The sequence below is a fragment of the Colius striatus genome, unplaced genomic scaffold (genome assembly GCF_028858725.1).
Source record: "Colius striatus isolate bColStr4 unplaced genomic scaffold, bColStr4.1.hap1 scaffold_45, whole genome shotgun sequence".
Taxonomy (NCBI): domain Eukaryota; kingdom Metazoa; phylum Chordata; class Aves; order Coliiformes; family Coliidae; genus Colius; species Colius striatus.
This window is the reverse complement of record NW_026908526.1, coordinates 811,814-1,094,588: the sequence shown is the minus strand read 5'-3', so window position 1 is coordinate 1,094,588 and position 282,775 is coordinate 811,814. Positions and strand designations below refer to the sequence as shown.

General features: G+C 54.0%; 3 protein-coding genes and 1 pseudogene across 3 annotated transcripts; 1 reads left to right on the top strand and 3 right to left on the bottom strand.

The window, feature by feature from the left end:
- Nucleotides 1-18,563: 18,563 nt before the first annotated feature.
- On the top strand, nt 18,564-34,732 carry LOC133629448 (uncharacterized). The gene is made up of 6 exons (XM_062020079.1): nt 18,564-18,694; nt 30,426-30,680; nt 31,840-31,883; nt 32,275-32,403; nt 33,977-34,089; nt 34,339-34,732. Exons 1-5 carry the CDS (start codon nt 18,564-18,566, stop codon nt 34,087-34,089), a joined length of 672 nt encoding a protein of 223 aa, XP_061876063.1. The 3' UTR covers nt 34,339-34,732.
- Nucleotides 34,733-42,112: 7,380 nt separating this feature from the next.
- On the bottom strand, nt 42,113-50,801 carry LOC133629447 (olfactory receptor 14C36-like). The gene is made up of 3 exons (XM_062020078.1): nt 49,902-50,801; nt 47,583-47,679; nt 42,113-42,135 (listed from the first exon to the last, which is right to left on the bottom strand). The coding sequence occupies exons 1-3, from the start codon at nt 50,799-50,801 to the stop codon at nt 42,113-42,115; spliced, it is 1,020 nt and encodes a 339-aa protein (XP_061876062.1).
- A 6,057-nt stretch (nt 50,802-56,858) lies between these two features.
- Nucleotides 56,859-57,696, bottom strand: LOC133629446 (olfactory receptor 14J1-like; annotated as a pseudogene).
- A 9,310-nt stretch (nt 57,697-67,006) lies between these two features.
- Nucleotides 67,007-188,433, bottom strand: LOC133629445 (scavenger receptor cysteine-rich type 1 protein M130-like). Its single transcript, XM_062020077.1, is given in 23 exon segments — nt 67,007-67,098; nt 67,140-67,223; nt 67,463-67,558; nt 67,976-68,113; nt 69,439-69,745; nt 70,495-70,880; nt 71,167-71,533; nt 71,660-71,880; nt 72,764-73,069; nt 73,433-73,618; nt 74,344-74,658; nt 167,100-167,245; nt 167,247-167,412; nt 167,655-168,021; nt 168,147-168,367; nt 169,136-169,441; nt 170,875-171,015; nt 171,333-171,465; nt 173,646-173,722; nt 175,195-175,323; nt 175,711-175,754; nt 176,988-177,230; nt 188,249-188,433. Coding segments are annotated over 23 exon segments (4,656 nt in total).
- Nucleotides 188,434-282,775: the final 94,342 nt, after the last annotated feature.

The window sequence follows — 282,775 nt, the reverse complement described above, 5'->3', positions numbered from 1 at the left end:
GTGGCCGGTTCCTCACGGTCTCTGGCCTGCGCTTTTCGGGAGGAATAGAGCCACCAGCAGCCCAGCAGTGCCAGCGCTCCAGGCACGACGTATGGGATCACGCTGCAGAAGCGCAGAGACATTGCACACAGCCTCAGCAGGATCTAGCAGGAGACACAGACAGCACGTTCAAATAGACACAGGGAAAGAAACAGGAAGGCAAAAGTGGCACAAATGCCTTGAGGTATTTCCAGGAGCAGTTTTCCAGCTGCTCCTGAAACTCACAGCTCTGCTCTACCATCTCGAGCTTCCAAACCCTCCTGTTTGGGCACAAACCCGCCTCTGTAGCCTCCTTTTTGGACCACAATCTAAACTAGAACAGAGCAACACTTCCCATAGCCATGGCCAGCCTAGGCAGGGGCAAGAGCTCAGCCTAGAGATTGAACTGGAGGTGCAGATTTCGTTCATCCTTACCTTTAGAAGTGAATGGAAGTTGAGGAGAAGTGGGCAGCAAACAAGCAGTCGTTGAAGAAAGCACAAAGGCAAGTAGCTACAGATGGAGCTGAGTCCTCCCGAGGGCAGCTCAGCCCAACTGGCTCTGGCTGTCCCGCTGGGAGGCTCTACAGCCCCTGGCCAGGTGAGGTCACAACGCCGGGTGGGGTCTGGAACAGCCCCTGTGTGACATCAGCACTGCCCAAAGGTCTCCCTCTCCCATGGTGACGGCCACAGCGCTGCCCCTGCCCTGGGATGGCCTCTGGAATCACTACTGGCCATAATTTAGAACTTCTGCTAGAGGCACAGCATTGTTCACACTGTCAGGAAAAGTCTGACACTGAGCAGGGCTAAAAAGGATCAAACCTTTGCACACACACTCACACACTGGTTGTGGAACATTTCCCACAGACACACACTGGCTGTCAAAGCAGTGGGGTTGCACTGGATGATCTCTAAAGGTCCCTTCCAGCCCCCACCAGTCTGTGATTCTATGATTCTATGAACATGTCCAGGTGGCTTTTGAAGACCTCCAGAGGAGGAGGTCTCCTCTCCCTGCTCAGTTTGAATGGTTCATTAATAAATCAAACCTTTTCTCCCCACGCTGAGTCTGGTTTGCCCCAGACATTAATTGCTGAGGGATCTCCCTGTCCTTACCTTGCCTCACAAACCTCTTGTTTTATTTCTCTCTCCCCTGTCCAGCTGAGGAGGGGGAGGGATAGAGCGACTTGCTGGGCACCTGGCACCCAGCCAGGGCTGAACCACCACACCAAAACCACAAGCTGCAGCCAAGCTGTAGTCCCAGGCAAGGGAACAGGAATTGCTTGAGCTATTGCTAGGAGGAGGTTTCTGGCTGCTCCTTCCATTCACAGCTCTGCTCTACCAGCTCTGTGCTCTAAACCCTCATGTTTGGGCCCAAAGCATTGCTTTTAGCTTCCAAAGCCTCATCTTGTGGTCAACAGAAGAATCACCAGACAGCAACACTACCCATAGCCTTGGCCAGGCTCTGCAGGTAGAAGAGTTCAGCATGGAAACTGACTGGGAGGTGCAGAGCAGCCTCTCCTGTCATCCCTGTCTACATCCTCTTCCCTGTCCTGAGAGGTTAGGTCAGCCTTACCTTTGGAAGAAAACGGGAGTTGAGAAGTGGGCAGCAAATGAGAAATGGCTGGAAGCAATCAGGAAGGCGAGTAGCGAGGGAAGGAGTCGAGTCCTCCCGAGGGCAGCTCAGCCCAACTGGCTCTGGCTGTCCCGTGGAAGGCTTTATAGTCCCTGGCCAGGTGAGGTCACAAACGCAGGGTGGGGTCTGGAACAGCCCCTGACATCAGCACTGCCCAACATTCTCTGTCTCCCTTGGTGATGGCCACAGCGCTGCCCCTGCCCTGGGATGGCCTCTGGAATCATTCCTGGCAATACTTTAGAACTTCAACTTCTACTAAAGGCACAGCACTGCTCACACTGTCAGGGAAAGTCTGACACTGAGCAGGGCTGCAGGGAGGAGGCAGCTGGGGAGCAAGAAATCCTCTCTGATGTTTGTGATGCCAGGAAAGTGCCAATCAGGACTCAATAGCCAATGTGACTGTCAAGCAGGGATTCCTTCTGGCAGCGCTGGGCACACAGGGGATGGCTCCACCAAGTGTGTGCCCTGCTTAGAGCGAAACTTTCCACATGTCCCAGACTAGATCTGCATGTTCATTGCACTTCTTCATGAGTTCCCCCCATTGTCCTGCCTCAGTCTGCCCAGGCCACAGCTCCCTCACGCCTCCTTCGCTGGGCCTCAGGGGCCATTGAGGATGAAGGTCTGAGTCTTCCTCACAGTGTATTCTTCACATTTGTCTTCCTGGTGTTTGTCCAGACATCAGGACAGGCTTGAGCAGTTGCTGATTCACTTCTCTCACTCTGATTGTTCCAAGATAAGTTCTGCTCTTGCCAGATGACAACAGGAGTGAGATGTGCTGCAGTGACGGCTTCTTGTGGCTCTATAAGATCAGCAATGTCCTGAAGCTTGTACTGCCACAAGGGAACAAGTTCCTAACGCCAATATTTCAGATACCAAACACTTACAAATGTGTTCTTGCAGATTTCTGGCTGAATGACGCTTCTGTGCTCTGAGGCTTCTGTAACATCTGCCATTCATTTGACACTTGGGCCAACAGCCTGTCATTGTCTGAAAAAACGCTGGGTTTTGGGTGATCTTTGCTCATTAGACTCTCATTATAACACCAAAACACAGCTCCATCCCAAAGCCCACACAGCTCCAAGGTGCCACCAGCCCTCACTCAGCATGTGCTCTGCATTCTCCTCACCCCACACCTTTAAAAGCAACGTGAGAGCATTACACAGCAATCCAGATGAAGGTGTGTGTGACCAGTCACTCCAGCCCCACCTCGAAGGGAAAGAGACTGTAAAAATGGCTTAAGAAAGGGGCTGTTAGGGAAGACACCATCGTGAATCAGTCAGGGATGGTTCCAGCTCAGGCTGCCTCTGACTCCTGGGAGCAGCTGACGGCTGCACCTCTCTCCCCCGCAGGGACGCCTCTGGCTCAGAGCTGGTTGTGTCAAGGGCTGGCTGGGGAAGCTCAGAAATCCCCCTGCGCAGTTGCTTCTCTCATCTCCTGCTGCACTATTCGCAGCCTCAACATCTGCACGAGCTTGGACTCCATCATCTGAGAGGCCTTTTCCAACCATAACAATTCCATGGTTTTATGACAGAGGTAGGAAAGCTGCAGCTGGGTTCTTCCTTGTGTGCCTCAGTGCCCACCCCATCTCTCTGGCCTGCACCCTGCATTGGTTCATCTGGGCTGAGCAGACGAACTGCACACGACTGAGGGCAGCTCCCACACCTAAAGGGCTGGGAAGGTACAACTTGGCTGGCGCAGTCCTCAATCCTCAAGACCTCCTGGTTGGCATCCAAACCCTCATTTTTAGCTTCCAAAGTGGTACTTTTTGGAACAAATCCTCATTTTCACCATCCGAAGCGAGAGTTTTTGCTTCCAAACCCTCCTCTGGGGGCCCAAACCCTCCTTTTTAGCTTCCAATGCCTTATTTTCAGGACTAAGCCGCCATGTAAATCTTTCAAACCTCACTTGGTGACCCAAACCCTAATTCCCAAAGCCTGATTGTCAGATTCCAGACCTTGGGATTAGATTTCAAATCATCCTCTTCTAGGTCCAAACCATCACCTTTCTTTTCAAAGTCTCATTTTTGTGCTCAAACCCTCATTTCTTTGCTTGCAAACACTCAATTTTAACCTCAAAAGGCTCGTTTTGTGGCTCAGATGCTCATTTTGAGCTTCCAAAGCCTCCTATTTGCTTTTTTTAACCTTATTTCTTGGAGCACAGTCCTCCAGTTTTTGATTCCAAAGTCTCACTTTGTGGCCCAGGTTCTTTTTAGCTTTAATCTGTTCTTTTTCAGCTTTCAATCCCTCATTCTCAGGTCTCAACCTCAGTTATCAGCATCCAAAGCCTCGTTTTAGCTTTCTAACACACCTTGTTGGGTAAACCCCCTCCTTTTGAGCTGCCAAGGCCTCCCCTTGGAGGGCACAAGCAGGAGCTGGGCAGATGCTGCCCCTGTGTGTCTCTGTGCCCGTGCGGCCGCTGCGTGCCGCGTCCCCTCACACCCCAGGCTGCACATGGGCAGTGCCTGGGGGTACCCAGGGAGGGCCTTGGGTGGCCGCCCCTGTGTCAGCGTGTGCCCGGCACCCCGTGTCCCGTCCCTGCCCACCACACAGCACACAGCGGCCCCAGCCTCTCGCCCCCCGCCCTGCAGGGAGCCCTCAGCGCTGAGAAGGGCCCCTGAGCTCAGCCTTCTCCTCTGCAGGGCCGCAGCCTCTGCTGCCCACAGCCATGTGCCGGCCCCTCAGCACTCGGCCCCTCGGGGCCTGTGTCCAGCAGCTCCCGTCTCTCTGGCCCTGCCTCTGCCTCTGCCTGTGGCTCAGGGGCTTTGCAGCACAGGGCGGGAGGGGCCAGAGCCTGCCCTGAGGCGCCGCCGCCTCTGATTGGCTGCGGGGCTGTCACTGCCCTGCCTGGTCCCGCCCTCCCTGAGGCTATGCCACCTCTGATTGGCTGGCGCTCACACGTCAATCAGGGCTGTGCCCGCCTGCTGCGCTGCCATTGGCTGCCCCGGGGCTGGGCGCTGAGGGAGCCTCTGGCTCAGGCCACAGCAGCTCTGGCTGGGATCTCTGTGCTGTGTCAGTGCCCCACAGAGAGCACAGACACACTGAGGCACAGACAGTGCTGCTGGGCGGGGAAATGAGCCCTCAGTGCCCTTGGCTGGCCCAGCAATGAACAGGGACGGCTGGCAGCCCAGGGCTACAGCTCCCACATGGCCCAGGAGCCAACAGCCAGTGCCCCAGGCCTACAGCTCCCACACGCCCCGGGGCCTCCTTCCTGCTGCCTGACCCTGCAGGGACACCAGCCCCTGGCCAGGCCCCCCTGACCCTGCAGCCCCGTGGCCGCCTCCCCAGGGCTGCACAGGCCCAGTCCCAGGAGGAGCCAAAGGAGGAGGAGGAGGAAAATATGGGGGAGGAGCAGGGCAGAGGGCAGAGCAGGAAAGGGATGGAGCTTAAGGAGACAGGGAGTGAGGAGGAAAAAGAGCAACAAGCAGCAGCAGAGAGGGACAGAGAGAGGATTGGAAGGGCAGAAAGGAGGATGGGGGGATACACAGACACAGGCAGGGAGATGGAGTGTGACAGGGGGGCAGAGAGACAGAAAAGGCAGCAGGACAGTGGAGTGACAGAGAAATGGGACAGGGGTTAGGACAGAGAGAAAAGGGAAAGGAGAGAGAAAGGGAGAGACAGGGACCGAAGGCAGGGACAGAGAAGAGAAGGAAGGGAAAGCATCCAGAGAGAGCGAGGAACAGAGGGATGTGGATCAGCAGAAGGAGGCGCAGGAGGGCGGAACAGCGATGGGCTGAGAGAGTCAGAGGAAGAGCTAAAAGGGGGTGAGGAGCAGGATGGAGGCCTGGAGAGAAGAGACAAGTTGAGCTAGGGAGATGGGCAGGAAGGTGGGGACAGGCTGTGGGGGAGAGAGGGAAAATAAGGCCAGGAAGCACAACATGGTGATAGAAAAAGGCAAAAGACAGGGAGCAGGAGAGGAGAAAGGAAAAATAGCAACAGGATGTAGGAAACACAGGGAGGGGTTAGAAAATACAGATAAGGAATCCTACAGAGAAAGAGAAAGAAAAAATAGTGATCGGGTAAAGACAGAGAGGGAGGAGGTGAAAGATGAGGGCAGGGAGCCAGAACCGATGGGGAGGGACCAAAGCCAGCAATTATGGACAAGTGCCCTCATTCCTTGAGCAGTGCCCAGGAGCTGCATTAGCAGGAGCCTCCAGAAGTGTGGTGCCTGCAAAAGGCCTGTCCTGGGCCCAGCCCTGCACCCTGAGAGTGCTGCCGACCAGCAGCTGGGGAAGGGAAATCCCCCAGCTGTTTCTTTGGGGTTTTATTGTGATGGTTTTGCTTTCAAAAAGCAACTGTCTATGTTCTAAATACCAGCTGCAAGGAAAAGGGAAGCAGGCTTCCCAAGTGGGACACCTTTAATGCCTGAACCTGGTACCAGACTTCAGAGATTTCATAGAATCATAGAATAGAATCAGAGAATGGTGGGGTTGGAAGGGACCTTTAGAGATCATCCAGTCCAACCCACTGCAGAAGCAGCTCCCACCTAGATCAGGTCACACAGGAACGTGTCCAGGTGGGCCTTGAAGCCCTCCAAGGAAGGATCCTCCACACCCTCCCTGGGCAGCCTGGGCCAGGGCTCCCTCACCTCATAGTAAAAGAGTTTTTTCTTGTGTTTCAATGGAACTTTGTGTTCCAGTTTCATCCCATCACCCCTTGTCCTGTTGCTGGCTACAACAGAGAAAAGGGATGTCCCAACCTCCTGACACCCACCCTTTAGATAATTGTAAATGTTAATAAGGTCTCTCCTCAGTCTCCTCTTCTCCAGACTAAACAGCCCCAGGTCCATCAGCCTTTCCTCATCTGAAACATGCTCCAGTCTCTGTGGCCCTGCACTGGCGTCTCTCTGGCAGTTCTCTGTCCCTCCAGCTGGGGAGCCCAGAACTGGACACAGGACTCCAGATGAGGCCTCACCAGGGCAGAGCAGAGGGGGAGAAGAACCTCCCTCACCCTGCTGCCCACACTCTTCTTCATGCCCCAAGAATGCCATTGGCTTCTTGCTCACAAGGGCACGTTGCTGGCTCATGTTCAGTTTATTTTCAGCCAGCACTCCCAGGTACTTCTCCTGGAGCTGCTCTTCAGCAGGTCACTCCCAGCCTGTCCTGGTGCATGGGGTTTTTCCTCCCCAGCTGCAGGACTCTGCCCTTGTCCTTGTTGAACCTCAGCAGGTTCCTCTCTGCCCAACTCTCCAGCCGGTCGAAATCCCACTGAGTGGCAGCACAGCCTCTGAGGAATCAGCCAGTGCTCCCAGGTTGGTGCCAGCAGGGAACTTGCTGAGGGTCCCTCTATCCCCTCACCCAGGTGATTGATGAAGATGTTGAACAAAACTGGTCCCAGATCCCATCCCTGTGCAACTCCACTGGCCACAGGCCTCCAACTCCATTCTGTGCCATTGATCACTCCCCTCTGGGCTCTGTCATTCAGCAGCTCTCCATCCACCTCACTGTCCTCTCATCCAGCCACACTGTCTGAGCTTTCTGATGAGGATGTTGTGGGAGACAGTGTCAAAAGCCTTGCTGAAGTCAAGGTAGATGACATCTGCTGCTCTCCCCTCATCCAGCCAGCCGGTTCTGCACTCATAAAAGGCATCAGGTTGGGCAAACAGGATTTCCCCTTGGTGAATCCATGTTGACTCCCCCTGATAACCACCTTTTCCTTCATATGTTCAGTGATAACATTCAGGATGAGCTGTTCCATCACTTTTCCAGGGATGGAGGTGAGGCTGCGCAGCCCATAGTTTCCTGGGTCGTCCTTCCTGCCCTTTCTGCAGCCTGCAGTGACATTGGCCTTTCTCCATCCCTCAGGCACCTCTCCTGTCCATGACGGAGAGAGGCTTAGCAACCACATCAGCAGCTCCCTCAGCACTCTCAGATGCATCCCATCAGGACCCATTGACCTATGAGCCTTAAGCTTGGCCAACAAGACTTTGACCTCTTCCTCTTCCACCCAGGGCAAGTGCTCTGCTGTCCTGGCCATCCTGTTATCCTGGCCAGACTGGGCTAACCGAGGGCTAGCCTTGGCTGTAAAGACTGAAGCAAAGAAGGCATTCAGTACTTGGGCCTCCTCTGCATCCTCAGACACCAGGGCAGCCCCTGTGTTTAGCAGCAGGGCCACATTCCCCCTCGTCATCCTTCTGCTGCTGATGGACTTGGAAAACGCCTCATTCCTGTCCTTAACATCCCTGGCTACATTTAATTCCAGAAGGGCTCTGGCCTTCCTAGTTGCACCCCTGCCTGCCCTGGCAATGTTCCTGTACTCTTCCCAAGGAGCCAGCCCCTGTTTCCACCTCTCAGAGATGGCTGATTCTGCCTGAATGCCTAACGGGGATCCCAGCAGCGTGTTGGAGGCTGAGGCGAGTCGAACGGGGAAGGAGCGGCAAACACCTCCCACGGTGAACGGCCCAGCGGCTCCTGGATCCCTTTGGCAGCAGAGCACTGGCCACAGTTGTCTTGGAGTCGCCTGGCCCAGGGCTGCAGCCGCGACCCCACCGTCTGCAGGACCTGCTCCAGGCTGCCCTGGGGAAGGCGGCTGTCGCGCACCCGCTGCTCTGCCCCTCTGCGTGGGCCCCCCACCCGGCCACAGCCCCCGTTGGGTGCCCCGTTGGTCTCTTGTGACCTCAGTGCCTGGGAGGCATCAGGGAGCCAACGGGCTCTGGCCCAGCCCCGCCTGGCAACCCCCATTGTGATGGTGGCATCGCTGGAGGCTTTGTCAGAGGCAAGCTGTGCCTCAGTCTGGCTTGGTCGTGGTGCTGCCAGGATGGGCAAGTGCTGCTCCAAGTGTTTTCCCCGCATTGGGAGCCAGGACCAGAGGGTACTTGCACCTCCCCTTCTCCTCCCTGGGCCGGGCTGGTGCTGTGGCTCCTGGCTGGCGGTGCTGGGGTGTGCGGGTGGCGGGGCGGCGAGAGGGGAGCGACGCTGCTCTGGGCTCGGGGGCTACTCTCTGGCTGCAGGGACGGGGCTGACCCCGCTGTCACGGGCCCTGCAGCGCCTGCCCTCGCCGTGTCCTGCAGCCCAGACGGAAGGGAGGCACCTTGGGGAAGCCGGGAACGGCAGCTCTTGTTCTTCAGGGGCAGGAGCCGTGGCTGGGGTCTGTGTGGCTCTGCCCAGGGCGGCATAAGGACGGGCAGGGCCTCTGCAAAGCAGATGGCGTGGCCCAGGGAGCGCTGATACAGGTTTCTCTCTTTCTCCTTGAACAGGAGGAAAATGTCCTTGCAAGTAGGAAGGACTCTAGAGATGATCCTGCCAAGCTGAGGGATGGAGTGGGTGAGTAGCACAAGCAAAGGGACACCAAAGGGATTGTCTCCTTTTCCAGCAGAGCAGTTCCTCCCCAGCACCCGATCCTGGGGGAGCCGCATCCCTGCCCTGGAGTGTCTTCCGGAGCCCAGTGGCAAGGGGCTTTGTGGCTTTTGCCGCGGTTCTACCTCTTGGCTGTTGCTCTTCTGAAACAGATGAGCACAGTCTGATACCATGATAGGAAGCATCAGGAAAACATGGGTGGTTTTTCCAGATATCAAGCAAAGAAGCAGTCCCAGGATAAATGGGTTTTGGAAACATGAATTGGGACACCATTGGGAGCCCCTGTGTCGTTGAGAACCACTATGCTCAGGGCTGTCCAAACACATCCCATACCACTGGGTGCTCCTGAGGCACTGAGAGCCTGACTGTGTGCTCTGGTCTCCACAGCCCTCAGCACATCAAGAGGGAAGAACCCTCAGAGGGAGGAGGATGCTCTGGAGAAGCCCTGGGAGGAGGAGCCCAGTCATCTCCAGGGGCGGCAGCAGCAGCTGCTGCAGGTGCCAGAGCGGCCGCAGAAGAAGTACGTCCCAGTGCAGCAGCAGGAGCAGGTCAGTCTCCCCCAGGCCCTTTGCAGAGTAGACTCTGCCGGCAGTGAGTGGGTGCAGGCCATGAAATCGCCTTGCTCCCCAGCCCTGCTCTGGGTGTCCATTTGTGTGACGCCAAGGCTGGGAGGAGAGTCTGCCCAAGACAGGCCAGGCCTGCCCGTCCTTCCCGGCCAGGCTGGTGACAGGGCGCACCAGGGCAGCGGGAGGGCCCCTGCAGCACCTGCTCTAAACATCCAGCAGCTCTTTCAGCTCTGGAGCCTGTTTCTGCGAGTCAATTCATGGGCAGCTCCTTGGCTGAAGGGCTTTTGGGCCTTTTGCTTTCTCATCAACCCCGTCAGCGTTGGTTCAAAGCAGAAAAGTTCTGTCCCCGCCTGGTAACGGAGACAAGTGTCTGGCTGCTGGCAGCGTCACGCTCAGGAGATGCCTTTGCTCTTTGCAGCTGGCTGCAGCTCTCCAGCAGCGGCTTCTCAGCGTGCCATGGCACGTCTCATTGAGCGCCCCTGTCTCTGTTCCTTGTCGTTGCAGCAGGTGGAGGATGTGGGAGCTGCACCCGGAGCTGCAGCGCTGGGGCTGGGACAGGAGCCCCAGGGCAGCGCTGCACAAGGGCCGTGCAGCGCTTCCGACAGCGCAGGGGGAAGCGACGAGGCAGGGCCCAAGGATTCTCCACCTGCCAGCCCAGGTACAGCTGCACCTGCTGCTCTGCTCATTGGAAGTCTTTTCTTGGGGCTGCTTGATGTCAGCCAAGGCATCGTTGCTGCTTTAGACAGTGTGGGACAGAGCTTGGAGTGACAATGAGCCATTGGGTGGAGCTGATCCTGACAGCGTCCTGAACATTCCTCTCACCTGCCAGGTTGAGTTGTGTTGTGCAGTCAGGGCCTGAGCTTTGCAGGAGCTTTGGGTGTTGCAGGAACACTACAGGCCACGCCAGAGTGCCATCTCTCATCCTCTGGTGCAGGGCTCTGAGATCCCTAGAACAGAACTTTCACCCACTGCTTGAACTGCAGAGCATTGGAATGAAAGTGTCCTGACGTTTTCACATGCCACTCATACAGGAGAAAACCAAAGCACTTAAACATGCAACCCCAATGGCCTGATTCCGTTTGTAAGGAGATTGGGTAACTCCTGTGTCTGTTGCGCACAGTGTGACGTTGTTTGGCTTCCTTGTGGAAATGGGTTTGATTGGCCACGTTGATAGCTGCTGTTACTGACAGATTGCTGCGTCCTGCCTGACAGTTCTAAAACATGGGAACCCATCCCCTAATCCAACAGGAGATCCTCGAATGGCTGCAACAGAGAAATGCTCTCCAGGTGCCAAGGATCCGACACGGGAGGCTGCCAGTTCTGCAGGTCCTTTCAGAAGCGCGGCTGCGTCCAAAGCGGCACGAACACACCAGCTGCGGAAGCTTAGAGTTCCAGCTAAATGCAGAGTGTGTGGCCGCTTTGTGATCCTTCACGGAGCTGAGTGTCAGGAGGTGAGCCTGAAAGCACTTGAAACTGCTGCTTGGGATTGATGCAGAGCCGGGAGGTTTGGATGCTTGCGTTATGTTTCTGTGTAAGAAGTACAGAAGATGTTGTGGCTTCCAGAATGCTCCTGGACTCCAAGCGAAAGCAGCCCGGACTAAGAAGTCTTTCCTTTTGCTCACACGTGGGGTGACAGATGGCAGAGGCATCTCTTAGGGTGTCACATTGTGTCAAACCACATGCTTTTTGTCCTCCTCTGCAGTGTTCACTTGTGTGCCATAAGAACTGTTTAGCAGCTTTAACTATTCAATGTGGGCACAAGAAACTTGGTGGAAGGCTTCGTTTGTTCGGAGTGGAGCTTGGCCAAGCTGCTCAAAATGATCCCGATAGCATCCCTTTCCTCCTCAGAGCGTGCGCATCGGAAATCGAGAGCAGAGTGCTGGATGTGGAGGTGTGTATGCTCAAGTGTATGAACCTTCAACGTGAACAGCCTTCTCTGGAAACAAAAACGCCTCTGCAGGTGTTAATGCTGTGCTGTTCATCTCTGTGGTTTGCACTTGCCTCTCCACTTAAGAGAGTCGTTTGGGTCTCTTAACTCCAGGGCATCCATCGCGTGTGCGGAACCAAATCACGCATTGAAAAGCTTTGTCGGGACTTTGAAAAGGGAAGGGATTTGGTCGAGCTCTCGGAGGTCTCTGTACATGACATCAGCGGTGTTCTCAAGGCCTATCTCCGCCAGGTATGTGCTTGCGGGGTCAGATGGAAAACCAAAGCAGTGCAGTGTACTTCTTTGGTCCAAAACAGGAAAATAACCCCCGTTTTCAGCAGCCCTGCAGCAGAAGCTTTTGTAGCTGAGCTGTTGGTGTGGGGTTTTAGGTCAACCTGCTCATTTTAAAGGCAGGAGCAGTACTAGAGACATGCAGTAAGGACATTGTAAAGACAGAATCCTGAGTTAAGTAGGTCCTGTTTGAAAGTAACCATTTCAGGTTTGATCTAGTGTTCCTGCTGCTCAGTGCTGATGGTGTTTGTGCAGTGTTGCAGATGCCCCACGGCCATCACTGCCTTGAACTCTGTGGCTGTGTCGATCAACACTCAGTCTCAAAGATGCTGGGGTTGTGTTGGACAAGTTGTGGTTTGAGCTAATGAGTGAAGATGAAACGATGTCATGGTCTAAGAACAGGCCAGAGAAGAAAGTTGAAGGAAAACGGGAAGAAGACAAGTTAAAATTGAGGCTTGAGTGTGTTTCTGAAACGTTCTGATTCCTTCAGCTTCCAGAACCCTTGATGTCGTTTGGGCTTTACAACGAGTTCATTGGACTGGCCAAAGAAAGTCAGGCTGAGCATGAGGAACTGAACGCTAATGAAACGAGCCCCGGGGCTGGGAAAGGATGTTCCGTGGGGATGGAACCAAACAGGGTCATCATTCAAATGAAGGATCTCCTGAAACAGCTGCCGCTACCACACTACAACACTCTGCAGTACCTTATTGGGCACCTTCACAGGTGAGAAAAGTCTTCACAGGGAAAAGGCTGTTGAAAAACAATCTGCAACACGCTGTGTCTTGGGAAACTCTGTACCCTTTTGGTCACTGTAGAGGAAGAGGTCCCACGTGCCTTAGGATACCTTGTTGTGTTGCTGTTTCCTTTCCCCTGAGAATTCATGACACTGGGGGAAAAAAAGAATCTGAGATGGAAGGAAAGGAGAGGGAGAGCCGAGCTCTGTTATTGCTGAGTCTCCACAACCACTTGGCTCGGCGAGTAGTGACTAGTGGCAGCTGTCGGGACCTCTGTGTGATTTCAATCAGGTCGGGGCCGGATGAGGCAGGGATTTGGTGGCTATTAGCAGCAAATGGAAACTCCTGTCATGTCTGTTAATAACCATTCCCCAGTGACGCTGCACTTCCTTGTCCTCCAGCTGCTGGGTTGTGTGAGGGTGTACCAAACCCATGGCTGGAAACCAAATGGATGATACTGGGCCACAGCTGTGTTCCTGCACACAATGAGACAGATGTTCTTTTCCCCAACCCTTGTAATGCCCAGGAGCCACAAATAACGTTCACCAAACGGGACGCATAAAACACCCTGTGTAGAAAGCACTTGGCCTCAGCTGCTGCCCAGTGCCATCTGCACTGAAGGGTCAGATTTGTTATTGTCCTTTAGCGCTTTTAGACACAATGTTTTGATATCTAAAATATTTCAGAAGCAATAAAACCCTCTAACTGCTGGGGATTTGGGGTTTTATCCCTCTTTTGGCAGGATTATGGAACAGTCTGATGAAAACCAAATGTCAGCCAGTAACCTCGGCGTGATCTTTGGCCCAAATCTACTCAGGTCACGTCAAGAAGATGCTTTGTCGTCACTTGTGGATTGCCGTTACCAGAGCTGGGTGGTAGAGCTGCTCATCACATACTATGAGGAGCTCTTTGATGTCCCTCAGGAACCAGCCGCCTGCTCGACCACCGTAACCCAAACGGAGGATCAACATCTTGAGCCCAAGGCGGGACGGGACGACCGTGGGCCAAGGCTGGCGCTCCCTGATGGTGACAACTGAGGCACCTGGCAGTGTGTCTGTGTTAATTACTGTCAATGTAGTTAGTGTATGTTGTGTAGTGTATGTAATGGAAAAGGTCGTGTTCGTTAAACAAATCATGAAAGAATTGTTGTGCAAGGAACCGTTTAAAGTCATTGTGACATGGATCTTTGTGCTGGATCAGTGATCTGGGCAGGAGACAGCCATGTGCCCTGGAGCAACGGAGGCCAAGACTTTCCTGGGCTGTGTGACCAGGAGCATGGCCAGGAGACTGAGGAAAGGGATTGTGCTGGTACCTGCATCCAGATGTAACCAGTAGAGCTAAAACGTCGTCAGGCCGGAGGAGCTTTGGGAAAGGGCCCCTGAAATGGTCAGGGATCATATGCTGACCCCACTGAGAAAAGAACTTGTTAAACAGCAGCTTTGCAGGGGTGGTTTTGCAGGGGAGGGTTTCTACCCACTGACTAAAAGCAGCTACAACTACCACGGTGCATTTGGTGTTTCAAGCTGTCACTGACAGGGGCTCTTCAAGTCAATGTGCAGCCATGCCCATGGGGCTTCAGTACCCTGGTGCTGGAGCAGGGCTTTTGCTCCAGTGTCATCTGCAGTGGGCATGGCATAAGAAAGGCAGCTCTTACACCAGCCATCTACATCCTTCCTCCTGTTAGGCCAGCCCTCAGCGTCCTTCGCTGCGTTCAGAGGGTTTGCCTCAGCTCATGGATGAACTGGGTTAGATCTGCTGGGCTGCTGCTGCTGTGGTTTTGCAGCTGGCTGGGGATGAGGTTTTCAGATGCAGCTCAGATGCTCCCCCTACGGGTCCTGGAGGCAGATTTCCAAGCCCTCCCCCCCCCCCCAGATGTCCCCCCAAAACCAAGGTGCCCCCCTCAAACTCCCTCCCAGGAACCCCTTAAATCCCCTTCAGTGACCCCCAAACCCACCCAAATCCTCCTCAGCACCCGCCAACATACAAGTGCACATCCAAACCCGCCTGTCAGGACCCTCCAAACCCCCTCAGTGACCCCCAAACCCCCTCAAACCCACCCCAGGACCCCTAAAACCCAAGTGCCCCCTCAAACTCCCTTATCAGGACCCCACAAACTCCCTCAGAGACTCTCAAACCCCTGCCAAACCGCTCCCAGGACCCTCCATACTCCCCTGAAGACCCCTCCCAGACCCCCCAAAACCCAAGTGACCCCCCCAAAACCCCTCCCCCCGTCCTGCTTTACCTCTGTTGTAGGCTCGGTCCCTGCCCCTATTTCCCCGCCTCGAAGCCCCCCGGGCCCCAGATCTGCCGCCCATCCAGGGACTGGGGGGGGAAAAAGAGGGGGATCCCCCCCAAAAACGGGGTCACAACACTGCCACGGGGGCCCACCACAACCTAAAGCTCCTCAGGGACCCCCAAAACCTCTCCAGGGACCCCAAATTTCCCTCAGGGACCATCAAAATCTCTTCAGGGGCTTCCAACTTCCCCCAGGGACCCCCCAAGGCCTTTAGGCCCAATCTGCCACCCATTCAGTGACTGAGAAGAAAAGGGGGATTGCCCCAAAAACGAGGTCACCCCACAGCCATGGGATCCCCTCACAACCTAAAGCTCCTCAGGGACCCCCAAAACTCCCTCAGGGATCATGAAAATTCTTCATGGATCCCGAAAACCCTGAGGGACACCCCCCCGAATCCATTCAGTGCCACATCTGGCACCCAATCAGAGATTGGGTTGGGGGAAAAAGGGGGGACACCCCTTCAAAATCGGGGTCACCCCACAGCTATGGGGCCTCCCCACAACCTAAAGCTCCTCAAGGACCCCCAAATCCCCTCAGGGATCCCAAATTTCCCCCTGAAACCTTTAGGTCAAATCTGTACATTGAGTGCCTGAGGGAAAAGGGGGAACCCCCCCCAAAATCGGGGACCCGCCCGAATAAAGGGATCACCCCACAGTCATGGGAACCCTCACACCCTAAAGCGCTTCTGGGACCCCCCAAATCCCCTCAGGGACAGCTAAAATCTCTTCAGGGACCCCCAAATTGCTTCAGGACCCCCAAATCTCTTCAGGGACCCCTCAAAGCCTTTAGGCCCAATCTGCTGCCCATTCACTGACTAGGAAAGGGGATCCTCCCCCAAAAACAGGGTCACTGCACAGTCACAGAGCCCCTCCATAACCTAAAGCTCCCTAGGGACCCCCAAAATCCCCTCAGGGACCCTTAAAATCTCTTCAGGGACTCCCAAATCCCCCCAGGGAGCCCCAAAACCCCCCGAGGCACCCCCCAAAGCCTCTAGGCCCAATCTGCTGCCCATTCAGTGACCAAGGGAAAAAGCAGGACCTCCCTCAAAAACGGGGTCACCCCACAGACACGGGATCCCCCCAGATCCCCTTAGGGACCCCAAAACCTCTTCATGGCTCCCAAATCCCCTCAGGGGCCCTCCAAAGCCTTTAGGCCCAATCTGCCGCCCATTCACTGACTGAGGGGAAAAGGGGATCCCCCTCAAAATCGGGGTCACCCCACAGCCACTGGACCCCCCCACACCCTAAAGCTCCTCAGGGATCCCCCAAACCCCCTCAGGGACCCTCAAAAACTCTAGTTTTGTGTATTTAGTTACTGGAGATATTTAAGTTTTCCTTCTTGTAAAGGTCTGTGAACAGCCCAGGAGGAACCAGACAAAGAAACATCTTCCAGCAGCCCTTAGAAACCCGAAATGCAACGGTCAGTGGAGCTGGTGGCCGTTGTGGGTTGTAGCACACTGAGCCTGGGCCGCAGCCATGCCTCGCAAGACTGAGGAGATTAAAGACTTTCTGCTCACAGCCCGAAGGAAGGATGCAAAGTCCTGAGAGGGCTGGAGAAAGTGGCACCACCTCAGCTTCAGGATGCAGCATGGAGACCCGCAGCTACTTCTTGTGCCCAAGCAGCCCTCCTGCAATGCCTAGAACCCCTGAGAGCTGCACCCCACAACACATGGAACTGCCAGTGCCTGGAAAATGTCTCCAACTGCCACACAGCCCTGTGACATTGTCCCTCACCAGCCCAGAGCCCTGCCCAGCCAGCGCAGCTCATCTGCCCCCACTCCAGAGCCCACAGTTGCACGTTTCAGACAACTGCTTCATGCAGAAGTGGCTGAGAAACCTCCATATCCCGCTGGAGATGGAATCAACCCCCTGCGCCTCCCAGCCCTCTGCCATCATCCTCCCAGGGCTTCAGACAGAGCCTCATAGGTGCGTGTTGAAGGTGAGAGGAGAGAGGTCCCACGGACAGCTTTGTTGTCCAAGCGGGAGATTCAGTTCCCAGTTTGGGACTCGAGACACACACTGAGGATTTTCCTTCAGCTCTGTGCAGAGCCCTGTGCTCAGTGGACAATCTGCACATCACGCACACCGTCGGGGGCTCTCCCCCACTGCAGGGCACGGGAGGTTGCAGAGGGTGGGTGCTGCCCCAGGGGAGGAGGCATCTCCACGAGCTGTCCCTGCCCGTAGCCTTCTCTTGGGGCAGAAAATGACACTTTTCTGGCCCAAGCCCTAGAAAGCCCATCCTGGGCACTTGGCAGCCCATAGGTGTGGTTTTGTACAAGTTTTGAGGGAAAAGATGGGATTTTATCAAGGTCTGGGGGTTTTGGTTGGGGTTTTGAGGGAGACGGTGGAGTTTTGGTTGGGGTTTTGAGGGAGAAGGTGGAGTTTTGGTGGTGTTTTTACAGTAAAAGTTGGGGTTTGTTGGAGATTTTGAGGGAAAATTGGATCTTGGTGGTGTTTTGAGAGGTACGTGGGGGTTTAGTACTGTTTGAGGGTAAAAGTTAACTTCTGGGGAAAAGTGATTTTTTTCATGGAGTTTGCAGGATTAAACTGAGCTTTGGTGCAGTTGTGAGGGGGAAAAGCGGAGTTGGAATGGAGTTTTGAGGGCAAAAGTGGGGGTTTTGTGGACCTCTGAGAGCAAAAGCTGTGGGGTTCTTGGAGTTCTGAGGCAAATGTGGGGTTGTGATAGTATTTTGAGGGCAAAAGTGGTGTTTGTGGTGCACTTTGAGGGCAAAAGGTTGTGTTTTTGTATGAGGGAAAGGTGAGGTTTTTGATGGAGTTTGATGGGAAAAGCAGGGGGTTGGTGAAGTTCTGAGGGAAACGTGGCGGTTTGATGGAGTGTTGGCAGGAAAAGCGCAGCGTCGGTGGGGTTTTGAGGAAAAGGTGGAGCAGTGTTGGAGTTTTGAAGGAAATAGTGAAGTTTTGGTGGAGTTCTGAAGGGAAAGTGCGTTTTTTGGTGTAGTGTTGAGGGAAATGTGGGGGGTTGGTTGAGTTTTGAGGGAAAGGTGGGGTTTTGGTGGGGTTTTTAGGCTAATGTAGGGTTGTGGTGGGATGTTGAAGGCAAAAGTGAGGCTTTGGTTCAGTTTCAGGGAAAAGGATGGCTTTTTGGTAAACTTGAGAGGGGAAAGCGATATTTTTTCTAGAGGTTTGAGGGGAAAAGGTTGAGATTTGATGGGGCTTAAAAATGGGGATGAGAAAATGGGATTTTGGTTGTGTTTTGAGGGAAAGAGGTGGAGTTTGGGGGGGGAAAGATTGAATTTTGCTGAAGATTAGAGAGCAAACTTGAGTTTTGGTGGTGTTTTGAGGAAAAAGCGGGGTCTTGATGGAGTTTTGAGGGGAACAGTGGGGTTTGGTGGCCACAGTGGCCGAGCAGCTGCAGGGGCAGGCGAGGGGCAGCACTCCAGCTGCCTGTTGGCTTGGCAGGGGGGTCCTGGGGGGGTGCCAGCCACGGTCCCTGGCTGGATGGGGTCATTGAGTGAGCCTCCAGGGCACCTGGGCTTGTTGGCCACGTCCATCCCTTCTCTGAGCCGAGGCCGCCTGCCTTTCCTGCAGCTGGATGAGCTGAGGATGATGATGGAGAGCAGAGAGCAGGCGCAGGCAGCGCATCCTGGCTGCAGAGGAACACCAACACGCAGCTGGAGCACTGCAAGGAGATCCAGCAGCTGCTGGAGTCCTTCACGCCATGCAGAGCCACTGCGGCTCTTCCTGCTCCTCTGGTCCTCGTCGCACACATCCAGCAGCCCACACCCAGCAGCTGAGTGGCACTGAGCCCTCTGCTCCCCATCTGCCTTCCAGGAACAAGACATGGTTTTGAATGGTGATTGGGGCCAACCAGCTGACTCTGACGGGCCCCGAGGTGCAGGTGCGATACGCCACACGGGCGCTGCTCCACCAGAGCTCCTTCAACATCACCGACTACGACACTGCCCTGCTGGAGCTGGACCGGCCCGTGGAGTGCAACCAGTACGTGCAGGTGGCCTGTGTGCCTCACCTAGGCCAGGGAGCGTGGCCAGGCTGCTCTATCCCAAGTGCCGTCACACTCGGGACATCAGGGCAGCAGCTGGCCCGTGGCAGTGACTGGGTGCTGTGGTTACCGTTCAGCCAGGGCTAAACCACCGCCTGCCTCTCTTGTTGCTGCTGTGAAGTTTGGCTGTGTCTTGGGCCTGTGCAGGGATGCCACAGAGCCGCAGGGGTGTGCGTGCCATGGAACCTTGACATGGAAAAGTACTGACACAGAGTTATAACCAAGAAAAGCCTTAAGGAATGAAAGAAGCCCCTTTTGCCTCCTCATGGCCCTGCGGCACGGCCTGGCTGCCCTCCCTCTGCCCTGCAGCCAGGGGCCATCTCAGCAGCCCGGCGCCGGCTGCACGCCCAGCCCCGGGACACGGCCGCTGTCAGCCCCCTCCATGCTCACGCCGGCCTCGCACAGGGGCGACAGCAAACGCTCTGCCTCCGGCTCTGCTGCCGGCTCTCGGCCTCCTCGGGCTGAGGCGCGGCGGGACGCCGCCGGAGCGCCCGAACCGCTCCCTCCCTCCCCCCGCGCTGCCGCCGGCGCTCTGAGGGGAACGGCGAGGCCCGCCCACGGCGCGCCGCCCCGACCAATCGGCGCGCGAGATCGCTGAGTGGCGGCCCGGCCGGCCAATGGCGGCGAGAGGCGTCGCTCGAAGCCCTCCGCGTGCCGCGGCGCCGGGGAGGGCCGGTGTGAGCGCTCAAGTCGCTCGTTGCGCGCGCCCGGCCGCGCTGCCGTATCCTTCCGCCCGGGAGCTCTTCGCTTCGGCTGCGAACTCGCCCCTCGGTCGCCCCCCGCAGCCGTCCAGGGGCCGGGACCACCCGGCTCTGCCCAGGCCGTGGCCGTTCCCCAGGCACCCGGCGTTTTGGAGCGCCAGGTTGATAATAAACTGACCCTGAGCAGCAGCGTGCCCTCGTGGGCAAGAAGGGCCGCGGCAGCCTGGGGGCAGCAGCAGAGTGTGGGCCGCGGGGGAGGGAGGTTCTGCTCCCCCTCTGCTCTGCCCACAGGGAGGGTTTCCAAACCCGCCTCCTGCTGCTCTGTGTGGCCTCATCTAGTTGCACCTTCTGTAGCAGTGGGTTTGGACTTGATGACCTTGGAAAGTCCCTTCCATGCCCTGCCGTTCTGTGTTTCTGTGATTCTTTGAGCATGGCCACCTTTGAAGAGCGACTTGTCGATGTTAAACCTGGCAGCACAAGCCCAGTCACAAGATGTCCTTTTCCTAGGGCCCCGAGGGTGCTGAGCTGGGCCGTTCCCGGCCTCTGCTGCTGCCTGCAGGACAGCCCAGGCAGACCCAGGGTGTCCCCACCACAGAGCCCCAGCTCCCCTGCTAGCCCACGCCAGCTGGAGGGTGCAGGGCCGCCAATGGGTTCCGCAGCACAACCCACGTGGTTCGTGTGAATGCCGTTCCGTGCTCGCCTTCCACTTCCATCTGTGTGATAAATGACTTAGTCCCAAACAGGATTCCAGTGAAACTCACAACTGAGTAAATAGAGGCAAGCAAACAGTGCTGGGTGCACCGGGAGTCTCTGCTCAACCAAGATGCACGCCGCACAGCTCCAGTTGTTGGTTTGTATTTCCTCTGCTAATACATATCCATAGGCCTGCGCTCAATAGGCCTCTCTTACCTAACAGCGTGCAGGTAGCAACAAGAAACGGCCTAAGCTGCTCTACCAGAGTGTCTGCCAGGTGGCCTTTGCAAGAAACAAGAACTATATACATAAAAATAGGAACTATATACACACCATCCTGCTTCTCCCAAACCTGTGGTTATACAGGGACAAACAGAATGGTTAAAAGTCATATTTCACCCTGGGGCCCCAGCATTGTTTCATAGGGACACGAATCAGGTGAACACAATCCCCCATCTTGTTTTGTATGATACTGATTGGTGGTTTTGTTTCTAATCGAGTCACTACTTGCCGAATTGGTATCAATTTCGGATCTTCTTTTGTTTTTAGTATCATCAAGGAATGAGTTTTCTCTTTCCCTGGTTCTGAATCAACAGGCCCTGCAGTTATCTGCATTCCTTGTACAACCTAGTGTAGTACTCTCTTAAAAAAAGGTATTAAATATGGAATTACTAACAATCCTCCAAATATCCCCAGTACTACTATCCCAATGTTAGTAAGCCAATCACCCTTCATCAAGTTCCCCCATAGTCCTCCCAGATCGATTCCATTCCAAGTCTGAACTGGGACATGTGCAATTTTCTTCATTTCTTTTACAAGTTCATTTAGAGTGTTTCCTTCATCACCAATTTCTAAACAACAGTTACTAAGATTAAATTTTCCACAACTGCCCCCTTCTGTTGCTAACAAATAGTCCAAAGCTCAGCGATTTTGATACAAAGCAGTTCTCATCTTGGTGTTTTGTTTCGCAATTAATCCAAGTGCATCTCCAGTTTCATTTACAACTATTTCTACTACAGTTTGTAATCTAATTATTCTATTTAGCATATATATTGGGGTCCTATAGCCTCAGGATCCATCTTCTGCCCATGTAGCTGGATGGTAGTGGGCAATGATTATCTCGGGAGGCCATTTGTTATCTTTCCAATCTCCAACTTGTAGGCTCCATTTATGGCACCTTTTTCTTCACTCATCAGCTTCAGCACACCCTTGGACTCCCAATTGCTCTCCCTGATTTATAGGTAGCGGGAAAAAACTGGGCCTTATAGTCCCTAATGTACAGGATCCTGCACAATTTGGTGGCAAATATGGATAAGCCAGTCTAGTGCAAATGCAATCATGTCCTTCAGGAGCTGGCCAGCCATTTGGTATGTTTGTCCCATTGATCCAATTCTTAAATTGATGATCCATTTCCAGTGGTCTTCCCCACTTATCCCATCTACTCCTAGTTTCGTTCCGTAGGTAATCTCCTTCACATTCCAAATTACCTACTTGTACTCCATCTTCTCTTAGATTTTGCCAACAACTCCTTCCAATGACACTCATTTGGAGCACCCATTGTTGTTTCCCGTTACCTTTTTCCATTGTTTTCCATACTTGGGGATCACTGATGTTGCTCTCCACAGACTCCCATGGCCATCGTTCCCCTTGGTTTGTCCCGCCACAGACACAACAATTACTTACATTCAATGACTTGGCAATGTTTTCAGCAAGGTTTACAGACAGATTTTTAGCAGCTGTGGGAACTTCATGTTTCCCTCCTGTTTCCATTTCGTGACAAAATGAGTTAAATAACAGCCTGTGCTGCACCCATTCCCTTGTCCTTTCTTTTATTCCAGCATTACTAGCTACACCCGGATCCATATCTCATAAGTCCAATGTTGGTTATTTGTTTCTGTTTCCAAATTCCTGGATTTATAAGGGTTAAATTTCCTGGGCTGCAGGCTTTGGGTGTACAATTACCGTCTGTTTGCATCCCGGTGATTGAAGCTTGTAAATTCCCACATTGTCTCTCAGATTTACCGCCTGCAGTATCCCAGCACACACAGGACCGTCCATTGCTTCCACAGAGGTGTCCTGACCAAATGCCGAGGGCTGTTTGAGAAACTACATTATTAGGATCTAGTTTGGAGTGGCTTCCACCTGGGCAAACATACTTTGGTTGATTCCTATAGTACCATCTCCCTGCAATTAGTGCTTGGATCATCATCTATAATATCACATGCATCCAGAATGAGCGACAGCGATGCGTTCACACTGGTTATAACGTTACTTGTTCCAGTTAATCTCCCTTTTCCCGAATTTGTCCTCATTTCTCCCCAATATTGATAAGGGAGTTCTTTAGGATGGTCCTGTTCCCTTCTCTACGTAGATCATACTGGGTTAGGTTAAAAATGCAGCTTCCCATGCTCTGGCTTTTGCAGTCATAAATAGTTGTTGCCGCCACCGGCAACACCACCAGGCCGCCCGCACGGGTAACTCAGCCCCCCCACTGAGGCGACACGGATCACCATACACTCAGCATTGATGATACTTTATTCCAACCCCTTGTTTACGCCATGTGCTCATATCTGCTACCACCAGCACCTCCTCCCACTCCACCCCGTGCCCACCTCTTCTGTACCTTTCACCCCTCACGTTGCAACCCGAGATCTTCTGGACGCCTACCACATCTCCCCCTCCCTATGCTCCATGACTCCAGTGTCCTGTGGCACAGGCTGATACATAACGTGTCTGCCCAGCACATGTGCCAGCTGAGCCAATTGCAGGAAGATATGATCAGGTGGTGGTCGTGTTCCACTTCACTATTCAATCTCGCCAATAGTTGAGTGACTCCATCTTGATCTGCATCACGGTGAGCACTCCGAGAAACACATCAATCTGCAAGAGAGACTCAGTAGACCATTATACTCATATCTTCTACACCCCATGCTCTCCCCCTCCCTAAGACTAGTGTGAAGGATACCGTGGCTCAATGCATGGGGATAGTTGGTGTGTCCATGACCCCTGCGGGCAGCCTATAACTCAAATTTTACTAACAAGCATCAGACCTCCATAATCAGCAGCAAAGCCAGCGTGTTTATAGTACTTCTACTTGGTCCTTTCTCTAAAAGCCAGCTGTAGTTTTCTGTGACAAGCCTTGCAGTTTCACACGCTGCCTCAGCCTCCTCCTTGCTCCAAGTTGTTATCTCGTATGTATTTTTGCTTCTTCGTTTCTCACAGTAGAGAGCAGTTCAAGGTCAATCTGCACATTAGTTATAGCAACTCATGCCTGGTAAGCTGCTTCTTATACACTGAAAAAAAAGCACCTGACAAACAAAGTTATTATACTTGTGCTAAAGGTAAAATCTCTAGCAGGTCTATGTTGCAAAGTTGTATGGCTGATACTACTTACATTACAAATCAAGTCTTCTAATGTCATTGAGGTTTGGTTACTTTATTTGCTAGGCCAGTATCCTAATTTGCATAGCTGAGTTAATAAAGCAGATACTCCTACACCTGGAGCAAATATACTAGTTGCTGTTATTGCTGAGGGAGACCAAAGGTAACATAGTCATCACATTTGCCAGTAAATGCATGCACAAATTGTTTTGGACAATGATGTTTCTAAATCATTGTGTGATTAGGCATCAAGATCGTCAGTTGTCTCAAACTGCGTGGTCCCCTTTGTAATCTCGAGGGTATTCCAGGCCATGCCTGGTCCCCACAGATCAGAAAAATTCCCTTTGGTAACTGTACAGGCACAAGACCTGGATCTTTTTGGTGAAGTATAATTGCACCAAGATGTTGTGTTCTTATACACGCCCAGGATGGGATCCACATTCTGTCCCAAATGTTTTGGTATTGCTGGTAAAATTAAACATAACACAAAAATCCATCTTTATAGATCCCAATAATTCTAACTCCTGTGGCTCTGTTGTCATTATTGGCAACCATGAAATGATCAAATCCCAGCTGTCAACTTTGCCATTACCCTGAACTAAGGAATTTGTTTTTAATGCATTTGGTACAGGCCATTGTGCCACATCTGATGGAACTCCCACCAAACAGGTAGAAAAAAGATTATCTGGAGTGGCCATTGATAAACATATTGTACACTGACTGATTGCTTTGGCCAGTGTAAGCCACATGTTTTGCTTGGTTTGTTGAAATTACCTAAAACCATTTCCCACAATCATTTGAAGCATCATCAGTACGACAAAATCCTTTTTTTTTTTTTACTCCTGAAAAAAAAAAAATCCTTCACCAATGAGTCTAAAACACAAACCACCTTTTAGCTTCTCAATGCCAAAATGTTCTGTTCCTGACACCTAAAACACCTTAGAAAGTTTCCACTGTAAGAAAACCAGTATTCATCATCACATTTACAGCAAAATGCATAACATCACGACCAACAGCTTTTACACTCGTTGAGGCAAGGGACTGAGGATGGAAAGGACGAGCCCAGCGGTCCGTGAGGGCCGGGGCCGGCGGTCTCGGTGCGGTGTGTGTGGGGGGCTCCGGAGACACCGACCGGGCGCGGGAAGCGGCTGCGCGGCGGCGGCTGCGGATGGAAGGGGCGGGGGGGTCTGGCTCACTCCGTGCCGTCCCCGGGGCGGGCGGCGCAGTCGGTATTAGTCTCTCCCGTGTTTTCTTTGTCTCCCCTCACATGCCCGATGGTGCCCAGTCTAACACGGGGTCGCGCTCCCCCACTCTCCTCTGATCATCCTGCGCCGCACCCCGGCCCGACTCCGCCCGCTCGGCATTCCCCTGCGAGTCGTCCCAGGGGTAACTCGGCGGGCTGGGCTCGAATGGGAAGCAGCTCTCCCGCGGGGGCTCTGCTCTGAAGCCCCTTCGCCTCTCTGACTTTGTAAAACTCTTGTATAGGGAAGAACTTTTTTTTTTTCTTTTTTTTCTTTTCTTTTTTTTTTTTCTTTTTTTTTTTTCTCTCAGCACGCCCCGCTCAGCGCCGGGCGGCACCGGGATGGCTTTCAGTGGCGACAGGCTGTGTTTCCATGGGCTCTTGTCGCTCCAGTTTCTTTAATACTTCCTGCAGGAGCCTGTCCGTTCCCTTGTCTGTCTCCTTCGGCCTCGGCGCAACAGTCAACGCCTGGGCTGCAGCCATGGCCACACGCTGTTCTGCTTGCATTTCTTTTAAAGTATTTATCACGTCTCTCCAAACGAGACCTAAATTTTTACTGATCTTACTATTGTCCTTATCACCATTAATAGTGGATTCCCAGAGAAGGTTTCCAATTTCTCGCCACTCACCAGAAAAGGGAGGTGAGATATAATTAGTCCTGATACCAAACAGTCCAGCTGTTGGCTCGGCTACAGTCTCAGGCATATCAAGCCGCTGAGTTACAGCAGCGGCCAAATCCTTTTCCAACTTATACTTTTTCAAACAGTTAATTACTTCTCTCCATGGTTTTATCAGTTTCCGAGCAGTCTTATCTTTGTCTATAACCAAGTCCCAAAGACAAGTCCCATATGCTCTCCACTCCTTCTCATCAAAATATTTCTCAGAGTCTTTAAAAAAGCCTTTACAATTACTATGTACAAGTAGACCAGACAAATCGGTCAGTTTAAAGTCCACCCCCCACTTTTCTAACAAGCGATGTAAAAGTGAGAGTGCTGCCTCCTTATCCATGTTGTCAGATCCTCGTCTCACCGCAACCTGTAGTCACTCCCCCGGGTACAGTAACCTCTGCTTGGGGTCCGGCAGGCTTCCTCCGACGACTGCCTCTGCCTCCGGATTTTCAAGTCTCAGCTCCCCGCAGGCAGGCTCCTTACCCGGTAACACCCAGTGATGTCCCTGTTCGGGCGCCATATGCCGCGAAGTTTTCGGCTCTTGGCCTGAAAAACCAGACTCGAAGTCTGCAAACCAGGCTCGAAGCCTGAAAAACCAGCCCCAAGCCTACTTCATGCGGCGATCAACCCAGGGTCCGATTCTCAGCTGGGTGGGAAGAAATCAGTCCTACTCAATGTGAGTGATAGCAGAAATCTTCTTCTTTATTGAGAGCAGGCTCTAACTTATATACACAGCAGCTTCAAAGCTAGCTCAGCAACAGCAGCTAATAGATTACATTCTTGTGTTCATCCTCCCTGTGGTTTCTGCGATAAGCAAGCTCCCTCACATCTTCCCATCTTGTTTTTCTCCGAAGTTGTTTTCCACCTTGAGCTGTTAGCTCGTTAGCTGAAAACAGCCCGAGAGAAAGAGAGAAGAGAAGAGAAGAGAAGAGAAGAGAAGAGAAGAGAAGAGAAGAGAAGAGAAGAGAAGAGAAGAGAAGAGAAGAGAAGAGAAGAGAAGAGAAGAGAAGAGAAGAGAAGAGAAGAGAAGAGAAGAGAAGAGAAGAGAAGAGAAGAGAAGAGAAGAGAAGAGAAGAGAAGAGAAGAGAAGAGAAGAGAAGAGAAGAGAAGAGAAAGCGGCCTGCTGTCTGCATGACAGCAACTGCTTTAACCATGGTTCTGACTCTGGTCTTGATTGTGCATTAAATTCGTATAACTAGAACTCAGATTGCCTTGCCCCATCAGGCCTAACATTATACCCTGGGGTCCATGTCCATGCTCCCTCATTTTTTCTCCACAGTCCTCATCTGAGAAGACAGAAGCGGCAGAGCCCATCTATGAGAGACTGAGCACATCCCCCATTCCCTGCCCCCCTGAGCCACTGAGAGGCGAGGAGGTAGAGATATCAGGAGCAGTGAAATGGGATGGGGAAGAAAGGAGGGATGGGGGAGGGAGATCTTAAAGTGCCAGTTGTAATATTCATCATCCTGCTCCCTTTTTGCTTTTATTCCATTCTGTTTCTTGTAGAATAAACTTTCCTATTTTCCTCTCTCAGTCGAGCACTGGAGTCTGTTTTGCCTGGAACTGTAATTGACAGCGAGCCCTCCCTGCCCTTGTCTTAATCCACAACAATCTTGCTTATCTTTTTACTCCCATTTCGCTGAGGTCTCTGCCGTCCTAACAAGGGTGGGGGTGAATGGGGGCATCGAGTGAGAGACTGTCGTGGTGCTGCTGTGCTGGCTGGGCCAAACCACGACAGGACATTTGGGTACTGTAGCAGTGCTCTGAGACATAACATAATATCTGGGCACTGAAACGGGACTCTGTGGCATCACAGCACATGTGGGCACTGCAACGGTGCTCTTTAACGTCATATCATAACTGGAGATTGCTACAATGCTCTGTGACAGCATATCTCGACACTGCACCAGTGCTCTGTGACATCACAGCATATGTAGGCACTGGAAGGGGGCTGTGTGACATCACAGAATATCTCTGCACTACAACAGTGCCCCGTGAAATCACAGCAATCCAAGATACTGCAGCGGGGTTCTGTGACATCACATCACCACTGGGCACTGCACCAGTGCTCTGTGACATCACAGCACATGTGCACACTGCAACAGGACTGTGTAACACAGCAGCACTTCTGGGCTTTGCAGCGGGGCTGTGTGACATGACAGCACGTCTGGTCACTGCAAAAGTGCTCTGTGACAACACAGGACGTCTGGGCACTGTAGCAGTGCTCTATGACTTCACAATATATCTGGGCATTGATGGGACTCTGGCATCACAGTAAAGGTGGGCACTGCAACAGTGCTCTGTAACATCATATCACAACTGCACATTGCTACATTTCTCTGTGACATCGTATCTCAACACTGCAACAGTGCTTTGTGACATCGTAGTATATCTTGGCACTGGAAGGGGGCTGTGTGATATAATAGAACATCTTGACACTGCAACAGTGCTCTGTGAAATCACAGCACTCCAGGACACTGCAGCGGGATTCTGTGACGTCACATCACCACTGGGCACTGCAACGGTGCTGTGTGACATCACAGCATATGTGAACACTGCAACATGATTCTGTAACAGAAAAGCACATCTGGGCGTTGCAGCGGGGCTGTGTGACATGACAGCACATCTGGGCACTGCAATAGTGCTCTGTAACATTACAGGACGTCTGGGCACCGTAGCAGTGCTCTGATGTATAATAGCATATCTGGACACTGAAACAGGACTCTGTGGCATTACTACACATGTGGGCACTGCAACAGTGCTGTATAACATCACAACTGCACATTGCTACAGTGCTCTATGACATCACAGCAGTACTAGGCACTGCACCAGTGCACTGTGACATCATAACATATCTAGGCACTGGAAGGGGGCTGTATGACATCATAGAACATCTTGGCACTGCAACATTGCTCCGTGGAATCACAGCACTCCTGGACACTGCAGTGGCATTCTGTGATATCACATCACCACTGGGCACTGCAACAGTGCTCTGTGACATCACAAGACATCTGGGCAGTCCATCACTGCTGTGATATATAATAGCATATCTGGGCACTGCAATAGTGCTCTGTGACATCACAGGATGTCTGGGCATGGTAGTAGTGCTCGTGAGTTCACATAATATGTGGGCACTGGAATGGGACTTTGTGGTATCACTGCAGATGTAGGCACTGCAACACTGCTCTACAACATCATATCAAACTGCACATTGCTACAGTGCTCTATGACATCACAGCAGTACTAGGCACTGCACCTGTGTTCTGTGACATCATAACATATCTAGGCACTGGAAGGGGGCTGTATGACATCATAGAACATCTTGGCACTGCAACAGTGCTCCATGAAATCACAGCACTCCAGGGAACTGCAGCGGGGTTTTGTGATTTCATATCACCACTGGGCACTGCAACAGTGCTCTGTGACATTACAAGACATCTGGGCACTCCATCACTGCTCTGATATATAATAGCATATCCAGGCTCTGCAATAGTGCTTTGTGACATCACAGGACGTCTGGGCACTGTAGCAGTGCTCTAAGACATAATATCATATCCTGGCAATGAAACGGGACTCTCTGGCATCACAGCACACGTGGGCACTGAAACAGTGCTGTATAACTTCATGTCACAACTGCACATTGCTACAGTGCTCTGTGAAAACACAGCATATCTCAACACTGCACCAGTGCTCTGTGACATCACAGCATATGTAGGCACTGGAAGGGGGCTGTGTGACATCATAGAGCATCTTGGCACTGCAGCAGTGCTCCATGAAATGACAGCACATCAGGGCACTGCAGCGGGGTTCTGTGACATCACATCACCACTGGGCACTGACACAGTGCTCTGTGACATTAAAAGATGTAGAATCATAGAATCATAGAATAATAGACTGGTAGGGGTTGGAAGGGACCTTTAGAGATCATCTAGTGCAACCCCCTAGCAGAAGCAGGGTCACCTAGATCAGGTGGCATAGGAACATGTCCAGGAGGGTCTTGAAGACCTCGAAGGAAGGAGCCTCCACAACTCCTCTGGGCAGCCTGTTCCACTGCCCTGTCACTCTCATGTTGGAGGCCTGTGGCCAGTGGGGTTCCACAGGGATGGGTTCTGGGGCCAGTCTTGTTCAACGCCTTCATCAAGGACCTGGATGAGGGGACAGAGGGACCCTCAGTGAGCTCCCTGATGGCACCAAACTGGGAGCACTGGCTGACTCCCCAGAGGCTGTGCTGCCAGTCAGTGAGAGTTGGACAGGCTGAGAGTTGGGCAGAGAGGAACCTGCTGAGGGTCACCAGGAGTAAGGGCAGAGTCCCCAGCTCCAGAGAGACAGGGAACGGCTGGAGAGAGGCAACACGGGGCTACTGAGATGCTGAGGGGATGGAACATGTGTGTGAGGAGGAAAAGCTGCGGGCCCTGGGGCTGTTTAGGTAAGAGGAGACTGCAGGGGGTTCTCATTAATACTGACAAATATGTCACTGGTGGGTGTCAGGGGGCTGGGGCAGCACTTTTGTTCTGTTGTATCCAGTGACAGGACAAGGGCTGATGGAAAGAAGCTGCAACACAAAATGTCCCATTGAAAGATGAGCAAAAGCCATTTCCCTGCTGAGGTGAGGGAGCCCTGGCCCGGGCTGCCCAGGGAGGCTGCGGAGGCTCCTTCTCGGCAGGTTTCCAAGCCCAGCTGGACACGCTCCTGTGTGACCTGATCTAGGTGGGACCCGCCTGAGATGGGGGTTGGGCTGGATGAGCTTTAGGGGTCCCTTCCAACTGCCACCGTTCTGTGACTCTTTTTAGTGACGGCCCTTCCAGCTGCCACCCTCGGGCGATTCTTACGCCTGTGCCCAGCGGTGATGATGCTGCGGGGCGGGAGCGGGAGCGGGAGCACCGGCAGCCGCGGGACAGGCGCCGTTTCCCCGCGGCCGCCCCGCGGACTCCATTTCCCGTCAGCGCCCGCGCCTCGCTGTCGCGCAAAGCCGCCGGCGGCAGCCGCGGTGCCTGCCGGGAGTCGCAGTCCCAGCGTGCCCCGCGCGGAGCCCGCGCCGCCGCCCCGCTCGCGCCGCCGCTCGCGCTGCCGGGGTCTCTCAGCGCGGGGGCGGCGCCGGCGGCTGCTCCCGGGGGTCCCGGCGGAGGCGGCTCCGACCGTGTCGGGCGAGGAGGAGGCGGCCGAGCTCCCCACGGCTGAGCGCCGGGCGGCGAGCGAGTGCAGGATGGGGGGCGCGTGGCCGGCGGTGAGCGCGGGCCGCGGGCGGGCCGGGGGGCGGCGGGAGGGCGGCGGGGAGGGGGCTCCGCAGCGGGCCGGGGGTGTCCGGTGAGGCGGGGCCGGGCGGAGGCGGCGGCGGGCCCGCGGCGGGCGGCGAGGCCCCGGGAGCCCGAGAGCCGCCCGCGGGCGCCGGTGGGGGGGAGGCGGCCGAACGCGGCTCCGCGGCGGCTCCTCGGGCCCCGGCGGCGGCGCGGAGCGGGGCGGGGGGAGGCGGGGCCGCGCCGTCCCTCCGTGCCGCGGGGGAAAGCGGGAGCGGGGCCCGGGCCCGGCGGGGGCTGCCGCCCGCGGCCCGCCCCGGCGCTGCCCCGCTCCGCTCTTCTGTTCGGGGTTTGACCCGCTCCCGCTTCCCCGCCGCCGCCTCCCGCTGCAGCCGGGCAGCCGCGGCGGAGCGGGACGAGCCCCGGGCAGCCGGGAACGACCGGGCTGGGCCCCGTTCTGCGGCGGGGAGTCCCGGGGGAGGCGGCCCCGGCGCTGGCAGCGGCCTGGGACACGCTTCGCTCACCGCAAACACTTTGTGTCCCGCTCTTCCCCCACCCCGCGTTATTTCCTTCGCGCTGTTGTGTTTAAACGCTGCTTGATGCGGTCCCATGGCGGGGGAGGGGGAGGAAGTTCAGCCCCAGAGAGGGGTGACAACAGCTGAAAGGGTTCCTGGAGCCCTCCCGGGTCAGGAATTGCTTCGGTAGTGCCGTGCCCCTCTGTCCTGGGTGGGCTCCCTTTGGCCAGGGTTCTTTTTGGGGTGGGAGGTTGCCACTTTGGCTCATCCTCTGCTGCTGCTGCTTTTCCCTCACGGGTGGTGTGAGCACGTTTGGGAGAAGCAAACACAGAGCTGTGGTGAACAGTTGGTTGCCCCACATGTTCTCATCTGAGTCAGGTGTTTTAAAGTGATATAAAGGGCTTTGGATTCCCTAAAGGAAGCCCTGTGAGGGCCATCAGTGGGAGGGGGCTCTTGGTCAGTGCTGTCTGCTCCTTGGGTTCATGTGGTGGGCACAGCTCTTTGTTCCTCTTCATGCTGGTTCAGTTGGACGTGTCCTACCCTCATCTCTTTCTGTGCTGCTACCCTTTGAACTCCCTCCACTGGGGTTTTATCTGTACTTGCAAGTCTAATTCTCCCTTTTTGTTGCTTGTAGCACACGGGAAGGTGACAAAAGGAGTTGTGTTGGTGATTTGTTGGGTAGGTGCAAGGCTTTGTTGCTCTCACTGGGTGTCGTCAGCACCCTCCTGCTCAGAGCCATCCCCTTCCCCTAAACCACACACCATCAGTCACAGAAACAGCCCCCAGCAGAGGCACTTCCCAAACCAGCCTCATGCAAAAACCAAGGTGCTCACAGAAAGAGGAGAAGCTCGGAGGGTTTGGAAGCATCTGGGGGTGAACTTTGTGAGTCCCTGTGCAGTGTTCCAGCTGGAGCTGTGAAAACCTTCTCCAAGCCTCATTCCACTGGGGTGTCTGACTGTCCCCAGCCCCTTTCTCTTGATGATCTGAGTTGAGAGCCTTGTCCTCTTTTAGGAGAGAGCCAGATCCTGCAGGTTGCTGGTTGTTGACGTGCTCTGTGTTTGTGTTTCAGGGGCCCTGTGGGCGGTGGTGGAAGCGGCCAGCGCCGGCACCTCGGTTCTCTGCCTGTGTGAGAAGGGAGATGCCAAGGTCACAGAAGAGACAGGCGAGATCTCCAAGAAGGAAAAGGAAATGAAAACAGGTGAGACCCATCCCCAAAGAGATTGTTTCCTTTTCACCCTTTGTTGTGTTTCGGGCTCCCGTTGGGCAGCTGGTGTGAATGGGCAAGGGTACAGAGAGCAGGGCTGTGGCTGCTGTAAGAAATGCTTCATTCTTCCCAGAAAGCCCAGTTTTAACCCAAATCCTGCTGCTGAAGCATCACTAATGAGCTTCAGCTTCCCAGCTGGATACATTCAGTCATCCAGGATGGGCAAGAAGGCCAAGGGCACCCTGGCCTGGATCAGGAACAGTGTTGTCAGCAGGAGCAGGGAGCTGATCGTTGCCCTGGACTCGCCTTTGGTGAGGCTGCACCTCCAATAGTGTGCTCAGTTCAGGGTCTCTCTCTACAAGAAGGACATATTGGTGCTGGAGAGGATCCAGAAGCAGCTACCAAGCTAGGAAAGGAATTGGAGCACGTCTCAGATGAGGAAGGGCTGGGGGGACTGGGGCTGTTTAGCCTGGAGAACAGAAGGCTCAGGGGAGACCTTCTCACTTTCTACATCTACCTGAAAGGAAGCTGCAGCGAGGTGAGGGTCAGTCTGTTGTCCCTGATAACAAGCAATAGAAGAAGAGGAAACAGCCTCAAGTTGTGCCAGGGGAGGTTCAGACTGGATGTGAGGAGGAATTTCTTTGCTGACAGGACTGTCAGGCCTTGGAACAGCTGCCCAGGGAGCTGCTGGAGTCACCGTCCCTGGAGGGGTTTCAGAGCCGAGTGGGTGTTGCACTGAGGGAAATGGGCTGGTGGGTGATGGGGCTGGGACAAAGGCTGCACTCCAAGAGCTGAAAGGTCTCTCCCAGCTGAAATGATCCTGTGATCCTGTGATGCCTGTGAAGTGATGTGACTGTTGGGCTGTGTGGGGCTCTGCAGGGAAGGCCACGTCCAGCCGTGACTGTGGCAGCTGGAGACAGGGCCTGGCTGCTCCCCACAGAGTCACAGAATGATGGGGAACCTTTAGAGATCCTTCAGCCCAACCCCCTGCTAAAGCAGGTTCTGCTTGGTCAGGGGCACAGGAACATGTGCAGGTGGCTTTGGAAACCTGCCGAGAAGGAGCCTCCACACCCTCCCTGGGCAGCCTGGGCCAGGGCTCCCTCACATTAACAGGGAAATATGTTAGTTATGTTTAAATGGAAGCTCCTCCTAAAGCCCACAGGGGATACTTGCAGCAGCTTTTCACACAAGCCAGTGTTTGCCCATGGGATAGAAAGCAGGGGAATCTGGGGCACTTGTGGCAGGTTCTGTCCCTTCCCTGTCCCTCTGACCATGTGGCAGGATGGAGCTCAGCCCAGACGGCACCGTGCCAGGGTTCCTCTCTGCCTGGACACACTCCGTGTCCAGGCTTTGACCCTAAGCTGTTCCTGCTTTACTTCCTTGGCCTGTGGTTGTTGTTCTGTGGGGACAGGCTGAGCAGGTGTCACCTCCTTCACCCCATGAGCTGGGGACAAGGAGGGCTGCGTGGGTAGTGCCCGTTGGCTCTGCAGGGCAAGGGCTCAGCAGCTGGAGGCAGGTAGCCACGGCTGCCCACTGCCTGTCCTCAACTTGCCATCTCCTCTGCTAGGAAAGTGCCACGTCCTTGTTGCTGTTCCGAGGGTGGTGTTTCTCACAGAGCCTGCGGCAGCTGATCTTCAAGATCCTGCAGGAGATCTGCAGCCTACTGGCAGTACCTCCTAGGTAGGCACCGAGCCCTTTGGACTGGCTGTTTCTGCACTGCGTGTGTCTCCTCCTGGAGCTGCAAGGTGCTGCCGGGACAGCCGGGGCTTGCTGCCCCCGTGGCTGCCGCAGCCGCTGCCCTGGTGCTCTGAGAGACGTGGGCTCCGGCGTCAGGTTTCCCTGCAGCGCTGCGGGTGCAGCTCAGCAGCTCCTGTCAGCCCGGCTGAGCCTGCTGGGTGGTGCCTGCCCCATGCTTCTGCTCTCCCGCAGGCTACCTGCTGCTCGGGGGCTTCGTGGCCTTGGGTGTGTGCTCCAGGAACGGCCCAGTGGAGAACCAGCGCAGCATCTGTCGCCTCTGCTGGGGCCTGCAGCTCCTGCTCACGGCTCAGGCATCCAGCTCCATTCTGTGTCCTTGCCCATGCTGCTCACTGTCGCCTGCACCGAGAACATCGAGCACGTGGCCTCTTGGGCTTCCACTGCCCACAGGGGAGAACTCTCAGCGCCCTGGCTGGCTCCTGGTGCCCCTCTGGCTTTACAGATGGGGAGAGGGGGGTACAGGAGCTGAGGGGTGTGTGGAAGCCGGGCGTGCTGGGGAGGAAGGGCAGATACTGCTTGTGGATTTAAGTCTGTTTCTGGTTTTAATAAAGATGTATTTTGTAGCTAATGAGACCGTCTGTAATTCAATGAGTATCAGAGAATCACACGGGAACAGTGTCCAAGTGGGTCTTGAAGAGCTTCAAGGAAGGAGCCTCCACACCCTCCCTGGGTAGTTTGTCTGGGACTCCCTCACCCCCTCAGTCTCCTCCAGACTAAACAGCCCCAGGTCCCGCAGCCTTTCCTCGTAAGGAAGATGCTCTGGTCCCCTGATCATCTTGGTGGCCCTGCACTGGCCTCTCTCCAGCAGTTCCCTGTCCCTCTGGAGCTGGGGAGCCCAGAGCTGGACACCTACAGATGAGAGGGGGAGGAGAACCTCCTTTGATCTGCTGCTCATACTCTAGATGCCCCCAGGCTGCCATTGGCTTCTTGCCCACGAGGGCACGTTGCTGGCTCACATTCAGTTTATCAACCAGCACTCCCAGGTCTCTCTCTGCAGAGCTGCTCTCCATCAGGTCACCCTGAGCCTGTCCTGGTGCAGGGGGTTGTTCCTCCCCCACTGCAGGACTCTGAACTTGTCCTTGTTGAACCTCAGGAGGTTCCTCTCTGCCCAACTCTCCAGCCGGTGGAGATGCCGCTGAATGGCAGCACAGCCTCTGGGGAATCAGCTGGGGCTGGGCCAGAGCTTGGCAGGGGACAAAGCCAGAAGAGCTGCCCCAAGCTGACCCCAGGGGGATTCCATGCCCTGGGGTGCCCTGCTCAGCAACACAAGCCCAGAGGAAGAAGAAGTCATTGAGTCATTTGTCTTCCAAAGCACCTGCAGGGCATCCTGAGGCCCTTCTTCCCACAAAGGGGCTGGGCAGCAGGAGTCAAAGGGAAGGAGAGAAGGAAATGTTGTTCCCCTTTGCTGCCACACACAGCCTTTGCTTTTCTTTGTGAAACTGTCTTTGTCAGGATATGTGTCATTCCTGCTGTTGCTGGTGGTGTCTATGCTTGCAATGTTGCTCTGGAAATGTTTGGCTTCCTCTCCCTTCATCTCAGGCCTGAACCTGCTCTGTCCCAGCTGCAGCCCATTGAGCAGCGAGTGCGAGGCTTCCTCAGAGCTGGCTCGCTCACAGCATCTCTCTCTTGGAACGGGATGCAGTGGGTTTGTGTGGGCAGGTTTGGCAGTGGGGGGCTCCAGGGGTGGCTGCTTTAAACAAAGAGCTGCCAGGAGCTTCCCCTGTATCTGGCAGGGCCAGGCCAGTCAGCTCAGGGCTGGACCCGCTGCTGCCCAAGGCCTGGCCAGTGAGTGATGGAGGTAAGGCCTCTGTGATGGACGGACTGGAGAAGGGGAAGAAGCTGCTGTAGCAGAAGGGAGTGAGAAAGTGGGAACAACATGTCAGGGGTGCCTGTATGTGGGTGTGAGGTGACATCCCTGCAGTGCCCCCCATGGCCGTGGGGCTCAGTGTGGAGCATCCGTGTGCAGCGAGGCCGTCCCAGGGGCCAGGAGCTGCGATTGGCGTCTCTGCGAGGCCGAAGGAGCAGCCCCGGCAGGAGCAGTGGGGCTGGGGGTGTGTCGGGGCCCCGCGGGGCTGTGCCTGGGCTGGGTGCCAGGAGGAAACCTCAGGCTTCCTGGCCGGGCGCTGTGGGGGAAGCGCAGCGAGTGCTGCGAGGCCGCGGGGGCTGCGGGTTGTGCAGCTGCAGCTCCCGATGCATCTGCCTGCAGGGAACAACGGCCCCTGGGGGACACGGGGACGGCTGGGGACACGCTGGGGCCTCTCCTGCTGCCGGGCTGGGGACGTGTCCCAGCGCGGCTCCTGCCGGGGCCCTGTCCTGAGGCTCTCCAGGAGCGATGTTCCTGCAGGCCGGGGCTGCAGCTCTGCCCCCAGCCCAGGGCTGTCCCACAGGGGCTGCAGCAGGGCAGGGGCTGTTCCCTTTCCACCCCGACACAGGGCCAGAGCAGCCCCACAGCTCGGGGGCTGCTGGACACTGCCCTTGTGAGTTCTCTGATGAGTGTAGCCCTGGGGATGCTCAGTGCTCCCAGTGCTCCCAGTTGAGGGCCTGGAGACCCATTTCCCCTCTGCGCCTGCCTCGACCCATAACTCTGCCCCATGGCAGCAGCCGTGGCACCTGCATTGGGACCGTGGTGTCCCTCATATATGGGCATGAAGGGCACTGGAGAAGCTCATTGGCGGGCTGAGCTGTGTCAGAGGGGAGAGAGCTCCTGATCTCATCTCAAAAGGTGCTGCTGCTTGGATTGGCTCCTGCAGCTGCGTTGGCATCTCTCAGAGATCTCACCCTCCCATCAGCAGCAGCCCCACGAGGGTGCGGGAGCCGTGCTGGGGAGTGGGGAGCAGCAGGGCTGTGCCCGCGGGGCAGGAGGCTCAGGATGGGCACGGAGGGACTCCTGTGGCCTCGGGTGCTGTGGCTGCTCCTCGGGCTGCAGCTGTGCAGGGGTAAGTGCTGGCTCCATTGTCCCACAGCCAGGGCCAGTGGGCACCAGCGTGCTCATCGGGATACCTCTGTCAATTCGGTTTCTTCATGGGTGCCGCTGGGACGAGGGGCAGAAGGTGCTCAAGGGAGTGGATGCTGTGCCTGTGTGGGTGGGAGAGGGAGGTGTGGGGCTGCGGCACGGGGCCATACGGGGGTTGCTGTGCTGGGGAGGAGAGAGGGGACATGGGAAAGGGGGGTTTGAATTAGTGGGGATGTGCTGCAGGCTGTGGGGCTGTGAATGGTACAGCAGGTCTGCTGCTGGGCAGCCTCAGCCCTTTGCAGAGCTGGGGAGAAAATGGACCCCCAGACTGCCCCAGGGACAGCCCAGGATGGGGAGGGCTGTCCCTCAGGTGCCTTTACCTCTGCCTGGGCAGGGGGGACCCCAGAGCTGTAATCTGGAGCTCAGTGCTCTCCTGACCAGCCCCGTGTTGGCGTTTCAGGGGCTGCAGAGTTGAGGCTGGTGGATGGCGGCAGCCGCTGCGCTGGGAGAGTGGAGGTGGAACACGAGGGACAGTGGGGAACTGTCTGTAGTGTCAACTGGGACTTGAAAGATGCTGCAGTGGTTTGCAAGCAGCTGGGATGTGGGTCTGCTGTTCAAGCTTTTCGGCACGGAAATTTCGGTCCAGGATCTGGCCCCATTTGGTTGATTGATATTCAGTGTCGTGGCTCCGAGCCTGCCCTGTCCAACTGTACACACAGCGGATGGGGTGAGAACAACTGTGTTCACAGCATGGACGCTGGGGTGAGCTGTTCAGGTTAAGAGGCCAGAAAGGGACCTGGCTGTGGCCTCCAGGAGCAATGAGTGTGTGTGAGAGCAGGGTCCAGGCTGGCTGGTCACATTGCCAAGCTGCAGCTGGTGTTGCTGGTGTCTCCAGTTCCGACAACGGGCAATAGGAACCCAGCCCGGGTTCTCACCACAAACCTGGACCCTGAGGTTGCTCAGCCCACTCTCAGTCGGTGCCTGCCCTGCCTCCTCCCTGCCCCATTCTGTCTCAATTCTCATCTTCCTCCTCCCACTAAGCCAGGAGCAGTCTGGCATTGCCACGGGCCAGGTCCCACCATGCCAGAGGCACCCACAGCCCTGGGGAACAGCAGGAGACAACAAGGGACTTTGGGGCTATTGGCACCTTATTCCTCTGCCAGTGTGACCCTCTGAGCTGCATCCCACAGAAACACACCCCATGCAGTTGGGGTGACCTGTTGCTGCACCTTTCCTGCCTACCCCAGCCCCAGCTGCCCTGTGCCACAGGAGCTTTGCCAGCACTTGCACTGTCCTCAGTGCCCGTCCTTACCCTGGGAGCTGTTGCAGCCCAGAACTGTTCCTGGTGTGTTTGTGACAGCGGCATCCACTGGGAGCTGCTGCAGAGCTTGTGGGGCGCTTTGTGGCCTCCTTGGAGATGAGGTGGGATGAGGGCAGGTAACTGCCAGCAGGCTCTGGGAACTCACAGGGGATTTGTCTGCTCCAGGGTTTGTCCGGCTGGTTGGAGGGGACAACGACTGCTCAGGACACGTGGAGATCCATGATGGGAGCCGCTCTCTGGGACTGCCCGGCCGGGCCCTGGGGGCGGCACGACTGCGGGCACAAAGAGGACGCCGGAGCCGTCTGCTCGGGTGCGTGGCGGGAGCTGTGGCGGGAGGCTGGTGCTCAGGGAGGCCGGGCCAGCAGGAGAGCCGGGCACGGCCAGCGCTGGCCCGGGCTGCCGCTGAGCTCCTGCGCCGGCACCTCGTGCGCACAGCCAGGCACGGGCAGCCCCGGGGCCGCCGGTGTCCCTGGGGAGCTCAGCTGTGCCTGGGGGTGGGCGGCAAGGGCAGCGGTGTGCGGCCCTCAGGGACTCGTCTCTCTCCCCTGCCAGAGTTCACGGCCCTGAGGCTGGAGAACAGCGACGGCTGCTCCGGCCGCCTGCAGGTTTTCTACAACGGGACGTGGGGCAGCGTTTGCTCCAACTCCATGACCCCCAAAACGGTGTCACTGGCGTGCGAGGAGCTGGGCTGCGGGAAGGAAGGGACCCTGGAGATACAATGACCACGGGGCAGAGTGTCTGGCCCCGCCTGGCTGGACCGTGTGGAGTGTGAGGAGAGACACGGCTCCTTCTGGCTGTGTCCCTCCGATCCCTGGAACCCGCGGTCGTGCGACGAGCTGCGAGATGTGACCCACATCACCTGCCATGGTAATTCTGAGCTGCACGGGCACCAGCATCCACCTAGCAATTCCTCCCTGCTGGCTTGGATCAGCACTGGGGTGGCAGCAGGAGCAGGGCAGGGATTGTCCCCTGTGCTGGGCTCTGGTGAGGCTGCAGCTCGAGGGCTGTGCTCAGTGCTGGGCCCCTCACTCACTGCCAGAGGGACACTGAGGGGCTGCAGCGTGGCCAGAGCCGGGCAGCAGAGCACAGAAGGGAGCTGGAGCACAAGGGTGCTGGGGAGGGGCTGAGAGAATGGGGATGTTGAGCCTGGATAAGAGGAGGCTGAGGAGAGATAGGAGCAGTCTCTGCAACTCCCTGGCAGGAGAGTTCGGAGTTCGAACTCCGAATGAGGTGGGAGTTGGTCTCTTCTCTCCAGTAATGAATGACAGGACAAGAGGAAAGGGACTCAAGTTGCCCCAGAGCAGGTTCAGGTGTGAGTGTACAAGTACCTAAAGGGTGGGTGTCAGGGGAGAGGGTGATATTTTTTCTGTACTGTCCAGTGACAGAACAAGCTTTAATGGACAAAACCTGGAACACAAAAAGTTCCCCTGACACACAAGGAAAAACTCCTTTGGTGTTGAGGTGAGGGAGCCCTGGCCCAGGCTGCCCAGGGAGGGTGTGGAGGCTCCTCACATCCACATACCCCCCTCTCAGCTCATCTCTCCTTCTCCTCCTCTGCAGCTGCGCCCAGGACAGCAGCACCGACCCCTGGAGCAGGTGACGTGTCCTTCCCATCAGCAACGAGTCTCCTCGGGGCAGGGCTGTGACCCAGCCAGAGGGAAGGGGTTCCTCACTGGGGGTGAAACTCCCAAGAGGAGACAGCGGGTTATGGGTGCCGGGGGTGGGGAGGACTGTGAGTTGCCCACGGTATGATGGGGGTCAGGGCTGGGTGCTCCAGGCCTCCACTGCTCCTTGGCCTGGTGCTTCCCTCTGTGTGTCCCTGCCTGTGCAGATCCCACTCGGGGCCGCCCGACCAGCAGCAGAAGCGTCTCATTGCCCGTCATCATGTGCATGATCCTGGGAGCCCTTGTCTCCCTGCTGCTGGCCCTCCTGGCCTGGAGAGTGCTCAGCGCCAGGACTGAGCGCAGAGGTGGGTCCTGCCCCACGCTGCCACGGGAAGGTGCCTCTTGGCAGGGCCAGGGCGCTGTGGGGTGTGTGTGTCAGCACAGGCAGAGCTGGGGGCACAGGCGTGTGCTGCTGCTGTGCCACTGACTGCCTGATGATGGGCCAGCAGCAGCCAGGGGAAGAGAGTCCCGACACGGGGGAGTTGGGGATGGGGCCAGAAGTGGCCAGAGCTGGGCTGGGGCAGATGGGCACAGGAGGAATGCAGGGCAGCAGGGTCCATCCCCGTGGTGTCAGGCCCCAGGCTGCTCCTCTGCCCAGCCCTCAGCTCCCTGTGGCAGTGCAGGGGCTGTGCTGTGGATCCGTGGGGCAGAGAGGGGCAGCTGCAGAGAGGAGGGAAGGTGGGAGCTGCCTGTCCGTGAGCCAGAGCGGCCTCTATCCACAGGCTCCCAGACAGCCCTGGAGCCCTTCCCTGAGGCCGTGTACCAGGAGATCGGTTATAGCCCTGTGTGGGAGGAGCAGGCGAGATTCAGCCCATCAGGTGGGTCTGGGTCCATCCCTGGGCACTCTGTCCCCTGGTCCCCACCTGCAGCTGACTCCCTGCAGCCCCCAGGCCCAAGGTCCCTGCAGCAATGTGGGGAGAACAGAGACGTCCTGGCCCAGGACAGAAGCTTCCTCCCCATCAGCTCTGCCCACCCCAGCTGGGTTTGTCCCAGGGCAGAGGGTCAGTCCTGGGCCCTCCTCCCCACTCAGCCCTGGCTTTGTGGGTCCCCTCTCCAAGCTCCTATTTGGAGGGGTCCCTGACCAAACTGCAGCTCCATCACATGGACAGCGAGGAGGAAGATGGTCTGGGGTCAGCACGAGGTAATGGGGGGCAGGAAGGGGTTGATGTCTCATCCCTGCAGACTCGGGATGGACAGTGGTGCCCCTGAGTGCCACCATCAGAGTTGGGGAGCAGATGGGGATCTCCTGTGCCGCTGTAGCCACCAGTGTCTGAGCCCCGTGTCCCTGTGCTTCCTCCCGTCCTCTTCTCTGCACGATGCATCTTCTCAACAACCTCGACTCCTTTCTGCTTCCAGATGTCCCTGTCCTGCCCAGAGGGGGCCCAGCAGATGGCTATGATGATGCCAGGGAGGTTTCTGACCCTGGGGAGGACCTTGTGTTTGGGCACAGAGGCTGGGAAGTGCCCAGGGCAGCGGAGGAGGGAGCAGGGCCCAGGGACGCACCTGTAGGTGAGGGGATGGGGATGAGAATGAGGGACAGGGCTCAGCATCTCTGAAGTGGTGAGGAGAAGGAAGGAAGGAGATGTCCAAATGTGCTACAGCCTGCCTTGCTGCTTTGCAGAGACAAAGCTGCGCTCCCAGATCAGTGCCGGGGCCCCTGGAGCTGAGGGAGATGCCCAGTGCCTGTGCCCAGAGAGCTGGAGCTACGACGATGCCCAAGAGGTGTCCCTGGCACATCCCCCTGAGGACAGCGAGGCCGTGACACCGCAGCTCAGGGCACAAGGGTGGCCCATCCCCGGGCCAGGAGAGCCCGTCACTGCCGCGGGGCTGGGAGCAGCTGGGAGGGAGGAGGGAGCTGTGCGGCTGGGAGAGCCCTGAGCTCCAGGGAGCCCTCGGCCCTTGCCAGCCATTTCCTCTGCCTTCAGTGTCCTGTGTTCAGGCTGTGCCTCTTTGTTCTGATTAAAATCCCTTGGGGGTCTGGGCCAGAGCTGGTGCCGGGCTGCCCAAGGGTCAAGGGCTGTCCCCGAGGCTGACTGGGGGGGATCAGAGCACAAAGACGTGACAGTGGGGAAGGGGCACGTCTTGGGGACAGCGGGCTCAGGGTCTGCAAGGGCCTCTGGTCCCTGGGGAAGATTCCTGCTGACACAGACATTTCCATCCTGACATAGAATCATTGAATCAAAGAATCCTTTGGGTTGGAAAAGATCTTTGAGATCATTAAGTCCAATCACCAGCCTCGGCCTGCCGAGCCCATCACCAACCCCTGTCCCTCAGCACCTCAGCTCCACGGCTGTGCAACAGCTCATAGACCTATGGAATCATTGCAGCTGGAAAAGACCTTTAAGACCATTGAGTCTGATGTGTGTTGTGATGTCACACAACAGTTCTCTGATATGCTGTGAGGTCCCAGAGAACTGTGGCAGTGCTGGGAAGTGCTGTGGTGTCACAGAGTCCCACGGCAAAGCCCAAATGTGCTCAGATGTCACACATTTCTTTTTTACAGTGCTCTGATGTACTGTGATGTCACAGGAAACAGTTGCAGTGCCCACATGTGCTGGGATGTCACAGAGCCCTGCTGCAAAGCCCAGATGTGCTGGGATGTCACACAGCCCCATGGAAGCGCCCAGGTGAGCTGTGATGTCAGAGCCCCGTTACGAAACCCAGATGTGATGTGATGACAAACATCCCTGTTGCAGTTCCCAGATTTGTTGTGATGTTGTGATGTTCTGTGACATCACAGCACTTCTAGTTACTGCAACAGTTTTCTGTGACATTACAGCTCATATGGCCACTGAAACTGTGCTCTGTGACATCACAGCACATCTGGAAACTGTATCCAGGCTGTTAGACATCACAGCACATCTGGGCAGTGAAGCTGTGGTCTATTACATCACAGAATATCTGGGGTTTGCAGTGCTGCTGATCACAGTCAATGTGGGAACCTGTGACATTACAGCACATCTGGGAACTGTATCCGGGCAGTTTGACATCACAGCACATCTGGGCACTGCAACAGTTCTCTGTGACATCACAGCTGATATGGCCACTGAAACTGTGTTCTGTAACATCACAGCACATTTGGGTGCAGAAACAGGGATGTTTGCCATCACATCAGATCTGGGTTTTGTAACGAGGCTCTGTGACATCACAGCCCACCTGGGCACTTCCATGGGGCTGTGTGACATCACAGCTCATGTGGGCATTGCAGAAGTCCTGTGACACATCACAGCACAGATGGGAACTGCTACAGTGCTCTGTGACATCACAGCTCATGCATGCGCTGCAACAGGGCTGTGGAACACAACAGCACGTCTGGGCTTTGCAGCAAGGCTGTGTGACATCACAGCACATCTGGACCCTGCAATAGTGCTCTGTGACATCACAGGATGTCTCGGCGCTGTAGCAGTGCTCTGTAATATCACATAACATCTGGGCAATTTTAAACGAGGCTCTGTGATACCTCAGCACCTCTGGGATCTGCAACATACCTGTCTGACCTCACAGCACATCTGGGCACTGCAAAAGGGCTGTGTGAATTCAAAACACATTTGAGCACTGCAATAGTTCTCTGTGACATCACAGTACATCTGAGCGTTGCAAGGGGACCCTGTGACATCACAGCACATCTAGGCTCTGCAACGGGGCTGTGTGACATAGCAGTACATGTGGGCATTGCAGGGGGGCTGTGTCAAATCACAGCAAATCAGGGCACTGCTCCAGTGCTCTGTGAAATTACTGCAAATCTGGGCTCTCAATCACTGCTCTGATAAATAGCACATCTAGACACTGCATCAGAGCTCTATGACATCACAGCACATCTCGGCACTATAACAGGCCTGCGTGACCTCCCAGCACATTTGCACATTGCAGTTGAACTCTGGGACAGATCAGCTCTTCTGGGCACTGCAACAGTGCTCTGTGACTTCACAGCTCATCTGGGCACTGCAACAGTGCTCTGTCACGTTATTGTACATGAGAGAACTGCATCCGGGCTATGTGACATCATAGCACATCTGAGCACTGCATCAGTACTCAATGACATCCCAGCACACGTGGGCACTGCAACGGTTTCCTGTGACATCACAGTACACCTGGGCCCTGAAACACAGAAATGTGTGACATCCGAGCACATTTGGGCATTGCCATGGCACTCTGTGACACCACAGCACTTCTCAGCACTGCCACAGTTCTCTGGGACCTCCCGTCTGGGACCTGCAACAGGACTGTGTGACATCACAGAAGGACAAGCATTGCAATGGGGGTATGTGACATCACAATATATCTGGGCACTGCAACAGTTCTCTGTGACATCACAGCTCATATGGCAACTGCAACAGTTCTCTGTGACATCACATCACACCTGGACACTGCAACAATGCTCTGTGACACAACAGCACATACGGGCTTTGCAGCAGGGCTGTGTGACATCACAGCACATCTGGGCACTGCAACAACGCTCTGTGACAACAACACATCTGGGCTTTGCGGTGGGGCTGTGTGACATCTCAGCACATCTGGACACTGTAGCAGTGCTCTGTAACATCAAATAACATCTGGGCACTGAAACAAGGCTCTGTGGCATCACAGCACCTCTGGGATCTGCAACCTGGCAGTGTGACATCACAGCACATCTGGGCACTCCAATGGGGCTGCAATGCCCACATGTGCTGTGATATCACACAGCCCCGTTGAAGCACTCAGTGGGCTGTGCTGTCACAGAGCCCTGTTACAAAAGCCAGATGTGATGTGATGTCAAGAGTTCTGTCATTGCAGTTCCCAGATGTACTGTGATGTCACAGAGAACTGTACAGTGCCCAGATGTGCTCTGATGTCACACAAACCAGATGCAGTTCCGAGATGGGTTCTGATGTCACAGAGAACTGTTGCAGTTCCCAAATGTTCTGTGATGTCACAGAGCACGGTTTCAGTGGCCATATGAGCTGTGATGTCACAGAGAACTGTTTCAGCACCTAGACGTGCTGTGATGTCACAGAGCACTGTAACAGTGCTCTATGACATCTAGTACATCTGGGAACTACAATGGGGTTGTGTCACATCACAGCAATTCTGGGCACTCCTAAAGTGGTCTGTGACATCACAGCACATCTGGGCACTGCTACAGTGCTCTGTGACATCACAGTTCAGACGGCAACTGCAATGACACAACTCTTGACATCACATCACAACTGGACACTTAATGCTCAGTGATATTACAACACAACTAGGCCATGCAATGCAGCTGTGTGGCATCACATCTGGTACCTGCAACAGCGTTGTGTGACAAAACACAACACTTGAGCATTGCAACAGGGCTGGATGACATCACAGCACATCTGGGCATTGCAACAGTTCTCTGTGACATCACAGCTCATATGGCAACCGCAACAGTTCCTGTGAGAACACATCACTACTGGCCACTTAATGCTCTGTGACATCACAGCACTTCTGAGCACTTCCACAGTTCTTTGTGACATCACATCTCGAACATGCAAAAGGACTATGTGACATCACAGCATATGTAGCTTTGCAGTTGGACTGTGTGACATCACAACATATCTGGGCACTGAAACAGGACTGTGTAACATCCCGGCACATTTGGGCATTGTAGCAGGTCTCTGTGACAGCAAAGCACATCTGGTCACTATAAAAGTGCTTTGTGACAGAACAGCTCATCTGGACACTGCAACAGTGCTCTAGAACATCACATCACAACTGGACACTGAAACAGTGCTGTGTGACATTACAGCACATGTGGGCAATGCATTTGGGCTGTGTGACATTACAGCACATGTGGGAACTGCAGTAGGAGTCTGTGACACAACAGAATATCTAGGCACTGCAGCAGTGGTCTGTGACATCACAGCACATCTGGGAAGTGCAACAGGGATGTTTGTCATCACATCACATCTGGGTTTTGTAACGGGGCTCTGTGACATCATAGCCCACCTGGGCACTTCCATGGGGCTGTGTGACATCACAGCTCATGTGGGCATTGCAGAATTCCTGTGTCACATCACAGCACAGATGGGAAATGCTACAGGGCTGTGTGACATCACAGCTCATGTGTGCGCTGCAACAGGGCTGTGTAACACAACAGCACATCTGGGCTTTGTAGCAAGCTGTATGACATCCCAGCACATCTGGATGTGGTAGGTGTCCAGAAGATCTCGGGTTGTAACGTGAGTGGTGGAAGGTACAGAAGAAGTGGGCACAGGGTTCCTTGGTTGCCTGGCTGTGGTGGATACATGTGACTCTAAACCATCCTTGGGTCCAGGCTGACTAAGAAGCAGCAGGCCTCACATGTGAGGTGAGCCTGTGTGCTGGGGAGCCCTGGGCTCATGGCACGGAGTGAAGGTGTCTTGGAAAGATATTTTGGAAAGTCTCTTTCAAATCCAATAAGGCAAAACAACCAAAGGACAGAACAAGATTCCTGAGCTAAAACAAAGACATCTCTTGTCTATACTATTGACTAGCAGCCAACTACTGCACTCCATAAATATCACCCTCAGGATGGGCTCAGTTTGAGCACTCCCCAACTGCAGCTGGGCTGCACAGCACGTGACTCTCCCCTTGAGCAAGGGCTGCCAGTTAACCTTAGGGATTCCTTACCTGAGACTAAAAGACCCTTCCTTCCCCAAGGCAGAGAGATTCTTTCCCTGCGACAGATCCTGGGTGAGGGACTGACAGCATGCTGAATTAACTAATGAAACACTGCTAATCCATGTAGCTGCTCAATAGAGGTATAAACACTGTTCAGAGAACTCTATTAGGAATAAACTGTGTTTCAGGTCTGAGACTAAGATTGATGCAGATTGGATTGGATCCACACCTTGGCCGGGTAAAGAGTTTAGAAAGCAAGGGGGTCCGCTCTGAACCTTGTGACTCACTGGGAGGGTCTTCCTTACTCTTTGTGTCCCCATGTGAATCTGTTTCTGTGTGAATCATTCTACCTTTCTAAGTTTCTTCCGTGCAGGAATTTATCAAGTGAGGCTTGACATCAAACTTCCTGAACCTTGTCAAACCACTGCCCAACTTTGTTACATCCCATCAAACGTGTTGCACTCAGGTTATTATTTTGCCTCAGTACTACTCCCTCTCTCTTTTGAGCGAATTGCATTCCACTTATCTGCAACAGATGCCTGTACTCAAGGAGCTTTTCAGGAACAACACGTGGGGGATTCTCTCTGTGCACCTGCTGCTTGAGATGAGCTTGAAGCAGCTGCCTGAGTGCCTGGAGCTCCTCAATGGGATGGGCAACAGGCTGGGTGAGGTTGTGCCTGAGGGTCAGAGAGACCAGTGAGGGAAAGATCTTGCTGGGAGATAAAGAACTTGCACCCAGCATGAGGAAGTGGGCAGAGTCTTAGGCTCTCTAAGGGTGTCTTTGGATCAATGACCTCAGCTCTTGCTGTTGACTGGTATTCACCAATAACATGTGAAACTGAGGGGAGCAGATACTACACTGGAGGCACGAAAGACTTACTCTGAGTGGCGGAGGATCGTGTTAGGGAACATGTAGGCAAATTGGATAGAAATAACTCTGTGGGGCGGGACAGATGCAGCCATGAGTGCTGAAGGAGCTGGCCAATGTCGTTCCCAGCCTGCTTTCAGTTCCCTTTGAAGGATGGTGAAGCTGGACTGTGGTTCCAGAGGACTGGCAGAAAGTAACTGTTACTTGGATCCTAAAGAAGGATGATGAGGAGACTCCAGGTAGTCAGTCAGCCTTCCCCATGTGCCTGGGAAGGTGATGGAGAAATTAGTTCTGCCAACTGTTTGCAGACAAGCGACAGACAGGAACATGACTGGGACAAGTCAGCAAGAGTTTATGGAAAAGAAAATGAGGTGAAGCAACTTGGCAGCTTCCACTACCTGACATCATAGGGTGGTGGAGGGTGGTGGATGGAAGAAGAGCAATGGGTGTGGTAGTTAGTAAGGCTTCTGGCACTCTCCCACAACATCCTCATAGACAAGCTGGTGAAGTATGGACCAGGTAAGTGGAAAGTGAGGTAGTTTAGAAGTTGGACGAATACCTGGGATCAGAAGGATGTGACCAGAGATACACAATCCAGCTGAAGGTCATTCACCACAGCTGTACATTCACTACAGCTGTACATGGAGAGTTGATACCGAGGCCAACTGGCCAACCCTGTTTAGCAGCTTCATTACTGGCCTGGACTATGGGGCACAGCTCACACTCAGCAGGCTGGCCGGCGACATGAAACTGAGAGGAGCAGCTGATACACAAGATGATTGTGCTGCTGGACCTCAGCTGGCTGGAGAAATGAGAGGGGAACCTCATCAAGTTCAATGAGGAGAAATGCCCAGGTAGCAGTAACACCATTCACAGTGATGTGCTGGAGGGCAACAACTAGAAACCAGCTTTGCAGAGAAGGACCTTAGTTTTCTGGTGAACAACAAGCTGAACGTGAGCTCTCCATGTGCTCCTGCAGCAAAGACAACCACCAGTATCCTGGTGGCCAGGGGCCTGTCAGTATCCTGGGCTGGGATGGACAATATAGGTAGATTGATTTCCTTTTCCTTCCGGCTCTGCAGAAGGCTTGTGGTCATGATTGTGAGATGATGCTGGGACATGGGGATCAGCAGAGAAGACCACCAGCAGCTTCCCTTCACACCTGGGTAGGGAGAAACACACCCAGTGCTGCTCCTGAGTGAGGAGGATGACACAGGAGGCATCGTGAGGTGCAGTGCAGGGAGACAACTCTTGCCACGTGTCTTGGGTCCCCTCAAGACACCCCTGAGCCCTTGAGCAGCAGCAACTCCTGTCACGGCTGTGAGGAACTGCTCTGGCTGCAGAGGGGCTACAGTCAGACCTCCCAGCCATGCTGTCCCCTAAATTCACATTCCCACCCTTTTGCCAGATGCATCCTGCTGCCTCCCAGCCCAACTGTGCAGGGACCACACAGGGGAAGGTGCAGGCAGGGCGGGGAAATGTCCTGCTGGCCTGCTGTGACAGCAGACCACAGTGTCCCGTCCCCTGGCACCCTCCTGTTCTGGTAGCCCTCTCCAGCATCCAGCCAGGCTGGATTTTGTCCCACATAGTGGTCTGCAGCCAGCCACAATCCACAGTCAGTCTGGGAAGGGTTTGATGTTCTGACAGTGTAGATGGATGTCAGAGATCAGCCCAAGTCTGGACTGTGGTAAATGGCCAGTTCAGGAAGGGAGAGCCACAAAGGTATGAGACTGGGGATGAGTTTGGGGGTAGGAGCCAGCACACAGCAGGGTGGGGGGAGACCGTGTGATGGACATGTGCTGGGCACACAGACAGCAGTGACTTGACATGGCTGCTGGGTCACGCTTCCCTCAGTGAAAGCCCTGACACAGGGTCCCAGCCTTCCTCTCCATACCACCCTTCAGGAGAGAAGACCGCACTAAGAGAGTGTGGGGCACCAGCTCTTCTTCAGCCATCTTCAGGCCTGCTGGAGCACCAGGACAGCAAGGATTTCAGGCTCTGACCTTGAGCCAGCATCACTGTTACTCCAAGCAGGACCAGGCTCCCCTCTTTAAGGACACCACCTACAAGTTCATGTGTGGGACAGCCTTTGGATACATACCTCTGCTGCTGTTCACCAGCTTTAGAAGAAGAGCCCAGTGCACCAAGGACATCCCACTTTATTACAGACATGATGAGAGTCACCTCTGACAATGACATTGCTGATCATGAGAATGCTCATCAGCAAATATAAACCAGCAAGACACAGAGGCCTGTAATGGGACATGCTGGGATTCATTTGTGCAGAGTGTTGAGAGCTTTCTCACTGCTGAGAAATAGCCATGAAATTACTTTCTTAATAGAGTCCTTGAGCTCCTGGTTCCTGATGCTGTAGATGAGGGGGTTCACTGCTGGAGGCACCACAGAGTACAGCACTGCCATCACCATATCCAGGGATGGGGAGGAGATGGAGGGAGGCTTCAGGCAGGCAAAGGTGGCAGTGCTGACAAACAGGGAGAGCACGGCCAGGTGAGGGAGGCAGGTGGAAAAGGCTTTGCGCCGTCCCTGCTCAGAGGGGATCCTCTGCACCACCCTGAAGATCTGCACGTAGGACAGAACAATGAACACAAAACACCCCCAAAAGACACAAGCACTAAACACAAGGAGTTGAAACTCCCTGAGGTAGGTATCAGAGCAAGAGATTCGAAGGATCTGGGAGATTTCACAGAAGAACTGGTCCACAGCATTGCCCTGGCAGAGGGGTTGGGAAAATGTACTGGCCGTGTGCAGGAGAGAATAGAGAAACCCACAGCCCCAGGCAGCTGCTGCCATGTGGGCACAAACTCTGCTGCCCAGGAGGGTCCCATAGTGCAGGGGCTTGCAGATGGCAAGGTAGCGGTCGTAGCACATGACAGTGAGGAGGAAATACTCTGCTGACATGAAAAAGACAAACAGAAACACCTGTGCAGCACATCCCATGTAGGAAATGGCCCTGGAGTCCCAGAGGGAACTGGCCATGGCTTTAGGGACAATGGTGGAGATGGAGCCCAGGTCAAGGAGGGAGAGGTTGAGCAGGAAGAAGTACATGGGGGTGTGGAGGCGATGGTCGCAGGCCACGGCGGTGATGATGAAGCCATTGGCCAGGAGGGCAGCCAGGTAGATGCCCAGGAAGAGCCCAAAGTGCAGCAGCTGCAGCTCCCTCCTGTCTGCAAATGACAAGAGGAGGAACTGGGTGATGGAGCTGTTGGACATCTGCTGTTTTTAGGCATGTGGGGCTGTTGCAGGAGAAAAAGTGACAAGTTAGAAGAGGCTTCTCAGAGCAAAATCAAAGCCATTTCTCACAGACCTTCCCCTATCACATACAGAGCCCTTTTCCTTTTCAAGGAGACCTTCCTTCAGCTCTAAGGCTAGAGCCCAGCTCAAGTGCCATGAAGAGCAGAGCCTCTGCCCATGGGCTCTTACCAGCCAGCCCTGCCCTGCAGTTGGTTCATGGGGATGGTAGGGGCAGAGGCCAGTCCTGATGTTTGATTTGTCAGGTGGAATTGCTCCTGATGCAGAAGGGCTTGTCAGCATCTGCACTCACAGCACTAAAGAATGGAGAAGGCAACTGAGTTCTTGTTCTTTTGACACCATCTCCCATGTGGAGTGTTCTTGGGTGTCAGAAACCCTCAGCAGTTGTGCTGTACTCACGGAGCAGAGAGGGAGCCCTGCAAGGCAAAAGACTTGCCTGTGGCTTAGAGCAGAGCAAAGGGAGCTGGTTTCCCCTTCTGTCCAGTTCTCTGATTCCCTGGGCTGGCCTCTTTCAGAAGTGGAAGGTGATCACAATCCCATGTGATCCTGAAAAGCCACCAGAGACTGCTGAGAGCAGAGGGATCCATGGCAGGCAACAAAAAGTCTCACTCCATTTCAGTCAAGGACACACAGAGCTCACTCACCAGCCACAAAGCATTTCCTCAGCTCTAAAGGCTCTGGGTCTCTTTGGGGCTTTCAGATCACACCAAGCTGCTGTGGGACAGGTTTGTATCCTGCAGGCAGCTCACTGCTTGGAAGGCCACTTTGAGGAGGCAGCCAAGGGTCCTAACGATGATCTCTACAGAGGAAAACCAGCTCGTTCCCCAGCCCCACAGGTCAGAGGAAAGCTGGGACACTTGTTCCCACGCACACTCCCACATAACTGCACCCACAGATCAGTGTGTGACTCGGCAGCTGAAACTCCCATCCCTAGAGAGTCTGACTGAGAGAACAAGACAACCATCACACAGGCAAGTGCAGAGACAGGAAAACTGAGTGAGAGTCTGTGTGAGAGGCCAGGGCAGAGGCAGCCGGGCACTCGGGACAGCCTGACCCTCCCCAGCCTGACACCTCCCAGACCCATCCGTGCTGGGCAGCTGCTCTCAGCCCCGAGCTCTGCAGAGAGACCTGGGCATGGGGCTGGAGAGCTGCCCCACGGCTCTGCTGGAGCTCTGTCGGCAGAGAAGGAAGGTCAAGCCTTGTGCCCAGGGCCCTGAGGGCAGACGCTTTGATGGGTGAGGAGGCCAGGGGGCTTGCTCCGAGGAAGGGCTCTGCATTGGAGGGGATGACACAGGATTTTCCCAATTCTCCCTCCCAAAACATTTTATGTTTCGTTTCCTCTCCTTCTGCTGACAGAAGATTTTCCTTCTAGGAGATGTTTCCCTGTCCCGTGTCTTTTCCCTGATCACAGACCCCATCCCAACCTCTCTGCACTCCCCTGGGCCCTCCAGAAACCTGCCTGTTTATGGGGCACTGGCTGGGCACATGTTCCAGTCTGGAGGTTCAAAAGGTTGGAGCAACCTGATGGGTCCAGCAAAGGTGATGCTGGTACTGTCCAAAGCCAGGGAAGTGGCTGAGGCCCTTTAGGAGGCTGTTAGCAGACCTACTGACCACTCAAAGTTACGTCTCAGGGACTTATTTCAACTTGACAGGTCCTTTTCTACTTCTCTTTTCCACTCCTACCACACACTTGGACCCCCACTCTCAGAGAAGGAAACTGAAAACACCCACTTGGGGAAACTCCCTCTCTTTAGAGTAAACCCTGCCTTGATCTTCCTCTTGAAACGTCTCCTGGAATCTGCTAGTGCTCACCTGGAGCTGTGAACAGCCCTGACCCAACTTCTTGACAGCAGAACACCGCAGACATACCTGAGAGAGGGCTCCTGCTCTGCCCCGTCCCTCCGATGCTGCAGCAGCCAAGCCCTGTCTGGATCATGTTCTTCCCCTCCACAGCACAGAAACTGTGAGACACCTCCTGACCAAGCCTGTCAGCTGTGAGATGTACCAGCTTTGGGACATCCCTCCAGGACCCACACCTGCACCATCCTACAGCCAGAGACTTACCACCTTAAGGACAGGGAAGATTTGTCGCTCAGTCAGCTCTCAGCAGCCTCCCACTCTCCAATGCCTGTCCCATCTCTCTGCCTCACTCCACTCCTCTCGCTGCCTGCAGGCACTTCTGCCTCTTGCACGGGAGCTGCTCCTGGGCAGAGCTGTCTCTCATAAGCACTGCCCACGTCTCATGGGCTCTCTCCATCCCAGGAGCCTGGCCCAGCTCAGCAGCAGCACTTGCTCTGCCCCTCTGGGCTCCCTCAGGTGGGGCTCCTGGGGCTCCAGCACAATCTGCTGGGAAACAGGCTGAAGCAATCACTGATGTTCCCTCTCACATCTGGGGACAGACTCATGCCCTGTGGCATTTCTGTTATTGCAAAAAGAGTTGGCTGTGAGAATCACTTGTTCCCATATGAGACAGCACACCAGGAAGGCAAAAAGAACAACAACCTAGGTTTGTCCAAGCTAGGAGGGTGATAATGTAGTGAACGAAGGCATTTCCTCCTGGGTGTCGGGGCAAGAAAGGCTTTCAGAAATCTTTTGTCCATGCCATTTTGCTCTGAGGCAAAGCCTCTGCACAGGCAGGGCCTTGGGCACCTGGTAGCAAGTCTCCAGGCTTGTCTGGTGCCAAAGCTGGGGTGCTTCAGCCCAAATGTGCAGCAATGCCTCAGCCAGGATGAGCTGGAGCCATTACTATGAGACAGAGCTCTGGCACTGGTGGGACTCGAAGTGGGACTCTGGAGGAGAACAGACAGGAGTGGATGGGGATCAAGTCACGAATCACTGGAACTAATGCAATCCTTATCAGTCCCTGGAAGCAGAGGGGGGTCCCAGGGAGCTGAGGGAGCAGCACAATAGTAATAGAATTGCTGTGCTTGGTGTGCTTTTTCTTTGTATAAGACCTGCTCCAGAGAGGATAATGGAACTTTTTGACCAAGAACTGTAAGATGTGGAATTTGTATCACTTTTGCAAATAAAATGAGAAATCCCAGCGCACACTGACAGACATCAGGGCTCTGCCTTCTACAGCAGTGTACGAATCGCTTCAGAATCATCCAAAGAGATGCCATATGAATAATGCAAAACCAATCAGCTTGCTTACTGGGCCCTACTCCAGATCGAAATCTGGATGTTAGAGCTACTTCTTCCCTCTTGCAGCCCAGAGGCTCCAAACATTTTAGACTATGCTGCAAATAATTAACTAAAAGAATACAAAAGCTGGAATAGCATTTGAAATAAGGGTTTTAGCTGAATCCAGTGGAATGACTGAACACTCTACAGGACCGTGAGTCCTGGTAATGTGCTCCAATTGTTGATGGTCATCCATGAAAAGTGGCATTTCCCTCGCATGTGAACTTAGTATGTGGAATCTTCTGAGGACACCTTGGTAAAACTGATAGAACAGCTAGTCATCAACATGGGAGAGTGACTGCTTTCTCCTGAAAGCTAAACAGGAGCGGAGAGTGTGAAAAGGCATGTAATTGCAGCCTTGGGGTGTAGACCATGATTAAAAAGGACAGGTAATAGAAAACAAAGCTGGGAAGCATGATCCAGATAGTCCATCCTGCTCCCTAGAGGCAGGATCAGTTCTACTTTAGCTATTTCTCACAGTTTCTCTATTTTTAAATGCCTTTAGTCATGGAGATTCCACAAACCCTCTAAGTCACGTTTCACTACTTCTCTTCTTACTGTTCAAAACCTTTTCCTAGCACTTGGCCCGAATTTTCCTCTCTGAAATCCAAGATTGCTGCTTTCTCACGAGAGTATTTCTTTTCTGCATCAGCATTTTACAGCTCTCAATAGCTGTCACAGTTTACTTCTATTTTCTTCAGCCCCTATGAACTCAGTCTTTTCAGTCTTTCTTGTTCCCCTGTGTCTTCTTGATTTCTAAACCATTTTTGATGGGTCTCTTCTGATCCTTTTTAGTTGGTCCACCTTTTTCTTCTAGAGTACCTAAGCCTCACCACTGCTTTGTAGACTGGAAAAGCTCTTCCACGCTGACTCTGTGTTCCATGTCAGTTTACATCATTTGTGGAATAAAAAGGACATTTTTCTCCTCACAACCAACGGTGCTCCAAATGTCCCTGCTTTTAGTAAATTTTAGGTGCTTCTCTTTCAGGTTTCAAGAGACATTCTGGGGTCTGACCTCCACAGTGCAAACAGCACTTCTCAGGTTGGTAAATGTCAATAAATACACTGAGCAGTCCATTGCTGGCAGAGTTAATGAAAACAAATTTTAACACACTCTGGATGCAATCCTTTTAAGCCTTTGGTTTGATGCTGAACCACTGCTAATTTCTCCTTGGACCAAAAACCCTTCAAAAAGAAAAGAGAATTCCTGTTCCACAACTGATGCCCACAAGGGTCTACATGAGTCTCCTGGGTCTATAGACCAGTGCTGTGAATTCCCGTTGCTTTCCCACAGGCTTGTTTGTGCGATGCAGTTTCCTCTCCAGAAATCCACACTACTCGCCATCCCCTGGGTATTCTGTACATTATTTGTTCCAGTATCTTTCTGAGCATTGTTACACTAACCATCATACAGTTCTCCTGAAAAGTAGGTTAACAAAGGATATCACACTTTCCTGGAGAGTCGCATTCATCCTCCAACAGTCTTCAAACTTAAACAATGAGATTTCAATTGTTCCTTGAGCTAATTCTTCTAAGGTGCACATCTGCATGTTCAACCTACCTGAAAACACCTAATCTTATGTTCCAATGGGACTTTTTGTGTTCCAGCTTCATCCCATCACCCCTTGTCCTGTTGCTAGAAAAAAGTGCTGCCCCAACCACCTGACACACACCCTTTAGATGTTTGTAAATATTAATGAGCTCCCCCCCCTCAGTCTCCTCTTCTCCAGACTGAACAGCCCCAGGCCCCGCAGCCTTTCCTCAGAAGGAAGATGCTCCAGTCCCCTGATCATCTTGGTGTCCCTGGACTGACCTCTCTCCATCAGTTCCCTGTCACTCTTGAACTGATGGAGCCCCGAACTGGACACAGGACTCCAGATGAGGACTCTCCAGATATGGCAGAGGAGAGGGGGAGCAGAACCTCCCTCACTCTGCTGCTCACACTCTTCTTGATGCACTCCAGGATGCCATTGGCCTTCTTGCCCACGAGGGCAGGTTGCTGGCTCATGGTCAGTTTTTTATCAACCTGCACTCCCAGGTTTCTCTCCTGGAGTTCCTCTCCATCAGGTCAATCCCCAGCCTGGCCTGATGCAATAGGTTAATCACAGAGGCATTACTTCAGTCACTAATTTGCCGGGCCAATTAATTGGCCAGGCCTGGGTCAGCTGCAGATCCAACTTAGAACTGACTGGCATTAGCCCTGTCAGGGAAGCTTCTGGCAGCTCTTTGTTTAAAGAAGCCAGCCCTTATAACCCCCTGCTACCAAAACTTGTCCCAGGCAAAACCACTACACCTGTGCCAGTGCTCCCTCACCCTCGGAGTAAAGAAGTTTTCCTCGTGTTGCAGTGGCACTTTCTGTGTTCCAGCTTGTGCCTGTTACTCCTTGTCCTGTCACTGAGCACTATGCAAAAAACACTGGCCCCAGCCTCTCCACACCTGCCCCTCACATGTTTACAAGTGTTGTAAGATCCCTGTCCTGGTTTAGGCCCATCCAGGTACAAAGACCTCGATCGGGCCCAAGCACTTGAGGGCCTTTGGAACTCCCTAAGGACAGGGAGGGCTCTCTCACCACCTGTGGTTCTGGGAAAACAGACAGGACTACGCGACTGGGGGAAGAAAACAAGCACTAATTTGATGGGAGATCCCCTTTTATTGAGGAGTTGTTCTTGGACAGGTCATACCTCACTAAGCACTGTGGCCCTGTCAGACACAGGCAGATGAAACCTCCAGAGAAGCAGTATGAACTGAAGAAACGTGTCAAAGTATGATTGCAGAAAGGAAGAAAACAGACAGGTGGGATGAGATATACGCTGAGAACCGTGTAGAGAAAAACAGTCATGTTATGGTGAGTGAAACAGGATCCTTTGGGTAACTGCACAGAGCATCCTTGAGCTCCTTGTTCCTCATGCCGTAGATGAGGGGGTTCATTGCTGGAGGCACCACCGAGTACAGCACTGCCAACACAAGATCCAGGGATGGGGAAGAGATGGGAAGGGGGCTTCATGTCAGAAAATATGGCTGTGCTGAGAAACAGGGAGAGCACGGCCAGGTGAGGGAGGCAGGTGGAAAAGGCTTTGTGCCGTCCCTGCTCAGAGGGGATCCTCTGCATGGCCCTGAAGATCTGCACATAAGACACCACGATGAACACAAAACACACCAAACCTAAAGCAATGCTAAACATAAGAAGCCCAACTTCCCCGAGGTAGGTATGTGAGCAGGAGAACTTGAGAATCTGTGGGATTTCACAGAAGAACTGTCCCACAGCATTGTCCTGGCAGAGGGGCAGTGAAAATGTATTGGCTGTGTGCAGGAGAGAATTGAGAAACCCACTGGCCCAGGCAGCTGCTGCCATGTGGGCACAAACTCTGCTGCCCAGGAGGGTCCCGTAGTGCAGGGGCTTGCAGATGGCAGTGTGGAGGTTGTAGCACATGACAGTGAGGAGAAAATACTCTGCTGACATCAAGAAGACTAAGAAAAAGAGCTGTGCAGCACATGCTGAGTAGGAGATCTCCCTGGTGTCCCAGAGGGAATTGGCCATGGCTTTGGGGACAGTGGTGGAGATGGAGCTCAGGTCGCAGAGGGAGAGGTTGAGGAGGAAGAAGTCCATGGGGGTGTGGAGGCGGTGGTCTCAGGCTATGGTGGTGATGATGAAGCCTTTGGCCAGGAGGGCAGCCAGGGAATTCACCTTTCCGACACATCTCTGACTTCAGTTTCCCCTCATTCCCTAACCATCTCATAACAATCGCTCCATGTTGCAGCTCAGGTGTCTCAGTGACTTGTTCAAGCATTAGAGATATTTTTCCATTTCTCCCCATGAATTCCCCAATAGTAGGAAACTTGAGAACACAGTCTCAGGAAAGCTCCTTCCCCTAACAGTAATCTCTGCCTTCATCTGCCCCTGGGAAAGTGACCTCAGCCATGTCCTGGGGGTGATGGAGATCTAGGACCAGCCCTGACCCACACGGCACCCCCTGACAACAGAAAAAGGTCCCTTCCCTGCCAGAAGATTCTTTTAACCTCTCTCCCACTTCATTTCCTTCCTCTCTCTCCCCTTTGGGCTCCCTCCAGCTGTCCCTGGGTCTCCAGCTTTGAAACAGGCTGAAACCACCCCTGATGTTCCTTCCCTCAGCTGGGGTGGGACTCTTCCTTCAAGCAGCCACATTTCTCCCCTCAGAGGCAGAGTTGGCTCTAAGACCAGGAGGCAAAATAGACAAAATTTACATTTTGAGGCTCTGGACTTAGTTTATTCTGTCTTAGTTCCTCTCTTTCTCAGCCTCAATGCCACCTTAACTGGGTTTTGAATATCTGCAGTCAGGGCCTCCAGTTCATTGCTTTAACGAGTCCCTGGAGAAGCTTTATCAGTAACAGCCCTCAGTGGGACCCATTAATGCTTCAAGGTACGTGGAGTTCTGCTTCTGACTTGGACTTCTTGAGACATTTCCTTGGTCTCCTTCATCATCTGATGTTCATGGACTCAGCTCCTCAGACACCATGGGGCTCATTAAAGTACAGAAAGCCCTAATGAGCTCTTTCATTTCACTTTCTTCAAGTGTTCACAACTTGTGCAGGTAATTGGAGTCATTTCATTGTGCAGTTAAAGAGGAAGATTTCCAAGTGCACTTAATAACAAATGGACTTAGGGAGTCCATAACCATAGAGTCAGATAGTGAGTCAGTGAGACATCAGGTCACAGAGTCACAGTCACAGAATTATGAATTCAATGTCTCACAGAGTCATAAATCAGTGAGCCAGCAAGTCACAGAGTGATAGAGTCAAAGTGTCAGAGTCATAGAATCAGGGTCATTGAGCCATGAAAGCAGTAACAGATTCACAGTGTCAGTCACAGATTCCTTGACTCAGAGTCAGTGAGTCACAGAATCACAGAGACAGTGACTCAGAGTCACCCCAACGTGGTGGAACTCTGTCATAATGGGAGCCCCTGACACTCTCTAACAATCCATTTCCATCTGCTGGTGGACTTCCTCCTCTCTGAGGTCCACCAGCCTTTGCAGACACTCTCTATTCCCATGTCTTCCTTACAAATAGCATATTGATTTCTTCCCAGCCAAGGCTTGGGCTGGCTCATTCCTGGTAGCCACCCCTCCCCTTTGGTCTCAGGGCTCCAAGCTGTCATGGTTTGACATAACAGCCTTACCTGGTAAGGGGGAAGGGGCTGTAAAGATGGCTCCTGTAAGAAGTTGCTCTCAACTCTCCCCAGCTCTGAGCCAGACCCACTGCTGGGGCTGAGCCGATTAGACGCCTCCATGGTCACTTTTTAAGAAGAAACTGGAAGAGGAGGTTTCTCCCTCCATCTTCCTCTATATTCTTCCTTCTTCTGCCCCATCTTCTTCTTCTGGCTGCTGGTGGTGCAAGGAGTAGGAACAGTGAGAGAAACAACCATGTGGATTCCAAGGTCAGTGATGGAAGAGAGGAGGTGTGCTGCAGCAGAGACTCCCCTGCATTCTATGGACAGAACTGGTGAAGCTGAGATTTATTTTCATTTCTTTAAAGACCCTACATCAGAGGTAGAGACTTGTTTTGATAATGACCTCAGACCAGGGGCAGCGATTCACCTCATTAAAGGCCCTGAGCCAGGGACAGTGACTACGGCCGGAGTGTTGCCACCACCGACAACACCACCAGGCCGCCCGCACGGGTAACTCAGCCCCCCCACTGAGGGGACACGGATCACCACACACTCAGCATTGATGATACTTTATTCCAACCCCTTGTTTACGCCATGTGCTCACATCTGCTACCACCAGCACCTCCTCTCACTCCACCCCATGCCCACCTCTTCTGTACCTTCCACCTCTCACGTTACAACCCGAGATCTTCCGGACGCCCACACACTAAACATCTCCCCCTCCCTATGCTCGATGACTCCAGTGTCCTGTGGCACGGGCTGATACATAACGTGTCTGCCCAGCATATGTGCCAGCTGAGCCAATTGCGGGAAGATATAAACAGGTGCTGGTCATGTTCCACTTCACTGTTCAATCTCGCCAACAGTTGAGTGACTCCATCTTGATCTGCGTCACGGCGAGCGCTCCAAGGAACACGTCAATCTGCAAGAGAGACTCAGTAGATGGTTATACTCATATCTTCTATGCCCCATGCTCTCCCCCTCCCTAAGGCGGTTGAGCAAAAAGCACAGCTGACAAACAAAGTTATTATACTTGTGCTAAAAGTAAAATCTCTAGCAGGTCTGTTGCAAAGTTGTGTGGCTGATACTACTCACATTACTAATCAAGTCTAAAATACAAACCATCCCCGGTCTCCGCACCAGACTCCATCTTCTAGCTCTCATTTCTGCCATTCCTCTGGGTACATCACTCATCTTCGGTGGTCAATGAGGCAGTTGACTTTTCTGGGTATCACCCGCCTCAGTGCCGCTCCCGGCGCCGGCGCCGCAGTCGGTATCACTCTCTCCTGCGTCTTCTCCGTTTCTCCTCACGTACCCAGTGGTACCCAGTCTAACATGGGGTCGCGCTTCCCCACTCTCCCCTGATCGTCCTGCACCGTACTCCCGTCCGACTCTGCCCGCTCGGCATTCCCTATCTGCACGGCATTCCCTGTCTGCTCGACATTCTCCGTCTCCTCTCCCAGATTCTCTACCTCCATGCTCGTCTCCTGATCTCTACGAACTCTCTCCTCTGTCCGTACTCTCCACTCCTTCCCCCAGAGAGCTTCCTGCATTGATAACCGAAACTGTTTTTTCTCTGCTGTTTTTACCAGAACCTTTTTAATATTTCCCCACGCATCAAAAAACCGATCCATTCCCTCGGTCCCCTCTACGAAAGCCTGACACAGCTCCCTGTCCACCACCGTCCACTTCTGCACATTTAGTAATTCTATGGGTGTCCGTATCACACCCCACCCCTGCAACCACATGATGCAAGTGGCTGTGGGCATGTACTGAATCTGTTCAACCACCTCAGACGCCGTTGTCTTAAGTCCCTCAATCATTTGCTCCAACTGTGCCATGGCTGCGAACGTCCTGCGTTCCGCCGATCACGTCGGGGTCACCATATGTTGCCGCCACAGCAACACCACCAGGCCGCCTGCACGGATCACTCATCCCCCCTGCTGAGGGGACAAGGATCACCACACACTCAGCATGGATGATACTTTATTCCAACACCTTGTTTACACCATGTGCTTATATCTGCTACCACCAGCACCTCCTCTCACTCCACCCTGTGCCCACCTCTGTACCTTCCACCACTCACGTTACAACCCAAGACATCTACCACATCCAGATGTGCTGTGATGTCATACAGCTTGCTGCAAAGCCCAGATGTGCTGTTGTGTTACACAGCCCTGTTGCAGTGCGCACAAGAGCTGTGATGTCACACAGCACTGTAGCAGTTCCTATCTGTGCTGTGATGTAACACAGGAATTCTGCAATGCCCACATGTGCTGTGATGTCACACAGCCCCATGGAAGTGCCCAGGTGGGCTGTCATGTCACAAAGCCCCGTTACAAAACCCAGATGTGATGTGATGACAAACATCCCTGTTGCACTTCCCAGATGTGCTGTGATGTCACACAACACTATTACAGTGCCGAAATGTTCCGTGATATCACAGAGCACTGCTGCAGTGCCTAGATATTCTGTTGTGTCACAGACTCCTACTGCAGTTCCCACATGTGCTGTGATGTCTCACAGCCCACATGCATTGCCCACATGTGCTGTAATGTCACACAGCACTGTTTCAGTGTCCAGTTGTGATGTGATGTTCTAGAGCACTGTTGCAGTGTCCAGATGAGCTGTTCTGTCACAAAGCACTTTTATAGTGCCCAGATGTGCTTTGCTGTCACAGAGACCTGCTACAATGCCCAAATGTGCCGGGATGTCACACAGTCCTGTTTCAGTGCCCAGATATGTTGTGATGTCACACAGTCCAACTGCAAAGCTACATATGCTGTGATGTCACATAGTCCTTTTGCATGTTCAAGATGTGATGTCACAAAGAACCGTGGAAGTGCTCAGAAGTGCTGTGATGTCACAGAGCATTAAGTAGCCAGTAGTGATGTGTTCTCACAGGAACTGTTGCGGTTGCCATATGAGCTGTGATGTCACAGAGAACTGTTGCAATGCCCAGATGTGCTGTGATGTCATCCAGCCCTGTTGCAATGCTCAAGTGTTGTGTTTTGTCACACAACGCTGTTGCAGGTACCAGATGTGATGCCACACAGCCCCATTGCATGGCCTAGTTGTGTTGTAATATCACTGACCATTAAGTGTCCAGTTGTGATGTGATGTCAAGAGTTGTGTCATTGCAGTTGCCGTATGAACTGTGATGTCACAGAGCACTGTAGCAGTGCCCAGATGTGCTGTGATGTCACAGACCACTTTAGGAGTGCCCAGAATTGCTGTGATGTGACACAACCCCATTGTAGTTCCCAGATGTTCTAGATGTCATAGAGCACTGTTACAGTGCTCTGTGACATCACAGCACATCTAGGTGCTGAAACAGTTCTCTGTGACATCACAGTACATCTGGGAACTGCAGTGACAGAACTCTTGACATCACATCACATCTGGCTTTTGTAACAGGGCTCTGTGACAGCACAGCCCACTGAGCGCTTCAATGAGGCTGTGTGATATCACAGCATATGTGGGCATTGCAGCCCCATTGGAGTGCCCAGATGTGCTGTGATGTCACACTGCCAGGTTGCAGATCCCAGAGGTGCTGTGATACCACAGAGCCTTGTTTCAGTGCCCAGATGTTATGTGACGTTACAGAGCACTGCTACAGTGTCCAGACATTTGTGATGTCACACAGCACTGTTGCAGTGTCCAGATGTGCTGTGATGTCACAGAGAACTATTGCAGTGCCCAGGTGTGCTCTAATATCACAGAGAAGTGTTGCAGTTGCCATATGAGCTGTGATGTCACAGAGAACTGTTGCAGTGCCCAGATATATTGTGATGTCACATACCCCCATTGCAATGCTTGTCCTTCTGTGATGTCACACAGTCCTGTTGCAGGTCCCAGATGTGAGGTCCCAGAGGACTGTGGCAGTGCTGAGAAGTGCTGTGGTGTCACAGAGTGCCATGGCAATGCACAAATGTGCTCGGATGTCACACATTTCTTTGTTTCAGGGCCCAGGTGTACTGTGATGTCACAGGAAACCGTTGCAGTGCCCACGTGTGCTGGGATGTCATCGAGTACTGATGCAGTGCTCAGATGTGCTATGATGTCACATAGCCCGGATGCAGTTCTCTCATGTACAATAACGTGACAGAGCACTGTTGCAGTGCCCAGATGAGCTGTGAAGTCACAGAGCACTGTTGCAGTGCCCAGAAGAGCTGATCTGTCCCAGAGTTCAGCTGCAAAGCGCAAATGTGCTGGGAGGTCACGCAGGCCTGTTATAGTGCCCAGATGTGCTGTGATGTCATAGAGCTCTGATGCAGTGTCTAGACGTGCTATTTATCAGAGCAGTGATTGAGAGCCCAGATTTGCAGTAATTTCACAGAGCACTGGAGCAGTGCCCTGATTTGCTGTGATTTGACACAAGCCCCCCTGCAATGTCCACATGTACTGCTATGTCACACAGCCTTGTTGCATAGCCAGGATGACCTGTGAGGTCACAGTGTCCCCTTGCAATGCTCAGATGTACTGTGATGTCACAGAGAACTATTGCAGTGCTCAAATGTGTTTTGAATTCACACAGCCCTATTGCAGTGCCCAGGTGTGCTGTGAGGTCAGACAGGTATGTTGCAGATCCCAGAGGTGCTGAGGTATCACAGAGCCTCGTTTAAAATTGCCCAGATGTTATGTGATATTACAGAGCACTGCTACAGCGTTGAGACATCCTGTGATGTCACAGAGCACTATTGCAGGGTCCACATGTGCTGTGATGTCATACAGCTTGCTGCAAAGCCCAGACGTGCTGTTGTGTTCCACAGCCCCGTTGCAGCGCACACATGAGCTGTGATGTCACAGAGCACTGTAGCAGTTCCCATCTGTGCTGTGATGTGTCACAGGACTTCTGCAATGCCCACATATGCTGTGATGTCACACAGCCCCATGGAAGTGCCCAGGTGGACTGTGATGTCACAGAGCCTCGTTACAAAACCCAGATGTGATGTGATGACAAACATCCCTGTTGCTGCACCCAGATGTCCTGTGATGTCACAGAGCACACTTTCAGTGGCCATATCAGCTGTGATGTCACAGAGAACTGTTGCAGTGCCCAGATGTGCTGTAATGTCACAGGTTCCCACACTGACTGTGATGTCACTCAGCAGCACTGCAAACCCCAGATATTCTGTGATGTAATAGACCACAGCTTCACTACCCAGATGTGCTGTGATGTCTAACAGTCTGGATACAGTTTCCAGAATAGCTGTGATGTCACAGAGCACAGGTTCAGTGGCCATGTGAGCTGTAATGTCACAGAAGACTGTTGCAGTAACTAGAAGTGCTGTGATTGTCACAGAACAATGCAACATCACAACACATCTGGGAACTGCAACAGGGATGTTTGACATCTGTCCTGGTTTAGCAAGGAGCAGCTTTTGGCTTGGTAACAGGGGGAGCGGGTTGCAGTGAAGACGCTCCCCCGGCTCCTAGGTTCAGACCCACCTCCGGCCCGGCTGGGCCAATCTGGCGCCTCTGCCAGCACTATTTAGTGGACGGGAATTTGAAATGCGAGTCAGGAGGTGGAGAGTGATACAAGATGGAGGCGACCACACGGACCCTTCAGCCAGAGAAGGAGGAAGGAAGGAGAAGCAGTAGACCGGAGACCCTTCTGCAAGCTGTGGCGAGAATACAAGCTGTGCCCCTGAAACCTATGGAGATTCGTGGCAAGACTGAGAGCCACCAACAGCTCCGTGTGAGTGAGCCCGGACGGGCGGGGGACTGTGTGGGGAGGGGCCATGGCCCAGGCCGTGCTGGAGAGCCTGCACGCCGCAGAGCAGCCCCACACGAGAGGCAGAGACGAGCTGCAGCCTTTGGAGTCAGTGGGCATCGGAGCAGCCCGTGCAGGGCTGCCATGCGTGTGAGTTACCCCACGGACTCGCAGGGAGGACTGGTGTGGAGTTCACCCGTCCTGAGGAGGGACAAACGGCAGAAGCTCTCGGAAACCGACTAACTGAACCCCCCACTGCCTGCCCCCCCGAACCGTTCGGGGGGGGCAAGGTAAAAACACCGGGATCAGGGCTCTGAGCCCGGGAAGAGGGGAGGGGTGGCAAGAAGGTGTTCTTAAAAAGGCTGGTTGGACTCTTCATTGATGTATTACTCTGGGTTGTTTCATTTTGGTTATGTTTTGGTTGATTTTGCATTAAATTATTTTCTGTTTTCTTCCCCAAACCGAGTGGCCTGGTCTGTTTTGTCCTGAACCTTAAGCGGCAATTAAGCCCTCCCTGCCCTCGAGCAATCCTCAGCCTCTTCGGTACTCGAGGCTAATCGTGGCCTTTGTTCCCTGATGGGCCTAAACCACGACAACATCACATCACATCTGGGTTTTGTAACGGGACTCTGTGACATCAAAGACCACCTGGGCGCTTCCATGGGGCTGTGTGACATCACAGCTCATGTGGGCATTGCAGAAGTCTTGTGACACATCACAGCACATCTGAGAACTGCTACTGCGCTCTTTGCTATCACAGCTCATGTTCGCAATGCAACGAGGCTGTGTAACACAACAGCACATCTGGGCTTTGCAGCAGGGCTCTGTGACATCCCAGCACATGTGGGCACTGCAACTGTTTCCTGTGACATCACAGTACATCAGAGCTCTGTAAAAAAGAAATGTGTGACATCTGAGCACATTTGGGCTTTGCCGTGGCACTCTGTGACACCACAGCACTTCTCAGCACTGCCACAGTTCTCTGGGACCTCACAGCATATCAGAGAACTGTTGTGTGACATCACAACACACATCAGACTCAATGGTCTTAAAGGTCTTTTCCAGCTGCAATGATTCCATAGGTCTATGAGCTGTTGCACAGCCGTGGAGCTGAGGTGCTGAGGGACAGGGGTTGGTGATGGGCTCGGCAGGCCGAGGCTGGTGATTGGACTTAATGATCTCAAAGATCTTTTCCAACCCAAAGGATTCTTTGATTCAATGATTCTATGTCAGGATGGAAATGTCTGTGTCAGCAGGAATCTTCCCCAGGGACCAGAGGCCCTTGCAGACCCTGAGCCCGCTGTCCCCAAGACGTGCCCCTTCCCCACTGTCACGTCTTTGTGCTCTGATCCCCCCCAGTCAGCCTCGGGGACAGTCCTTGACCCTTGGGCAGCCTGGCACCAGCTCTGGCCCAGACCCCCAAGGGATTTTAATCAGAACAAAGAGGAGGCACAGCCTGAACACAGGACACTGAAGGCAGAGGAAATGGCTGGCAAGGGCCGAGGGCTCCCTGGAGCTCAGGGCTCTCCCAGCCGCACAGCTCCCTCCTCCCTCCCAGCTGCTCCCAGCCCCACGGCAGTGACGGGCTCTCCTGGCCCGGGGATGGGCCACCCTTGTGCCCTGAGCTGCGGTGTCACGGCCTCGCTGTCCTCAGGGGGATGTGCCAGGGACACCTCTTGGGCATCGTTGTAGCTCCAGCTCTCTGGGCACAGGCACTGGGCATCTCCCTCAGCTCCAGGGGCCCCGGCACTGCTCTGGGAGCACAGCTATGTCTCTGCAAAGCAGCAAGGCAGGCTGTAGCACATTTGGACATCTCCTTCCTTCCTTCTCCTCACCACTTCAGAGATGCTGAGCCCTGTCCCTCATTCTCATCCCCATCCCCTCACCTCCAGGTGCGTCCCTGGGCCCTGCTCCCTCCTCCGCTGCCCTGGGCACTTCCCAGCCTCTGTGCCCAAACACAAGGTCCTCCCCAGGGTCAGAAACCTCCCTGGCATCATCATAGCCATCTGCTGGGCCACCTCTGGGCAGGACAGGGACATCTGGAAGCAGAAAGGAGCCGAGGTTGTTGAGAAGATGCATAGTGCAGAGAAGAGGACGGGAGGAAGCACAGGGACACGGGGCTCAGACACTGGTGGCTACAGCGGCACAGGAGATCCCCATCTGCTCCCCAACTCTGATGGTGGCACTCAGGGGCACCACTGTCCATCCCGAGTCTGCAGGGATGAGACATCAACCCCTTCCTGCCCCCCACTACCTCGTGCTGACCCCAGACCATCTTCCTCCTCGCTGTCCATGTGATGGAGCTGCAGTTTGGTCAGGGACCCCTCCAAATAGGAGCCTGGAGAGGGGACCCACAAAGCCAGGGCTGAGTGGGGAGGAGGGCCCAGGACTGACCCTCTGCCCTGGGACAAACCCAGCTGGGGTGGGCAGAGCTGATGGGGAGGAAGCTTCTGTCCTGGGCCAGGACGTCTCTGTTCTCCCCACATTGCTGCAGGGACCTTGGGCCTGGGGGCTGCAGGGAGTCAGCTGCAGGTGGGGACCAGGGGACAGAGTGCCCAGGGATGGACCCAGACCCACCTGATGGGCTGAATCTCGCCTGCTCCTCCCACACAGGGCTATAACCGATCTCCTGGTACACGGCCTCAGGGAAGGGCTCCAGGGCTGTCTGGGAGCCTGTGGATAGAGGCCGCTCTGGCTCACGGACAGGCAGCTCCCACCTTCCCTCCCCTCTGCAGCTGCCCCTCTCTGCCCCATGGATCCACAGCACAGCCCCTGCACTGCCACGGGGAGCTGAGGGCTGGGCAGAGGAGCAGCCTGGGGCCTGACACCACGGGGATGGACCCTGCTGCCCTGCATTCCTCCTGTGCCCATCTGCCCCAGCCCAGCTCTGGCCACTTCTGGCCCCATCCCCAACTCCCCCGTGTCGGGACTCTCTTCCCCTGGCTGCTGCTGGCCCATCATCAGGCAGTCAGTGGCACAGCAGCAGCACACGCCTGTGCCCCCAGCTCTGCCTGTGCTGACACACACACCCCACAGCGCCCTGGCCCTGCCAAGAGGCACCTTCCCGTGGCAGCGTGGGGCAGGACCCACCTCTGCGCTCAGCCCTGGCGCTGAGCACTCTCCAGGCCAGGAGGGCCAGCAGCAGGGAGACAAGGGCTCCCAGGATCATGCACATGATGACGGGCAACGAGACGCTTCTGCTGCTGGTCGGGCGGCCCCGAGTGGGATCTGCACAGGCAGCGACACACAGAGGGAAGCACCAGGCCAAGGAGCAGTGGGGGGCTGGAGTACCCAGCCCTGACCCCCATCATACTGTGGGCAACTCACAGCCCTCCCCACCCCCGGCACCCATAACCCGCTGCCTCCTCTTGGGAGTTTCACCCCCAGTGAGGATCCCCTTCCCTCTGGCTGGGTCACAGCCCTGCCCCGAGGAGACTCGTTGCTGATGGGAAGGACACGTCACCTGCTCAAGGGGTCGGTGCTGCTGTCCCGGACGCAGCTGCAGAGGAGGAGAAGGAGAGATGAGCTGAGAGGGGGGTACGTGGGTACCAGGAGCCTCCACCCTTACCTGGCCTGTGTGTGCAGACACCCCTGGCACAGCCCCCCTGAACCACCCCTTCCACAGGGCTGCTCAGGGGGCTGCGACAGAGCCCAGGGCCCTGCTCTGGGCCTTGGCCAGGGCAGCACCAGCAGCCTGGGAGTTCAGAGACTCATTGGATAGTGGGGGTTGGAATGGATTTCCAGAGCTCATCCAGCTCACATCCTGCTACAGCAGGTTCCCCTCGCTCAGGGGGCAGAGGAACGTGACCAGGTGGGCTTGGAGAAGGAGCCTCCACACCCTCCTTGGGCAGCCTGGGCCAGGGTTCCCTCACATTAATAGTGTAAGAGCTTCTCTTTGTGTTTTAGTGGAGCTTTTTGTTTTGCAGCTTTTGTCCATTACCCCTTGTCCTGTGACTGGACATTGCAGAAAAAATGTCACCCCATCCCCCTGACACCCACCCTTTAGGTACTTGTCAGTGTTAATGAGATCTCCCCGAAGCCTCCTGCAGACTAAACAGCCCCAGGCCCCACAGCCTTTCCTCATAAGGAAGATATTCCAGTCCCCAGATCATCTTGCTGGCCCTGCACTGGCCTCTCTCCAGCAGCTCCCTGTCCCTCTGCAGCTGGGGTGCCCAGAACTGGACATAGGACTCCAGATGACGCCCCACCAGATATGGCAGAGCAGAGGGGGAGTAGAATCTCTCTCGACCTGCTGCCCACCCTCTTCCTGATGCCCTCAGGATACCATTGGCCTTCTTGCCCACGAGGGCATGTTGCTGGCTCATGTTCAGTTTATCAACCAGGACTCCAAGGTCCAGAAGTGCCCCTGGGGCTGCAGAGCCTGGCCGGGCAGCAGCTGGAGGACATCCAGCCCCACAGAAGCTGCTGCCCACATGGGACCAGGCTGCCATGCTCTGCAGGAACAGCCTCGCTCTCCAGAGCTCTGAGGGCAGGATGGGACCTGCCCCAGCTCCATGCAGTGCCCCGGGCAGAGCTGCAGCCCCTGCACTCACCCGCGCAGCGCACAGCCGCGTCCTCCTTGTGCCGGCAGAGCCCGCGGTCCCCGGGCCAGGCCCAGCAGTGCTGCAGAGCCGCCTCTGTGCCCTGACACTCCACCTGCTCCAGCCAGATGGGGCCCGTGCCCTCCCCAAAGGCAGCCTCAGGCAGGGCGGCCATGGCGGGCCCACAGCCCAGCTGCCTGCAGGCCACCTCGGCATCCTGCACGTCCCACGCGTCGTTGCACACCGTCCCCCAGGAGCCGCGGTGCCACAGCTCCACCCGGCCCGAGCAGCCGTCCTCTCCTCCCACGGCGCGGATCCTCTCCCTGTCTGCAGGAGGCAGAGAGCTGCTGGGGCAGCAGGACGGTGGGCACAGCCCTGCCAGGCCAGAGGGGCAGCAGAGGAGCAGCTCCCTACCTGTGCAGCTCGTGGCGTTGGGGCACGCAGAGCCCGGGGTTGGGGTCATTTTGGGCCGTGTCCCTGCAGAAGGAGATCAGAGAATCATGGAGTCATGGAATCATTTGGGTAGGAAAAGCCCCTGAGGCTGCTGGAGTCCCAGTCCTCCCCTTACCCTGCCCATCCCACCACTGACACACGGCCCTCAGCACCTCAGCTTTGGGATCCCTCCAGAGATGAGGACTCCCCCACCTCCCTGGGCAGCCTGGTACAGGGGCTGACAAGCCTCTCAGGGAAAAAGTTCTGCCTCAGCTCCAATCTCAACCTCCCCTGGGGCAACTTGAGTCTTTTTCCTCTTGTCCTGTCACTCATTACTGGAGAGAAGAGACCGACCCTAACATCACTCCATCTCCTGGCAGGGTTTTGCACAGACTACTCCTGTCTCATCTCAGCCTCCTCTTATCCAGGCTCAACTCCCTGATTCCCTCAGCCCCTCCCCAGCACCCTTGTGCTCCAGCTCCCTTCCGTGCTCCTCTGCCCGGCTCTGGCCACGCTGCAGCCCCTCAGTGTCCCTCTGGCAGTGAGTGAGGGGCCCAACACTGAACACATCCCTCGAGCTGCAGCCTCACCAGAGCCCAGCACAGGGGACAATCCCTGCCCTGCTCCTGCTGCCACCCCAGTGCTGATCCCAGCCAGCAGGGAGGAATTGCTGGGTGGATCCTGGTGCCCGTGCAGCTCAGAATTACCACGGCAGGTGATGTGGGTCACATCTCGCAGCTCGTCGCACGACCGCGGGTTCCAGGGATCGGAGGGACACAGCCAGAAGGAGCCGTGTCTCTCCTCACACTCCACACGGTCCAGCCAGGCGGGGCCAGACAGTCTGCCCCGTGGCCCTTGTGTATCCAGAGTCCCTTCCTTCCCGCAGCCCAGCTCCTCGCACGCCAGTGACACCGTTTTGGGGGTCATGGAGTTGGAGCAAACGCTGCCCCAAGTCCCGTTGTAGAAAACCTGCAGGCGGCCGGAGCAGCCGTCGCTGTTCTCCAGCCTCAGAGCCGTGAACTCTGGGAGGAAAGGCCCCAGAGGGGAAGGGGCTGGTCTGGGGCTCTGGGAGCAGGGACAGCCCAGCTCCCCCCAGCCGCTCAGCCGGGCAAAGTGCCCCTTTGCAGCCACCGGCACAGACACGTCTGTGATGGACACACGGCCCTGCCCTGGGCCATGGCGGAGCAGCACAGGGAGCCCGGGGCACGGAGGGGACCCTGCGTGGCCGTCCCTGGGCTGGGCTGGGGCGGGAGCTCAGAGGCAGCCAGGAACAGTTTGTGCCCTGGGCCCTGGACTCCCGCCACACACCTGAGCAGACGGCTCCGGCGTCCTCTTTGTGCCCGCAGTCGTGCCGCCCCCAGGGCCCGGCCGGGCAGTCCCAGAGAGCGGCTTCGGCCCCGGAGCAGTTGACGCCGTCCAGCCAGATGTGCCCGGAGCCCTCCCCAAAGGCGGCAGAGCCCGGCGCCCGCACGGCCCCTCCGCAGCCCAGCTGCCGGCACACGACGGCGGCATCGGGCAGGTCCCAGCCGTCGTCGCAGACGCTGCCCCAGCTGCCCTGGGAGTAGATCTCCACTCTCCCGGCGCAGCGCCCGGGCCCGTTCGTCAGCCGCACGCGCCGGCTCCCTGCGGCGGGGACGGAGCACAGATGGCGGCGGGGGCCGACTGCCCACCCACCCTGTGCCCCGGGGGGCCTGTGGGGACACTCACCCTGGCAAACCACCCCCACGTCCTCCACGACCCCCGCTGCCGGCCAGGAGACGTTGCAGAGGCTCAGCTGGGCCTCGTGCCCCTGGCACCGCACCCCTCGCAGCCCCACGGGGCCCGTCCCTCGCTCGGCCTTGGGCGGGTTGTAGGCCGTCTCTGCCTCTCCGCACCGCAGCTGCCGACACGCCACATGGGCCTCTGCCACGTCCCACTGCTCAGACAGGACTCTGCCCCACGTCCCGTGCTGGAAGATCTCCACTCGCCCGGCGCACCGGCTCCCTCCCCCCACCAGCCGCAGGGACCCGGAGCCAGCGGGGCCTGGGGAGTCGTGGAATCACCAATCATGGACTCACACAACCCTTTGGGCTGACGGGAAAAGCCCCTGAAGCTGCTGCAGCCCCAGTCCTGCCCTCACCCTGCCCAGTCCAGCACTGACCCACGGCCCTCAGCACCTCAGCCCCACGGCTTTGGGATCCCTTCAGGGCTGGGCACTGCCCCAACTCCCTGGGCAGCCTGGCACAGGGGCTCACACCCCTCTCATAGAAAAAGTTCTGCCCCAGCTCCAACCTAACTAATGAATGACAAGACAGGAGAAAACAGGCTCAGGCTTCCCTAGAGCAGGTTGAGATTGGAGCTGAGGTGCTGGGTCAGTGGTGGGTTTGGCAGGGTGAGGGCAGGACTGGGACTGAAGCAGCTTCAAGGCCTTTTCCAACCTAAACCGTTGGTTCTCTGCTGGAGATGGGCCCTGGCAGCCAGTGTCCCTGGCAGGGAGCAGAGCTGAGGAGTCTGCCCCAGCAGAAAGGACAGCTTTGGGGCTGGTGCTCACCAGAAGCCCCAGCCTGGCTCTGTGCCTCACCCCCTGCTCTGCTGCTGCTGCTGCTGGGGGCAGCCAGGCAGCCCCGTGGGGCTGAGATCATGCCTGGGGCTATTTCTGTGTTGCTGGGACAGGGCTGTCTGCAGCCAGAGGGGTGGTTTGAGCCCCACAGCCCTGTCCCGCACCCAGCACCCTGGGGAACATCAGAGGAGCCTGAGCCTGGAGGTGGCCCTTGGGGCTGCCCTGGGGGGCAGGGACAACGTCTCTCTGCAGCCCTCAGGGCTTCTGCAGGGGGAAATGCAGCCTGGGCCTGCCCCAGGTCCCCTGCCTTGGGCTGCTGTCATGCCAGGAGACAAAGGAGCGAATCCAGGGTTTGCCAGCCCTCACCTGAGCAGACGACAGCAGCAGCATCCTCATGGGAGCACGGGGAGGCCCCCAGCATGGTCACTGGGCACTGTCCCAGGTGGGCTTCAGTCCCACTGCAGCGGGACGAGTCTCTCCAGACGGGGCCCGTTCCTCTCCCAAAACTCCCTCCTCTGGGAAGGGACACGGCAAAGCCACAGCCCAGGCGGCCACAGAGGACGTGGGTGTCGGAGAGGTGCCAGCGGGAGGCACAGAGGCTGCCCCAGGTCCCCTGCACGTGCAGCTCCACCCTCCCCTCGCACGCCGTGCTGCCGTTCACCAGCCTGAACCCTGCAAGCACAGAGACAGAGAACAATGGAAGGGGATGGGCTTGTGCTCTGGCTCCTTCAGGAGCTGGGGAGAGGCCAAATGGAGGAGAACTGCCATCCTCCTCTTCCATCTCTTCCTGCATCATTGTGGGGATGCAAACCCCACATCAGCCCCTCTGTCCTCAGGCCCAGCACGGTCCCTGCCCCGCTGCCCTGTCCCCAGCACATCCCTGGTGTTTTACACCCCAGTGAGAGTCCTTACGTGTGCAGTTGAGCCAAGTAGCAGCTCTGGGGGTGCAGAGCTGGTCTCTGGGGGGGGCCCTGGGGCAGAACACAAGGGAAGATTCATTCCCTGCACACTGCAGCGCTCTGTCCCACATGGCACCGGTGCTGGCTCCGTCACGAGCTGCCCCTTGGATGTTCAGGGCTGCCCCACACTGCAGCTCCCTGCAGACCACAGCAGCAGCTCTGGCACCAAAGGCTGAGGCACAGACACTTTTCCACTTCTCCCCATCATGGATCTCCACGTGTCCTGAGCAGTCGTTGTCCCCTCCGACCAGCCGGACAAACCCTAGAGCAGACAAATCCCCTGTGAGTTCCCAGAGCCTGTTGGCAGTTACCTGCCCTCATCCCACCTCATCTCCAAGGAGGCCACAAAGTGCCCCACAAGCCCCCCAGGAGCTCCCAGTGGGTGCCGCTGTCACAAACACACCAGGAACAGTTCTGGGCTGCAGCAGCTCCCAGGGTAAGGACGGGCACTGAGGACAGTGCAAGTGCTGGCAAAGCTCCTGTGGCACAGGGCAGCTGGGGCTGGGGTAGGCAGGAAAGGTGCAGCAACAGGTCACCCCAACTGCATGGGGTGTGTCCCTGTGGGCTGCAGCTCAGGGGTCACCCTGGCAGAGGAATAAGGTACCAATAAAGTCCCTTGTTGTCTCCTGCCATTCCCCAGGGCTGTGGGTGGCTGCATGAGACAATGTGGGTGCCTCTGGCATGGTGGCAGCTGGTCCGTGGCCATGCCAGACTGGTCCTGGCTTAGTGGGAGGAGGAAGATGGGAACTGAGACACAATGGGGCAGGGAGGAGGTAGGCCAGGCACCTACTGAGAGTGGGCTGAGCAACCTCAGGGTCCAGGTTTGTGGTGAGAACCCGGGCTGGGTTCCTATTGCCCGTTGTCGGAACAGGAGACACCAGCAACACCAGCTGCAGCATGGCAATGTGACCAGCCAGCCTGGACCCTGCTCTCACACACACTCATTGCTCCTGGAGGGCACAGCCAGGTCTCTTTCTGGCCCCTTACCTGAACAGCTCACTCCAGCATCCCAGCTGTGACCACAGTTGTTCTCACCCCATCCGCTGTGTGTACAGTTTAATAGGGCAGACTCGGAGCCACGACACAAAACATAATCCAACCAAATGGGGCCAGATCCTGGCCCAAAATGTGCATTCCCAAAAGCTCGAACAGCAGACCCACATCCCAGCTGCTTGCAAACCACTGCAGCATCTTTCAAGTCCCAGTTGACACTACAGACAGTTCCCCACTGTCCCTTGTGTTCCACCTCCACTCTCCCAGCGCAGCGGCTGCCGCCATCCACCAGCCTCAACTCTGCAGCCCCTGAAACGCCAACACGGGGCTGGTCAGGAGAGCACTGAGCTCCAGATTACAGCTCTGGGGTCCCCCCTGCCCAGCCAGAGGTAAAAGCACCTGAGGGACAGCCCTCCCCATCCTGGGCTGTCCCTGGGGCAGTCTGGGGGTCCCTTTTCTCCCCAGCTCTGCAAAGGGCTGAGGCTGCCCAGCAGCAGATCTGCTGTACCATTCACAGCCCCACAGCCTGCAGCACATCCCCACTAATTCAAACCCCCCTTTCCCATGCCCCCTCTCTCCTCCCCAGCACAGCAACCTCTGTATGGCCCCGTGCCCCAGCCCCACACCTCCCTCTCCCACCCACACAGGCACAGCATCGACTCCCTTGAGCACCTTCTGCCCCTCGTCCCAGCGGCACCCGTGAAGAAACCGAATTGCCAGAGGTATCCCGATGAGCACGCTGGTGCCCACTGGCCCTGGCTGTGGGACAAGGGAGCCAGCACTTACCCCTGCACAGCTGCAGCCCGAGGAGCAGCCACAGCACCCGAAGCCACAGAAGACCCTCCGTGCCCATCCTGAGCCTCCTGCCCCGCGGGCACAGCCCTGCTGCTCCCCACTCCCCGGCACAGCTCCCACACCCTCGTGGGGCTGCTGCTGATGGCAGGGTGAGATCTCTGAGAGATGCCAACGCAGCTGCAGGAGCCAAGCCAAGCAGCAGCACCTTTTGAGATGAGATCAGGAGCTCTCTCCCCTCTGACACAGCTCAGCCCGCCAATGAGCTTCTCCAGTGCCCTTCATGCCCATATATGAGGGACACCACGGTCCCAATGCGGGTGCCACGGCTGCTGCCATGGGGCAGAGTTATGGGCCGAGGCAGGCGCAGAGGGGAAATGGGTCTCCAGGCCCTCGACTGGGAGCACTGGGAGCACTGGGAGCACTGAGCATCCCCAGGGCTACACTCATCAGAGAACCCACAAGGGCAGTGTCCAGCAGCCCCCGAGCTGTGGGGCTGCACTGGCTCTGTGTCGGGGTGGAAAGGGAACAGCCCCTGCCCTGCTGCAGCCCCTGTGGGACAGCCCTGGGCTGGGGGCAGAGCTGCAGCCCCGGCCTGCAGGAACATCCCTCCTGGAGAGCCTCAGGACAGGGCCCCGGCAGGAGCCGCGCTGGGACACGTCCCCAGCCCGGCAGCAGGAGAGGCCCCAGCGTGTCCCCAACCGTCCCCGTGTCCCCCAGGGGTCGTTGTTCCCTGCAGGCAGATGCATCGGGAGCTGCAGCTGCAGCTGCACAAACCGCAGCCCCCGCGGCCTCGCAGCACTCGCTGCGCTTCCCCCACAGCGCCCGGCCAGGAAGCCTGAGGTTTCCTCCTGGCACCCAGCCCAGGCACAGCCCCGCGGGGCCCCGACACACCCCCAGCCCCACTGCTCCTGCCGGGGCTGCTCCTTCGGCCTCGCAGAGACGCCAATCGCAGCTCCTGGCCCCTGGGACGGCCTCGCTGCACACGGATGCTCCACACTGAGCCCCACGGCCATGGGGGACACTGCAGGGATGTCACCTCACACCCACATACAGGCACCCCTGACATGTTGTTCCCACTTTCTCACTCCCTTCTGCTACAGCAGCTTCTTCCCCTTCTCCAGTCCGTCCATCACAGAGGCCTTACCTCCATCACTCACTGGCCAGGCTTTGGGCAGCAGCGGGTCCAGCCCAGAGCTGACTGGCCCTGGCCCTGGCAGGTACAGGGGAAGCTCTGGAAACACCTCCTGCTCAACAACCACCTGCAGCTGCTCAACAACTTGGGCAACTTCATCAACAGGTTGCGTGCCAGGCTGGCAGGGGGCTGCTCCTCGTGCCCAGGCTGTGCTCTCCTCACACTCTGCTCCCCCCGTTTCACAGAGCGAGCGTGTTTGTGTGTAAGTTCTTTGGTAGCATCATCCCTGACACGATCTAGACCCCAGATGACAAGAGGGTCTTGGTCCGTGTCACCCTTGAACTGCACCAGTGCCACCAGCTGCTGGAAAAAGCCCAGTAGATACCCAAAAATCTTGAGGCTGGTCACAAGAGCTGGGGGAGGAGTGGTGATCCCCCAGAGTGCTGATCAATGGCACAGAGTCCAGTTGGAGGCCTGTGGCCAGTGGAGTTCCACAGGGGTGGGTTCTGGGGCCAGTCTTGTTCAACATCTTCATCAACCACCTGGATGAGGGGACAGAGGGACCCTCAGCAAGTTCCCTGCTGGCACCAAACTGGGAGCACTGGCTGATTCCCCAGAGGCTGTGCTGCCATTCAGCAGGATCTCAATCAGCTGGAGAGTTGGGCAGAGAGGAACCTCCTGAGGTTCAACAGGGACAAGGGCAGAGTCCTGCAGCTGGGGAGGAACAACCCCCTGCACCAGGACAGGCTGGGGGTGACCTGCTGGAGAGGGAGCCCTGGCCCAGGCTGTGCAGGGAGGGTGTGGAGGCTCCTTCCTTGGAGCTCTTCAAGACCCACCTGGACACTGTTCCCGTGTGACCTGATCTAGGTGGGACCTGCTTCTGCAGGGGAGTTGGGCTGGATGATCTCTACAGGTCCCTTCCAAGCCCACCATGCCGTGATTCTTTGATACTCATTGAATTACAGACGGTCTCATTAGCTACAAAATACATCTTTATTAAAACCAGAAACAGACTTGAACCCACAGAGGGGATGGAAGAACACAGAACCAGGCGGAAAAGAGGGCAGGGAGGAAAAGGCAGACACAGCAGGGGAGTGAAGCCTGGAAGGGAAACAAACACACAGCAAAAGCCCCAGCAGTGGCAAGACTGAGGTCTGGGCCAGCTGGTTGGGGAACTCCAGGGGTAGGAGTTCTTCTTCAAGAGCTGCTCCTCAAGGAAGCTGCTGCCCAGGCCGTGCTCCAGCTTCCCAGCAGTGCCGTCTGGGTTGAGCTCCATCCCGCCACGTGGCCAGAGGGGCAGGGAAGGGAGAGAACCTGCCACAAGTACCCCAGATTCCCCTGCTTTCTATCCCATGGGCAAACACTGGCTTCTGTGAAAAGCTGCTGCAAGTATCCCCTGTGGGCTTTAGGAGGAGCTTCCATTTAAACATAAGGAACATATTTCCCTGTTAATGTGAGGGAGCCCTGGCCCAGGCTGCCCAGGGAGGGTGTGGAGGCTCCTTCTCGGCAGGTTTCCAAACCCACCTGCACACGTTCCTGTGCCCCTGACCAAGCAGAACCTGCTTTAGCAGGGGGTTGGGCTGAAAGATCTCTAAAGGTTCCTGACAAGCCCCATCATTCTGTGACTCTGTGGTGGGCAGCCAGGCCCTGCCTCCAGTTGCCACAGTCACAGCCGGACGCGGCCTTCCCTGCAGAGCCCCACACAGCCCAACACAGCCACATCACTTCACAGGCATCACACAGTCACAGGATCATTTCAGCTGGGAGAGACCTTTCAGCTCTTGGAGTGCAGCCTTTGTCCCAGCCCCATCACCCACCAGCCCATTTCCCTCAGTGCAACACCCACCCGGCTCTGAAACCCCTCCAGGGACGGTGACTCCAGCAGCTCCCTGGGCAGCTGTTCCAAGGCCTGCCAGTCCTGTCAGCAAAGAAATTCCTCCTCACATCCAGTCTGAACCTCCCCTGGCACAACTTGAGGCTGTTTTCCTCTTCTTCTATTGCTTGTTATCAGGGAGAACAGACTGACCCTCACCTCGCTGCAGCTTCCTTTCAGGTAGATGTAGAGAGTGAGAAGGTCTCCCCTGAGCCTTCTTTTCTCCAGGCTAAACAGCCCCAGTCCCCCCAGCCCTTCCTCATCTGAGACGTGCTCCAATTCCTTTCCTAGCTTGGTACCTGCTTCTGGATCCTCTCCAGCACCTCCATGTCCTTCTTGTAGAGAGAGACCCTGAACTGAGCACACTATTGGAGGTGCAGCCTCACCAAAGGCGAGTCCAGGGCAATGATCAGCTCCCTGCTCCTGCTGACAACACTGTTCCTGATCCAGGCCAGGGTGCCCTTGGCCTTCTTGCCCACCCTGGATGACTGAATGCATCCAGCTGGGAAGCTGAAGCTCATTAGTGACGCTTCAGCAGCAGGATTTGGGTTAAAACTGGGCTTTCTGGGAAGAATGAAGCATTTCTTACACCAGGCACAGCCCTGCTCTCTGTGCCCTTGCCCATTCACACCAGCTGCCCAACGGGAGCCTGAAACACAACAGTGGATGAAAAGGAAACAATCACTTTGGGGATGGGTCTCACCTGTTTTCATTTCTTTTTCCTTCTTGGACATCTTGCCTGTCTCTTCCGTGACCTTGGCATCTCCCTTCTCACACAGGCAGAGAACCGAGGCGCCGGCGCTGGCCGCTTCCACCACTGCCCACAGGGCCCCTGAAACACAAACACAGAGCACATCAACAACCAGCAACCTGCAGGATCTGGCTGTCTCCTAAAAGAGGACAAGGCTCTCAACTCAGATCATCAAGAGAAAGGGGCTGGGGACAGTCAGACACCCCACTGGAATGAGGCTTGGAGAAGGTTTTCACAGCTCCAGCTGGAACACTGCACAGGGACTCACAAAGTTTACCCCCAGATGTTTCCAAACCCTCCCAGCTTCTCTTTCTGTGAGCACCTTGGTTTTTGCATGAGGCTGGTTTGGGAAGTGCCTCTGCTGGGGGCTGTTTCTGTGACTGATGGTGTGTGGTTTAGGGGAAAGGGATGGCTCTGAGCAGGAGGGTGCTGACAACACCCAGTGAGAGCACAAAGCCTTGCACCTACCCAACAAATCACCAACACAACTCCTTTTGTCACCTTCCCGTGTGCTACAAGCAACAAAAAGGGAGAATTAGACTTGCAAGTACAGATAAAACCCCAGTGGAGGGAGTTCAGAGGGTAGCAGCACAGAAAGAGGTGAGGGTAGGACACGTCCAACTGAACCAGCATGAAGAGGAACAAAGAGCTGTGCCCACCACATGAACCCAAGGAGCAGACAGCACTGACCAAGAGCCCCCTCCCACTGATGGCCCTCACGGGGCTTCCTTTAGGGAATCCAAAGCCCTTTATACCACTGAAAACACTCGACTTATATGACAACCCGTGGGGCTTCCAACTTTTCACCACAGTTGTGTGTTTGCTGCCCCCAGACGTGCTCACACCACCCGTGAGGGAAAAGCGGCAGCAGAGACACTGAGCCAAAGTTGCAACCTCCCGTCCCAAAAGGAAGCCAGGCCAGAGGCAGCCGCCCCACAGCCCCGTGGCTCCTTCCTGAGCTGCAACCACCGTCCCCTCCAGAGAGGTGGCTTCAGAAGAAATCCCCAAGTCAGCTGCTGGAGAGAGGGACCCGGCGCTACCGATGCGATTCCAGGGGGGCTCCAGGAACCCTTTCAGCTGCTGTCACCCCTCTCTGGGGCTGAACTTCCTCCCCCTCCCCCGCCATGGGACCGCATCAAGCAGCGTTTAAACACAACAGCGCGAAGGAAATAATGCGGGGCGGGGGAAGAGCGGGACACAAAGTGTTTGCGGTGAGTGAAGCGTGTCCCAGGCAGCTGCCAGCGCCGGGGCCGCCTCCCCCGGGACTCCCCGCCGCAGAACGGGGCCCAGCCCGGTCGTTCCCGGCTGCCCGGGGCTCGTCCCGCTCCGCCGCGGCTGCCCGGTTGCAGCGGGAGGCGGCGGCGGGGAAGCGGGAGCGGGTCAAACCCCGAACAAAAGAGCGGAGCGGGGCAGCGCCGGGGCGGGCCGCGGGCGGCAGCCCCCGCCGGGCCCGGGCCCCGCTCCCGCTTTCCCCCGCGGCACGGAGGGACGGCGCGGCCCCGCCTCCCCCCGCCCCGCTCCGCGCCGCCGCCGGGGCCCGAGGAGCCGCCGCGGAGCCGCGTTCGGCCGCCTCCCCCGCACCGGCGCCCGCGGGCGGCTCTCGGGCTCCCGGGGCCTCGCCGCCCGCCCCGGGCCCGCCGCCGCCTCCGCCCGGCCCCGCCTCACCGGACACCCCCGGCCCGCTGCGGAGCCCCCTCCCCGCCGCCCTCCCGCCGCCCCCCGGCCCGCCCGCGGCCCGCGCTCACCGCCGGCCACGCGCCCCCCATCCTGCGCTCGCTCGCCGCCCGGCGCTCAGCCGTGGGGAGCTCGGCCGCCTCCTCCTCGCCCGACACGGCCGGAGCCGCCTCCGCCGGGACCCCCGGGAGCAGCCGCCGGCGCCGCCCCCGCGCTGAGAGACCCCAGCAGCGCGAGCGGGGCGGCGGCGCGGGCTCCGCGCGGGGCACGCTGGGACCACGACTCCCGGCAGGCACCGCGGCTCCCGCCGGCGGCTTTGCGCGACAGCGAGGCGCGGGCGCTGACGGGAAATGGAGTCCGCGGGGCGGCCGCGGGGAAACGGCGCCTGTCCCGCGGCTGCCGGTGCTGCCGGTCCCGCTCCCGCCCCGCAGCATCATCACCTCTGGGCACAGGCGTAAGAATCGCCCGAGGGTGGCAGCTGGAATGGCCGTCACTAAAAAGAGTCACAGAACGGTGGCAGTTGGAAGGGACCCCTAAAGCTCATCCAGCCCAACCCCCATCTCAGGCGGGTCCCACCTAGATCAGGTCACACAGGAGCGTGTCCAGCTGGGCTTGGAAACCTGCCGAGAAGGAGCCTCCGCAGCCTCCCTGGGCAGCCCGGGCCAGGGCTCCCTCAGCTCAGCAGGGAAATGGCTTTTGCTCATGTTTCAATGGCACATTTTGTGTTGCAGCTTCTTTCCATCAGCCCTTGTCCTGTCACTGGATACAACAGAACAAAAGTGCTGCCCCAGCCCCCTGACACCCACCAGTGACATATCTGTCAGTATTAATGAGAACCCCCTGCAGTCTCCTCTTACCTAAACAGCCCCAGGGCCCGCAGCCTTTCCTCCTGACACACATGTTCCATCCCCTCAGCATCTCAGTAGCCCTGTGTTGCCTCTCTCCAGCCGTTCCCTGTCTCTCTGGACCTGGGGACTCTGCCCTTACTCCTGGTGACCCTCAGCAGGTTCCTCTCTGCCCAACTCTCAGCCTGTCCAGCTCTCACTGACTGGCAGCACAGCCTCTGGGGAGTCAGCCAGTGCTCCCAGTTTGGTGCCATCAGAGAGCTCACTGAGGGTCCCTCTGTCCCCTCATCCAGGTCCTTGATGAAGGCGTTGAACAAGACTGGCCCCAGAACCCATCCCTGTGGAACCCCACTGGCCACAGGCCTCCAACATGAGAGTGACAGGGCAGTGGAACAGGCTGCCCAGAGGAGTTGTGGAGGCTCCTTCCTTCGAGGTCTTCAAGACCCTCCTGGACATGTTCCTATGCCACCTGATCTAGGTGACCCTGCTTCTGCTGGAGGGTTGGACTAGATGATCTCTAAAGGTCCCTTCCAACCCCTACCAGTCTATTATTCTATGATTCTATGATTCTACGTCTTTTAATGTCACAGAGCACTGTGTCAGTGCCCAGTGGTGATGTGACGTCACAGAACCCCGCTGCAGTGCCCTGGTGTGCTGTCATTTCACGGAGCACTGCTGCAGTGCCAAGATGCTCTATGATGTCACAACGCCCCCTTCCAGTGCCTACATATGCTGTGATGTCACAGAGCACTGGTGCAGTGTTGAGATATGCTGTGTTTTCACAGAGCACTGTAGCAATGTGCAGTTGTGACATGAAGTTATACAGCACTGTTTCAGTGCCCACGTGTGCTGTGATGCCAGAGAGTCCCGTTTCATTGCTAGGATATGATATTATGTCTTAGAGCACTGCTACAGTGCCCAGACGTCCTGTGATGTCACAAAGCACTATTGCAGTGCCCGGATATGCTATTATATATCACAGCAGTGATGGAGTGCCCAGATGTCTTGCAATGTCACAGAGCACTGTTGCAGTGCCCAGTGGTGATATGAAATCACAAAACCCCGCTGCAGTTCCCTGGAGTGCTGTGATTTCACGGAGCACTGTTGCAGTGCCAAGATGTTCTATGATGTCATACAGCCCCCTTCCAGTGCCTAGATATGTTATGATGTCACAGAACACTGGTGCAATGCCTAGTACTGCTGTGATGTCATAGAGCACTGTAGCAATGTGCAGTTTATTTGATGTTATAGAGCAGTGTTGCAGTGCCCACATCTGCAGTGATACCACAGAGTCCCATTCTAGTGCCCACATATTATGTGAACTCATGAGCACTACTACCATGCCCAGACATCGTGTGATGTCACAGAGCACTATTGCAGTGCCCAGATATGCTATTATATATCACAGCAGTGATGCACTGCCCAGATGTCTTGTAATGTCACAGAGCACTGTTGCAGTGCCCAGTGGTGATGTGATATCACAGAATGCCACTGCAGTGTCCAGGAGTGCTGTGATTCCACGGAGCAATGTTGCAGTGCCAAGATGTTCTATGATGTCATACAGCCCCCTTCCAGTGCCTAGATATGTTATGATGTCACAGTGCACTGGTGCAGTGCCTAGTACTGCTGTGATGTCATAGAGCACTGTAGCAATGTGCAGTTGTGATGTTATACAGCACTGTTGCAGTGCCCACATGTGTAGTAATGCCACAGAGTCCTGTTTCAGTGTCCAGATATGCTATTATACATCAGAGCACTGCTACGGTGCCCAGACGTCCTGTAATGTTACAGAGCACTTTTGCAGTGCCCAGATGTGCTGTCATGTCACACAGCCCCGCTGCAACGCCCAGATGTGCTTTTCTGTTACAGAATCACGTTGCAGTGTTCACATGTGCTGTGATGTCACACAGCACCGTTGCAGTGCCCAGTGGTGATGTGACGTCACAGAATCCCGCTGTAGTGTCCTGGAGTGCTGTGATTTCACAGAGCACTGTTGCAGTGCCAAGATGTTCTATTATATCACACAGCCCCCTTCCAGTGCCAAGATATACTACGATGTCACAAAGCACTGTTGCAGTGTTGAGATATGATGTCACAGAGAAATGTAGCAATGTGCAGTTGTGATATGATGTTACAGAGCACTGTTGCAGTGCCCACCTTTACTGTGATGCCAGAGTCCCATCAATGCCCAGATATATTGTGAAGTCATAGAGCACTGCTACAGTGCCCAGACGTCCTGTGTTGTCACAGAGCACTTTTGCAGTGACCAGACGTGCTGTCATGTCACACAGCCCCGCTGCAAAGCCCAGATGTGCTGCTGTGTTACACAGTCCTGTTGCAGTGTGCACATGTGCTGTGATGTCACAGAGCACTGGTGCAGTGCCCAGTGGTGATGTGATGTCATAGAACCCCGCTGCAGTGTCCTGGAGTGCTGTGATTTCACAGAACACTGTTGTAGTGCAGAGATATTCTGTGATGTCACACAGCCCCCTACCAGTGCCTACATATGCTGTGATGTCACAGAGCACTGGTGCAGTGTCGAGATATGCTGTCACAGAGCATTGTAGCAATCTCCAGTTATGATATGACGTTAAAGAGCACTGTTGCAGTGCCCACATGTGCTGTGATGCCACAGAGTCCCGTTTCAGTGCCCAGATATTATGTTATGTCTCAGAGCACTGCTACAGTACCCAAATGTCCTGTCGTGGTTTGGCCCAGCCAGCACAGCAGCACCACGACAGTCTCTCGCTCAGTGCCCCCATTCACCCCCATCCTCGTTAGGACGGCAGAGACCTCAGCGAAATGGGAGTAAAAAGATAAGCAAGATTGTTTTGGATTAAGACAAGGGCAGGGAGGGCTCGCTGTCAATTACAGTTCCAGGCAAAACAGACTCCAGTGCTCGACTGAGAGAGGAAAATAGGAAAGTTTATTCCACAAGAAACAGAACGGAATAAAAGCAAAAAGGGAGCAGGATGATGAATATTACAACTGGCACTTTAAGATCTCTCTCCCCCATCCCTCCTTTCTTCCCCATCCCATTTCACTGCTCCTGATATCTCTACCTCCTCGCCTCTCAATGGCTCAGGGGGGCAGGGAATGGGGGATGTGCTCAGTCTCTCATAGATGGGCTCTGCCGCTTCTGTCTTCTCAGATGAGGACTGTGGAGAAAAAATGAGGGAGCATGGACATGGATCCTGGGGTATAATGTTAGGCCTGATGGGGCAAGGCAATCTGAGTTCTAGTTATACGAATTTAATGCACAATCAAGACCAGAGTCAGAGCCATGGTTAAAGCAGTTGCTGTCACGCAGACAGCAGGCCGCTTTCTCTTCTCTCTTTCTCTCGGGCTGTTTTCAGCTAACGAGCTAACAGCTCAAGGTGGAAAACAACTACGGGGGAAAAACAAGATGGGAAAATGTGAGGGAGCTTGCTTATGGCAGAAACCACAGGTAGGATGAACACAAGAATGTAATCTATTAGCTGCTGTTGCTGAGCTAGCTTTGAAGCTGCTGTGTATATAAGTTAGAGCCTGCTCTCAATAAAGAAGATTTCTGCTATCACTCACATTGAGTAGGACTGATTTCTTCCCACCCAGCTGAGAATCGGACCCTGGGTTGATCGCCGCATGAAGTAGGCTTCAAGCCTGGGTTTTTCAGACTTAGCGTCTGGTTTCAGACTTAGGGTCTGGTTTCAGGCTTTGAGCCTGGGTTTTTCAGGCTTTGTGCCTGGGTTTCAGGCTTCGAGCTTGGTTTCAGGCTTTGTGCCTGGGTTTCAGGCTTCGAGCCTGGGTTTCAGGCTTTGAGCCTGGGTTTCAGGCTTCGAGCCTGGTTTCAGGCTTCGAGCCTGGGTTTTTCAGGCCAAGAGCCGAAAACTTCGCGGCATATGGCGCCCAACGTGGGGCCATCACTGGGTGTTACCGGGTAAGGAGCCTGCCTGTGGGGAGCTGAGACTTGAAAATCCGGAGGCAGAGGCAGTCGTCGGAGGAAGCCTGCCGGACCCCAAGCAGAGGTTGCTGTACCCGGGGGAGTGACTACAGGTTGCGGTGAGACGAGGATCCGACAACATGGAAAAGGAGGCAGCACTCTCACTTTTACATTGCTTGTTAGAAAAGCAGGGGGTGGACTTTAAACTGACCGATTTGTCTGGTCTGCTTGTACATGGTAATTGTAAAGGCTTTTTTAAGGACTCTGAGAAATATTTTGATGAGGAGGAGTGGAGAGCATATGGGACTTGTCTTTGGGACTTAGTTATAGACGAAGATAAGACTGCTCGGAAACTGATAAAACCATGGAGAGAAGTAATTAACTGTTTGAAAAAGTATAAGTTGGAAAAGGATTTGGCCGCTGCTGTAACTCAGCGGCTTGATATGCCTGAGACTGTAGCCGAATCAACAGCTGGACTGTTTGGTATCAGGACTAATTATATCTCACCTCCCTTTTCTGGTGAGTGGCGAGAAATTGGAAACCTTCTCTGGGAAGCCACTATTAATGGTGATAAGGACAATAGTAAGATCAGTAAAAATTTAGGTCTCGTTTGGAGAGACGTGATAAATACTTTAAAAGAAATGCAAGCAGAACAGCGTGTGGCCATGGCTGCAGCCCAGGCGTTGACTGTTGCGCCGAGGCTGAAGGAGACAGACAAGGGAACGGACAGGTTCCTGCAGGAAGTATTAAAGAAACTGGAGTGACAAGAGACCATGGAAACACAGCCTGTCGCCACTGAAAGCCATCCCGGTGCCGCCCAGCGCTGAGCGGGGCGTGCTGAGAGAAAAAAAGAAAAGAAAGAAAAAAGAAAAAGGTTCTTCTCTACACAAGAGTTTTTACAAAGTCAGAGAGGCGAAGGGGCTTCAGAGCAGAGCCCCAGCGGGACAGCTGCTTCCCATTCGAGCCCAGCCCGCCGAGTTACCCCTGGGACGACTCGCAGGGGAATGCCGAGCGGGCGGAGTCGGGCGGGGATGCAGCGCAGGATGATCAGAGGAGAGTGGGGGAGCGCGACCCCGTGTTAGACTGGGCACCATCGGGCATGTGAGGGGAGACAAAGAAAACACGGGAGAGAGTAACAGCGGCTGCGCCGCCGGCGCCGGGGACGGCACGGAGTGAGCCAGACCCCCCCCGCCCCTTCCATCCGCAGCCGCCGCCGCGCAGCCGCTTCCCGCGCCCGGTCAGTGTCTCCGGAGCCCCCCACACACATCGCACCGACACCGCCGGCCCCGGCCCTCACGGACCGCTGGGCTCGTCCTTTCCATCCTCAGTCCCTTGCCTCAACGAGTGTAAAAACTGTTGGTCGTGATGTTATGCATTTTGCTGTAAATGTGATGATGAATAGTGGTTTTCTTACAGTGGAAACTCTCTAAGTCGTTTTAGGTGTCAGGAATGGAACTTGGAAGAACAGAACATTTTGGCATTGAGAAGCTAAAAGGTGGTTTATGTTGATGCTTCAAATGATTGTGGTAAATGGTTTTAGGCAATTTCAACAAACCAAGCAAAACATGTGGCTTACACTGGCCAAAGCAATCAATCAGTCTACAATATGTTTATCAATGGCCACTCCAGATAATCCTTTTTCTACCTGTTTGGTGGGAGGTCCATCAGATGTGGCACAATGGCCTGTATCAAATGCATTAAAAACAAATCCCTTAGTTCAGGGTAATGGCAAAGTTGACAGGTGGGATTTGATCATTTCATGGTTGCCAATAATGACACCAGAGCCACAGGAGTTAGAATTATTGGGATCTATAAAGATGGATTTTTGTGTTATGTTTAATTTTACCAGCAATACCAAAACATTTGGGACAGAATGTGGATCCCATCCTGGGCGTGTATAAGAACACAACATCTTGGTGCAATTATACTTCACCAAAAAGATCCAGGTCTAGTCTTGTGCCTGTACAGTTACCAAAGGGAATTTTTCTGATCTGTGGGGACCAGACATGGCCTGGAATACCCTCAAGATTACAAAGGGGACCATGCAGTTTGGGACAACTGACGCTCTTGATGCCTAATCACACAATGATTTAGAAACATCATTGTCCAAAACAATTTGTGCATGCATTTACTGGTGAATGTGATGACCATGTTACCTTTGGTCTCCCTCAACAATAATAGCAACTAGTATATTTCCTCCAGGTGTAGGAGTATCTGCTTTATTAACTCAGCTATGCAAATTAGGATACTGGCCTAGCAAACAAAGTAACCAAACCTCAATGACATTAGAAGACTTGATTAGTAATGTAAGTAGCATCAGCCATACAACTTTGCAACATAGACCTGCTAGAGATTTTACCTTTAGCACAAGTATAATAACTTTGTTTGTCAGCTGTGCTTTTTTTTTCAGTGGATAAGAAGAAGCTTACCAGGCATGAGCTGCTAAATTATATGTGCAGATTGACCTTGAGCTGCTCTTGACTGTGAGAAACGAAGAAGCAAAAATACATACGAGATAACAACTTGGAGCAAGGAGGAGGCTGAGGCAGCGTGTGAAACTGCAAGGCTTCTCGCAGAAAACTACAGCTGGCTTTTAGAGAAAGGACCAATTAGAAGTACTATAAACACGCTGGCTTTGCTGCTGATTATGGAGGTCTGATGCTTGTTAGTACAATTTGAGTTATAGGCTGCCCGCAGGGGTCATGGACATACCAGCTATCCCCATGCATTGAGCCACGGTATCCTTCACACTAGTCTTAGGGAGGGGGAGAGCATGGGGCATAGAAGATATGAGTATAATGGTCTACTGAGTCTCTCTTGCAGATTGACGTGTTTCTCGGAGTGCTCGCCGTGATGCAGATCAAGATGGAGTCACTCAACTATTGGCAAGATTGAATAGTGAAGTGGAACATGACCACCACCTGATCATATCTTCCTGCAATTGGCTCAGCTGGCACATGTGCTGGGCAGACACGTTATGTATCAGCCTGTGCCACAGGACACTGGAGTCATGGAGCATAGGGAGGGGGAGATGTGGTAGGCGTCCAGAAGATCTCGGGTTGTAACGTGAGAGGTGAAAGGTACAGAAGAGGTGGGCACGGGGTGGAGTGGGAGGAGGTGCTGGTGGTAGCAGATATGAGCACATGGCGTAAACAAGGGGTTGGAATAAAGTATCATCAATGCTGAGTGTGTGGTGATCCGTGTCACCTCAGTGGGGGGGCTGAGTAACCCGTGCGGGCGGCCTGGTGGTGTTGCCGGTGTCGGCAACAACTATTTATGACTGCAAGAGCCAGAGCATGGGAAGCTGCATTTTTAACCTAACCCAGTATGATCTATGTAGAGAAGGGAACAGGACCATCCTAAAGAACTCCCTTATCAATATTGGGGAGAAATGAGGACAAATTCGGGAAAAGGGAGATTAACTGGAACAAGTAATGTTATAACCAGTGTGAACGCATCGGTGTCGCTCATTCTGGATGCATGTGATATTATAGATGATGATCCAAGCACTAATTGCAGGGAGATGGTACTATAGGAATCAACCAAAGTATGTTTGCCCAGGTGGAAGCCACTCCAAACTAGATCCTAATAATGTAGTTTCTCAAACAGCCCTCGGCATTTGGTCAGGACACCTCTGTGGAAGCAATGGATGGTCCTGTGTGTGCTGGGATACTGCAGGCGGTGAATCTGAGAGACAATGTGGGAATTTACAAGCTTCAATCACCGGGATGCAAACAGACGGTAACTGTACACCCAAAGCCTGCAGCCCAGGAAATTTAACCCTTATAAATCCAGGAATTTGGAAACAGAAACAAATAACCAACATTGGACTTATGAGATATGGATCCGGGTGTAGCTAGTAATGCTGGAATAAAAGAAAGGACAAGGGAATGGGTGCAGCACAGGCTGTTATTTAACTCATTTTGTCACGAAATGGAAACAGGAGGGAAACATGAAGTTCCCACAGCTGCTAAAAATCTATCTGTAAACCTTGCTGAAAACATTGCCAAGTCATTGAATGTAAGTAATTGTTGTGTCTGTGGCGGGACAAACCAAGGGGAACGATGGCCATGGGAGTCTATGGAGAGCAACATCAGTGATCCCCGAGTATGGAAAACAATGGAAAAGGGTAACGGGAAACAACAATGGGTGCTCCAAATGAGTGTCATTGGAAGGAGTTGTTGGCAAAATCTAAGAGAAGATGGAGTACAAGTAGGTAATTTGGAATGTGAAGGAGATTACCTACGGAACGAAACTAGGAGTAGATGGGATAAGTGGGGAAGACCACTGGAAATGGATCATCAATTTAAGAATTGGATCAATGGGACAAACATACCAAATGGCTGGCCAGCTCCTGAAGGACATGATTGCATTTGCACTAGACTGGCTTATGCATATTTGCCACCAAATTGTGCAGGATCCTGTATATTAGGGACTATAAGGCCTAGTTTTTTCCCGCTACCTGTAAATCGGGGAGAGCGATTGGGAGTCCAAGCGTATGCTGAAGCTGATGAGTGAAGAAAAAGGTGCCATAAACGGAGCCTACAAGTTGGAGATTGGAAAGATAACAAATGACCTCCCGAGATAATCATTGCCCACTACCATCCAGCTACATGGGCAGAAGATGGATCCTGAGGCTATAGGACCCCAATATATATGCTAAATAGAATAATTAGATTACAAACTGTAGTAGAAATAGTTGTAAATGAAACTGGAGATGCACTTGGATTAATTGCGAAACAAAACACCAAGATGAGAACTGCTTTGTATCAAAATCGCCGAGCTTTGGACTATTTGTTAGCAACAGAAGGGGGCGGTTGTGGAAAATTTAATCTTAGTAACTGTTGTTTAGAAATTGGTGATGAAGGAAACACTCTAAATGAACTTGTAAAAGAAATGAAGAAAATTGCACATGTCCCAGTTCAGACTTGGAATGGAATCGATCTGGGAGGACTATGGGGGAACTTGATGAAGGGTGATTGGCTTACTAACATTGGGATAGTAGTACTGGGGATATTTGGAGGATTGTTAGTAATTCCATATTTAATACCTTTTTTTAAGAGAGTACTACACTAGGTTGTACAAGGAATGCAGATAACTGCAGGGCCTGTTGATTCAGAACCAGGGAAAGAGAAAACTCATTTCTTGATGATACTAAAAACAAAAGAAGATCCGAAATTGATACCAATTCGGCAAGTAGTGACTTGATTAGAAAGAAAACCACGAATCAGTATCATACAAAACAAGAAGGGGGATTGTGAAATGTGTTCACCTGATTCGTGTCCCTATGAAACAATGCTGGGGCCCCAGGGTGAAATGTGACTTTTAACCATTCTGTTTGTCCCTGTATAACCACAGGTTTGGGAGAAGCAGGATGGTGTGTATATAGTTCCTATTTTTATGTATATAGTTCTTGTTTCTTGCAAAGGCCACCTGGCAGACACTCTGGTAGAGCAGCTTAGGCCGTTTCTTGTTGCCACCTGCACGCTGTTAGGTAAGAGAGGCCTATTGAGCGCAGGCCTATGGATATGTATTAGCAGAGGAAATACAAACCGACAACTGGAGCTGTGCGGCGTGCATCTTGGTTGAGCAGAGACTCCCGGTGCACCCAGCACTGTTTGCTTGCCTCTGTTTACTCAGTTGTGAGTTTCACTGGAATCCTGTTTGGGACTAAGTCATTTATCACACAGGTGGAAGTGGAAGGCGAGCACGGAACGGCATTCACATGAACCACGTGGGTTGTGCTGCGGAACCCATTGGCGGCCCTGCACCCTCCAGCTGGCGTGGGCTAGCAGGGGAGCTGGGGCTCTGTGGTGGGGACACCCTGGGTCTGCCTGGGCTGTCCTGCAGGCAGCAGCAGAGGCCGGGAACGGCCCAGCTCAGCACCCTCGGGGCCCTAGGAAAAGGACACCTTGTGACAGGGCTTGTGCTGCCAGGTTTAACATCGACAAGTCGCTCTTCAGAGGTGGCCATGCTCAGAGAATCGCAGAAACACAGAATGGCAGGGCACGGAAGGGCCTTTCCAAGGTCATCAAGTCCAAACCCACTGCTACAGAAGGTGCAACTAGATGAGGTCACACGGAGCAGCAGGCAGGCGGGTTTGGAAACCCTCCCTGTGGGCAGAGCAGAGGGGGAGCAGAACCTCCCTCCCCCGCGGCCGACACTCTGCTGCTGCCCCCAGGCTGCCGCGGCCCTTCTTGCCCAGGAGGGCACGCTGCTGCTCAGGGTCTGTTTATTATCAACCTGGCGCTCCAAAACGCCGGGTGCCTGGGGAACGGCCACGGCCTGGGCAGAGCCGGGTGGTCCCGGCCCCTGGACGGCTGCGGGGGGCGACCGAGGGGCGAGTCCGCAGCCGAAGCGAAGAGCTCCCGGGCGGAAGGATACGGCAGCGCGGCCGGGCGCGCGCAACGAGCGACACGAGCGCTCACACCGGCCCTCCCCGGCGCCGCGGCGCGCGGAGGGCTTCGAGCGACGCCTCTCGCCGCCATTGGCCGGCCGGGCCGCCACTCAGCGATCTCGCGCGCCGATTGGTCGGGGCGGCGCGCCGTGGGCGGGCCTCGCCGTTCCCCTCAGAGCGCCGGCGGCAGCGCGGGGGGAGGGAGGGAGCGGTCCGGGCGCTCTGGCGGCGTCGCGCCGCGCCTCAGCCCGAGGAGGCCGAGAGCCGGCAGCAGAGCCGGAGGCAGAGCGTTTGCTGTCGCCCCTGTGCGAGGCCGGCGTGAGCATGGAGGGGGCTGACAGCGGCCGTGTCCCGGGGCTGGGCGTGCAGCCGGCGCCGGGCTGCTGAGATGGCCCCTGTCTGCAGGGCAGAGGGAGGGCAGCCAGGCCGTGCCGCAGGGCCATGAGGAGGCAAAAGGGGCTTCTTTCATTCCTTAAGGCTTTTCTTGGTTATAACTCTGTGTCAGTACTTTTCCATGTCAAGGTTCCATGGCACGCACATCCCTGCGGCTCTGTGGCATCCCTGCACAGGCCCAAGACACAGCCAAACTTCACAGCAGCAACAAGAGAGGCAGGCGGTGGTTTAGCCCTGGCTGAACGGTAACCAAAGCACCCGGTCACTCACTGCCACGGGCCAGCTGCTGCCCTGATGTCCCGAGTGTGACGGCACTTGGGATAGAGCAGCCTGGCCACGCTCCCTGGCCTAGGTGAGGCACACGGGCCACCTGCACGTACTGGTTGCACTCCACGGGCCGGTCCAGCTCCAGCAGGGCAATGTCGTAGTCGGTGATGTTGAAGGAGCTCTGGTGGAGCAGCGCCCGTGTGGTGTATCGCACCTGCACCTCGGGGCCCGTCAGAGTCAGCTGGTTGGCCCCAATCACCACTCAAAACCATGTCTTGTTCCTGGAAGGCAGATGGGGAGCAGAGGGCTCAGTGCCACTCAGCTGCTGGGTATGGGCTGCTGGATGTGTCCGACGAGGACCAGAGGAGCAGGAAGAGCCGCAGTGGCTCTGCATGGTGTGAAGGACTCCAGCAGCTGCTGGATCTCCTTGCAGTGCTCCAGCTGCATGTTGGTGTTCCTCTGCAGCCAGGATGCGCTGCCTGCGCCTGCTCTCTGCTCTCCGTCATCGTCCTCAGCTCATCCAGCTGCAGGAAAGGCAGGCGGCCTCGGCTCAGAGAAGGGATGGACGTGGCCAACAAGCCCAGGTGCCCTGGAGGCTCACTCAATGACCCCATCCAGCCAGGGGCCGTGGCTGGCACCCCCCCAGGACCTGCCTGCCAAGCCAACAGGCAGCTGGAGTGCTGCCCCTCGCCTGCCCCTGCAGCTGCTCGGCCACTGTGGCCACCAAACCCCACTGGTCCCCTCAAAACTCCATCAAGACCCCGCTTTTTCCTCAAAACACCACCAAAACTCAAGTTTGCTCTCTAACCTTCAGCAAAATTCAATCTTTTCCCCCCAAACTCCACCTCTTTCCCTCAAAACACAACCAAAATCCCATTTTCTCATCCCCATTTTTAAGCCCCATCAAATCTCAACCTTTTCCCCTCAAACCTCTAGAAAAAAATATCACTTTCCCCTCTCAAGTTTACCAAAAAGCCATCCTTTTCCCTGAAACTGAACCAAAGCCTCACTTTTGCCTTCAACATCCCACCACAACCCTACATTAGCCTAAAAACCCCACCAAAACCCCACCTTTCCCTCAAAACTCAACCAACCCCCCACATTTCCCTCAACACTACACCAAAAAACGCACTTTCCCTTCAGAACTCCACCAAAACTTCACTATTTCCTTCAAAACTCCAACACTGCTCCACCTTTTCCTCAAAACTCCACCGACGCTGCACTTTTCCTGCCAACACTCCATCAAACCGCCACGTTTCCCTCAGGACTTCACCAACCCCCTGCTTTTCCCATCAAACTCCATCAAAAACCTCACCTTTCCCTCATACAAAAAACACAAACTTTTGCCCTCAAAGTGCACCACAAACACCACTTTTGCCCTCAAAATACTATCACAACCCCACATTTGCCTCAGAACTCCAAGAACCCCACAGCTTTTGCTCTCAGAGGTCCACAAAACCCCCACTTTTGCCCTCAAAACTCCATTACAACTCCGCTTTTCCCCCTCACAACTGCACCAAAGCTCAGTTTAATCCTGCAAACTCCATGAAAAAAATCACTTTCCCCAGAAGTTAACTTTTACCCTCAAACAGTACTAAACCCCCACGTACCTCTCAAAACACCACCAAGATCCAATTTTCCCTCAAAATCTCCAACAAACCCCAACTTTTACTGTAAAAACACCACCAAAACTCCACCTTCTCCCTCAAAACCCCAACCAAAACTCCACCGTCTCCCTCAAAACCCCAACCAAAACCCCCAGACCTTGATAAAATCCCGTCTTTTCCCTCAAAACTTGTACAAAACCACACCTATGGGCTGCCAAGTGCCCAGGATGAGCTTTCTAGGGCTTGGGCCAGAAAAGTGTCATTTTCTGCCCCAAGAGAAGGCTACGGCCAGGGACAGCTCGTGGAGATGCCTCCTCCCCTGGGGCAGCACCCACTCTCTGCAACCTCCCGTGCCCTGCAGTGGGGGAGAGCCCCCGACGGTGTGCGTGATGTGCAGATTGTCCACTGAGCACAGGGCTCTGCACAGAGCTGAAGGAAAATCCTCAGTGTGTGTCTCGAGTCCCAAACTGGGAACTGAATCTCCCGCTTGGACAACAAAGCTGTCTGTGGGACCTCTCTCCTCTCACCTTCAACACGCACCTATGAGGCTCTGTCTGAAGCCCTGGGAGGATGATGGCAGAGGGCTGGGAGGTGCAGGGGGTTGATTCCATCTCCAGCGGGATATGGAGGTTTCTCAGCCACTTCTGCACGAAGCAGTTGTCTGAAACGTGCAGCTGTGGGCTCTGGAGTGGGGGCAGATGAGCTGCGCTGGCTGGGCAGGGCTCTGGGCTGGTGAGGGACAATGTCACAGGGCTCTGTGGCAGTTGGGAGACATTTTCCAGGCACTGGCAGTTCCATGTGTTGTGGGGTGCAGCTCTCAGGGGTTCTAGGCATTGCAGGAGGACTGCTTGGGCACAAGAAGTAGCTGCGGGTCTCCATGCTGCATCCTGAAGCTGAGGTGGTGCCACTTTCTCCAGCCCTCTCAGGACTTTGCATCCTTCCTTCGGGCTGTGAGCAGAAAGTCTTTAATCTCCTCAGTCTTGCGAGGCATGGCTGCGGCCCAGGCTCAGTGTGCTACAACCCACAACGGCCACCAGCTCCACTGACCGTTGCGTTTCGGGTTTCTAAGGACTGCTGGAAGATGTTTCTTTGTCTGGTTCCTCCTGGGCTGTTCACAGACCTTTACAAGAAGGAAAACTTAAATATCTCCAGTAACTAAATACACAAAACTAGAGTTTTTGGGGGTCCCTGAGGGAGTTTGGGGGATCCCTGAGGAGCTTTAGGGTGTGGGGGGGTCCAGTGGCTGTGGGGTGACCCCGATTTTGAGGGGGATCCCCCTTTTCCCCTCAGTCAGTGAATGGGCGGCAGATTGGGCCTAAAGGCTTTGGAGGTCTCCTGAGGGGATTTGGGAGCCATGAAGAGGTTTTGGGGTCCCTAAGGGGATCTGGGGGGATCCCGTGTCTGTGGGGTGACCCCGTTTTTGAGGGAGGTCCCGCTTTTTCCCTCGGTCACTGAATGGGCAGCAGATTGGGCCTAGAGGCTTTGGGGGGTGCCTCGGGGGGTTTTGGGGCTCCCTGGGGGGATTTGGGAGTCCCTGAAGAGATTTTAAGGGTCCCTGAGGGGATTTTGGGGGTCCCTAGGGAGCTTTAGGTTATGGAGGGGCTCTGTGACTGTGCAGTGACCCTGTTTTTGGGGGAGGATCCCCTTTCCTAGTCAGTGAATGGGCAGCAGATTGGGCCTAAAGGCTTTGAGGGATCCCTGAGGAGATTTGGGGGTCCTGAAGCAATTTGGGGGTCCCTGAAGAGATTTTAGCTGTCCCTGAGGGGATTTGGGGGGTCCCAGAAGCGCTTTAGGGTGTGAGGGTTCACATGACTGTGGGGTGATCCCTTTATTCGGGCGGGTCCCCGATTTTGGGGGGGAGGGGGTCCCCCTTTTCCCTCAGGCACTGAATGTACAGATTTGACCTAAAGGTTTCAGGGGGAAATTTGGGATCCCTGAGGGGATTTGGGGGTCCTTGAGGAGCTTTAGGTTGTGGGGAGGCCCCATAGCTGTGGGGTGACCCCGATTTTGAAGGGGTGTCCCCCCTTTTTCCCCCAACCCAGTCTCTGATTGGGTGCCAGATGTGGCACTGAATGGATTCGGGGGGGTGTCCCTCAGGGTTTTCGGGATCCATGAAGAATTTTCATGATCCCTGAGGGAGTTTTGGGGGTCCCTGAGGAGCTTTAGGTTGTGAGGGGATCCCATGGCTGTGGGGTGACCTCGTTTTTGGGGCAATCCCCCTTTTCTTCTCAGTCACTGAATGGGCAGCAGATTGGGCCTAAAGGTTTTGGGGGGGTCCCTGTGGGGATTTGAGGGTCCTTGAAGAGATTTTAGGGGTCCCTGAGGGGATTTTGGGGGTCCCTGAGGAGCTTTAGGTTGTGGGGGGGTCCCATAGCTGTGGAGTGATCCCGATTTTGAGGGGGATCCCCCTTTCCTCCTCAGTCACTGAATGGGCAGCAGATTGGGCCTAGAGGCTTTGGGGGTCCCTGAGGGGATTTGGAGTTCCCTGAAAAATTTTTAGGGATCCTTGGGGGGGGGTTTGGGGTCCCTGAAAAGCTTTAGGGTGTGTGGGGGGTCCCGTGACTGTGTAGTGACCTTGATATTGAGGGGGGTCCCCCCTTTTTCTCCCACCCAGTTTCTGGTTGGGTGCCAGATGTGGCACTGAATGGTTTTGGGGGGGTGTCCCTCAGGGTTTTGGGGTTTCTGAGGGGTTTTGGGGGTCCCTGAGGGAGTTTTGAGGGTCCCTGAGGAGCTTTAGGTTGTGGGGGGATCTCCTGACTGTGAGGTGACCCCGATTTTGGGGGGAATCCCCGTTTTCCCATCAGTCACTGAATGGCTGGCAGATTGGGCCTAAAGGCTTTGGGGGGTCCCTGGGGGAAGTTGGAAGCCCCTGAAGAGATTTTGATGGTCCCTGAGGGAAATTTGGGGTTCCTGGAGAGGTTTTGGGGGTCCCTGAGGAGCTTTAGGTTGTGGTGGGCCCCCGTGGCAGTGTTGTGACCCCGTTTTTGGGGGAGATCCCCCTCTTTTTTCCCCCCCCAGTCCCTGGATGGGTGGCAGATCTGGGGCCCGGGGGGCTTCGAGGGGGGGAAATAGGGGCAGGGACCGAGCCTACAACAGAGGTAAAGCGGGACGGGGGGAGGGGTTTTGGGGGGGTCACTTGGGTTTTGGGGGGTCTGGGAGGGGTCTTTGAGGGAGTATGGAGGGTCCTGGGAGCGGTTTGGCAGGGGTTTGAGAGTCTCTGAGGGAGTTTGTGGGGTCCTGATAAGGGAGTTTGAGGGGGCACTTGGGTTTTAGGGGTCCTGGGGTGGGTTTGAGGGGGTTTAGGGGTCACTGAGGGGGTTTGGAGGGTCCTGACAGGCGGGTTTGGATGTGCACTTGTATTTTGGCGGGTGCTGAGGAGGATTTGGGTGGGTTTGGGGGTCACTGAAGGGGATTTAAGGGGTTCGTGGGAGGGAGTTTGAGGGGGGCACCTTGGTTTTGGGGGGACATCTCGGGGGGGGGGGGGAGGGGAGGGCTTGGAAATCTGCCTCCAGGACCCGTAGGGGGAGCGTCTGAGCTGCATCTGAAAACCTCATCCCTAGCCAGCTGCAAAACCACAGCAGCAGCAGCCCAGCAGATCTAACCCAGTTCATCCATGAGCTGAGGCAAACCCTCTGAACGCAGCGAAGGACGCTGAGGGCTGTCCTAACAGGAGGAAGGATGTAGATGGCTGGTGTAAGAGCTGCCTTTCTTATGCCATGCCCACTGCAGATGACACTGGAGCAAAAGCCCTGCTCCAGCACCAGGGTACTGAAGCCCCATGGGCATGGCTGCACATTGACTTGAAGAGCCCCTGTCAGTGACAGCTTGAAACACCAAATGCACCGTGGTAGTTGTAGCTGCTTTTAGTCAGTGGGTAGAAACCCTCCCCTGCAAAACCACCCCTGCAAAGCTGCTGTTTAACAAGTTCTTTTCTCAGTGGGGTCAGCATATGATCCCTGACCATTTCAGGGGCCCTTTCCCAAAGCTCCTCCGGCCTGACAACGTTTTAGCTCTACTGGTTACATCTGGATGCAGGTACCAGCATAATCCCTTTCCTCAGTCTCCTGGCCATGCTCCTGGTCACACAGCCCAGGAAAGTCTTGGCCTCCGTTGCTCCAGGGCACATGGCTGTCTCCTGCCCAGATCACTGATCCAGCACAAAGATCCACGTCACAATGACTTTAAGCGGTTCCTTGCACAACAATTCTTTCATGATTTGTTTAACGAACACGACCTTTTCCATTACATACACTACACAACATACGCTAACTACATTGACAGTAATTAACACAGACACACTGCCAGGTGCCTCAGTTGTCACCATCAGGGAGCGCCAGCCTTGGCCCACGGTCGTCCCGTCCCGCCTTGGGCTCAAGATGTTGATCCTCCGTTTGGGTTACGGTGGTCGAGCAGGCAGCTGGTTCCTGAGGGACATCAAAGAGCTCCTCATAGTATGTGATGAGCAGCTCTACCACCCAGCTCTGGTAACGGCAATCCACAAGTGACGACAAAGCATCTTCTTGACGTGACCTGAGCAGATTTGGGCCAAAGATCACGCCGAGGTTACTGGCTGACATTTGGTTTTCATCAGACTGTTCCATAATCCTGCCAAAAGAGGGATAAAACCCCAAATCCCCAGCAGTTAGAGGGTTTTATTGCTTCTGAAATATTTTAGATATCAAAACATTGTGTCTAAAAGCGCTAAAGGACAATAACAAATCTGACCCTTCAGTGCAGACGGCACTGGGCAGCAGCTGAGGCCAAGTGCTTTCTACACAGGGTGTTTTATGTGTCCCGTTTGGTGAACGTTATTTGTGGCTCCTGGGCATTACAAGGGTTGGGGAAAAGAACATCTGTCTCATTGTGAGCAGGAACACAGCTGTGGCCCAGTATCATCCATTTGGTTTCCAGCCATGGGTTTGGTACACCCTCACACAACCCAGCAGCTGGAGGACAAGGAAGTGCAGCGTCACTGGGGAATGGTTATTAACAGACATGACAGGAGTTTCCATTTGCTGCTAATAGCCACCAAATCCCTGCCTCATCTGGCCCCGACCTGATTGAAATCACACTGAGGTCCCGACAGCTGCCACTAGTCACTACTCGCCGACCGAAGTGGTTGTGGAGACTCAGCAATAACAGAGCTCGGCTCTCCCTCTCCTTTCCTTCCATCTCAGATTCTTTTTTTCCCCCAGTGTCATGAATTCTCAGGGGAAAGGAAACAGCAACACAACAAGGTATCCTAAGGCACGTGGGACCTCTTCCTCTACAGTGACCAAAAGGGTACAGAGTTTCCCAAGACACAGCGTGTTGCAGATTGTTTTTCAACAGCCTTTTCCCTGTGAAGACTTTTCTCACCTGTGAAGGTGCCCAATAAGGTACTGCAGAGTGTTGTAGTGTGGTAGTGGCAGCTGTTTCAGGAGATCCTTCATTTGAATGATGACCCTGTTTGGTTCCATCCCCACGGAATGTCCTTTCCCAGCCCCGGGGCTCGTTTCATTAGCGTTCAGTTCCTCATGCTCAGCCTGACTTTCTTTGGCCAGTCCAATGAACTCGTTGTAAAGCCCAAACGACATCAAGGGTTCTGGAAGCTGAAGGAATCAGAACGTTTCAGAAACACACTCAAGCCTCAATTTTAACTTGTCTTCTTCCCGTTTTCCTTCAACTTTCTTCTCTGGCCTGTTCTTAGACCATGACATCGTTTCATCTTCACTCATTAGCTCAAACCACAACTTGTCCAACACAACCCCAGCTAACAAAACCACTCCTCCCTGCACCTTTCTCCACAGCTGTTTTGCCAGCCCTTGCCCGCAGCATCTTTGAGACTGAGTGTTGATCGACACAGCCACAGAGTTCAAGGCAGTGATGGCCGTGGGGCATCTGCGACACTGCACAAACACCATCAGCACTGAGCAGCAGGAACACTAGATCAAACCTGAAATGGTTACTTTCAAACAGGACCTACTTAACTCAGGATTCTGTCTTTACAATGTACTTACTGCATGTCTCTAGTACTGCTCCTGCCTTTAAAATGAGCAGGTTGACCTAAAACCCCACACCAACAGCTCAGCTACAAAAGCTTCTGCTGCAGGGCTGCTGAAAACGGGGGTTATTTTCCTGTTTTGGACCAAAGAAGTACACTGCACTGCTTTGGTTTTCCATCTGACCCCGCAAGCACATACCTGGCGGAGATAGGCCTTGAGAACACCGCTGATGTCATGTACAGAGACCTCCGAGAGCTCGACCAAATCCCTTCCCTTTTCAAAGTCCCGACAAAGCTTTTCAATGCGCGATTTGGTTCCGCACACGCGATGGATGCCCTGGAGTTAAGAGACCCAAACGACTCTCTTAAGTGGAGAGGCAAGTGCAAACCACAGAGATGAACAGCACAGCATTAACACCTGCAGAGGCGTTTTTGTTTCCAGAGAAGGCTGTTCACGTTGAAGGTTCATACACTTGAGCATACACACCTCCACATCCAGCACTCTGCTCTCGATTTCCGATGCGCACGCTCTGAGGAGGAAAGGGATGCTATCGGGATCATTTTGAGCAGCTTGGCCAAGCTCCACTCCGAACAAACGAAGCCTTCCACGAAGTTTCTTGTGCCCACATTGAATAGTTAAAGCTGCTAAACAGCTCTTATGGCACACAAGTGAACACTGCAGAGGAGGACAAAAAGCATGTGGTTTGACACAATGTGACACCCTAAGAGATGCCTCTGCCATCTGTCACCCCACGTGTGAGCAAAAGGAAAGACTTCTTAGTCCGGGCTGCTTTCGCTTGGAGTCCAGGAGCATTCTGGAAGCCACAACATCTTCTGTACTTCTTACACAGAAACATAACGCAAGCATCCAAACCTCCCGGCTCTGCATCAATCCCAAGCAGCAGTTTCAAGTGCTTTCAGGCTCACCTCCTGACACTCAGCTCCGTGAAGGATCACAAAGCGGCCACACACTCTGCATTTAGCTGGAACTCTCAGCTTCCGCAGCTGGTGTGTTCGTGCTGCTTTGGACGCAGCCGCGCTTCTGAAAGGACCTGCAGAACTGGCAGCCTCCCGTGTCGGATCCTTGGCACCTGGAGAGCATTTCTCTGTTGCAGCCATTCGAGGATCTCCTGTTGGATTAGGGGATGGGTTCCCATGTTTTAGAACTGTCAGGCAGGACACAGCAATCTGTCAGTAACAGCAGCTATCAACGTGGCCAATCAAACCCATTTCCACAAGGAAGCCAAACAACGTCACACTGTGCGCAACAGACACAGGAGTTACCCAATCTCCTTACAAACGGAATCAGGCCATTGGGGTTGCATGTTTAAGTGCTTTGGTTTTCTCCTGTATGAGTGGCATGTGTGCTGCAAAGAGCAAAGGCATCTCCTGAGCGTGACGCTGCCAGCAGCCAGACATTTGTCTCCGTTACCAGGCGGGGACAGAACTTTTCTGCTTTGAACCAACGCTGACGGGGTTGATGAGAAAGCAAAAGGCCCAAAAGCCCTTCAGCCAAGGAGCTGCCCATGAATTGACTCGCAGAAACAGGCTCCAGAGCTGAAAGAGCTGCTGGATGTTTAGAGCAGGTGCTGCAGGGGCCCTCCCGCTGCCCTGGTGCGCCCTGTCACCAGCCTGGCCGGGAAGGACGGGCAGGCCTGGCCTGTCTTGGGCAGACTCTCCTCCCAGCCTTGGCATCACACAAATGGACACCCAGATCAGGGCTGGGGAGCAAGGCGATTTCATGGCCTGTGCCCACTCACTGCCGGCAGAGTCTACTCTGCAAAGGGCCTGGGGGAGACTGACCTGCTCCTGCTGCTGCACTGGGACGTACTTCTCCTGCGGCCGCTCTGGCACCTGCAGCAGCTGCTGCTGCCGCCTCTGGAGATGACTGGGCTCCTCCTCCCAGGGCTTCTCCAGAGCATCCTCCTCCCTCCGAGGGTTCTTCCCTCTCGATGTGCTGAGGGCTGTGGAGACCAGAGCACACAGTCAGGCTCCCAGTGCCTCAGGAGCACCCAGTGGTATGGGGTGTGTTTGGACAGCCCTGAGCATAGTGGTTCTCAACGACACAGGGGCTCCCAATAGTGTCCCAATTCATGTTTCCAAAACCCATTTATCCTGGGACTGCTTCTTTGCTTGATATCTGGAAAAACCACCCATGTTTTCCTGATGCTTCCTATCATGGTATCAGACTGTGCTCATCTGTTTCAGAAGAGCAACAGCCAAGAGGTAGAACCGTGGCAAAAGCCACAAAGCCCCTTGCCACTGGGCTCCGGAAGACACTCCAGGGCAGGGATGCGGCTCCCCCAGGATCGGGTGCTGGGGAGGAACTGCTCTGCTGGAAAAGGAGACAATCCCTTTGGTGTCCCTTTGCTTGTGCTACTCACCCACTCCATCCCTCAGCTTGGCAGGATCATCTCTAGAGTCCTTCCTACTTGCAAGGACATTTTCCTCCTGTTCAAGGAGAAAGAGAGAAACCTGTATCAGCGCTCCCTGGGCCACGCCATCTGCTTTGCAGAGGCCCTGCCCGTCCTTATGCCGCCCTGGGCAGAGCCACACAGACCCCAGCCACGGCTCCTGCCCCTGAAGAACAAGAGCTGCCGTTCCCGGCTTCCCCAAGGTGCCCCCCTTCCATCTGGGCTACAGGACACGGCGAGGGCAGGCGCTGCAGGGCCCGTGACAGCGGGGTCAGCCCCGTCCCTGCAGCCAGAGAGTAGCCCCCGAGCCCAGAGCAGCGTCGCTCCCCTCTCGCCGCCCCGCCACCCGCACACCCCAGCACCGCCAGCCAGGAGCCACAGCACCAGCCCGGCCCCGGGAGGAGAAGGGGAGGTGCAAGTACCCTCTGGTCCTGGCTCCCAATGCGGGGAAAACACTTGGAGCAGCACTTGCCCATCCTGGCAGCACCACGACCAAGCCAGACTGAGGTACAGCTTGCCTCTGACAAAGCCTCCGGCGATGCCACCATCACAATGGGGGTTGCCAGGCGGGGCTGGGCCAGAGCCCGTTGGCTCCCTGATGCCTCCCAGGCACTGAGGTCACAAGAGACCAAGGGGGCACCCAACGGGGGCTGTGGCCGGGTGGGGGGCCCACGCAGAGGGGCAGAGCAGCGGGTGCACGGCAGCCGCCTTCCCCAGGGCAGCCTGGAGCAGGTCCTGCAGACGGTGGGGTCGCGGCTGCAGCCCTGGGCCAGGCGACTCCAAGCCTGCTGCAGCCCCCCAAAGGGAAAGACAACTGTGGCCAGTGCTCTGCTGCCAAAGGGATCCAGGAGCCGCTGGGCCGGTCACCGTGGGAGGCGTTTGCCGCTCCTTCCCCGTTCGACTCGCCTCAGCCTCCAACACGCTGCTGGGATCCCCGTTAGGCATTCAGACAGAATCAGCCATCTCTGAGAGGTGGAAACAGGGGCTGGCTCCTTGGGAAGAGTACAGGAACATTGCCAGGGCAGGCAGGGGTGCAACTAGGAAGGCCAGAGCCCTTCTGGAATTAAATGTAGCCAGGGATGTTAAGGATAGGAATGAGGCGTTTTCCAAGTCCATCAGCAGCAGAAGGATGATGAGGGGGAATGTGGCCCTGCTGCTAAACACAGGGGCTGCCCTGGTGTCTGAGGATGCAGAGGAGGCCCAAGTACTGAATGCCTTCTTTGCTTCAGTCTTTACAGCCAAGGCTAGCCCTCGGTTAGCCCAGTCTGGCCAGGATAACAGGATGGCCAGGACAGCAGAGCACTTGCCCTGGGTGGAAGAGGAAGAGGTCAAAGTCTTGTTGGCCAGCTTAAGGCTCATAGGTCAATGGGTCCTGATGGGATGCATCTGAGAGTGCTGAGGGAGCTGCTGATGTGGTTGCTAAGCCTCTCTCCGTCATGGACAGGAGAGGTGCCTGAGGGATGGAGAAAGGCCAATGTCACTGCAGGCTGCAGAAAGGGCAGGAAGGATGACCCAGGAAACTATGGGCTGCTCAGCCTCACCTCCATCCCTGGAAAAGTGATGGAACAGCTCATCCTGAATGTTATCACTGAACATATGAAGGAAAAGGTGGTTATCAGGGGGAGTCAACATGGATTCACCAAGGGGAAATCCTGTTTGCCCAACCTGATGCCTTCTATGAGTGCAGAACTGGCTGGCTGGATGAGGGGAGAGCAGCAGATGTCATCTACCTTGACTTCAGCAAGGCTTCTGACACTGTCTCCCACAACATCCTCATCAGAAAGCTCAGGCAGTGTGGCTGGATGAGAGGACAGTGAGGTGGATGGAGAGCTGCTGAATGACAGAGCCCAGAGGGGAGTGATCAATGGCACAGAATGGAGTTGGAGGCCTGTGGCCAGTGGAGTTGCACAGGGATGGGATCTGGGACCAGTCTTGTTCAACATCTTCATCAATCACCTGGGTGAGGGGACAGAGGGACCCTCAGCAAGTTCCCTGCTGGCACCAAACTGGGAGCACTGGCTGATTCCTCAGAGGCTGTGCTGCCAGTCAGTGGGATTTCAACCGGCTGGAGAGTTGGGCAGAGAGGAACCTGCTGAGGTTCAACAAGGACAAGGGCAGAGTCCTGCATCTGGGAAGGAAAAACCCCATGCACCAGGACAGGCTGGGGGTGACCTGCTGAAGAGCAGCTCCAGGAGAAGTACCTGGGAGTGCTGGCTGAAAATAAACTGACCATGAGCCAGCAACGTGCCCTCGTGGGCAAGAAGCCAATGGCATTCTTGGGGCATGAAGAAGAGTGTGGGCAGCAGGGTGAGGGAGGTTCTTCTCCCCCTCTGCTCTGCCCTGGTGAGGCCTCATCTGGAGTCCTGTGTCCAGTTCTGGGCCCCCCAGCTGGAGGGACTAAGAACTGCCAGAGAGACGCCAGTGCAGGGCCACAGAGACTGGAGCATGTTTCATATGAGGAAAGGCTGATGGACCTGGGGCTGTTTAGTCTGGAGGAGACTGAGGGGAGACCTTATTAACATTGACAAATATCTAAAGGGTGGGTGTCAGGGGGTTGGGACATCCCTTTTCTCTGTTGTAGCCAGCAACAGGACAAGGGGTGATGGGATGAAACTGGAACACAAAGTTCCATTGAAACACAAGAAAAAACTCTTTTACTATGAGGTGAGGGAGCCCTGGCCCAGGCTGCCCAGGGAGGGTGTGGAGGATCCTTCCTTGGAGGGCTTCAAGGCCCACCTGGACACGTTCCTGTGTGACCTGATCTAGGTGGGAGCTGCTTCTGCAGGGGATTGGACTGGATGATTTCTAAAGACCCCTTCCAACCCCATCATTCTCTGATTCTATTCTATGATTCTATGAAATCTCTGAAGTCTGGTACCTGGTTCAGGCATTAAAGGTGTCCCACCTGGGAAGCCTGCTTCCCTTTTCCTTGCAGCTGGTATTTAGAGCATAGACAGTTGCTTTTTGAAAGCAAAACCATCACAATAAAACCCCAAAGAAACAGCTGGGTGATTTCCCTTCCCCAGGGCTGGCCACTGGACAAGGTGCTGGTCGGCAGCACTCTCAGGGTGCAGGGCTGGGCCCAGGACAGGCCTTTTGCAGGCACCACACTTCTGGAGGCTCCTGCTAATGCAGCTCCTGGGCACTGCTCAAGGAATGAGGGCAGTTGTCCATAATTGCTGGCTTTGGTCCCTCCCCATCGGTTCTGGCTCCCTGCCCTCATCTTTCACCTCCTCCCTCTCTGTTTTTACCCGATCACTGTTTTTTCTTTCTCTTTCTCTGTAGGACTCCTTGTCTGTATTTTCTAACCCCTCCCTGTGTTTCCTACATCCTGTTGCTATTTTTCCTTTCTCCTCTCCTGCTCCCTGTCTTTTGCCTTTTTCTATCACCATGTTGTGCTTCCTGGCCTTATTTTCCCTCTCTCCCCCACAGCCTGTCCCCACTTTCCTGCCCATCTCCCTAGCTCAACTTGTCTCTTCTCTCCAGGCCTCCATCCTGCTCCCCATCCCCTTTTAGCTCTTCCTCTGACTCTCTCAGCCCATCGCTGTTCCGCCCTCCTGCGCCTCCTTCTGCTGATCCACATCCCTCTGTTCCTCGCTCTCTCCAGATGCTTTCCCTTCCTTCTCTGTCCCTGCCTTCTGCCCCTGTCTCTCCCTTTCTCTCTCCTTTCCCTTGTCTCTCTGTCCTAATTCCTGTCCCATTTCTCTGTCACTCCACTGTCCTGCTGCCTTTTCTGTCTCTCTGCCCCCGTCCCACTCCCACTCCCTGCCTGTGTCTGTGTATCCCCCCATCCTCCTTTCTGCCCTTCCAATCCTCTCTCTGTCCCTCTCTGCTGCTGCTTGTTGCTCTTTTTCCTCCTCACTCCCTGTCTCCTTAAGCGCCATCCCTTTCCTGCTCTGTCCCTCTGCCCTGCTCCTCCCCCATATTTTCCTCCTGCTCCTCCTTTGGCTCCTCCTGGGGCTGGGCCTGTGCAGCCCTGGGGAGGCGGCCATGGGGCTGCAGGGTCAGGGGGGCCTGGCCAGGGGCTGATGTCCCTGCAGGGTCAGGCAGCAGGAAGGAGGCCCCGGGGCGTGTGGGAGCTGTAGGCCTGGGGCACTGGCTGTTGGCTCCTGGGCCATGTGGGAGCTGTAGGCCTGGGCTGCCAGCCATCCCTGTTCATTGCTGGGCCAGCCAAGGGCACTGACGGCTCATTTCCCTGCCCAGCAGCACTGTCCGTGCCTCAGTGTGTCTGTGCTCTCTGTGGGGCACTGACACAGCACAGAGATCCCAGCCAGAGCTGCTGTGGCCTGAGCCAGAGGCTCCCTCAGCGCCCAGCCCCGGAGCAGCCAATGGCAGCGCAGCAGGCGGGCACAGCCCTGATTGACGTGTGAGCGGCGGCCAATCAGAGGTGGCGGCGCCTCAGAGGGGGCGGGACCAGGCAGGGCAGTGACAGCCCCGCAGCCAATCAGAGGCGGCGGCGCCTCAGGGAGGGCGGGACCAGGCAGGGCAGTGACAGCCCCGCAGCCAATCAGAGGCGGCGGCGCCTCAGGGAGGGCGGGACCAGGCAGGGCAGTGACAGCCCCGCAGCCACTCAGAGGCGGCATCGCCTCAGGGAGGGCGGGACCAGGCAGGGCAGTGACAGCCCCGCAGCCAATCAGAGGCGGCGGCGCCTCAGGGCGGGCTCTGGCCCCTCCCGCCCTGTGCTGCAAAGCCCCTGAGCCACAGGCAGAGGCAGAGGCAGGGCCAGAGAGACGGGAGCTGCTGGACACAGGCCCCGAGGGGCCGAGTGCTGAGGGGCCGGCACATGGCTGTGGGCAGCAGAGGCTGCGGCCCTGCAGAGGAGAAGGCTGAGCTCAGGGGCCCTTCTCAGCGCTGAGGGCTCCCTGCAGGGCAGGGGGCGAGAGGCTGGGGCCGCTGTGTGCTGTGTGGTGGGCAGGGACGGGACACGGGGTGCCGGGCACACGCTGACACAGGGGCGGCCACCCAAGGCCCTCCCTGGGTACCCCCAGGCACTGCCCATGTGCAGCCTGGGGTGTGAGGGGACGCGGCACGCAGCGGCCGCACGGGCACAGAGACACACAGGGGCAGCATCTGCCCAGCTCCTGCTTGTGCCCTCCAAGGGGAGGCCTTGGCAGCTCAAAAGGAGGGGATTTACCCAACAAGGTGTGTTAGAAAGCTAAAACGAGGCTTTGGATGCTGATAATTGAGGTTGAGACCCGAGAAGGAGGGATTGAAAGCTGAAAAGGAACAGGTTAAAGCTAAAAAGAAATTGGGCCACAAAGTGAGACTTTGGAATAAAAAACTGGAGGACTGTGCTCCAAGCAATAAGGTTGAAAATGGCAAAAAGGAGGCTTTGGAAGCTCAAAATGAGCATCTGGGCCACAAAACGAGCCTTTTGAGGTTAAAATTGAGTGTTTGGAAGCTAAGTAATGAGGGTTTAAGCACAAAAATGAGACTCTGAAAAGAAAGGTGATGGTTTGGACCTAGAAGAGGATGATTTGAAATCTAATCCCAAGGTTTGGAAGGTGAAAACTGGGCTTTGGGAGAAAATTAGGGTTTGGGTCACCAAGTGAGGTTTGAAAGATTTACATGGTGGTCTAGGCCTCAGAATATGGCATTGGAAGCTAAAAAGGAGGGTTTGGGCCCCCAGAGGAGGGTTTGGAAGCAAACCCTCTCACATTGGATGGTGAAAATGAGGATTTTTTCCCAAAAGTACCACTTTGGAAGCTAAAAATGAGGTTTGGATGCAAACCAGGAGGTCTTGGGCCCCAGACCGAGGACTGAGCCAGCCAAGTTGTACCTTCCCAGCCCTTTAGGTGTGGGAGCTGCCCTCGGTCGTGTGCAGTTCGTCTGCTCAGCCCAGATGAACAAATGCAGGGTGCAGGCCAGAGAGATGGGGTGGGCACTGAGGCACACAAGGAAGAACCCAGCCGCAGCTTTCCTACCTCTGTCATACAACCATGGAATTGTTATGGTTGGAAAAGGCCTCTCAGATGATGGAGTCCAAGCCCTCACCTCACACTGCCAGGCCCATCGCTGAACCACATCCCTCAGCACTTCATCTGCACGACTTGTGAATATCTCCAGGGGTGGGGACTGCACCAGCTCCCTGGGCAGCCCGTGCCAGTGCTTCACAACCCTCTGAGTGACAAACTTCTTCCTGATGTCCAACCTGAACCTGCCCTGGTGCAGCTTAAACCCGTTTCCTCGTGTTCTGTTATTCAGTACTGGAGAGAAGAGCTCGACCCCCACCTCACTACAACCCCCTTCAGGCAGCTGTAGAGAGTGATCCTGTCTCCTCTCAGCCTCCTCTAGGCTCAACATCGCCAGCTCCCTGAGCCTCTCCTCATCAGACCCGTTCTCATGACCCTTCCCCAGCTTCGCTGGGACTCTGACACCCAGCTGAAGCCACGGTGCAGTTGATGGCAGCAACAGGTTCCCCAGGTGCTGGTGGGCTGCTGGGGATGGACACAGCGTCTGCCAAAGCTTGTGCAGATGTTGAGGCTGCGAATAGTGCAGCAGGAGATCAGAGAAGCGATAGTGCAGAGGATTTCTGAGCTTCCCCAGCCAGCCCTTGGCACAACCAGCTCTGAGCCAGAGGCGTCCCTGTGGGGGGAGGGAGGTGCAGCCATCGGCTGCTCCCAGGAGTCAGAGGCAGCCTGATCTGGAACCTTCCCTGACGGATTCACGATGGTGTCTTCCCTAACAGCCCCTTTCTTAAGCCATTTTTACAGTCTCTTTCCCTTCAAAGTGGGACTGGAGTGACTCTGGTCACACACACCTTCATCTGGATTGCTGTGTAATGCTCTCACGTTGCTTTTAAAGGTGTGGGGTGAGGAGAATGCAAAGCACATGCTGAGTGAGGGCTGGTGGCACCTTGGAGCTGTGTGGGCTTTGGGATGGAGCTGTGTTTTGGTGTTATAATGAGAGTCTAATGAGCAAAGATCACCCAAAACCCAGCGTTTTTTCAGACAATGACAGACTGTTGGCCCAGGTGTCAAATGAATGGCAGATGTTACAGAAGCCTCAGAGCACAGAAGCGTCATTCAGCCAGAAATCTGCAGGAACACATTTGTAAGTGTTTGGTGTCTGAAATATTGGCGTTAGGAACTTGTTCCCTTGTGGCAGTACAAGCTTCAGGACATTGCTGATCTTGTAGAGCCGCATGAAGTCGTCACTGCAGCACATCTCACTCCTGTTGTTATCGGGCAAGAGTAGAACTTATCTTGGACCAATCAGAGTGAGAGAAGTGAATCAGCAACTGCTCAAGCCTGTCCTGATGTATGGACAAACACCAGGAAGTCAAAGGTGAAGAATACACTGTGAGGAAGACTCAGACCTTCATCCTCAATGGCCCCTGAGGCCCAGCGAAGGAGGCGTGAGGGAGCTGTGGCCTGGGCAGACTGAGGCAGGACAATGGGGGGAACTCATGAAGAAGTGCAATGAACATGCAGATCTAGTCTGGGACATGTGGAAAGTTTTGCTCTAAGCAGGGCACACACTTGGTGGAGCCATCCCCTGTGTGCCCAGCGCTGCCAGAAAGAATCCCTGCTTGACAGTCACATTGGCTATTGAGTCCTGGTTGGCACTTTCCTGGCATCACAAACATCAGAGAGGATTTCTTGCTCCCCAGCTGCCTCCTCCCTGCAGCCCTGCTCAGTGTCAGACTTTCCCTGACAGTGTGAGTAGTGCTGTGCCTTCAGTAGAAGTTGAAGTTCTAAAGTATTGCCAGGAATGATTCCAGAGGCCATCCCAGGGCAGGGTCAGCGCTGTGGCCATCACCAAGGGAGACAGAGAATGTTGGGCAGTGCTGATGTCAGGGGCTGTTCCAGACCCCACCCGGCGTTTGTGACCTCACCTGGCCAGAGTCTATAAAGCCTTCCACGGGACAGCCAGAGCCAGTTGGGCTTAGCTGCCCTCGGGACAACTCGGCTCCTTCCCTTGCTCCTTGCCTTCGTGCTTTCCTCCAAACATTTCCCCGTTGCTGCCCACTTCTCAACTCCCGTTTTCTTCCAAAGGTAAGGATGACCCAAACTCTCAGGACAGGGAAGAGGATGTAGACAGGGATGACAGGAGAGGCTGCTCTGCACCTCCCAGTCCATTTCCAGGCTGAGCTCTTCCACCTCCAGAGCCTGGCCAAGGCTATGGGTAGTGTTGCTGTCTGGTGATTCTTCTGTTGACCACAAGATGAGGCTTTGGAAGCTAAAAGCAATGCTTTGGGCCCAAAGATGAGGGTTTAGAGCACAGAGCTGGTAGAGCAGAGCTGTGAATGGAAGGAGCAGCCAGAAACCTGCTCCTAGCAATAGCTCAAGCAATTCCTGTTCCCTTGCCTGGGACTACAGCTTGGCTGCAGCTTGTGGTTTTGGTGTGGTGGTTCAGCCCTGGCTGGGTGCCAGGTGCCCAGCAAGTCGCTCTATCCCTCCCCCTCCTCAGCTGGACAGCAGAGAGAGAAATAAAACAAGAGGTTTGTGAGGCAAGGTAAGGACAGGGAGATCCCTCAGCAATTAATGTCTGGGGCAAACCAGACTCAGCGTGGCGAGAAAAGGTTTGATTTATTAATGAACCATTCAAACTGAGCAGGGAGAGGAGACCTCCTCCTCTGGAGGTCTTCAAAACCCACCTAGACATGTTCATAGAATCATAGAATCACAGACTGGTGGGGGCTGGAAGGGACCTTTAGAGATCATCCAGTGCAACCCCACTGCTTTGACAGCCAGTGTGTGTCTGTGGGAAATGTTCCACAACCAGTGTGTGAGTGTGTGTGCAAAGGTTTGATCCTTTTTAGCCCTGCTCAGTGTCAGACTTTTCCTGACAGTGTGAACAATGCTGTGCCTCTAGCAGAAGTTCTAAATTATGGCCAGTAGTGATTCGAGAGGCCATCCCAGGGGAGGGGCAGCGCTGTGGCCGTCACCATGGGAGAGGGAGACCTTTGGGTAGTGCTGATGTCACACAGGGGCTGTTCCAGACCCCACCCGGCGTTGTGACCTCACCTGGCCAGGGGCTGTAGAGCCTCCCAGCGGGACAGCCAGAGCCAGTTGGGCTGAGCTGCCCTCGGGAGGACTCAGCTCCATCTGTAGCTACTTGCTTTTGTGCTTTCTTCAACGACTGCTTGTTTGCTGCCCACTTCTCCTCAACTTCCATCCACTTCCAAAGGTAAGGATGAACCAAATCTGCACCTCCAGTTCAATCTCTAGGCTGAGCTTTGCCCCTGCCTAGGCTGGCCGCGCCTATGGGAAGTGTTGCTCTGTTCTAGTTTAGATTGTGGCCCAAAAAGGAGGCTACAGAGGCGGGTTTGTGCCCAAACAGGAGGGTTTGGAAGCTCGAGATGGTAGAGCCGAGCTGTGAGTTTCAGGAGCAGCTGGAAAACTGCTCCTGGAAATACCTCAAGGCATTTGTGCCACTTTTGCCTTCCTGTTTCTTTCCCTGTGTCTATTTGAACGTGCTGTCTGTGTCTCCTGCTAGATCCTGCTGAGGCTGTGTGCAATGTCTCTGCGCTTCTGCAGCGTGATCCCATACGTCGTGCCCGGAGCGCTGGCACTGCTGGGCTGCTGGTGGCTCTATTCCTCCCGAAAAGCGCAGGCCAGAGACCGTGAGGAACCAGCCACAGCTGCTGAGGAAGCGCTGGAGGAAGGAGGCACAGAGAAGGAATCGTGGCCCCAGATAGAAGCCTGTGTCCCTCAGGGACTCTCTTCCTCATTGGAAGAGGAATGCCCAGAGACTGAGCTTCCAGAAGTGTCAACACCACCAGTTGTGCCGAGCACCCAGGAGGATGACAAAGACAGAGAAGAGCCAGCAGGATGTGCAGGGGAAAGCAGCGTCCCTGCTGCTGTTTCTGTCCCCGTGCAGAGCACAGAGTGTCCCGGCAGCGCTGCAGCCAGCCCCGCACAGGGCTCAGGCTCAGGCGCCGACGCAGAGCAGCGGCCGTCAGCAGCGCCGGCAGCGCCAGGAGCCGGGCAGAAGCCGAGCTATGCCCAGATAGCTGCTGCGCTGCCGCCATCTCCCCTGGCGGCGGGCAGCCATGCGCGTGGCGCGGCAGGTAAGGGCTGTGCCGGGCTGCTGGGCACCTGGCTGGGCTGGGGCACTGACACAAACGGCTGCTGCTCCACTTGGGGCAGCGTTTGCTCAGCACTTCTTGGACTGTCTTGCCTCTGTTACTGGGGAAAGGGTCACTGGGTTTGAGGGGCTGCTGCTGAACTCAGGCCTCCTCCAGTTGCATTCCCAGAGGTGGGCTGGTTACTCTCCAGGCATCAAGGGTGTGTGATGGGACTTGACCCTTCGTGACATCCTGGGGAACCTGATGGAGGAGCATCCCCATGGAATGCGTAGCAAGTGCTCAGTGTCACCTCTCTAGGAAAGGATCTCAATGCCTGGCCTGCTGTGTGGCAGCTGCACTGTGTGGGCTGTCTGAATGCTGACCTGTGTGCCTGTCTTGCAGGTGTAAATGGCTCTGACAAGCACTCGGAGGACACAGACGGTCCCGAGTGCCAGACAGTGACCCGAAAGAAGCGCAGTCAAAGAGGAAAATCCAAGGTGGTTGTCTGGACAATAGAGGTGCCAAAGGTAAGCAGCCACTGTCCTGCTCGTGCCTCCTGCCCTGCCCTACAGAGACACTTTCAGCTGCCATGGGGACCCAACAGGAATGAAGAAGAGGTGCAGAGATGGAAAGAAGAGGCATGTTAGAGCTACACCCAGGGCTGGTGGTTGGAGTCCTTCTCCAGCACCTTCCACCCTGATCTGTCAGGGCGATGCTCTGAAAGCCTTCAGAAGGCTTTGAGGGTTCACAGTCCCTGAGAGCAGGGAATGAATTGTGGTGCTTTCCACTGTGCAGGAGGGTCACGCTCCCGCTGCCTGTCCAAACCCACCCTGCAAATGAGCTGCAGGAACCAGGAAGATGGGCAAAAGAAGCCCCAGGGCTCAGTGGGGTTTGATGTACATTTCTGTCCTTGACTCTTGCTTTCTTGTCTTTCATCAAGGATACAGTCTCACGCTTGATTGGCAAGCAAGGACAGTTTATTAACAGCTTGCAGAGAGAGTCTGGGGCCAAAATTTCTCTCTCAGCGGTCCCTGATGTTGATGACTACAAAGTCTGTCACATCAAAGGTAAGAGGAATGCCTCTTTATTCAGAGTCTAGAAAGTAGCTTGGGGGCTTTAATTAGACTAGAAATGGATTCAGTGGCTTGGCAAGGCCACGGCTTTTACCCAAGTGTTCTGCTCAGGGCTGTTCCAGCAGAGGGATGTGGCAAGTGGCCTGGGCCTGGGCACGTGCAGCCTCTGTTGTAGGGCTGGGAATGCATTTGAGCAGCTTTGGCTGCTGGAGCTGAACCAGCCCCTTTTGCAGGATCCCTTTGGGCTTGTAGCAGCAGATAGGGGATGCTTCTCAGCATCTTGTCTGGGAACGCTGTTGGAGCAATTGGGGCTGAAAAGTGTCTGTCAGTGAGTCTCTATGCTGGAGGCCAAAGCCATTCCAAGTGGGGCCTGGGGCTCTGAGCTGCTCACGTTGGTTGGATATCAGGGTCTGTGTCCAATCTGTTCCAACTGAACTTGTCAGTGCAGCTCAGGAGGCTTCTGGCAGCTGGGTTGCTTCCCATGGCAGGGCTGGAGGTGTCCTCAGCCTACCTGTGCTGCTGACCTTGGGTGGGATTCTTGTCTTCCAGGCCTCTCCCATGAAGTTGAAGGAGCGCTGAGCCTGATTGGCAGGAGGTTCAAACACCTGTGTCTCGACAACATCTACCATCTGCATCCCCCTGCACCGGTGACACGTCCTTCTGTCCCTAGGACTGCAAAGTCCCAGACGCCTCAAGCGCTTGCAGCAGAGAAAAAGAAGAGGAAATAGTAGTAATTTGTAGTAAATAGTAGTAATTGTAGTAAAAACACTACAAAATAAAGTCTAATGTTGCCAAAGAAAAACACGGGAAACAAAGGAAACTTGACAGAAAGTGAAGTACAGAAACTTGAGGGAAAGCCAGAGCCCCAGGCAGCTGCTGCCACCTGGACACAGGCTCTGCTGCCCAGGGGGGCCCCTAGTGCAGGGCTTTGCAGATGGCCAGGGAGCGGCCGTGGCACATGATGGGGAGAAGATACCGCTGTCCTGAAATGAAAAGGAGACTCCTCAATGTGTGGGCAGCACATCCCAAGTAGGACATGTCCCAATCGTCCCAGTGGGAATTGGCCATGGCTTTGGGGACAGTGGTGAAAGTATCCCCAGAAGGGCAGCCAGCCCAAATGCCAGCCCATCTGAGTGGGAACCACAAGTCGTCAGGTTCTCTGTTGGGGGCAACTGGTGAGAGCAGTGGGTGTGTGTGTAACACTGGTGTGTGTGTGTGTGTCGTGGTTTGGCCCAACCAGCCCAGCAGCACCACGACAGTGTCTCGGTCGATGCCCCCATCCACCCCCACCCTCGTTAGGATGCAGAGGCCCTGGCGAAATGGCAGTAAAAAGATCACCAAGGCTCTTGTGGACAGAGACAAGGGCAGCTATGGTTCTGGGCAAAACAGACTCCAGTGCTCGACTGAGAGAGGAAAGGAGGAAAGTTTATTCTACAAGAAATAGGAAGGTGGGAGCTCTCGTCATTCGTGTGCAGTCAGTCTGCTCAGCCCAGACTCAAATAAAGGCTGCCCTGGGACCCCTCTGCAGCAGTAGGATGGACACCTTGTGACTGGGTTTGTGGTGCCAGCTTTGACGTGAACAAACCATTCTTCAAAGCTGGCCATGGTCAGGGAATCACAGAATCACAGAGTGGTGGGGTTGGAAGGGAGCTTTAGAGATCATCTAGTCCAACCCGTCATGTCACACAGGAACGTGTCCATGTAGGTGGGCCTTGAAGCCCTCCAAGGAAGGAGCCTCCACACCCTCCCTGGGCAGCCTGTGCCAGGGCTCCCCCACCCAGCAGCACTGTCTGTGCCTCAGTGTGTCTGTGCTCTCTGTGGGGCACTGAGACAACACACAGCTCCCAGGCAGAGAACAGACAGGACATGGACAGAGCTGCTTGTGCCTGACCCAGAGGCTCCCTCAGGCCGCAGCCCCCTGTGAGGCCAAACCCCACAGGCCCAGCTGGTTGCCAGGCTCCGGCTGCCTCACATTTTTTGAGGAGAAAAAACTGTTTTGGGGTAAGAATCACTTCTTTGAGGAAAACTAAGTTGATCTGAGAGGGATAAAATCCCTCTGAGGTGGGAAAAGCGCCTTTCTGAGAGGGAAAACCGCTTTTTGGGTGAAAATCGCTGCTTTGAGAAAAACTGAGTTGATCCGAGGCTTTGTGTGAGGGAAGAAGCCACTTTGTGAGGGGGATAGTCACGTTTTCAGAGGGAAAAGTGCTTTTTTGGGGGAAAAATCACTGCTTTGAGGTAAATTAAGTTCATCTGACGGGGGAAGAAATCCCTTTGAGGCAGGAAAAGCACCTTTCTGAGGGGAAAAATGTCTTTTTGGGGTGAAAATCACTGCTTTGAGGCAAATTAAGTTGATCTGAGGGGTGAAAAGTCCCTTTGAGATGGGAAAAGTGCAATTCTGAAGGGATAAACTGCTTTTCTGGGGTGAAAATCGCTGCTTTGAGGCAAATTAGGCTCATCTGAGGAGGAAAAGTTCCTTTCTGAGGGGGAAAAATGATTTTTGCGGTGAAAATTTCTGCTTTGAGGCAGATTAGACTCACCTGAGGAGGGAAAAATCCCTTTGAAGTGGGAAAAGCGCCTTTCTGAGGAAAAAATCTGCTTTTTGGGGTGAAAATAGCTGCTTTGAGGCAAATGAAGTTGATGCGAGGCTTTGTGTGAGAAAAAAATCCAGTTTGTGTGGGGGAAAGTCACATTTTGAGGGGGAAAAAACTCTGGTTTAGGGTAAAAATCACTGCTTTGAGGCAAATTAAGTTCATCTGAGGGGGGAGAAATCCTTTTGAGGGGGGAAAATTGCCTTTTTGAGGGTAAAAACTGCTTTTTTGGGGGGGGGGTCGCTGCTTTGAGGCAAAATTAGCTCATCTGAGGGGAAAAAGTGTCTTTTAAGGTTATAATCAGCTTTTTTAGGGGGGAAATTGCTGCTTTGAGGCAAACTGAGTTAATATGAGGGGAGAAAAGTCCCTTTAAAAGGGAAAATTGCCTTTCTGAGGGGAAAAACTGCTTTTTGGGGTGAAAATCGTTGTTTTGAGGAAAATGAAGTTGATTCCAGGCTTTGTGTGAGGGAAAAAGCCACTTCATGTGGGGGAAAGTCACATTTTGAGGGGAAAAAAACCTATGTTTTAGGGTAAAAATCACTGCTTTGAGGCAAATTAAGTTCATCTGAGGGGAGAGAAATCCTTTTGAGGCGGGAAAAGCGCCTCTTTGAGGGGAAAAACCTCTTTTTTGGGTGAAAATCGCTGCTTTGAGGAAAACTGAGTTATCTGAGGGGGAAAAATCCCTTTAAGGCAGCAAAATCGCTGTTCTGTGGGGAAAAACAGCTTTTTTTGGGAAAATAGCTGCTTTGAGGCAAATCAAGTTAATCTGAGAGGGGAAAAATCCCTTTGAGGCGGGAAAAGCGCCTTTCTGAGGCAAAAACTACTGGTTTAGGGCAAAACCGCCGCTTTGAGGGCGAAAATGGGAATCATTTGAGGTATAAAACAAAGGTGTGAGGGGAAATCTAATCTCTGAGGGCAAAACGGTCCCTCTAAGGTCAACAACCCGCCGCTTTTTGGGGTAAAATGGAGCAATTTAAACCATTCTCTCCCCGTTCCTGCCAGCCCCGCGCCTCCCAACACCTTTCTCCAGCTCCCTCTCGCGCCCCTCCTCCTCCCCGTGCCCTTCCCCGCTGTTCCTCGCCCTCGCTTTTGGCGTCAAAAGCCGCTTTTTCTCCGCCTCCTCCCTCCCCTCAGCCGGGCGGAAGCGGGAAAACGCGTGCTCGGCACAAAATGGCGGCCGCCTCTGTCCTCACCCAACATGGCGGCGCCGTCACAGCACCCGCCCCCTTCACCGTAACGGCGTCCTTACAACATGGCGGCGTCCGCACAGCCACCATGTTGGGTTCTTTGTACCTACCACGAGCTCCTTTTCCCACCTCACAGCAGCGGTTTTGCCCCTAAAACGGCCGTTGTCGCCTCAAATCAAACCTGTGACCAACCCGCCCTCATTTTGTGACTCGAAACCCCCATTTTGGTTGGGTTTTCGGACCATTTGGGGCGTTGTGGGCTCATTTGGGGGGGACTTGGGGCTCATTTTTTGGGGGTTTGGGTTCATTTTGTGGGGTTTGGGCTCATTTGGGGCGATTTTGAGGTCATTTGAGGGGGGTCTGAGCTCATGGGGAGACACTCCCCCCCAATTCCCCTCCCAGCGTATCCCGAGGGACATTTTGGGGGCGGGAGGGGGAGTTATTGCACCATCAGGGGGGTGGAGCCCCCCTAAACCCCACCTACCCCCCAAAAAAGTGGGTGGGCTTCGGCTCGACCACCCCCCACGCTCTTTTCCCCTCCTCCAGCCTCCCTACGTCTTTGGGGGCTATAAGGGACAGCCCCCCATCATCCGGGGCGGGGTCTGAGATGCCCCAGGGAAGCAGAAACTCATCGAGAGAGGGGGAGGTGAGTTGGGGCGGTCTTGGGGGCGTTTGGGGGGTGGTGTGCGGTTGTTTGGGGTGGTGTGTGAGCGTTTGAGGGGGTCTGTGGGGGTTTGGGGGGTTTAGGGTTTGGCGTTATTATGGGGGGGTTTGGGCTCATTTGGGTTGATTTGGGGGGGTTTGGGTCCATGTGGGGGCTCTGGGGTCATTTGGGGCCTTTTGGGCTCATTTGGGGGAGTTTTGGGTCTTTTGGAAGGAGTTGGGGCCATTTTGAGGGGTTTTGGGATCATTTGGGGAGTTTTGGGGCTCATTTGGAGGGAGTTGGGGTCATTTGGGGAGGTTTTGGGCTCGTGGGGGGCTTTTGGGACCATTTTGGGGGGGTTTGGGTCAATTGAGGAGGTTTCAGGTTCATTTAGGGGGGTTTGGGCCTCATTTGGGCTCATTTGGGGGGGTCTTGGACTCATTTGGGGGGGTCTTGGGCTCATTTGGGGGAATTTTGAGTCTTTTGGAGGGAGTTGCGGCCATTTTGAGGGGTTTTGGGGCTCATTTGGGGGGTTTTGGGGCTCATTTGGAGGGAGTTGGGGTCATTTGGGGAGGTTTAGGGCTCGTGGGGGGCTTTTGGGCCATGTTGGGGAGTTTTGGGTCATTTGAGGAGGTTTCAGGCTCATTTAGGGGGGTCTTGGGCTCATTTGGGGGAGTTTTGGGTCATTTGGGGGGGTATGGGGCCATTTAGGGGAGTTTTGGGTTCATTTGGGGGTTTTTGGGTCATTTGGAGAGGTTTTGGGCTCGTGGGGTGCTTTTGGGGCCATTTTGAGGGGTTTTGGGTTTTGAGGAGGTTTCAGGTTCATTTAGGAGGGTTTGGGCCTCATTTTGGGGGATTTTGGGGGGTCTTGGGCTCATTTGGGGGAGTTTTGGGTCTTTTGGAAGGAGTTGGGGCCATTTTGAGGGGTTTTGGGATCATTTGGGGAGTTTTGGGGCTCATTTGGAGGGAGCTGGGGTCATTTGGGGAGGTTTTTGGCTCATGCGGGGGGCTTTTGGGGCTATTTTGTGAGGTTTTAGGTCATTTGAGGAGGTTTCAGGCTCATTTAGCGGGGTTTGGGCCTCATTTTGGGCTCATTATGGGGGTCTTGGGCTCATTTGGGGGTGTTTTGGGTCTTTTGGAGGGGGTTGGGGCCATTTTGAGGGGTTTTGGGATCATTTGGGGAGTTTTGGGTCTCATTTGGTGGGAGTTGGGGTCATTTGGGGAGGTTTTGGGCTCATGTGGGGGGCTTTTGGGACCATATTGGGGGATTTTGGGTTTTGAGGAGGTTTCAGGTTCATTTAGAGGGGTTTGGGCCTCATTTGGGGGGGTCTTGAGCTCATTATGGGGGTCTTGGGCTCATTTGGAGGAGTTTTGGGTCATTTTGAAGGGAGTTGGGGCCATTTTGAGGGGTTTTGGGATCATTTGAGGCGTTTTGGGGCTCATTTTGGGGGGAGTTGGGGTCATTTGGGGAGCTTTTGTGCTCATGTGGGGGGCTTTTGGGACAATTTTGGGGTGTTTTGGGTCATTTGAGGTTTTAGGTTCATTTAGAGGGGGTTGGGGCTCATTTGGGGGGATTTTGGGCTCATTTGGGTCCATTTGGGGGGGTCTTGGGCTCATTTGGGGGAGTTTTGGGTCATTTGGGGGGGTATGGCGCCATTTAGGGGAGTTTTGGGATCATTTGGGGAGGTTTTGGGCTCATGTGGGGGCTTTTGGGGCCATTTCGGGGGTTTTGGGTCATTTGAGGAGGTTTCAGGTTCATTTAGGGGGGTTTTGGGCTCATTTGGGGGGATTTTAGGCTCACTTGGAGGGGTTGGGGTTCATTTGGGGGTGTCTTGGGTCATTTGGGGAGGTTTGTGCCCTTTGCCTTTTGCCTCGTGGCTTGGGGGGGGATGTTTTTTTGGGGGGGGAGGGGACGTCCCCTTGCCATGGTGCCCCGGGTGTAAGAAATATTGATGTTGCTTTTGCAGAATTAGAACTTAAGACAAGGAGTTTCGACTGCTGTCTGTGTCTGTGTGGTGTAAATCAGTGCACTGACCATAAGACAGTTACCTGCTTGTTTGTAGCGTTAACTAGAGTTTTAAATCTCAGGCCTGTGGGGAATGGGTCATAATGTACAAAAACCAGCCATCCCCTGAGGGGATTGTAGGTGCCTGGAGAAGTTGTAAAGCTTGGAGTACCTGATCAATGGGGAAACAAGGGAGGGACCCTGCAGCCCGGATAGGGAATAACAAGCCGAATGTTGTACCTGTCAGGTGTGCTGCTGGCTAGGACACCGCTCTTGCAAGAACGCTTCATACAAGTGCTTCCCTGCAGAGTCTGACCCGAGTCTTTCACGAGGAAGCTTGTTTTGTTTCTCACATGGATGTTCTGTCATTTCTTTTTATGTGTTAGAGGTGTTTATACTTGTTTAATCTCAACAGTGGTCAGTAGGGATGCAGCTAAAATCTAAACTGGAAGCTGTGCAACGTAATCTTAAATACAGTGCAGTATAGTGCTAGATTCTACTCAATTCCACAAGGCATCAGGGAAAAGTCCTTTTCCCAGAATATAGCTAGGACAGCTAACCCCAACTGCCCAAGGGACGTTCCATACCATAGGAAGTTGTTCTCAGCAATAAAACCTGTGGGGAAGGAGGAGAAAAGGGGAAGCCAAATTCAATAAGTAGAGACGTTCCCAAGTCAGTGTTAATACACGCTGAAGCCTTCCAGGAGATGCATAAACATCTGGCCACCAATGGGAAACGATGTATTCCTCATCTTGCTTTCCTTCTACACCTAGCTTTTGTTTTACCCCTTGAGGTGTTTACCTATTTCACCCATCAACCTAGGAGTTTTCTCACTTTAATCCTTCCAGTTCTGTTAATCATCCCACTGCAGGAGAGTTAGGAAGCAGCTGTGTGGTGTTGAACTGGGATTAACCCCTAAGAGCAGGAGACCCAGATCAGAGGAGAGACTGGGATAGAACTGGTTACAAAGGCTAAGCAGAAAGCTATGACTCTATTATAAAGAAAGCAACTGTCCTGTAGACTCTTGAGCATGAAGAAAAGCCCGTTGATGGGGTTTGTTGTGTGTTCTGTGTTTTCATACATAGTTCTTGAAAACAATAGGGAAGCCTTATGTCTCTGAACTTTACACAGTGTTTGGTTTAACAAACTGTTTAGATAATAGCAATACCTTTTAGATTGTATGTGCCATTAATTACAGTGCTAAAGAAACTTGAAAGCTGAGAAGTCATTTAATGACCTAATGAGTTGAAGTTGAAAGCTGTTTTGCTTGTTGACATTCTGTATGCTCAGTATGCAGCCCCAGTACTTTTTAACGGGCCTCACTAAAGATTAAGTTTCGTTTTTAGATTTGCTGCTCAGATAGCTTCTGCTCAAATAATGGGATGTTTTTAAGTCTAATATTACCTGGTTTTGTTATCTCCTCCTTGCCCTAGGTTGAAAGTCCGAGTTGCTTCTGGGTTCCTATGAAAGGATGTGAGCCTTACACAGTCAATGAAATAGAATATAAAAACCCGACTGCTGAAATGAATCAGCTCTACCACACACCTTACAAAGACGTGGATGAGGTAAAACCAGTCACGGTAGAAGAAGGACAGGTAAAAGCACCGTTCTGTTGTGTAGATAGCAAGAGTCTTTGCATTGGTTTGGGGCTGAAGTATCCAGGATGCTTATTCAAAACAAAATTGTCATGTATAAAACCAGCTCATGGTATCAGTGTGAGTTGTGTCTTCCTATCTGTAAACTTCAGAACTGCATAAGTTGTAATGCCTGTGTTTTAAAAGCAAGTTGAGGCCGTATAATCAGTACTGTAGTCTCACTTCTAAACAAACCTGAGTGTAATTCACTCCATTTAGAAGAACGTACGGTCTTGTTCTTTCTCTTTCAGGTTTGTGTGGATCCCAGCGGAGAGCTCAAGTGCTGGTGTAGAGCAGTTATTAAGTCAATCATACACTGTACAGATCATTGTCAAACACAATGTTTCCTTGTGGATTATGCCAAATATATTTTTGTTAAGTCAGATAAGTGTGTGTTTGGATTATTTTGACAGTTTTTCGTTAGTTGATGCATACAAATACTACTGAAGGCTTCTTAAGATTGGTAGTAGCAAGGCTTTGGTTTAATTGAGGTGTGGCTCGAGTCCACGAGAAACTTCTAGCCATGTAACAGGCCATTGCAAGTGTGCATGCAAACCAGTCTTGTTTTGTGGATCTTTTCCCCACTGCAGTTTACTGGCTTGTTTGCTAAGACCTGTCAGTCTGTCTTGACATACTGCAAAGAAAAAGAGTTTTTACAGGTTCCTAGTTGTAAATAAAACCACTGTGAACCTGCAGTTTCTGAAATCTTGAGAAATACGGTTTGCAGAATAACTGTTCTGAGTTTTTAGCTACATTTAAAGTTAGTTTCTCTAATAAAGTATGCAGCTTTGAGTACAAGAAGCTTTACCATTTTTTTCGATATTCTGCAAAATGAAGCTTATTTTAAAATAAATCTCAAGTTAAACAATGTTTTTACATTTAATGTATTGGAAACCAGGTTGACAATGCCTCAAGTTAAAAATATGTTCAACCAGAAGTAAATCTGAGGGGTTTTTTAATTGCAAAAGAAAGATTTAAGGATAATCGATAGATATATGGATCTTAAATCTTGCTGTATAAGGTGTTTTGCTGGTTGTTAAATGTCTCAGGTGAATTCAAGTGTAAAAGGTAAATTAACACTCTGGTGATAGCTTTACAAAGAATAAGTTATTTCTGGGAAAGTGAGTGCAAATGCACATTAGTGTATTTATCAGGATTGCTTCTTGCTGGTATTAATGATACCTGGTTTCTCACAGCAGTAATTATTGTAGAGGGGAATAAATGGTGCCAGGTGCTATATGCAGTAGTAGTATGAGAGCTAAATGCCATGAAAATGCTTCAGATTTTATGGCAAAAGATCAGAAAGACTTTAAGTAAAGTCTAGGTGAAGTCTAGGTAAAGTCTAGTCTAAGAAGACTAGGATGCCATAAGAAGTCTAAGTAAAGCCTAGGTAAAGTCTAGTCTGATCTAGGTGAAGCTGCTTCTGCAGGGGGGTTGGACTAGATGATGTCTAAAGGTCCCTTCCAACCCTGCCATTCTATGATTCTACAATTCTAAATAGGAAGTATGTTCATACCTGGAGCGAATCTATAGATTAATTGCTCCTGGTAGCACCTCTCTTGGAGAGAAAAATAATGATTCCAGGATGTATCACAGTGGGAGCTAAACTTCTGGAAGAACTATATTGTCGGACACCAGACAATGGAAGAATGTATATGAGACCAATGACTTCTGAAGAATAAAATCTACTTTGTAACAGGAGATTATTTCTGCTTTGTTTTTAAGCATTCAGGTGGCACTGGAAGCATTCATGTGGATCCCATATAGAGCAAAGAAATGTAGACTGTATCGCACACAGCCAGTGACACTGCATGTCAACTTCTGTGGAAGTACTGCAGGAACAGTGTAAGTAGAGTTTAATAACTGTATTAGTAAGTTTCCTAAGCATGAAGTCTTGTTACATCAGTTATTTTTAGAAGAGATTGTGTTTCAAGAAGAAGGTAGGAAATGAGGTTACAAAACCTGTTTCAGAAGAGCAGTTCTTAAACAGAACCGATTAGTGATTAATGAATGTTTCTTCCTTAGTGATTCCAGTTTTATTATTGACCTGTTTTAATCCTTTGTTATGTCTCATTGGTGCACTTCTGAAGATTTATCATGACTTGAAGTAATCTCTTGACATGTATCCAAAGCTTTTTCCAAAGTTGTTAGTTTTTGTTGAGGTAGGATGGTTGGTTGTGTTTCTTTTCCTAGAGCAGCTAAAAGATGGGATAATGCTGCTACTCAGTATTTTCAAAACCTTCTCAAAGGTAAATAAAACGTCCTGCCAAAATGGTCATTGGTATTTCTGTTTTGGGAAAAAGAAACCATTGGAGAATTGTAGTGCTTGTATTTTGTATTTATTTAAGAATGTTGTATGTTAAAAATACAGAAAGAAGCTACATGAGTGGTTTCTGTGTGGACTAAGGCAAAAACATTTGTGGAGCTGCATGTTGAGTACTGCGGGCTTCCATGCTGCATCAGTTTTGACAGTTGACTAGAGGGCATCTGGCTCTTGGATAGGCTAAATAACGTGGGACTCATGTGACAGTTGTTTTGAACAATGAAGCCTTTCTGTCTGTTTGTCCTGAATCTTTGATTCAGCATCACAAATGTGTTGTTGTAGTTTTGTATGGAGACGTCACAATCTGGCTTACGGATTTACCCTGTCAGTTGTTGTTTGACGAGGATGTAAGCAGCAGCTCAGAAGAGGAGTATCTTTGTTACACATGTTAAAAAATAGATTGAGCTCTAAGTAGTCATTTCATTGTCCAGAACTGCTTTCTCTTTAATCTCTTCTTGTCTTTTCCCAAACTTGAAGTTTCAGTGGGTCATCCAGTCTTTTTCTGATAGCTTTTGGTCTTACTAGAAAAGCAACTCTTCACTGAGGCATCCTAATCTTGAGTTATATTCTTCTACCTGAAAAACTGCCTGCCCATTTACTTACCTTTTATGTGGAGTTTTCTGTACTTGTATTTGAGGAGGAGAGGATGAGTTTATGAAAATGATAAAGGGTCTTTAGGCTGATCAACTCCCCAAGGTAACCAGTAAGCAATGCTTCTCATGATTTACTTATTTTTTCCCCACACCCAGCTGTGTGTCACCATGCAGAGTAAAGGGAAAGGTTCCTATAGAAGCAGTAATAACACTGAATTTCATTTCCCAGACTCTACTGTAAGCAGTGATAATTTTTTTCATTGCTGGCACATCCTTAGTGTGTGCAGAAGCAGTGCTTCACAGTTGACTCGTGGACTTCATCAGCTGTGTTTGCTTGGATGAAGAGCCTAACTAAGCTATACACATGTACAAATAAAGCTTCTTTCAAGAAAAGTAAAGGTCAAGCTTGGGAAGTATGCATTTGTACTACAGATTAGCTCATCTTTTAGACTCTGACAAAGATTTTTAGTGTAGAACTAGGACTAGTTTGTGTGTGGAAGTCATTAATCTGTTTTGGCTCTCAATTTTCCTTCAAAGACTAAGGAGAATTTCATTTTTGTAACCCTTCTTATTGCCCTGTTACTTTCTTATTTCATTTAAAAGTTACGACAGTTGTACTAGCTTTTCTAAAGAGATAGTGTGCACATCTAATTGTGATTTCTATGTCTGTGTCAAAAGGTGGAAGTGACAAATACTGATAATTTTGTATGGCTTTAATCTTTTTCCTTGTTCCTGTATTTATAACTCTGTTTAGCAACTACCCAGACGACAGCCAAAGTATGTGCTGTAGGAGATACCACATCTGATGTTTTCCTTTATGTGACAATAAAAGTTGAAAAGGTAAGATATTTTTCTCTCTATAAACCTCTTTGTGCACTGTGCTGTAGAAGTTATAACTTTGTGACAAATTTAAGACCGAAAAGTGTTATTTGCAAGTGAATTTTGTAATTTGCCATATACAGTAGAAGTGCAATCATTAACTTACTAGAAGATTTATTTTCTAAATCTGTTGTTTGTGAACTTTGGAATGAATTCTGTGAGGTGGAAACTTGTGAACCGCTTTGGAAGGTATTGACAAGCAAATGAAGTCCCCCAAGTACTTCAGATGAACAACTTAAAGATATTTCAAGAAGGCAGTTGCATGGTGTTATAAAAACAAATACAAGTTCATATGTGCATAAGGCTGAATTCCCAAACAGTTGGGAGAAAGGAAGAAAGCTCGTTGCACTTACCAAAGTGCGTAACTCCTGCTAAATCTCTGCTGCAGCTACTGTCAGACTTAAGCAGCTGCCTAGTAGACAAAAATAAATGTGTTTGAAACTGCTGCCATGTGGAGTATTTTACCAAGACTTTTAACATTAGAGCTGTGGTCTTCACTGTAGACAATAACTTGGATTACATCTTAATTTGAATACCTTCTCTGTTCAGAATCACAGTTGGCAAGTGTCACTTCTCTCTGAGCCAGTAAGAACTTTTAAGTTGAATATTGTTTTTTCCTGCCAGGTTTGGATGCACTCTGAATCAAAGGGACATAAAACTAAGATAGTTTTTCTAAAAATGTTTAAAGCTGATAGAAAACTGAGCACAGAATTTTAGGCAAAAGCATGAAACTGATAAGTAACACCTGTTTGGAGAACATAGAGGAAGATATGACCAACTTTCCTGCCCTGGAATGAGTACTCTTCAGAAAGCATTTGTACATACTGCATATGTCTTCCTGTTGTCTCCAGCTTCAAGTAAATTCTACAGCAGTATGTGATGGTGACTTGCTTGTTGATTCTGGTCAGTCAAAGACTTGGGTTTTTTAGGTATGCATTAATGATGATCTCGTCTTAAGCAGCTTTGCTCATTTTGAGCAAGCTGAAGAGAATGCAGTGAGTTCAGCAGATTATCAGGAGACCCAAACATCATTAAATCTTGACTCTCTTCCAATGAAAGTTGTTAATCCTGCACGTGATTTGAGGACAGTGCTGCTCCAGCAGAAGGTATCAACAGATCCTGAAACAAGCGGGAACCGTGTGTGTTGGCAGCAATCATTCATGCAGTGCATCATTTGTCTTTACCTGGATATATTGACCTACTGTATCAGTTGGAATCCAACAAGTGGAACAAAAGGTATCCTAACAAACACTGCCTATGTATCAGACTTTACAAAGAGCAATCAAATCAGCAGATGCAGGAATATTCTAAAGCATTTTGTGCTTGATAAGACAAAGGGTGAGTTGCAGGGTCATTTGTTGATATGCTGAAAAGCATTAGATACTGTTGAAATAACTTGTAGCACTGATCAGTGATACCTTACTGTTTGATTTGAGTTTAGAGGGATTTCTCTACACAGAGGTAACTTGAATGTTTTCTGTGAGTTGTCTTGTTTAAAACAGACTGGAATCACTATAAATATCCTCTGTCCTTGTTCACTCGGTTCATTTGCATATCTTTATGTAAATACAACTGTCTTTTGGTTGTTCTTTTTGCCATTAGAAAATGAGACAAGCAGAGAAAGAAGTCAGTTGCAACCAACTGTAAAAACACTGGCCTTTCATAGATTCAGATAATCACAAATGTGTTTCTGCATCTTTTAAAATTGTCTTTCCAGATCTTGCTGTATCTGGTTCTGTTCTTGAAAAGACATGACAAAGCTCCAACACAGATGACAGTGAAACTACCACATCTGTAAGTGTTAGATTTTCTATTCAAATGTCAGAATGAATTAAGTTAAGCATCTGTAAGGCAGATTAGGAATACTGTAGTCACCTATCACGTCCTTTTCTGTAACAAATCTGGGACTAACTCTTGATCTAGTTAAAAGAGAACATTGTCCTTCAAGTTTGTGGTTCTGGTGGTTTTGGTTTCTTAGATTGCAACGATGGACTTTGAAAAGGTTGTGTCTCCTTTTGTGCTCGCTTGCTCTAGTGCTGTGAAGATGTGTAGTGGTTTTGTGTGGCCAGGTTTTGGTAGTTGTTGGGGGAATACAGGGGCAGATTCTTCAAAGAAAGAGCTGCCAGAAGCTATAGCTTGAGCTGTGAACATGAACTGATTCTCCTGTGTGGTTGATGTTCTCGTTGCATGCTTGATTCTTAATGAAGAAAATTCGGTTAGGTAAGAAAACCACCTTGAGCTCAGTAATCTTTTTTTTCTAAAATGTTGCTCTTCAACAGTATTTTACTGCCAGAAAAGGATTTGTCTTTTCTTGATAGATTGTCAAAACAATCCCAGGATTGCCTTTCAAGGAAAATCCAGCAGTTCACACAGACAGGTATGGTACAGTATGTTACATATTTGAACCAATTGTGTAGCCAGATAATTAGGAGCTGTAGTATGTTTCCAGTTACTCTTCTTAGACAGCTAAAAGGGCAGAGGGTAAGACAAGATGTGTGCACATGGTATTGGGGAAGGAGGCCATTAGAAGCTGCTGATACTTATCCAGACCACAGTAAAAATAGCAATTCTTTCTAAACAAGACTGTGATGAGGCAGTACGTTTCTGCACACTCAGCATATTCAGTTGCCTTCTTTTATTCTTAGTGTGATTGATAAAGTTTTCAAGCTGAATGAAATCTGACTGAGTTGACTTGTGCAAGGCTTTTGTTATGCTGCAAATCACTTGCTGCATATGTAAACAAGCTGAGGGGTGTTTTTAATTCAAGTTTTAACTGTTGCAAAGATACATTGTTTCATGGTTTTGCAACTTTAAGACACCTTTTTCCTGCAGTCCCATCTGATTTTCTTCTGAAGTTGAGGGACCCACCAATTGTCTTGGTTAAAAAAACCTTCGGGTTATTTTCAGATACCTAAAACCTAATAGTAAATTTTACATCCAAAATGGTCCTTTTTGATTTCTTCTGTCATATTTGAGGGTTTTTGTTGGCACAGGTAATACATCAGAGATATTTTGTAGGAGAACTGTTTCGTGCCATTTAGAAATATTGGTGATATTTATCGATTACACTTTCCTTTTGCATTTACATTGAATTTAATATTTGTATATTTCTCAGGCTTCAGCAGTGCTTAAATTCTGATCCTTTGAACACACATAGAACTGAAAATGAGCAACAGGTAATTCCAGGATATAACTTCCATTTAACCTCTGCAAACGTGTGTCATATATGTGGAGGTGTGGGTAGTGTTGAGGCTACAAGAGTGGTCATTGTGGAGGGACTCTGTGGAGGGACATCAGGGACTGAATCCAGCCACATCAGCAACAAGACCAGACCAAAGGTCAGCAAGTCAGCAAAGTTGGTGGTGCCTCTGTGAAAATAGGAAGGGCAAAAAAAATGCAGGGGAAGAGACAAAAAGAAAAAAAGCAAGAAACAGAGGCAAAAGTTTTAGGCCCTAACTCCACTGAATCTTACTGTTGGCCACCAATAGCTCAAGGATGTGATGTAGTTGCCATCTCATATCAGGGAAATAATCCCTTCTTGTATATTCCACCAATTCTTACACTTTTGCAGTCGAGCAGTTGCTACAAAGCCTTGAGAAACAGGAATGGAGGATGTATATATTAGAGTACTGCAGGTTTTGTGTTCTAAGGTGCAAATGTCAATGAATGATCCAAAAGGTAGTGCATGTTGAGAATGGGTGCATCTGATAGAATCTTAGAGTATGTTCATGATGCTTCCAGGTTATTTAGGCCATCTGCTTAGACATTGACAGAGATGGACTGCGTGAGTGTGGGAGTCTGTAACTTATTTATCAAGTAATATCTAACAAGTGGTTAATGTCATATCACTTTGATACTCGATGAAGCTTGATTTTTAAGGGGCTGTTACATAGTGAAATGGAAATGTCTGGTTTGATTTTTAAAACATTGTCATTCATTTTCTAATGCATTAGATCACAGAAACATAGACTCACTGAGGCTGTAAGGGACCACTGAAAATGGCTCACACAGCTCCAAGTAAGACAAGATGTTTCTGCTTCTATGAAACTTTTGGACCTTTCACCGTGTGTTGCTGCACATCCATTTGTCTCCAGCTTGGTGCACGGTTCCTTGGGCCTGTACCATCTGCATTGAAGAGGTGATGTGGTGTTAAAAGCTTCTGTTTGAAGCATTGAAAGGCCTGTTTTGCAGATTTTAGTTTTGCCCTAAATTCTGAAATAGTACAATTACTAAGATTCTAAACAGTTGTCTCATGCTATACTGTAACTCTTTTGTACATACACACCTAGCCACTAGCACTTATCTTGTGTCCTGGGTGGAAGAAGGCACAACTTGTTTTTGAGCTACTGAAAACATACCAGAGATGCTCCAGACAGCTTCATCCAATGTTGTTAATACTTGGGCAGAACAAAGAAGCAGCTAAAAGTGTGAAAATCCAAGGATGTAAGAATACTTCTGTCGTCTTAATGACACTTGAATGCAATGTAGGCTGTCTTAGTTGTTTGTGACCAGAATGTTTTTGTGGTTGTTGATTGAGTGGCAGAACTACAAGTGAGTTTTCCAAAGACAGAGCTAGTAAAATGCTTGTTTGACTGCTCTGTGCCACACAGTGCAGAAATTAATTTGACCTAATATTTTGAGAAAGCTACTGTATATCCTGAGGTGTCTTCTCATGGAACTTCCAGTCAGTGTGGTATAGAGCTGAACAAGGAGGTTTGTGAATTTGTAATTTAACTACTTCTGCTAAAAATGCAAACAAATCTCAGCTTCAACAGGTCTCTCCATAGAATGCAGGGGAGTCTCTGCTCCAGCACACCTCCTCCTCTCTTTCATCACTGACCTTGGAGTCTGCATGGTTGTTTCTCTCACTGTTCCTACTCCTTGCACCACCAGCAGCCAGAAGAAGAAAGGGCAGAAGAAAGAAGAATGGAGGAAGAAACCTCCTCTTCAGGCTTCTCTTAAAAAGTGATGATGGAGGCTCATTGGCTCAGCCCCAGCAGTGGGTCTGGCTCAGAGCTGGGGAGAGCTGCGAGCAGCTTCTTCCAGGAGCCATCTTTACAGCCCCTTCCCCCTCACCAGAAAAGGCTGTCATGGCAAACCATGACAAAGTGGTTTGGGAAGGACTTTTTTTCTTGCTTCTTAAATCAGTGGATGGAGAGATGGAAACAGCCACTGTTAAAGTGATGTCACACTTCACATGCTTTGAGTAGTACACTTACAAGTGTGTATAAACCGTGTGCTTAGCTTTAACAGATGAATGCATGCAGTCTTTGGAAGCTACAGATGCCACTTGTGTGACACATTTCAGTTTTCCTCTCCAAGAATCTTTGCTCATCGTGTACACAGCATGCCTGACAACTTCTGTAATGCGATAAAGGTTTGACAAACCGTTACCAGGTTAATACTGCATTTGATCACAAAGTAGTGGATACACAGAAGCTGTTAAAAATACGTGTGTATTTGTTTTAGGATTCTTCTGTAGACCAAGAGATCACAAAGGCAAAGTCAGTCGTTCTGTTAACAGAAAACAACGAGTGTGATGCATTTGGGATCCTCCGCTATTTGCAGCAGGCAGAAGCTGAAGTTCCCCCAGAACTGCCTGGTTTGACTGCCAAGGTGCTAAAAGGTGAAGAATACCAGAAATTGTCAAGGCCACTGTGTACCCATCTTAAAACATTTGGGGCTTGCAGGTAAGGAATTGCCAAGCTTTCTTACCACCCATACTGGTGTAGGAAGGTGGTATATGCCACAATGATGCTGCTTCTATTTTCTTGCTCAATTTTCCTGTTGGATACTTTCATGAAACCATTTTTTGCTCATGACTCTTTTTCTTGTGGTTACTTTTGCATCAGTTTCACTCTTCTTAGGTACTGCTACGAAAATCAAAATACCAACATTTTCTGGAGACCAATCTCATGTAGCCTGACAGGATATCATAATTCATTATCATTCCTGCCCAAGTGTTCTTGAGGGAACTTCAGGCTCTTTTTTGATTAGTATTCTAGCCCATAATTGCCCAAGGCTTATGCTTTGCTCTCTCCTCTGTTGTCTTCTGTCCCTCCAGATTAGGTAAGTAGATGACTTCTCTGAGCTGTGTCTAACTGGATTCTAACAGGGCTTTGGATGAAGCCCTCAGATATTCCTTCTCGTGTGGATGACCCTTGTTGCAAGTAACACAAAATTCAGTGTTAGTCTTTGTTTTATTCTGAAACTAGTTTCCTGGTGGATTTTGGTTTTGTTGTATAAACTTGTCCAACAAGAGCTTTTTGGCCACTTCTGTCTAATCTCCAGTCATTGGTGCTACTTGAAACAGAAATTGAATACTGAGGGGTGATGAAATGATAGTGTTAAAAGATGTTGTAAGCCACATCAAAAATAGTTTACAACTAAAAGGTCTTTGTTCTAAAACCAGTTTTTAAATATGTAGAAATAGAACAGTGTGTCTGGATCGTCGTCAAGTTAATTTACAAAGAGACGTGCCCCAGCATATCCCAGATACAGTGACACAAACACCTGGATATCTGATGGTAAGTTACAGTTATTGCTTTTTCCCTTGGTTTGGTGTACCAAGAACACATCTTAAATACCTCCTTAGCATATTACCTTCATGTTAATGTAGTACATATCCCACATCTCTTGAGTATTTGGGAGATTTTTAGCTTTTTTAGTTTCTCTGTTGCTTAAGTGTGTGTCAGATTTTCCCATAATCCTAAAATTGTTTTGTAGTGGTTCTGAGTTTACCTTAGGTTTTCTCCTGCATTGGAGGCTCATGTTCTATGGGAAGAGGGCATTTGTTCTGTTTATTCCTTTCCTCTATCTATGTAGAACATAAACCAAAATAGGCAAAGATTAAAGGTCCTGTAAATGTCATTATTTTTGTAGTAGAGCAAACACAATCCTCTGGAGTGAAGAAACGTTGCAGTGGAAGATCATGCCTGTTTAACAAGCGTTAAAGGGAGGATTTTTCCTTCTCTGTCACGTTGATGCAGACTTCCTGAAAAATGAGTATATTCTGGCCTTGTCAATCGAACCAAATATTTTCTCTGTTTGCACTGTCCATAGACATGGGATATAAATTCTCTCTTCTAGATGGAGCAGTTGCTTCCTACTAAGGTGTCATTGTGGTTTTGAAAACAGTTTTGATAGAATCCTGTTACATTCAGACTGCCATTTTTAGTAGTTAAATAGTCATGAAACCTTCCTGATTACCGGTTTGACTTTGCTATAGTGGTTCTTCACATCTCAGTAACAGTTTGTATGTCAAAACTCCCTTCACTTGGCTTTTCAGTCCCGACTTTACTAGAGAGTTTTCCTGTACAGCAGTACTGTAGAGTCTGTCTCATCTCCACCTTGGATAATGATTGCTGAGGGCAGATGTGTAGACACTGGTGCTTTCTTTCAAGGTTAGTACTTGGATCTGAGAACTGCTGGGTGCTTTCCTTTTTGGATGAGCTGCTTACACTTTCTTCCTGTCCTGTCTTTTGCTAGAATTCAGGTGCGCTCAAGTCATGCAATCAATGGGCGTTCCCCATTCCCAAAAATCATAGGTTGTGAGAATAGACAATAAAAACTGGGTGGATTCCTTGGTGTCACTCCATTTCTGCCTAATAAATAAGCTTTTGTTGGCAGCTGGTAGTTGAAACTCGTTGATAACCTATAGATACAATCTGAGTGCCTGAAACCTGGACAGATTTCATAATACTCCTGTTACAAACTTGTACTTCCCTTTTGTGCACTCAAGACAGCAGTTGTGGCCTCTTTCCTCATCTAGTTCTGCTTCTGCTGACTGCAGAGCCTGGATATATGTCTTACAAATCAGTTGTCAATTGGATAAGTGTTCACTGTCTCTTTTGTTCAGAACTCGGTATCATGTTGCTTTCCTTTAAGAATCTCTAGTTGCATTGTGAGAGTTTTAGGGTTTTAGTAAGTGGAAATTACCTTTCTGGTCTTCTTTTCTGTCTGGCCTCATACACTCAGCTGTATCTCAGTACTTGTGCCTAGCATGAGCCTTTGGATGAAATGCACCAGCATTTTGTGAATTGGTGTTCTTGATAGCTTATGTCAAGCATTTTCTGTGCAAAAAGAGGGAAGGCGTCACGCTTCCCCAGTCAGTTCTTCTAAATCTCATTGTAAGGTTGGAGAACACTTAAAATTAAGCTTGGATGATGTGAAATGCCTTCACTAGTGTTCGTTTAAGTGGAATACCACCAAGACCTAATAGATCTTGCTCTATAAACTTGTGTCCAGTCTGGACTGGGCTATGGACAGTTACTATTCATAAGGATTCATTCATTCAGGATTATTCCTAATCTTTGGAGTAATAAGAGGTCATCATCTTCTGAAATGCATGTGTACAGCAGTATTTGTCATCTCTTTAGGCTGGAAAGAGGTAGGTCTTCTTCAATATGAAAACGTCTCATTAACTTAAGAAACCATCAGTTGTCTTTATAACGTATTTTATGCTTTCAGATTCTGCCTCTCCACGTTGTAAATGCAGCAAACTACTTTGGTCAAAGAGTAGATCAGCAGAAGAACCAATATACAATTCTTGCTGAAGGAATTAATGGGTATTTTAAGGAACCTGGTAATAAGATTGCTGTTAAAAATGTGGAGAAAAGACACATTTCACACTTTTCTGTGGGGAAAAGAGGGTATTTCTGTTGGGATTTAGAGGGGAAAAGTGCGGGTTTGTGGGAGTTGTGAGGGATAACATGAGGTGTGGGGGCAAATCTGAGGGGAAAAGTGAGGTTTGGGTGGCATTTTACAGGAAAACAGTTGGGATTTGGGTGGAATTGTGTAGAGGAAAAGCGGTGTTTTTGAGCAATTCTGAGGGAAAAAGTAGAGTTTTTGTTTATTTCTGAGAGCAAAAGTGAGGTTTTGTTGGAGTTTTAGGAGAAAAAGTGGGTTTTGGTGCATCTTTGCAGGGAAAAGTGTAGTTTGGAAGAGTTTTGAGAGGCAAAGTGGGGATGGAGTACATTTCTGAGGGCCAAAAGCAGTGGAGTTGTGGGATAAAATGAGGCTTTGGTGCAATTCTGAGAGAGAAAAAAAAGGATTTTGGAGGAGTTTTGATGCAAATTTCCTTTGCATCAGGCCAGTGCAGAGAGCCTCAGGTTCCATCAGAAATCATCTGCTGGTTGTTTCAAGTGCAGAGCACAGAGTCTGGATAAATGTCCAGCAAGAACTGTAAAGGGAGAATCCCAGGCAACAAATGTGAAAAGGGGGGTGGAAAAGGGAGGGAGAATTCTCAAGTCCAGGTGGCCAAAATGTCAAACCAAACGCAAAGTAAAGTCCCCAGGAGATCAACAGAAACTTGTCACCACTGCAGTGAGAGGGAGACTTTTAAAACACCCCTTGTTTGCTCTTCCAGATGCTGGGTTAGTGAGGAAACACTGGGCTGGAGAAGAGCAGGAAAGAACAGGCAGCTGCGTCATTGAAACACCATCACTCAGTTTTGCTACTACCCAGACGACAGCCAAAGTATGTGCTGTAGAAGATACCACATCTGATGTTTTCCTTTATGTGACAATAAAAGGTGAAAAGGTAAGATATTTTTATCTCTACAAACCTCTTTGTGCACTGTGCTGTAGAAGTTATAACTTTGTGACAAATTTAAGACGGAAAAGTGTTATTTGCAAGTGAATTTTGTAATTTGCCATATACAGTAGAAGTGCAATCATTAACTTACAAGAAGATTTCTTTTCTAAATCGGTTGTTTGTGAACTTTGGAATGAATTCTGTGAGGTGGAAACTTGTGAACCGCTTTGGAAGGTATTGACAAGCAAATGAAGTCCCCCAAGTACTTCAGATGAACAACTATGTGAGTTTACTGTACTCTTGTCCTTCTTTGTGATACACTTAAAGATATTTCAAGAAGGCAGTTGCATGGTGTTATGAAAATAAATACAAGTTCATATGTGCATAAGGCTGAGTTCCCAAACAGTTGGGAGAAAGGAAGAAAGCTCGTTGCACTTACCAAAGTGCGTAACTCCTGCTAAATCTCTGCTGCAGCTACTGTCAGACTTAAGCAGCTGCGTAGTAGACAAAAATAAATGTGTTTGAAAACTGCTACCATTTGGAGTATTTTACCAAGACTTTTAACATTAGAGCTGTGGTCTTCACTGTAGACAATAACTTGGATTACATCTTAATTTGAATACCTTCTCTGTTCAGAGTCACAGTTGGCAAGTGTCACTTCTCTCTGAGCCAGTGAGAACTTTTAAGTTGAATATTGCTTTTTCCTGCCAGGTTTGGATGCACTCTGAATCAAAGGGACATAAAACTAAGATAGTTTTTCTAAAAATGTTTAAAGCTCGTAGAAAACTGAGCACAGAATTTTAGGCAAAAGCATGAAACTGGTAAGTAACACCTCTTTGGAGAACATAGAGGAAGATATGACCAACTTTCCTGTCCTGGAATGAGTACTCTTCAGAAAGCATTTGTACATACTGCATATGTCTTCCTGTTGTCTCCAGCTTCAAGTAAATTCTACAGCAGTATGTGATGGTGACTTGCTTGTTGATTCTGGTCAGTCAAAGACTTGGGTTTTTTAGGTATGCATTAATGATGATCTCGTCTTAAGCAGCTTTGCTCATTTTGAGCAAGCTGAAGAGAATGCAGTGAGTTCAGCAGATTATCAGGAGACCCAAACATCATTAAATCTTGACTCTCTTCCAATGAAAGTTGTTAATCCTGCACGTGATTTGAGGACAGTGCTGCTCCAGCAGAAGGTATCAACAGATCCTGAAACAAGTGGGAACCGTGTGTGTTGGCAGCAATCATTCATGCAGTGCATCATTTGTCTTTACCTGGATATATTGAACTACTGTATCAGTTGGAATCCAACAAGTGGAACAAAAGGTATCCTAACAAACACTGCCTATGTATCAGACTTTACAAAGAGCAATCAAATCAGCAGATGCAGGAATATTCTAAAGCATTTTGTACTTGATAAGACAAAGGGTGAGTTGCAGGGTCATTTGTTGATATGCTGAAAAGCATTAGATACTGTTGAAATAACTTGTAGCATTGATCAGTGATACCTTACTGTTTGATTTGAGTTTAGAGGGATTTCTCTACACAGAGGTAACTTGAATGTTTTCTGTGAGTTGTCTTGTTTAAAACAGACTGGAATCACTATAAATATCCTCTGTCCTTGTTCACTCGGTTCATGTGCATATCTTTTTGTAAATACAACTGTCTTTTGGTTGTTCTTTTTGCCATTAGAAATGAGACAAGCAGAGAAAGAAGTCAGTTGCAACCAACTGTAAAAAGACTGGCCTTTCATAGATTCAGATAATCACAAACGTGTTTCTACATCTTTTAAAATTGTCTTTCTAGATCTTGCTGTATCTGGTTCTGTTCTTGAAAAGACATGACAAAGCTCCAACACAGATGACAGTGAAACTACCACATCTGTAAGTGTTAGATTTTCTATTCAAATGTCAGAATGAATTAAGTTAAGCATCTGTAAGGCAGATTAGGAATACTGTAGTCAGCTATCACGTCCTTTCATGTAACAAATCTGGGACTAACTCTTGATCTAGTTAAAAGAGAACGTTGTCCTTCAAGTTTGTGGTTCTGGTGGTTTTGGTTTCTTAGATTGCAACGATGGACTTTGAACAGGTTGTGTCTCCTTTTGGACTCACTTGCTCTAGTGCTGTGAAGATGTGTAGTGGTTTTGTGTGGCCAGCTTTTGGTAGTTGTTGGGGGAATACAGGGGCGGATTCTTCAAAGAAAGAGCTGCCAGAAGCTATAGCTTGAGCTGTGAACATGAACTGATTCTCCTGTGTGGTTGATGTTCTTGTTGCATGCTTGATTCTTAATGAAGAAAATTCGGTTAGGTAAGAAAACCACCTTGAGCTCAGTCATCTTTTTTTTCTAAAATGTTGCTCTTAAACAGTATTTTACTGCCAGAAAAGGGTTTGTCTTTTCTTGATAGATTGTCAAAACAACCCCGGGATTGCCTTTCAAGGAAACTCCAGCAGTTCACACAGACAGGTATGGTACAGTATGTTACATATTTGAACCAATTGTGTAGCCAGATAATTAGGAGCTGTAGTATGTTTCCAGTTACTCTTCTTAGACAGCTAAAAGGGCAGAGGGTAAGACCAGATGTGTGCACATGGTATTGGGGAAGGAGGCCATTAGAAGCTGCTGATACTTATCCAGACCACAGTAAAAATAGCAAATCTTTCTAAACAGTAACTTGAAAACAAGGCTGTGATGAGGCAGTACGTTTCTGCACACTCAGCATATTCAGTTGCCTTATTTTATTCTTAGTGTGATTTATAAAGTTTTCAAGCTGAATGAAATCTGACTGAGTTGACTTGTGCAAGGCTTTTATTATGCTGCTAATCACTTGCTGCATATGTAAACAACCTGAGGGATGTTTTTAATTCAAGTTTTAACTGTTGCAAAGATACATTGTTTCATGTTTTTGCAACTTTAAGACACCTTTTTCCTGCAGTCCCATCTGATTTTCTTCTGAAGTTGAGGAACCCACCAATTGTCTTGGTTAAAAAAACCTTCGGGTTATTTTCAGATACCTAAAACCTAATAGTAAATTTTACATCCAAAATGGTCCTTTTTGATTTCTTCTGTCATATTTGAGGGTTTTTGTTGGCACAGGTAATACATCAGAGATATTTTGTAGGAGAACTGTTTCGTGCCATTTAGAAATATTGGTGATATTTATCGACTGCACTTTCCTTTTGCATTTACATTGAATTTAATATTTGTATATTTCTCAGGCTTCAGCAGTACTTAAATTCTGATCCTTTGAAGACACATAGAACTGAAAATGAGCAACAGGTAATTCCAGGATATAACTTCCATTTAAACCTCTGCAAACGTGTGTCATATATGTGGAGGTGTGGGTAGTGTTGAGGCTACAAGAGTGGTCATTGTGGAGGGACTCTGTGGAGGGACATCAGGGACTGAATCCAGCCACATCAGCAACAAGACCAGACCAAAGGTCAGCAAGCCAGCAAAGTTGATGGTGCCTCTGTGAAAATATGAAGGGCAAAAAAAAATGCAGGGGAAGAGACAAAAAGAAAAAAAGCAAGAAACAGAGGCAACGGCCAAGTCAGGGGACAGTAGGAGTCTCAGCACTGTTCTGTGTGACGTGTGTGTGAGTTGTACTTCATTTGTGTTTACATTTCTTTGGCTAATTCTTCTCAAAAAAAACAGTTTTTAAGTTGGATGTAAGCTCAAACCCATCTACTAAGTATTGCCTTTGTCATCTATTTCATATGGTTTCAGAGTTTCCAAAATCTTGAAGAAAGAAACTTTGTCTTTCTTGACAAGAAAATGAAGCCACCATCAATTCTGGAAACAGCACCACTTCTTGAAGATCTGGAAAGGGTAATGCTAACGTAATACATTACATTTAGTATTTTTAAGACTAGTATCATACCTTAACTTTCAGATACTAAATATGACAGTAGCTAATTTTGATTGAGTAATGTGTAGGAGGTTGTTCATACGGTTGAGTAAATTATGCTTCAGAGAGACTGTAGAATTGTACAGTTTCATCTGATCTATCAACCACTGCTACAAATGATGGCATTTGAATTAGATGTAAGAATTTAACTCCTCATCCCAGAAGAACTCTTATCATATTGTGTGTTAAGGAAATGTATTATGCAGTGGGTCAAAGGCTTTTAAATTGCTCAGTGCTTTGTGTTGCCTTGTTGGTGTTTCAAGCACACGATTTTCAGGTAGAACTCTTTATTTCTCTTTCTGTAGGAACTTACTCGGAAAATAAGTTGTAGGCCCTAACTCCACTGAATCTTACTGTTGGCCACCAATAGCTCAAGGATGTGATGTAGTTGCCATCTCATGTCAGGGAAATAATCCTTTCTTGTATATTCCACCAATTCTTACACTTTTGCAGTCGAGCAGTTGCTACAAAGCCTTGAGAAACAGGAATGGAGGATGTATATATTAGAGTACTGCAGGTTTTGTGTTCTAAGGTGCAAATGTCAATGAATGATCCAAAAGGTAGTGCATGTTGAGAATGGGTGCATCTGATGTAGTCTTAGAGTATCTTCATGATGCTTCCCAGGTTATTTAGGCCATCTGCTTAGACATTGACAGAGATGGACTGCATGAGTGTGGGAGTCTGTAACTTATTTATCAAGTAATATCTAACAAGTGGTTAATGTCATATCACTTTGATACTCGATGAAGCTTGATTTTTAAGGGGCTGTTACATAGTGAAATGGAAATGTCTGGTTTGATTTTTAAAACATTGTCATTCATTTTCTACTGCATTAGATCACAGAAACATAGACTTACTGAGGCTGTAAGGGACCACTGAAAATGGCTCACACAGCTCCAAGTAAGACAAGATGTTTCTGCTTCTATGAAACTTTTGGACCTTTCACCGTGTGTTGCTGCACATCCATTTGTCTCCAGCTTGGTGCACGGTTCCTTGGGCCTGTACCATCTGCATTTAAGAGGTGATATGGTGTTAAAAGCTTCTGTTTGAAGCATTGAAAGGCCTGTTTTGCAGATTTTAGTTTTGCCCTAAATTCTGAAATAGTACAATTACTAAGATTCTAAACAGTTGTCTCATGCTCTACTGTAACTGTTTTGTACATACACACCTAGCCACTAGCACTTATCTTGTGTCCTGGGTGGAAGAAGGCACAACTTGTTTTTGAGCTACTGAAAACATACCGGAGATGCTCCAGACAGCTTCATCCAATGTTGTTAATACTTGGGCAGAACAAAGAAGCAGCTAAAAGTGTGAAAATCCAAGGATGTAAGAATACTTCTGTCGTCTGAATGACACTTGAATGCAATGTAGGCTGTCTTAGTTGCACAAAACTGTAAGAAATGAAGTTTTACTTTTTCCTATCAAGTGATCATTTTGTTTCTTAGATGCTGTAACTCTAGTGATGCATGAAACTTCATTAATGCTATTGAACAGTAAATAGTATTAAAGCTGTTAAAATGATCTGTGTTTTTGCAAGTCTCATAACCACTTTTTTGAGTCAAATGAGTGGGAGGGGTTTGCTGAGGTTCATGCTGAATTAAGATTCATCATAGATGTTCCTGATTTAGAAGCAGATTTTACAATAGTGGTTTTATTTTTAAATGTGTGTATTTTTACATACGTGTGTAGATATGGAAGATACAATATTGGCTTTATTTTGTTGCTAAAACCAAACTTCTAAAGGCTATGCTTGAATGTGTTTAAATATTTACCTTCTGTCGATCTGGTTCTACCATGGTCCTGTTGGGAAATGAAATGACATCCTGCTCTATAAAGCTGTTAACAAAGACTTTTCAGTGTTTCAGAAACACAGTTTTGCCTACTCAGATCTTAAAGACACACAGGGGTAAAGAAATAGAAGCGAACTAAAATGACTGTTGACTAGAAGTCAGAACATGGAGTTATATGGTCCCTATTTAAAACAAACCAAAACAAAAACCCCAACCAAAAATGAGGATAAAAGCTATGGTATTGAAGATAGCTCCCACAGGAAAGGAGCTGCAAATGTGACACCGTGCTGGCTGATAGACTGCATGGGGACCTACTTACTACTGTACCTGGGGTCTGCCTTCCTGCTTTCTTGTAGCTCCCATATTCAGTGGTATACCTTAACAGACACATGTATTTTTTCACTGGGACCTGAGGATAAAAAGTGTGGTATTGAAGATAGCTCCCACAGGAAAGCAGCTGCAAATGTGACACCGTGCTGGCTGATAGACTGCATGGGGACCTACTTACTACTGTAGCTGGGGTCTGCCTTCCTGCTTTCTTGTAGCTCCCATACTCAGTGGTATACCTTAACAGACATAATGTATTTTTTTCAATGGGAGCTGAGGATAAAAAGTGTGGTATTGAAGATAGCTCCCACAGGAAAGCAGCTGCAAATGTGACACTGTGCTTACTGAAAGATTGCATGGGGACCTACTTACTGCTGTAGCTGGGACCTGTCTTCCTGCTTTCTTATAGCTCCCATACTCAGTGGCATAACTTAACAGACACATGTATTTTTTCAATGGGAGCTGAGGATAAAAACTGTGGTATTGAAGATAGCTCCCACAGGAAAGCAGCTGCAAATGTGACACCGTGCTGGCTGATAGACTGCATGGGGACCTACTTACTACTGTAGCTGGGGTCTGCCTTCCTGCTTTCTTGTAGCTCCCATACTCGTGGTATACCTTAACAGACACATGTATTTTTTCAATGGGAGATGAACAGAAAAAGTGTGATATTGAAGATAGCTCCCACAGGAAAGCAGCTGCAAACGTGACACCGTGCTGGCTGATAGACTGCATGGGGACCTACTTACTACTGTAGCTGGGGACTGCCTTCCTGGTTTCTTGTAGCTCCCATATTCAGCAGTATACCTTAACAGACACATGTATTTTTTCACTGGGAGCTGAGGATAAAAAGTGTGGTATTGAAGATAGCTCCCACAGGAAAGCAGCTGCAAATGTGACACCGTGCTGGCTGATAGACTGCATGGGGACCTACTTACTATTGTAGCTGGGATCTACCTTCCTGCTTTCTTGTAGCTCCCATACTCAGCGGTATAATTTAACAGAAAAAATGTATTTTTTTCAATGGGATCTGAGGAGAAAAAGTGTGGTATTGAAGATAGCTCCCACAGGAAAGCAGCTGCAAATGTGACACCGTGCTGGCTGATAGACTATATGGGGACCTACTTACTACTGTAGCTGGGGTCTGCCTTCCTGCTTTCTTGTAGCTCCCATATTCAGCAGTATACCTTAACAGACACATGTATTTTTTCACTGGGAGCTGAGGATAAAAAGTGTGGTATTGAAGATAGCTCCCACAGGAAAGCAGCTGCAAATGTGACACCGTGCTGGCTGATAGACTGCATGGGGACCTACTTACTATTGTAGCTGGGATCTACCTTCCTGCTTTCTTGTAGCTCCCATACTCAGCGGTATAATTTAACAGAAAAAATGTATTTTTTTCAATGGGATCTGAGGAGAAAAAGTGTGGTATTGAAGATAGCTCCCACAGGAAAGCAGCTGCAAATGTGACACCGTGCTGGCTGATAGACTATATGGGGACCTACTTACTACTGTAGCTGGGGTCTGCCTTCCTGCTTTCTTGTAGCTCCCATATTCAGCAGTATACCTTAACAGACACATGTATTTTTTCACTGGGAGCTGAGGATAAAAAGTGTGGTATTGAAGATAGCTCCCACAGGAAAGCAGCTGCAAATGTGACACCGTGCTGGCTGATAGACTGCATGGGGACCTACTTACTATTGTAGCTGGGATCTACCTTCCTGCTTTCTTGTAGCTCCCATACTCAGCGGTATAATTTAACAGACATAATGTATTTTTTTCAATGGGATCTGAGGAGAAAAAGTGTGGTATTGAAGATAGCTCCCACAGGAAAGCAGCTGCAAATGTGAAACCGTGCTGGCTGATAGACTGCATGGGGACCTACTTAGTACTGTAGCTGGGGTCTGCCTTCCTGCTTTCTTGTAGCTCCCATATGCAGTGGTATAAGTGAACCCACAACATGTATTTTTGCAATGGGATCTAAGGAGAAAAAGAGTGTGGTATTAAAGATAGCTCGCACACGAAAGCAGCTGCAAATGTGACACCGTGCTGGCTGCTAGACTGCATGGGGACCTAGTTACTACTGTAGCTGGGGTCTTCCTTCCTGCTTTCTTGTAGCTCCCATACTCAGTGGTATAACTTAACAGACACATGTATTTTTTCAATTGGAGCTGATTAGAAAAAGAGTGTGGTATTGAAGGTAGCTCCCACAGGAAAGCAGCTGCAAATGTGACACCGTGCTGGCTGATAGACTGCATGGGGACCTACTTACTACTGTAGCTGGGGTCTGCCTGTCTGCTTTCTTGTAGCTCCCATACGCAGTGGTATAAGTTAACCCACAACATGTATTTTTGCAATGGGATATAAAGAGTGAAAGAGTGTGGTATTGAAGATAGCTCCCACAGGAAAGCAGCTGCAAATGTGACACTGTGCTGGCTGATAGACTGCTTGGGGACCTACTTACTACTGTAGCTGGTGTCTGCCTGATACTGTAGCTGCTCCCGCCCAAATTCCGCAAACCCAGGCCGGCTACAGGTCTGGGGACCGGTACCCCTCTCCGCCTTCACCCCGACAACGGATTCATTGTGAAAGAAGCCACCCCTGATCAAACCTTACAAACCCAGGCCTGCTGCGGTCCCGGGGTTTTTTCCCCTCTCCGCCGTCACCCCGACAACGGGCTCATTGTGACGCAGGCCGCCCCCGCCCAAACCTTGCAAACCCAGGCCTGCTGCGGGCCTTGGGTCTGTTGCCCCTCTCCGCCGTCACCCCGACAACGGGTTCATTGTGACGCAGTCCGCCCCCGCCCAAACTTTGCAAACCCAGGCCTGCTGCGGCCCAGAGTCGGTTGCCCCTCTCCGCCGTCACTCCTACAACGGCTTCCTTGTGACGCAGGCCCCCCCGCCCAAATTCCGCAAACCCAGGCCCGCTGCGAGCCTGGAGACCATTGCCCCTCTCTTTTGTCACCCCGACAAGGGGTTAATTGTGACACAGGCCGCCCCTGACTAAACCTTGAAAACCCAGTCTTGCCGCATGCCCGATGTTTTTTGCCCCTCTCCGTCGTCACCCCGACAACGACTTCCCTGTGACGCAGGCCGCCACCACCCATATTCTGCAAACCCAGGCCCGCTGCGAGCCTGGGGACCGTTGCCCCTCTCCGCTGTCACCCCGACAATGTGTTCCTTGTGACACAGGCCGCCCCTGCGCAAATTCCGAAAACCCAATCCTGCTACGGGCCCGGGGACCGTTGCCCCTCTCTGCCGTCACCCCGACAACAGGTTTATTGTGACGCAGGCCGCCCCCGCTCAAATTTCGCAAACCCAGGCCTGCTATGGGCCTTGGGTCCGTTGCCCCTCTCCGCTGTTACCCCGACAACGACTTCCTTGTGATGCAGGCCAACCCTGACCAAACCTTACAAATCCAGGCCTGCTGCGGTCCCGGGTTTTTTTGTCCCTCTCCGCCGTCACCCCGACAACGGCTTCCTTGTGACGCAGGCCGCCCCCGCCCAAACCTTGCAAACCCACACCTGCTACGGGTCCTGGGTCCGTTGTACCTCTCCGCCGTCAATCCAATAACGGCTTCCTTCTGACGCAGGCCTCCCCCGCCCAAATTCCGCAAACGCAGGCCTGCTACGGGCCTTGGGTCCATTGCCCCTCTTCGCCGTAACCCCGACAACAGGTTCATTGTGGCGCAGGCCGCCCCCACCCATACTCCGCAAACCCAGGCCCGCTGCAAGCCTGGGGTCCGTTGCCCCTCTCCACCGTCACCGCGACAAGAGGTTCATTGTGACGCGGGCCGCCCCCACCCAAACCTTCCAAACCTAGGCCTGCTGTGGACCCTGGGTCCGTTGCCCCTCTCCACCATCACCTCGATAACGGGTTCGCTTTGATGCAGGCCGCCCCCGCCCAAACTCTGCAAACCCAGGCCTGCTACAGGCCCTGGGTCTGATTCCCCTCTTCGCCGTCACCGCGACAAGGACTTCCCTGTGACGCAGCATGCCCCCGCGCAAATTCCGCAAACCCAGGCCTGCTACGGGCCCAGGGTCTGTTGCAGCTCTCCTCCCTCACCCCGACAACGACTTCCCTGTGACGCAGGCCGCCCCCGCCCATATTCCACAAACCCAGGCCCGCTGCGAGCCTGGGGACCGTTGACCCTCTCCGCCATCACCCCGACAACGGGTTCATTGTGATACAGGCCGCCCCCGCGCAAATTCCGCAAACCGAGGCCTGCTGCGTGCCAGGGGTTTTTTTCCCCTCTCCGCCGTCACCCCGACAGCGGCTTCCCTGTGATGCAGGTTGCCCCCGCCTAAATTCCACAAACCCAGGCCTGCTACGGGCCTGAGGTCCGTTGCCCCTCTGGGCCGTCACCCCGAAAACGGGTTCACTGTGACGCAGGCCCCATCCACCCAAACCTTGAAAACCCAGGCCTGCTGCTGTCCCTAGGTCTGTTGTCCCTCTCCTCCGTCACCCCGACAATGACTTCCCTGTGACGCAGGCCGCCCCCAGCCCAAATTCCGCAAACCCAGGCCTGCTGTGGGTTCGGGGTTTTTTTTACCCTCTCCGCTGTCACCCCGACAACGGGTTCATTGTGACGCACGCCGCCCCCGCCCAAACCTTGCAAACCTAGGCCTGCTACGGGCCCTGGGTTTGTTGCCCCTCTCCGCCGTCACCCCGACAACGGCTTCATTGTGACGCAGGCCGGCCCCGCCCAAACCTTGCAAATCCAGGCCTCCTGCGGGCCCTGGGTCCGTTGCCCCTCTCCGCCGTCACCCTGAAAATGGCTTCATATTGACGCAAGCCACCCCCGCCCAAACCTTGCAAACCCAGGCATGCTGCGGGCCTTGGGTTTGTTGCCCCTCTCCGCTGTCACCCTGTCGTGGTTTGGCCCAGCTAGCACAACAGCACCATGACAGTCTCTCGCTCAATGCCCCCATTCACCCCTACCCTTGTTAAGATGGCAGAGGACCCAGCGAAATGGGAGTAAAAAGATAAGCAAGATTGTTGTGGATTGAGACAAGGGCAGGGAGGGCTCACTGCCAATTACGGTTCTGGGCAAAACAGACTCTAGTACTCGACTTAGAGAGGAAAGTAGGAAAGTTTATTCTACAAGAAACAGAACAGAATAAAAGCAAAAAGGGAGTAGGATGATGAGAAAATTACAACCAGCACTTTAAGATCTCCCTCCCCCATCCCTCCTTTCTTCCCGGGTCCAGCTCACTGCTCCCGATATCTCTACCTCCTCCCCCCCCAACGGCTCAGGGGGGCAGGGAGTGGGGGATGTGCTCAGTCTCTCACAGATGGGCTCTGCCGCTTCTGTCTTCTCAGATGAGGATGACTCCTGGCATTCTTCCCCTGCTCCAACATGGGGTTCCTCCTCCAGAACACAGTCCTTAACAAACTTCTCTGGTGTGGGTTGTTCCCAGCAGCTGCGGCTTCTGACGATACAGGTTCCCTCACACGGGACACAGTCCTTGGTGAATATCTCTGGCGTGGATTCTTCACCGCGGTTGCAGTTTCTGCAGTTGCAAGGTCCCTTCCTCGGGACAGGGCCTGCTCCAGCCATAGTGATAAAGGGCCCCTCCTTCAGGACAAGGCCTCCTCCGGCCAAAATCACTGTCCCTGGCTTGGGGCCTTTAATGAAGTGAATTGCTGCCCCTGGTCCGGGGTCAGCTTTAGCCCCTGATGCGGGCTCATTATCAAAATGAGTCTGTACCGCTGATGCGGGGTCTTTAAAGAAGTGAAAATAAATCTCAGCTTCACCAGTTCTCTCCATAGAATGCAGGGGAGTCTCTGCTACAGCACACCTCCTCCTCTCTTTCATCACTGACCTTGGAGTCCTCATGGTTGTCTCTCTCATTGTTCCTACTCCTTGCACCACCACCAGCCAGAAGAAAGAAGAAGGGGCAGGAGAAAGAAGAGAAGATGGAGGAAGACACCTCCCCTTCCGGCTTCTTCTTAAAAAGTGATCGTGGAGGCGTCTAATTAGCTCAGCCCCAGAAGTGGGTCTGGCTCTGAGCTGGGGAGAGTTGTGAGCAACTTCTTGCAGAAGCCATCTTTGCAGCCCCTTCCCCCTTACCAGAAAAGGCTGTCATGTCAAACCATGACACACCCCGACAATGGGTTCATTGTGACACAGGAGTCCCTGACCAAACCTTGTAAACCCAGGCCTGCTGTGGGCCCGGTGTTTTTTGCCCCTCTCCGCCGTCACCCCGACAACGGCTTCATTGTGACGCAGGCCGCCCCGCCCAAACCACGCAATCCCAGGCCCGCTGCGGGCCCGGAATTTTTTGCCCCTCTCCGCCGTCACTCCGACAACGGGTTCATTGTGATGGAGGCCGCCCCCGCCCAAACCTTGCAAAGACAGGCCTGTTGTAGGCCCAGGGTTTTTTTCCCCTCTCCATCATCACCCCAACAACGGGTTCATTGTGACGCACACTGCCCCCGCCCAAACCTTGCAATCCCAGGCCTGCTGCGGGCCCTGGGTCCATTGCCCCTCTCCTCTGTCACCCTGACAACGACTTCCTTGTGACGCAGGCCGCCCCGCCCAAATTCTGCAAACCCAGGCCCGCTACAGGCCCGGGAAACGGTAACCCTCTCCGCCGTCACCCCGACAACGGGTTTATTGTGACACAGGCCGGCCCTGACCAAACCTTGCAAACCCAGGCCCGCTGCGAGCCTGGGGAACGTTGCCCCTCTCAGCTGTCACCCCGACAACAGGTTCATTGTGACGCGGGTCGCCCCTGCCCAAACCTTGCAAACTCAGGCCTGCTGCGGGCCCTGGGACCGCTGTTCCTCCCCACCATCACCCCGACAGCGGGTTCATTCTGACGCAGGCCACCCCCGCCCAAATTCAGCAAACCCAGGCCTGCTACGAGCCCTGGGTCAGTAGCCCATCTCGGCCGTCACCCCGACAACGGCTTCCATGTGACGCAGGCCGCCCGTGGCCAAATTTCGCAAACCCAGGCCTGCTAAGGGCCTGGGGTCCGTTGCACCTCTGCACCGTAACCCTGACAACAGGTTCATTGTGACGCACGCCGCCCCCGCCCAAACCTTGCAAACCGAGGCCCGCTACAGGTCTGGGGTTTTTTGCCCCTCTCCGCCGTCATTCCGACAACGGGTTCATTGTGACACAGGCCGCCCCCGCCCAAACCTTGTAAACCCACGCCAGCTGCGGGCCCTGGGTCCGTTGCCCCTCTCCGCTGTCACCCCGACAACGACTTCCTTGTGACGCAGGCCGCCCCTGCCCAAATTCCGCAAACCCTGGCTCACTACAGGTTTGGGGACCGGTACCCCTCTCCGCCGTCACCCCGACAACGACTTCCTTGTGACGCAGGCCGCCCCCGCACAAACCTTGCAAACCCAGGCCCGCTGCGAGCCCCCGCACAAACCTTGCAAATCCAGGCCTGCTGCAGGTTGTAGCTCCGTTGCCCCTCTCCGCCGTTACCCCAACAACGGGTTCATTGTGACGCAGGCCACCCGCGTGAAAACCTTGCAAAACCAGGCCTGCTGCGGACCCTGGGTCCGTTGCCCCTCTCCGCCGTCAGTCCAACAACGGCTTCCTTGTGACGCAGGCCACCCCTGCCCAAATTTCGAAAACCCAGGCCTCTTGCGGGCCTTGCGTTTTTTACCCTTCTCTGTCGTCACCCCAACAACGACTTCCCTGTGACGCAGGCCGCCCCCGCGCAAATTCCTTGTAAACCCAGGCCCGCTGTGAGCCTGGGTCCGTTGCCCCTCTTCGCTGTCACCCCGACAACAGGTTCATTGTGACGCAGGCTGCCCCCGCCTAAATCTTGAAAACCCACGCCTGCTGCGGGCCTTGGGTCCGTTGCCCCTCTCCGCCACCACTCTGACAATGGCTTCCTTCTGACGCAGGCCTCCCCCAGCCCAAATTCTGCAAACCAAGCCCTGCTACGGGCCCGGGGTGTGTTGCCCCTCTCCGCCATCACCCCAACAACGGCTTCCTTGTGACACAGGCCGCCCCCGCCCAAACCCTGCAAACCCAGGCACGTTGCCGGCCCGGAGTTTTTTGTCTCTCTCCGCCGTCACTCCGACAACGGTTTCATTGTGACGCAGGCGGCCCCTGCCCAAAACTTGCAAACCCAGGCCTGCTTTGGGCCCGGGGTTTTTTTACCCTCTCCGTCACCACCCCAACAACGGGTTCATTGTGACACAGCCCGCCGCCGCCAAAACCTTGCAAACCCATGCCTGCTGCGGGCCCGGGGACAGTTGTCCCCCTTAGCCGTCACCCCGAAAACGGGTTCATTTTGACGCAGGCCGCCCCCGCCCAAACCTTGCAAACCCAGGCCTGCTGCGGGCCTTGGGTCTGTTGTCCCTCTCCGCTGTCACTCCGAAAAATACTTCCCTGTGATGCAGGTCGCCCCCGCCCAAATTCCACAAAACCAGGCCCGCTACAGGCCTGGGGATCGTTACCCCTCTCCTCCGTCACACCGACGACTTTCCGGTGACGCAGGCCGCCCCGCCCAAACCTTGCAAACCCAGGCTTGCTGCGGGCCCTGGGTCCGTTGCCCCTCTCGGCCGTCACCCTGACAATGGGTGCATTGTGAAGCAGGCCGCCCCCCCCCAAACCTTGCAAACCCAGGCCTACTGTGGGCCCTGGTTCTGTTGCCCCTCTTCGCCGTCACCCTGACAACGACTTCCCTGTGACGCAGGCTGCCCCCGCCCAAATTACGCAAACCCAGGCCCGCTGCAGCCCCGGGGTTTTTTGCCCCTCTCCGCCGTCACCATGACAACAGGTTCATTGTGACGCAGGTCGCCCCCGCCCAAACCTTGTAAACCCAGGCCTGCTGCGGGCCCTAGGTCCATTGCCCCTCTCGGCCGTCACCCCAACAACGGGTTCATTCTGACGCAGGCCGCCCCCGCCCAAATTTCGCTAACCCAGGCCTGCTACGGGCCTTCGGACCGTTGCCCCTGTCCGCTGCCACCCCGACAACAGCTTCATTGTGACTCAGGCCGACCGCATCCAAATCTTGCAAACCCAGGCCTGCTGCAGGCCTTGGGTCTGTTGCCCCTCTCCGCTGTCACGCTGACAATGACTTTCTTGTGACACAGGCCGCCCCCGCGCAAATTCCACAAACCCAGGGCGACTACACGTCTGGGGACCAGTACCCCTCTCCGCCGTCACCCTGACAACGGCTTCCTTGTGACGCAGGCCGTCCCCGCCCAAATTCCACAAACCCAGGCCTGCTACGGGCCCGGGGTCCGTTGCCCCTCTCCGCCGTCACCCCTACAACGGGTTCATTGTGACATATTCCGCCCCTGACCAAATCTTGCAAACCCAGGCCTGCTGCGGGCCCTGGGTCTGTTGCCCCTCTCCTACGTCACTCCTACAACGACTTCCCTGTGACGCAGGCCGCCCACGCCCAAATTCCACAAACCCAGGTCTGCTGCGGGCCCGGGGTCCTTTGGCCCTCTCCGCCGTCACTCCAACAACGTCTTCCTTGGGACGTAGGCCGCCCCAGGCCAGATTCCACAATCCCAGACCCGCTGCGGGCCCGGGATCCGTTGCCCCTCTGAGCCGTCACCCCGACAACAGCTTCATTGTGACGCAGGCCGGCCCCGCCCAAACCTTGCAAACCCAGGCCTGCTGCGGGCCTTGGGTCTGTTGCCCCTCTCCGCTGTCACCCCGACAACGGGTTCATTGTGACATATTCCGCCCCTGACCAAACCTTGAAAACCCAGGACTGCTGCGTGCCCGATTTTTTTTGCCCTTCTCCACTGTCACCCCGACCACGAGTTCCCTGTGACGTAGGCTGCCCCCACCCAAATTCCGCAAACCCAGGCCCACTGCGATCCTGAGGACCGTTGCCCCTCTCCGCCGTCACCCTGACAACAGGTTCATTGTTACGCTGGCCGCCCCGCCCAAACCTTGCAAATCCAGGCCTGCTACTGGCCTGGGGTCCGTTGCCCCTCTCCGCCGTCACACCGACAACGGGTTCCTTGTGACACAGGTCGCCCTCGCCCAAATTCCGAAAACCCAGGCCTGCTACGGGCCCCGGGTCTCTTGCCCCTCTTCTCCGCCACCCCGACAACGAGTTCATTGTGACACAGACCGCCCCCGCCAAAACCCCGTAAACCCAGGCCTGTTCCGGCCTCGGATTTTTTGCCCCTCTCCGCCCTCACTCCAACAACAGCTTCATTGTGACGCAGGCCGCCCCCGCCCACACCTCGGAAACCCAGGCCTGCTGCGGGCCCTGGGTACGTTGCCCCTCTCCGCCGTTAACCCACACAACGGCTTCCTTGTGACACAGGCTGCCTCCACCCAAATTCTGCAAACCTGGGCCTGCTACGAGCCCGGGGTGCGTTGCCCCCTCCTCCGTCACCCCGACAACGGCTTCCTTGTGACGACGGCCGCCCCCGCCCAAATTCCACAAACCCAGGCCTGCTGCGTGCCGGGGGTATGTTGCCCTTTTCCACTGTCACCCCGACAACGGCTTCCTTGTGACGCAGGCCGCCTCCACCCAAATTCCGCAAACCCAGGCCCTCTGCGAGACTGGGGACCGTTGCCCCTCTCCGCTGTCACCCCGAAAAGGGGTTCATTGTGACACAGGCCGCCCCGACCAAACCTTGCAAACCCAGGCCTGCTACGGGCCCGGGATTTTTTGCCCCTCTTCGCCGTCACTTCGACAACGGCTTGTGACGCAGACTGCCCCCCCCCCCAAATTCGGCAAACCAAGGCCTACTACGGGCCCGGGGTCCGTTGCCGCTCTCCGCTCTCACTCTGACAACGACTTCCTTGTGACAGAGACAGCCTCTGACCGAACCTTGCAAACCCAGGCCTGCTGTGGGCCCAGGGTCCATTGCCCCTCTACGCCGTCACCCCGATAATGACTTCATTGTAACTCCGGCCGCCCTCGCCCAAATTCCGCAAACCCAGGCCTGCTACGGGCCCCGGGTCTCTTGCCCCTCTTCTCCGCCACCCCGACAACGAGTTCATTGTGACGCAGGCCGTCCCCGTCCAAACCTTGCAAACCCAGGCCTGCTGCGGGCCCTGGGTCCGTTGTCCCTCTCCGCCTTCTCCCCAAACGAGGCTTCCTTGTGACGCAGGCCGCCCCCGCCCAAATTCCACAAACCCAGGCCCGCTGCGAGCCTGGGGACAGTTGCCCGTCTCCACCGTCACCCCGACAACGGGTTCATTGTGACGCAGGCCGCCCCCGCCCAAACCTTGCAAACCCAGGCCTGCTGCGGGCCCTGGGTCTGTTGCCCCTCTCCGCCGTCACCCCTACAACAGGTTCATTGTGACCCAGGCCGTCCCCTCCCAAACCTTGCAAACCCAGGCCTGCTGCAATCCCTGGGTCCGTTGCCCCTCTCCGCCATCACCCCGACAACGGCTTCCTTGTGACGCAGGCCATTCCCCGCCAACCCTGCACCCCGAGGGCCACTCAAGGCCCGGCTGCTGCGATCCCATCTCCGCCGTCACCCTGACAACGCCTTCCTTGTGACGCAGTCTGCCCCTGGCCAAGCATTGCAATCCCACGCCTGCTGCGGGCCCTGGGTCCGTTGCCCCTATCTGCCGTCACCCCGACAACGACTTCCTTGTGACGCAGGCCGCCCCCGCCCAAACCTTGCAAAGCCAGGCCTGCTGCGGGCCCTGGGTCTGTTGCCCCTCTCCGCTGTAACCCCAACAACAGCTTGATTGTGACGCAGGCTGCCCCCGCTTAAATTCCGCAAACCCAGGCCTGCTGCGAGCCTGGGGACCGTTTCCCCTCTCCGCCATCACCCCGACAACATGTTCATTGTGATGCAGGCCGCCCCCGGCAAAACCTTGAAAATCCAGGCCTGCTGTGGGCCCTGGGTCTGTTGCCCCTCTTTCCTGTAACTCTGACAACGGCTTCTTTGTGACGGAGGCCGCACCCGCCCCAATTCCGCAAACCCTGGCCTGCTACGGGCCCAGGGTCCGTTGCCCCTCTACGCCGTCACCCTGACAACAGGTTCATTGTGACGCAGGCCGCCCAGCCCAAACCTTGCAAACCCAGGCCTGCTGCGGGCCCTGGGTCTGTTGTCCCTCTCCACCGTCACCCCGACAACGGCTTCCTTGTAACGCAGGCCGCCCCTGCCCAAACCCCGTAAACCCAGGCCTGCTACGGGTCCGGTGTCCGTTGCCCTTCTCATCCATCTCCCCGACAACAGGTTCATTGTGACGCAGGCCGCCCCCGCCTAAACCTTGCAAACCCAGGCCTCATGCGTGCCCTCGGTCCGTTGCCCCTCTCCGCCGTCACCACAAAAACGGGTTCATTGGGACGCAGGCCGCCCCAGACCAAACCTTGCAAACCCAGGCCTCCTGCGGGCCCTGGGTCCGTTGCCCCTCTCCGCCATCACCCCGACAACGGCTTCCTTGTGACACCGGCCGCCCCCGGCCAAATTCCGCAAGCCCAGTCCTGCTTCTGGTCCGGGGTCCGTTGCCCCTCTCCACCATAACCCCGACAACAGATTGTGACACAGGCCGCCCCCGACAAAACCTGGCAAACCCAGGCCTGCTGCGGCCCCTGGGTCTGTTGCCCCTCTCCACCATCACCCCGACAACGGGTTCATTGTGACGCAGGCTGCCCCCGCCCAAATTCCGCAAACCCAGGCCCGCTGCGGGCCCGTGGACCATTGCCCCTCTCCGCCGTCACCCCGACAACGGCTTCATTGTGACACAGGCCGCCCCCGCCCAAACCTTGCAAACCCAGGCCTCCTGCGTGCCCTGGGTCTGTTGTCCCTCTCCGCCGTCACCCCAATAAAGGATTCATTGTGACACACGCCGCCACTGCCAAAACATTGCAAACCCACGCCTGCTGCGGGCCCTGGGATCCTTGCAGCTCTCTGCCGTCACCCCCACAATGGCTTCCTTGTGACGCAGGCCGCCCCTGCCCAAATTCCGCAAACTCACGCCTGCTACGGGCCTGGGGTCCGTTGCATCGCTCCTCCGTCACCCCGACAACGGGCTCATTGTGACGCAGGAAGCCCGCGCCCAAACCTTGCAAACCCAGGCCTGCTGCGGGCCCTGGGTCCATTGCCCCTCTCCGTCATCACCCCGACCACGGCTTCCTTGTAACGTAGGCCCCCCCTGACCAAACCCCGCAAACCCAGGCCTGCTGCAGGCCCAGGGTCCGTTGCCCCTCTCCTCCGTCACCCTGACAATGCCTTCCCTGTGACGTAGGCCACCCCTGTCCAAACTCAGCAAGCCCAGGCCCGCTGCAGCCCCGGGGTTTTTTACCCCTCTCCAACATCACTCCGACAACAGCTTCATTGTGACGCAGGTCCCCCCCGCCCAAACCTTGCAAACCCAGGCCTACTGCAGGCCCTGGGTCTGTTGCCCCTCTCCGCCGTCACCCCGACAACAACTTCCCTGTAACGCAGGCCGCCCCCAGCCCAAATTCCGCAAACCCAGGCCCGCTGTGAGCCTGGGGACCGTTGCCCCTCTCTGCCGTCACCCCGACAACGGGTTCATTGTGACGCCGGCCGCCCCCGGCCAAATTCCGCAAACCCAGGTCTGCTACGGGCCCGGGATCAGTTGCAGCTCTCCGCCGTAACCCCCACAACAGGTTGTGTCGCACACCGCCCCCGACCAAACCTTGCAAACCCAGGCCTGCTACGGGCCCTGGGTCTGTTGCCCCTCTCCGCCGTCACCCCGACAACGGCTTCCTTGTGACGCAGGCCACCACCACCCAAATTACGCAAATCCACGCCTGCTACGGGCCCGGGATCTGCTGCCCCTCTCCACCATCACATCGACAACGGGTTCATTGTGACGCAGGAAACCCCCGGCCAAATTCCGCAAACCCAGGCCTGCTACGTGCCCCGGGTCCGTTGCCCCTCTCCGCCGTCACCCCGACAACAGGTTCATTGTGACGCAGACCGCCCCTGACCAAACCATGTAAACCCAGGCCTGCTACGTGCCCCGGGTCCGTTGCCCCTCTCCGCCGTCACCGCGACAACGGCTTCCTTGTGACGAAGGACGCCCCCGCCCAAATTCCGCAAACCCAGGCCTGCTACGGGTCCGGGGTCTGTTGCCCCTCTCTTCCCTCACCCTGACAATGGGTTCATTGTGACGCAGGCCGTCCCTGCCCAAACCTTGCAAACTGTCCTGCTTTGAGCCAGGGTAGAGTTAATTCCCATGAGGAACCAGGAAAGGGCACAGCCTGAACAGCTTACCCAGGCTGGCCAGCAGGTATTTGATACCATCCTAACCGTCATGCCCAGGGTACTGGTGGTGGCTGGCTGGAATAAGCTGTTCCCCGGAATAAGCTTCCGGGGCCGCGTACTCTCGGTCGCCGGTTGGGAGCAGTCGCTCTCGTCGGGTCCCGGGTGCTGAGCAACTGTATCACTCACCAGTTTTCTTTGTAATATCCCCTTGTCTTTGTTCAATTTCCCCAGTAAACTGTTCTTATTTCAACTTACGTGGGCTCTTTTACTTTTTTCCTCCCTCTCCGATCCCCTCCACATTCCGTCGGGAGGGGGAGGAGTCGTGGTTTCCTTCCCCTTTGCTCCGGCTGGGCAAAACCACGACATTTATTGGCGCCCAACGTGGGGCCCGCGAGGTTGAAATAGAACAGAGTGGGTTTAAACAAAATCCTTGTGTACACTCCTGACACTAGCTGATTGCTGATCACAATGTTGGCTGATATGCTCGTATGGTGGTATTACATGTCCTCTTATCTGCATCATGTTTGTCCTGTGATAGTGTTTCTCGTCGGTGGAAAGTGTATGAAAATTTTACATGCTACTGCACTGGATGGGATTGGCTTATGATATGATTTTGTCGTGGGTTATTAAGTTGGGTTGGAATGTGTACATGGCTTTTCTATCTCTTCCACATTTTCTCCTAGAACTTAATAATGGCACTCAATTTATGGGAAAAGCTGACGTGTAATTGCTCCCACTATGTCACTTACCCTCATTCCTTCAAGGTGCTTCTAATGGATTCTAACAATAATACTCTGAATGTTCTAATTACCATGTTTGTATTATTTTCCCATGTTTTCACCTCAGCTTGGATTGTAACATTTTTTTGAGAGCTGTGAGGAGAGGCATACAGAATTTGGAGAACACAGGAACCCATTCCTAACTCAGCTGTGCCAGAACCAGTTGCTGTTCCAACTCCAGCAGTGGATGTTGCAGTTGCAGCTGTGAACACTCATATCCAGACTGCTGACACCATTGCTGTTACCACTGTGGACACTCATACCCAGACTGAGAATATTGTTGTTGTGTCCAATCAGACTGCTGCTACAACTGTGGATGCTCAAACCCAGACTGTTGCTGCTACAACTGCGGCCACTCAAACTGAGACAACCAATACAATTGCTGTTGAATCAATCTGTGCCAGTATCAATTGCCCCTGTACAGAAAAAGAAATACACAAAAAAACCAGTTTGCAGCACTAAAGATGAAGATGAACAAAGGACACCACAGAGGGAAGAAGAGTTGGAGCCAGAGATAATCAGCCGGTCCTTGTCCCTGAGTGAGCTGCGAGATGTGCGGAAAGATTACAGCCGTCGCCCAGGTGAGCACATTATCACCTGGATGCTCCGATGCTGGGAAAATGGAGCCCACAGTTTGGACTTAGAGGACAAGGAAGCCAGGCAATTGGGCTCCTTGTCCCGGGACGGGGGCATTGGTAAGGCTATGGGAAGATCGTCACAGACCCTCAGCCTCTGGAGGCGACTTTTGTTGGGCGTGAAGGAAAGATACCCCTTCAAGGAAGATATTACAAGCCCCCCAAGCAAGTGGACCACCATGGAGAAAGGCATTCAATATTTGAGGGAGTTAGCTGTGCTGGAGCTTATTTATAATGACTATGCACCCACAGACCCAGATGAAGTTCAATGCACACGAGTTATGTGGCGAAAGTTCCTATGAAGTGCACCACCAAACTATGCCAGTTCGTTGGCAGTTGTCTCCTGGAAAGAAGATGAGAGGCAAACGGTGGAACAACGAGCTGCTCAGCTTCGGCAATATGAAGAAAATGTGTCTTGTCCCCTACAGGCTGTTGTTTCAGCTGTAGAGAAAATGTCACAGAAGCTTGACCAATTCGTGTCTCGCTCTCCACCTGCCAGTACTCCAGCTGTTAAGAATAAGCGTCCCGGTGCTCAAGAGCAGGAACATAAGGAGTATACACCCCAGGATGTTTCATGGTCCCATCCACAGGACCAAGGAGACAATATGAGCAAGTGGGATAGGCCACCTACCCCATCTACTCCAAGATCACCCACTCCAAGAGCACAGGCACAGGAGTTGCGGAAAGGAAGGGTTAAAAGAAGTAACTCTCCTTGGAGGAATGTCGCTCCAGTTTCCAGTGAGCAACCCCCTAGACAAGATAGGAGGATTGATTTCAATTCTGATTCCCTCGAGGGGACCTCTGGTGTTTCCTGGGAAACAGTAAATGATGACTGCGATGACCAGTATTAGGGGGGTCCTGCCTCCAGCCAGGTGGAGGAAAGGGATAATCGGGTTTATTGGACTGTGTGGATTCGTTGGCCTGGCACATCAAATCCACAAGAATACAAGGCTTTAGTGGACACCGGTGCACAATGTACTCTGATGCCATCAAATTTTAAAGGGACAGTATCCATTTGTATTTCTGGAGTGACAGGGGGATCTCAACAGCTATCTGTATTAGAAGCTGAAGTGAGTCTGACTGGCACAAATTGGCAAAAGCATCCTATTGTGACAGGACCCAGAGCTCCATGTATCTTAGGCATAGATTATCTTAAGAGAGGGTATTTTAAGGACCCAAGAGGATACAGGTGGGCCTTTGGTGTGGCTGCAGTGGAGGCAGAAGAGATTGAACAATTATCCAGCATGCCTGGCCTTTCAGAGGACCCTTCTGTTGTGGGGTTGCTGAAGGTTGAGGAGCAACAGGTGCCAATTGCAACCACAACAGCGCACCGTCGGCAATACCGCACCAACAGAGACTCTGTGATTCCCATTCATAAGTTGATTCGCCAACTGGAGAGCCAAAGAGTGATCAGCAAAACTCACTCACCCTTTAACAGCCCTATATGGCTGGTACAAAAGTCTACTGGAGACTGACAGTAGACTATGGTGGCCTGAATGAAGTCACGCCACCGCTGAGCGTGGCTGTGCCAGACATGTTGGAACTGCAATACGAACTGGAGTCCAAGGCAGCCAAATGGTATGCCACCATTGATATTGCCAATGCATTCTTCTCAATCCCTTTAGCAAAAGAGTGCAGGCCTCAGTTTGCTTTCACTTGGAGAGGGGTGCAGTATACTTGGAATCGACTGCCCCAGGGGTGGAAACACAGCCCCACCATTTGCCATGGACTGATCCAGGCCACGCTGGAGGAGGGTGAGGCCCCAGAACATCTGCAATACATTGATGATATTGTGGTGTGGGGTGACTCAGCAGTGGAAGTCCTTGATAAAGGAAAGAAAAGAATTCAAATTCTTCTAAAGGCTGGCTTTGCCATTAAATGCAGGAAAGTCAAAGAACCTGCACAGGAGATCCAGTTTTTAGGAGTAAAATGGCAGGATGGACGTCGTCATATTCCAATAGAGGTGATAAACAAGATTGCAGCCATGTCTCCACCAACTAACAAAAAGGAAACACAAGCTTTCCTAGGTGTTGTGGGTTTTTGGAGAATGCACATTCCAAATTACAGTATGATTGTGAGCCCCCTCTACCGTGTGACACAGAAGAAGAATGATTTTGAATGGGGTCCTGAGCAGCAACAATGTTTTGGACAAATTAAACAGGAGATTGTTCATGCGATGACGCTTGGGCCAGTCCGGACAGGACCAGATGTTAAAAATGTGCTCTACACCACAGCTGGGGAGAATGGCCCTACTTGGAGTCTTTGGCAGAGAGCACCTGGGGAGGGTCGAGGCCGACCCCTCGGGTTCTGGAGTCCGGGATACAGAGGATCCGAGGCCCGATACACTCCAACCCAGAAAGAGATACTGGCAGCATATGAAGGAGTTCAAGGTACGTCAGAAGTGATTGGCACAGAAACACAACTCTTCCTGGCAGCTCGACTGCCAGTGCTGGGCTGGATGTTCAAGGGGAAGGCATTCCCTACGCATCATGCAACTGATGCTACATGGAGTAAGTGGATCGCACTGATCACACAACGAGCTCGCATAGGGAAGCCTAGTCGCCCTGGAATCCTGGAGGTGATCACAAACTGGCCAGAGTGTGAAGATGGTGAAATATCACCAGAGAAGGTGACACGTGTTGACGAGGCCCCATCGTATGATGAACTGTCAGAAGATGAGAAGCGGTATGCCCTGTTCACTGATGGGTCCTGTTGCCTTGTGGGGAAGCATCGGAGATGGAAGGCAGCTGTATGGAGTCACCTACGCAAAATTTCAGAAGCTGTAGAAGGAGAGGGTGAATCCAGCCAGTTTGCAGAGGTAAAAGCCATCCAGTTGGCTTTAGACATTGCTGAACGGGAAAAATGGCCAAGGATCTACCTCTACACTGATTCGTGGATGGTGGCAAACACTCTATGGGGATGGCTACAGCAATGGAGACAGAACAACTGGCAACGACGGGGCAAACACGTCTGGGCTGCTCCACTATGGCAGGACATTGCTGCTCGAATGGAGAAACTAGTTGTGAAGGTGCGCCATGGTCACGTACCCAAAAAGCGGGCCACAGAAGAACATCTGCATAACCAGCAAGCTGACAAGGCTGCTAAGATTTCTCAATTAGATCTGCATTGGCAACATAAGGGGGAGTTATTTTTAGCTCGATGGGCCCGTGATACCTCAGGTCATCAAGGCAGAGATGCTACCTATAAATGGGCTCGTGATCGAGGGGTGGACTTAACCTTGGACACTATTGCACAGGTTATCCATGAGTGTGAGACGTGCTACAATCAGACAAGCAAAACGATTGAAGCCCATATGGTATGGAGGACGATGGCAGAAATATAAATACGGAGAGGCCTGGCAGATTGATTACATCACACTGCCACAGACTCGCCAAGGCAAACGCCATGTGCTCACAATGGTGGACGCGACCACCGGCTGGTTGGAAACATATCCCGTGTCTCATGCCACCGCCCGGAGCACCATCCAGGGCCTTGAAAGGAAAGTCCTCTGGCGACATGGCACCCCAGAAAGAATTGAGTCAGACAATGGGACACACTTCAGAAACAACGTCATAGATGCCTGGGCCAAAGAGCACAGCATTGAATGGGTTTATCATATTCCCTATCATGCACCAGCCTCAGGAAAGGCTGAGCGATACAATGGGTTATTGAAAACCACACTGAAAGCAATGGGAGGTGGAACTTTCAAGCATTGGGATACACATTTGGAAAAGGCCATCTGGTTAGTCAACTCTAGAGGATCAATCGAGCTGGCCCTGCCCTTACCTATTGTAGAAGGGGACAAAGTCCCTGTGGTGCATGTAAAAGACATGTCAGGGAAGGCAGTCTGGGTGTGTCCTGCCTTGGGTAAAGGCAAACACATCCGTGGGATTATTTTTGCTCAGGGACCTGGGTGTACTTGGTGGATGATGTGCAAGGATGGGGAGACTCAATATGTGTCTCAAGGGAATTTCATTCTGGGTGACAATAACCCGTGAATTGAATTGTATAATGATAGCTGTTAAATGTCACGATTCCTATAGTTGCTCTACGTTATGTATGTGTAGATGATTATGATGTGTAAACCTAGACATGACGTGTAGATGGTATAGAATAAGGGCTGGAATGTCCTGGTTTGAGCTAGGATAGAGTTAATTCCCGTGAGGAACCAGGAAAGGGTACAGCCTGAACAGCTGACCCAGGCTGGCCAGCAGGTATTCCATACCATCCTAACATCATGCCCAGTGTATAGGTGGGGGCTGGCCGGAAGAAGCTCTTACAGGGGCACGGTTTCTGGGTCCGTGGTCCAGAGCCATCGCCTAGGTTGGGTCCCGGGTGGTGAGCAAATGCATCATTCACAAGTTTTCTTTCTAATATCCCCTTGTCTTTGTTATAGTTGTTCCTTTTCAATTTTCCCTAGTAAATTGTTCTTATTTCAACTTAGGCGGCTCTTTAACTTTTTTCCTTTGGATCCCCTCCATGTTCTGCCTACAGAGGAGAGAGGGCGTCAGCACGGGTTTTTTCCCTTTTGCTTCGGCTGGGAAAAACCACAACAGAGCTACAAGAAAGCAGGTAAGAAGACCCCATCTGCATTGGTATGTAGGTCCCCATGTATCCTATCAGCCAGCACTGTGCCACCTTTGCATCTGCTTTCCTTTGGGGGCTATCTGCAATCCCATGCACTTTGCCTGCTCAGCTCCTATTGAAAAAACAGCTGCCAGTAGAAGTTCTGCAACTGCATTTAAGACCTACAAGAAAGCAAGTAAGCAGACCCCACCTACAGTGGTATGTAGGTCCCCATGTAGCCTATCAGCCAGCACTGTGCCACCTCTGCAGCTGCTTTCCTGTGGGATCAATCTTCAAACCTGTTCACTTGGCCTGCTCTGTTCCCACTGAAAATACGGGCTGCCAGTGGAGGTTATGCCATTGCATCTGGGAGCTACAAGAAAGCAGGCAAGCAGACCCCACCTACAGTGGTACATAGGTCCTGTATGGTACTGTAATGTCACACAGCATTGTTTAAGTGTCCAGTTATGATGTGATGTCATAGAGAACTGTTGCTGTGGCCAAATGTGTTTTGAATTCACACAGCCCCATTGCAGTGCCCAGATGTACTGTGATGTCACACTGCCAGATTGCAGATACCAGAGGTGCTGTGATACCACAGAGCCCCGTTTAAAAATGTCCAGATGTTATGTGATGTCACAGAGCACTATTGCAATGTCCAGATGTGCTGAGATGTCACACAGCCCCGTTGCAAAGCCCAGATGTGCTGTTGTGTTACACAGCCCCATTGCAGTGCGCACATGAGCTGTGATGTCACAGAGCACTGTAGCAGTTCCCATCTGTGCTGTGATGTGACACGGGACTTCTGCAATGCCCACATGTGCTGTGATGTCACACAGTCCCATGGAAGTGCCCAGGTGGGCTGTGATGTCAAAGAGCACCATTACAAAACCCAGATGTGATGTGATTACAAACATCCCTGTTGCAGTTTCCAGAAGTTCTGTGATATCACAGAGCACTGTTGCAGTGCCCAGATATGCTCTGATGTTAAAGAGAACTGCTACAGTTCTCAGGTGTGCTGTAATGTCACAGAGCATTGTTAAAGTGTCCAGTAGTAATGCTATGTCACAGAGAACTGTTGCAGTTGCCATGTGAGCTGTGATGTCACAGAGAACTGTTGCAATGCCCAGATGTGCTGTGATGTCATGCAGCCCTGTTGCAATGCCCAGATGTGCTGTTTTGTCACACAGTCCTGTTGCAGGTCCCAGATGTGATGCCACAGAGAACTGTGGCAGTGCTCAGAAGTGCTGTGGTGCCACACAGTGCCATGGCAATGCCCAAATGTGCTCGGATGTCACATATTTCTTTTTTTCAGTGCCCAGTTTTACTGTGATGTCACAGGAAACCGTTGCAGTGCCCATGTGTGCTGGGATGTCACACAACACTATTACAATGCCCAAATGTTCCGTGATATCACAGGGTACTGCTGCAGTGCCTAGATATTCTATTGTGTCACAGACTCCTACTGCAGTTCCCACATGTGCTGTGATGTCTCACAGCCCACATGCATTGCCCACATGTGCTGTAATGTCACACAGCACTGTTTCAGTGTCCAGTTGTGATGTGATGTTCTAGAGCACTGTTGCAGTGCCCAGATGAGCTGTTCTGTCACAAAGCACTTTTATAGTGCCCAGATGTGCTTTGCTGTCACAGAGACCTGCTACAATGCCCAAATGTGCCAGGATGTCACACAGTCCTGTTTCAGTGCCCAGATATGTTGTGATGTCACACAGTCCCACTGCAAAGCTACATATGCTGTGATATCACATAGTCCTTTTGCATGTCCGAGATGTAATGTCCCAGAGAACTGTGGAAGTGCTCAGAAGTGCTGTGGTGTCACAGAGAACTCTTGCAGTGCCCAGGTGTGCTCTAATGTCACAGAGCAGTTGTGATGTGATGTCACAGAGAACTGTTGCAGTTGCCATATGAGCTGTGATGTCACAGAGAACTGTTGCAATGCCCAGATGTGCTGTGATGTGACACAAGACTTCTGCAATGCCCACATGAGCTGTGATGTCACACAGCCCCATGGAAGTGCCCAGGTGGGCTGTGATGTCACAGAGCCCCGTTACAAAACCCGGATGTGATGTGATGACAAACATCCCTGTTACTGTGTCCAGATGTGCTGTGATGTCACAGAGCACAGTTTCAGTTTCCATATGAGCTGTGATGTCACAGAGAACTGTTGAAGTGCACAGATGTGCTGTGATGTCACACTGCTTGGATACAGTTCCCAAATGTGCTGCAATGTCACAGGTTCCTACATTGACTGTGATGTCACTCAGCAGCACTGCAAACTCCAGATATTCTGTGATGTAATAGACCACAGCTTCACTGCCCAGATGTGCTGTGATGTCTAACAGCCTGGATACAGTTTCCAGATGTGCTGTGATGTCACAGAGCACAGTTTCAGTGGCCATATGAGCTGTAACGTCACAGAAGACTGTTGCAGTAACTAGAAGTGCTGTGATGTCACAGAACACTGTAACATCACATCACATCTGGGTTCTGTAACGGGGCTCTGTGACATCACAACTCATGTTGCCATTGCAGAAGTCCTGTGTAACACAACAGCACATCTGGGCACTGCTACAGTGCTCTGTGACATCCCAGCACATGTGGGCACTGCAACAGTTTCCTGTGACATCACAGTACATCAGAGCGCTGTAAAAAAGAAATGTGTGACATCTGAGCACATTTGGGCATTGCCGTGGGACTCTGTGACACCACAGCACTTCCCAGCACTGCCACAGTTCTCTGGGACCTCACAGCATATCAGGGAACTGTTGTGTGACATCACAACACACATCAGACTCAATGGTCTTAAAGGTCTTTTCCAGCTGCAATGATTCCATAGGTCTCTGAGCTGTTGCACAGCCGTGGAGCTGAGGTGCTGAGGGACAGGGGTTGGTGATGGGCTCGGCAGGGTGAGGCTGCCGATTGGACTTGATGATCTCAAAGATCTTTTCCAACCCAAAGGATTCTTTGATTCAATGATTCTATGTCAGGATGGAAATGTCTGTGTCAGCAGGAATCTTCCCCAGGGACCAGAGGCCCTTGCAGACCCTGAGCCTGCTGTCCCCAAGACGTGCCCCTTCCCCACTGTCACGTCTTTGTGCTCTGATCCCCCCCAGTCAGCCTCGGGGACAGCCCTTGACCCTTGGGCAGCCCGGCACCAGCTCTGGCCCAAACCCCCAAGGGATTTTAATCAGAACAAAGAGGAGGCACAGCCTGAACACAGGACACTGAAAGTAGAGGAAATGGCTGGCAAGGGCCGAGGGCTCCCTGGAGCTCAGGGCTCTCCCAGCCGCACAGATCCCTCCTCCCTCCCAGCTGCTCCCAGCCCCGCGGCAGTGACGGGCTCTCCTGGCCCGGGGATGGGCCACCCTTGTGCCCTGAGCTGCGGTGTCACGGCCTCGCTGTCCTCAGGGGGATGTGCCAGGGACACCTCTTGGGCATCGTCGTAGCTCCAGCTCTCTGGGCACAGGCACTGGGCATCTCCCTCAGCTCCAGGGGCCCCGGCACTGCTCTGGGAGCACAGCTTTGTCTCTGCAAAGCAGCAAGGCAGGCTGTAGCACATTTGGACATCTTCCTTCCTTCTCCTCACCACTTCAGAGATGCTGAGCCCCCCTCCACCCGCCCTGTCCCTCATCCTCATACCCATCCTCTCACCTCCAGCTGCGTCCCTGGGCCCTGCTCCCTCCTCTGCTGCCCTGGGCACTTCCCAGTCTCTCTGCCCAGACACAAGGTCCTCCCCTGGGTCAGAAACCTCCCTGGCATCATCATAGCCATCTGCTGGGCCACCTTTGGGCAGGACAGGGACATCTGCAAGCATCGTACAGAGAGGAAGACGGGAGGAAGCGCAGGGACACAGCGCTCAGACAGCGGCACAGGAGATCCCCATCTGCTCCCCAACTCTGATGGTGACACTCAGGGGCACCACTGTCCATCCCGAGTCTGCAGGGATGAGACATCAACCCCTTCCTGCCCCCCAATACCTCGTGCTGACCCCAGACCGTCTTCCTCCTCACTGTCCCTGTGGTGGGGCTGCAGCTTGGTCAGGGACCCCTCCAAATAGGAGCCTGGAGAGAGGTGAGTGGGTGCTGTGGGGGTGAGCTCTGCTGACCAGGCTGCTGCTCTGTGCTGATGGGCACAGGGGACCCACAAAGCCACGGCTGAGTGGGGCGGAGGGCCCAGGACTGACCCTCTGCCCTGGGACAAACCCAGCAGGGGTGGGCAGAGCTGATGGGGAGGAAGCTTCTGTCCTGGGCCAGGACATCTCTGCTCTCCCCACATTGCTGCAGGGACTTGGGCCTGGGGGCTGCAGGGAGTCAGCTGCAGGTGGGGACCAGGGGACAGAGCGCCCAGGGATGGGCCCAGACCCACCTGATGGTTTGAATGTCTCCTGCTCCTCCCACACTGGGCTGTAACACATCTCCTGGTAAATGGCCTCAGGGAAGGGCTCCAGGGCTGTCTGGGAGCCTGTGGATAGAAGCCGCTCTGGCTCAGGGACAGGCAGCTCCCACCTTCCCTCCCCTCTGCAGCTGCCCCCTCTCTGCCCCACGGATCCACAGCACAGCCCCTGCACTGCCACGGGAAGCTGAGGGCTGGGCAGAGGAGCAGCCTGGGGCCTGACACCACGGGGATGGACCCTGCTGCCCTGCATTCCTCCTGGCACCTCCCCTGCCCCACAGCCCCCTCCAGAGCTGCCCAGAGCTCTGACACTGGCCCTTCCTCGTTTGTTTCCCCCCTGTGCCCATCTGCCCCAGCCCAGCTCTGGCCACTTCTGGCCCCATCCCCAACTCCCCCGTGTCGGGACTCTCTTCCCCTGGCTGCTGCTGGCCCATCATCAGGCAGTCAGTGGCACAGCAGCAGCACACGCCTGTGCCCCCAGCTCTGCCTGTGCTGACACACACACCCCACAGCGCCCTGGCCCTGCCAAGAGGCATCTTCCCGTGGCAGCGTGGGGCAGGACCCACCTCTGCGCTCAGCCCTGGTGCTGAGCACTCTCCAGGCCAGGAGGGCCAGCAGCAGGCAGACAAGGGCTCCCAGGATCATGCACATGATGACGGGCAACGAGACGCTTCTGCTGCCGGTCGGGCGGCCCCGAGTGGGATCTGCACAGGCAGCGACACACAGAGGGAAGCACCAGGCCAAGGAGCAGTGGGGGCCTGGAGCACCCAGCCCTGACCCCCATCATACCGTGGGCAACTCACAGCCCTCCCCACCCCCAGCACCCATAACCCGCTGCCTCCTCTTGGGAGTTCCACCCCCAGTGAGGATCCCCTTCCCTCTGGCTGGGTCACAGCCCTGCCCCGAGGAGACTCGTTGCTGATGGGAAAGACACGTCACCTGCTCGAGGGGTCGGTGCTGCTGTCCTGGGCACAGCTGCAGAGGAGGAGAAGGAGAGATGAGCTGAGAGGTGGGTATGTGGATATGAGGAGCCTCCACACCCTCCCTGGGCAGCCTGGGCCAGGGCTCCCTCACCTCAACACCAAAGGAGTTTTTCCTTGTGTGTCAGGGGAACTTTTTGTGTTCCAGGTTTTGTCCATTAAAGCTTGTTCTGTCACTGGACAGTACAGAAAAAATATCACCCCCTCCCCTGACACCCACCCTTTAGGTACTTGTACACTCACACCTGAACCTCCTCTGGGGCAACTTGAGTCCCTTTCCTCTTGTCCTGTCATTCATTACTGGAGAGAAGAGACCAACTCCCACCTCATTCGGAGTTCGAACTCCGAACTCTCCTGCCAGGGAGTTGCAGAGACTGCTCCTGTCTCTCCTCAGCCTCCTCTTATCCAGGCTCAACATCCCCATTCTCTCAGCCCCTCCCCAGCACCCTTGTGCTCCAGCTCCCTTCCATGCTCCGCTGCCCAGCTCTGGCCACGCTGCAGCCCCTCAGTGTCCCTCTGGCAGTGAGTGAGGGGCCCAGCACTGAGCACAGCCCTCGAGCTGCAGCCTCACCAGAGCCCAGCACAGGGGACAATCCCTGCCCTGCTCCTGCTGCCACCCCAGTGCTGATCCCAGCCAGCAGGGAGGAATTGCTGGGTGGATGCTGGTGCCCATGCAGCTCAGAATTACCACGGCAGGTGATGTGGGTCACATCTCGCAGCTCGTCGCACGACCGCGGGTTCCAGGGATCGGAGGGACACAGCCAGAAGGAGCCGTGTCTCTCCTCACACTCCACACGGTCCAGCCAGGCGGGGCCAGACACTGCCCCGTGGCCATTGTATCTCCAGGGTCCCTTCCTTCCCACAGCCCAGCTCCTCGCACGCCAGTGACACCGTTTTGGGGGTCATGGAGTTGGAGCAAACGCTGCCCCACGTCCCGTTGTAGAAAACCTGCAGGCGGCCGGAGCAGCCGTCGCTGTTCTCCAGCCTCAGGGCCGTGAACTCTGGCAGGGGAGAGAGACGAGTCCCTGAGGGCCGCACACCGCTGCCCTTGCCGCCCACCCCCAGGCACAGCTGAGCTCCCCAGGGACCCCGGCGGCCCCGGGGCTGCCCGTGCCTGGCTGAGCGCAGGAGGTGGCCACGCAGGAGCTCAGCGGCAGCCCGGGCCAGCGCTGGCCGTGCCCGGCTCTCCTGCTGGCCCGGGCTCCCTGAGCACCAGCCTCCCGCCACAGCTCCCGCCACGCACCCGAGCAGACGGCTCCGGCGTCCTCTTTGTGCCCGCAGTCGTGCCGCCCCCAGGGCCCGGCCAGGCAGTCCCAGAGAGCGGCTTCGGCCCCGGAGCAGTTGACGCCGTCCAGCCAGATGTGCCCGGAGCCCTCCCCAAAGGCGGCAGAGCCCGGCGCCCGCACGGCCCCTCCGCAGCCCAGCTGCCGGCACACGACGGCGGCATCGGGCAGGTCCCAGCTGTCGTCGCAGACGCTGCCCCAGCTGCCCTGGGAGTAGATCTCCACTCTCCCGGCGCAGCGCCCGGGCCCGTTCGCCAGCCGCACGCGCCGGCTCCCTGCGGCGGGGACGGAGCCCAGATGGCGGCGGGGGCCGGCTGCCCACCCACCCTGTGCCCCGGGGGCCCGTGGGGACACTCACCCTGGCAAACCACCCCCACGTCCTCCACGACCCCCGCTGCCGGCCAGGAGATGTTGCAGAGGCTCAGCTGGGCCTCGTGCCCCTGGCACCGCACCCCTCGCAGCCCCACGGGGCCCGGCCCTCGCTCGGCCTTGGGCGGGTTGTAGGCTGTCTCTGCCTCTCCGCACCGCAGCTGCCGACACGCCACACGGGCCTCCGCCACGTCCCACTGCTCAGACAGGACTCTGCCCCACGTCCCGCGCTGGAAGATCTCCACTTGCCCGGCGCAACGGCTCCCTCCCCCCACCAGCCACAGGGACCCGGAGCCAGCGGGGCCTGGGGAGTCGTGGAATCACCGATCATGGACTCACACAACCCTTTGGGCTGACGGGAAAAGCCCCTGAAGCTGCTGCAGCCCCAGCCCTGCCCTCACCCTGCCCAGCCCAGCACTGACCCACGGCCCTCAGCACCTCAGCCCCACGGCTTTGGAATCCCTTCAGGGCTGGGCTCAGGTTTCCCTAGAGCAGGTTGAGATTGGAGTTGAGGTGCTGGGTCAGTGGTGGGTTTGGCAGGGTGAGGGCAGGGCTGGGACTGCAGCAGCTTCAAGGCCTTTTCCAACCTAAACCGTTGGTTCTCTGCTGGAGATGGGCCCTGGCAGCCAGTGTCCCTGGCAGGGAGCAGAGCTGAGGAGTCTGCCCCAGCAGAAAGGACAGCTTTGGGGCTGGTGCTCACCAGAAGCCGCAGCCTGGCTCTGTGCCTCACCCCCTGCTCTGCTGCTGCTGCTGGGGGCAGCCAGGCAGCCCCGTGGGGCTGAGATCATGCCTGGGGCTATTTCTGTGTTGCTGGGACAGGGCTGTCTGCAGCCAGAGGGGTGGGATGAGCCCCACAGCCCTGTCCCGCACCCAGCGCCATGGGGGACATCAAGAGAGCCTGAGCCTGGAGGTGGCCCTTGGGGCTACCCTGGGGGGCAGGGACAACCTGTCTCTGCAGTCCTCAGGGCTTCTGCAGGGGGAAGTGCAGCCTGGGCCTGCCCCAGGTCCCCTGCCTTGGGCTGCTGTCTTGCCAGGAGACAAAGGAGCGAATCCAGGGTTTGCCAGCCCTCACCTGAGCAGACGACAGCAGCAGCATCCTCATGGGAGCACGGGGAGGCCCCCAGCACGGTCACTGGGCACTGTCCCAGGTGGGATTCAGTCCCACTGCAGTGGAACGAGTCTCTCCAGACGGGGCCCGTTCCTCTCCCAAAACTCCCTCCTCTGGGAAGGGACACGGCAAAGCCACAGCCCAGGCGGCCACAGAGGACGTGGGCGTCAGAGAGGTGCCAGCGGGAGGCACAGAGGCTGCCCCAGGTCCCCTGCACGTGCAGCTCCACCCTCCCCTCGCACGCCGTGCTGCCGTTCACCAGCCTGAACCCTGCAAGCACAGAGACAGAGAACAATGGAAGGGGATGGACTTGTGCTCTGGCTCCTTCAGGAGCTGGGGAGAGGCCAAATGGAGGAGAGCTGCCATCCTCCTCCTCCACCTCTTCCCGCATCATTGTGGGGCTGCAGACCCCACATCAGCCCCTCTGTCCTCAGGCCCAGCACGGTCCCTGCCCTGCTGCCCTGTCCCCAGCATATCCCTGGTGTTTTACACCCCAGTGAGAGTCCTTACGTGTGCAGCTGAGCCAAGTAGCAGCTCTGGGGGTGCAGAGCTGGTCTCTGGGGGTCTCCCTGGGGCACAACTGGAGGAAGGGTTCATTCCCTGCACACTGCAGCTCTCTGTCCCACATGGCACCGGGGCTGGCTCCATCACGAGCTGCCCCTTGGATGTTCAGGGCTGCCCCACACTGCAGCTCCCTGCAGACCACAGCAGCAGCTCTGGCACCAAAGGCTGAGGCACAGACACTTTTCCACTTCTCCCCATCATGGATCTCCACGTGTCCTGAGCAGTCGTTGTCCCCTCCATCCAGCCGGACAAACCCTGGAGCAGACAAATCCCCTGTGAGTTCCCAGAGCCTGCTGGCAGTTACCTGCCCTCATCCCACCTCATCTCCAAGGAGGCCACAAAGCGCCCCACAAGCTCTGCAGCAGCTCCCAGTGGATGCCGCTGTCACAAACACACCAGGAACAGTTCTGGGCTGCAACAGCTCCCAGGGTAAGGACGGGCACTGAGGACAGTGCAAGTGCTGGCAAAGCTCCTGTGGCACAGGGCAGCTGGGGCTGGGGTAGGCAGGCAAGGTGCAGCAACAGGTCACCCCAACTGCATGGCGTGTGTTTCTGTGGGATGCAGCTCAGAGGGTCACACTGGCAGAGGAATAAGGTGCCAATAGCCCCAAAGTCCCTTGTTGTCTCCTGCTGTTCCCCAGGGCTGTGGGTGCCTCTGGCATGGTGGGACCTGGCCCGTGGCAATGCCAGACTGCTCCTGGCTTAGTGGGAGGAGGAAGATGGGAACTGAGACACAATGGGGCAGGGAGGAGGCAGGGCAGGCACCGACTGAGAGTGGGCTGAGCAACCTCAGGGTCCAGGTTTGTGGTGAGAACCCGGGCTGGGTTCCTATTGCCCTTTGTCGGGACTGGAGACACCAGCAACACCAGCTGCAGCATGGCAATGTGACCAGCCAGCCTGGACCCTGCTCTCACACACACTCATTGCTCCTGGAGGGCACAGCCAGGTCCCTTTCTGGCCTCTTACCTGAACAGCTCACCCCAGCGTCCATGCTGTGAACACAGTTGTTCTCACCCCATCCGCTGTGTGTACAGTTGGACAGGGCAGGCTCGGAGCCACGACACTGAATATCAATCAACCAAATGGGGCCAGATCCTGGACCGAAATTTCCGTGCCGAAAAGCTTGAACAGCAGACCCACATCCCAGCTGCTTGCAAACCACTGCAGCATCTTTCAAGTCCCAGTTGACACTACAGACAGTTCCCCACTGTCCCTCGTGTTCCACCTCCACTCTCCCAGCGCAGCGGCTGCCGCCATTCACCAGCCTCAACTCTGCAGCCCCTGAAACGCCAACACGGGGCTGGTCAGGAGAGCACCGAGCTCCAGACTACAGCTCTGAGGTCCCCCCTGCCCAGCCAGAGGTAAAGGCACCTGAGGGACAGTCCTCCCCATCCTGGGCTGTCCCTGGGGCAGTCTGGGGGTCCCTTTTCTCCCCAGCTCTGCAAAGGGTTGAGGCTGCCCAGCAGCAGACCTGCTGTACCATTCACAGCCCCACAGCCTGCAGCACATCCCCACTAATTCAAACCCCCCTTTCCCATGTCCCCTCTCTCCTCCCCAGCACAGCAACCTCCGTATGGCCCCGTGCCCCAGCCCCACACCTCCCTCTCCCACCCACACAGGCACAGCATCGACTCCCTTGAGCACCTTCTGCCCCTCGTCCCAGCGGCACCCGTGAAGAAACCGAATTGACAGAGGTATCCCGATGAGCACGCTGGTGCCCACTGGCCCTGGCTGTGGGACAAGGGAGCCAGCACTTACCCCTGCACAGCTGCAGCCTGAGGAGCAGCCACAGCACCCGAGGCCACAGGAGTCCCTCCGTGCCCATCCTGAGCCTCCTGCCCCGCGGGCACAGCCCTGCTGCTCCCCACTCCCCGGCACGGCTCCCGCACCCTCGTGGGGCTGCTGCTGATGGGAGGGTGAGATCTCTGAGAGATGCCAACGCAGCTGCAGGAGCCAATCCAAGCAGCAGCACCTTTTGAGATGTGATCAGGAGCTCTCTCCCCTCTGACACAGCTCAGCCCGCCAATGAGCTTCTCCAGTGCCCTTCATGCCCATATATGAGGGACACCACGGTCCCAATGCGGGTGCCACAGCTGCTGCCATGGGGCAGAGTTATGGGCCGAGGCAGGCGCAGAGGGGAGATGGGTCTCCAGGCCATCAACTGGGAGCACTGGGAGCACTGAGCATCCCCAGGGCTACACTCATCAGAGAACCCACAAGGGCTGTGTCCAGCAGCCCCCGAGCTGTGGGGCTGCACTGGCTCTGTGTCTGGGTGGACAGGGAACAGCCCCTGCCCTGCTGCAGCCCCTGTGGGACAGCCCTGGGCTGGGGGCAGAGCTGCAGCCCCGGCCTGCAGGAGCATCCCTCCTGGAGAGCCTCAGGACAGGGCCCCGGCAGGAGCCGCGCTGGGACACGTCCCCAGCCCAGCAGCAGGAGAGGCCCCAGCGTGTCCCCAACCGTCCCCGTGTCCCCCAGGGGCCGTTGTTCCCTGCAGGCAGATGCATCGGGAGCTGCAGCTGCAGCTGCACAAACCGCAGCCCCCGCGGCCTCGCAGCACTCGCTGCGCTTCCCCCACAGCGCCCGGCCAGGAAGCCTGAGGTTTCCTCCTGGCACCCAGCCCAGGCACAGCCCCGCGGGGCCCCGACACACCCCCAGCCCCACTGCTCCTGCCGGGGCTGCTCCTTCGGCCTCGCAGAGATGCCAATCGCAGCTCCTGGCCCCTGGGACGGCCTCGCTGCACATGGATGCTCCACACTGAGCCCCACGGCCATGGGGGGCACTGCAGGGATGTCACCTCACACCCACATACAGGCACCCCTGACATGTTGTTCCCACTTTCTCACTCCCTTCTGCTACAGCAGCTTCTTCCCCTTCTCCAGTCCGTCCATCACAGAGGCCTTACCTCCATCACTCACTGGCCAGGCTTTGGGCAGCAGCGGGTCCAGCCCAGAGCTGACTGGCCCTGGCCCCGGCAGGTACAGGGGAAGCTCTGGAAACACCTCCTGCTCAACAACAACCTGCAGCTGCTCAACAACTTGGGCAACTTCATCAACAGGTTGTGTGCCAGGCTGGCAGGGGGCTGCTCCTCGTGCCCAGGCTGTGCTCTCCTCACACTCTGCTCCCCCCGTTTCACAGAGCGAGCGTGTTTGTAAGTTCTTTGGTGGCATCATCCCTGACACGATCTAGACCCCAGATGACAAGAGGGTCTTGGTCCGTGTCACCCTTGAACTGCACCAGTGCCACCAGCTGCTGGAAAAAGCCCAGTAGATACCCAAAAATCTTGAGGCTGGTCACAAGAGCTGGGGGAGGAGTGGTGATCCCCCAGAGTGCTGATCAATGGCACAGAGTCCAGTTGGAGGCCTGTGGCCAGTGGAGTTCCACAGGGGTGGGTTCTGGGGCCAGTCTTGTTCAACATCTTCATCAGCCACCTGGATGAGGGGACAAGAGGGACCCTCAGCAAGTTCCCTGCTGGCACCAAACTGGGAGCACTGGCTGATTCCCCAGAGGCTGTGCTGCCATTCAGCAGGATCTCAATCAGCTGGAGAGTTGGGCAGAGAGGAACCTCCTGAGGTTCAACAGGGACAAGGGCAGAGTCCTGCAGCTGGGGAGGAACAACCCCCTGCACCAGGACAGGCTGGGGGTGACCTACTGGAGAGGGAGCCCTGGCCCAGGCTGCGCAGGGAGGGTGTGGAGGCTCCTTCCTTGGAGCTCTTCAAGACCCACCTGGACACTGTTCCCGTGTGACCTGATCTAGGTGGGACCTGCTTCTGCAGGGGAGTTGGGCTGGATGATCTCTACAGGTCCCTTCCAACCCCACCATGCCGTGATTCTCTGATACTCATTGAATTACAGACGGTCTCATTAGCTACAAAATACATCTTTATTAAAACCAGAAACAGACTTGAACCCACAGAGGGGATGGAAGAACACAGAACCAGGTGGAAAAGAGGGCAGTGAGGAAAAGGCAGACACAGCAGAGGAGTGAAGCCTGGAAGGGAAACAAACACACAGCAAAAGCCCCAGCAGTGCTGAGACTGAGGTCTGGGCCAGCTGGTTGGGGCACTCCAGGGGTAGGAGTTCTTCTTCAAGAGCTGCTCCTCAAGGAAGCTGCTGCCCAGGCCGTGCTCCAGCTTCCCAGCAGTGCCGTCTGGGTTGAGCTCCATCCTGCCACATGGCCAGAGGGGCAGGGAAGGGAGAGAACCTGCCACAAGTGCCCCAGATTCCCCTGCTTTCTATCCCATGGGCAAACACTGGCTTCTGTGAAAAGCTGCTGCAAGTATCCCCTGTGGGCTTTAGGAGGAGCTTCCATTTAAACATAAGGAACATATTTCCCTGTCAATGTGAGGGAGCCCTGGCCCAGGCTGCCCAGGGAGGGTGTGGAGGCTTCTTCTCGGCAGGTTTCCAAACCCACCTGCACACGTTCCTGTGCCCCTGACCAAGCAGAACCTGCTTTAGCAGGGGGTTGGGCTGAAAGATCTCTAAAGGTTCCTGACAAGCCCCATCATTCTGTGACTCTGTGGGGGGCAGCCAGGCCCTGCCTCCAGTTGCCACAGTCACAGCCGGACGCGGCCTTCCCTGCAGAGCCCCGCACAGCCCAACACAGCCACATCACTTCACAGGCATCACACAGTCACAGGATCATTTCAGCTGGGAGAGACCTTTCAGCTCTTGGAGTGCAGCCTTTGTCCCAGCCCCATCACCCACCAGCCCATTTCCCTCAGTGCAACACCCACCCGGCTCTGAAACCCCTCCAGGGACGGTGACTCCAGCAGCTCCCTGGGCAGCTGTTCCAAGGCCTGACAGTCCTGTCAGCAAAGAAATTCCTCCTCACATCCAGTCTGAACCTCCCCTGGCACAACTTGAGGCTGTTTCCTCTTCTTCTATTGCTTGTTATCAGGGAGAACAGACTGACCCTCACCTCGCTGCAGCTTCCTCTCAGGTAGATGTAGAGAGTGAGAAGGTCTCCCCTGAGCCTTCTTTTCTCCAGGCTAAACAGCCCCAGTCCCCCCAGCCCTTCCTCATCTGAGACGTGCTCCAATTCCTTTCCTAGCTTGGTAGCTGCTTCTGGATCCTCTCCAGCACCTCCATGTCCTTCTTGTAGAGAGAGACCCTGAACTGAGCACAGTATTGGAGGTGCAGCCTCACCAAAGGCGAGTCCAGGGCAATGATCAGCTCCCTGCTCCTGCTGACAACACTGTTCCTGATCCAGGCCAGGATGCCCTTGGCCTTCTTGCCCACCCTGGATGACTGAATGCATCCAGCTGGGAAGCTGAAGCTCATTAGTGACGCTTCAGCAGCAGGATTTGGGTTAAAACTGGGCTTTCTGGGAAGAATGAAGCATTTCTTACACCAGCCACAGCCCTGCTCTGTGCCCTTGCCCATTCACACCAGCTGCCCAACGGGAGCCTGAAACACAACAGTGGATGAAAAGGAAACAATCACTTTGGGGATGGGTCTCACCTGTTTTAATTTCTTTTTCCTTCTTGGACATCTTGCCTGTCTCTTCCGTGACCTTGGCATCTCCCTTCTCACACAGGCAGAGAACCGAGGCGCCGGCGCTGGCCGCTTCCACCACTGCCCACAGGGCCCCTGAAACACAAACACAGAGCAGGTCAACAACCAGCAACCTGCAGGATCTGGCTGTCTCCTAAAAGAGGACAAGGCTCTCAACTCAGATCATCAAGAGAAAGGGGCTGGGGACAGTCAGACACCCCAGTGGAATGAGGCTTGGAGAAGGTTTTCACAGCTCCAGCTGGAACACTGCACAGGGACTCACAAAGTTTACCCCCAGATGTTTCCAAACCCTCCCAGCTTCTCTTTCTGTGAGCACCTTGGTTTTTGCATGAGGCTGGTTTGGGAAGTGCCTCTGCTGGGGGCTGTTTCTGTGACTGATGGTGTGTGGTTTAGGGGAAGGGGATGGCTCTGAGCAGGAGGGTGCTGACAACACCCAGTGAGAGCACAAAGCCTTGCACCTACCCAACAAATCACCAACACAACTCCTTTTGTCACCTTCCCGTGTGCTACAAGCAACAAAAAGGGAGAATTAGACTTGCAAGTACAGATAAAACCCCAGTGGAGGGAGTTCAGAGGGTAGCAGCACAGAAAGAGGTGAGGGTAGGACACGTCCAACTGAACCAGCATGAAGAGGAACAAAGAGCTGTGCCCACCACATGAACCCAAGGAGCAGACAGCACTGACCAAGAGCCCCCTCCCACTGATGGCCCTCACGGGGCTTCCTTTAGGGAATCCAAAGCCCTTTATACCACTGAAAACACTTGACTTATATGACAACCCGTGGGGCTTCCAACTTTTCACCACAGTTGTGTGTTTGCTGCCCCCAGACGTGCTCACACCACCCGTGAGGGAGAAGTGGCAGCAGAGACACTGAGCCAAAGTTGCAACCTCCCGTCCCAAAAGGCAGCCAGGCCAGAGGCAGCCGCCCCACAGCCCCGTGGCTCCCTCCTGAGCTGCAGCCACCGTCCCCTCCAGAGAGGTGGCTTCAGAAGAAATCCCCAAGTCAGCTGCTGGAGAGAGGGACCCGGCACTACCGATGCGATTCCAGGGGGGCTCCAGGAACCCTTTCAGCTGCTGTCACCCCTCTCTGGGGCTGAACTTCCTCCCCCTCCCCCGCCCTGGAACCGCATCAAGCAGCGTTTAAAGACAACAGCGCGAAGGAAATAACGCGGGGCGGGGGAAGAGCGGGACACAAAGTGTTTGCGGTGAGCGAAGCGTGTCCCAGGCAGCTGCCAGCGCTGGGGCCGCCTCCCCCGGGACTCCCCGCCGCAGAACGGGGCCCAGCCCGGTCGTTCCCGGCTGCCCGGGGCTCGTCCCGCTCCGCCGCGGCTGCCCGGCTGCAGCGGGAGGCGGCGGCGGGGAAGCGGGAGCGGGTCAAACCCCGAACAGAAGAGCGGAGCGGGGCAGCGCCGGGGCGGGCCGCGGGCGGCAGCCCCCGCCGGGCCCGGGCCCCGCTCCCGCTTTCCCCCGCGGCACGGAGGGACGGCGCGGCCCCGCCTCCCCCCGCCCCGCTCCGCGCCGCCGCCGGGGCCCGAGGAGCCGCCGCGGAGCCGCGTTCGGCCGCCTCCCCCCCACCGGCGCCCGCGGGCGGCTCTCGGGCTCCCGGGGCCTCGCCGCCCGCCCCGGGCCCGCCGCCGCCTCCGCCCGGCCCCGCCTCACCGGACACCCCCGGCCCGCTGCGGAGCCCCCTCCCCGCCGCCCTCCCGCCGCCCCCCGGCCCGCCCGCGGCCCGCGCTCACCGCCGGCCACGCGCCCCCCATCCTGCGCTCGCTCGCCGCCCGGCGCTCAGCCGTGGGGAGCTCGGCCGCCTCCTCCTCGCCCCACACGGCCGGAGCCGCCTCCGCCGGGACCCCCGGGAGCAGCCGACGGCGCCGCCCCCGCGCTGAGAGACCCCAGCAGCGCGAGCGGGGCGGCGGCGCGGGCTCCGCGCGGGGCACGCTGGGACTACGACTCCCGGCAGGCACCGCGGCTGCCGCCGGCGGCTTTGCGCGACAGCGAGGTGCGGGCGCTGACGGGAAATGGAGTCCGCGGGGCGGCCGCGGGGAAACGGCGCCTGTTCCGCGGCTGCCGGTGCTCCCGCTCCCGCTCCCGCCCCGCAGCATCATCACCGCTGGTCACAGGCGTAAGAATCGCCCGAGGGTGGCAGCTGGAAGGGCCGTCACTAAAAAGAGTCACAGAACGGTGGCAGTTGGAAGGGACCCCTAAAGCTCATCCAGCCCAACCCCCATCTCAGGCGGGTCCCACCTAGATCAGGTCACACAGGAGCGTGTCCAGCTGGGCTTGGAAACCTGCCGAGAAGGAGCCTCCACAGCCTCCCTGGGCAGCCCGGGCCAGGGCTCCCTCACCTCAGCAGGGAAATAGCTTTTGCTCATGTTTCAATGGGACATTTTGTGTTGCAGCTTCTTTCCATCAGCCCTTGTCCTGTCACTGGATACAACAGAACAAAAGTGCTGCCCCAGCCCCCTGACACCCACCAGTGACATATCTGTCAGTATTAATGAGAACCCCCTGCAGTCTCCTCTTACCTAAAAAGCCCCAGGGCCCGCAGCTTTTCCTCCTCACACACATGTTCCATCCCCTCAGCATCTCAGTAGCCCTGTGTTGCCTCTCTCCAGCCGTTCCCTGTCTCTCTGGACCTGGGGACTCTGCCCTTACTCCTGGTGACCCTCAGCAGGTTCCTCTCTGCCCAACTCTCAGCCTGTCCAGCTCTCACTGACTGGCAGCACAGCCTCTGGGGAGTCAACCAGTGCTCCCAGTCTGGTGCCATCAGGGAGCTCACTGAGGGTCCCTCTGTCCCCTCATCCAGGTCCTTGATGAAGGCGTTGAACAAGACTGGCCCCAGAACCCATCCCTGTGGAACCCCACTGGCCACAGGCCTCCAACATGAGAGTGACAGGGCAGTGGAACAGGCTGCCCAGAGGAGTTGTGGAGGCTCCTTCCTTCGAGGTCTTCAAGACCCTCCTGGACATGTTCCTATGCCACCTGATCTAGGTGACCCTGCTTCTGCTGGAGGGTTGGACTAGATGATCTCTAAAGGTCCCTTCCAACCCCTACCAGTCTATTATTCTATGATTCTATGATTCTACGTCTTTTAATGTCACAGAGCACTGTGTCAGTGCCCAGTGGTGATGTGACATCACAGAACCCCGCTGCAGTGCCCTGGTGTGCTGTCATTTCACGGAGCACTGCTGCAGTGCCAAGATGCTCTATGATGTCACATCACCCCCTTCCAGTGCCTAGATATGCTGTGATGTCACAGAGCACTGGTGCAGTGTTGAGATATGCTGTGTTTTCACAGAGCACTGTAGCAATGTGCAGTTGTGACATGAAGTTATACAGCACTGTTTCAGTGCCCACGTGTGCTGTGATGCCAGAGAGTCCCGTTTCATTGCCAGGATATGATATTATGTCTTAGAGCACTGCTACAGTGCCCAGACGTCCTGTGATGTCACAAAGCACTATTGCAGTGCCCGGATATGCTATTATATATCAGAGCAGTGATGGAGTGCCCAGATGTCTTGTAATGTCACAGAGCACTGCTGCAGTGCCCAGTGGTAATATGAAATCACAAAACCTCGCTGCAGTTCCCTGGAGTGCTGTGATTTCATGGAGCACTGTTGCAGTGCCAAGATGTTCTATGATGTCATACAGCCCCCTTCCAGTGCCTAGATATGTTATGATGTCACAGAACACAGGTGCAATGCCTAGTACTGCTGTGATGTCATAGAGCACTGTAGCAATGTGCAGTTTATTTGATGTTATAGAGCAGTGTTGCAGTGCCTACATCTGCAGTGATACCACAAAGTCCCATTCCAGTGCCCACATATTATGTGAACTCACGAGCACTACTACCGTGCCCAGACATCCTGTGATTTCACAGAGCACTATTGCAGTGCCCAGATATGCTATTATATATCACAGCAGTGATGGACTGCCCAGATGTCTTGTAATGTCACAGAGCACTGTTGCAGTGCCCAGTGATGATGTGATATCACAGAATGCCACTGCAGTGTCCAGGAGTGCTGTGATTCCACGGAGCAATGTTGCAGTGCCAAGATGTTCTATGATGTCATACAGCCCCCTTCCAGTGCCTAGATATGTTATGATGTCACAGTGCACTGGTGCAGTGCCTAGTACTGCTGTGATGTCATAGAGCACTGTAGCAATGTGTAGTTGTGATGTTATACAGCACTGTTGCAGTGCCCATATGTGTAGTAATGCCACAGAGTCCTGTTTCAGTGTCCAGATATGCTACTATACATCAGAGCACTGCTACGGTGCCCAGACGTCCTGTAATGTTACAGAGCACTTTTGCAGTGCCCAGATGTGCTGTCATGTCACACAGCCCCGCTGCAACGCCCAGACGTGCTTTTCTGTTACAGAATCATGTTGCAGTGTTCACATATGCTGTGATGTCACACAGCACCGTTGCAGTGCCCAGTGGTGATGTGACGTCACAGAACCCCGCTGCAGTGTCCTGGAGTGCTGTGATTTCACAGAGCACTGTTGCAGTGTCAAGATGTTCTATTACGTCACACATCCCCCTTCCAGTGCCAAGATATACTATGATGTCACAAAGCACTGTTGCAGCGTTGAGATACGATGTCACAGAGAAATGTAGCAATGTGCAGTTGTGATATGATGTTACAGAGCACTGTTGCAGTGCCCACCTTTACTGTGATGCCAGAGTCCCATCAATGCCCAGATATATTGTGAAGTCATAGAGCACCGCTACAGTGCCCAGACATCCTGTGTTGTCACAGAGCACTTTTGCAGTGACCAGACGTGCTGTCATGTCACACAGCCCCGCTGCAAAGCCCAGATGTGCTGCTGTGTTACACAGTCCTGTTGCAGTGTGCACATGTGCTGTGATGTCACAGAGCACTGGTGCAGTGCCCAGTGGTGATGTCATGTCATAGAACCCCGCTGCAGTGTCCTGGATTGCTGTGATTTCACGGAGCACTGTTGTAGTGCAGAGATATTCTGTGATGTCACACAGCCCCCTACCAGTGCCTACATATGCTGTGATGTCACAGAGCACTGGTGCAGTGTCGAGATATGCTGTCACAGAGCATTGTAGCAATCTCCAGTTATGATATGATGTTAAAGAGCACTGTTGCAGTGCCCACATGTGCTGTGATGCCACAGAGTCCCGTTTCAGTGCCCAGATATTATGTTATGTCTCAGAGCACTGCTACAGTACCCAGATGTCCTGTCGTGGTTTGGCCCAGCCAGCACAGCAGCACCACGACAGTCTCTCGCTCAGTGCCCCCATTCACCCCCACCCTCGTTAGGACGGCGGAGACCTCAGCGAAATGGGAGTAAAAAGATAAACAAGATTGTTGTGGATTAAGACAAGGGCAGGGAGGGCTCGCTGTCAATTACAGTTCCAGGCAAAACAGACTCCAGTGCTCGACTGAGAGAGGAAAATAGGAAAGTTTATTCTACAAGAAACAGAATGGAATAAAAGCAAAAAGGGAGCAGGATGATGAATATTACAACTGGCACTTTAAGATCTCCCTCCCCCATCCCTCCTTTCTTCCCCATCCCATTTCACTGCTCCTGATATCTCTACCTCCTCACCTCTCAATGGCTCAGGGGGGCAGGGAATGGGGGATGTGCTCAGTCTCTCATAGATGGGCTCTGCCGCTTCTGTCTTCTCAGATGAGGACTGTGGAGAAAAAATGAGGGAGCATGGACATGGATCCCGGGGTATAATGTTAGGCCTGATGGGGCAAGGCAATCTGAGTTCTAGTTATACGAATTTAATGCACAATCAAGACCAGAGTCAGAGCCATGGTTAAAGCAGTTGCTGTCACGCAGACAGCAGGCCGCTTTCTCTTCTCTCTTGCTCTCGGGCTGTTTTCAGCTAACGAGCTAACAGCTCAAGGTGGAAAACAACTTCGGAGAAAAACAAGATGGGAAGATGTGAGGGAGCTTGCTGATGGCAGAAACCACAGGTAGGATGAACACAAGAATGTAATCTATTAGCTGCTGTTGCTGAGCTAGCTTTGAAGCTGCTGTGTATATAAGTTAGAGCCTGCTCTCAATGAAGAAGATTTCTGCTATCACTCACATTGAGTAGGACTGATTTCTTCCCACCCAGCTGAGAATCGGACCCTGGGTTGATCGCCGCATGAAGTAGGCTTGGGGCTGGTTTTTCAGGTTTTGAGCCTGGGTTTCAGGCTTTGAGCCTGGGTTTTTCAGACTTAGAGTCTGGTTTCAGGCTTCAAGCCTGGTTTGCAGACTTCGAGTCTGTTTTTTTCAGGCCAAGAGCCGAAAACTTCGCGGCATATGGCGCCCGAACAGGGCCATCACTGGGTGTTACCGGGTAAGGAGCCTGCCTGCGGGGAGCTGAGACTTGAAAATCCGGAGGCAGAGGCAGTCGTCGGAGGAAGCCTGCCGGACCCCAAGCAGAGGTTGCTGTACCCGGGGGAGTGACTACAGGTTGAGGCGAGACGAGGATCCGACAACATGGATAAGGAGGCAGCACTCTCACTTTTACATCGCTTGTTAGAAAAGCGGGGGGTGGACTTTAAACTGACCGATTTGTCTGGTCTACTTGTACATAGTAATTGTAAAGGCTTTTTTAAGGACTCTGAGAAATATTTTGATGAGAAGGAGTGGAGAGCATATGGGACTTGTCTTTGGGACTTGGTTATAGACGAAGATAAGACTGCTCGGAAACTGATAAAACCATGGAGAGAAGTAATTAACTGTTTGAAAAAGTATAAGTTGGAAAAGGATTTGGCCGCTGCTGTAACTCAGCGGCTTGATATGCCCGAGACTGTAGCCGAATCAACAGCTGGACTGTTTGGTATCAGGACTAATTATATCTCACCTCCCTTTTCTGGTGAGTGGCGAGAAATTGGAAACCTTCTCTGGGAATCCACTATTAATGGTGATAAGGACAACAGTAAGATCAGTAAAGATCTAGGTCTCGTTTGGAGAGACGTGATAAATACTTTAAAAGAAATGCAAGCAGAGCAGCGTGTGGCCATGGCTGCAGCCCAGGCGTTGACTGTTGCGCCGAGGCCGAAGGAGACAGACAAGGGAACGGACAGGGTCCTGCAGGAAGTATTAAAGAAACTGGAGCGACAAGAGACCATGGAAACACAGCCTGTCGCCACTGAAAGCCAGCCCGGTGCCGCCCGGCGCTGAGCGGGGCGTGCTGAGAGAAAAAAAAAAAAGAAAAAAAAAAGAAAAGAAAAAAAAGAAAAAAAAAGTTCTTCTTTACACAAGAGTTTTACAAAGTCAGAGAGGCGAAGGGGCTTCAGAGCAGAGCCCCCGCGGGAGAGCTGCTTCCCATTCGAGCCCAGCCCGCCGAGTTACCCCTGGGGCGACTCGCAGGGGAATGCCGAGCGGGCAGAGTCGGGCGGGGATGCAGCGCAGGATGATCAGAGGAGAGTGGGGGAGCGCGACCCCGTGTTAGACTGGGCACCATCGGGCACGCGAAGGGAGACAAAGAAAACACAGGAGAGAGTAATACCGGCTGCGCCGCCGGCGCCGGAGACGGCACGGAGTGAGCCAGATCCCCCCCGCCCCTTCCATCCGCAGCCGCCGCCGCGCAGCCGCTTGCCGCGCCCGGTCGGTGTCTCCGGAGCCCCCCACACACACCGCGCCGACACCGCCGGCCCCGGCCCTCACGGACCGCTGGGCTCGTCCTTTCCATCCTCAGTCCCTTGCCTCAACGAGTGTAAAAGCTGTTGGTCGTGATGTTATGCATTTTGCTGTAAATGTGATGAACAGTGGTTTTCTTACAGTGGAAACTCTCTAAGTCGTTTTAGGTGTCAGGAATGGAACTTGGAAGAACAGAACATTTTGGCATTGAGAAGCTAAAAGGTGGTTTATGTTGATGCTTCAAATGATTGTGGTAAATGGTTTTAGGCAATTTCAACAAACCAAGCAAAACATGTGGCTTACACTGGCCAAAGCCATCAATCAGTCTACAATATGTTTATCAATGGCCACTCCAGATAATCCTTTTTCTACCTGTTTGGTGGGAGCTCCATCAGATGTGGCACAATGGCCTGTATCAAATGCATTAAAAACAAATCCCTTAGTTAAGGGTAATGGCAAAGTTGACAGCTGGGATTTGATCATTTCATGGTTGCCAATAATGACAACAGAGCCACAGGAGTTAAAATTATTGGGATCTATAAAGATGGATTTTTGTGTTATGTTTAATTTTACCAGCAATACCAAAACATTTGGGACAGAATGTGGATCCCATCCTGGGCGTGTAGAAGAACACAACATCTTGGTGCAATTATACTTCACCAAAAAGATCCAGGTCTAGTCTTGTGCCTGTACAGTTACCAAAGGGAATTTTTCTGATCTGTGGGGACCAGGCATGGCCTGGAATACCCTCGAGATTACAAAGGGGACCACGCAGTTTGAGACAACTGACGCTCTTGATGCCTAATCACACAATGATTTAGAAACATCATTGCCCAAACCAATTTGTGCATGCATTTACTGGCCAATGTGATGACTATGTTACCTTTGGTCTCCCTCAACAATAATAGCAACTAGTATATTTGCTCCAGGTGTAGGAGTATCTGCTTTATTGACTCAGCTATGCAAATTAGGATACTGGCCTAGCAAACAAAGTAACCAAACCTCAATGACATTAGAAGACTTGATTAGTAATGTAAGTAGCATCAGCCATACAACTTTGCAACATAGACCTGCTAGAGATTTTACCTTTAGCACAAGTATAAGAACTTTGTTTGTCAGCTGTGCTTTTTTTTTCAGTGGATAAGAAGAAGCTTACCAGGCATGAGCTGCTAAATTAATGTGCAGATTGACCTTGAGCTGCTCTTGACTGTGAGAAACGAAGAAGCAAAAATACATACGAGATAACAGCTTGGAGCAAGGAGGAGGCTGAGGCAGCATGTGAAACTGCAAGGCTTCTCGCAGAAAACTACAGCTGGCTTTTAGAGAAAGGACCAATTAGAAGTACTATAAACACGCTGGCTTTGCTGCTGATTATGGAGGTCTGATGCTTGTTAGTAAAATTTGAGTTATAGGCTGCCCGCAGGGGTCATGGACATACCAGCTATCCCCATGCATTGAGCCACGGTATCCTTCACACTAGTCTTAGGGAGGGGGAGAGCATGGGGCATAGAAGATATGAGTATAATGGTCTACTGAGTCTCTCTTGCAGATTGACGTGTTTCTCGGAGTGCTCACCGTGATGCAGATCAAGATGGAGTCACTCAACTATTGGCAAGATTGAATAATGAAGTGGAACATGACCACCACCTGATCATATCTTCCTGCAATTGGCTCAGCTGGCACATGTGCTGGGCAGACACGTTATGTATCAGCCTGTGCCACAGGACACTGGAGTCATGGAGCATAGGGAGGGGGAGATGTGGTAGGCGTCCAGAAGATCTCGGGTTGTAACGTGAGAGGTGAAAGGTACAGAAGAGGTGGGCACGGGGTGGAGTGGGAGGAGGTGCTGGTGGTAGCAGATATGAGCACATGGCGTAAACAAGGGGTTGGAATAAAGTATCATCAATGCTGAGTGTGTGGTGATCCGTGTCACCTCAGTGGGGGGGCTGAGTAACCCGTGCGGGCGGCCTGGTGGTGTTGCCGGTGGCGGCAACAACTATTTATGACTGCAAAATCCAGAGCATTGGAAGCTACATTTTTAACCTAACCCAGTATGATCTATGTAGAGAAGGGAACAGGACCATCCTAAAGAACTCCCTTATCAATATTGGGGAGAAATGAGGACAAATTCGGGAAAAGGGAGATTAACTGGAACAAGTAACGTTATAACCAGTGTGAACGCATCGGTGTCGCTCATTTTGGATGCATGTGATATTATAGATGATGATCCAAGCACTAATTGCAGGGAGATGGTACTATACGAATCAACCAAAGTATGTTTGCCCAGGTGGAAGCCACTCCAAACTAGATCCTAATAATGAAGTTTCTCAAACAGCCCTCGGCATTTGGTCAGGACACCTCTGTGGAAGCAATGGATGGTCCTGTGTGTGCTGGGATACTGCAGGCGGTAAATCTGAGAGACAATGTGGGAATTTACAAGCTTCAATCACCGGGATGCAAACAGACGGTAATTGTACACCCAAAGCCTGCAGCCCAGGAAATTTAACCCTTATAAATCCAGGAATTTGGAAACAGAAATAAATAACCAACATTGGACTTATGAGATATGGATCCAGGTGTAGCTAGTAATGCTGGAATAAAAGAAAGGACAAGGGAATGGGTGCAGCACAGGCTGTTATTGAACTCATTTTGTCACGAAATGGAAACAGGAGGGAAACATGAAGTTCCCACAGCTGCTAAAAATCTATCTGTAAACCTTGCTGAAAACATTGCCAAGTCATTGAATGTAAGTAATTGTTGTGTCTGTGGTGGGACAAACCAAGGGGAACGATGGCCATGGGAGTCTGTGGAGAGCAACATCAGTGATCCCCAAGTATGGAAAACAATGGAAAAAGGTAACGGAAAACAACAATGGGTGCTCCAAATGAGTGTCATTGGAAGGAGTTGTTGGCAAAATCTAAGAGAAGATGGAGTACAAGTAGGTAATTTGGAATGTGAAGGAGATTACCTACGGAACGAAACTAGGAGTAGATGGGATAAGTGGGGAAGACCACTGGAAATGGATCATCAATTTAAGAATTGGATCAATGGGACAAACATACCAAATGGCTGGCCAGCTCCTGAAGGACATGATTGCATTTGCACTAGACTGGCTTATGCATATTTGCCACCAAATTGTGCAGGATCCTGTACATTAGGGACTATAAGGCCTAGTTTTTTCCCGCTACCTGTAAATCGGGGAGAGCGATTGGGAGTCCAAGGGTATGCTGAAGCTGATGAGTGAAGAAAAAGGTGCCATAAACGGAGCCTACAAGTTGGAGATTGGAAAGATAACAAATGACCTCCCGAGATAATCATTGCCCACTACCATCCAGCTACATGGGCAGAAGATGGATCCTGAGGCTATAGGACCCCAAGATATATGTTAAATAGAATAAATAGATTACAAACTGTAGTAGAAATAGTTGTAAATGAAACTGGAGATGCACTTGGATTAATTGCGAAACAAAACACCAAGATGAGAACTGCTTTGTATCAAAATCGCTGAGCTTTGGACTATTTGTTAGCAACAGAAGGGGGCGATTGTGGAAAATTTAATCTTAGTAACTGTTGTTTAGAAATTGGTGATGAAGGAAACACTCTAAATGAACTTGTAAAAGAAATGAAGAAAATTGCACATGTCCCAGTTCAGACTTGGAATGGAATCGATCTGGGAGGACTATGGGGGAACTTGATGAAGGGTGATTGGCTTACTAACATTGGGATAGTAGTACTGGGGATATTTGGAGGATTGTTAGTAATTCCATATTTAATACCTTTTTTTAAGAGAGTACTACACTTGGTTGTACAAGGAATGCAGATAACTGCAGGACCTGTTGATTCAGAACCAGGGAAAGAGAAAACTCATTCCTTGATGATACTAAAAACAAAAGAAGATCCGAAATTGATACCAATTCGGCAAGTAGTGACTCGATTAGAAACAAAACCACGAATCAGTATCATACAAAACAAGATGGGAGATTGTGAAATGTGTTCACCTGATTCGTGTCCCTATGAAACAATGCTGGGGCCCCAGGGTGAAATGTGACTTTTAACCATTCTGTTTGTCCCTGTATAACCACAGGTTTGGGAGAAGCAGGATGGTGTGTATATAGTTCCTATTTTTATGTATATAGTTCTTGTTTCTTGCAAAGGCCACCTGGCAGACACTCTGGTAGAGCAGCTTAGGCCGTTTCTTGTTGCTACCTGCACGCTGTTAGGTAAGAGAGGCCTACTGAGCGCAGGCCTATGGATATGTATTAGCAGAGGAAATACAAACCGACAACTGGAGCTGTGCGGCGTGCATCTTGGTTGAGCAGAGACTCCCGGTGCACCCAGCACTGTTTGCTTGCCTCTGTTTACTCAGTTGTGAGTTTCACTGGAATCCTGTTTGGGACTAAGTCATTTATCACACAGATGGAAGTGGAAGGCGAGCACGGAACGGCATTCACATGAACCACGTGGGTTGTGCTGCGGAACCCATTGGCGGCCCTGCACCCTCCAGCTGGCGTGGGCTAGCAGGGGAGCTGGGGCTCTGTGGTGGGGACACCCTGGGTCTGCCTGGGCTGTCCTGCAGGCAGCAGCAGAGGCCGGGAACGGCCCAGCTCAGCACCCTCGGGGCCCTAGGAAAAGGACATCTTGTGACTGGGCTTGTGCTGCCAGGTTTAACATCGACAAGTCGCTCTTCAAAGGTGGCCATGCTCAGAGAATCGCAGAAACACAGAATGGCAGGGCATGGAAGGGCCTTTCCAAGGTCATCAAGTCCAAACCCACTGCTACAGAAGGTGCAACTAGATGAGGTCACACAGAGCAGCAGGAGGCGGGTTTGGAAACCCTCCCTGTGGGCAGAGCAGAGGGGGAGCAGAACCTCCCTCCCCCGCAGCCCACACTCTGCTGCTGCCCCCAGGCTGCCGCGGCCCTTCTTGCCCACGAGGGCACGCTGCTGCTCAGGGTCAGTTTATTATCAACGTGGCGCTCCAAAACGCCGGGTGCCTGGGGAACGGCCACGGCCTGGGCAGAGCCGGGTGGTCCCGGCCCCTGGACGGCTGCGGGGGGCGACCGAGGGGCGAGTTCGCAGCCGAAGCGAAGAGCTCCCGGGCGGAAGGATACGGCAGCGCGGCCGGGCGCGCACAACGAGCGACACGAGCGCTCACACCGGCCCTCCCCGGCGCCGCGGCGCGCGGAGGGCTTCGAGCGACGCCTCTCGCCGCCATTGGCCGGCCGGGCCGCCACTCAGCGATCTCGCGCGCCGATTGGTTGGGGCGGCGCGCCGTGGGCGGGCCTCGCCGTTCCCCTCAGAGCGCCGGCGGCAGCGCGGGGGGAGGGAGGGAGCGGTTCGGGCGCTCCGGCGGCGTCCCGCCGCGCCTCAGCCCGAGGAGGCCGAGAGCCGGCAGCAGAGCCGGAGGCAGAGCGTTTGCTGTCGCCCCTGTGCGAGGCCGGCGTGAGCATGGAGGGGGCTGACAGCAGCCGTGTCCCGGGGCTGGGCGTGCAGCCGGCGCCGGGCTGCTGAGATGGCCCCTGGCTGCAGGGCAGAGGGAGGGCAGCCAGGCCGTGCCGCAGGGCCATGAGGAGGCAAAAGGGGCTTCTTTCATTCCTTAAGGCTTTTCTTGGTTATAACTCTGTGTCAGTACTTTTCCATGTCAAGGTTCCATGGCACGCACACCCCTGCGGCTCTGTGGCATCCCTGCACAGGCCCAAGACACAGCCAAACTTCACAGCAGCAACAAGAGAGGCAGGCGGTGGTTTAGCCCTGGCTGAACGGTAACCACAGCACCCAGTCACTCACTGCCACGGGCCAGCTGCTGCCCTGATGTCCCGAGTGTGACGGCACTTGGGATAGAGCAGCCTGGCCACACTCCCTGGCCTAGGTGAGGCACACAGGCCACCTGCACGTACTGGTTGCACTCCACGGGCCGGTCCAGCTCCAGCAGGGCAGTGTCGTAGTCGGTGACGTTGAAGGAGCTCTGGTGGAGCAGCGCCCGTGTGGTGTATCGCACCTGCACCTCGGGGCCCGTCAGAGTCAGCTGGTTGACCCCAATCACCACTCAAAACCATGTCTTGTTCCTGGAAGGCAGATGGGGAGCAGAGGGCTCAGTGCCACTCAGCTGCTGGGTGTGGGCTGCTGGATGTGTCCGACGAGGACCAGAGGAGCAGGAAGAGCCGCAGTGGCTCTGCATGGCGTGAAGGACTCCAGCAGCTGCTGGATCTCCTTGCAGTGCTCCAGCTGTGTGTTGGTGTTCCTCTGCAGCCAGGATGCGCTGCCTGCGCCTGCTCTCTGCTCTCCATCATCGTCCTCAGCTCATCCAGCTGCAGGAAAGGCAGGCGGCCTCGGCTCAGAGAAGGGATGGACGTGGCCAACAAGCCCAGGTGCCCTGGAGGCTCACTCAATGACCCCATCCAGCCAGGGGCCGTGGCTGGCACCCCCCCAGGACCCGCCTGCCAAGCCAACAGGCAGCTGGAGTGCTGCCCCTCGCCTTCCCCTGCAGCTGCTCGGCCACTGTGGCCACCAAACCCCACTGTTCCCCTCAAAACTCCATCAAGACCCCGCTTTTTCCTCAAAACACCACCAAAACTCAAGTTTGCTCTCTAACCTTCAGCAAAATTCAATCTTTTCCCCCCAAACTCCACCTCTTTCCCTCAAAACACAACCAAAATCCCATTTTCTCATCCCCATTTTTAAGCCCCATCAAATCTCAACCTTTTCCCCTCAAACCTCTAGAAAAAATATCGCTTTCCCCTCTCAAGTTTACCAAAAAGCCATCCTTTTCCCTGAAACTGAACCAAAGCCTCACTTTTGCCTTCAACATCCCACCACAACCCTACATTAGCCTAAAAACCCCACCAAAACCCCACCTTTCCCTCAAAACTCAACCAACCCCCCACATTTCCCTCAACACTACACCAAAAAACGCACTTTCCCCTCAGAACTCCACCAAAACTTCACTATTTCCTTCAAAACTCCAACACTGCTCCACCTTTTCCTCAAAACCCCACCGACGCTGCGCTTTTCCTGCCAACACTCCATCAAACCGCCTCGTTTCCCTCAGAACTTCACCAACCCCCTGCTTTTCCCATCAAACTCCATCAAAAACCTCACCTTTCCCTCATACAAAAAACACAACCTTTTGCCCTCAAAGTGCACCACAAACACCACTTTTGCCCTCAAAATACTATCACAACCCCACATTTGCCTCAGAACTCCAAGAACCCCACAGCTTTTGCTCTCAGAGGTCCACAAAACCCCCACTTTTGCCCTCAAAACTCCATTACAACTCCGCTTTTCCCCCTCACAACTGCACCAAAGCTCAGTTTAATCCTGCAAACTCCATGAAAAAAATCACTTTTCCCCAGAAGTTAACTTTTACCCTCAAACAGTACTAAACCCCCACGTACCTCTCAAAACACCACCAAGATCCAATTTTCCCTCAAAATCTCCAACAAACCCCAACTTTTACTGTAAAAACACCACCAAAACTCCACCTTCTCCCTCAAAACCCCAACCAAAACTCCACCGTCTCCCTCAAAACCCCAACCAAAACCCCCAGACCTTGATAAAATCCCGTCTTTTCCCTCAAAACTTGTACAAAACCACACCTATGGGCTGCCAAGTGCCCAGGATGGGCTTTCTAGGGCTTGGGCCAGAAAAGTGTCATTTTCTGCCCCAAGAGAAGGCTACGGGCAGGGACAGCTCGTGGAGATGCCTCCTCCCCTGGGGCAGCACCCACCCTCTGCAACCTCCCGTGCCCTGCAGTGGGGGAGAGCCCCCGACGGTGTGCGTGATGTGCAGATTGTCCACTGAGCACAGGGCTCTGCACAGAGCTGAAGGAAAATCCTCAGTGTGTGTCTCGAGTCCCAAACTGGGAACTGAATCTCCCGCTTGGACAACAAAGCTGTCCGTGGGACCTCTCTCCTCTCACCTTCAACACGCACCTATGAGGCTCTGTCTGAAGCCCTGGGAGGATGATGGCAGAGGGCTGGGAGGTGCAGGGGGTTGATTCCATCTCCAGCGGGATATGGAGGTTTCTCAGCCACTTCTGCACGAAGCAGTTGTCTGAAACGTGCAGCTGTGGGCTCTGGAGTGGGGGCAGATGAGCTGCGCTGGCTGGGCAGGGCTCTGGGCTGGTGAGGGACAATGTCACAGGGCTGTGTGGCAGTTGGAGACATTTTCCAGGCACTGGCAGTTCCATGTGTTGTGGGGTGCAGCTCTCAGGGGTTCTAGGCATTGCAGGAGGGCTGCTTGGGCACAAGAAGTAGCTGCGGGTCTCCATGCTGCATCCTGAAGCTGAGGTGGTGCCACTTTCTCCAGCCCTCTCAGGACTTTGCATCCTTCCTTCGGGCTGTGAGCAGAAAGTTTTTAATCTCCTCAGTCTTGCGAGGCATGGCTGCGGCCCAGGCTCAGTGTGCTACAACCCACAACGGCCACCAGCTCCACTGACCGTTGCGTTTCAGGTTTCTAAGGGCTGCTGGAAGATGTTTCTTTGTCTGGTTCCTCCTGGGCTGTTCACAGACCTTTACAAGAAGGAAAACTTAAATATCTCCAGTAACTAAATACACAAAACTAGAGTTTTTGGGGGTCCCTGAGGGGGTTTGGGGGATCCCTGAGGAGCTTTAGGGTGTGGGGGGGTCCAGTGGCTGTGGGGTGACCCCGATTTTGAGGGGGATCCCCTTTTCCCCTCAGTCAGTGAATGGGCGGCAGATTGGGCCTAAAGGCTTTGGAGGGCCCCTGAGGGGATTTGGGAGCCATGAAGAGGTTTTGAGGTCCCTAAGGGGATCTGGGGGGATCCCGTGTCTGTGGGGTGACCCTGTTTTTGAGGGAGGTCCTGCTTTTTCCCTCGGTCACTGAATGGGCAGCAGATTGGGCCTAGAGGCTTTGGGGGGTGCCTCGGGGGGTTTTGGGGCTCCCTGGGGGGATTTGGGAGTTCCTGAAGAGATTTTAAGGGTCCCTGAGGGGATTTTGGGGGTCCCTAGGGAGCTTTAGGTTATGGAGGGGCTCTGTGACTGTGCAGTGACCCTGTTTTTGGGGGAGGATCCCCTTTCCTAGTCAGTGAATGGGCAGCAGATTGGGCCTAAAGGCTTTGAGGGGTCCCTGAAGAGATTTGGGGGTCCTGAAGCAATTTGGGGGTCCCTGAAGAGATTTTAGCTGTCCCTGAGGGGATTTGGGGGGTCCCAGAAGCGCTTTAGGGTGTGAGGGTTCCCATGACTGTGGGGTGATCCCTTTATTCGGGCGGGTCCCCGATTTTGGGGGGAGGTCCCCCTTTTCCCTCAGGCACTGAATGTACAGATTTGACCTAAAGGTTTCAGGGGGAAATTTGGGATCCCTGAGGGGATTTGGGGGTCCTTGAGGAGCTTTAGGTTGTGGGGAGGCCCCATAGCTGTGCGGTGACCCCGATTTTGAAGGGGTGTCCCCCCTTTTTCCCCCAACTCAATCTCTGATTGGGTGCCAGATGTGGCACTGAATGGATTCGGGGGGTTGTCCCTCAGGGTTTTCGGGATCCATGAAGAATTTTCATGATCCCTGAGGGAGTTTTGGGGGTCCCTGAGGAGCTTTAGGTTGTGAGGGGATCCCATGGCTGTGGGGTGACCTCGTTTTTGGGGCAATCCCCCTTTTCTTCTCAGTCACTGAATGGGTGGCAGATTGGGCCTAAAGGCCTTGGGGGGTCCCTGGGGGAAGTTGGAAGCCCCTGAAGAGATTTTGATGGTCCCTGAGGGAAATTTGGGGTCCCTGGAGAGGTTTTGGGGGTCCCTGAGGAGCTTTAGGTTGTGGTGGGCCCCCGTGGCAGTGTTGTGACCCCGTTTTTGGGGGAGATCCCCCTCTTTTTCCCCCCCCAGTCCCTGGATGGGCGGCAGATCTGGGGCCCGGGGGGCTTCGAGGCGGGGAAATAGGGGCAGGGACCAAGCCTACAACAGAGGTAAAGCAGGACGGGGGGAGGGGTTTTGGGGGGGTCACTTGGGTTTTGGGGGGTCTGGGAGGGGTCTTCAGGGGAGTATGGAGGGTCCTGGGAGCGGTTTGGCAGGGGTTTGAGAGTCTCTGAGGGAGTTTGTGGGGTCCTGATAAGGGAGTTTGAGGGGGCACTTGGGTTTTAGGGGTCCTGGGGTGGGTTTGAGGGGGTTTGGGGGTCACTGAGGGGGTTTGGAGGGTCCTGACAGGCGGGTTTGGATGTGCACTTGTATGTTGGCGGGTGCTGAGGAGGATTTGGGTGGGTTTGGGGGTCACTGAAGGGGATTTAAGGGGTTCCTGGGAGGGAGTTTGAGGGGGGCACCTTGGTTTTGGGGGGACATCTGGGGGGGGGGGAGGGCTTGGAAATCTGCCTCCAGGACCCGTAGGGGGAGCATCTGAGCTGCATCTGAAAACCTCATCCCCAGCCAGCTGCAAAACCACAGCAGCAGCAGCCCAGCAGATCTAACCCAGTTCATCCATGAGCTGAGGCAAACCCTCTGAACGCAGCGAAGGACGCTGAGGGCTGGCCTAAGAGGAGGAAGGATGTAGATGGCTGGTGTAAGAGCTGCCTTTCTTATGCCATGCCCACTGCAGATGACACTGGAGCAAAAGCCCTGCTCCAGCACCAGGGTACTGAAGCCCCATGGGCATGGCTGCACATTGACTTGAAGAGCCCCTGTCAGTGACAGCTTGAAACACCAAATGCACCGTGGTAGTTGTAGCTGCTTTTAGTCAGTGGGTAGAAACCCTCCCCTGCAAAACCACCCCTGCAAAGCTGCTGTTTAACAAGTTCTTTTCTCAGTGGGGTCAGCATATGATCCCTGACCATTTCAGGGGCCCTTTCCCAAAGCTCCTCCGGCCTGACGACGTTTTAGCTCTACTGGTTACATCTGGATGCAGGTACCAGCACAATCCCTTTCCTCAGTCTCCTGGCCATGCTCCTGGTCACACAGCCCAGGAAAGTCTTGGCCTCCGTTGCTCCAGGGCACATGGCTGTCTCCTGCCCAGATCACTGATCCAGCACAAAGATCCATGTCACAATGACTTTAAACGGTTCCTTGCACAACAATTCTTTCATGATTTGTTTAACGAACACGACCTTTTCCATTACATACACTACACAACATACACTAACTACATTGACAGTAATTAACACAGACACACTGCCAGGTGCCTCAGTTGTCACCATCAGGGAGCGCCAGCCTTGGCCCACGGTCGTCCCGTCCCGCCTTGGGCTCAAGATGTTGATCCTCCGTTTGGGTTACGGTGGTCGAGCAGGCAGCTGGTTCCTGAGGGACATCAAAGAGCTCCTCATAGTATGTGATGAGCAGCTCTACCACCCAGCTCTGGTAACGGCAATCCACAAGTGACGACAAAGCATCTTCTTGACGTGACCTGAGTAGATTTGGGCCAAAGATCACGCCGAGGTTACTGGCTGACATTTGGTTTTCATCAGACTGTTCCATAATCCTGCCAAAAGAGGGATAAAACCCCAAATCCCCAGCAGTTAGAGGGTTTTATTGCTTCTGAAATATTTTAGATATCAAAACATTGTGTCTAAAAGCGCTAAAGGACAATAACAAATCTGACCCTTCAGTGCAGACGGCACTGGGCAGCAGCTGAGGCCAAGTGCTTTCTACACAGGGTGTTTTATGCGTCCCGTTTGGTGAACGTTATTTGTGGCTCCTGGGCATTACAAGGGTTGGGGAAAAGAACATCTGTCTCATTGTGAGCAGGAACACAGCTGTGGCCCAGTATCATCCATTTGGTTTCCAGCCATGGGTTTGGTACACCCTCACACAACCCAGCAGCTGGAGGACAAGGAAGTGCAGCGTCACTGGGGAATGGTTATTAACAGACATGACAGGAGTTTCCATTTGCTGCTAATAGCCACCAAATCCCTGCCTCATCCGGCCCCGACCTGATTGAAATCACACCGAGGTCCCGACAGCTGCCACTAGTCACTACTTGCCGAGCCAAGTGGTTATGGAGACTCAGCAATAACAGAGCTCGGCTCTCCCTCTCCTTTCCTTCCATCTCAGATTCTTTTTTTCCCCCAGTGTCATGAATTCTCAGGGGAAAGGAAACAGCAACACAACAAGGTATCCTAAGGCACGTGGGACCTCTTCCTCTACAGTGACCAAAAGGGTACAGAGTTTCCCAAGACACAGCGTGTTGCAGATTGTTTTTCAACAGCCTTTTCCCTGTGAAGACTTTTCTCACCTGTGAAGGTGCCCAATAAGGTACTGCAGAGTGTTGTAGTGTGGTAGTGGCAGCTGTTTCAGGAGATCCTTCATTTGAATGATGACCCTGTTTGGTTCCATCCCCACGGAACGTCCTTTCCCAGCCCCGGGGCTCGTTTCATTAGCGTTCAGTTCCTCATGCTCAGCCTGACTTTCTTTGGCCAGTCCAATGAACTCGTTGTAAAGCCCAAACGACATCAAGGGTTCTGGAAGCTGAAGGAATCAGAAAGTTTCAGAAACACACTCAAGCCTCAATTTTAACTTGTCTTCTTCCCGTTTTCCTTCAACTTTCTTCTCTGGCCTGTTCTTAGACCATGACATCGTTTCATCTTCACTCATTAGCTCAAACCACAACTTGTCCAACACAACCCCAGCTAACAAAACCACTCCTCCCTGCACCTTTCTCCACAGCTGTTTTGCCAGCCCTTGCCCGCAGCATCTTTGAGACTGAGTGTTGATCGACACAGCCACAGAGTTCAAGGCAGTGATGACCGTGGGGCATCTGCAACACTGCACAAACACCATCAGCACTGAGCAGCAGGAACACTAGATCAAACCTGAAATGGTTACTTTCAAACAGGACCTACTTAACTCAGGATTCTGTCTTTACAATGTCCTTACTGCATGTCTCTAGTACTGCTCCTGCCTTTAAAATGAGCAGGTTGACCTAAAACCCCACACCAACAGCTCAGCTACAAAAGCTTCTGCTGCAGGGCTGCTGAAAACGGGGGTTATTTTCCTGTTTTGGACCAAAGAAGTACACTGCACTGCTTTGGTTTTCCATCTGACCCCGCAAGCACATACCTGGCGGAGATAGGCCTTGAGAACACCGCTGATGTCATGTACAGAGACCTCCGAGAGCTCGACCAAATCCCTTCCCTTTTCAAAGTCCCGACAAAGCTTTTCAATGCGCGATTTGGTTCCGCACACGCGATGGATGCCCTGGAGTTAACAGACCCAAACGACTCTCTTAAGTGGAGAGGCAAGTGCAAACCACAGAGATGAACAGCACAGCATTAACACCTGCAGAGGCGTTTTTGTTTCCAGAGAAGGCTGTTCACGCTGAAGGTTCATACACTTGAGCATACACACCTCCACATCCAGCACTCTGCTCTCGATTTCTGATGCGCACGCTCTGAGGAGGAAAGGGATGCTATCGGGATCATTTTGAGCAGCTTGGCCAAGCTCCACTCCGAACAAACGAAGCCTTCCACGAAGTTTCTTGTGCCCACATTGAATAGTTAAAGCTGCTAAACAGTTCTTATGGCACACAAGTGAACACTGCAGAGGAGGACAAAAAGCATGTGGTTTGACACAATGTGACACCCTAAGAGATGCCTCTGCCATCTGTCACCCCACGTGTGAGCAAAAGGAAAGACTTCTTAGTCCGGGCTGCTTTCGCTTGGAGTCCAGGAGCATTCTGGAAGCTACAACATCTTCTGTACTTCTTACACAGAAACATAACGCAAGCGTCCAAACCTCCCGGCTCTGCATCAATCCCAAGCAGCAGTTTCAAGTGCTTTCAGGCTCACCTCCTGACACTCAGCTCCGTGAAGGACCACAAAGCGGCCACACACTCTGCATTTAGCTGGAACTCTCAGCTTCCGCAGCTGGTGTGTTCGTGCCGCTTTGGACGCAGCCGCGCTTCTGAAAGGACCTGCAGAACTGGCAGCCTCCCGTGTCGGATCCTTGGCACCTGGAGAGCATTTCTCTGTTGCAGCCATTCGAGGATCTCCTGTTGGATTAGGGGATGGGTTCCCATGTTTTAGAACTGTCAGGCAGGACACAGCAATCTGTCAGTAACAGCAGCTATCAACGTGGCCAATCAAACCCATTTCCACAAGGAAGCCAAACAACGTCACACTGTGCGCAACAGACACAGGAGTTACCCAATCTCCTTACAAACGGAATCAGGCCATTGGGGTTGCATGTTTAAGTGCTTTGGTTTTCTCCTGTATGAGTGGCATGTGAAAACGTCAGGACACTTTCATTCCAATGCTCTGCAGTTCAAGCAGTGGGTGAAAGTTCTGTTCTAGGCATCTCAGAGCCCTGCACCAGAGGATGAGAGATGGCACTCTGGCGTGGCCTGTAGTGTTCCTGCAACACCCAAAGCTCCTGCAAAGCTCAGGCCCTGACTGCACAACACAACTCAACCTGGCAGGTGAGAGGAACGTTCAGGACGCTGTCAGGATCAGCTCCACCCAATGGCTCATTGTCACTTCAAGCTCTGTCCCACACTGTCTAAAGCAGCAACGATGCCTTGGCTGACATCAAGCAGCCCCAAGAAAAGACTTCCAATGAGCAGAGCAGCAGGTGCAGCTGTACCTGGGCTGGCAGGTGGAGAATCCTTGGGCCCTGCCTCGTCGCTTCCCCCTGCGCTGTCGGAAGCGCTGCACGGCCCTTGTGCAGCGCTGCCCTGGGGCTCCTGTCCCAGCCCCAGCGCTGCAGCTCCGGGTGCAGCTCCCACATCCTCCACCTGCTGCAACGACAAGGAACAGAGACAGGGGCGCTCAATGAGACGTGCCATGGCACGCTGAGAAGCCGCTGCTGGAGGGCTCCAGCCAGCTGCAAAGAGCAAAGGCATCTCCTGAGCGTGACGCTGCCAGCAGCCAGACATTTGTCTCCGTTACCAGGCGGGGACAGAACTTTTCTACTTTGAACCAACGCTGACAGGGTTGATGAGAAAGCAAAAGGCCCAAAAGCCCTTCAGCCAAGGAGCTGCCCATGAATTGACTCGCAGAAACAGGCTCCAGAGCTGAAAGAGCTGCTGGATGTTTAGAGCAGGTGCTGCAGGGGCCCTCCTGCTGCCCTGGTGCGCCCTGTCACCAGCCTGGCCGGGAAGGACGGGCAGGCCTGGCCTGTCTTGGGCAGACTCTCCTCCCAGCCTTGGCATCACACAAATGGACACCCAGATCAGGGCTGGGGAGCAAGGCGATTTCATGGCCTGTGCCCACTCACTGCCGGCAGAGTCTACTCTGCAAAGGGCCTGGGGGAGACTGACCTGCTCCTGCTGCTGCACTGGGACGTACTTCTCCTGCGGCCGCTCTGGCACCTGCAGCAGCTGCTGCTGCCGCCTCTGGAGATGAGTGGGCTCCTCCTCCCAGGGCTTCTCCAGAGCATCCTCCTCCCTCTGAGGGTTCTTCCCTCTCGATGTGCTGAGGGCTGTGGAGACCAGAGCACACAGTCAGGCTCCCAGTGCCTCAGGAGCACCCAGTGGTATGGGGTGTGTTTGGACAGCCCTGAGCATAGTGGTTCTCAACGACACAGGGGCTCCCAATGGTGTCCAAATTCATGTTTCCAAAACCCATTTATCCTGGAACTGCTTCTTTGCTTGATATCTGGAAAAACCCCCCATGTTTTCCTGATGCTTCCTATCATGGTATCAGACTGTGCTCATCTGTTTCAGAAGAGCAACAGCCAAGAGGTAGAACCGCGGCAAAAGCCACAAAGCCCCTTGCCACTGGGCTCCGGAAGACACTCCAGGGCAGGGATGCGGCTCCCCCAGGATCGGGTGCTGGGGAGGAACTGCTCTGCTGGAAAAGGAGACAATCCCTTTGGTGTCCCTTTGCTTGTGCTACTCACCCACTCCATCCCTCAGCTTGGCAGGATCATCTCTAGAGTCCTTCCTACTTGCAAGGACATTTTCCTCCTGTTCAAGGAGAAAGAGAGAAACCTGTATCAGCGCTCCCTGGGCCACGCCATCTGCTTTGCAGAGGCCCTGCCCGTCCTTATGCCGCCCTGGGCAGAGCCACACAGACCCCAGCCACGGCTCCTGCCCCTGAAGAACAAGAGCTGCCGTTCCCGGCTTCCCCAAGGTGCCCCCCTTCCATCTGGGCTACAGGACACGGTGAGGGCAGGCGCTGCAGGGCCCGTGACAGCGGGGTCAGCCCTGTCCCTGCAGCCCGAGAGTAGCCCCCGAGCCCAGAGCAGCGTCGCTCCCCTCTCGCCGCCCCGCCACCCGCACACCCCAGCACCGCCAGCCAGGAGCCACAGCACCAGCCCGGCCCAGGGAGGAGAAGGGGAGGTGCAAGTACCCTCTGGTCCTGGCTCCCAATGCGGGGAAAACACTTGGAGCAGCACTTGCCCATCCTGGCAGCACCACGACCAAGCCAGACTGAGGTACAGCTTGCCTCTGACAAAGCCTCCGGTGATGCCACCATCACAATGGGGGTTGCCAGGCGGGGCTGGGCCAGAGCCCGTTGGCTCCCTGATGCCTCCCAGGCACTGAGGTCACAAGAGACCAACAGGGGGCACCCAACGGGGGCTGTGGCCGGGTGGGGGGCCCACGCAGAGGGGCAGAGCAGCGGGTGCGCAGCAGCCGCCTTCCCCAGGGCAGCCTGGAGCAGGTCCTGCAGACAGTGGGGTCGCGGCTGCAGCCCTGGGCCAGGCGACTCCAAGACAACTGTGGCCAGTGCTCTGCTGCCAAAGGGATCCAGGAGCCGCTGGGCCGGTCACCGTGGGAGGCGTTTGCCGCTCCTTCCCCGTTCGACTCGCCTCAGCCTCCAACACGCTGCTGGGATCTCCGTTAGGCATTCAGGCAGAATCAGCCATCTCTGAGAGGTGGAAACAGGGGCTGGCTCCTTGAGAAGAGTACAGGAACATTGCCAGGGCAGGCAGGGGTGCAACTAGGAAGGCCAGAGCCCTTCTGGAATTAAATGTAGCCAGGGATGTTAAGGACAGGAATGAGGCATTTTCCAAGTCCATCAGCAGCAGAAGGATGACGAGGGGGAATGTGGCCCCGCTGCTAAACACAGGGGCTGCCCTGGTGTCTGAGGATGCAGAGGAGGCCCAAGTACTGAATGCCTTCTTTGCTTCAGTCTTTACAGCCAAGGCTAGCCCTCGGTTAGCCCAGTCTGGCCAGGATAACAGGATGGCCAGGACAGCAGAGCACTTGCCCTGGGTGGAAGAAGAAGAGGTCAAAGTCTTGTTGGCCAAGCTTAAGGCTCATAGGTCAATGGGTCCTGATGGGATGCCTCTGAGAATGCTGAGGGAGCTGCTGATGTGGTTGCTAAGCCTCTCTCCGTCATGGACAGGAGAGGTGCCTGAGGGATGGAGAAAGGCCAATGTCACTGCAGGCTGCAGAAAGGGCAGGAAGGACGACCCAGGAAACTATGGGCTGCGCAGCCTCACCTCCATCCCTGGAAAAGTGATGGAACAGCTCATCCTGAATGTTATCACTGAACATATGAAGGAAAAGGTGGTTATCAGGGGGAGTCAACATGGATTCACCAAGGGGAAATCCTGTTTGCCCAACCTGGTGCCTTTTATGAGTGCAGAACCGGCTGGCTGGATGAGGGGAGAGCAGCAGATGTCATCTACCTTGACTTCAGCAAGGCTTTTGACACTGTCTCCCACAACATCCTCATCAGAAAGCTCAGGCAGTGTGGCTGGATGAGAGGACAGTGAGGTGGATGGAGAGCTGCTGAATGACAGAGCCCAGAGGGGAGTGATCAATGGCACAGAATGGAGTTGGAGGCCTGTGGCCAGTGGAGTTGCACAGGGATGGGATCTGGGACCAGTCTTGTTCAACATCTTCATCAATCACCTGGGTGACGGGACAGAGGGACCCTCAGCAAGTTCCCTGCTGGCACCAAACTGGGAGCACTGGCTGATTCCCCAGAGGCTGTGCTGCCAGTCAGTGGGATTTCGACTGGCTGGACAGTTGGGCAGAGAGGAACCTGCTGAGGTTCAACAAGGACAAGGGCAGAGTCCTGCAGCTGGGAAGGAAAAACCCCATGCACCAGGACAGGCTGGGGGTGACCTGCTGGAGAGCAGCTCCAGGAGAAGTACCTGGGAGTGCTGGCTGAAAATAAACTGACCATGAGCCAGCAACGTGCCCTCGTGGGCAAGAAGCCAATGGCATTCTTGGGGCATGAAGAAGAGTGTGGGCAGCAGGGTGAGGGAGGTTCTTCTCCCCCTCTGCTCTGCCCTGGTGAGGCCTCATCTGGAGTCCTGTGTCCAGTTCTGGGCCCCCCAGCTGGAGGGACAGAGAACTGCCAGAGAGACGCCAGTACAGGGCCACAGAGATGATCAGGGGACTGGAGCATGCTTCATATGAGGAAAGGCTGATGGACCTGGGGCTGTTTAGTCTGGAGAAGAGGAGACTGAGGGGAGACCTTATTAACATTGACAAATATCTAAAGGGTGGGTGTCAGGAGGTTGGGACATCCCTTTTCTCTGTTGTAGCCAGCAACAGGACAAGGGGTGATGGGATGAAACTGGAACACAAACAGTTCCATTGAAACACAAGAAAAAACTCTTTTACTGTGAGGTGAGGGAGCCCTGGCCCAGGCTGCCCAGGGAGGGTGTGGAGGCTCCGTCCTTGGAGGGCTTCAAGGCCCACCTGGACACGTTCCTGTGTGACCTGATCTAGGTGGGAGCTGCTTCTGCAGTGGATTGGACTGGATGATCTCTAAAGGTTCCTTCCAACCCCATCATTCTCTGATTCTATTCTATGATTCTATGAAATCTCTGAAGTCTGGTACCAGGTTCAGGCATTAAAGGTGTCCCACTTGGGAAGCCTGCTTCCCTTTTCCTTGCAGCTGGTATTTAAAGCATAGACAGTTGCTTTTTGAAAGCAAAACCATCACAATAAAACCCCAAAGAAACAGCTGGGGGATTTCCCTTCCCCAGCTGCTGGTCGGCAGCACTCTCAGGGTGCAGGGCTGGGCCCAGGACAGGCCTTTTGCAGGCACCACACTTCTGGAGGCTCCTGCTAATGCAGCTCCTGGCCAGTGCTCAGGGAATGAGGGCAGTTGTCCATAATTGCTAGCTTTGGTCCCTCCCCATCGGTTCTGGCTCCCTGCCCTCATCTTTCACCTCCTCCCTCTCTGTCTTTACCCGATCACTGTTTTTTCTTTCTCTTTCTCTGTAGGACTCCTTGTCTGTATTTTCTAACCCCTCCCTGTGTTTCCTACATCCTGTTCCTATTTTTCCTTTCTCCTCTCCTGCTCCCTGTCTTTTGCCTTTTTCTATCACCATGTTGTGCTTCCTGGCCTTATTTTCCCTCTCTCCCCCACAGCCTGTCCCCACTTTCCTGCCCATCTCCCTAGCTCAACTTGTCTCTTCTCTCCAGGCCTCCATCCTGCTCCTCACCCCCTTTTAGCTCTTCCTCTGACTCTCTCAGCCCATCGCTGTTCCGCCCTCCTGCGCCTCCTTCTGCTGATCCACATCCCTCTGTTCCTCGCTCTCTCTGGATGCTTTCCCTTCCTTCTCTGTCCCTGCCTTCTGCCCCTGTCTCTCCCTTTGTCTCTCCTTTCCCTTGTCTCTCTGTCCTAATTCCTGTCCCATTTCTCTGTCACTCCACTGTCCTGCTGCCTTTTCTGTCTCTCTGTCCCCCTGTCCCACTCCCTCTCCCTGCCTGTGTCTGTGTATCCCCCCATCCTCCTTTCTGCCCTTCCAATCCTCTCTCTGTCCCTCTCTGCTGCTGCTTGTTGCTCTTTTTCCTCCTGCACTCCCTGTCTCCTTAAGCTCCATCCCTTTCCTGCTCTGTCCCTCTGCCCTGCTCCTCCCCCATATTTTCCTCCTCCTTTGGCTCCTCCTGGGGCTGGGCCTGTGCAGCCCTGGGGAGGCGGCCATGGGGCTGCAGGGTCAGGGGGGCCTGGCCAGGGGCTGGTGTCCCTGCAGGGTCAGGCAGCAGGAAGGAGGCCCCGGGGCGTGTGGGAGCTGTAGGCCTGGGGCACTGGCTGTTGGCTCCTGGGCCATGTGGGAGCTGTAGCCCTGGCCTGCCAGCCATCCCTGTTCATTGCTGGGCCAGCCAAGGGCACTGAGGGCTCATTTCCCCGCCCAGCAGCACTGTCTGTGCCTCAGTGTGTCTGTGCTCTCTGTGGGGCACTGACACAGCACAGAGATCCCAGCCAGAGCTGCTGTGGCCTGAGCCAGAGGCTCCCTCAGCGCCCAGCCCCGGGGCAGCCAATGGCAGCGCAGCAGGCGGGCACAGCCCTGATTGACGTGTGAGCGGCAGCCAATCAGAGGCGGCGGAGCCTCAGGGAGGGCGGGACCAGGCAGGGCGGTGACAGCCCCGCAGCCAATCAGAGGCGGTATCGCCTCAGGCAGGGCGGGACCAGGCAGGGCGGTGACAGCCCCGCAGCCAATCAGAGGCGGCGGCGCCTCAGGGCGGGCTCTGGCCCCTCCCGCCCTGTGCTGCAAAGCCCCTGAGCCACAGGCAGAGGCAGAGGCAGGGCCAGAGAGACGGGAGCTGCTGGACACAGGCCCCGAGGGGCCGAGTGCTGAGGGGCCGGCACATGGCTGTGGGCAGCAGAGGCTGCGGCCCTGCAGAGGAGAAGGCTGAGCTCAGGGGCCCTTCTCAGCGCTGAGGGCTCCCTGCAGGGCGGGGGGCGAGAGGCTGGGGCCGGTGTGTGCTGTGTGGTGGGCAGGGACGGGACACGGGGTGCCGGGCACACGCTGACACAGGGGCGGCCACCCAAGGCCCTCCCTGGGTACCCCCAGGCACTGCCCATGTGCAGCCTGGGGTGTGAGGGGACGCGGCACGCAGCGGCCGCACGGGCACAGAGACACACAAGGGCAGCATCTGCCCAGCTCCTGCTTGTGCCCTCCAAGGGGAGGCCTTGGCAGCTGAAAAGGAGGGGGTTTACCCAACAAGGTGTGTTAGAAAGCTAAAACGAGGCTTTGGATGCTGATAACTGAGGTTGAGACCCGAGAATGAGGGATTGAAAGCTGAAAAAGAACAGATTAAAGCTAAAAAGAAATTGGGCCACAAAGTGAGACTTTGGAATCAAAAACTGGAGGACTGTGCTCCAAGAAATAAGGTTAAAAAAAGCAAATAGGAGGCTTTGGAAGCTCAAAATGAGCATCTGAGCCACAAAACGAGCCTTTTGAGGTTAAAATTGAGTGTTTGGAAGCAAAGAAATGAGGGTTTGAGCACAAAAATGAGACTGAAAAGAAAGGTGATGGTTTGGACCTAGAAGAGGATGATTTGAAATCTAATCCCAAGGTTTGGAAGGTGAAAACTGGGTTTTGGGAGAAAATTAGGGTTTGGGTCAGCAAGTGAAGTTTGAAAGATTTACATGGTGGTCTAGGCCTCAAAATAAGGCATTGGAAGCTAAAAAGGAGGGTTTGGGCCCCCAGAGGAGGGTTTGGAAGCAAAACCTCTCGCTTTGGATGGTGAAAATGAGGATTTGTTCCCAAAAGTACCACTTTGGAAGCTAAAAATGAGGTTTGGATGCAAACCAAGAGGTCTTGGGCCCCAGACCGAGGACTGAGCCAGCCAAGTTCTACCTTCCCAGCCCTTTAGGTGTGGGAGCTGCCCTCAGTCGTGTGCAGTTCATCTGCTCAGCCCAGATGAACAAATGCAGGGTGCAGGCCAGAGAGATGGGGTGGGCACTGAGGCACACAAGGAAGAACCCAGCCGCAGCTTTCCTACCTCTGTCATACAACCATGGAATTGTTATGGTTGGAAAAGGCCTCTCAGATGATGGAGTCCAAGCCCTCACCTCACACTGCCAGGCCCATCGCTGAACCACATCCCTCAGCGCTTCATCTACGCGACTTGTGAATATCTCCAGGGGTGGGGACTGCACCAGCTCCCTGGGCAGCCCGTCCCAGTGCTTCACAACCCTCTGAGTGACAAACTTCTTCCTGATGTCCAACCTGAACCTGCCCTGGTGCAGCTCAAACCCGTTTCCTCGTGTTCTGTTATTGGGTACTGGAGAGAAGAGCTCGACCCCCAGGTCACTACAACCCCCTTCAGGCAGCTGTAGAGAGTGATCCTGTCTCCTCTCAGCCTCCTCTAGGCTCAACGTTGCCATCTCCCTGAGCCTCTCGTCATCAGACCTGTTCTAATGACCCTTCCCCAGCTTCGCTGTGACTCTGACACCCAGCTGAACCCACGGTGCAGTTGCTGGCAGCAACAGGTTCCCCAGGTGCTGGTGGGCTGCTGGGGATGGACACAGCGTCTGCCAAAGCTCGTGCAGATGTTGAGGCTGCGAATAGTGCAGCAGGAGATGAGAGAAGCGACTGTGCAGAGGATTTCTGAGCTTCCCCAGCCAGCCCTTGGCACAACCAGCTCTGAGCCAGAGGCATCCCTGTGGGGGCAGAGAGGTGCAGCCGTCAGCTGCTCCCAGGAGTCAGAGGCACCCTGATCTGGAACCTTCCCTGACGGATTCACGATGGTGTCTTCCCTAACAGCCCCTTTCTTAAGCCATTTTTACAGTCTCTTTCCCTTCCAGGTGGGGCTGGAGTGACTCTGGTCACACACACCTTCATCTGGATTGCTGTGTAATGCTCTCACTTTGCTTTTAAAGGTGTGGGGTGAGGAGAATGCAGAGCACATGCTGAGTGAGGGCTGGTGGCACCTTGGAGCTGTGTGGGCTTTGGGATGGAGCTGTGTTTTGGTGTTATAATGAGAGTCTAATGAGCAAAGATTACGCAAAACCCAGCGTTTTTTCAGACAATGACAGGCTGTTGGCCCAGGTGTTAAATGAATGGCAGATGTTACAGAAGCCTCAGAGCACACAAGTGTCATTCAGCCAGAAATCTGCAGGAACACATTTGTAAGTGTTTGGTATCTGAAATATTGGCGTTAGGAACTTGTTCCCTTGTGGCAGTACAAGCTTCAGGACATTGCTGATCTTATAGAGCCACAAGAAGCCATCACTGCAGCACATCTCACTCCTGTTGTCATCTGGCAAGAGCAGAACTTATCTTGGACCAATCAGAAGAGAGAAGTGAATCAGCAACTGCTCAAGCCTGTCCTGATGTCTGGACAAACACCAGGAAGCCAAAGGTGAAGAATACACTGTGAGGAAGACTCAGACCTTCATCCTCAATGGCCCCTGAGGCCCAGCGAAGGAGGCGTGAGGGAGCTGTGGCCTGGGCAGACTGAGGCAGGACAATGGGGGGAACTCATGAAGAAGTGCAATGAACATGCAGATCTAGTCTGGGACATGTGGAAAGTTTTCCTCTAAGCAGGGCACACACTTGGTGGAGCCATCCCCTGTGTGCCCAGCGCTGCCAGAAAGAATCCCTGCTTGACAGTCACATTGGCTATTGAGTACTGATTGGCACTTTCCTGGCATCACAAACATCAGAGAGGATTTCTTGCTCCCCAGCTGCCTCCTCCCTGCACCCCTGCTCAGTGTCAGAGTTTCCCTGACAGTGTGAGCAGTGCTGTGCCTTCAGTAGAAGTTGAAGTTCTAAAGTATTGCCAGGAATGATTCCAGAGGCCATCCCAGGGCAGGGGCAGCGCTGTGGCCGTCACCAAGGGAGACAGAGAATGTTGGGCACTGCTGATGTCAGGGGCTGTTCCAGACCCCACCTGGCGTTTGTGACCTCACCTGGCCAGAGTCTATAAAGCCTTCCACGGGACAGCCAGAGCCAGTTGGGCTGAGCTGCCCTCGGGACAACTCGACTCCTTCCTTTGCTCCTTGCCTTCGTGCTTTTACTCCAAACATTTCCCCGTTGCTGCCCAGTTCTCAACTCCCGTTTTCTTCCAAAGGTAAGGATGACCCAAACTCTCAGGACAGGGAAGAGGATGTAGACAGGGATGACAGGAGAGGCTGCTCTGCACCTCCCAGTCCATTTCCAGGCTGAGCTCTTCCACCTCCAGAGCCTGGCCAAGGCTATGGGTAGTGTTGCTGTCTGGTGATTCTTCTGTTGACCACAAGATGAGGCTTTGGAATCTAAAAGCAATGCTTTGGGCCCAAACATGAGGGTTTAGAGCACAGAGCTGGTAGAGCAGAGCTGTGAATGGAAGGAGCAGCTGGAAACCTGCTCCTAGCAATAGCTCAAGCTATTCCTGTTCCCTTGCCTGGGACTACAGCTTGGCTGCAGCTTGTGGTTTTGGTGTGGTGGTTCAGCCCTGGCTGGGTGCCAGGTGCCCACCAAGTCGCTCTATCCCTCCCCCTCCTCAGCTGGACAGCAGAGAGAGAAATAAAACAAGAGGTTTGTGAGGCAAGGTCACAGGGAGATCCCTCAGCAATTAATGTCTGGGGCAAACCAGACTCAGTGTGGGGAGAAAAGGTTTGATTTATTAATGAACCATTCAAACTGAGCAGGGAGAGGAGACCTCCTCCTCTGGAGGTCTTCAAAAGCCACCTGGACATGTTCATAGAATCATAGAATCACAGAATGGTGGAGGCTGGAAGGGACCTTTAGAGTGAGTGTGTGTGCAAAGGTTTGATCCTTTTTAGCCCTGCTCAGTGTCAGACTTTTCCTGACAGTGTGAACAATGCTGTGCCTCTAGCAGAAGTTCTAAATTCTGGCCAGTAGTGATTCCAGAGGCCATCCCAGGGCAGGGGCAGGCTGTGGCCGTCACCAAGGGAGAGGGAGACCTTTGGGCAGTGCTGATGTCACACAGGGGCTGTTCCAGACCCCACCCGGCGTTGTGACCTCACCTGGCCGGGGGCTGTAGAGCCTCCCAGCGGGTCAGCCAGAGCCAGTTGGGCTGAACTGCCCTCGGGAGGACTCAGCTCCATCTGTAGCTACTTGCCTTTGTGCTTTCTTCAACGACTGCTTGTTTGCTGCCCACTTCTCCTCAACTTCCATTCACTTCTAAAGGTAAGGATGAACGAAATCTGCACCTCCAGTTCAATCTCTAGGATGAGCTCTTGCCCCTGCCTAGGCTGGCCATGGCTATGGGAAGTGTTGCTCTGTTCTAGTTTAGATTGTGGTCCAAAAAGGAGGCTACAGAGGCGGGTTTGTACCCAAACAGGAGGGTTTGGAAGCTCGAGATGGTAGAGCAGAGCTGTGAGTTTCAGGAGCAGCTGGAAAACTGCTCCTGGAAATACCTCAAGGCATTTGTGCCACTTTTGCCTTCCTGTTTCTTTCCCTGTGTCTATTTGAACGTGCTGTCTGTGTCTCCTGCTAGATCCTGCTGAGGCTGTGTGCAATGTCTCTGCGCTTCTGCAGCGTGATCCCATACGTCGTGCCCGGAGCGCTGGCACTGCTGGGCTGCTGGTGGCTCTATTCCTCCCGAAAAGCGCAGGCCAGAGACCGTGAGGAACCGGCCACAGCTGCTGAGGAAGCGCTGGAGGAAGGAGGCACAGAGAAGGAATCGTGGCCCCAGATAGAAGCCTGTGTCCCTCAGGGACTCTCTTCCTCATTGGAAGAGGAATGCCCAGAGACTGAGCTTCCAGAAGTGTCAACAGCACCAGTTGTGCCGAGCACCCAGGAGGATGACAAAGACAGAGAAGAGCCAGCAGGATGTGCAGGGGAAAGCAGCGTCCCTGCTGCTGTTTCTGTCCCCGTGCAGAGCACAGAGTGTCCCGGCAGCGCTGCAGCCAGCCCCGCACAGGGCTCAGGCTCAGGCGCCGACGCAGAGCAGCGGCCGGCAGCAGCGCCGGCAGCGCCAGGAGCCGGGCAGAAGCCGAGCTATGCCCAGATAGCTGCTGCGCTGCCGCCATCTCCCCTGGCGGCGGGCAGCCATGCGCGTGGCGCGGCAGGTAAGGGCTGTGCCGGGCTGCTGGGCACCTGGCTGGGCTGGGGCACTGACACAAACGGCTGCTGCTCCACTTGGGGCAGCGTTTGCTCAGCACTTCTTGGGCTGTCTTGCCTCTGTTACTGGGGAAAGGGTCACTGGGTTTGAGGGCCTGCTGCTGAACTCGGGCCTCCTCCTGTTGCATTCCCAGAGGTGGGCTGGTTACTCTCCAGGCATCAAGGGTGTGTGATGGGACTTGACCCTTCGTGACATCCTGGGGAACCTGATGGAGGAGCATCCCCATGGAATGCGTAGCAAGTGCTCAGTGTCACCTCTCTAGGAAAGGATCTCATTGCCTGGCCTGCTGTGTGGCAGCTGAACTGTGTGGGCTGTCTGAATGCTGACCTGTGTGCCTGTCTTGCAGGTGTAAATGGCTCTGACAAGCACTCAGAGGACACAGACGGTCCAGAGTGGCAGACAGTGACACAAAAGAAGCGCAGCGAAAGAGGAAAATCCAAGGTGGTTGTCTGGGCAATAGAGGTGCCAAAGGTAAGCAGCCACTGTCCTGCTCGTGCCTCCTGCCCTGCCCTACAGAGACACTTTCAGCTGCCATGGGGACCCAACAGGAATGAAGGAGAGGTGCAGAGATGGAAAGAAGAGGCATGTTAGGGCTACACCCTGGGATGGTGGTTGGAGTCTTTCTCCAGCACCTTCCACCCTGATCTGTCAGGGCGATGCTCTGAAAGCCCTCAGAAGGCTTTGAGGGTTCACAGCTCCTAAGAGCAGGGGATGAATTGTGGTGCTTTCCCCTGTGCAAGAGGGTCACGCTCCTGCTGCCTGTCCAAACCCACCCTGCAAATGAGCTGCAGGAACCAGGAAGATGGGCAAAAGAAGCCCCAGGGCTCAGTGGGGTTTGATGTACATTTCTCTCCTTGACTCTTGCTTTCTTGTCTTTCATCAAGGATACAGTCAGATACTTGATTGGCAAGCAAGGACAGTTTATTAACAGCTTGCAGAGAGAGTCTGGGGCCAAAATTTCTCTCTCAGCGGTCCCTGATGTTGATGACTACAAAGTCTGTCACATCAAAGGTAAGAGGAATGCCTCTTTGTTCAGAGTCTAGAAAGTAGCTTGGGGGATTTAATTAGACTAGAAATGGATTCAGTGGCTTGGCAAGGCCACGGCTTTTACCCAAGTGTTCTGCTCAGGGCTGTTCCAGCAGAGGGATGTGGCAAGTGGCCTGGGCCTGGGCACGTGCAGCCCCTTTGTAGGGCTGGGAATGGATTTGAGCAGCTTTGGCTGCTGGAGCTGAAGCAGCCCCTTTTGCAGGATCCCTTTGGGCTTGAAGCAGCAGATAGGGGATGCTTTTCAGCATCTTGTCTGGGAACGCTGTTGGAGCAATTGGGGCTGAAAAGTGTCTGTCAGTGAGTCTCTATGCTGGAGGCCAAAGCCATTCCAAGTGGGGCCTGGGGCTCTGAGCTGCTCACGTTGGTTGGATATCAGGGTCTGTGTCCAATCTGTTCCAACTGAACTTGTCAGTGCAGCTCAGGAGGCTTCTGGCAGCTGGCTTGCTTCCCATGGCAGGGCTGGAGGTGTCCTCAGCCTACCTGTGCTGCTGACCCTGGGTGGGATTCTTGTCTTCCAGGCCTCTCCCATGAAGTTGAAGGAGCGCTGAGCCTGATTGGCAGGAGGTTCAAACACCTGTGTCTCGAAAACATCTACCATCTGCATCCCCCTGCACCGGTGACACGTCCTTCTGTCCCTAGGACTGCAAAGTCCCAGACGCCTCAAGCGCTTGCAGCAGAGAAAAAGAAGAGGAAATAGTAGTAATTTGTAGTAAATAGTAGTAATTGTAGTAAAAACACTACAAAATAAAGTCTAATGTTGCCAAAGAAAAACACGGGAAACAAAGGAAACTTGACAGAAAGTGAAGTACAGAAACTTGAGGGAAAGCCAGAGCCCCAGGCAGCTGCTGCCACCTGGACACAGGCTCTGCTGCCCAGGGTGGCCCCTAGTGCAGGGCTTTGCAGATGGCCAGGGAGCGTCTGTGGCACATGATGGGGAGAAGATACCGCTGTCCTGAAATGAAAAGGAGAGTCCTCAATGTGTGGGCAGCACATCCCAAGTAGGAGATGTCCCAATTGTCCCAGTGGGAATTGGCCATAGCTTTGGGGACAGTGGTGAAGGTGTCCCCAGAAGGGCAGCCAGCCCAAATGCCAGCCCATCTGAGTGGGAACCACAAGTCGTCAGGTTCTCTGTTGGGGGCAACTGGTGGGAGCAGTGGGTGGGTGGTGTGTGTTCTGGGCAAAACAGACTCCAAGTGCTTGACTGAGAGAGGAAAGTAGGAAAGTTTATTCTACAAGAAATAGGAAGGTGGGAGCTCTCGTCATTTGTGTGCAGTCAGTCTGCTCAGCCCAGACTCAAATAAAGGCTGCCCTGGGACCCCTCTACAGCAGTAGGATGGACACCTTGTGACTGGGTTTGTGGTGCCAGCTTTGACGTGTACAAACCATTCTTCAAAGCTGGCCATGGTCAGGGAATCACAGAATCACAGAATGGTGGGGTTGGAAGGGAGCTTTAGAGATCATCTAGTCCAACCCCCCCTGGCTAAAGCAGGTCCATCTCTGTCAGGTCACACAGGAACGTGTCCATGTAGGTTCTGAGAGCTCCAAGGAAGGAGCCTCCACACCCTCCCTGGGCAGCCTGTGCCAGAGCTCCCTCACCCTTCCTCTAAAGAAGCTTTTCCTTCACTGAAACTTCTTCTGTTCCAGCCATTGTCCATCACCCCTGGTGCTCTCCCTGGGCACTACCATCCCACCCCATCCCCTTGCCATGCAACTGTCAAAGTGCCAAAGTGCCGAGCTGCTGGCTTCAGTCTTCTTCCCTACGGCGTGTCCCCCCTGGCCAAGCCCCAGTGCCAGGGACGCCCAGCCCAGGGCTGCGTCATGGGCTCGTCTTTATTGCAGGAGCCGTGGTGGCGCCGCTGTGGCGGCATCCTACAGGGACCAAAGGGAAACCCCCTGAAACAGGAACAGAAAGATTGTGCAGGGCACCTGTGTTTTCTTTCTAATCTGCTCAGGAGACACTGAAAAAGCCCAGATGCAGCCAAGAGAGATTCAGGGAACAGGGTGGACATTGAGGGACACCCAAAAGCCCCCAGCCCCAGGTTTCTCGCACTTTTCAGAGGTGCCATGGCAGCCTGTCTGCCCGCAAAATTCTACCTTCATCCTACTCTTGGTGTAGGAGCTCTCCTCATGCGTGTGCATTCAGTCTGCTCAGCCTAGACTGAAAAAAGGCTGCCCTGGGACCAACATCTTCATCAACCACCTGGATGAGGGGACAGAGGGACCCTCAGCAAGTTCCCTGCTGGCACCAAACTGGGAGCACTGACTGATTGCCCAGAGGCTGTGCTGCCATTCAGCGGGATTTTGACCAGCTGGAGAGTTGGGCAGAGAGGAACCTGCTGAGGTTCAACAAGGACAAGGGCAGAGTCCTGCATCTGGGAAGGAACAACCCCCTGCACCAGGACAGGCTGGGGGTTGAACTGCTGAAGAGCAGCTCCAGGAGAAGTACCTGGGAGTGCTGGCTGAAAATAAACTGAACATGAGCCAGCAACGTGCCCTTGTGAGCAAGAACTGAATGGCATTCTTTGGGCATGAGGAAGAGTGTGGGCAGCAGGGTGAGGGAGGTTCTTCTCCCCCTCTGCTCTGCCCTGGTGAGGCTTCATCTGGAGTCCTGTGTCCAGTTCTAGGCTCCTCAGCTGGAGGGACAGAGAACTGCCAGAGAGACGCCAGTGCAGGGCCACAGAGACTGGAGCATGTTTCAGATGAGGAAAGGCTGATGGACCTGGGGCTGTTTAGTCTGGAGAAGACGGAAGGGAGACCTTATTAACATTTACAAATATCTAAAGGGTGGGTGTCAGGAGGTTGGGACATCCCTTTTCTCTGTTGTAGCTAGCAACAGGACAAGGGGTGATGGGATGAAACTGGAACACAAACAGTTCCATTGAAACACAAGAAAAAACTCTTTTACTGAGAGGTGAGGGAGCCCTGGCACAGGCTGCCCAGGGAGGGTGGGGAGGCTCCTTCCTTGGAGGGCTTCAAGGCCCACCTGGACACGTTCCTGTGTGACCTGATCTAGGTGGGAGCTGCTTCTGCAGGGGATTGGACTGGATGATTTCTAAAGACCCCTTCCAACCCCACCATTCTCTGATTCTATTCTATGATTCTACGAAATCTCTGAAGTCTGGTACCTGGTTCAGGCATTAAAGGTGTCCCACCTGGGAAGCCTGCTTCCCTTTTCCTTGCAGCTGGTATTTAGAGCATAGACAGTTGCTTTTTGAAAGCAATACCATCACAAAAAAACCCCAAACAAACAGCTGGGTGATTTCCCTTCCCCAGGGCTGGCCACTGGACAAGGTGCTGGTCGGCAGCACTCTCAGGGTGCAGGGCTGGGCCCAGGACAGGTCTTTTGCAGGCACCACACTTCTGGAGGCTCCTGCTAATGCAGTTCCTGGCCAGTGCTCAGGGAATGAGGGCAGTTGTCCATAATTGCTAGCTTTGGTCTCTCCCCATCACTCAGTCTGGCTCCCTGCCCTCATCTTTCACCTCCTCCCTCTCTGTCTTTACCCCACCACTGTTTTTTCTTTCTCTTTCTCTGTAGGACTCCTTGTCTGTCCTACATCCTGTTGCTATTTTTTCTCCTCTCCTGCTCCCTGTCCTTTGCCTTTTTCTATCACCATGTTGTCATTCCTGGCCTTATTTTCCCTCTCTCCCACGGCCTGTCCCCACTTTCCTGCTCATCTCTCTTGCTCAGCTGGCTGGAGCTTCTCTCTTCTCTCCAGGCCTCCATCCTTCTTCCCATCCCCTTTTAGCTCGTCCTCTGACTCTCTGAGGCCGTTGCTGTTCCACCCTCCTGTGCCTCCTTCTGCTGATCCACATCCCTCTGATCCTCGCTCTCTCCGGATGCTTTCCCTTCCTTCTCTTCTCTGTCCCTGCCTTCTGCCCGTCTCTCCCTTTCACTCTCCTTTCCTTTATCTCTCTGTCCTAATCCCTGTCCCATTTCTCTGTCACTCCACTGTCCTGCTGCCTTTTCTGTCTCTCTGCCCCCCTGTCCCACTCCCTCTCCCTGCCTGTGTCTGTGTATCCCCCCATCCTCCTTTCTGCCCTTCCAATCCTCTCTCTGTCCCTCTCTGCTGCTGCTTGTTGCTCTTTTTCCTCCTGCACTCCCTGTCTCCTTAAGCTCCACCCTTTCCTGCTCTGTCCCTCTGCCCTGCTCCTCCCCCATATTTTCCTCCTCCTCCTCCTTTGGCTCCTCCTGGGGCTGGGCCTGTGCAGCCCTGGGGAGGCGGCCATGGGGCTGCAGGGTCAGGGGGGCCTGGCCAGGGGCTGGTGTCCCTGCAGGGTCAGGCAGCAGGAAGGAGGCCCCGGGGCGTGTGGGAGCTGTAGGCCTGGGGCACTGGCTGTTGGCTCCTGGGCCATGTGGGAGCTGTAGCCCTGGCCTGCCAGCCATCCCTGTTCATTCCTGGGCCAGCCAAGGGCACTGACGGCTCATTTCCCCGCCCAGCAGCACTGTCTGTGCCTCAGTGTGTCTGTGCTCTCTGTGGGGCACTGACACAGCACAGAGATCCCAGCCAGAGCTGCTGTGGCCTGAGCCAGAGGCTCCCTCAGCGCCCAGCCCCGGGGCAGCCAATGGCAGCGCAGCAGGCGGGCACAGCCCTGATTGACGTGTGAGCGGCGGCCAATCAGAGGTGGCATAGCCTCAGGGCCGGCTCTGGCCCCTCCCACCCTGGGCTGCAAAGCCCCTGAGCCACAGGCAGAGGCAGAGGCAGGGCCAGAGAGACGGGAGCTGCTGGACACAGGCCCCGAGGGGCCGAGTGCTGAGGGGCCGGCACATGGCTGTGGGCAGCAGAGGCTGCGGCCCTGCAGAGGAGAAGGCTGAGCTCAGGGGCCCTTCTCAGCGCTGAGGGCTCCCTGCAGGGCGGGGGGCGAGAGGCTGGGGCCGCTGTGTGCTGTGTGGTGGGCAGGGACGGGACACGGGGTGCCGGGCACACGCTGACACAGGGCCGGCCACCCAAGGCCCTCCCTGGGTACCCCCAGGCACTGCCCATGTGCAGCCTGGGGTGTGAGGGGACGCGGCACGCAGCGGCCGCACGGGCACAGAGACACACAGGGGCAGCATCTGCCCAGCTCCTGCTTGTGCCCTCCAAGGGGAGGCCTTGGCAGCTGAAAAGGAGGGGATTTACCCAACAAGGTGTGTTAGAAAGCTAAAACGAGGCTTTGGATGCTGATAACTGAGGTTGAGACCCAAGAAGGAGGGATTGAAAGCTGAAAAGGAACAGGTTAAAGCTAAAAAGAAGAACCTGGGCCACAAAGTGAGACTTTGGAATCAAAAACTGGAGGACTGTGCTCCAAGCAATAAAGGTACAAATGGCAAAAAGGAGGCTTTGGAAGCTCAAAATGAGCATTTGGACTTCAAAACGAGCCTTTTGAGGTTAAAATTGAGTGTTTGGAAGTAAAGGAATGTGGGTTTGTGCACAAAAATGAGACTTTGAAAAGAAAGGTGATGGTTTGGACCTAGAAGAGAATGATTTGAAATCTAATCCCAAGATCTGGAAGGTGAAAACTGGGCTTTGGGAGAAAATTAGGGTTTGGGTCACCAAGTGAGGTTTGAAAGATTTACATGGGGGCTTAGGCCTCAAAATAAGGCATTGGAAGCTAAAAAGGAGGGTTTGGGCCCCCAGAGGAGGGTTTGGAAGCAAAAACTCTCACTTCGGATGGTGAAAATGAGGATTTGTTCCAAAAAGTACCACTTTGGAAGCTAAAAATGAGGGTTTGGATGCCAACCAGGAGGTCTTGGGCCCCAGACCGAGGACTGAGCCAGCCAAGTTCTACCTTCCCAGCCCTTTAGGTGTGGGAGCTGCCCTCAGTCGTGTGCAGTTCGTCTGCTCAGCCCAGATGAACAAATGCAGGGTGCAGGCCAGAGAGATGGGGTGGGCACTGAGGCACACAAGGAAGAACCCAGCCGCAGCTTTCCTACCTCTGTCATACAACCATGGAATTGTTGTGGTTGGAAAAGGCCTCTCAGATGATGGAGTCCAAGCCCTCACCTCACACTGCCAGGCCCATCGCTGAACCACATCCCTCAGCGCTTCATCTACGCAACTTGTGAATATCTCCAGGGGTGGGGACTGCACCAGCTCCCTGGGCAGCCCGTCCCAGTGCTTCACAACCCTCTGAGTGACAAACTTCTTCCCGATGTCCAACCTGAACCTGCCCTGGCGCAACTCAAACCCGTTTCCTCGTGTTCTGTTATTGGGTACTGGAGAGAAGAGCTCAACCCCCATCTCACTACAACCCCCTTCAGGCAGCTGTAGAGAGTGATCCTGTCTCCTCTCAGCCTCCTCTAGGCTCAACGTTGCCATCTCCCTGAGCCTCTCCTCATCAGACCTGTTCTCATACCCTTCCCCAGCTTCGCTGTGACTCTGACACCCAGCTGAACCCACGGTGCAGTTGCTGGCAGCAACAGGTTCCCCAGGTGCTGGTGGGCTGCTGGGGATGGACACAGCGTCTGCCAAAGCTCGTGCAGATGTTGAGGCTGCGAATAGTGCAGCAGGAGATCAGAGAAGCGATAGTGCAGAGGATTTCTGAGCTTCCCCAGCCAGCCCTTGGCACAACCAGCTCTGAGCCAGAGGCGTCCCTGTGGGGGGAGGGAGGTGCAGCCATCGGCTGCTCCCAGGAGTCAGAGGCAGCCTGAGCTGGAACCATCCCTGACTGATTCACGATGGTGTCTTCCCCAATAGCCCCCTTTCTTAAGCCATTTTTACAGTCTCTTTCCCTTCAAAGTGGGGCTGGAGTGACTCTGGTCACACACACCTTCATCTGGATTGCTGTGTAATGCTCTCACTTTGCTTTTAAAGGTGTGGGGTGAGGAGAATGCAAAGCACATGCTGAGTGAGGGCTGGTGGCACCTTGGAGCTGTGTGGGCTTTGGGATGGAGCTGTGTTTTGGTGTTATAATGAGAGTCTAATGAGCAAAGATCACGCAAAACCCAGCGTTTTTTCAGACAATGACAGGCTGTTGGCCCAGGTGTCAAATGAATTGCAGATGTTACAGAAGCCTCAGAGCACAGAAGCGTCATTCAGCCAGAAATCTGCAGGAACACATTTGTAAGTGTTTGGTGTCTGAAATATTGGCGTTAGGAACTTGTTCCCTTGTGGCAGTACAAGCTTCAGGACATTGCTGATCTTGTAGAGCCGCATGAAGTCGTCACTGCAGCACATCTCACTCCTGTTGTCATCTGGCAAGAGCAGAACTTATCTTGGAACAATCAGAGTGAGAGAAGTGAATCAGCAAATGCTCAAGCCTGTCCTGATGTCTGGACAAACACCAGGAAGCCAAAGGTGAAGAATACACTGTGAGGAAGACTCAGACCTTCATCTTCAATGGCCCCTGAGGCCCAGCGAAGGAGGCGTGAGGGAGCTGTGGCCTGGGCAGACTGAGGCAGGACAATGGGGGGAACTCATGAAGAAGTGCAATGAACATGCAGATCTAGTCTGGGACATGTGGAAAGTTTTGCTCTAAGCAGGGCACACACTTGGTGGAGCCATCCCCTGTGTGCCCAGCGCTGCCAGAAGGAATCCCTGCTTGACAGTCACATTGGCTATTGAGTCCTGATTGGCACTTTCCTGGCATCACAAACATCAGAGAGGATTTCTTGCTCCCCAGCTGCCTCCTCCCTGCAGCCCTGCTCAGTGTCAGACTTTCCCTGACAGTGTGAGGAGTGCTGTGCCTTTAGTAGAAGTTGAAGTTCTAAAGTATTGCCAGGAATGATTCCAGAGGCCATCCCAGGGCAGGGGCAGCGCTGTGGCCGTCACCAAGGGAGACAGAGAATGTTGGGCGCTGCTGATGTCAGGGGCTGTTCCAGACCCCACCCGGCGTTTGTGACCTCACCTGGCCAGAGTCTATAAAGCCTTCCACGGGACAGCCAGAGCCAGTTGGGCTGAGCTGCCCTCGGGACAACTCGGCTCCTTCCCTTGCTCCTTGCCTTCGTGCTTTCCTCCAAACATTTCCCCGTTGCTGCCCAGTTCTCAACTCCCGTTTTCTTCCAAAGGTAAGGATGACCCAAACTCTCAGGACAGGGAAGAGGATGTAGACAGGGATGACAGGAGAGGCTGCTCTGCACCTCCCAGTCCATTTCCAGGCTGAGCTCTTCCACCTCCAGAGCCTGGCCAAGGCTATGGGTAGTGTTGCTGTCTGGTGATTCTTCGGTTGACCACAAGATGAGGCTTTGGAAGCTAAAAGCAATGCTTTGGGCCCAAACATGAGGGTTTAGAGCACAGAGCTGGTAGAGCAGAGCTGTGAATGGAAGGAGCAGCTGGAAACCTGCTCCTAGCAATAGCTCAAGCAATTCCTGTTCCCTTGCCTGGGACTACAGCTTGGCTGCAGCTTGTGGTTTTGGTGTGGTGGTTCAGCCCTGGCTGGGTGCCAGGTGCCCACCAAGTCGCTCTATCCCTCCCCCTCCTCAGCTGGACAGGGGAGAGAGAAATAAAACAAGAGGTTTGTGAGGCAAGGAAAGGACAGGGAGATCCCTCAGCAATTAGTATCTGGGGCAAAACAGACTCAGCGTGGGGAGAAAAGGTTTGATTTATTAATGAACCATTCAAACTGAGCAGGGAGAGGAGACCTCCTCCTCTGGAGGTCTTCAAAAGCCACCTGGACATGTTCATAGAATCATAGAATCACAGAATGGTGGAGGCTGGAAGGGACCTTTAGAGATCATCCAGTGCAACCCCACTGCTTTGACAGCCAGTGTGTGTCTGTGGGAAATGTTCCACAACCAGTGTGTGAGTGTGTGTGCAAAGGTTTGATCCTTTTTAGCCCTGCTCAGTGTCAGACTTTTCCTGACAGTGTGAACAATGCTGTGCCTCTAGCAGAAGTTCTAAATTATGGCCAGTAGTGATTCGAGAGGCCATCCCAGGGGAGGGGCAGCGCTGTGGCCGTCACCAAGGGAGAGGGAGACCTTTGGGCAGTGCTGATGTCACACAGGGGCTGTTCCAGACCCCACCCGGCGTTGTGACCTCACCTGGCCAGGGGCTGTAGAGCCTCCCAGCGGGACAGCCAGAGCCAGTTGGGCTGAGCTGCCCTCGGGAGGACTCAGCTCCATCTGTAGCTACTTGCCTTTGTGCTTTCTTCAACGACTGCTTGTTTGCTGCCCACTTCTCCTCAACTTCCATCCACTTCCAAAGGTAAGGATGAACCAAATCTGCACCTCCAGTTCAATCTCTAGGCTGAGCTCTTGCCCCTGCCTAGGCTGGCCGCGCCTATGGGAAGTGTTGCTCTGTTCTAGTTTAGATTGTGGTCCGAAAAGGAGGCTACAGAAGAGGGTTTGTGCCCAAACAGGAGGGTTTGGAAGCTCAAGATGGTAGAGCAGAGCTGTGAGTTTCAGGAGCAGCTGGAAAACTGCTCCTGGAAATACCTCAAGGCATTTGTGCCACTTTTGCCTTCCTGTTTCTTTCCCTGTGTCTATTTGAACATGCTGTCTGTGTCTCCTGCTAGATCCTGCTGAGGCTGTGTGCAATGTCTCTGCGCTTCTGCAGCGTGATCCCATACGTCGTGCCCGGAGCGCTGGCACTGCTGGGCTGCTGGTGGCTCTATTCCTCCCGAAAAGCGCAGGCCAGAGACCGTGAGGAACCGGCCACAGCTGCTGAGGAAGCGCTGGAGGAAGGAGGCACAGAGAAGGAATCGTGGCCCCAGATAGAAGCCTGTGTCCCTCAGGGACTCTCTTCCTCATTGGAAGAGGAATGCCCAGAGACTGAGCTTCCAGAAGTGTCAACAGCACCAGTTGTGCCGAGCACCCAGGAGGATGACAAAGACAGAGAAGAGCCAGCAGGATGTGCAGGGGAAAGCAGCGTCCCTGCTGCTGTTTCTGTCCCCGTGCAGAGCACAGAGTGTCCCGGCAGCGCTGCAGCCAGCCCCGCACAGGGCTCAGGCTCAGGCGCCGACGCAGAGCAGCGGCCGGCAGCAGCGCCGGCAGCGCCAGGAGCCGGGCAGAAGCCGAGCTATGCCCAGATAGCTGCTGCGCTGCCGCCATCTCCCCTGGCGGCGGGCAGCCATGCGCGTGGCGCGGCAGGTAAGGGCTGTGCCGGGCTGCTGGGCACCTGGCTGGGCTGGGGCACTGACACAAACGGCTGCTGCTCCACTTGGGGCAGCGTTTGCTTAGCACTTCTTGGGCTGTCTTGCCTCTGTTACTGGGGAAAGGGTCACTGGGTTTGAGGGCCTGCTGCTGAACTCGGGCCTCCTCCTGTTGCATTCCCAGAGGTGGGCTGGTTACTCTCCAGGCATCAAGGGTGTGTGATGGGACTTGACCCTTCGTGACATCCTGGGGAACCTGATGGAGGAGCATCCCCATGGAATGCGTAGCAAGTGCTCAGTGTCACCTCTCTAGGAAAGGATCTCATTGCCTGGCCTGCTGTGTGGCAGCTGAACTGTGTGGGCTGTCTGAATGCTGACCTGTGTGCCTGTCTTGCAGGTGTAAATGGCTCTGACAAGCACTCAGAGGACACAGACGGTCCAGAGTGGCAGACAGTGACACAAAAGAAGCGCAGCGAAAGAGGAAAATCCAAGGTGGTTGTCTGGGCAATAGAGGTGCCAAAGGTAAGCAGCCACTGTCCTGCTCGTGCCTCCTGCCCTGCCCTACAGAGACACTTTCAGCTGCCATGGGGACCCAACAGGAATGAAGGAGAGGTGCAGAGATGGAAAGAAGAGGCATGTTAGGGCTACACCCTGGGATGGTGGTTGGAGTCTTTCTCCAGCACCTTCCACCCTGATCTGTCAGGGCGATGCTCTGAAAGCCCTCAGAAGCCTTTGAGGGTTCACAGCTCCTAAGAGCAGGGGATGAATTGTGGTGCTTTCCCCTGTGCAAGAGGGTCACGCTCCTGCTGCCTGTCCAAACCCACCCTGCAAATGAGCTGCAGGAACCAGGAAGATGGGCAAAAGAAGCCCCAGGGCTCAGTGGGGTTTGATGTACATTTCTCTCCTTGACTCTTGCTTTCTTGTCTTTCATCAAGGATACAGTCAGATACTTGATTGGCAAGCAAGGACAGTTTATTAACAGCTTGCAGAGAGAGTCTGGGGCCAAAATTTCTCTCTCAGCGGTCCCTGATGTTGATGACTACAAAGTCTGTCACATCAAAGGTAAGAGGAATGCCTCTTTGTTCAGAGTCTAGAAAGTAGCTTGGGGGATTTAATTAGACTAGAAATGGATTCAGTGGCTTGGCAAGGCCACGGCTTTTACCCAAGTGTTCTGCTCAGGGCTGTTCCAGCAGAGGGATGTGGCAAGTGGCCTGGGCCTGGGCACGTGCAGCCCCTTTGTAGGGCTGGGAATGCATTTGAGCAGCTTTGGCTGCTGGAGCTGAAGCAGCCCCTTTTGCAGGATCCCTTTGGGCTTGAAGCAGCAGATAGGGGATGCTTTTCAGCATCTTGTCTGGGAACGCTGTTGGAGCAATTGGGGCTGAAAAGTGTCTGTCAGTGAGTCTCTATGCTGGAGGCCAAAGCCATTCCAAGTGGGGCCTGGGGCTCTGAGCTGCTCACGTTGGTTGGATATCAGGGTCTGTGTCCAATCTGTTCCAACTGAACTTGTCAGTGCAGCTCAGGAGGCTTCTGGCAGCTGGCTTGCTTCCCATGGCAGGGCTGGAGGTGTCCTCAGCCTACCTGTGCTGCTGACCCTGGGTGGGATTCTTGTCTTCCAGGCCTCTCCCATGAAGTTGAAGGAGCGCTGAGCCTGATTGGCAGGAGGTTCAAACACCTGTGTCTCGAAAACATCTACCATCTGCATCCCCCTGCACCGGTGACACGTCCTTCTGTCCCTAGGACTGCAAAGTCCCAGACGCCTCAAGCGCTTGCAGCAGAGAAAAAGAAGAGGAAATAGTAGTAATTTGTAGTAAATAGTAGTAATTGTAGTAAAAACACTACAAAATAAAGTCTAATGTTGCCAAAGAAAAACACGGGAAACAAAGGAAACTTGACAGAAAGTGAAGTACAGAAACTTGAGGGAAAGCCAGAGCCCCAGGCAGCTGCTGCCACCTGGACACAGGCTCTCCTGCCCAGGGTGGCCCCTAGTGCAGGGCTTTGCAGATGGCCAGGGAGCGGCCGTGGCACATGATGGGGAGAAGATACCGCTGTCCTGAAATGAAAAGGAGAGTCCTCAATGTGTGGGCAGCACATCCCAAGTAGGAGATGTCCCAATTGTCCCAGTGGGAATTGGCCATAGCTTTGGGGACAGTGGTGAAGGTGTCCCCAGAAGGGCAGCCAGCCCAAATGCCAGCCCATCTGAGTGGGAACCACAAGTCGTCAGGTTCTCTGTTGGGGGCAACTGGTGGGAGCAGTGGGTGGGTGGTGTGTGTTCTGGGCAAAACAGACTCCAAGTGCTTGACTGAGAGAGGAAAGTAGGAAAGTTTATTCTACAAGAAATAGGAAGGTGGGAGCTCTCGTCATTTGTGTGCAGTCAGTCTGCTCAGCCCAGACTCAAATAAAGGCTGCCCTGGGACCCCTCTACAGCAGTAGGATGGACACCTTGTGACTGGGTTTGTGGTGCCAGCTTTGACGTGTACAAACCATTCTTCAAAGCTGGCCATGGTCAGGGAATCACAGAATCACAGAATGGTGGGGTTGGAAGGGAGCTTTAGAGATCATCTAGTCCAACCCCCCCTGCTAAAGCAGGTCCATCTCCGTCAGGTCACACAGGAACGTGTCCATGTAGGTTCTGAGAGCTCCAAGGAAGGAGCCTCCACACCCTCCCTGGGCAGCCTGTGCCAGAGCTCCCTCACCCTTCCTCTAAAGAAGCTTTTCCTTCACTGAAACTTCTTCTGTTCCAGCCATTGTCCATCACCCCTGGTGCTCTCCCTGGGCACTACCATCCCACCCTATCCCCTTGCCATGCAACTGTCAAAGTGCCAAAGTGCCGAGCTGCTGGCTTCAGTCTTCTTCCCTACGGCGTGTCCCCCCTGGCCAAGCCCCAGTGCCAGGGACGCCCAGCCCAGGGCTGTGTCATGGGCTCGTCTTTATTGCAGGAGCCGTGGTGGCGCCGCTGTGGCGGCATCCTACAGGGACCAAAGGGAAACCCCCTGAAACAGGAACAGAAAGATTGTGCAGGGCACCTGTGTTTTCTTTCTAATCTGCTCAGGAGACACTGAAAAAGCCCAGATGCAGCCAAGAGAGATTCAGGGAACAGGGTGGACATTGAGGGACACCCAAAAGCCCCCAGCCCCAGGTTTCTCGCACTTTTCAGAGGTTCCATGGCAGCCTGTCTGCCCGCAAAATTCTGCCTTCATCCTACTCTTGGTGTAGGAGCTCTCCTCATTCGTGTGCATTCAGTCTGCTCAGCCTAGACTGAAAAAAGGCTGCCCTGGGACCAACATCTTCATCAACCACCTGGATGAGGGGACAGAGGGACCCTCAGCAAGTTCCCTGCTGGCACCAAACTGGGAGCACTGACTGATTGCCCAGAGGCTGTGCTGCCATTCAGCGGGATTTTGACCAGCTGGAGAGTTGGGCAGAGAGGAACCTGCTGAGGTTCAACAAGGACAAGGGCAGAGTCCTGCATCTGGGAAGGAACAACCCCCTGCACCAGGACAGGCTGGGGGTTGAACTGCTGAAGAGCAGCTCCAGGAGAAGTACCTGGGAGTGCTGGCTGAAAATAAACTGAACATGAGCCAGCAACGTGCCCTTGTGAGCAAGAACTGAATGGCATTCTTTGGGCATGAGGAAGAGTGTGGGCAGCAGGGTGAGGGAGGTTCTTCTCCCCCTCTGCTCTGCCCTGGTGAGGCTTCATCTGGAGTCCTGTGTCCAGTTCTAGGCTCCTCAGCTGGAGGGACAGAGAACTGCCAGAGAGACGCCAGTGCAGGGCCACAGAGACTGGAGCATGTTTCAGATGAGGAAAGGCTGATGGACCTGGGGCTGTTTAGTCTGGAGAAGACTGAGGGGAGACCTTATTAACATTTACAATTATCTAAAGGGTGGGTGTCAGGAGGTTGGGACATCCCTTTTCTCTGTTGTAGCTAGCAACAGGACAAGGGGTGATGGGATGAAACTGGAACACAAACAGTTCCATTGAAACACAAGAAAAAACTCTTTTACTGAGAGGTGAGGGAGCCCTGGCACAGGCTGCCCAGGGAGGGTGTGGAGGCTCCTTCCTTGGAGGGCTTCAAGGCCCACCTGGACACGTTCCTGTGTGACCTGATCTAGGTGGGAGCTGCTTCTGCAGGGGATTGGACTGGATGATTTCTAAAGACCCCTTCCAACCCCACCATTCTCTGATTCTATTCTATGATTCTACGAAATCTCTGAAGTCTGGTACCTGGTTCAGGCATTAAAGGTGTCCCACCTGGGAAGCCTGCTTCCCTTTTCCTTGCAGCTGGTATTTAGAGCATAGACAGTTGCTTTTTGAAAGCAATACCATCACAAAAAAACCCCAAACAAACAGCTGGGTGATTTCCCTTCCCCAGGGCTGGCCACTGGACAAGGTGCTGGTCGGCAGCACTCTCAGGGTGCAGGGCTGGGCCCAGGACAGGTCTTTTGCAGGCACCACACTTCTGGAGGCTCCTGCTAATGCAGTTCCTGGCCAGTGCTCAGGGAATGAGGGCAGTTGTCCATAATTGCTAGCTTTGGTCTCTCCCCATCACTCAGTCTGGCTCCCTGCCCTCATCTTTCACCTCCTCCCTCTCTGTCTTTACCCCACCACTGTTTTTTCTTTCTCTTTCTCTGTAGGACTCCTTGTCTGTCCTACATCCTGTTGCTATTTTTTCTCCTCTCCTGCTCCCTGTCCTTTGCCTTTTTCTATCACCATGTTGTCATTCCTGGCCTTATTTTCCCTCTCTCCCACGGCCTGTCCCCACTTTCCTGCTCATCTCTCTTGCTCAGCTGGCTGGAGCTTCTCTCTTCTCTCCAGGCCTCCATCCTTCTTCCCATCCCCTTTTAGCTCGTCCTCTGACTCTCTGAGGCCGTTGCTGTTCCACCCTCCTGTGCCTCCTTCTGCTGATCCACATCCCTCTGATCCTCGCTGTCTCCGGATACTTTCCCTTCCTTCTCTTCTCTGTCCCTGCCTTCTGCCCGTCTCTCCCTTTCACTCTCCTTTCCTTTATCTCTCTGTCCTAATCCCTGTCCCATTTCTCTGTCACTCCACTGTCCTGCTGCCTTTTCTGTCTCTCTGCCCCCCTGTCCCACTCCCTCTCCCTGCCTGTGTCTGTGTATCCCCCCATCCTCCTTTCTGCCCTTCCAATCCTCTCTCTGTCCCTCTCTGCTGCTGCTTGTTGCTCTTTTTCCTCCTGCACTCCCTGTCTCCTTAAGCTCCACCCTTTCCTGCTCTGTCCCTCTGCCCTGCTCCTCCCCCATATTTTCCTCCTCCTCCTCCTTTGGCTCCTCCTGGGGCTGGGCCTGTGCAGCCCTGGGGAGGCGGCCATGGGGCTGCAGGGTCAGGGGGGCCTGGCCAGGGGCTGGTGTCCCTGCAGGGTCAGGCAGCAGGAAGGAGGCCCCGGGGCGTGTGGGAGCTGTAGGCCTGGGGCACTGGCTGTTGGCTCCTGGGCCATGTGGGAGCTGTAGCCCTGGCCTGCCAGCCATCCCTGTTCATTCCTGGGCCAGCCAAGGGCACTGACGGCTCATTTCCCCGCCCAGCAGCACTGTCTGTGCCTCAGTGTGTCTGTGCTCTCTGTGGGGCACTGACACAGCACAGAGATCCCAGCCAGAGCTGCTGTGGCCTGAGCCAGAGGCTCCCTCAGCGCCCAGCCCCGGGGCAGCCAATGGCAGCGCAGCAGGCGGGCACAGCCCTGATTGACGTGTGAGCGGCGGCCAATCAGAGGTGGCATAGCCTCAGGGCCGGCTCTGGCCCCTCCCACCCTGGGCTGCAAAGCCCCTGAGCCACAGGCAGAGGCAGAGGCAGGGCCAGAGAGACGGGAGCTGCTGGACACAGGCCCCGAGGGGCCGAGTGCTGAGGGGCCGGCACATGGCTGTGGGCAGCAGAGGCTGCGGCCCTGCAGAGGAGAAGGCTGAGCTCAGGGGCCCTTCTCAGCGCTGAGGGCTCCCTGCAGGGCGGGGGGCGAGAGGCTGGGGCCGGTGTGTGCTGTGTGGTGGGCAGGGACGGGACACGGGGTGCCGGGCACACGCTGACACAGGGGCGGCCACCCAAGGCCCTCCCTGGGTACCCCCAGGCACTGCCCATGCGCAGCCTGGGGTGTGAGGGGACGCGGCACGCAGCGGCCGCACGGGCACAGAGACACACAGGGGCAGCATCTGCCCAGCTCCTGCTTGTGCCCTCCAAGGGGAGGCCTTGGCAGCTGAAAAGGAGGGGATTTACCCAACAAGGTGTGTTAGAAAGCTAAAACGAGGCTTTGGATGCTGATAACTGAGGTTGAGACCCAAGAAGGAGGGATTGAAAGCTGAAAAGGAACAGGTTAAAGCTAAAAAGAAGAACCTGGGCCACAAAGTGAGGCTTTGGAATCAAAAACTGGAGGACTGTGCTCCAAGCAATAAAGGTACAAATGGCAAAAAGGAGGCTTTGGAAGCTCAAAATGAGCATTTGGGCTTCAAAACGAGCCTTTTGAGGTTAAAATTGAGTGTTTGGAAGTAAAGGAATGTGGGTTTGTGCACAAAAATGAGACTTTGAAAAGAAAGGTGATGGTTTGGACCTAGAAGAGAATGATTTGAAATCTAATCCCAAGATCTGGAAGGTGAAAACTGGGCTTTGGGAGAAAATTAGGGTTTGGGTCACCAAGTGAGGTTTGAAAGATTTACATGGGGGCTTAGGCCTCAAAATAAGGCATTGGAAGCTAAAAAGGAGGGTTTGGGCCCCCAGAGGAGGGTTTGGAAGCAAAAACTCTCACTTCGGATGGTGAAAATGAGGATTTGTTCCAAAAAGTACCACTTTGGAAGCTAAAAATGAGGGTTTGGATGCCAACCAGGAGGTCTTGGGCCCCAGACCGAGGACTGAGCCAGCCAAGTTCTACCTTCCCAGCCCTTTAGGTGTGGGAGCTGCCCTCAGTCGTGTGCAGTTCGTCTGCTCAGCCCAGATGAACAAATGCAGGGTGCAGGCCAGAGAGATGGGGTGGGCACTGAGGCACACAAGGAAGAACCCAGCCGCAGCTTTCCTACCTCTGTCATACAACCATGGAATTGTTGTGGTTGGAAAAGGCCTCTCAGATGATGGAGTCCAAGCCCTCACCTCACACTGCCAGGCCCATCGCTGAACCACATCCCTCAGCGCTTCATCTACGCAACTTGTGAATATCTCCAGGGGTGGGGACTGCACCAGCTCCCTGGGCAGCCCGTCCCAGTGCTTCACAACCCTCTGAGTGACAAACTTCTTCCCGATGTCCAACCTGAACCTGCCCTGGCGCAACTCAAACCCGTTTCCTCGTGTTCTGTTATTGGGTACTGGAGAGAAGAGCTCAACCCCCATCTCACTACAACCCCCTTCAGGCAGCTGTAGAGAGTGATCCTGTCTCCTCTCAGCCTCCTCTAGGCTCAACGTTGCCATCTCCCTGAGCCTCTCCTCATCAGACCTGTTCTCATACCCTTCCCCAGCTTCGCTGTGACTCTGACACCCAGCTGAACCCACGGTGCAGTTGCTGGCAGCAACAGGTTCCCCAGGTGCTGGTGGGCTGCTGGGGATGGACACAGCGTCTGCCAAAGCTCGTGCAGATGTTGAGGCTGCGAATAGTGCAGCAGGAGATCAGAGAAGCGATAGTGCAGAGGATTTCTGAGCTTCCCCAGCCAGCCCTTGGCACAACCAGCTCTGAGCCAGAGGCGTCCCTGTGGGGGGAGGGAGGTGCAGCCATCGGCTGCTCCCAGGAGTCAGAGGCAGCCTGAGCTGGAACCATCCCTGACTGATTCACGATGGTGTCTTCCCCAATAGCCCCCTTTCTTAAGCCATTTTTACAGTCTCTTTCCCTTCAAAGTGGGGCTGGAGTGACTCTGGTCACACACACCTTCATCTGGATTGCTGTGTAATGCTCTCACTTTGCTTTTAAAGGTGTGGGGTGAGGAGAATGCAAAGCACATGCTGAGTGAGGGCTGGTGGCACCTTGGAGCTGTGTGGGCTTTGGGATGGAGCTGTGTTTTGGTGTTATAATGAGAGTCTAATGAGCAAAGATCACCCAAAACCCAGCGTTTTTTCAGACAATGACAGGCTGTTGGCCCAGGTGTCAAATGAATTGCAGATGTTACAGAAGCCTCAGAGCACAGAAGCGTCATTCAGCCAGAAATCTGCAGGAACACATTTGTAAGTGTTTGGTGTCTGAAATATTGGCGTTAGGAACTTGTTCCCTTGTGGCAGTACAAGCTTCAGGACATTGCTGATCTTGTAGAGCCGCAAGAAGCCGTCACTGCAGCACATCTCACTCCTGTTGTTATCGGGCAGGAGCAGAACTTATCTTGGACCAATCAGAAGAGAGAAGTGAATCAGCAACTGCTCAAGCCTGTCCTGATGTCTGGACAAACACCAGGAAGCCAAAGGTGAAGAATACACTGTGAGGAAGACTCAGACCTTCATCTTCAATGGCCCCTGAGGCCCAGCGAAGGAGGCGTGAGGGAGCTGTGGCCTGGGCAGACTGAGGCAGGACAATGGGGGGAACTCATGAAGAAGTGCAATGAACATGCAGATCTAGTCTGGGACATGTGGAAAGTTTTGCTCTAAGCAGGGCACACACTTGGTGGAGCCATCCCCTGTGTGCCCAGCGCTGCCAGAAGGAATCCCTGCTTGACAGTCACATTGGCTATTGAGTCCTGATTGGCACTTTCCTGGCATCACAAACATCAGAGAGGATTTCTTGCTCCCCAGCTGCCTCCTCCCTGCAGCCCTGCTCAGTGTCAGACTTTCCCTGACAGTGTGAGGAGTGCTGTGCCTTTAGTAGAAGTTGAAGTTCTAAAGTATTGCCAGGAATGATTCCAGAGGCCATCCCAGGGCAGGGGCAGCGCTGTGGCCGTCACCAAGGGAGACAGAGAATGTTGGGCGCTGCTGATGTCAGGGGCTGTTCCAGACCCCACCCGGCGTTTGTGACCTCACCTGGCCAGAGTCTATAAAGCCTTCCACGGGACAGCCAGAGCCAGTTGGGCTGAGCTGCCCTCGGGACAACTCGGCTCCTTCCCTTGCTCCTTGCCTTCGTGCTTTCCTCCAAACATTTCCCCGTTGCTGCCCAGTTCTCAACTCCCGTTTTCTTCCAAAGGTAAGGATGACCCAAACTCTCAGGACAGGGAAGAGGATGTAGACAGGGATGACAGGAGAGGCTGCTCTGCACCTCCCAGTCCATTTCCAGGCTGAGCTCTTCCACCTCCAGAGCCTGGCCAAGGCTATGGGTAGTGTTGCTGTCTGGTGATTCTTCGGTTGACCACAAGATGAGGCTTTGGAAGCTAAAAGCAATGCTTTGGGCCCAAACATGAGGGTTTAGAGCACAGAGCTGGTAGAGCAGAGCTGTGAATGGAAGGAGCAGCTGGAAACCTGCTCCTAGCAATAGCTCAAGCAATTCCTGTTCCCTTGCCTGGGACTACAGCTTGGCTGCAGCTTGTGGTTTTGGTGTGGTGGTTCAGCCCTGGCTGGGTGCCAGGTGCCCACCAAGTCGCTCTATCCCTCCCCCTCCTCAGCTGGACAGGGGAGAGAGAAATAAAACAAGAGGTTTGTGAGGCAAGGAAAGGACAGGGAGATCCCTCAGCAATTGTGTCTGGGCCAAAACAGACTCAGCGTGGGGAGAAAAGGTTTGATTTATTAATGAACCATTCAAACTGAGCAGGGAGAGGAGACCTCCTCCTCTGGAGGTCTTCAAAAGCCACCTGGACATGTTCATAGAATCATAGAATCACAGAATGGTGGAGGCTGGAAGGGACCTTTAGAGATCATCCAGTGCAACCCCACTGCTTTGACAGCCAGTGTGTGTCTGTGGGAAATGTTCCACAACCAGTGTGTGAGTGTGTGTGCAAAGGTTTGATCCTTTTTAGCCCTGCTCAGTGTCAGACTTTTCCTGACAGTGTGAACAATGCTGTGCCTCTAGCAGAAGTTCTAAATTATGGCCAGTAGTGATTCGAGAGGCCATCCCAGGGGAGGGGCAGCGCTGTGGCCGTCACCATGGGAGAGGGAGACCTTTGGGCAGTGCTGATGTCACACAGGGGCTGTTCCAGACCCCACCCGGCGTTGTGACCTCACCTGGCCAGGGGCTGTAGAGCCTCCCAGCGGGACAGCCAGAGCCAGTTGGGCTGAGCTGCCCTCGGGAGGACTCAGCTCCATCTGTAGCTACTTGCCTTTGTGCTTTCTTCAACGACTGCTTGTTTGCTGCCCACTTCTCCTCAACTTCCATCCACTTCCAAAGGTAAGGATGAACCAAATCTGCACCTCCAGTTCAATCTCTAGGCTGAGCTCTTGCCCCTGCCTAGGCTGGCCGCGCCTATGGGAAGTGTTGCTCTGTTCTAGTTTAGATTGTGGTCCGAAAAGGAGGCTACAGAAGAGGGTTTGTGCCCAAACAGGAGGGTTTGGAAGCTCAAGATGGTAGAGCAGAGCTGTGAGTTTCAGGAGCAGCTGGAAAACTGCTCCTGGAAATACCTCAAGGCATTTGTGCCACTTTTGCCTTCCTGTTTCTTTCCCTGTGTCTATTTGAACATGCTGTCTGTGTCTCCTGCTAGATCCTGCTGAGGCTGTGTGCAATGTCTCTGCGCTTCTGCAGCGTGATCCCATACGTCGTGCCTGGAGCGCTGGCACTGCTGGGCTGCTGGTGGCTCTATTCCTCCCGAAAAGCGCAGGCCAGAGACCGTGAGGAACCGGCCACAGCTGCTGAGGAAGTGCTGGAGGAAGGAGGCACAGAGAAGGAATCGTGGCCCCAGATAGAAGCCTGTGTCCCTCAGGGACTCTCTTCCTCATTGGAAGAGGAATGCCCAGAGACTGAGCTTCCAGAAGTGTCAACAGCACCAGTTGTGCCGAGCACCCAGGAGGATGACAAAGACAGAGAAGAGCCAGCAGGATGTGCAGGGGAAAGCAGCGTCCCTGCTGCTGTTTCTGTCCCCGTGCAGAGCACAGAGTGTCCCGGCAGCGCTGCAGCCAGCCCCGCACAGGGCTCAGGCTCAGGCGCCGACGCAGAGCAGCGGCCGGCAGCAGCGCCGGCAGCGCCAGGAGCCGGGCAGAAGCCGAGCTATGCCCAGATAGCTGCTGCGCTGCCGCCATCTCCCCTGGCGGCGGGCAGCCATGCGCGTGGCGCGGCAGGTAAGGGCTGTGCCGGGCTGCTGGGCACCTGGCTGGGCTGGGGCACTGACACAAACGGCTGTTGCTCCACTTGGGGCAGCGTTTGCTTAGCACTTCTTGGGCTGTCTTGCCTCTGTTACTGGGGAAAGGGTCACTGGGTTTGAGGGCCTGCTGCTGAACTCGGGCCTCCTCCTGTTGCATTCCCAGAGGTGGGCTGGTTACTCTCCAGGCATCAAGGGTGTGTGATGGGACTTGACCCTTCGTGACATCCTGGGGAACCTGATGGAGGAGCATCCCCATGGAATGCGTAGCAAGTGCTCAGTGTCACCTCTCTAGGAAAGGATCTCATTGCCTGGCCTGCTGTGTGGCAGCTGAACTGTGTGGGCTGTCTGAATGCTGACCTGTGTGCCTGTCTTGCAGGTGTAAATGGCTCTGACAAGCACTCAGAGGACACAGACGGTCCAGAGTGGCAGACAGTGACACAAAAGAAGCGCAGCGAAAGAGGAAAATCCAAGGTGGTTGTCTGGGCAATAGAGGTGCCAAAGGTAAGCAGCCACTGTCCTGCTCGTGCCTCCTGCCCTGCCCTACAGAGACACTTTCAGCTGCCATGGGGACCCAACAGGAATGAAGGAGAGGTGCAGAGATGGAAAGAAGAGGCATGTTAGGGCTACACCCTGGGATGGTGGTTGGAGTCTTTCTCCAGCACCTTCCACCCTGATCTGTCAGGGCGATGCTCTGAAAGCCCTCAGAAGCCTTTGAGGGTTCACAGCTCCTAAGAGCAGGGGATGAATTGTGGTGCTTTCCCCTGTGCAGGAGGGTCACGCTCCCGCTGCCTGTCCAAACCCACCCTGCAAATGAGCTGCAGGAACCAGGAAGATGGGCAAAAGAAGCCCCAGGGCTCAGTGGGGTTTGATGTACATTTCTCTCCTTGACTCTTGCTTTCTTGTCTTTCATCAAGGATACAGTCAGATACTTGATTGGCAAGCAAGGACAGTTTATTAACAGCTTGCAGAGAGAGTCTGGGGCCAAAATTTCTCTCTCAGCGGTCCCTGATGTTGATGACTACAAAGTCTGTCACATCAAAGGTAAGAGGAATGCCTCTTTGTTCAGAGTCTAGAAAGTAGCTTGGGGGATTTAATTAGACTAGAAATGGATTCAGTGGCTTGGCAAGGCCACGGCTTTTACCCAAGTGTTCTGCTCAGGGCTGTTCCAGCAGAGGGATGTGGCAAGTGGCCTGGGCCTGGGCACGTGCAGCCCCTTTGTAGGGCTGGGAATGCATTTGAGCAGCTTTGGCTGCTGGAGCTGAAGCAGCCCCTTTTGCAGGATCCCTTTGGGCTTGAAGCAGCAGATAGGGGATGCTTTTCAGCATCTTGTCTGGGAACGCTGTTGGAGCAATTGGGGCTGAAAAGTGTCTGTCAGTGAGTCTCTATGCTGGAGGCCAAAGCCATTCCAAGTGGGGCCTGGGGCTCTGAGCTGCTCACGTTGGTTGGATATCAGGGTCTGTGTCCAATCTGTTCCAACTGAACTTGTCAGTGCAGCTCAGGAGGCTTCTGGCAGCTGGCTTGCTTCCCATGGCAGGGCTGGAGGTGTCCTCAGCCTACCTGTGCTGCTGACCCTGGGTGGGATTCTTGTCTTCCAGGCCTCTCCCATGAAGTTGAAGGAGCGCTGAGCCTGATTGGCAGGAGGTTCAAACACCTGTGTCTCGAAAACATCTACCATCTGCATCCCCCTGCACCGGTGACACGTCCTTCTGTCCCTAGGACTGCAAAGTCCCAGACGCCTCAAGCGCTTGCAGCAGAGAAAAAGAAGAGGAAATAGTAGTAATTTGTAGTAAATAGTAGTAATTGTAGTAAAAACACTACAAAATAAAGTCTAATGTTGCCAAAGAAAAACACGGGAAACAAAGGAAACTTGACAGAAAGTGAAGTACAGAAACTTGAGGGAAAGCCAGAGCCCCAGGCAGCTGCTGCCACCTGGACACAGGCTCTCCTGCCCAGGGTGGCCCCTAGTGCAGGGCTTTGCAGATGGCCAGGGAGCGGCCGTGGCACATGATGGGGAGAAGATACCGCTGTCCTGAAATGAAAAGGAGAGTCCTCAATGTGTGGGCAGCACATCCCAAGTAGGAGATGTCCCAATTGTCCCAGTGGGAATTGGCCATAGCTTTGGGGACAGTGGTGAAGGTGTCCCCAGAAGGGCAGCCAGCCCAAATGCCAGCCCATCTGAGTGGGAACCACAAGTCGTCAGGTTCTCTGTTGGGGGCAACTGGTGGGAGCAGTGGGTGGGTGGTGTGTGTTCTGGGCAAAACAGACTCCAAGTGCTTGACTGAGAGAGGAAAGTAGGAAAGTTTATTCTACAAGAAATAGGAAGGTGGGAGCTCTCGTCATTTGTGTGCAGTCAGTCTGCTCAGCCCAGACTCAAATAAAGGCTGCCCTGGGACCCCTCTACAGCAGTAGGATGGACACCTTGTGACTGGGTTTGTGGTGCCAGCTTTGACGTGTACAAACCATTCTTCAAAGCTGGCCATGGTCAGGGAATCACAGAATCACAGAATGGTGGGGTTGGAAGGGAGCTTTAGAGATCATCTAGTCCAACCCCCCCTGGCTAAAGCAGGTCCATCTCTGTCAGGTCACACAGGAACGTGTCCATGTAGGTTCTGAGAGCTCCAAGGAAGGAGCCTCCACACCCTCCCTGGGCAGCCTGTGCCAGAGCTCCCTCACCCTTCCTCTAAAGAAGCTTTTCCTTCACTGAAACTTCTTCTGTTCCAGCCATTGTCCATCACCCCTGGTGCTCTCCCTGGGCACTACCATCCCACCCTATCCCCTTGCCATGCAACTGTCAAAGTGCCAAAGTGCCGAGCTGCTGGCTTCAGTCTTCTTCCCTACGGCGTGTCCCCCCTGGCCAAGCCCCAGTGCCAGGGACGCCCAGCCCAGGGCTGTGTCATGGGCTCGTCTTTATTGCAGGAGCCGTGGTGGCGCCGCTGTGGCGGCATCCTACAGGGACCAAAGGGAAACCCCCTGAAACAGGAACAGAAAGATTGTGCAGGGCACCTGTGTTTTCTTTCTAATCTGCTCAGGAGACACTGAAAAAGCCCAGATGCAGCCAAGAGAGATTCAGGGAACAGGGTGGACATTGAGGGACACCCAAAAGCCCCCAGCCCCAGGTTTCTCGCACTTTTCAGAGGTTCCATGGCAGCCTGTCTGCCCGCAAAATTCTGCCTTCATCCTACTCTTGGTGTAGGAGCTCTCCTCATTCGTGTGCATTCAGTCTGCTCAGCCTAGACTGAAAAAAGGCTGCCCTGGGACCAACATCTTCATCAACCACCTGGATGAGGGGACAGAGGGACCCTCAGCAAGTTCCCTGCTGGCACCAAACTGGGAGCACTGACTGATTGCCCAGAGGCTGTGCTGCCATTCAGCGGGATTTTGACCAGCTGGAGAGTTGGGCAGAGAGGAACCTGCTGAGGTTCAACAAGGACAAGGGCAGAGTCCTGCATCTGGGAAGGAACAACCCCCTGCACCAGGACAGGCTGGGGGTTGAACTGCTGAAGAGCAGCTCCAGGAGAAGTACCTGGGAGTGCTGGCTGAAAATAAACTGAACATGAGCCAGCAACGTGCCCTTGTGAGCAAGAACTGAATGGCATTCTTTGGGCATGAGGAAGAGTGTGGGCAGCAGGGTGAGGGAGGTTCTTCTCCCCCTCTGCTCTGCCCTGGTGAGGCTTCATCTGGAGTCCTGTGTCCAGTTCTAGGCTCCTCAGCTGGAGGGACAGAGAACTGCCAGAGAGACGCCAGTGCAGGGCCACAGAGACTGGAGCATGTTTCAGATGAGGAAAGGCTGATGGACCTGGGGCTGTTTAGTCTGGAGAAGACGGAAGGGAGACCTTATTAACATTTACAAATATCTAAAGGGTGGGTGTCAGGAGGTTGGGACATCCCTTTTCTCTGTTGTAGCTAGCAACAGGACAAGGGGTGATGGGATGAAACTGGAACACAAAGAGTTCCATTGAAACACAAGAAAAAACTCTTTTACTGAGAGGTGAGGGAGCCCTGGCACAGGCTGCCCAGGGAGGGTGGGGAGGCTCCTTCCTTGGAGGGCTTCAAGGCCCACCTGGACACGTTCCTGTGTGACCTGATCTAGGTGGGAGCTGCTTCTGCAGGGGATTGGACTGGATGATTTCTAAAGACCCCTTCCAACCCCACCATTCTCTGATTCTATTCTATGATTCTACGAAATCTCTGAAGTCTGGTACCTGGTTCAGGCATTAAAGGTGTCCCACCTGGGAAGCCTGCTTCCCTTTTCCTTGCAGCTGGTATTTAGAGCATAGACAGTTGCTTTTTGAAAGCAATACCATCACAAAAAAACCCCAAACAAACAGCTGGGTGATTTCCCTTCCCCAGGGCTGGCCACTGGACAAGGTGCTGGTCGGCAGCACTCTCAGGGTGCAGGGCTGGGCCCAGGACAGGTCTTTTGCAGGCACCACACTTCTGGAGGCTCCTGCTAATGCAGTTCCTGGCCAGTGCTCAGGGAATGAGGGCAGTTGTCCATAATTGCTAGCTTTGGTCTCTCCCCATCACTCAGTCTGGCTCCCTGCCCTCATCTTTCACCTCCTCCCTCTCTGTCTTTACCCCACCACTGTTTTTTCTTTCTCTTTCTCTGTAGGACTCCTTGTCTGTCCTACATCCTGTTGCTATTTTTTCTCCTCTCCTGCTCCCTGTCCTTTGCCTTTTTCTATCACCATGTTGTCATTCCTGGCCTTATTTTCCCTCTCTCCCACGGCCTGTCCCCACTTTCCTGCTCATCTCTCTTGCTCAGCTGGCTGGAGCTTCTCTCTTCTCTCCAGGCCTCCATCCTTCTTCCCATCCCCTTTTAGCTCGTCCTCTGACTCTCTGAGGCCGTTGCTGTTCCACCCTCCTGTGCCTCCTTCTGCTGATCCACATCCCTCTGATCCTCGCTCTCTCCGGATGCTTTCCCTTCCTTCTCTTCTCTGTCCCTGCCTTCTGCCCGTCTCTCCCTTTCACTCTCCTTTCCTTTATCTCTCTGTCCTAATCCCTGTCCCATTTCTCTGTCACTCCACTGTCCTGCTGCCTTTTCTGTCTCTCTGCCCCCCTGTCCCACTCCCTCTCCCTGCCTGTGTCTGTGTATCCCCCCATCCTCCTTTCTGCCCTTCCAATCCTCTCTCTGTCCCTCTCTGCTGCTGCTTGTTGCTCTTTTTCCTCCTGCACTCCCTGTCTCCTTAAGCGCCATCCCTTTCCTGCTCTGTCCCTCTGCCCTGCTCCTCCCCCATATTTTCCTCCTCCTCCTCCTTTGGCTCCTCCTGGGGCTGGGCCTGTGCAGCCCTGGGGAGGCGGCCATGGGGCTGCAGGGTCAGGGGGGCCTGGCCAGGGGCTGGTGTCCCTGCAGGGTCAGGCAGCAGGAAGGAGGCCCCGGGGCGTGTGGGAGCTGTAGGCCTGGGGCACTGGCTGTTGGCTCCTGGGCCATGTGGGAGCTGTAGCCCTGGCCTGCCAGCCATCCCTGTTCATTCCTGGGCCAGCCAAGGGCACTGACGGCTCATTTCCCCGCCCAGCAGCACTGTCTGTGCCTCAGTGTGTCTGTGCTCTCTGTGGGGCACTGACACAGCACAGAGATCCCAGCCAGAGCTGCTGTGGCCTGAGCCAGAGGCTCCCTCAGCGCCCAGCCCCGGGGCAGCCAATGGCAGCGCAGCAGGCGGGCACAGCCCTGATTGACGTGTGAGCGGCGGCCAATCAGAGGTGGCATAGCCTCAGGGCCGGCTCTGGCCCCTCCCACCCTGGGCTGCAAAGCCCCTGAGCCACAGGCAGAGGCAGAGGCAGGGCCAGAGAGACGGGAGCTGCTGGACACAGGCCCCGAGGGGCCGAGTGCTGAGGGGCCGGCACATGGCTGTGGGCAGCAGAGGCTGCGGCCCTGCAGAGGAGAAGGCTGAGCTCAGGGGCCCTTCTCAGCGCTGAGGGCTCCCTGCAGGGCGGGGGGCGAGAGGCTGGGGCCGGTGTGTGCTGTGTGGTGGGCAGGGACGGGACACGGGGTGCCGGGCACACGCTGACACAGGGGCGGCCACCCAAGGCCCTCCCTGGGTACCCCCAGGCACTGCCCATGCGCAGCCTGGGGTGTGAGGGGACGCGGCACGCAGCGGCCGCACGGGCACAGAGACACACAGGGGCAGCATCTGCCCAGCTCCTGCTTGTGCCCTCCAAGGGGAGGCCTTGGCAGCTGAAAAGGAGGGGATTTACCCAACAAGGTGTGTTAGAAAGCTAAAACGAGGCTTTGGATGCTGATAACTGAGGTTGAGACCCAAGAAGGAGGGATTGAAAGCTGAAAAGGAACAGGTTAAAGCTAAAAAGAAGAACCTGGGCCACAAAGTGAGGCTTTGGAATCAAAAACTGGAGGACTGTGCTCCAAGCAATAAAGGTACAAATGGCAAAAAGGAGGCTTTGGAAGCTCAAAATGAGCATTTGGGCTTCAAAACGAGCCTTTTGAGGTTAAAATTGAGTGTTTGGAAGTAAAGGAATGTGGGTTTGTGCACAAAAATGAGACTTTGAAAAGAAAGGTGATGGTTTGGACCTAGAAGAGAATGATTTGAAATCTAATCCCAAGATCTGGAAGGTGAAAACTGGGCTTTGGGAGAAAATTAGGGTTTGGGTCACCAAGTGAGGTTTGAAAGATTTACATGGGGGCTTAGGCCTCAAAATAAGGCATTGGAAGCTAAAAAGGAGGGTTTGGGCCCCCAGAGGAGGGTTTGGAAGCAAAAACTCTCACTTCGGATGGTGAAAATGAGGATTTGTTCCAAAAAGTACCACTTTGGAAGCTAAAAATGAGGGTTTGGATGCCAACCAGGAGGTCTTGGGCCCCAGACCGAGGACTGAGCCAGCCAAGTTCTACCTTCCCAGCCCTTTAGGTGTGGGAGCTGCCCTCAGTCGTGTGCAGTTAGTCTGTTCAGCCCAGATGAACAAATGCAGGGTGCAGGCCAGAGAGATGGGGTGGGCACTGAGGCACACAAGGAAGAACCCAGCCGCAGCTTTCCTACCTCTGTCATACAACCATAGGATTGTTATTGTTGGAAAAGGCCTCTCAGATGATGGAGTCCAAGCCCTCACCTCACACTGCCAGGCCCATCGCTGAACCACATCCCTCAGCGCTTCATCTACGCGACTTGTGAATATCTCCAGGGGTGGGGACTGCACCAGCTCCCTGGGCAGCCCGTCCCAGTGCTTCACAACCCTCTGAGTGACAAACTTCTTCCCGATGTCCAACCTGAACCTGCCCTGGCGCAACTCAAACCCGTTTCCTCGTGTTCTGTTATTGGGTACTGGAGAGAAGAGCTCAACCCCCATCTCACTACAACCCCCTTCAGGCAGCTGTAGAGAGTGATCCTGTCTCCTCTCAGCCTCCTCTAGGCTCAACGTTGCCATCTCCCTGAGCCTCTCCTCATCAGACCTGTTCTCATACCCTTCCCCAGCTTCGCTGTGACTCTGACACCCAGCTGAACCCACGGTGCAGTTGCTGGCAGCAACAGGTTCCCCAGGTGCTGGTGGGCTGCTGGGGATGGACACAGCGTCTGCCAAAGCTCGTGCAGATGTTGAGGCTGCGAATAGTGCAGCAGGAGATCAGAGAAGCGATAGTGCAGAGGATTTCTGAGCTTCCCCAGCCAGCCCTTGGCACAACCAGCTCTGAGCCAGAGGCGTCCCTGTGGGGGGAGGGAGGTGCAGCCATCGGCTGCTCCCAGGAGTCAGAGGCAGCCTGAGCTGGAACCTTCCCTGACTGATTCACGATGGTGTCTTCCCCAATAGCCCCCTTTCTTAAGCCATTTTTACAGTCTCTTTCCCTTCAAAGTGGGGCTGGAGTGACTCTGGTCACACACACCTTCATCTGGATTGCTGTGTAATGCTCTCACTTTGCTTTTAAAGGTGTGGGGTGAGGAGAATGCAAAGCACATGCTGAGTGAGGGCTGGTGGCACCTTGGAGCTGTGTGGGCTTTGGGATGGAGCTGTGTTTTGGTGTTATAATGAGAGTCTAATGAGCAAAGATCACGCAAAACCCAGCGTTTTTTCAGACAATGACAGGCTGTTGGCCCAGGTGTCAAATGAATTGCAGATGTTACAGAAGCCTCAGAGCACAGAAGCGTCATTCAGCCAGAAATCTGCAGGAACACATTTGTAAGTGTTTGGTGTCTGAAATATTGGCGTTAGGAACTTGTTCCCTTGTGGCAGTACAAGCTTCAGGACATTGCTGATCTTGTAGAGCCGCAAGAAGCCGTCACTGCAGCACATCTCACTCCTGTTGTTATCGGGCAGGAGCAGAACTTATCTTGGACCAATCAGAAGAGAGAAGTGAATCAGCAACTGCTCAAGCCTGTCCTGATGTCTGGACAAACACCAGGAAGCCAAAGGTGAAGAATACACTGTGAGGAAGACTCAGACCTTCATCTTCAATGGCCCCTGAGGCCCAGCGAAGGAGGCGTGAGGGAGCTGTGGCCTGGGCAGACTGAGGCAGGACAATGGGGGGAACTCATGAAGAAGTGCAATGAACATGCAGATCTAGTCTGGGACATGTGGAAAGTTTTGCTCTAAGCAGGGCACACACTTGGTGGAGCCATCCCCTGTGTGCCCAGCGCTGCCAGAAGGAATCCCTGCTTGACAGTCACATTGGCTATTGAGTCCTGATTGGCACTTTCCTGGCATCACAAACATCAGAGAGGATTTCTTGCTCCCCAGCTGCCTCCTCCCTGCAGCCCTGCTCAGTGTCAGACTTTCCCTGACAGTGTGAGGAGTGCTGTGCCTTCAGTAGAAGTTGAAGTTCTAAAGTATTGCCAGGAATGATTCCAGAGGCCATCCCAGGGCAGGGGCAGCGCTGTGGCCGTCACCAAGGGAGACAGAGAATGTTGGGCGCTGCTGATGTCAGGGGCTGTTCCAGACCCCACCCGGCGTTTGTGACCTCACCTGGCCAGAGTCTATAAAGCCTTCCACGGGACAGCCAGAGCCAGTTGGGCTGAGCTGCCCTCGGGACAACTCGGCTCCTTCCCTTGCTCCTTGCCTTCGTGCTTTCCTCCAAACATTTCCCCGTTGCTGCCCAGTTCTCAACTCCCGTTTTCTTCCAAAGGTAAGGATGACCCAAACTCTCAGGACAGGGAAGAGGATGTAGACAGGGATGACAGGAGAGGCTGCTCTGCACCTCCCAGTCCATTTCCAGGCTGAGCTCTTCCACCTCCAGAGCCTGGCCAAGGCTATGGGTAGTGTTGCTGTCTGGTGATTCTTCGGTTGACCACAAGATGAGGCTTTGGAAGCTAAAAGCAATGCTTTGGGCCCAAACATGAGGGTTTAGAGCACAGAGCTGGTAGAGCAGAGCTGTGAATGGAAGGAGCAGCTGGAAACCTGCTCCTAGCAATAGCTCAAGCAATTCCTGTTCCCTTGCCTGGGACTACAGCTTGGCTGCAGCTTGTGGTTTTGGTGTGGTGGTTCAGCCCTGGCTGGGTGCCAGGTGCCCACCAAGTCGCTCTATCCCTCCCCCTCCTCAGCTGGACAGGGGAGAGAGAAATAAAACAAGAGGTTTGTGAGGCAAGGAAAGGACAGGGAGATCCCTCAGCAATTAATGTCTGGGGCAAACCAGACTCAGCGTGGGGAGAAAAGGTTTGATTTATTAATGAACCATTCAAACTGAGCAGGGAGAGGCGACCTCCTCCTCTGGAGGTCTTCAAAAGCCACCTGGACATGTTCATAGAATCATAGAATCACAGAATGGTGGAGGCTGGAAGGGACCTTTAGAGATCATCCAGTGCAACCCCACTGCTTTGACAGCCAGTGTGTGTCTGTGGGAAATGTTCCACAACCAGTGTGTGAGTGTGTGTGCAAAGGTTTGATCCTTTTTAGCCCTGCTCAGTGTCAGACTTTTCCTGACAGTGTGAACAATGCTGTGCCTCTAGCAGAAGTTCTAAATTATGGCCAGTAGTGATTCGAGAGGCCATCCCAGGGGAGGGGCAGCGCTGTGGCCGTCACCAAGGGAGAGGGAGACCTTTGGGCAGTGCTGATGTCACACAGGGGCTGTTCCAGACCCCACCCGGCGTTGTGACCTCACCTGGCCGGGGGCTGTAGAGCCTCCCAGCGGGACAGCCAGAGCCAGTTGGGCTGAGCTGCCCTCGGGAGGACTCAGCTCCATCTGTAGCTACTTGCCTTTGTGCTTTCTTCAACGACTGCTTGTTTGCTGCCCACTTCTCCTCAACTTCCATCCACTTCCAAAGGTAAGGATGAACCAAATCTGCACCTCCAGTTCAATCTCTAGGCTGAGCTCTTGCCCCTGCCTAGGCTGGCCGCGCCTATGGGAAGTGTTGCTCTGTTCTAGTTTAGATTGTGGTCCGAAAAGGAGGCTACAGAAGAGGGTTTGTGCCCAAACAGGAGGGTTTGGAAGCTCAAGATGGTAGAGCAGAGCTGTGAGTTTCAGGAGCAGCTGGAAAACTGCTCCTGGAAATACCTCAAGGCATTTGTGCCACTTTTGCCTTCCTGTTTCTTTCCCTGTGTCTATTTGAACATGCTGTCTGTGTCTCCTGCTAGATCCTGCTGAGGCTGTGTGCAATGTCTCTGCGCTTCTGCAGCGTGATCCCATACGTCGTGCCCGGAGCGCTGGCACTGCTGGGCTGCTGGTGGCTCTATTCCTCCCGAAAAGCGCAGGCCAGAGACCGTGAGGAACCGGCCACAGCTGCTGAGGAAGTGCTGGAGGAAGGAGGCACAGAGAAGGAATCGTGGCCCCAGATAGAAGCCTGTGTCCCTCAGGGACTCTCTTCCTCATTGGAAGAGGAATGCCCAGAGACTGAGCTTCCAGAAGTGTCAACAGCACCAGTTGTGCCGAGCACCCAGGAGGATGACAAAGACAGAGAAGAGCCAGCAGGATGTGCAGGGGAAAGCAGCGTCCCTGCTGCTGTTTCTGTCCCCGTGCAGAGCACAGAGTGTCCCGGCAGCGCTGCAGCCAGCCCCGCACAGGGCTCAGGCTCAGGCGCCGACGCAGAGCAGCGGCCGTCAGCAGCGCCGGCAGCGCCAGGAGCCGGGCAGAAGCCGAGCTATGCCCAGATAGCTGCTGCGCTGCCGCCATCCCCCCTGGCGGCGGGCAGCCATGCGCGTGGCGCAGCAGGTAAGGGCTGTGCCGGGCTGCTGGGCACCTGGCTGGGCTGGGGCACTGACACAAACAGCTGCTGCTCCACTTGGGGCAGCGTTTGCTCAGCACTTCTTGGGCTGTCTTGCCTCTGTTACTGGGGAAAGGGTCACTGGGTTTGAGGGCCTGCTGCTGAACTCGGGCCTCCTCCTGTTGCATTCCCAGAGGTGGGCTGGTTACTCTCCAGGCATCAAGGGTGTGTGATGGGACTTGACCCTTCGTGACATCCTGGGGAACCTGATGGAGGAGCATCCCCATGGAATGCGTAGCAAGTGCTCAGTGTCACCTCTCTAGGAAAGGATCTCATTGCCTGGCCTGCTGTGTGGCAGCTGAACTGTGTGGGCTGTCTGAATGCTGACCTGTGTGCCTGTCTTGCAGGTGTAAATGGCTCTGACAAGCACTCAGAGGACACAGACGGTCCAGAGTGGCAGACAGTGACACAAAAGAAGCGCAGCGAAAGAGGAAAATCCAAGGTGGTTGTCTGGGCAATAGAGGTGCCAAAGGTAAGCAGCCACTGTCCTGCTCGTGCCTCCTGCCCTGCCCTACAGAGACACTTTCAGCTGCCATGGGGACCCAACAGGAATGAAGGAGAGGTGCAGAGATGGAAAGAAGAGGCATGTTAGGGCTACACCCTGGGATGGTGGTTGGAGTCTTTCTCCAGCACCTTCCACCCTGATCTGTCAGGGCGATGCTCTGAAAGCCCTCAGAAGCCTTTGAGGGTTCACAGCTCCTAAGAGCAGGGGATGAATTGTGGTGCTTTCCCCTGTGCAAGAGGGTCACGCTCCTGCTGCCTGTCCAAACCCACCCTGCAAATGAGCTGCAGGAACCAGGAAGATGGGCAAAAGAAGCCCCAGGGCTCAGTGGGGTTTGATGTACATTTCTCTCCTTGACTCTTGCTTTCTTGTCTTTCATCAAGGATACAGTCAGATACTTGATTGGCAAGCAAGGACAGTTTATTAACAGCTTGCAGAGAGAGTCTGGGGCCAAAATTTCTCTCTCAGCGGTCCCTGATGTTGATGACTACAAAGTCTGTCACATCAAAGGTAAGAGGAATGCCTCTTTGTTCAGAGTCTAGAAAGTAGCTTGGGGGATTTAATTAGACTAGAAATGGATTCAGTGGCTTGGCAAGGCCACGGCTTTTACCCAAGTGTTCTGCTCAGGGCTGTTCCAGCAGAGGGATGTGGCAAGTGGCCTGGGCCTGGGCACGTGCAGCCCCTTTGTAGGGCTGGGAATGCATTTGAGCAGCTTTGGCTGCTGGAGCTGAAGCAGCCCCTTTTGCAGGATCCCTTTGGGCTTGAAGCAGCAGATAGGGGATGCTTTTCAGCATCTTGTCTGGGAACGCTGTTGGAGCAATTGGGGCTGAAAAGTGTCTGTCAGTGAGTCTCTATGCTGGAGGCCAAAGCCATTCCAAGTGGGGCCTGGGGCTCTGAGCTGCTCACGTTGGTTGGATATCAGGGTCTGTGTCCAATCTGTTCCAACTGAACTTGTCAGTGCAGCTCAGGAGGCTTCTGGCAGCTGGCTTGCTTCCCATGGCAGGGCTGGAGGTGTCCTCAGCCTACCTGTGCTGCTGACCCTGGGTGGGATTCTTGTCTTCCAGGCCTCTCCCATGAAGTTGAAGGAGCGCTGAGCCTGATTGGCAGGAGGTTCAAACACCTGTGTCTCGAAAACATCTACCATCTGCATCCCCCTGCACCGGTGACACGTCCTTCTGTCCCTAGGACTGCAAAGTCCCAGACGCCTCAAGCGCTTGCAGCAGAGAAAAAGAAGAGGAAATAGTAGTAATTTGTAGTAAATAGTAGTAATTGTAGTAAAAACACTACAAAATAAAGTCTAATGTTGCCAAAGAAAAACACGGGAAACAAAGGAAACTTGACAGAAAGTGAAGTACAGAAACTTGAGGGAAAGCCAGAGCCCCAGGCAGCTGCTGCCACCTGGACACAGGCTCTCCTGCCCAGGGTGGCCCCTAGTGCAGGGCTTTGCAGATGGCCAGGGAGCGGCCGTGGCACATGATGGGGAGAAGATACCGCTGTCCTGAAATGAAAAGGAGAGTCCTCAATGTGTGGGCAGCACATCCCAAGTAGGAGATGTCCCAATTGTCCCAGTGGGAATTGGCCATAGCTTTGGGGACAGTGGTGAAGGTGTCCCCAGAAGGGCAGCCAGCCCAAATGCCAGCCCATCTGAGTGGGAACCACAAGTCGTCAGGTTCTCTGTTGGGGGCAACTGGTGGGAGCAGTGGGTGGGTGGTGTGTGTTCTGGGCAAAACAGACTCCAAGTGCTTGACTGAGAGAGGAAAGTAGGAAAGTTTATTCTACAAGAAATAGGAAGGTGGGAGCTCTCGTCATTTGTGTGCAGTCAGTCTGCTCAGCCCAGACTCAAATAAAGGCTGCCCTGGGACCCCTCTACAGCAGTAGGATGGACACCTTGTGACTGGGTTTGTGGTGCCAGCTTTGACGTGTACAAACCATTCTTCAAAGCTGGCCATGGTCAGGGAATCACAGAATCACAGAATGGTGGGGTTGGAAGGGAGCTTTAGAGATCATCTAGTCCAACCCCCCCTGCTAAAGCAGGTCCATCTCCGTCAGGTCACACAGGAACGTGTCCATGTAGGTTCTGAGAGCTCCAAGGAAGGAGCCTCCACACCCTCCCTGGGCAGCCTGTGCCAGAGCTCCCTCACCCTTCCTCTAAAGAAGCTTTTCCTTCACTGAAACTTCTTCTGTTCCAGCCATTGTCCATCACCCCTGGTGCTCTCCCTGGGCACTACCATCCCACCCTATCCCCTTGCCATGCAACTGTCAAAGTGCCAAAGTGCCGAGCTGCTGGCTTCAGTCTTCTTCCCTACGGCGTGTCCCCCCTGGCCAAGCCCCAGTGCCAGGGACGCCCAGCCCAGGGCTGTGTCATGGGCTCGTCTTTATTGCAGGAGCCGTGGTGGCGCCGCTGTGGCGGCATCCTACAGGGACCAAAGGGAAACCCCCTGAAACAGGAACAGAAAGATTGTGCAGGGCACCTGTGTTTTCTTTCTAATCTGCTCAGGAGACACTGAAAAAGCCCAGATGCAGCCAAGAGAGATTCAGGGAACAGGGTGGACATTGAGGGACACCCAAAAGCCCCCAGCCCCAGGTTTCTCGCACTTTTCAGAGGTTCCATGGCAGCCTGTCTGCCCGCAAAATTCTGCCTTCATCCTACTCTTGGTGTAGGAGCTCTCCTCATTCGTGTGCATTCAGTCTGCTCAGCCTAGACTGAAAAAAGGCTGCCCTGGGACCAACATCTTCATCAACCACCTGGATGAGGGGACAGAGGGACCCTCAGCAAGTTCCCTGCTGGCACCAAACTGGGAGCACTGACTGATTGCCCAGAGGCTGTGCTGCCATTCAGCGGGATTTTGACCAGCTGGAGAGTTGGGCAGAGAGGAACCTGCTGAGGTTCAACAAGGACAAGGGCAGAGTCCTGCATCTGGGAAGGAACAACCCCCTGCACCAGGACAGGCTGGGGGTTGAACTGCTGAAGAGCAGCTCCAGGAGAAGTACCTGGGAGTGCTGGCTGAAAATAAACTGAACATGAGCCAGCAACGTGCCCTTGTGAGCAAGAACTGAATGGCATTCTTTGGGCATGAGGAAGAGTGTGGGCAGCAGGGTGAGGGAGGTTCTTCTCCCCCTCTGCTCTGCCCTGGTGAGGCTTCATCTGGAGTCCTGTGTCCAGTTCTAGGCTCCTCAGCTGGAGGGACAGAGAACTGCCAGAGAGACGCCAGTGCAGGGCCACAGAGACTGGAGCATGTTTCAGATGAGGAAAGGCTGATGGACCTGGGGCTGTTTAGTCTGGAGAAGACGGAAGGGAGACCTTATTAACATTTACAAATATCTAAAGGGTGGGTGTCAGGAGGTTGGGACATCCCTTTTCTCTGTTGTAGCTAGCAACAGGACAAGGGGTGATGGGATGAAACTGGAACACAAACAGTTCCATTGAAACACAAGAAAAAACTCTTTTACTGAGAGGTGAGGGAGCCCTGGCACAGGCTGCCCAGGGAGGGTGGGGAGGCTCCTTCCTTGGAGGGCTTCAAGGCCCACCTGGACACGTTCCTGTGTGACCTGATCTAGGTGGGAGCTGCTTCTGCAGGGGATTGGACTGGATGATTTCTAAAGACCCCTTCCAACCCCACCATTCTCTGATTCTATTCTATGATTCTACGAAATCTCTGAAGTCTGGTACCTGGTTCAGGCATTAAAGGTGTCCCACCTGGGAAGCCTGCTTCCCTTTTCCTTGCAGCTGGTATTTAGAGCATAGACAGTTGCTTTTTGAAAGCAATACCATCACAAAAAAACCCCAAACAAACAGCTGGGTGATTTCCCTTCCCCAGGGCTGGCCACTGGACAAGGTGCTGGTCGGCAGCACTCTCAGGGTGCAGGGCTGGGCCCAGGACAGGTCTTTTGCAGGCACCACACTTCTGGAGGCTCCTGCTAATGCAGTTCCTGGCCAGTGCTCAGGGAATGAGGGCAGTTGTCCATAATTGCTAGCTTTGGTCTCTCCCCATCACTCAGTCTGGCTCCCTGCCCTCATCTTTCACCTCCTCCCTCTCTGTCTTTACCCCACCACTGTTTTTTCTTTCTCTTTCTCTGTAGGACTCCTTGTCTGTCCTACATCCTGTTGCTATTTTTTCTCCTCTCCTGCTCCCTGTCCTTTGCCTTTTTCTATCACCATGTTGTCATTCCTGGCCTTATTTTCCCTCTCTCCCACGGCCTGTCCCCACTTTCCTGCTCATCTCTCTTGCTCAGCTGGCTGGAGCTTCTCTCTTCTCTCCAGGCCTCCATCCTTCTTCCCATCCCCTTTTAGCTCGTCCTCTGACTCTCTGAGGCCGTTGCTGTTCCACCCTCCTGTGCCTCCTTCTGCTGATCCACATCCCTCTGATCCTCGCTCTCTCCGGATGCTTTCCCTTCCTTCTCTTCTCTGTCCCTGCCTTCTGCCCGTCTCTCCCTTTCACTCTCCTTTCCTTTATCTCTCTGTCCTAATCCCTGTCCCATTTCTCTGTCACTCCACTGTCCTGCTGCCTTTTCTGTCTCTCTGCCCCCCTGTCCCACTCCCTCTCCCTGCCTGTGTCTGTGTATCCCCCCATCCTCCTTTCTGCCCTTCCAATCCTCTCTCTGTCCCTCTCTGCTGCTGCTTGTTGCTCTTTTTCCTCCTGCACTCCCTGTCTCCTTAAGCTCCACCCTTTCCTGCTCTGTCCCTCTGCCCTGCTCCTCCCCCATATTTTCCTCCTCCTCCTCCTTTGGCTCCTCCTGGGGCTGGGCCTGTGCAGCCCTGGGGAGGCGGCCATGGGGCTGCAGGGTCAGGGGGGCCTGGCCAGGGGCTGGTGTCCCTGCAGGGTCAGGCAGCAGGAAGGAGGCCCCGGGGCGTGTGGGAGCTGTAGGCCTGGGGCACTGGCTGTTGGCTCCTGGGCCATGTGGGAGCTGTAGCCCTGGCCTGCCAGCCATCCCTGTTCATTCCTGGGCCAGCCAAGGGCACTGACGGCTCATTTCCCCGCCCAGCAGCACTGTCTGTGCCTCAGTGTGTCTGTGCTCTCTGTGGGGCACTGACACAGCACAGAGATCCCAGCCAGAGCTGCTGTGGCCTGAGCCAGAGGCTCCCTCAGCGCCCAGCCCCGGGGCAGCCAATGGCAGCGCAGCAGGCGGGCACAGCCCTGATTGACGTGTGAGCGGCGGCCAATCAGAGGTGGCATAGCCTCAGGGCCGGCTCTGGCCCCTCCCACCCTGGGCTGCAAAGCCCCTGAGCCACAGGCAGAGGCAGAGGCAGGGCCAGAGAGACGGGAGCTGCTGGACACAGGCCCCGAGGGGCCGAGTGCTGAGGGGCCGGCACATGGCTGTGGGCAGCAGAGGCTGCGGCCCTGCAGAGGAGAAGGCTGAGCTCAGGGGCCCTTCTCAGCGCTGAGGGCTCCCTGCAGGGCGGGGGGCGAGAGGCTGGGGCCGGTGTGTGCTGTGTGGTGGGCAGGGACGGGACACGGGGTGCCGGGCACACGCTGACACAGGGGCGGCCACCCAAGGCCCTCCCTGGGTACCCCCAGGCACTGCCCATGCGCAGCCTGGGGTGTGAGGGGACGCGGCACGCAGCGGCCGCACGGGCACAGAGACACACAGGGGCAGCATCTGCCCAGCTCCTGCTTGTGCCCTCCAAGGGGAGGCCTTGGCAGCTGAAAAGGAGGGGATTTACCCAACAAGGTGTGTTAGAAAGCTAAAACGAGGCTTTGGATGCTGATAACTGAGGTTGAGACCCAAGAAGGAGGGATTGAAAGCTGAAAAGGAACAGGTTAAAGCTAAAAAGAAGAACCTGGGCCACAAAGTGAGGCTTTGGAATCAAAAACTGGAGGACTGTGCTCCAAGCAATAAAGGTACAAATGGCAAAAAGGAGGCTTTGGAAGCTCAAAATGAGCATTTGGGCTTCAAAACGAGCCTTTTGAGGTTAAAATTGAGTGTTTGGAAGTAAAGGAATGTGGGTTTGTGCACAAAAATGAGACTTTGAAAAGAAAGGTGATGGTTTGGACCTAGAAGAGAATGATTTGAAATCTAATCCCAAGATCTGGAAGGTGAAAACTGGGCTTTGGGAGAAAATTAGGGTTTGGGTCACCAAGTGAGGTTTGAAAGATTTACATGGGGGCTTAGGCCTCAAAATAAGGCATTGGAAGCTAAAAAGGAGGGTTTGGGCCCCCAGAGGAGGGTTTGGAAGCAAAAACTCTCACTTCGGATGGTGAAAATGAGGATTTGTTCCAAAAAGTACCACTTTGGAAGCTAAAAATGAGGGTTTGGATGCCAACCAGGAGGTCTTGGGCCCCAGACCGAGGACTGAGCCAGCCAAGTTCTACCTTCCCAGCCCTTTAGGTGTGGGAGCTGCCCTCAGTCGTGTGCAGTTCGTCTGCTCAGCCCAGATGAACAAATGCAGGGTGCAGGCCAGAGAGATGGGGTGGGCACTGAGGCACACAAGGAAGAACCCAGCCGCAGCTTTCCTACCTCTGTCATACAACCATGGAATTGTTGTGGTTGGAAAAGGCCTCTCAGATGATGGAGTCCAAGCCCTCACCTCACACTGCCAGGCCCATCGCTGAACCACATCCCTCAGCGCTTCATCTACGCAACTTGTGAATATCTCCAGGGGTGGGGACTGCACCAGCTCCCTGGGCAGCCCGTCCCAGTGCTTCACAACCCTCTGAGTGACAAACTTCTTCCCGATGTCCAACCTGAACCTGCCCTGGCGCAACTCAAACCCGTTTCCTCGTGTTCTGTTATTGGGTACTGGAGAGAAGAGCTCAACCCCCATCTCACTACAACCCCCTTCAGGCAGCTGTAGAGAGTGATCCTGTCTCCTCTCAGCCTCCTCTAGGCTCAACGTTGCCATCTCCCTGAGCCTCTCCTCATCAGACCTGTTCTCATACCCTTCCCCAGCTTCGCTGTGACTCTGACACCCAGCTGAACCCACGGTGCAGTTGCTGGCAGCAACAGGTTCCCCAGGTGCTGGTGGGCTGCTGGGGATGGACACAGCGTCTGCCAAAGCTCGTGCAGATGTTGAGGCTGCGAATAGTGCAGCAGGAGATCAGAGAAGCGATAGTGCAGAGGATTTCTGAGCTTCCCCAGCCAGCCCTTGGCACAACCAGCTCTGAGCCAGAGGCGTCCCTGTGGGGGGAGGGAGGTGCAGCCATCGGCTGCTCCCAGGAGTCAGAGGCAGCCTGAGCTGGAACCATCCCTGACTGATTCACGATGGTGTCTTCCCCAATAGCCCCCTTTCTTAAGCCATTTTTACAGTCTCTTTCCCTTCAAAGTGGGGCTGGAGTGACTCTGGTCACACACACCTTCATCTGGATTGCTGTGTAATGCTCTCACTTTGCTTTTAAAGGTGTGGGGTGAGGAGAATGCAAAGCACATGCTGAGTGAGGGCTGGTGGCACCTTGGAGCTGTGTGGGCTTTGGGATGGAGCTGTGTTTTGGTGTTATAATGAGAGTCTAATGAGCAAAGATCACGCAAAACCCAGCGTTTTTTCAGACAATGACAGGCTGTTGGCCCAGGTGTCAAATGAATTGCAGATGTTACAGAAGCCTCAGAGCACAGAAGCGTCATTCAGCCAGAAATCTGCAGGAACACATTTGTAAGTGTTTGATGTCTGAAATATTGGCGTTAGGAACTTGTTCCCTTGTGGCAGTACAAGCTTCAGGACATTGCTGATCTTGTAGAGCCGCATGAAGTCGTCACTGCAGCACATCTCACTCCTGTTGTTATCAGGCAAGAGTAGAACTTATCTTGGAACAATCAGAGTGAGAGAAGTGAATCAGCAAATGCTCAAGCCTGTCCTGATGTCTGGACAAACACCAGGAAGCCAAATGTGAAGAATACACTTTGAGGAAGACTCAGACCTTCATCCTCAATGGCCCCTGAGGCCCAGCGAAGGAGGCGTGAGGGAGCTGTGGCCTGGGCAGACTGAGGCAGGACAATGGGGGGAACTCATGAAGAAGTGCAATGAACATGCAGATCTAGTCTGGGACATGTGGAAAGTTTCGCTCTAAGCAGGGCACACACTTGGTGGAGCCATCCCCTGTGTGCCCAGCGCTGCCAGAAGGAATCCCTGCTTGACAGTCACATTGGCTATTGAGTCCTGATTGGCACTTTCCTGGCATCACAAACATCAGAGAGGATTTCTTGCTCCCCAGCTGCCTCCTCCCTGCAGCCCTGCTCAGTGTCAGACTTTCCCTGACAGTGTGAGGAGTGCTGTGCCTTTAGTAGAAGTTGAAGTTCAAAAGTATTGCCAGGAATGATTCCAGAGGCCATCCCAGGGCAGGGGCAGCGCTGTGGCCGTCACCAAGGGAGACAGAGAATGTTGGGCACTGCTGATGTCAGGGGCTGTTCCAGACCCCATCCGGCGTTTGTGACCTCACCTGGCCAGAGTCTATAAAGCCTTCCACGGGACAGCCAGAGCCAGTTGGGCTGAGCTGCCCTCGGGACAACTCGGCTCCTTCCCTTGCTCCTTGCCTTCGTGCTTTCCTCCAAACATTTCCCCGTTGCTGCCCAGTTCTCAACTCCCGTTTTCTTCCAAAGGTAAGGATGACCCAAACTCTCAGGACAGGGAAGAGGATGTAGACAGGGATGACAGGAGAGGCTGCTCTGCACCTCCCAGTCCATTTCCAGGCTGAGCTCTTCCACCTCCAGAGCCTGGCCAAGGCTATGGGTAGTGTTGCTGTCTGGTGATTCTTCGGTTGACCACAAGATGAGGCTTTGGAAGCTAAAAGCAATGCTTTGGGCCCAAACATGAGGGTTTAGAGCACAGAGCTGGTAGAGCAGAGCTGTGAATGGAAGGAGCAGCTGGAAACCTGCTCCTAGCAATAGCTCAAGCAATTCCTGTTCCCTTGCCTGGGATGACAGCTTGGCTGCAGCTTGTGGTTTTGGTGTGGTGGTTCAGCCCTGGCTGGGTGCCAGGTGCCCACCAAGTCGCTCTATCCCTCCCCCTCCTCAGCTGGACAGCAGAGAGAGAAATAAAACAAGAGGTTTGTGAGGCAAGGTCACAGGGAGATCCCTCAGCAATTAATGTCTGGGGCAAACCAGACTCAGTGTGGGGAGAAAAGGTTTGATTTATTAATGAACCATTCAAACTGAGCAGGGAGAGGAGACCTCCTCCTCTGGAGGTCTTCAAAAGCCACCTGGACATGTTCATAGAATCATAGAATCACAGAATGGTGGAGGCTGGAAGGGACCTTTAGAGATCATCCAGTGCAACCCCACTGCTTTGACAGCCAGTGTGTGTCTGTGGGAAATGTTCCACAACCAGTGTGTGAGTGTGTGTGCAAAGGTTTGATCCTTTTTAGCCCTGCTCAGTGTCAGACTTTTCCTGACAGTGTGAACAATGCTGTGCCTCTAGCAGAAGTTCTAAATTATGGCCAGTAGTGATTCGAGAGGCCATCCCAGGGGAGGGGCAGCGCTGTGGCCGTCACCATGGGAGAGGGAGACCTTTGGGCAGTGCTGATGTCACACAGGGGCTGTTCCAGACCCCACCCGGCGTTGTGACCTCACCTGGCCAGGGGCTGTAGAGCCTCCCAGCGGGACAGCCAGAGCCAGTTGGGCTGAGCTGCCCTCGGGAGGACTCAGCTCCATCTGTAGCTACTTGCCTTTGTGCTTTCTTCAACGACTGCTTGTTTGCTGCCCACTTCTCCTCAACTTCCATCCACTTCCAAAGGTAAGGATGAACCAAATCTGCACCTCCAGTTCAATCTCTAGGCTGAGCTCTTGCCCCTGCCTAGGCTGGCCGCGCCTATGGGAAGTGTTGCTCTGTTCTAGTTTAGATTGTGGTCCGAAAAGGAGGCTACAGAAGAGGGTTTGTGCCCAAACAGGAGGGTTTGGAAGCTCAAGATGGTAGAGCAGAGCTGTGAGTTTCAGGAGCAGCTGGAAAACTGCTCCTGGAAATACCTCAAGGCATTTGTGCCACTTTTGCCTTCCTGTTTCTTTCCCTGTGTCTATTTGAACATGCTGTCTGTGTCTCCTGCTAGATCCTGCTGAGGCTGTGTGCAATGTCTCTGCGCTTCTGCAGCGTGATCCCATACGTCGTGCCTGGAGCGCTGGCACTGCTGGGCTGCTGGTGGCTCTATTCCTCCCGAAAAGCGCAGGCCAGAGACCGTGAGGAACCGGCCACAGCTGCTGAGGAAGTGCTGGAGGAAGGAGGCACAGAGAAGGAATCGTGGCCCCAGATAGAAGCCTGTGTCCCTCAGGGACTCTCTTCCTCATTGGAAGAGGAATGCCCAGAGACTGAGCTTCCAGAAGTGTCAACAGCACCAGTTGTGCCGAGCACCCAGGAGGATGACAAAGACAGAGAAGAGCCAGCAGGATGTGCAGGGGAAAGCAGCGTCCCTGCTGCTGTTTCTGTCCCCGTGCAGAGCACAGAGTGTCCCGGCAGCGCTGCAGCCAGCCCCGCACAGGGCTCAGGCTCAGGCGCCGACGCAGAGCAGCGGCCGTCAGCAGCGCCGGCAGCGCCAGGAGCCGGGCAGAAGCCGAGCTATGCCCAGATAGCTGCTGCGCTGCCGCCATCTCCCCTGGCGGCGGGCAGCCATGCGCGTGGCGCGGCAGGTAAGGGCTGTGCCGGGCTGCTGGGCACCTGGCTGGGCTGGGGCACTGACACAAACGGCTGCTGCTCCACTTGGGGCAGCGTTTGCTTAGCACTTCTTGGGCTGTCTTGCCTCTGTTACTGGGGAAAGGGTCACTGGGTTTGAGGGCCTGCTGCTGAACTCGGGCCTCCTCCTGTTGCATTCCCAGAGGTGGGCTGGTTACTCTCCAGGCATCAAGGGTGTGTGATGGGACTTGACCCTTCGTGACATCCTGGGGAACCTGATGGAGGAGCATCCCCATGGAATGCGTAGCAAGTGCTCAGTGTCACCTCTCTAGGAAAGGATCTCATTGCCTGGCCTGCTGTGTGGCAGCTGAACTGTGTGGGCTGTCTGAATGCTGACCTGTGTGCCTGTCTTGCAGGTGTAAATGGCTCTGACAAGCACTCAGAGGACACAGACGGTCCAGAGTGGCAGACAGTGACACAAAAGAAGCGCAGCGAAAGAGGAAAATCCAAGGTGGTTGTCTGGGCAATAGAGGTGCCAAAGGTAAGCAGCCACTGTCCTGCTCGTGCCTCCTGCCCTGCCCTACAGAGACACTTTCAGCTGCCATGGGGACCCAACAGGAATGAAGGAGAGGTGCAGAGATGGAAAGAAGAGGCATGTTAGGGCTACACCCTGGGATGGTGGTTGGAGTCTTTCTCCAGCACCTTCCACCCTGATCTGTCAGGGCGATGCTCTGAAAGCCCTCAGAAGCCTTTGAGGGTTCACAGCTCCTAAGAGCAGGGGATGAATTGTGGTGCTTTCCCCTGTGCAAGAGGGTCACGCTCCCGCTGCCTGTCCAAACCCACCCTGCAAATGAGCTGCAGGAACCAGGAAGATGGGCAAAAGAAGCCCCAGGGCTCAGTGGGGTTTGATGTACATTTCTCTCCTTGACTCTTGCTTTCTTGTCTTTCATCAAGGATACAGTCTCACGCTTGATTGGCAAGCAAGGACAGTTTATTAACAGCTTGCAGAGAGAGTCTGGGGCCAAAATTTCTCTCTCAGCGGTCCCTGATGTTGATGACTACAAAGTCTGTCACATCAAAGGTAAGAGGAATGCCTCTTTGTTCAGAGTCTAGAAAGTAGCTTGGGGGATTTAATTAGACTAGAAATGGATTCAGTGGCTTGGCAAGGCCACGGCTTTTACCCAAGTGTTCTGCTCAGGGCTGTTCCAGCAGAGGGATGTGGCAAGTGGCCTGGGCCTGGGCACGTGCAGCCCCTTTGTAGGGCTGGGAATGCATTTGAGCAGCTTTGGCTGCTGGAGCTGAAGCAGCCCCTTTTGCAGGATCCCTTTGGGCTTGAAGCAGCAGATAGGGGATGCTTTTCAGCATCTTGTCTGGGAACGCTGTTGGAGCAATTGGGGCTGAAAAGTGTCTGTCAGTGAGTCTCTATGCTGGAGGCCAAAGCCATTCCAAGTGGGGCCTGGGGCTCTGAGCTGCTCACGTTGGTTGGATATCAGGGTCTGTGTCCAATCTGTTCCAACTGAACTTGTCAGTGCAGCTCAGGAGGCTTCTGGCAGCTGGCTTGCTTCCCATGGCAGGGCTGGAGGTGTCCTCAGCCTACCTGTGCTGCTGACCCTGGGTGGGATTCTTGTCTTCCAGGCCTCTCCCATGAAGTTGAAGGAGCGCTGAGCCTGATTGGCAGGAGGTTCAAACACCTGTGTCTCGAAAACATCTACCATCTGCATCCCCCTGCACCGGTGACACGTCCTTCTGTCCCTAGGACTGCAAAGTCCCAGACGCCTCAAGCGCTTGCAGCAGAGAAAAAGAAGAGGAAATAGTAGTAATTTGTAGTAAATAGTAGTAATTGTAGTAAAAACACTACAAAATAAAGTCTAATGTTGCCAAAGAAAAACACGGGAAACAAAGGAAACTTGACAGAAAGTGAAGTACAGAAACTTGAGGGAAAGCCAGAGCCCCAGGCAGCTGCTGCCACCTGGACACAGGCTCTGCTGCCCAGGGGGGGCCCTAGTGCAGGGCTTTGCAGATGGCCAGGGAGCGTCTGTGGCACATGATGGGGAGAAGATACCGCTGTCCTGAAATGAAAAGGAGAGTCCTCAATGTGTGGGCAGCACATCCCAAGTAGGAGATGTCCCAATTGTCCCAGTGGGAATTGGCCATAGCTTTGGGGACAGTGGTGAAGGTGTCCCCAGAAGGGCAGCCAGCCCAAATGCCAGCCCATCTGAGTGGGAACCACAAGTCGTCAGGTTCTCTGTTGGGGGCAACTGGTGGGAGCAGTGGGTGGGTGGTGTGTGTTCTGGGCAAAACAGACTCCAAGTGCTTGACTGAGAGAGGAAAGTAGGAAAGTTTATTCTACAAGAAATAGGAAGGTGGGAGCTCTCGTCATTTGTGTGCAGTCAGTCTGCTCAGCCCAGACTCAAATAAAGGCTGCCCTGGGACCCCTCTACAGCAGTAGGATGGACACCTTGTGACTGGGTTTGTGGTGCCAGCTTTGACGTGTACAAACCATTCTTCAAAGCTGGCCATGGTCAGGGAATCACAGAATCACAGAATGGTGGGGTTGGAAGGGAGCTTTAGAGATCATCTAGTCCAACCCCCCCTGGCTAAAGCAGGTCCATCTCCGTCAGGTCACACAGGAACGTGTCCATGTAGGTTCTGAGAGCTCCAAGGAAGGAGCCTCCACACCCTCCCTGGGCAGCCTGTGCCAGAGCTCCCTCACCCTTCCTCTAAAGAAGCTTTTCCTTCACTGAAACTTCTTCTGTTCCAGCCATTGTCCATCACCCCTGGTGCTCTCCCTGGGCACTACCATCCCACCCCATCCCCTTGCCATGCAACTGTCAAAGTGCCAAAGTGCCGAGCTGCTGGCTTCAGTCTTCTTCCCTACGGCGTGTCCCCCCTGGCCAAGCCCCAGTGCCAGGGACGCCCAGCCCAGGGCTGCGTCATGGGCTCGTCTTTATTGCAGGAGCCGTGGTGGCGCCGCTGTGGCGGCATCCTACAGGGACCAAAGGGAAACCCCCTGAAACAGGAACAGAAAGATTGTGCAGGGCACCTGTGTTTTCTTTCTAATCTGCTCAGGAGACACTGAAAAAGCCCAGATGCAGCCAAGAGAGATTCAGGGAACAGGGTGGACATTGAGGGACACCCAAAAGCCCCCAGCCCCAGGTTTCTCGCACTTTTCAGAGGTGCCATGGCAGCCTGTCTGCCCGCAAAATTCTACCTTCATCCTACTCTTGGTGTAGGAGCTCTCCTCATGCGTGTGCATTCAGTCTGCTCAGCCTAGACTGAAAAAAGGCTGCCCTGGGACCAACATCTTCATCAACCACCTGGATGAGGGGACAGAGGGACCCTCAGCAAGTTCCCTGCTGGCACCAAACTGGGAGCACTGACTGATTGCCCAGAGGCTGTGCTGCCATTCAGCGGGATTTTGACCAGCTGGAGAGTTGGGCAGAGAGGAACCTGCTGAGGTTCAACAAGGACAAGGGCAGAGTCCTGCATCTGGGAAGGAACAACCCCCTGCACCAGGACAGGCTGGGGGTTGAACTGCTGAAGAGCAGCTCCAGGAGAAGTACCTGGGAGTGCTGGCTGAAAATAAACTGAACATGAGCCAGCAACGTGCCCTTGTGAGCAAGAACTGAATGGCATTCTTTGGGCATGAGGAAGAGTGTGGGCAGCAGGGTGAGGGAGGTTCTTCTCCCCCTCTGCTCTGCCCTGGTGAGGCTTCATCTGGAGTCCTGTGTCCAGTTCTAGGCTCCTCAGCTGGAGGGACAGAGAACTGCCAGAGAGACGCCAGTGCAGGGCCACAGAGACTGGAGCATGTTTCAGATGAGGAAAGGCTGATGGACCTGGGGCTGTTTAGTCTGGAGAAGACGGAAGGGAGACCTTATTAACATTTACAAATATCTAAAGGGTGGGTGTCAGGAGGTTGGGACATCCCTTTTCTCTGTTGTAGCTAGCAACAGGACAAGGGGTGATGGGATGAAACTGGAACACAAACAGTTCCATTGAAACACAAGAAAAAACTCTTTTACTGAGAGGTGAGGGAGCCCTGGCACAGGCTGCCCAGGGAGGGTGGGGAGGCTCCTTCCTTGGAGGGCTTCAAGGCCCACCTGGACACGTTCCTGTGTGACCTGATCTAGGTGGGAGCTGCTTCTGCAGGGGATTGGACTGGATGATTTCTAAAGACCCCTTCCAACCCCACCATTCTCTGATTCTATTCTATGATTCTACGAAATCTCTGAAGTCTGGTACCTGGTTCAGGCATTAAAGGTGTCCCACCTGGGAAGCCTGCTTCCCTTTTCCTTGCAGCTGGTATTTAGAGCATAGACAGTTGCTTTTTGAAAGCAATACCATCACAAAAAAACCCCAAACAAACAGCTGGGTGATTTCCCTTCCCCAGGGCTGGCCACTGGACAAGGTGCTGGTCGGCAGCACTCTCAGGGTGCAGGGCTGGGCCCAGGACAGGTCTTTTGCAGGCACCACACTTCTGGAGGCTCCTGCTAATGCAGTTCCTGGCCAGTGCTCAGGGAATGAGGGCAGTTGTCCATAATTGCTAGCTTTGGTCTCTCCCCATCACTCAGTCTGGCTCCCTGCCCTCATCTTTCACCTCCTCCCTCTCTGTCTTTACCCCACCACTGTTTTTTCTTTCTCTTTCTCTGTAGGACTCCTTGTCTGTCCTACATCCTGTTGCTATTTTTTCTCCTCTCCTGCTCCCTGTCCTTTGCCTTTTTCTATCACCATGTTGTCATTCCTGGCCTTATTTTCCCTCTCTCCCACGGCCTGTCCCCACTTTCCTGCTCATCTCTCTTGCTCAGCTGGCTGGAGCTTCTCTCTTCTCTCCAGGCCTCCATCCTTCTTCCCATCCCCTTTTAGCTCGTCCTCTGACTCTCTGAGGCCGTTGCTGTTCCACCCTCCTGTGCCTCCTTCTGCTGATCCACATCCCTCTGATCCTCGCTCTCTCCGGATGCTTTCCCTTCCTTCTCTTCTCTGTCCCTGCCTTCTGCCCGTCTCTCCCTTTCACTCTCCTTTCCTTTATCTCTCTGTCCTAATCCCTGTCCCATTTCTCTGTCACTCCACTGTCCTGCTGCCTTTTCTGTCTCTCTGCCCCCCTGTCCCACTCCCTCTCCCTGCCTATGTCTGTGTATCCCCCCATCCTCCTTTCTGCCCTTCCAATCCTCTCTCTGTCCCTCTCTGCTGCTGCTTGTTGCTCTTTTTCCTCCTGCACTCCCTGTCTCCTTAAGCTCCACCCTTTCCTGCTCTGTCCCTCTGCCCTGCTCCTCCCCCATATTTTCCTCCTCCTCCTCCTTTGGCTCCTCCTGGGGCTGGGCCTGTGCAGCCCTGGGGAGGCGGCCATGGGGCTGCAGGGTCAGGGGGGCCTGGCCAGGGGCTGGTGTCCCTGCAGGGTCAGGCAGCAGGAAGGAGGCCCCGGGGCGTGTGGGAGCTGTAGGCCTGGGGCACTGGCTGTTGGCTCCTGGGCCATGTGGGAGCTGTAGCCCTGGCCTGCCAGCCATCCCTGTTCATTCCTGGGCCAGCCAAGGGCACTGACGGCTCATTTCCCCGCCCAGCAGCACTGTCTGTGCCTCAGTGTGTCTGTGCTCTCTGTGGGGCACTGACACAGCACAGAGATCCCAGCCAGAGCTGCTGTGGCCTGAGCCAGAGGCTCCCTCAGCGCCCAGCCCCGGGGCAGCCAATGGCAGCGCAGCAGGCGGGCACAGCCCTGATTGACGTGTGAGCGGCAGCCAATCAGAGGTGGCATAGCCTCAGGGAGGGCGGGACCAGGCAGGGCGGTGACAGCCCCGCAGCCAATCAGAGGAGGCGGCGCCTCAGGGAGGGCGGGACCAGGCAGGGCAGTGACAGCCCCGCAGCCAATCAGAGGCGGCGGCGCCTCAGGGCGGGCTCTGGCCCCTCTCGCCCTGTGCTGCAAAGCCCCTGAGCCACAGGCAGAGGCAGAGGCAGGGCCAGAGAGACGGGAGCTGCTGGACACAGGCCCCGAGGGGCCGAGTGCTGAGGGGCCGGCACATGGCTGTGGGCAGCAGAGGCTGCGGCCCTGCAGAGGAGAAGGCTGAGCTCAGGGGCCCTTCTCAGCGCTGAGGGCTCCCTGCAGGGCGGGGGGCGAGAGGCTGGGGCCGGTGTGTGCTGTGTGGTGGGCAGGGACGGGACACGGGGTGCCGGGCACACGCTGACACAGGGGCGGCCACCCAAGGCCCTCCCTGGGTACCCCCAGGCACTGCCCATGCGCAGCCTGGGGTGTGAGGGGACGCGGCACGCAGCGGCCGCACGGGCACAGAGACACACAGGGGCAGCATCTGCCCAGCTCCTGCTTGTGCCCTCCAAGGGGAGGCCTTGGCAGCTGAAAAGGAGGGGATTTACCCAACAAGGTGTGTTAGAAAGCTAAAACGAGGCTTTGGATGCTGATAACTGAGGTTGAGACCCAAGAAGGAGGGATTGAAAGCTGAAAAGGAACAGGTTAAAGCTAAAAAGAAGAACCTGGGCCACAAAGTGAGGCTTTGGAATCAAAAACTGGAGGACTGTGCTCCAAGCAATAAAGGTACAAATGGCAAAAAGGAGGCTTTGGAAGCTCAAAATGAGCATTTGGGCTTCAAAACGAGCCTTTTGAGGTTAAAATTGAGTGTTTGGAAGTAAAGGAATGTGGGTTTGAGCACAAAAATGAGACTTTGAAAAGAAAGGTGATGGTTTGGACCTAGAAGAGAATGATTTGAAATCTAATCCCAAGATCTGGAAGGTGAAAACTGGGCTTTGGGAGAAAATTAGGGTTTGGGTCACCAAGTGAGGTTTGAAAGATTTACATGGGGGCTTAGGCCTCAAAATAAGGCATTGGAAGCTAAAAAGGAGGGTTTGGGCCCCCAGAGGAGGGTTTGGAAGCAAAAACTCTCACTTCGGATAGTGAAAATGAGGATTTGTTCCAAAAAGTACCACTTTGGAAGCTAAAAATGAGGGTTTGGATGCCAACCAGGAGGTCTTGGGCCCCAGACCGAGGACTGAGCCAGCCAAGTTCTACCTTCCCAGCCCTTTAGGTGTGGGAGCTGCCCTCAGTCGTGTGCAGTTCGTCTGCTCAGCCCAGATGAACAAATGCAGGGTGCAGGCCAGAGAGATGGGGTGGGCACTGAGGCACACAAGGAAGAACCCAGCCGCAGCTTTCCTACCTCTGTCATACAACCATGGAATTGTTGTGGTTGGAAAAGGCCTCTCAGATGATGGAGTCCAAGCCCTCACCTCACACTGCCAGGCCCATCGCTGAACCACATCCCTCAGCGCTTCATCTACGCAACTTGTGAATATCTCCAGGGGTGGGGACTGCACCAGCTCCCTGGGCAGCCCGTCCCAGTGCTTCACAACCCTCTGAGTGACAAACTTCTTCCCGATGTCCAACCTGAACCTGCCCTGGCGCAACTCAAACCCGTTTCCTCGTGTTCTGTTATTGGGTACTGGAGAGAAGAGCTCAACCCCCATCTCACTACAACCCCCTTCAGGCAGCTGTAGAGAGTGATCCTGTCTCCTCTCAGCCTCCTCTAGGCTCAACGTTGCCATCTCCCTGAGCCTCTCCTCATCAGACCTGTTCTCATACCCTTCCCCAGCTTCGCTGTGACTCTGACACCCAGCTGAACCCACGGTGCAGTTGCTGGCAGCAACAGGTTCCCCAGGTGCTGGTGGGCTGCTGGGGATGGACACAGCGTCTGCCAAAGCTCGTGCAGATGTTGAGGCTGCGAATAGTGCAGCAGGAGATCAGAGAAGCGATAGTGCAGAGGATTTCTGAGCTTCCCCAGCCAGCCCTTGGCACAACCAGCTCTGAGCCAGAGGCGTCCCTGTGGGGGGAGGGAGGTGCAGCCATCGGCTGCTCCCAGGAGTCAGAGGCAGCCTGAGCTGGAACCTTCCCTGACTGATTCACGATGGTGTCTTCCCCAATAGCCCCCTTTCTTAAGCCATTTTTACAGTCTCTTTCCCTTCAAAGTGGGGCTGGAGTGACTCTGGTCACACACACCTTCATCTGGATTGCTGTGTAATGCTCTCACTTTGCTTTTAAAGGTGTGGGGTGAGGAGAATGCAAAGCACATGCTGAGTGAGGGCTGGTGGCACCTTGGAGCTGTGTGGGCTTTGGGATGGAGCTGTGTTTTGGTGTTATAATGAGAGTCTAATGAGCAAAGATCACGCAAAACCCAGCGTTTTTTCAGACAATGACAGGCTGTTGGCCCAAGTGTCAAATGAATTGCAGATGTTACAGAAGCCTCAGAGCACAGAAGCGTCATTCAGCCAGAAATCTGCAGGAACACATTTGTAAGTGTTTGATGTCTGAAATATTGGCGTTAGGAACTTGTTCCCTTGTGGCAGTACAAGCTTCAGGACATTGCTGATCTTGTAGAGCCGCAAGAAGCCGTCACTGCAGCACATCTCACTCCTGTTGTTATCGGGCAGGAGCAGAACTTATCTTGGACCAATCAGAAGAGAGAAGTGAATCAGCAACTGCTCAAGCCTGTCCTGATGTCTGGACAAACACCAGGAAGCCAAAGGTGAAGAATACACTGTGAGGAAGACTCAGACCTTCATCTTCAATGGCCCCTGAGGCCCAGCGAAGGAGGCGTGAGGGAGCTGTGGCCTGGGCAGACTGAGGCAGGACAATGGGGGGAACTCATGAAGAAGTGCAATGAACATGCAGATCTAGTCTGGGACATGTGGAAAGTTTTGCTCTAAGCAGGGCACACACTTGGTGGAGCCATCCCCTGTGTGCCCAGCGCTGCCAGAAGGAATCCCTGCTTGACAGTCACATTGGCTATTGAGTCCTGATTGGCACTTTCCTGGCATCACAAACATCAGAGAGGATTTCTTGCTCCCCAGCTGCCTCCTCCCTGCAGCCCTGCTCAGTGTCAGACTTTCCCTGACAGTGTGAGGAGTGCTGTGCCTTTAGTAGAAGTTGAAGTTCTAAAGTATTGCCAGGAATGATTCCAGAGGCCATCCCAGGGCAGGGGCAGCGCTGTGGCCGTCACCAAGGGAGACAGAGAATGTTGGGCGCTGCTGATGTCAGGGGCTGTTCCAGACCCCACCCGGCGTTTGTGACCTCACCTGGCCAGAGTCTATAAAGCCTTCCACGGGACAGCCAGAGCCAGTTGGGCTGAGCTGCCCTCGGGACAACTCGGCTCCTTCCCTTGCTCCTTGCCTTCGTGCTTTCCTCCAAACATTTCCCCGTTGCTGCCCAGTTCTCAACTCCCGTTTTCTTCCAAAGGTAAGGATGACCCAAACTCTCAGGACAGGGAAGAGGATGTAGACAGGGATGACAGGAGAGGCTGCTCTGCACCTCCCAGTCCATTTCCAGGCTGAGCTCTTCCACCTCCAGAGCCTGGCCAAGGCTATGGGTAGTGTTGCTGTCTGGTGATTCTTCTGTTGACCACAAGATGAGGCTTTGGAAGCTAAAAGCAATGCTTTGGGCCCAAACATGAGGGTTTAGAGCACAGAGCTGGTAGAGCAGAGCTGTGAATGGAAGGAGCAGCCAGAAACCTCCTCCTAGCAATAGCTCAAGCAATTCCTGTTCCCTTGCCTGGGACTACAGCTTGGCTGCAGCTTGTGGTTTTGGTGTGGTGGTTCAGCCCTGGCTGGGTGCCAGGTGCCCACCAAGTCGCTCTATCCCTCCCCCTCCTCAGCTGGACAGGGGAGAGAGAAATAAAACAAGAGGTTTGTGAGGCAAGGAAAGGACAGGGAGATCCCTCAGCAATTAGTATCTGGGGCAAAACAGACTCAGCGTGGGGAGAAAAGGTTTGATTTATTAATGAACCATTCAAACTGAGCAGGGAGAGGCGACCTCCTCCTCTGGAGGTCTTCAAAAGCCACCTGGACATGATCATAGAATCATAGAATCACAGAATGGTGGAGGCTGGAAGGGACCTTTAGAGATCATCCAGTGCAACCCCACTGCTTTGACAGCCAGTGTGTGTCTGTGGGAAATGTTCCACAACCAGTGTGTGAGTGTGTGTGCAAAGGTTTGATCCTTTTTAGCCCTGCTCAGTGTCAGACTTTTCCTGACAGTGTGAACAATGCTGTGCCTCTAGCAGAAGTTCTAAATTATGGCCAGTAGTGATTCGAGAGGCCATCCCAGGGGAGGGGCAGCGCTGTGGCCGTCACCAAGGGAGAGGGAGACCTTTGGGCAGTGCTGATGTCACACAGGGGCTGTTCCAGACCCCACCCGGCGTTGTGACCTCACCTGGCCGGGGGCTGTAGAGCCTCCCAGCGGGACAGCCAGAGCCAGTTGGGCTGAGCTGCCCTCGGGAGGACTCAGCTCCATCTGTAGCTACTTGCCTTTGTGCTTTCTTCAACGACTGCTTGTTTGCTGCCCACTTCTCCTCAACTTCCATCCACTTCCAAAGGTAAGGATGAACCAAATCTGCACCTCCAGTTCAATCTCTAGGCTGAGCTCTTGCCCCTGCCTAGGCTGGCCGCGCCTATGGGAAGTATTGGTCTGTTCTAGTTTAGATTGTGGTCCGAAAAGGAGGCTACAGAAGAGGGTTTGTGCCCAAACAGGAGGGTTTGGAAGCTCAAGATGGTAGAGCAGAGCTGTGAGTTTCAGGAGCAGCTGGAAAACTGCTCCTGGAAATACCTCAAGGCATTTGTGCCACTTTTGCCTTCCTGTTTCTTTCCCTGTGTCTATTTGAACATGCTGTCTGTGTCTCCTGCTAGATCCTGCTGAGGCTGTGTGCAATGTCTCTGCGCTTCTGCAGCGTGATCCCATACGTCGTGCCCGGAGCGCTGGCACTGCTGGGCTGCTGGTGGCTCTATTCCTCCCGAAAAGCGCAGGCCAGAGACCGTGAGGAACCGGCCACAGCTGCTGAGGAAGCGCTGGAGGAAGGAGGCACAGAGAAGGAATCGTGGCCCCAGATAGAAGCCTGTGTCCCTCAGGGACTCTCTTCCTCATTGGAAGAGGAATGCCCAGAGACTGAGCTTCCAGAAGTGTCAACAGCACCAGTTGTGCCGAGCACCCAGGAGGATGACAAAGACAGAGAAGAGCCAGCAGGATGTGCAGGGGAAAGCAGCGTCCCTGCTGCTGTTTCTGTCCCCGTGCAGAGCACAGAGTGTCCCGGCAGCGCTGCAGCCCGCCCCACACAGGGCTCAGGCTCAGGCGCCGACGCAGAGCAGCGGCCGTCAGCAGCGCCGGCAGCGCTAGGAGCCGGGCAGAAGCCGAGCTATGCCCAGATAGCTGCTGCGCTGCCGCCATCCCCCCTGGCGGCGGGCAGCCATGCGCGTGGCGCGGCAGGTAAGGGCTGTGCCGGGCTGCTGGGCACCTGGCTGGGCTGGGGCACTGACACAAACAGCTGCTGCTCCACTTGGGGCAGCGTTTGCTCAGCACTTCTTGGGCTGTCTTGCCTCTGTTACTGGGGAAAGGGTCACTGGGTTTGAGGGCCTGCTGCTGAACTCGGGCCTCCTCCTGTTGCATTCCCAGAGGTGGGCTGGTTACTCTCCAGGCATCAAGGGTGTGTGATGGGACTTGACCCTTCGTGACATCCTGGGGAACCTGATGGAGGAGCATCCCCATGGAATGCGTAGCAAGTGCTCAGTGTCACCTCTCTAGGAAAGGATCTCATTGCCTGGCCTGCTGTGTGGCAGCTGAACTGTGTGGGCTGTCTGAATGCTGACCTGTGTGCCTGTCTTGCAGGTGTAAATGGCTCTGACAAGCACTCAGAGGACACAGACGGTCCAGAGTGGCAGACAGTGACACAAAAGAAGCGCAGCGAAAGAGGAAAATCCAAGGTGGTTGTCTGGGCAATAGAGGTGCCAAAGGTAAGCAGCCACTGTCCTGCTCGTGCCTCCTGCCCTGCCCTACAGAGACACTTTCAGCTGCCATGGGGACCCAACAGGAATGAAGGAGAGGTGCAGAGATGGAAAGAAGAGGCATGTTAGGGCTACACCCTGGGATGGTGGTTGGAGTCTTTCTCCAGCACCTTCCACCCTGATCTGTCAGGGCGATGCTCTGAAAGCCCTCAGAAGCCTTTGAGGGTTCACAGCTCCTAAGAGCAGGGGATGAATTGTGGTGCTTTCCCCTGTGCAAGAGGGTCACGCTCCTGCTGCCTGTCCAAACCCACCCTGCAAATGAGCTGCAGGAACCAGGAAGATGGGCAAAAGAAGCCCCAGGGCTCAGTGGGGTTTGATGTACATTTCTCTCCTTGACTCTTGCTTTCTTGTCTTTCATCAAGGATACAGTCAGATACTTGATTGGCAAGCAAGGACAGTTTATTAACAGCTTGCAGAGAGAGTCTGGGGCCAAAATTTCTCTCTCAGCGGTCCCTGATGTTGATGACTACAAAGTCTGTCACATCAAAGGTAAGAGGAATGCCTCTTTGTTCAGAGTCTAGAAAGTAGCTTGGGGGATTTAATTAGACTAGAAATGGATTCAGTGGCTTGGCAAGGCCACGGCTTTTACCCAAGTGTTCTGCTCAGGGCTGTTCCAGCAGAGGGATGTGGCAAGTGGCCTGGGCCTGGGCACGTGCAGCCCCTTTGTAGGGCTGGGAATGCATTTGAGCAGCTTTGGCTGCTGGAGCTGAAGCAGCCCCTTTTGCAGGATCCCTTTGGGCTTGAAGCAGCAGATAGGGGATGCTTTTCAGCATCTTGTCTGGGAACGCTGTTGGAGCAATTGGGGCTGAAAAGTGTCTGTCAGTGAGTCTCTATGCTGGAGGCCAAAGCCATTCCAAGTGGGGCCTGGGGCTCTGAGCTGCTCACGTTGGTTGGATATCAGGGTCTGTGTCCAATCTGTTCCAACTGAACTTGTCAGTGCAGCTCAGGAGGCTTCTGGCAGCTGGCTTGCTTCCCATGGCAGGGCTGGAGGTGTCCTCAGCCTACCTGTGCTGCTGACCCTGGGTGGGATTCTTGTCTTCCAGGCCTCTCCCATGAAGTTGAAGGAGCGCTGAGCCTGATTGGCAGGAGGTTCAAACACCTGTGTCTCGAAAACATCTACCATCTGCATCCCCCTGCACCGGTGACACGTCCTTCTGTCCCTAGGACTGCAAAGTCCCAGACGCCTCAAGCGCTTGCAGCAGAGAAAAAGAAGAGGAAATAGTAGTAATTTGTAGTAAATAGTAGTAATTGTAGTAAAAACACTACAAAATAAAGTCTAATGTTGCCAAAGAAAAACACGGGAAACAAAGGAAACTTGACAGAAAGTGAAGTACAGAAACTTGAGGGAAAGCCAGAGCCCCAGGCAGCTGCTGCCACCTGGACACAGGCTCTCCTGCCCAGGGTGGCCCCTAGTGCAGGGCTTTGCAGATGGCCAGGGAGCGTCTGTGGCACATGATGGGGAGAAGATACCGCTGTCCTGAAATGAAAAGGAGAGTCCTCAATGTGTGGGCAGCACATCCCAAGTAGGAGATGTCCCAATTGTCCCAGTGGGAATTGGCCATAGCTTTGGGGACAGTGGTGAAGGTGTCCCCAGAAGGGCAGCCAGCCCAAATGCCAGCCCATCTGAGTGGGAACCACAAGTCGTCAGGTTCTCTGTTGGGGGCAACTGGTGGGAGCAGTGGGTGGGTGGTGTGTGTTCTGGGCAAAACAGACTCCAAGTGCTTGACTGAGAGAGGAAAGTAGGAAAGTTTATTCTACAAGAAATAGGAAGGTGGGAGCTCTCGTCATTTGTGTGCAGTCAGTCTGCTCAGCCCAGACTCAAATAAAGGCTGCCCTGGGACCCCTCTACAGCAGTAGGATGGACACCTTGTGACTGGGTTTGTGGTGCCAGCTTTGACGTGTACAAACCATTCTTCAAAGCTGGCCATGGTCAGGGAATCACAGAATCACAGAATGGTGGGGTTGGAAGGGAGCTTTAGAGATCATCTAGTCCAACCCCCCCTGCTAAAGCAGGTCCATCTCCGTCAGGTCACACAGGAACGTGTCCATGTAGGTTCTGAGAGCTCCAAGGAAGGAGCCTCCACACCCTCCCTGGGCAGCCTGTGCCAGAGCTCCCTCACCCTTCCTCTAAAGAAGCTTTTCCTTCACTGAAACTTCTTCTGTTCCAGCCATTGTCCATCACCCCTGGTGCTCTCCCTGGGCACTACCATCCCACCCTATCCCCTTGCCATGCAACTGTCAAAGTGCCAAAGTGCCGAGCTGCTGGCTTCAGTCTTCTTCCCTACGGCGTGTCCCCCCTGGCCAAGCCCCAGTGCCAGGGACGCCCAGCCCAGGGCTGCGTCATGGGCCCGTCTTTATTGCAGGAGCCGTGGTGGCGCCGCTGTGGCGGCATCCTACAGGGAGCAAAGGGAAACCCCCTGAAACAGGAACAGAAAGATTGTGCAGGGCACCTGTGTTTTCTTTCTAATCTGCTCAGGAGACACTGAAAAAGCCCAGATGCAGCCAAGAGAGATTCAGGGAACAGGGTGGACATTGAGGGACACCCAAAAGCCCCCAGCCCCAGGTTTCTCGCACTTTTCAGAGGTTCCATGGCAGCCTGTCTGCCCGCAAAATTCTGCCTTCATCCTACTCTTGGTGTAGGAGCTCTCCTCATTCGTGTGCATTCAGTCTGCTCAGCCTAGACTGAAAAAAGGCTGCCCTGGGACCAACATCTTCATCAACCACCTGGATGAGGGGACAGAGGGACCCTCAGCAAGTTCCCTGCTGGCACCAAACTGGGAGCACTGACTGATTGCCCAGAGGCTGTGCTGCCATTCAGCGGGATTTTGACCAGCTGGAGAGTTGGGCAGAGAGGAACCTGCTGAGGTTCAACAAGGACAAGGGCAGAGTCCTGCATCTGGGAAGGAACAACCCCCTGCACCAGGACAGGCTGGGGGTTGAACTGCTGAAGAGCAGCTCCAGGAGAAGTACCTGGGAGTGCTGGCTGAAAATAAACTGAACATGAGCCAGCAACGTGCCCTTGTGAGCAAGAACTGAATGGCATTCTTTGGGCATGAGGAAGAGTGTGGGCAGCAGGGTGAGGGAGGTTCTTCTCCCCCTCTGCTCTGCCCTGGTGAGGCTTCATCTGGAGTCCTGTGTCCAGTTCTAGGCTCCTCAGCTGGAGGGACAGAGAACTGCCAGAGAGACGCCAGTGCAGGGCCACAGAGACTGGAGCATGTTTCAGATGAGGAAAGGCTGATGGACCTGGGGCTGTTTAGTCTGGAGAAGACTGAGGGGAGACCTTATTAACATTTACAAATATCTAAAGGGTGGGTGTCAGGAGGTTGGGACATCCCTTTTCTCTGTTGTAGCTAGCAACAGGACAAGGGGTGATGGGATGAAACTGGAACACAAACAGTTCCATTGAAACACAAGAAAAAACTCTTTTACTGAGAGGTGAGGGAGCCCTGGCACAGGCTGCCCAGGGAGGGTGTGGAGGCTCCTTCCTTGGAGGGCTTCAAGGCCCACCTGGACACGTTCCTGTGTGACCTGATCTAGGTGGGAGCTGCTTCTGCAGGGGATTGGACTGGATGATTTCTAAAGACCCCTTCCAACCCCACCATTCTCTGATTCTATTCTATGATTCTACGAAATCTCTGAAGTCTGGTACCTGGTTCAGGCATTAAAGGTGTCCCACCTGGGAAGCCTGCTTCCCTTTTCCTTGCAGCTGGTATTTAGAGCATAGACAGTTGCTTTTTGAAAGCAATACCATCACAAAAAAACCCCAAACAAACAGCTGGGTGATTTCCCTTCCCCAGGGCTGGCCACTGGACAAGGTGCTGGTCGGCAGCACTCTCAGGGTGCAGGGCTGGGCCCAGGACAGGTCTTTTGCAGGCACCACACTTCTGGAGGCTCCTGCTAATGCAGTTCCTGGCCAGTGCTCAGGGAATGAGGGCAGTTGTCCATAATTGCTAGCTTTGGTCTCTCCCCATCACTCAGTCTGGCTCCCTGCCCTCATCTTTCACCTCCTCCCTCTCTGTCTTTACCCCACCACTGTTTTTTCTTTCTCTTTCTCTGTAGGACTCCTTGTCTGTCCTACATCCTGTTGCTATTTTTTCTCCTCTCCTGCTCCCTGTCCTTTGCCTTTTTCTATCACCATGTTGTCATTCCTGGCCTTATTTTCCCTCTCTCCCACGGCCTGTCCCCACTTTCCTGCTCATCTCTCTTGCTCAGCTGGCTGGAGCTTCTCTCTTCTCTCCAGGCCTCCATCCTTCTTCCCATCCCCTTTTAGCTCGTCCTCTGACTCTCTGAGGCCGTTGCTGTTCCACCCTCCTGTGCCTCCTTCTGCTGATCCACATCCCTCTGATCCTCGCTGTCTCCGGATGCTTTCCCTTCCTTCTCTTCTCTGTCCCTGCCTTCTGCCCGTCTCTCCCTTTCACTCTCCTTTCCTTTATCTCTCTGTCCTAATCCCTGTCCCATTTCTCTGTCACTCCACTGTCCTGCTGCCTTTTCTGTCTCTCTGCCCCCCTGTCCCACTCCCTCTCCCTGCCTGTGTCTGTGTATCCCCCCATCCTCCTTTCTGCCCTTCCAATCCTCTCTCTGTCCCTCTCTGCTGCTGCTTGTTGCTCTTTTTCCTCCTGCACTCCCTGTCTCCTTAAGCTCCACCCTTTCCTGCTCTGTCCCTCTGCCCTGCTCCTCCCCCATATTTTCCTCCTCCTCCTCCTTTGGCTCCTCCTGGGGCTGGGCCTGTGCAGCCCTGGGGAGGCAGCCATGGGGCTGCAGGGTCAGGGGGGCCTGGCCAGGGGCTGGTGTCCCTGCAGGGTCAGGCAGCAGGAAGGAGGCCCCGGGGCGTGTGGGAGCTGTAGGCCTGGGGCACTGGCTGTTGGCTCCTGGGCCATGTGGGAGCTGTAGCCCTGGGCTACCAGCCGTCCCTGTTCATTGCTGGGCCAGCCAAGGGCACTGAGGGCTCATTTCCCCGCCCAGCAGCACTGTCTGTGCCTCAGTGTGTCTGTGCTCTCTGTGGGGCACTGACACAGCACAGAGATCCCAGCCAGAGCTGCTGTGGCCTGAGCCAGAGGCTCCCTCAGCGCCCAGCCCCGGGGCAGCCAATGGCAGCGCAGCAGGCGGGCACAGCCCTGATTGACGTGTGAGCGGCAGCCAATCAGAGGTGGCATAGCCTCAGGGAGGGCGGGACCAGGCAGGGCGGTGACAGCCCCGCAGCCAATCAGAGGCGGCGGCGCCTCAGGGCGGGCTCTGGCCCCTCCCGCCCTGTGCTGCAAAGCCCCTGAGCCACAGGCAGAGGCAGAGGCAGGGCCAGAGAGACGGGAGCTGCTGGACACAGGCCCCGAGGGGCCGAGTGCTGAGGGGCCGGCACATGGCTGTGGGCAGCAGAGGCTGCGGCCCTGCAGAGGAGAAGGCTGAGCTCAGGGGCCCTTCTCAGCGCTGAGGGCTCCCTGCAGGGCGGGGGGCGAGAGGCTGGGGCCGCTGTGTGCTGTGTGGTGGGCAGGGACGGGACACGGGGTGCCGGGCACACGCTGACACAGGGCCGGCCACCCAAGGCCCTCCCTGGGTACCCCCAGGCACTGCCCATGTGCAGCCTGGGGTGTGAGGGGACGCGGCACGCAGCGGCCGCACGGGCACAGAGACACACAAGGGCAGCATCTGCCCAGCTCCTGCTTGTGCCCTCCAAGGGGAGGCCTTGGCAGCTGAAAAGGAGGGGATTTACCCAACAAGGTGTGTTAGAAAGCTAAAACGAGGCTTTGGATGCTGATAACTGAGGTTGAGACCCAAGAAGGAGGGATTGAAAGCTGAAAAGGAACAGGTTAAAGCTAAAAAGAAGAACCTGGGCCACAAAGTGAGACTTTGGAATCAAAAACTGGAGGACTGTGCTCCAAGCAATAAAGGTACAAATGGCAAAAAGGAGGCTTTGGAAGCTCAAAATGAGCATTTGGGCTTCAAAACGAGCCTTTTGAGGTTAAAATTGAGTGTTTGGAAGTAAAGGAATGTGGGTTTGTGCACAAAAATGAGACTTTGAAAAGAAAGGTGATGGTTTGGACCTAGAAGAGAATGATTTGAAATCTAATCCCAAGATCTGGAAGGTGAAAACTGGGCTTTGGGAGAAAATTAGGGTTTGGGTCACCAAGTGAGGTTTGAAAGATTTACATGGGGGCTTAGGCCTCAAAATAAGGCATTGGAAGCTAAAAAGGAGGGTTTGGGCCCCCAGAGGAGGGTTTGGAAGCAAAAACTCTCACTTCGGATAGTGAAAATGAGGATTTGTTCCAAAAAGTACCACTTTGGAAGCTAAAAATGAGGGTTTGGATGCCAACCAGGAGGTCTTGGGCCCCAGACCGAGGACTGAGCCAGCCAAGTTCTACCTTCCCAGCCCTTTAGGTGTGGGAGCTGCCCTCAGTCGTGTGCAGTTCGTCTGCTCAGCCCAGATGAACAAATGCAGGGTGCAGGCCAGAGAGATGGGGTGGGCACTGAGGCACACAAGGAAGAACCCAGCCGCAGCTTTCCTACCTCTGTCATACAACCATGGAATTGTTATGGTTGGAAAAGGCCTCTCAGATGATGGAGTCCAAGCCCTCACCTCACACTGCCAGGCCCATCGCTGAACCACATCCCTCAGCGCTTCATCTACGCGACTTGTGAATATCTCCAGGGGTGGGGACTGCACCAGCTCCCTGGGCAGCCCGTCCCAGTGCTTCACAACCCTCTGAGTGACAAACTTCTTCCTGATGTCCAACCTGAACCTGCGCTGGCGCAACTCAAACCCGTTTCCTCGTGTTCTGTTATTGGGTACTGGAGAGAAGAGCTCAACCCCCATCTCACTACAACCCCCTTCAGGCAGCTGTAGAGAGTGATCCTGTCTCCTCTCAGCCTCCTCTAGGCTCAACGTTGCCATCTCCCTGAGCCTCTCCTCATCAGACCTGTTCTCATACCCTTCCCCAGCTTCGCTGTGACTCTGACACCCAGCTGAACCCACGGTGCAGTTGCTGGCAGCAACAGGTTCCCCAGGTGCTGGTGGGCTGCTGGGGATGGACACAGCGTCTGCCAAAGCTCGTGCAGATGTTGAGGCTGCGAATAGTGCAGCAGGAGATCAGAGAAGCGATAGTGCAGAGGATTTCTGAGCTTCCCCAGCCAGCCCTTGGCACAACCAGCTCTGAGCCAGAGGCGTCCCTGTGGGGGGAGGGAGGTGCAGCCATCGGCTGCTCCCAGGAGTCAGAGGCAGCCTGAGCTGGAACCTTCCCTGACTGATTCACGATGGTGTCTTCCCCAATAGCCCCCTTTCTTAAGCCATTTTTACAGTCTCTTTCCCTTCAAAGTGGGGCTGGAGTGACTCTGGTCACACACACCTTCATCTGGATTGCTGTGTAATGCTCTCACTTTGCTTTTAAAGGTGTGGGGTGAGGAGAATGCAAAGCACATGCTGAGTGAGGGCTGGTGGCACCTTGGAGCTGTGTGGGCTTTGGGATGGAGCTGTGTTTTGGTGTTATAATGAGAGTCTAATGAGCAAAGATCACGCAAAACCCAGCGTTTTTTCAGACAATGACAGGCTGTTGGCCCAAGTGTCAAATGAATTGCAGATGTTACAGAAGCCTCAGAGCACAGAAGCGTCATTCAGCCAGAAATCTGCAGGAACACATTTGTAAGTGTTTGGTGTCTGAAATATTGGTGTTAGGAACTTGTTCCCTTGTGGCAGTACAAGCTTCAGGACATTGCTGATCTTGTAGAGCCGCATGAAGTCGTCACTGCAGCACATCTCACTCCTGTTGTTATCAGGCAAGAGTAGAACTTATCTTGGAACAATCAGAGTGAGAGAAGTGAATCAGCAAATGCTCAAGCCTGTCCTGATGTCTGGACAAACACCAGGAAGCCAAATGTGAAGAATACACTTTGAGGAAGACTCAGACCTTCATCCTCAATGGCCCCTGAGGCCCAGCGAAGGAGGCGTGAGGGAGCTGTGGCCTGGGCAGACTGAGGCAGGACAATGGGGGGAACTCATGAAGAAGTGCAATGAACATGCAGATCTAGTCTGGGACATGTGGAAAGTTTCGCTCTAAGCAGGGCACACACTTGGTGGAGCCATCCCCTGTGTGCCCAGCGCTGCCAGAAGGAATCCCTGCTTGACAGTCACATTGGCTATTGAGTCCTGATTGGCACTTTCCTGGCATCACAAACATCAGAGAGGATTTCTTGCTCCCCAGCTGCCTCCTCCCTGCAGCCCTGCTCAGTGTCAGACTTTCCCTGACAGTGTGAGGAGTGCTGTGCCTTTAGTAGAAGTTGAAGTTCAAAAGTATTGCCAGGAATGATTCCAGAGGCCATCCCAGGGCAGGGGCAGCGCTGTGGCCATCACCAAGGGAGACAGAGAATGTTGGGCACTGCTGATGTCAGGGGCTGTTCCAGACCCCACCCGGCGTTTGTGACCTCACCTGGCCAGAGTCTATAAAGCCTTCCACGGGACAGCCAGAGCCAGTTGGGCTGAGCTGCCCTCGGGACAACTCGGCTCCTTCCCTTGCTCCTTGCCTTCGTGCTTTCCTCCAAACATTTCCCCGTTGCTGCCCAGTTCTCAACTCCCGTTTTCTTCCAAAGGTAAGGATGACCCAAACTCTCAGGACAGGGAAGAGGATGTAGACAGGGATGACAGGAGAGGCTGCTCTGCACCTCCCAGTCCATTTCCAGGCTGAGCTCTTCCACCTCCAGAGCCTGGCCAAGGCTATGGGTAGTGTTGCTGTCTGGTGATTCTTCTGTTGACCACAAGATGAGGCTTTGGAAGCTAAAAGCAATGCTTTGGGCCCAAACATGAGGGTTTAGAGCACAGAGCTGGTAGAGCAGAGCTGTGAATGGAAGGAGCAGCCAGAAACCTCCTCCTAGCAATAGCTCAAGCAATTCCTGTTCCCTTGCCTGGGACTACAGCTTGGCTGCAGCTTGTGGTTTTGGTGTGGTGGTTCAGCCCTGGCTGGGTGCCAGGTGCCCAGCAAGTCGCTCTATCCCTCCCCCTCCTCAGCTGGACAGGGGAGAGAGAAATAAAACAAGAGGTTTGTGAGGCAAGGTAAGGACAGGGAGATCCCTCAGCAATTAATGTCTGGGGCAAACCAGACTCAGCGTGGGGAGAAAAGGTTTGATTTATTAATGAACCATTCAAACTGAGCAGGGAGAGGAGACCTCCTCCTCTGGAGGTCTTCAAAAGCCACCTGGACATGTTCATAGAATCATAGAATCACAGACTGGTGGGGGCTGGAAGGGACCTTTAGAGATCATCCAGTGCAACCCCACTGCTTTGACAGCCAGTGTGTGTCTGTGGGAAATGTTCCACAACCAGTGTGTGAGTGTGTGTGCAAAGGTTTTATCCTTTTTAGCCCTGCTCAGTGTCAGACTTTTCCTGACAGTGTGAACAATGCTGTGCCTCTAGCAGAAGTTCTAAATTATGGCCAGTAGTGATTCGAGAGGCCATCCCAGGGGAGGGGCAGCGCTGTGGCCGTCACCAAGGGAGAGGGAGACCTTTGGGCAGTGCTGATGTCACACAGGGGCTGTTCCAGACCCCACCCGGCGTTGTGACCTCACCTGGCCAGGGGCTGTAGAGCCTCCCAGCGGGACAGCCAGAGCCAGTTGGGCTGAGCTGCCCTCGGGAGGACTCAGCTCCATCTGTAGCTACTTGCCTTTGTGCTTTCTTCAACGACTGCTTGTTTGCTGCCCACTTCTCCTCAACTTCCATCCACTTCCAAAGGTAAGGATGAACCAAATCTGCACCTCCAGTTCAATCTCTAGGCTGAGCTCTTGCCCCTGCCTAGGCTGGCCGCGCCTATGGGAAGTGTTGCTCTGTTCTAGTTTAGATTGTGGTCCGAAAAGGAGGCTACAGAAGAGGGTTTGTGCCCAAACAGGAGGGTTTGGAAGCTCAAGATGGTAGAGCAGAGCTGTGAGTTTCAGGAGCAGCTGGAAAACTGCTCCTGGAAATACCTCAAGGCATTTGTGCCACTTTTGCCTTCCTGTTTCTTTCCCTGTGTCTATTTGAACATGCTGTCTGTGTCTCCTGCTAGATCCTGCTGAGGCTGTGTGCAATGTCTCTGCGCTTCTGCAGCGTGATCCCATACGTCGTGCCCGGAGCGCTGGCACTGCTGGGCTGCTGGTGGCTCTATTCCTCCCGAAAAGCGCAGGCCAGAGACCGTGAGGAACCGGCCACAGCTGCTGAGGAAGCGCTGGAGGAAGGAGGCACAGAGAAGGAATCGTGGCCCCAGATAGAAGCCTGTGTCCCTCAGGGACTCTCTTCCTCATTGGAAGAGGAATGCCCAGAGACTGAGCTTCCAGAAGTGTCAACAGCACCAGTTGTGCCGAGCACCCAGGAGGATGACAAAGACAGAGAAGAGCCAGCAGGATGTGCAGGGGAAAGCAGCGTCCCTGCTGCTGTTTCTGTCCCCGTGCAGAGCACAGAGTGTCCCGGCAGCGCTGCAGCCAGCCCCGCACAGGGCTCAGGCTCAGGCGCCGACGCAGAGCAGCGGCCGGCAGCAGCGCCGGCAGCGCCAGGAGCCGGGCAGAAGCCGAGCTATGCCCAGATAGCTGCTGCGCTGCCGCCATCTCCCCTGGCGGCGGGCAGCCATGCGCGTGGCGCGGCAGGTAAGGGCTGTGCCGGGCTGCTGGGCACCTGGCTGGGCTGGGGCACTGACACAAACGGCTGCTGCTCCACTTGGGGCAGCGTTTGCTTAGCACTTCTTGGGCTGTCTTGCCTCTGTTACTGGGGAAAGGGTCACTGGGTTTGAGGGCCTGCTGCTGAACTCGGGCCTCCTCCTGTTGCATTCCCAGAGGTGGGCTGGTTACTCTCCAGGCATCAAGGGTGTGTGATGGGACTTGACCCTTCGTGACATCCTGGGGAACCTGATGGAGGAGCATCCCCATGGAATGCGTAGCAAGTGCTCAGTGTCACCTCTCTAGGAAAGGATCTCATTGCCTGGCCTGCTGTGTGGCAGCTGAACTGTGTGGGCTGTCTGAATGCTGACCTGTGTGCCTGTCTTGCAGGTGTAAATGGCTCTGACAAGCACTCAGAGGACACAGACGGTCCAGAGTGGCAGACAGTGACACAAAAGAAGCGCAGCGAAAGAGGAAAATCCAAGGTGGTTGTCTGGGCAATAGAGGTGCCAAAGGTAAGCAGCCACTGTCCTGCTCGTGCCTCCTGCCCTGCCCTACAGAGACACTTTCAGCTGCCATGGGGACCCAACAGGAATGAAGGAGAGGTGCAGAGATGGAAAGAAGAGGCATGTTAGGGCTACACCCTGGGATGGTGGTTGGAGTCTTTCTCCAGCACCTTCCACCCTGATCTGTCAGGGCGATGCTCTGAAAGCCCTCAGAAGCCTTTGAGGGTTCACAGCTCCTAAGAGCAGGGGATGAATTGTGGTGCTTTCCCCTGTGCAAGAGGGTCACGCTCCTGCTGCCTGTCCAAACCCACCCTGCAAATGAGCTGCAGGAACCAGGAAGATGGGCAAAAGAAGCCCCAGGGCTCAGTGGGGTTTGATGTACATTTCTCTCCTTGACTCTTGCTTTCTTGTCTTTCATCAAGGATACAGTCAGATACTTGATTGGCAAGCAAGGACAGTTTATTAACAGCTTGCAGAGAGAGTCTGGGGCCAAAATTTCTCTCTCAGCGGTCCCTGATGTTGATGACTACAAAGTCTGTCACATCAAAGGTAAGAGGAATGCCTCTTTGTTCAGAGTCTAGAAAGTAGCTTGGGGGATTTAATTAGACTAGAAATGGATTCAGTGGCTTGGCAAGGCCACGGCTTTTACCCAAGTGTTCTGCTCAGGGCTGTTCCAGCAGAGGGATGTGGCAAGTGGCCTGGGCCTGGGCACGTGCAGCCCCTTTGTAGGGCTGGGAATGCATTTGAGCAGCTTTGGCTGCTGGAGCTGAAGCAGCCCCTTTTGCAGGATCCCTTTGGGCTTGAAGCAGCAGATAGGGGATGCTTTTCAGCATCTTGTCTGGGAACGCTGTTGGAGCAATTGGGGCTGAAAAGTGTCTGTCAGTGAGTCTCTATGCTGGAGGCCAAAGCCATTCCAAGTGGGGCCTGGGGCTCTGAGCTGCTCACGTTGGTTGGATATCAGGGTCTGTGTCCAATCTGTTCCAACTGAACTTGTCAGTGCAGCTCAGGAGGCTTCTGGCAGCTGGCTTGCTTCCCATGGCAGGGCTGGAGGTGTCCTCAGCCTACCTGTGCTGCTGACCCTGGGTGGGATTCTTGTCTTCCAGGCCTCTCCCATGAAGTTGAAGGAGCGCTGAGCCTGATTGGCAGGAGGTTCAAACACCTGTGTCTCGAAAACATCTACCATCTGCATCCCCCTGCACCGGTGACACGTCCTTCTGTCCCTAGGACTGCAAAGTCCCAGACGCCTCAAGCGCTTGCAGCAGAGAAAAAGAAGAGGAAATAGTAGTAATTTGTAGTAAATAGTAGTAATTGTAGTAAAAACACTACAAAATAAAGTCTAATGTTGCCAAAGAAAAACACGGGAAACAAAGGAAACTTGACAGAAAGTGAAGTACAGAAACTTGAGGGAAAGCCAGAGCCCCAGGCAGCTGCTGCCACCTGGACACAGGCTCTCCTGCCCAGGGTGGCCCCTAGTGCAGGGCTTTGCAGATGGCCAGGGAGCGGCCGTGGCACATGATGGGGAGAAGATACCGCTGTCCTGAAATGAAAAGGAGAGTCCTCAATGTGTGGGCAGCACATCCCAAGTAAGAGATGTCCCAATTGTCCCAGAGGGAATTGGCCATAGCTTTGGGGACAGTGGTGAAGGTGTCCCCAGAAGGGCAGCCAGCCCAAATGCCAGCCCATCTGAGTGGGAACCACAAGTCGTCAGGTTCTCTGTTGGGGGCAACTGGTGGGAGCAGTGGGTGGGTGGTGTGTGTTCTGGGCAAAACAGACTCCAAGTGCTTGACTGAGAGAGGAAAGTAGGAAAGTTTATTCTACAAGAAATAGGAAGGTGGGAGCTCTCGTCATTTGTGTGCAGTCAGTCTGCTCAGCCCAGACTCAAATAAAGGCTGCCCTGGGACCCCTCTACAGCAGTAGGATGGACACCTTGTGACTGGGTTTGTGGTGCCAGCTTTGACGTGTACAAACCATTCTTCAAAGCTGGCCATGGTCAGGGAATCACAGAATCACAGAATGGTGGGGTTGGAAGGGAGCTTTAGAGATCATCTAGTCCAACCCCCCCTGGCTAAAGCAGGTCCATCTCTGTCAGGTCACACAGGAACGTGTCCATGTAGGTTCTGAGAGCTCCAAGGAAGGAGCCTCCACACCCTCCCTGGGCAGCCTGTGCCAGAGCTCCCTCACCCTTCCTCTAAAGAAGCTTTTCCTTCACTGAAACTTCTTCTGTTCCAGCCATTGTCCATCACCCCTGGTGCTCTCCCTGGGCACTACCATCCCACCCTATCCCCTTGCCATGCAACTGTCAAAGTGCCAAAGTGCCGAGCTGCTGGCTTCAGTCTTCTTCCCTACGGCATGTCCCCCCTGGCCAAGCCCCAGTGCCAGGGACACCCAGCCCAGGGCTGCGTCATGGGCTCGTCTTTATTGCAGGAGCCGTGGTGGCGCCGCTGTGGCGGCATCCTACAGGGACCAAAGGGAAACCCCCTGAAACAGGAACAGAAAGATTGTGCAGGGCACCTGTGTTTTCTTTCTAATCTGCTCAGGAGACACTGAAAAAGCCCAGATGCAGCCAAGAGAGATTCAGGGAACAGGGTGGACATTGAGGGACACCCAAAAGCCCCCAGCCCCAGGTTTCTCGCACTTTTCAGAGGTTCCATGGCAGCCTGTCTGCCCGCAAAATTCTGCCTTCATCCTACTCTTGGTGTAGGAGCTCTCCTCATTCGTGTGCATTCAGTCTGCTCAGCCTAGACTGAAAAAAGGCTGCCCTGGGACCAACATCTTCATCAACCACCTGGATGAGGGGACAGAGGGACCCTCAGCAAGTTCCCTGCTGGCACCAAACTGGGAGCACTGACTGATTGCCCAGAGGCTGTGCTGCCATTCAGCGGGATTTTGACCAGCTGGAGAGTTGGGCAGAGAGGAACCTGCTGAGGTTCAACAAGGACAAGGGCAGAGTCCTACATCTGGGAAGGAACAACCCCCTGCACCAGGACAGGCTGGGGGTTGAACTGCTGAAGAGCAGCTCCAGGAGAAGTACCTGGGAGTGCTGGCTGAAAATAAACTGAACATGAGCCAGCAACGTGCCCTTGTGAGCAAGAACTGAATGGCATTCTTTGGGCATGAGGAAGAGTGTGGGCAGCAGGGTGAGGGAGGTTCTTCTCCCCCTCTGCTCTGCCCTGGTGAGGCTTCATCTGGAGTCCTGTGTCCAGTTCTAGGCTCCTCAGCTGGAGGGACAGAGAACTGCCAGAGAGACGCCAGTGCAGGGCCACAGAGACTGGAGCATGTTTCAGATGAGGAAAGGCTGATGGACCTGGGGCTGTTTAGTCTGGAGAAGACTGAGGGGAGACCTTATTAACATTTACAATTATCTAAAGGGTGGGTGTCAGGAGGTTGGGACATCCCTTTTCTCTGTTGTAGCTAGCAACAGGACAAGGGGTGATGGGATGAAACTGGAACACAAAGAGTTCCATTGAAACACAAGAAAAAACTCTTTTACTGAGAGGTGAGGGAGCCCTGGCACAGGCTGCCCAGGGAGGGTGGGGAGGCTCCTTCCTTGGAGGGCTTCAAGGCCCACCTGGACACGTTCCTGTGTGACCTGATCTAGGTGGGAGCTGCTTCTGCAGGGGATTGGACTGGATGATTTCTAAAGACCCCTTCCAACCCCACCATTCTCTGATTCTATTCTATGATTCTACGAAATCTCTGAAGTCTGGTACCTGGTTCAGGCATTAAAGGTGTCCCACCTGGGAAGCCTGCTTCCCTTTTCCTTGCAGCTGGTATTTAGAGCATAGACAGTTGCTTTTTGAAAGCAATACCATCACAAAAAAACCCCAAACAAACAGCTGGGTGATTTCCCTTCCCCAGGGCTGGCCACTGGACAAGGTGCTGGTCGGCAGCACTCTCAGGGTGCAGGGCTGGGCCCAGGACAGGTCTTTTGCAGGCACCACACTTCTGGAGGCTCCTGCTAATGCAGTTCCTGGCCAGTGCTCAGGGAATGAGGGCAGTTGTCCATAATTGCTAGCTTTGGTCTCTCCCCATCACTCAGTCTGGCTCCCTGCCCTCATCTTTCACCTCCTCCCTCTCTGTCTTTACCCCACCACTGTTTTTTCTTTCTCTTTCTCTGTAGGACTCCTTGTCTGTCCTACATCCTGTTGCTATTTTTTCTCCTCTCCTGCTCCCTGTCCTTTGCCTTTTTCTATCACCATGTTGTCATTCCTGGCCTTATTTTCCCTCTCTCCCACGGCCTGTCCCCACTTTCCTGCTCATCTCTCTTGCTCAGCTGGCTGGAGCTTCTCTCTTCTCTCCAGGCCTCCATCCTTCTTCCCATCCCCTTTTAGCTCGTCCTCTGACTCTCTGAGGCCGTTGCTGTTCCACCCTCCTGTGCCTCCTTCTGCTGATCCACATCCCTCTGTTCCTCGCTGTCTCCGGATACTTTCCCTTCCTTCTCTTCTCTGTCCCTGCCTTCTGCCCGTGTAGTGGGTCTACACTGCCACTGGAGAGCATGGTCTCACCTGGAGCCTCTGGCAGAAAACATCTGGAGAAACCCGAGGTCGACCATTAGGGTTTTGGAGCCGAGGATATCGAGGATCGGAAGCCCACTACACCCCAACTGAAAAAGAAATACTAGCAGCATATGAGGGACTTCGAGCTGCTTCAGAAGTCATTGGCACAGAAGCTCATCTCCTCTTGGCACCACGTCTGCCTGTGTTACACTGGATGTTCAAAGGGAAAACCCCTTCTATACATCATGCAACCAGCGCTACATGGAGTAAGTGGATGGCGTTGATTACACAACGATCTCGGCTGGGGAAATCTAATCGCCCAGGAATCCTGGAAGAAATCATGGACTGGCCAGAAGGCAGAGATTTTGGAGCATTGCCTGAGGAAGTAGTTCGCGCCCAAGAGGCACCACCATATAATGAATTGTCAGAAGATGAGAGGCATTATGCTTTGTTTACTGATGGATCCTGCCGCGTGGTAGGAAATCATCGTAAGTGGAAAGCTGCTGTGTGGAGTCCCACACGACGAGTTGTTGAGGCCACTGAAGGAGAAGGTGAGTCAAGTCAGTTTGCTGAAGTGAAGGCTATCCAACTAGCTCTAAAGATTGCAGAACGAGAGAAGTGGCCAGTACTCTATCTTTACACTGACTCCTGGATGGTGGCTAATGCTCTATGGGGATGGCTACAGCAATGGAAGAAGACCAACTGGCAGCGCAAGGGTAAACCCATCTGGGCTGCTGCATTATGGCAAGACATTGCTGCTCGGGTGGAAAATATGACTCTGAAAGTACGTCATGTAGATGCTCATGTGCCAAAAAGCCGTGCCAATGAAGAACAATGGAATAACCAACAGGTAGATAAAGCTGCTAAAATTGAACTAGCTCAGGTAGATCTAGACTGGGAGCGTAAAGGTGAGCTATTTATAGCTCGATGGGCCCATGAAACATCAGGACATCTGGGAAGAGATGCAACATATAGATGGGCTCGTGATCGAGGGGTGGACTTGACCATGGAAGCCATCACACAGGTCACCCATGAATGTGAAACATGTGCCGCAATCAAGCGAGCCACACGAATCAAGTCTCCCTGGAACAGAGGCCGATGGCTGGGTTTTCAGTATGGTGAGGCCTGGCAAATTGACTATGTTGGACCACTACCACGAACACATCAAGGCAAGCGGTATATACTCACCATGGTGGAAGCAACTACTGGTTGGTTGGAAACATACTCTGTCAACCACGCCACTGCCCGAAATACTGTCTTGGGTCTTGAAAGGCAAGTTTTGTGGCGACACGGCACTCCAGAAAGAATTGAATCAGATAATGGAACTCATTTTCGAAATAATCTCATAAACTCCTGGGCAAAGAAACATGGCATTGAGTGGATATACCACATCCCCTATCACCCTCAAGCCTCTGGAAAGATTGAGAGATATAATGGGTTACTAAAGACCATGTTGAGAGCACTGGGCAATGGGGCATGGAAGCAGTGGGATAAAAATTTAGCAGAAGCCACTTGGCTGGTCAATAGCAGAGGTTCAACTAACCGTCCTGGTCCTGCCCAAACAAAACCACTACATACTGTGGGAGGAGATAAGGTCCCCGTAGTGCACCCAGGGAAATGGCTGGGGAAGGCAGTATGGGTTGCACCTCCCATGGGAAAAGGCAAACCCATTCGTGGGATTGTCTTTGCTCAAGGGCCTGGCTGTACTTGGTGGGTGATGAGAAAGGATGGGGAAACTCGATGTGTACCTCAAGGAGACTTAACCTTGGGGGAAAAATAACCTGTTATGTGAGTTATCTGTTGTAGATGAACTTTGAAAGAAAAACCGAACAAGTGGACAAACCAAGCCGATGCTGGTGCCCAACACTGAACATACTGTTTCCCCTGGCCTGGATATTCATCTTGATGGATGAGACAGAAGTTATGACCTGCTCCAGTGAACATCTACAGAGGATGAAAGATATAAGAATGTTGTTTGTTTGTTTGATGCAAGATGCAAGAGGGAATACAAGAATGATGTTTGTCTGTTGAAGAGTGGGGGTACTGGTTAATGAGAGTATATAAGAATGTATATGGATTGTTAAGATGGTTTGTCTGAGCATGACATAAATGGTATGGAATAAGGGGTGGAGACTGTAGTGGGTCTGGGACGGTAGTGATTTTCCACAGCAGCTCCTGCAGTGCTGTGCTTACTGTTGATATCAATATTATGACTACCGCTTGCACAACATCGGGGCTGTCCCTCCAGCATTCCTTCCCCCACCTTCACCAATAGCTGTGAGTGGGCATGATCTTGGGAGGGACTATGGCCAGGACAGCTGACCCAGGCTGACCAAGGAGATATTCCATACCATATGACGTCAGCTCAGTAATATAAACTGGGGGAGAGGAGCAGGAAGGGGAGGCGAGATTCATTTCTGGCCTTCCCAAAGCAACCGCTACGCGTACCGCAGCCCTGCTTCTCGGGAGGTGGCCGGACATCGCTGCTGATGGGAAGTAGAGAGTAACAGCTTATCTG

Bases quoted from the DNA above. Each gene is read 5' to 3' on its own strand.
- LOC133629448 (XM_062020079.1), top strand. From the start codon at position 18,564: ATGGTGATTGGGGCCAACCAGCTGACTCTGACGGGCCCCGAGGTGCAG. The intron at 30,681-31,839 runs GTGAGCGCGGGC...TGTTGCTTGTAG, and splicing joins TGGGGGGCGCGTGGCCGGCG to CACACGGGAAGGTGACAAAA. The intron at 31,884-32,274 runs GTAGGTGCAAGG...TTTGTGTTTCAG, and splicing joins TTGTGTTGGTGATTTGTTGG to GGGCCCTGTGGGCGGTGGTG.
- LOC133629447 (XM_062020078.1), bottom strand. From the start codon at position 50,801: ATGTCCAACAGCTCCATCACCCAGTTCCTCCTCTTGTCATTTGCAGAC. The intron at 47,680-49,901 runs GTAATTTCATGG...GACATTGGCCAG, and splicing joins TCAAGGACTCTATTAAGAAA to CTCCTTCAGCACTCATGGCT. The intron at 42,136-47,582 runs GTAAGTCTTTCG...GATCCCCCCCAG, and splicing joins ACGATCCTCCGCCACTCAGA to TCAGCCTCGGGGACAGCCCT.